This window comes from Tachypleus tridentatus, chromosome 8 (genome assembly GCF_004210375.1).
Source record: "Tachypleus tridentatus isolate NWPU-2018 chromosome 8, ASM421037v1, whole genome shotgun sequence".
Lineage (NCBI taxonomy): Eukaryota > Metazoa > Arthropoda > Merostomata > Xiphosura > Limulidae > Tachypleus > Tachypleus tridentatus.
Window position 1 is genome coordinate 141,399,523 of NC_134832.1, and position 288,358 is coordinate 141,687,880.

The 288,358-nt window shown below is 32.5% G+C and overlaps 3 protein-coding genes across 16 annotated transcripts; 2 read left to right on the forward strand and 1 right to left on the reverse strand.

Annotated features, from left to right (window-relative positions):
* Positions 1-1,591: 1,591 nt before the first annotated feature.
* On the forward strand, positions 1,592-15,607 carry RpS30 (ribosomal protein S30). Its single transcript, XM_076451806.1, has 5 exons — positions 1,592-1,731; positions 9,629-9,711; positions 10,837-10,978; positions 11,394-11,449; positions 15,431-15,607. The coding sequence occupies exons 2-5, from the start codon at positions 9,637-9,639 to the stop codon at positions 15,554-15,556; spliced, it is 399 nt and encodes a 132-aa protein (XP_076307921.1). The 5' UTR covers positions 1,592-1,731; positions 9,629-9,636; the 3' UTR covers positions 15,557-15,607.
* An 8,214-nt stretch (positions 15,608-23,821) lies between these two features.
* On the forward strand, positions 23,822-125,768 carry LOC143223627 (phosphatidylinositol-binding clathrin assembly protein LAP-like). 9 transcript variants are annotated; one of them, XM_076451809.1, is made up of 22 exons: positions 23,826-24,187; positions 35,687-35,829; positions 37,311-37,386; positions 44,261-44,363; positions 60,095-60,134; positions 63,785-63,841; positions 65,069-65,180; positions 67,452-67,558; positions 69,030-69,071; positions 75,585-75,629; positions 86,847-86,938; positions 93,253-93,346; positions 94,534-94,578; positions 97,469-97,769; positions 98,077-98,178; positions 100,302-100,346; positions 107,693-108,550; positions 109,376-109,565; positions 113,854-113,974; positions 118,933-119,031; positions 121,074-121,259; positions 121,733-125,768. In XM_076451809.1, the coding sequence occupies exons 1-21, from the start codon at positions 24,052-24,054 to the stop codon at positions 121,254-121,256; spliced, it is 2,991 nt and encodes a 996-aa protein (XP_076307924.1). In that variant the 5' UTR covers positions 23,826-24,051; the 3' UTR covers positions 121,257-121,259; positions 121,733-125,768. The 9 variants fall into 9 exon arrangements, with proteins under 9 accessions (XP_076307929.1, XP_076307927.1, XP_076307924.1 ...); XM_076451807.1 differs by having other exon boundaries at positions 23,828-24,187; positions 93,205-93,346; XM_076451812.1 differs by lacking the exon at positions 118,933-119,031 and having other exon boundaries at positions 23,825-24,187; positions 93,205-93,346.
* Positions 125,769-137,327: 11,559 nt separating this feature from the next.
* On the reverse strand, positions 137,328-234,422 carry LOC143223628 (glutamate receptor ionotropic, kainate 2-like). 6 transcript variants are annotated; one of them, XM_076451817.1, is made up of 14 exons: positions 234,282-234,422; positions 221,522-221,773; positions 212,624-212,808; positions 191,785-191,838; positions 189,914-190,081; positions 168,096-168,251; positions 160,291-160,395; positions 159,042-159,155; positions 152,515-152,715; positions 151,584-151,945; positions 150,841-151,039; positions 148,601-148,826; positions 146,945-147,210; positions 137,328-138,276 (listed from the first exon to the last, which is right to left on the reverse strand). In XM_076451817.1, the coding sequence occupies exons 2-14, from the start codon at positions 221,667-221,669 to the stop codon at positions 138,115-138,117; spliced, it is 2,346 nt and encodes a 781-aa protein (XP_076307932.1). In that variant the 5' UTR covers positions 221,670-221,773; positions 234,282-234,422; the 3' UTR covers positions 137,328-138,114. The 6 variants fall into 6 exon arrangements, with proteins under 6 accessions (XP_076307932.1, XP_076307933.1, XP_076307935.1 ...); XM_076451818.1 differs by lacking the exons at positions 191,785-191,838; positions 234,282-234,422 and having other exon boundaries at positions 221,522-221,669; XM_076451820.1 differs by lacking the exons at positions 168,096-168,251; positions 234,282-234,422 and having other exon boundaries at positions 221,522-221,669.
* Between the last annotated feature and the right edge of the window lie 53,936 nt (positions 234,423-288,358).

Here is a 288,358-nt window from a genome sequence, read left to right on the forward strand (position 1 = left end):
CTCTGCCGTTCATGCTTACTTCAGCCCCATATGTCTCTTGTTAGCCCTGCATGGCCAGGCGGTTAAGGCACTCCACACGTAATCTGAGGGTCGCGGGTTCGAATCCCCGTCACGCCAAACATGCTCAACCTTTCAGCCGTAAAAGCGTCATAATGTGACGGTCAATCCCACTATTCGTTGGTAAAAGAGTAGCCCAAGAGTTGTTGGTGGGTAGTGATGACTAGCTGTCTTCCCTCTAGTCTTACACTGCTAAATTAGGGACGGCTAGCGCAGATAGCTCTCGTGTAGCTTTGCACGAAATTAAAAACAAATCAAATCTCGTAGAAATACTAAAGTCCGAAGTTAATTCACTGAAGTTAAACGGTTTATAATGTTCGAAATCTATAAATGTTCCCGGTCAAGTTCTGTAGTTTCTTATTAACGGGCGTTATTCACAATTACAATTTCCGAGTCCTATAGCACAATGACACTGCTGACAAATAATAATAATACTGCCTTTTGACGTGTTGTTTTATATAGTTTAAGGAGAGTTTCTAAAACGTTCGACGATGTTCGAACACGCTAGCGTTTTCGTAAAACAAATATTGTTGATTCTTATTCTCAAGAATCTTCTACAAAGTTATAGAATAGGCGGGACTTGCCACGCGCATTAAACTGAAACAAATGTAGGCATCAGAATAAATGTATAACGGTAAATCTGTTACAAGAATCATAGCTTTACTGGGAGAAATTAAGACACTTGTGTCATATTGCGACTTCGTAAGGCATGACACTTTTCTACAAAATAAAGAAAATGAAAATTTTGGTTTTGAAGATTTCGAAAACATCATGATTGAAAACATTACTTTTTAAAAAAAATGTTGCTATTATTGAATGAGATTTAATAATTTAACATGTTAAAAACATATTTAAGTAATTAATTTGTCATGCAGAAATAATCCATAGTTTGTTTATTTGTAATTAAGCACAAACCTGCACAATATGTTATATATGCTGTACTCGTCATGAGTATTGAAACCTGATATTTTTAACGTTGTAAGTCCACAAGTTTACCAGTGTGACACTTGGAGACAATAATCCATCGATGGTGGAATTATTTTTCCAAAAAAAATGGATGCCATCTACGATTTTGTTAGAACTGTAATTTTAACGGTATTCTTTGTTTTGTTTTGTTTTTGGTGTGGCAAAAACGAACTGTATAAAACCATCATTAATTTTCCATGATGACGAGAAAACCAACTTATAGAGAAAAATACATATGTAAAAAATATACATCATTAATTTTATTATTTTATATAATAAATAGCAACAGGTTATGGAGAAATGGAATGCTACAATTAAAGAAAGTTGCCTTCAAAATAATTAAAGCATAACCGATAGTGCCTGCACTCTCGCAACCTTAAACTAGATAACTGAGGTTGGAATTTGAAATCTGAGATCGAACGACTCTACTTGAAAAACTTAAAACACTTCTAAACCTTAGGCTTAAATTATTTGTAAAAGTCAAGCAAGTCACTGAAATTTACGAAAATAAGAATGAGTCAGAGCACGGCAAACTATAATAATACGAGGGGTGATAATTATAACGGTACAATATATTACTAAAATTATTGTTATTATGTGACGCTCTCTGTCGTAAAATAGCGTAAATAGTTCAGAAGTGAGCGTTCTTTCTTTCGTTACCAATTTCGTGATATTGTTACACGTGTTTGTGTTGCAGTGTAAAATAAAGTAAGTAATTTAATATTTTCCTTCTAGCATGTTCCTGTTTATGTAATTTTAACTAAATGTTTTGGCTATGTTTCTGCGAATAGTTAGAATCTAAAGAATTATTGTTTCTTAATTTCAGTGAAAATTTAATACTTGTGTGTTCGCCCTTTTTTTTTATCACTCGTCGCTAAGCCTACAAATGCAAAATTACTATTTCTGAGCACTTTGTATCATAAAAGTAACTGATCATGATTAGTCAAAGAGTTTGTATAGGCTAATTAGGTAATGTAATTTTAAACCACAAAAGGATGAAGTTCTGGATATTTCTGGTTCTACCTTAATTCTTAAAACGATTAATAATAACGGTACAAACCAGCAATGCAGAGGATAGTAAATTAAGCGCAGTAAGGCAACAGTTTTCTTAGAGGGTGTGATAGAAAAGACTGCAGACTGTAACCAGTGTAGGTTTCCTTTGGTTGTGTTACACATTGAGTAAAATAGAGAGAAGCAAAAAGTCTCAGTAATTCCTATTAAATTGGTCTAGAAACATTTTTATTATCTTAAACTAATTTTTCCTTATAATTTGAAGCAAAGAAGGTGTGGAATGGTGTACATTTTCGTTGCTGTCAACAGTTTTGACTGAAGAAAAGGATGCCCTGGCAGCATAAGGGCAGAAAGCTATGACTAGAGCACACAGCCATCTCCTGTGCATGTCATTCCTATTATTAGTTTAAACAAAAACTCCCATAAGTTTCATTTCTGAAGGCAATACAATTTTAAGTAAGAGTTGAACTTGATTATTGAACTGAAGGTACTGACATTAATGATGTAGGTTGGAGACTTCTCTGTATTATTAGTAGTGACCTGTAGAGTTAGGGTTGATGCATATTGTTTATTCAACACTGGATATGTCAATGATGTAGAAGTGTATGCAATCACATTTAACAACAATTTAAAAAAAAATTTGGTAATTCAAAAGAGGGCAAAATATTGTTAATGTTCTTGTTTTAGTACAAGAGAAATAGAAAATGAGTTAATTACCATACAAAATCACCAATAATTGATTAAAAATCCTATTAAATGAATTGCTTAAAGGCAAGAATTAGTGTCATTTTGACCAAGATTTTCATACTTATGATGAAAACAAGATTTATGAAATTGTGTGGACAGAATTTTTATCATTTCTATATAAAATGTAAAAGGTTATTTTTTGGGCTAAACAGGAAAGCAACTAGAAGTATCAGTTCTTCCAGCCAATGTCTAGAACAGTATTGTGAAAGTAAATCATGAAGATGAGAAACCCACATGAAGTAAAAATGTATCTCAAGATGGCTGGTATGGGTATGAAAACTTATTACAATAAAGTAGAGAAAAATTAACCTTTTGTTAACCAGAAGATGACCTAAGGTCAAAATGTTCTCTACTTTATTAATACCCATACCAGCTGTCTTGAGATACAAACATGTGAAAGACTTGTATGGTAAAGTAAGAAGTTTAACTTATTTCAGTACATTATATGAAATTGGTATTGAGACAATAATCTTTAATTACAATCTGTAGCATGGAAAAGCAGATAAAATTAAATAGCATATAACTAAACCAATTGATTTTCACAAAAAGTAGAAACTTAATGATTAAAGTATCCAGTTAGTGAAAGAAAATATAAAATATTCAGATCAATTCTTCATTTAAAACAAGTTCTGATGTATTAGAATTCTATTAAAAATATATATAAACATTTAAGGAAAATAAATTTGTATTAACAAAAGGTAACATATTTTGATCAATAACTTGTTTCTTCATAAAATTTCATCTGAATAACATTCACAAAATATGGATATATATTAAAATAACTTGTGACAGTAAGCTGCTCTGATATGGATATATATTAAAATAACTTGTGACAGTAAGCTGCTCTGATATGGATATATATTAAAATAACTTGTGACAGTAAGCTGCTCTGATATGGATATATATTAAAATAACTTGTGACAGTAAGCTGCTCTGATATGGATATATATTAAAATAACTTGTGACAGTAAGCTGCTCTGATATGGATATATATTAAAATAACTTGTGACAGTAAGCTGCTCTGATATGGATATATATTAAAATAACTTGTGACAGTAAGCTGCTCTGATATGGATATATATTAAAATAACTTGTGACAGTAAGCTGCTCTGATATGGATATATACTTTGAAAATAACTTGTGACAGTAAGCTGCTCTGATATGGATATATATTAAAATAACTTGTGACAGTAAGCTGCTCTGATATGGATATATATTAAAATAACTTGTGACAGTAAGCTGCTCTGATATGGATATATATTAAAATAACTTGTGACAGTAAGCTGCTCTGATATGGATATATATAAAATAACTTGTGACAGTAAGCTGCTCTGATATGGATATATATTAAAATTGTGACAGTAAGCTGCTCTGATATGGATATATATTAAAATAACTTGTGACAGTAAGCTGCTCTGATATGGATATATATTAAAATAACTTGTGACAGTAAGCTGCTCTGATATGGATATATATTAAAATAACTTGTGACAGTAAGCTGCTCTGATATGGATATATATTAAAATAACTTGTGACAGTAAGCTGCTCTGATATGGATATATATTAAAATAACTTGTGACAGTAAGCTGCTCTGATATGGATATATATTAAAATAACTTGTGACAGTAAGCTGCTCTGATATGGATATATATTAAAATAACTTGTGACAGTAAGCTGCTCTGATATGGATATATATTAAAATAACTTGTGACAGTAAGCTGCTCTGATATGGATATATATTAAAATAACTTGTGACAGTAAGCTGCTCTGATATGGATATATATTAAAATAACTTGTGACAGTAAGCTGCTCTGATATGGATATATATTAAAATAACTTGTGACAGTAAGCTGCTCTGATATGGATATATATTAAAATAACTTGTGACAGTAAGCTGCTCTGATATGGATATATATTAAAATAACTTGTGACAGTAAGCTGCTCTGATATGGATATATATTAAAATAACTTGTGACAGTAAGCTGCTCTGATATGGATATATATTAAAATAACTATGGTGACAGTAAGCTGCTCTGATATGGATATATATTAAAATAACTTGTGACAGTAAGCTGCTCTGATATGGACAGTAAGCTGCTCTGATATGGATATATATTAAAATAACTTGTGACAGTAAGCTGCTCTGATATGGATATATATTAAAATAACTTGTGACAGTAAGCTGCTCTGATATGGATATATATTAAAATAACTTGTGACAGTAAGCTGCTCTGATATGGATATATATTAAAAAATAACTAAGCTGTGACAGTAAGCTGCTCTGATATGGATATATATTAAAATAACTTGTGACAGTAAGCTGCTCTGATATGGATATATATTAAAATAACTTGTGACAGTAAGCTGCTCTGATATGGATATATACTTGTGACAGTAAGCTGCTCTGATATGGATATATATTAAAATAACTTATGTGACAGTAAGCTGCTCTGATATGGATATATATTAAAATAACTTATGTGACAGTAAGCTGCTCTGATATGGATATATATTAAAATAACTTGTGACAGTAAGCTGCTCTGATATGGATATATATTAAAATAACTTGTGACAGTAAGCTGCTCTGATATGGATATATATTAAAATAAAATAATGTGACAGTAAGCTCTGATATGGATATATATTAAAATAACTTGTGACAGTAAGCTGCTCTGATATGGATATATATTAAAATAACTTGTGACAGTAAGCTGCTCTGATATGGATATATATTAAAATAACTTGTGACAGTAAGCTGCTCTGATATGGATATATATTAAAATAACTTGTGAGAGTAAGCTGCTCTGATATGGATATATATTAAAATAACTTGACAGCTGCTCTGAAAGGTTTTAGTAATAATTTCCAGAACAAAAATTCAAATAGTGTTAAATGTCAATAATAATAATAAAAAAAATATTAGAAATGAATAAGTTAAAATTATTAGCAGACTGATGCCAATTGAATGTAAGCATGATTTGCAGCTGATTAGGTTTGTTTTATTTATTTTATAGATCAGAAGTCCTTTTGGGTTAAATTAAGTAAAATTACAATAAACTATTGATTTCTTTCAATGAATGTTTGTAACTTTCATAGCTTCCATGAATATTTTATTTTGTTTCCTTGAGAAATAAGACTTAAGTATTTGCTTATTATTTCAAAGTAAACATTTTCCATAATGCTCAAAAATAGCACAAAATTTCTTTTCTGTAAAGATCATTTTTTGGGGCCTTGTGAAACTTGCTATCAATATTATTATATTTTGTAAATTTTGTGTGTGAGAAATAATTCATTTCAAGCAGTTTGATACAGATTAAACCAACTTTATGAAACGTTTTTCATTGGACGTTGAATTTGAAAATAGTATCCAAAATAAATTACACTGTGCTTTTTAATAGCTATAACATGAAAATGAAAACCTACACTGGACAAAATTAAAATTAGGCTCATAATTTGACCTTTATTTCTAATTTAGTGTAATTTATAGTGCCAGTTATGAAATAAGTAAAGGTCAGGAAATTAGAACTTATTCCAAATTCCTTATTTGTTGGATTTATAAAATAAAATGTTGGCTGAGATGGAAGAATTTTTTTTCTTGGTGTATACAGCATATACAAAATTCTAATCAGCAATAACAGAAATGTATGTGTACCAAGTTACAAACAGAAGTGTTGGTTCTGTCTTGTAAATATCTCCATTAACTAAAATGTTTTATCAGGACTGCAGATGTTGGTTCAGTAATTCACTCTATATAATTCCTTCTTTATTAACACTCCTACGAAAAGTGGGGCCTAATAGGCCCCAGAGCAACTTGAAAGGTTATTAATATTAGGCTAATAATTTTGTATTTAAATGAAATTGCCATTTAAATCCATTAATGAATGGATTAACGAGATTCCCACTGTCCCTATCTACTATCTAGCGAAACCACAGCCAGGGGAACGGGCTTGGAGAAATCAGGACTAGAAACGTCTTTTCGTAGGTGTGTTAAAAGATGAGTATTCTTCAAATCACACAAGAATAATTCTATCATCATCAATGAATGAAATTCAAAACTTCAAAAAGAACTAAGTTTATTCCATAATTACATTAAGAGATTTCATCTGTAATTTTCAATTAACCTTATCAGTGGGTCACAGGTCAAAGGCCCTTTCATGTTTGTTGACTTGCATTCACAATTTCAATGGACTCATTTTATGAATTTATCAGTAAATTTGGTATCAATTTGTAGATAATTCAAATTTTAGTGTATTGCACATTAGTTAATACCTTAATTTAAAAGTAAATATTAAAAACAAATGCACTTAAACATCGACTTTTGTGTGTCTGGTGGAATGTTGAATGCAGCTTTGATTCATATCAGATACTTGTGATGTTAAAATACTAAGTCCTGTAGTTTCATGTGAATTAGGAGTTCATTATCAAATGAGAGTATAAAATAAGAACCTCATATCTTTTCATTTTGCTAAGATTGTCTTATGTATTGAATCACACACAGTGGCCTCTGTTCCTCTTTTCATTTTTAAATATGGTCCCTTATATACATCAATTGACAGCTTAGAATGGTTACTCAGCCATTTTAGTCTGTTTAAAGGCTATCTCATTCTTTTTAACCAAGGTTTTAAGGAGGTGGGTTGTGTCTATAGTGTGCTTGAAACTTCATTTTATTAGTTTAGTTATTAAGCTTTATAATTGTAGTGGAATTCTGTGGTATCAATATAGTAATTTATGATTTTTTGATTATTCAACTATATGTATAACAAACCTAAAAATTCATTTAATGTGCTCCACATGCAAAATTTTAAAATCTTTAGTAAAAATATTTTAAGAAATCTACCAAATTTTGTGAGGATGCATGTACTGTATCAAAAGTTATAAATACTTAACGTGCATATATGAATTTGAACCAGAAATCCCAAAGCTTGGATTAATAATAGTAACAATGTGTAATACTTTTTATATTAAATATTTTTTTTTTTTTCAACAAAGGTGAGATTTGAGAGAGAAACTGTGACGTAGAGGACAACACATTCTTGTAACTGGAGGCTATAAACCAGAGATGCCAACCATTACGATTTTGATGTATATATTATGAGTATACACTCATATAGACAAGTATTATGACTTGTTGCAACTCCCAAATTATTATATATTATACAGATCTATACAATAAACTGATAAATTGTTCCCCCAGGGTTTGAAAAGGGTGAAAAGGAAATTTCTAGTAAGATACAAATAAATTTTGATAATAAATAAGACATAGTCCAAATGGCATGTTTGTGCTTGATATAATAAAAAAATATTTGTATCTCCGACGTCTACCAATAGTTTGAGTGCAGTGTTTTTCCATACTGGGTATGTGGGGGAATCCATAGTTATGTCATTGGTGCTTGTCAGCCAATCAGCACTTGCATAGATGAGTATTTATCATTTTCTTGGTGGCATAGAAACACCAATGTGATCATTCACAAGATGGGGGAAAAAAAGAGGCCTCGTTCACCAAATTGTCTTGTTTCTGGCAAATCTAAAAGGACTAAAACTGTGAAAGAGCTCTGTCTACAATCATTATGTTCAGTCATTTGAAATAGTTGGCATCTCTGCTATAAAGACATGCTATTATGAGTTTGACTTATATTAAGTCCAGGTAAACACTCAGAAGTGGAATATACAAGTCACTAACTTAAGGAAGTTTACATTAAAAAAAATTGAATCTGGTACTTGAATTTAAAAAAAACACAAGTTTTTAATGCGATACATTCAATCCAAGACACAACTTTCACTTCAATGAACCAAATGTTATTTAATCAGCTCTTCTACAAGTTCTATCAAGTTAATAATTGTTTTACAGATACTTAATTAAAATGTTAAGGAAGTAACTTAATCCTAAATTTTTTGTATTTCATATTAAATGAGTTGTTGAAAATGTCTCTAAGAACACAAAGTTGGAAACTGGAAGATAAGTCTTAATGTGGGAATAGTTCTTAATGATGAGAAACCCACTTTAAATAAAAATGTATCTCAGAATGGCTGGTATGCATATTAACACTTTTACTGACAAGGAGAGAAAAATGTTTTGACCTTCTTAGATCATCTTCAGCTCTTTCTTAACCTGAAGATGACCTAGGAAGGTCTAAATGTTCTCTCCTTATCAGTAGGTGTTAATACTTATTCCAGCCATTCTGAGATACATAATGTGGTAATAATCAGTTGAATGTAATCAATTAATAAGTCTGAACTATTCAAAACCTCACCTGTTCCATAACTGTTAATTCTACTCAGAACAAAACATTTTACTATTTACAAAAAATTTAGGCTATAATTGTTTAGCATAACATCTTGATTCTCCTTTTTGTTATTTAATATTGCATCCTTTGCCTGTGATATCTCAAGATGAAAGTTTGAATGCTTAATATATTATTATAATTGTACATTATATTAAAACTTAAATTCTGTCCTTGTATTTTAGTTGTTACAATAAACCCATCATTAACCTATATTATCTACATTAGCCTATAATGAATTATGAACCATTTTGAGATACCTTCATAACAAAACTGAATTTGGTTCAAAAGAAACTGCCAGTTAACTATACCAAAGAATTAAAGTTTTGGTAATGTTCTTACAGTAAATATAGATTTTTGTAAAATAGTCAAATATTCATACATGATATTTTCAGGTTCAAAAATTATTTTTGTTCATGTGTCTTTGAACGTGTATTTTCATTTTACGGCAAAAAATGCATGTTTTTAATACTAATAACTTCCTACCATATTTTATGAACTTTTAGAAAATTTGCTTAATGTCATTGAAGTATTTCTTTTATGGATTTTCTTTGTTCATTGTACAGAAAGCATCATGCAGTTGTTCTTAATTGGTCAGGAAACTCACAATGTTGAAGCGCCTGAAAATCAGAATGTTGGTTTCTTAAAGGTGGGTTTTGTTATTGAATTTGCTTATAGGATATAAACATGTATCTGTTTTAGTTAAAATACATCTTTACCCAAGCAAGTTTTAGAAATCAGAGTTTATATTTTCAAATTAAAAAAAATCAGTATCACTAGAACATTATAGATTTTCTAAATTTGATTTGTAGTTTCTCACTTCTTAGTTCAGACAATTGGCATTCAAAATATAATTGAATTCGGTGTGTTTTCATTCCTGTATAATAAATTTAGAAGTTCATTGTTATATAATTGTACATATGTCAGAGCTTGAAAGTTTCTGGAAATAGTAATTGCAGGTATGCAAAATGCAAGAAGTGAAAACCTAATGCTTTATGTATTGAAACTTATTACTGAGATAAGCTGCATTTTTCATTAGTTTCCCATTTCTTATGTCAAATCATCAATCTAGTAAATCTAGGATTGGGTATATTTTATCAAATCAAATGTTGGTTACCAGTTTATTGAATAAAATGCATGTTGTTGTGTCTGTGGCAGGATTAAAGGTTCTTGGAGACTGTTGATAAAGAAAGTAAGCACCAGCAGGAAAGATATTTAAACTATGAACTTGATTGATCAAATGTGGTATTTATTTAATTAGTAACGGATAGTTGTCTAATTTTCTTTAGACCATTACCCAAAAGTATCTTATGCCATCATACTGTAAGAAGAAGATGGTACCATATCTTGCAGAGTTTTTGAATAAATACATTTAAATGAAGTTCTGTAAACAAAATCAGGAGGAAGGACTGCATTAGAAATGGCATATCCCAACCTCTGATTAACTATAACCATAATTGTTAGTGCAGATAGCCCTTGTGTAACTTTGTGCAAAATTCAAAACTGTAATTGTTCAATCTTTATGAAGTTTAAATAGTGACATTTAAATTGAAACTATAATTTAGTCTAGCAAGCTTGTTATGTTAATTGCTGCAAATATAATAATGCAGCATATTTTATCTTTTAATGTGTTTTGGATTTTAAACAATTATGGTTATAATTCACAAGTAAACTTAAGTTTTTGAGTGAGAGTTTTAACCATGTTTATTGACTAACTTATTGCATAACATTTTTAAATATCAGAATGTTTGTTTTACTTATCTTTCACATATAGGAATGGATAAAGCAAGCAGAAAATATTTCTCCAGCTGATCAAGTTTTGTATCATGGTGGCCGACCTTTAGAGGATGAGCAGTTGTTATCAGACTGTTTAGTTAATGGCTCGTCTGTTGTAGTTTCTGTTCGACTCTTGGGAGGTAGGTGAATTCTTGCATTACAAGAAAGCTAGTATTAAATCCCTGGATAAAAACAAATGGTAGCTTGAATGTTTTGGTTGACTTCATGTTCTAAAGTTGTCCATATTTCTTGTAATTATTTTTTATTGCTTGAAATACCTAATACAATTTATGTATCAGTAAAATTTACCTGTATAGTTTTACACTTGTGGATTAAGACTAAGCCATGGTTTAAAATAAATTCTGCCAAGTTAATTTTTTATGTTGTTTCATGTTAAGACTTACTGGAATAATTTTCTGGTTTAGTAAATGCTTTTGTTATTTTGTAATTACTGATTTTGTTATTTTTATTTATCTACATTTAGGCTGGTTTTGCTTTTTAGTAACTTGCAATGTTTTGTAATATTTAAATCATACAACTTTAAAACCTTTCCAGGTAAGGTTCATGGATCTCTAGCACGTGCTGGTAAGGTGAAAGGACAGACTCCTAAGGTAAATGTTTAAACCACAATAACAAATGTTTTTTTTAAATTAAATGTTAATAATGAGGTGGTCTGGCATGGCCAGGTGAGTTAAGGCATTTGACTTGTAACCTGAAGGTCACAGGTTTGAATCCCTGTTGCACCAAACATGTTTGCCCTTTCAGTCATGGGGGCATTATATTATGGCAATCAATCCCACTATTTGTTGGTAAAAGAGTAGTCCAACATTTGGTGGTGATGACTAGCTACCTTCCCTCTAGTCTTACACTGCAAAATTAGGGACAGCTAGCACGGATAGCCTTCGTGTAACTTTGTGAGAAATTCAAAAAACAAACAATAATGAGGTAACTGAATTGTGTACAGTAATAATATCAAATAAAACCTATTTAAAGTACAGACCTTTTATTTATTGCTGTGTTCTGTAATAAAATTTGTCTTTTAGTAATGTTGTGCTTAGGATTAGTACCACCTGGTGAGAAATCTTTAAAATATTTTATTTTAGTCATGCACAAAATAATGTTCATTAACTTTACCCACAAAAACATTTTTAAAGTTTCTTATCTCTTCTGATACTTCATTGGATTTCTGTATGATTTTCTATCTCTGTGTAAATACAAAAAAAAAAAAAAAAATCACATTGATTATTAGCAAAGTTATATTTGACTTTGTATTTTGGTTTGTCAAAACTGCAAGTTGCTCAACATTTTTAGAAAAAAAGGAACCTTTAAGGAAAAACCTTTGTTTTGTGCTGTGATTCACAACAGTCTTGGTGCAGTTTCAGTTAATTCAAAATGTCTGTTAATTCTCTTGTATTTAACACTTTCACAATTGGCTCAGTATAACATACACAAGTTCTTATAACATTTGCACACATTAAGTATTTACACTAACTTTATTACAGTATATGTATCTTCACAAAAATTGGTAAAGTTTTAGTAAAGATCACAAGTTTTTGTATGCAAAAAAACTGGTTTCTTAATTGAATATTTTTTACTAAAGATTTTTGTGAAAATAGTGTTTCGGTACCAGTCCAGGTGTGAAGTGATTTAATGTTATGATTGAAATAAAACTTCATCTCAAAATTATCATACTATTTGTGTAATCCCCAAATCCTCCTAAATACATTTTAAATGTTATTTTCAGTAACACTTTATATTTTATTTTCTATTCCATAACTATGTGGGGTCTGTCTATTGACCAACCTAAAAAAATAAATTAATAACAATATATAACAATTTTTTTTTTTTTTTTTTTCCTGGATAGTATGTGTTTATTTCTCAGTTTCTTGCATTTGTAAAAGATACAGAAAATGGCCATTATTCCCTTCAGTCTTTGCTGGATAATGAAATTTCAAAATTAGGCTTTTTTTTTTCTATGTAAAAATGGGCAAATTTACACATTTTCATACACACAAGGTCTGAATAAAACAACATATGGATCAAAATTTACATGTATTTATACTAAAGTTATTCAAAAATGTTTAGAAGTGAGTAGTTTTTCAAGATGACTGCTTTCTCTCTGGTGGAGTGGGTACAGGGAGCTCAGGGCAGTGTGACACTGGGGCAATGGATGATAGAAGGTCTGGATACATGACAGCAGATGCATTCTTGCCAGCCTGACATTTGGAAGTAACAACTGCTTGAGTGGTCAATGAATTCATGCCAAATTTTTCGAATAGCAAACTTTATAGCTCTCTTTTCCCCTCTGTACCATTTTCAAAAGAGCAAAATAAAATTATTATGAAGAATAAATATATTTTATCCACAACTAATGTGTAAGAGGTTCATGCAAAATATTTTGTGACATTGTTTCTATACTATTGGAAAATGAAAATTAATTAAAACACGTTTAAATTTTAAAAGGTGTAAAGTTTGTATAATATAAAATCTTTCTATTCAAGCAAGCAAAAATTGTCCATCTTGCCTTTTAGTTTTTTTGAGGTGCTTGCAGGTAAAACGAGGTACCTGTCTTGATCCGCGACAGACATGTCGAAATATGTCTTGTTGGCTTCACACATTTTAGCAGATGTTGTCAGAGTAGTTTTTTACTCTTGTCTTTATGTTGGCCACATACACAGCAGAATACATCTGGAGAATGCTTGCAGTTTCTTGATACTATCTCTGATAACATTGGATAGGTCTGTGTTTACTTAAACAGCTAGAACTAAACTGAAGTGGTGAGTGGTGAGCCCCTGCATATGTGTGTGTGTGTGTGTGTGTGTGTGTGTGTGTGTGTGTGTGTGTGTACTATGGAAAGTTCTAGAAAATTCTAATAAGTTCTACAACATTCCAGAGAGTTCTTAAATTCTTTTATGTTCAAGAAAATTTTCTATCGGCTACTAAGCACTGAATTCACCTGGAATGTCCTGGAAAATGGGTAAATTTGAAAATTTCTTTAGCCAGGTTACAAAAGCAAAGTGTGAAGAGAAAAATAGGTCTTTTCCATTTACTTTAGGCATAAGCAATTGGAAAATAACACTTTCTGCCAAGAAACAAAAATTAAAAATTTTGTTACATAGTGTTATGCATTTTTTGAGCTTGAATGACTACATGTTATAACATGAAAATACAAAAGTTTTGTTTAAGTCTTGTTACATTATATATTTTTTCTTTTATGTTGACCTTTGAGTCATGTCTAGCTACCATTACATAACTTACATTGGCACAGTGCAGGTACAATCAGGTTATCATATTCAATATGAAACTGACCTTAAGTCTTTCCAAAGTGATCCCATTGTAGCTATATTTTAGTGTACTACTGTTTTGTATTATGAATAATATGTGTATATAGATTACTATTTAGAAAAGTTATGAACTTATTTTTATTAAAGGACAGTAAATAAAGCAAAAACAATCTTATTTCTAGCAACAACCCTTGATATCAGTTGCTAAGCCTTTCACATGTGGAGGAAGTCAGATTTTTTAGGTTTTCATGCACAGTTGAATAAGCAAAAAGTCATAACTATATGTATACCATAGAATTCCAATATAATTTATTAAGCTTATTAACTAAGCAGTATTTAGGTCTAAAAAATGTGAATCTTTTGAGCACTCTAAAGATAAACCTAACTCTATGAAATCTTGGTTCAAGAGAACAATGTAGCCTTTTAAAAGATTAAAATGGCTCAGAAAGCATTCTAATTTGTCAGTTCGTTATTAGTTTATCATATATTGTAGTGTGTGTAAGGGATTCTTCCCAAAAATAGAGGTGAATGTAGCCACTGTGTTTTGATTCAGTATATAAGCCATATCTTAGCAAAAGTAACTTGTATATAATATTTGAAGTTGTAATTATAATCTGCAATTTGATTCTGAGCATATTGGTATACATCTATAAAGTAGTAGTTTATCAAATGCAATGACATGGCTTTTGACCCATTACTCATCGTGAAAAGGTTATATAGTATTTGTAATTTAATTGCAAGTATATATTTTCATGGGAAAAGAACTATAATTTGGAAAGAAATTTTGCACCAGGTTTGTATAGATGTATGAGATATGTAATGGTGCCAGTGCTCAGATTGAATAAAGTAGTTTTATGGATTTGTGAGCAATAAATAAATACATTTCAACTGTAAAGTATTAAAAGTATCAATTTGGCATTTTGCTATTTTTTTAATAAATTTCATGCCAACAGCTTAGCGAAATAGAGATAACTAACAAATTATTCAAATTTATTTAGAACACTTATTAAGGTCTTTAATTAAAATATCTAAGATAGATACATTCAGTGTGTAATATTATAGTTTACTAAAGCACCAACCTAGGAAGAAAAGTTAGATATTTGAATTTTCTTTTTTTTTTTTCCAAGAAAAGTGTATCAAATGTTTGGTATCTGTTGTACCTAAAATTTATTCTGTATTTAAAGAGTTTAAGTATGGACAATTGACAATCCTGACAAGATAATGATACAGTATGTGTTTGAAATATTCATAATGGCAATCATTTTTCATTTTAAGATCAACATTACTTTTTTTGTGCGTGTAAATCAGGTCGAGAAACAAGAGAAAAAGAAGGCAAAAACTGGTCGAGCTAAGCGACGCATGCAGTACAATCGTCGTTTTGTCAATGTTGTTCAAACTTTTGGAAGAAGAAGGGGACCTAATAGCAACCAGTAAATACAACATGTAATTGTGTATTAGGAAAATAAAGTTTTGTTTTCCACTGAATACCTTGTCTGATTTATTGGTATTCATTTTCTAAGGTATTTGTTTTGTAATTGTTGCAGGCACCCAAGTGGTGTAAATAAAGAATTTTGTCAAAAATATTTTGCAACTTGTATGCAACCTTGTCACAAAATTCTAAAATGGGATAAGCACTAGTGTTTAATAAAACCTTTATGGTGAGATAATGGAACTTAATCTAATAAAGAATCTAAAATGAAGTAATTGATCATTCAGCAAGTGTTTTCATTTACTGGTTCTCCAAATATTTTGGCATCATAACATTAAGAACAGAACAAAATTCTGTTCTTAAAAACCAAATTAGCTTTTCCTCTAACAGGGCTCCTTCAAGAACTGAGGTAGTTTATTCAACCCTCTTTATCTTGTAATCATGAAACAATACAAATTGTGAAAAATGGGGGAAATTAAAATTTATTTATATTAACATACTAAAACCTTCACTAAATTGAGATTCAAGATTACTAGTGAACAAGTACATGGCTACCACAAGCTGAAACCTCATGCACTCTTTCCACCAAGCAGAACCATGGGTAAACAAACTGATCACAACTCATTCTTCCTAATCCACTCTCGTTGACTCTGAAGGTGAAAGACTTTCAAAATATTCTCTACATTTGTTTGTTTTCACAATAGGCAGTTGCTGTCCATTTCAGTTCACTCATTGTGATTTTGTCTAAACAGTCTTAAACTGTTGTTTGTGTAACTCAATGTACAAAGTGTATCTAAACAAAATTTGAGAAACTTTTTAATGGAGTATTCTCACTGGAGAGATCGAATTTATCTTTTCTCAAACGTTGACACTAACTAGTGAAATGAAAATTTAAAAGTATGAAGTAAAATTAATTTTTCAGAATGCATTATTAATTCAAACTTTTTGACTTATTTGTTACTTTAATTTCCAACTGATAACCTGTTCACATTTATTGTATTTTAATTTTATTGCCTGACTTGAACCTCTGAAGCAGTTTCTCATTCTACGTGTGACTGCAGTGGGTATTTTTTTTTTTTCTCTCTCTCTCTCTGAAATTCATTGTCAAAAAAAAAAAATCTCAAATATGCATGTTAAAGTCCACAAATGGGACAGCAATAGTCTTTGGATTTACAATGCCGAAAGCAGACACAGGAAGAACCTCTATGTAGCCTTACTGTGAGAAAACACAAAATAAACATATCACTTCCTAAAATGGAATGTCTTGGAACTACTCTAATTTTATCTGGCTTTCCAACTGTAGTAGGTTGAAACAAATCTCTACTTAGGCCAATGGCTTTGGTCAATGTAAATCAAGCACTTTGTCTCAGTTATTACCAGAAACATATAAAGGGTTGTAAGATGTATGTACATGAGAATCTTTTTTTTTTTTTTTATTGGTTGTAAATGTGTCCATTAACAATGTTCACTTAATTATGTCTTGAAGGACAGGAGGGGCTTATCTGATGGATTTCATAAATGTAATGATACTTTGGTCAATTAAGTAGAAATTTAAAATTTATATTTTTGCTTGTAATTGTTTATAGTTGTGTTTTTTTTTTTAATTTTAGACAATATAGAAGCTGTATTATTGAAGTTGTGACATCTAAGTAGGGAAATTTCAAAGCATAGCTGTGCAACACAACACAAAAAGTGAAGATGGGAATTTAAAAAATGTATGTTCTTTAAAATTAATGTCAAAAAAACCCAGATACAAGTCTTAATGTAAGATAAAAATTTCTAACATTATTTTTAAACATCTCTGGTTATGGTGTTTTATTTTCTTTAAAATTCAGAAATTAGGCTTAAGTAATATTACTACTTTTTATGTCAAGTTTATTGATGTGTTGATAATAAAGTTACTGTATTCAGAATGTAATTTTCTAAAAAGATTGTGGCATGCACACTTACCCTGCTATATGGATAGAAGCTGATAAATATGTATTTGTTTGTAACATATTCTATATAATATTCTTCATATATCCACTTTGGTGAAGGAAAGTAGTATCTTGGTTCATACTCAGCTATAATATTACACTCAGATCATGTTTCTAGCACTTGCATAAATACCATTTCCACGTTTTTATAGTGCTGTGTTTAACCACAAATCCTTTGATGATCAGTGAAGTTTTGATGTCATTGATTTTCGGGCACTTGCTAAGTAATTGGTTTTAATTAGTAGCTTTGCCAAAGTATGGGCAGTTCATTCACCATTGCCTCAACATACCACAAGTAAATATGTTGTTTTTTCTTTTTTTGGACCTGGGAGGAGTCATCATTGACATAAGCTGGTAGTATCAGGTCATCCCTTATGTAATGTCTGATTTTGGGTTTAGAAAAAGAGGGTAGTTTTGACATCTTTGTGTTCCAAGCTCTTTTCCATTAAGATAGTTCTGCAAACTTTAGAATAAATTATAATCAGATGGGACAAGGTCTGGAGAATAATGCAGATGTGGAAGGTTTTCCTAGTCTAGTTCTCTAATCTTTGCTGATGTGACCCTTGCTGTATGGGGCTGTGCATTATCCTGGTGTAACACAACACCTTTACGACTGATTAAAGCAGGCCTCATTTTCAGTGTAATATTCAAATGCTTTAAGTGTTGACAATAGAAGTCTCATGTAATCGTTACATTGAGTGGCAGCAACTCAAAGTGGATCAAACCAACAATATCCTACCAAATGCTTAACAAGACTTTACTGTGGTGGATGTCCATTTTGGGCTGTGCATTAGCCAGTTTACCTCCACTGATCCATTGTTTGCAGTGATTAACATTTTTATAAAATATCCATTTTTAATTTCTAGTCACTAACCTGTCCAAAAAAGGTGAGTTATGTTCATGAGAGTGCAGAGAAGTGCAAATGTCCACTCTTGCTCTAAGGTTGGCTTCTGTCAAATCATGTGGGACTCATTTTCCAAGTTTTGCCACTTTTCTAAGCTGTTGGAGATGATGGTGAACTGTTGAATGGGTTAAATTAAGCTTCTGTGCTAGTTCTTCAACTGTTACAGCACAATCTTCATCAAGTGCAGCCAGCAACAAGTCATCATTAAACTCAACAGGGCGATCTGAAATTGGCACATCGCTTAAGCCGCAGTCACATGATCTTAACTTCTGAAACCACCTTCGACATTTTCTTTCATTTAGATACTCCGAATTTTTGAACACCTTGAATTTTTCATGTAGTTTCTGCTGCACTATTGCCTTTTTTAAATGCATAAAGCATTATATGCCTAATGTGCTCCTCAGACACATCCATCTTCATAAGGGTTCATTTGATTAATCATCTGAAGAAGTGGAATTGGGTTAGTTTCATTTATTTGTCTGAACATTTTCATAAATGTCCTACTACGTATTTTAGTCATTAAAGCCTGCTACAAAGACAGAAATGATGATGCACTTTCTGTATTAAATTTTGGACATTACTTATGGGATGACCTGATATATAAACCATGGGAAGACCACAACACTTCTGTACATTCACTAGAAACTATTGTGGTTGCATCATGGTGCTGAGATGTGTAACTGTTGGTTTAAACCTCATCAGGGCTCTAGCTCAGTGTGATAATGGAACTTGAGGAGTGCAGTTTGTTTGAGGTATAGTTGCTATGGGCTTCTTCCTCTCTAACAATCAACTCAAAATTACCATCCATACCCAGATATGATGGAAACTACCTTAATTAGAGTAATAATACTCCTCACAACTAGTTGGTGCCCCATGTCTTTCTGGGAAGTTTTTCAGAGAACTTGTATAGTATTATGTGTTTGCTATTTGCTGAAGTCATTTTTAGGTAAGTTTTTGTGTAAAAGTCTTGTGTCAAAGTGGTGAGATATTTGATTGTGCTTCAAAGCCTAATTGTGCCAGTAGATAATTTCATTCACCCCTGGAACAAACTAGTAGTTGTTATATTAGAATCCCATACAGATCACACAACACGATCTGAGACTCACCAGACACTATTCCATCTATGTGACCCTCAATTGTTTATTTTCTTACGCTAAGATTGATCCTTGGGAGTAATGCTGAGATGCCATTGTTGATACACCAGATGTTGTCTGATCTTCCTGAATCTGTAGTTGCAGAATAGGGAACATTAGAAACCTTTGCAACATCTGTGAAAATCTCATTCTCAGGACAGTACTTTTAGACCCAACCTCTCTCTCATAAGCCTTTTATCCTCAGCAGCAAAATCTTTTGGTTGTGAGTACTTATATTTACAGAAAATCTCACTGGAATAACTCAAGAGTTCAAGCAGGATGATAATACACATTAGCAAAATCATGAAATTCCATAGTAAAATCCTATGGTCATGGCGTCCATTTCTCTCCTTTCTATTTACTCTGATATTATCAGGTTAAACCATTTTCTTAGGTAGGTTCTCTTTATTATGAGAGTCCCCTGATAGTACAGCGGTATGTCTATGGATTTACAATGATAAAATCAGGGGTTCGATTCCCCTCGGTGGGCTTAGCAGATAGCCCGATGTGGCTTTGCTATAAGAAAATGCCTAAACACATACATTTATTATGTGTGTGTGTGTGTGTTTTCTTTTAGCAAAGCTACGTCGTGTTATCTGCTGAGCTCCCTGAGGGGATTCGAACCTCTGATTTTAGTGTTGTAAATCCGTAGACTTACCACTGTACTAGTGGGGTGCACATTTATTATGAGAAAGTTGGAAAGATAAGTTACGAGTTTAAGCAAATAGATGGCACAAGTGAAAATATATTTATTAATAATTGTTGTTGCCCTTTGTAATTAAGCACGAAATTACACAGTGGGCTATCTGCTCTGCCCACCATGGATATTGTAATCCAGATTCTAGTACTGCAAGACTGCAGACATACAGCTGTGCCACTGGGGGACTTTTATTATTAGCAAAGACAACACTGTTTGCATAATCCCTAGAAGTGGATTTGGTAATTAACTAAACTGTTATCTTACATGCACTTGGGTTTCTTCTAATAATACTTGTTGACAAAGCCATGGAAAAAAATAAACAAGTATTGTGAACAAGGTTTGTACATTAGCTACTTAAATTAAGTCAATAACTTCACAAACACTGACACACGGTTCTAACATTAAAGGTTTGTAACTCGTTTGTTCAACCACCACCATAGCAATAAAATTATTTCTCAAACAAACTAAATATAACTTCTTATAACTGACTTAACAATCAGACCCCCAACTATATCTGTATAGCAACACAGGAATCACATAATGTTACAAGTAAATTTAGTCTTGCAAACTTCTTCAGAATTAATATCAATAATATGAATATTCAGTAACATCTAAAATGCTCAAAAAACAGCATGAATCAACAACTCCAGCTTTTCAAAAATCAGAAATGTTAGAAAAGCAGTAGGCAATACACTTGGTTTCCATGGATAAACTGGAGAGCATGGTCTTACTTTAAAACAACAACAACAAAAAATCCAGTCGCCTAATATAGTAAATAAGTTTGTTTTTAAATTTCGCGCAAAGCTACTCGAGGGCTATCTTCGCTATACGTCCCTAATTTAGCACTGTAAGACTAGAGAAAAGGCAGCTAGTCATCACCACCCACCACCAACTCTTGGGCTACTCATTTACCAAAGAATAGTGGGATTGACCAATACATTATAACGCTTTACGGCCTAAAGAACCAGCATGTTTGGTGCGACGGGATTCGAACCCGCGATCCTCAGATTACGAGTCGAAAGCCTTAACTGCTAAATTAGGGACGGCTGGCACAAATAGCCCTCGTGTAGCTTTGCGCGAAATTCAAAACAAACCAAACCAATCAGAATAAAAATAAAGAAATAGTATACAAAGTACAGAAAATAACTAAAACAAATCAAAATAAAAAAATATGAAATAACACGCTCACTCATTCAGTTGTAGATGCTTCATAATGTTACTATTAATCACACTATTCATTTGTAAACAGAAAACGAAGAGTTGGCGGTGGGATTGTGATAACTAGCTGCCTTCCCTCTAGTCTTACACTGCTAAATTAGGATCTGCTAGCGCTAATAGCTCTCGAGTGGCTTTGCGCGAAATTCAAAAACAAACTTTTTATTTATTTACATTTTTTATATTATAGATCATTTCTTATATTTTATTTTACTCTGAAATCTTTAGGTTTGCATGTGGCCAGACTGTTCATTCTTTTATATATATATATTAATTTTTGTTACTGGATTATTCCCCTTCCATAATTGGCTGAAGATAGTGAATATGTAGTTAGGTAACTTAGGTTCATTACGAGTTTAAACATTTCAAAGTGGCTTTCCAAAAATTTTAATTTTATTCATCTGTTATACGTTCTTACTGTCATTGATGTCTTTTGTTGAAACGGATTATCCTCAAAGTATTTTGTTATGTTACTACGCCTTTAGTTATACATCTCTTATTTTTTTTACATTTTTTTGTAATTTAGTATATTTTGTCTTTGGATTTAGTTGGATTAAATGTGAAAAATTTATATATATATCGTTATTAGTTTCGATGTGAACAGATATGCGTGGACAAGAAGTGGCCCTCTTGAAAATGATGCTAATTTGTTATATATTTTATCAGACAACGGAAAAATATACAAAACTATATATTTTTAAAACGCACTCGACGAGATCTGTTCAAATATGATCTCAAGACCTTAGTTCAACAATGGCTTTCGGAAGTATCTGAATTTTTTATGATTTTAGTTACATAATCACATAAAAAGTGCTATGCACCTGCTGTAGTTTCTTAGATCTTTTTATTCCAATTAGCCTATTAAATAGTCAAACAAGTTTCTCTGCAATCGTGGAGTTGTTAAAAGATATCTTAGAAATAAGAAAAATGACGTTATGGAATGACCAAATCTATCATTTGATATCAATCCAACGAAATATTTATGGGCTGAGTTAAACTAATAAAGCCAAAGACAGAAGGTGAACTTTTTTAAGTAGTCTAAGAAGGATGGTAGTTAATTACTCAGGAATATTTGCACAAACTCACTGAAAGCATGCCACGTCGATGTGAATTAGTGTTGAAATATAAGGAAATGCTGACTTAGGTTGAGTAATAATTCGTGAGCGTTTTTAAATAATTTCATTCAAGCATTACATGCAAGACTATACAATACTTCAATGCATGAACACATTACACCCAAAACATTTATTATGATACTTTATTTCATGTAATACCTAGGTATATAGTATGCATTGTTTTAAATGAAATTGCAAGATATTAAATGCGAAAAGCAGATGGTGTCGAAAATGCTCGATTTTGTCCACTTGACATTCCATTTAATGAGCTGAAAATGAAAGCAAAAATTTAAGACATATGAAAATCAAACACACCATCTATTAGAGCAAAAAATTATCTACCAAATGACATGAAATATTTTGCGAAAGCGTTTCATTTATGAATATATTTTTTTAACTTGAAAAAACGCTCACGAATTATTCCTTAACCCAATATTAACATGTGAAAATGGATTGTGTTATTTTGAGTTTCATTTTTACGTCCGGATCACCACAAAAGGACCCGGCATTGCCAAGCGTGTTAAGGCGTGCGACTCGTAATCTGAGACTCGCGGGTTCACATCCCCATCGCGCCAAACATTCTCGCCCTTTCAGCCGTGGGGACGGTATAATGTGACGGTCAATCCCATTATTCGTTGGTAAAAGAGTAGCCCAAGAGCTGGCGGTGGGTGGTGATGACTATCTGCCTTCCCTCTAGTCTTACACTGCTAAATTAAGGACGGCTAGCACAGATAGCCCTTGAGTAGCTTTGTGCGAAATTCAAAACAAACAAACAAACAAATCATTTTTACGTTCGATTATCGCAGAGAAACTTGTTTGATCATTTAGTAGGCTAATTGGAATAAGGAGATCCAATAAACTACAGCAGGCATACAACACATTTTATGAGAAAATGTAACTAAAATAATTAAAAGTTCAGGTATTTATGAAAGCCAGTGTTAATATTAGGATTTGAGATTGTATTTGAACAGATTTCGTCGAGGACGTTCTAAAAATATAGTTTTTACGTATTTATTCGTTATCTAATAAAAATATAACAAATTAACAACATTTTCAAGGTAACATTTTTGTTACCCCTTGTATGTTATAAAGGTTTAAGGTTAATGAAATAATATTTAGTTACGTTACTGTTTTATCTTATTCTTTCAAAGTGTCTCTTAGTTACTACATAACGTAATATAATTACTTTCTCCTAGCGATCAATAACCCTCTTGTGACCACAGATATCGTCAAAGATACCGCCTCTGTGATTCGTCATCCAGTAAATCAGATACCATTACGCCATAGTATCAGTTTTGGTATTGAGTTATCGAAAGTTTTTGGTAGAAGAACACCGGTAGTTTTAACAATTGGTTTATATTTGCCAGTTCGTATTAACTAACTTGGTTAGAAATATCTGTAGTTTAACTTTACCGTATTATATTTATTATTTATTGTATATAAAAAAACGATAAAAGATGATGCACGGTGGACAGAGTTTACAGGACAGGTTGGTTGCTGCTCGGTATGCTCTCGCTGGTCAAGGGTTAGCAAGAATTGTGTGCAAAGCAGCAACGGAAGAACCTATCGCTCCAAAGAAAAAACATTTGGATTGTAAGTGTGTATTTCAAGAAATTGGCAGAGAGTTTTGTATTGTTGTAATTATCGAATTATGATAGAAGTTAAACAGTAATATTACTAATATACTATGTCAGTATAATTATGAACGTATAAAAGTACAATGCATAAAATTATTTTTATGTTTTTAAATTTAATGGTTTCTGTTGTTGGTGGGCTCATTTGGATTATTACGAATACTTGGTAAAAATACAAATGCCAAGTTCAGTCGATTTAATGTTGATGAACGCTCAGGTTATACAAATTAGTTTTAATAATGTTCATCTGTGTGCCTGAGGTCACAAGAAATACTAACAAGTAATGCTAATAGTATTAGCAGTAGGAATAGTAGTTCTATTTTCATATATTTTGTGACTTGACTTTTATTATACATAAGGCACATTGTTGTATCTCTAGTACTTAGTTGAAGCACAAATTTAATATGTACAGAGCTGAATTAATTTACCAGTTGTTTAACAGTAATCCCTAATGGATAAACTAACAAATTTTCTAATTCAAGAAATGGCAGTTAGAGTACTTGCCTTATAGTGTGTGAGTAGCAGGATTGAAACCTGTTATAGAATGTGATCACTCTTTTTAGCTGTAGGGATGTTATAAAGTGATAATATTCACTTGTAAAGAGAGGTCCCAAAGAGTTAATAGTGGATGATGTTGACTAACTTCCTTTCTTCTAGTATATCACATTGAAATTAGTGACAATGAATAGACATAGCCCTTGAATAGCTTCAACAAACAAACTAGTAAATCATCCACTCAACAGTCTTACAAAGTCAATCAGTCATTAACTAAGGTAACTCAGTTTTTATCTATCACAAATCATTTTCTTAGTTGTCATGGCTTAAGTCATAACCATTAACATTAAACTTTATCTGGACAAACAATAATATAATTGTCCAAATTAAGAATATAATCTACAGTACTGGACTGTGAATTTCTTTGAATGATTCTGTTACGCATCAAACTTCCACAATTAACAGTAAAGTAGCTTGACTGATAGCATTAATATTCATAAATATAGACATTGTTATCAGTAATTAAGTGTGTGAAACAAAGTGCAGATAAACTTATGATTAACAAAACTGTTTTTCATCAGATTTTATTAATGTTTTTTTTATGAGTTATTGTACAAACAGGATGACAACTTGCCTTTTATTTTCAGTTGCTGCCCTATTACTGGAGGTGTTCTTTATCCGAACAAAGGTTGAGTGAATTAACTTGTGGCCTCCTTCCTAGTAATGTTCTGAATGTAGCCTTGACAGTAATCTTTGGTTCAGTTGGTTGATTTAACATCTGGTAAATCCTTTTTTGAAGCTAACTAGTTAGCTCTTTTTCCATCAAGGTGCTTCCAAAAACAGTCATTGTGAATGATCTTTGACTTAGACCATCTGTCATTGTGCATTTTTTTCTGCTTGCATTGCTTGTTTATATTATAATGGGTTTCTAACTTTGTTGTTCCTGGAAGTTCAACCTTGAGTGTTGTAAGTGTCATGTAGTACAAGTAGATTTGACACGAGTTTAACTTGCATGTGTTTCTGTACAAAGTCAATTATCAATATGTACTCTTCCTTAATGTCTGTTATCCGTGCATTATGTTATCTTATGAATTTGCTGATCTTCCCTTGTGGTGTTCACATCAGTTCATTTTCTTGCTTTATCTCTGAAGACAGTTTATCAGCTTTCATTATAAGGTAAGGTTGAAGAATGACAGCTGTAGAACTAGAGTCAATGAAAATGTTGTAAGGCTTCTCATTTATCAATTTATTAGCTCCTGGCTTGATTTAAATAGTGTACTGCTTATTTCAGTAGAAGTATTTTTGTGATACAATCTCTTTGGCTTACTACCAGAGCTTAATTCAATATAGTTTTGGATATAACGTCTACATTTGTAGCAGATCTGCTGTTATGTGCTCTGTAGGAGCAATTTTTTTTTTTTCTGGCTTCTGTCTGTAGTTCCTGAAAGCATGTCCAATTAAATTGTTGCTGAAAAACCTGCTATCATGAAAGCTACTTCTATTCAGAATAAACAGTTGTCCAGTTAATCCTCTGGGTTCTTCTAGAGTTTCATTTGAGAAAGTTCATATTTCCTAATTATTGAATCTGATGATATTATAATTCCTTTATGGTGCTTTTAATAATTTATCTGCAATGTCTTAAAATTGATTCAAGTTTCTTTGTCAACTAGACAGCTTAAAGTTATAGATATACTTTACTTTGGCTTAAGTGTGTCTTCATCCACTGTTTTGTTTTAATTGATCATGTATCAACAAACCCATCTTTTCATATAGTGTAGCTGTATAAGATAATTGGACATATCTTTTCACATCTTCTGCAAGTTCAGTTACGGTCTTTTTTTTTTTTCTTCTTTATTTTGCTTCTTAAGTTTGTTTTTAAACCTTTCTGCTGATGTAATGATTAGCAGTGGTTACAGCTTTAATTTTGAAGGTTATTTAATGTAATTTAATCTGGTACTTTTATATATGCTGGAAGATAAAGAAGGTGCTGTTTATAGTTCCAGCCATTTATTTTGGAAATTATTTCAAACTGTACTTGATATTCCTTCCCTTGTTACTTTCCATGTGATCATGTATGTTGGTTTCTCAAGAGGATATGTTGAACTTGCCTACAAATTGATAATGAAACAGTGTAACTGAAGTAGTCCAGGAAGGTCCTGCTATCCCAGATGGTATGACAGTAATGGCAACTAGTGTAGATTAGATAGGTTCTCTTATTCCATGTTGCACAGTTAATATTTTTATGTTGAAAGTGATGACTGAATGGAAATAAAGGTATAGCTGGCTTATCCAATTCATTTTCTAGATTTTTTTCCTGGCATTTATGATTTTTGTACTTCATTGATGTGTCATTTTATATTTCTTGCAACCTCTTTGCTCTTATTGTTATAACCCCTCCATTCTTCATTGATGTCTTTGTTGATGTTAGTGCTATAACCCTTCTGATCATCTGTGGCTTTTTTTTTTTCCATTTTTCTCTACATTTTCTTTGGCTTTTTTAATCAAATTAGTTTTTATTGGCAATTCATCTGTAAATCTTATGCCCTGTTCTTGTACTTCATATCTTCTGGATTTTTCTTTTTAATATTCTTTTAATTCTAAGTTTTGTTTCATCTTGACCTTTTTTAAATTATTTTTTCTCCTGATCAACCTTTTACTGTTTTATTACTTCCATCAAGGTTTTTTGTATCTTTTTGAACACTTGGTGTCATTCTGAAGTTGGGTCTTGATTTGACTTTATTTTTATCTGAATAATCCATCTTCTGACATCATTTTTGCAATGGCTTCTATTACTGGATGGATTCTATCGGATTACTTAGTAAAAATAACAATGTTTCATTAACTAACTGATAACATAATTTTATTTAATAAACTTAAGATTTTGCAGATTATATCTATTAATCTTTATTTGTAATTCTAAATTCACTGTAGATGCTGATATAATAGTTTTACCTACTTTATAATGTCTCATACTTTCTTGTTTTTTAGGGTACTTTGTTGAACCACAAATTCATTATTCATAAAACTGAACTGACAAACTGCTTGACAGAATGAACAAACTGACTAATATGTACTAACTTATTCAATTGTTCAGTGTAACAGGTACGTGAAATCAGTTAGTCATTGACTAATGTAACTCACTATGTGAGTTTATAAATTGAAAACATACTCTACAACATTACTATTGTAACAAATTAGTAAAAAACATTATACTTAACTTTAGAAAAATACAATTATAAATTACTTAAAAATCTAAAGTTATTTTATTAGAAGCATATTAATATTATTAATTAAAGTATATACTTATTGAACCTAGTATTAACAGTGTTAATACTACTTAATACTGATATTGACATAATAGAAGTACATCTTAACTTTTTTATAGTAAGCGTTTATCTTAAGTTCTGAGTTAACACCTCTGAGAGGTACGTAGTTATGTTCTGACAGTAAAAGTTGATGAATTTAAAATAAACGTGTAACTATGGTGAACCTTCTTTCTTACTATTTTTGGTTAGTCAACAATCATATAGATTTCAAAATTTTCCTTGAACAGTTAGATAAGTAGTCATAGTTTAAAGACTATTAATTAGCTTGAATTTCACCATTAGTTTAGTTGAACTGTACTGAAAAAGCATGGTCTGCACACTATGTGGAAAGACATGCATTTTGATAAGTAGATTTATCTTACATAAGCTGTTTGAATAGAATAAAATATACAAATAGAATAACTGATACAAAGTAAATAAATAACTTAACTGAGTTGATTGACATCTTAATGATAAAACATTTTTTGATAGTGTAATATGTATTAAAGTGTAATATGTTAAACCGTCTTATAAAATTACTTCAAAATCAGTTTTATTGGAAAATTATTTTGATTGAAGTGCTGGTATAAATCTAGGTTTTCAGAGGTTTTATTAATATTAATGAAGTTTATGGTGAAAAAAATTCCAGACCAGTTTGTATGTAATGTTCATCCAGTTTATTTGCATTGTGGATACTTATGACTTGTTTCATAATTTTGTTTTATCTCAAATGATTAGCAATAAAAATGGCACTTAATTTATTTTTAAAATTTAACATTTTGAACAGATGTTTAAATGCATTATTTTATTTATCCATCACTGTTGTTGCTGGTCTGCAGATAATAAAATTGGTCAGTGAAGATTTGATGAACACATATTATGAAACTTCTACCCACTGCATCTTTGGGTTTTATTGTTGTGGGTTCTCTTAACCAATATCCAATTTTTGGCATAATTATGTTTTGGCAATCATAATTTTGCCATTATTGTATGTTATTTAAATATACTACTGATTATTCATTCAATCAATCAGGTTGTAATATCATGCCAGTTAATGTAACTGACCAATTAGAGTACACTTTGTAAAAAAGAATATTGATTAGTCAGGAACCATGAACTGCATTTTCCATAAACTGGAAAAGTAATAATTTTTTGATTGCTGTAAACATTAAAGGTATAACTAGGAAATGATGGGAAAAGTAATATTTGGTTAATCAAAACAACAAAATTTATAACATTTGCTGTCTGTAAAATGAGAAACGAACTTAGAAATGAATGCAGACTTGCTATACTTTTTCATAAAAAATTACTATTTTGATGTTTATTTGCTTTAGTTCTGAATTATATATTTGCTTCGGGTGAGTCATCTACTAGGTTTGTGAATTTTTACCCCATAATCTGTGGCTATAAATTAAAAATGAACAGGGTGTACACTGAAGTGGTTTTGGAAGACTTATTTTTAGTTTATCTCTTGCTCATTAAGGCCCCAGCAGAATTTGGAAAGTGAAGTCCCTAGAAGTTTGTGGGTCTTTTAACATATTGGAAGGGGAAAAGATTATACAGAGAGATAGGTTTGTTATGTTTAAGAACAAGATTGTGTCCAAGTGCGAGTACTAAATATAATCTGAAACGTTTAAGTAGTTACTAGAAGTTAAATATGTTGTTAACAGGATGTTTGTTCATAAAGCTTTATTTTTTAAGCTCAGCCAGATTGTCTTTAATTGTTTTATGGTGAAAGAAGACATTTTGATGCCTAATCTAACATCTGCACTTATCTTTTAAGTCTGGACATTCTCTATGTACTTGTAGCTTTTTTTTTTCTATGCTCTTTCCAGCAACTTAATATATTTCCTCTTGTAACAAGATCAAATTTGAATACAACTGACATTTGGTAAAGTAGTAATATCAACAGTTTTATTAACGAAAGTACCTGGAATTAAAAAAAGCTTTGGTTATAATTACATGTACTATGCAATGCTTTGAACTGATAACTTTGTTTTAGACTTTCTGAGTTCAGCATGTAGAGAGCACCCTTATTTCACTGTACTGCTGTACATGCAAGAACTGTTGAATTTACTCTCAAACTAAGTGAAACTATCCTCAGCTTTAGAGCTTGATATTTTAATACAGGCATGAACAATACCAAAACATTAGCTATGATACTGCATGAGTGTATTTCATTAAAATACTTGGCATTTTGCATGTTAAAAATAGACATGATATAATGAATAGGTCACCTGTAAAAAGAAGTTAGACACACATGCACACGTGTGAACTTATATAAAAGGAGGAAACCCTGTAAAGGTATAAAAGTTGACAAGTTAATGAAAATAATTAGGGGAAGCTAGGATTTTTATATATATATATATATATTTTTAGCCACTGATGAGCAGCTGATAGAACAGTGTCCTATAATTGCTTAGTTGTGTGTTCAGTAATAAGATTAGTGGTCAGATTTGGCCGAAAGTGTTGTGTACACAGTCATGGGAGTGTTACTCCACTTTTATATCTTGGCTTGAGTCACTACTGTGCCTTAAATTGGTAGACTAAATTGTTATAACTTTACATATGTACACATATGTAAACATCAATGGCAATCTAGCTAGTGAATTGCAAATGTTTTTCATTTATACTATATAGTGTGGTCATAGTTTGTAGTATGCTATAGAAAATTAGAGATATATATCTTGGCTTGAGTCACTACTGTGCCTTAAATTGGTAGACTAAATTGTGATAACTTTACTTATGTACACATATGTAAACATCAATGGCAATCTAGCTAGTGAATTGCAAATGTTTTTCATTTATACTATATAGTGTGGTCATAGTTTGTAGTATGCTATAGAAAATTAGAGAGCATCAGGAAAACATTAGACTTTTGAAGGAATGAAATGATTCTTTTTGAACATGGACACTTTAGCAAATGGCTAGTAAAGCTCGTGAACCATGGTTATGGGGTACTGTCTGCAAGCTTATGCTCAACATGATTGCATGACTAGTGTTTGTAATAACTGTCATTCAGAGCAGAGAATGTGTGCTGTTTTGAGCTTGTGTTTAGACATGAGTATTTAAAGTTGCATGCAGTATTTCATCTGTGGTTATTATGCAACATTAAACCTTCTGTTGTATATGGTCAGTTTTCTTGCATTGCACTTTAAATATGAATGGATTAAAAGTGAATACTAAAACTGAAAAAAAAAAAAAACAAGAGCTATAAAGAACTTGATACATCTGGCTTTTCAAAGCTGTCAGACTGTGTTGCTACCAAGTTATAATTATTTGTCTGTTGCATTACTTGAACAGTGAATACAAAGTTTATAATAATCTCTGAGAACAAAAAATTTTTCAAAAAACACAAACAAGCTGAGCTAATAAAGAACTTGATACATAATAATAATCTGTGCTTTGCAAAGCTGTCAGATGGAGTGTTCCGTTTTGAAGTTTAAGATTAATTTCGTTGAACAACTTAGGTGATTACGTGTTGAAATGTATTTGTAATATATTGTCTTGTAGTTGTCCTGTTGCATTACTTAAAACATGCCTGTAATATCCAGTACAGGGTGGCCCATATCCATATGTGTGCTGTATCCAGTATATCTCATTCATTCTTGCTGCATAATATTATGTGATGCCATGTTCTGTGAGACATTTTCCTCAACATAGCAGGGGTTATTGTTCCAAATGCTGCAGTAACAGCTGCCTTCAACTCATCATTAGTATTATAATGTTGTTTAGATGCAACATATGAATGGGTAGAGACTTACGGGCCACCCTGTATGTGCAATATATGGTTATCAGTTAATAAAAACATGTTAATGAATCAAAAGAAAAGAAAAAAATAATTAGATAATTGAATATAAATTTTGTATTGATAGAAGAATTTGTAGCATACTACTAAAGTGTTTAATAAATCTTTGCATATTGTAAACAAGTTTCTAAGATTCTGAATTATATAAATTGTTTGGGAAGTATTAAGACTAAATAGATGAAACTGTTGAATTTAGGTCAGTATTCTCTTATGATGCAGTTAAATATCTTAAGTACCAGTACTATGACTAAGACTGTGTATTGAATGCACTTGGACTCAAGTATTCATACAAATTTAATTTTTAAATTTAAATGTAGAAAATACAAGAAAATAAATGTTGTGATGGTGGAATGTGAGTGCTTGTATGTATTTCAATAAGGCTTAATCAGCATGCATTAGTTACTAACATGTAACTTCAAATGTACTTAAAAAAATATTATAGATGAAGTAAAAAGTGCTATTGTGATGATAACAAAAAACAAAGTGTTCAAACTTGAACTAGAAATTATATCATAAAATGTAGCCTTCCTAACATTTCTTTGCTTTACAGTTTACAATAAATTCTATATGTACAAGTGCACGTATATATATATATTATGTCTACAGTGGTAAAATGATACAAGTGTAATGTGTATTGACTCTCATTTATCAAGTCAATGACACCTCCTCAGTAATCTGGTCTATGAAATACTACTACACAAATGCGTTTTGTATGTACATGTATACCCTACAAGAATATTTGTTGGTATTATGTATATTGTGGGAAGTTTTTGAGTTATACTGTTGTTAGTATTATCAAATTTCATGGTCTCTTTTGGTTGTTATATAAACTAGAAACAGTTGTTCTTAAAACCAAGGAACTTGCTTTCTGTATGTGTATGTGCATCTTTAAATATTTCAGATGTCATGCTGCTTAAAGATTGGCAAAAGTAAATACATGTATAGGAACAAGAGTGTATGTGTATATTTCTTTATTAATGTGCAGGTGAAAGAACATTTTATTGGATTGCATGCACAAAGTTTGATGTGACTTTTTAAAAGAATTCTGAAGGTTCATCATGTACATGTAATACTTGACATGTGGTATTAGAAAAAAAACCAGTGTTTAGCAGATACATTTCCATTACGCTTACACGTGATGTGTAACAAACACTAGGAGGGGGTGTTTCTTGTAATATATAGAATGTGTTCTGTAAGTATGTGATGCATACACGCATGAATATTTGAACTCAAATAGTCAAGTTCTCTTATTTTGCATTTGAAATATACAAGTGTAACAGTACATCTGAGAAACCAATACATATATTTTATGAGGACTAGGAAAGTGACAGTAAATGGGAACTATGTTTGTAATGTTTTCAGAAATATGTGCCTAGTTGTAGTAGCTAACCAGAATCTCATATTTGTTTTTATTACCATCATGTGGATAAAAAAAAGTGCAATTCATCCAGTACATGTAAACTGCACAAGCTGGTACAATAAATCAGTGAGAACATGCTCTTGAAAATATCTTTTACTATATTAGGAAGTACCTCTTCAACACTTTTTGTTTTTTGAATATATAGTACTTTATTTTATAATCTTTAACTGTTAGGATTTTATTACTATGACCTGATTGGTAAAATTCATCTGAATGGAATTTGCATCTCTTTTTCTAAGCAGTTACTAAGGTTAATCATCCTCTAGATATATGATGCATTTTAAATATTAACCTTTTCCACAAGCAGCATTAAGATTTAAGAATGTTTTTATTAGCTCGTAGTCAATAGAATATACTATCTTTTTCATTAATAGGTACCGACTATTATTCATATAAAAAAACAAACAAATCTCTGCACATTACTGGGCACTGACTACTTTTGTAAATGACCTAAATTCAGAATCAAGCATGTGAAAAGTGTGAAAATAAGACATTTTTGTACATTAATAAAAAACTGGAAAGTACCAATGTAAGCAGACAACCTAAGGGAAGTAACTTGAGTTCTTTATCACTTAACAGCATGCCTTCAGCCTGTGCTATTGTGGGAGGGGGTGCCAGCAAGCTATGTTCAATAAAAAGTTTAGGTAGTGAATTTAAACAGATGCTCTTACTTGACCAATGGTAAATTATAGCTATGTTAAAATCATTTGAGTCGGACTGTTCAAAGTGATGCATTGGCTGCATATTACAAAGTCTGAACTACTGTTGCAAATCAATCAACCATATTTTAGTAACTATATTTTTTCCTGGTACTGAGATTTAGGAGGGGGACTGAAGAGAGAGCTTGAATTTTGAGGCTTTTAGTTGCCTTTAAAACTGTTTGGTTTTACATTTTATGAAAGAGTTTCAGTCAGAATTGGTTTTTAATTTTTTCAAATATAAATAATTGGCCTTTTTGAAATACCATTAAAAGTGTACAGTTGCCATTAGCTATCAGCCTCTTATGTCTTAGTGTTCTTAAAATTAGCTTTGTTTCTCAGATTGTGTAGAAGTATATGACCAAGAAGGTTTATCATGACTGTCATACACTTTGTTGTTTTTTAAGTTGGCATGTAACTATTCATATGTACCTGTTTTATACCTTTCCAAGTTAAAAGATGGTTATTAAGTTCTTTAGTTACATGAAGATTGCACGGTATGTACATACATATTTAGACTATAAGATATTTATATACTCTTTTGACTTGTATATTTCAAAGTTCTTTGAATAATTACAGTTGAAACAAGTAATAAACTTTTTAACCCCTGATAGCTGCTGTGCTTACTTTCAACAGATTTGTTTGAGCTTCGTAGCCTACCTGTTAATGTTACGTACACTTTCTATTTGTTGTTAGGATTTGGTCATTGAGGACTTGGGAGGATCAGGTACTTTTAACTTTTTCCTTAGACAAAATGTAATCTAAAAATGGTTATTTTGAAATTTGCACTCAGTTGTCAACACGGGGGACTTGTAAGTGACTTTAGTGTTCTTGGCTGCTCGATCAACTATAGCACTTATTGTATCTAACCTAAATATGTTACAGTTAGAGATACAGTTTAAATTGTATTTAGGTTTTAATTTTATTTGTATTTTAGTTAATTGTTTATTAGTCATATTTTAAAATGAATTATTGAAAGGTCAACTGTTTTTAAGTACACATCACACTTTGCATCAGTTCTCAAAGTTTCTCATATCACACGGAGCACAGAAATTTTGCTTTTCTGCAGAGATACCATAATATATCTTGAGGGCACTGTTGACTTGTGGCAAGGTGAAAGGAAAGCAAAACATTAAAAATTAATTATGTAAAAAAAAAGGGGAAAGACCTGAAATTACAAATTTAATGAAAGAAAAATGTCTTAAGATATTCAGCAAAAAATTAGGTTTTTTTTTCTTACCATTTTGTAATTTTACTTTTTTTCCTTGCATTCTATTTTGATGATAATAGCTAGTTAATGATGTGGTAGGGAAAATATAAAAATTTACCCTAAATAAAAAACTTTGATATTTTAGGAGGTTCTAGAAGTTATGGCAGTGAAGTAAGCAAACTATAAGATGAAGAACTTGCACTTCATTTATTAAGTGTTTTAGTGCAACTGAGTACTATAAATATTTTTTATTAGAAAGACATAATTAAAATAATGTGAAATATATTATGATGTTTTGTGAAGAATGTGTTTTTTTCTAATCAGTGTCCTTTCCCCAAATGAAGCGATACATCTCACCAAAGTGAAAGGATCAAATGAGAATAGTTTTTCCTTCAAAATTTCTCCATCTCTTATGTTAAAAACTAATTTTTACAAAACTTACTTCTTGGTCAGATAGTGAGACCCAGATATTTGTTTAATTAAAATCATTTGTGTATTTATATTGATGGTATTTTATTTTAGATTTACTGCAGTGTACAAATGAACCCAATGTCTCCATTCCACAAATGGCAAATTTTCTCATTGAGAGAACACAGCATTCATCCTGGGTAGTTGTCTTCAAAGCATTGGTCACTGTTCATCATCTTATGTGTTATGGAAATGAGGTGGGATATGGTATAGTTTAGCTTTGGTTATCTGATGTAAGAGTTTTGTGATGCAAAAACAAACAAAAAAATTTATTTTTTTTAACTTCATTATTGTATGGAATTGCATATAGTGTAAGTAAATGAAATGGATCACAACATTTTCCAAGTGTGTGTCTAATTGACAGTTATTATGAGGTGGTAATTACTTGAGCATCTGTGAGAAATTACTTGTACTACTATACAAATTAAATAGTTTGTTGAACTGAGAAATGTATGCCAACTGATTGAGTGGTTTGCAATTACTTTTTGTTTCAATTGTGACAATACGTGGAATTCTCCAAAAAAAACAAATACAACTCGTTTCACATGATAGTTTAATAAACTTATTGGCAACTATGTAAGTTATTTTGTTATTTAAAAAAGAAAAAAGAAAGAGTAAAGAAAGGAAATTTGCAATAAATCTAAACTAGACATGTGATATTTTTTCTCAGTGTAGTCCAAGAAATAAACACAGTCATGGTTGGTATAGTAAGAATTAGCTTATTTTGTTAATGTACAGTATTCTGCATGGAAGGTACTGTTAACAGTTTTGGTGGATTCTGAAATTTGCTCTTTTTTTTCTTCTCACTAATATAAAGAATTGTTCTTTCATTAAGATATCAAGATTAAAATAAGCTACTAAACAGGAATGTGTTTGTGAAAGCTATGTTACATTTGATAGTGTAGTTTTACTATGAAACTTATAATAGAAAGAATTCAAATGAATTTTAAAAATATTTCACAAAATTTCAGAGTTATTGCTTTTCTTACTGCTAAGCCTTTATCACTAATTGTAGTGCAACAGACCAGGGCAAGTGAAACAGTACTGAATACAAGTCAACATTGGTTAACCATCAAAATAGCCACTCAATTAGGTATTTTTACAGCATAGAACCAATCTTTATTTACGCTCCTGTTGACCAAATGAATTGCTGAAAGTGTTCAATATTTAGTAATGTTGTTTTACTAAGTTCTAATTTGTCAGAAAATTACACTAGAATATGCTGTTTCTTTACATTTAGTGAAACTGCTGGTTAGTTGAAGATTTGTTGATGATGGGTGTAGTCTTAACCTGTTGACTGTCAAGTATTTCAGTTGCTACGGCAACTTCGAACCAAATTCAAAATACAATTCTAATGCCTTTTCATTTTGTAACTTTTTCATGATGCCACTTTGGATCGAAAGTGAAACAAGTTGTAAGTAGGTCAAATGCATGTATGGTGCTGACATCTAGCGTTGAAGTTAGGTATTATTGAGAACAAATTAACTCGTCTGTGGCACTGTGTTACCGATTGGCTTGGATGAGTTATCTCATCTACGGCACTGAACAGGTTAAAATACACCTTATGACAAAAAGATTATCTGTATATATTACTTGTTTTTACACAGGGTTTTAGTTCTAAAATGTGTATATTCACTGATATCTAACAAGTGATATGTATACACTTCTTGCATTACAGAGATTTATCCAGTATTTTGCCTCAAGTAACTGCACTTTTCAACTTAGTAATTTCATTGACAAAAGTGGGGTGCAAGGTAAAATATCTTCTATCATGTTTATATTGAAATATTTAGAAGAATAGAAAATGTAACAATTTTTTCAATTTATATTTAGCTATTAAACATTTAAACATGTGCTATGATATATGAACATTACTGTATTTTTGAGTAACAATAAACCAGATGATGTATTGTGTGTGTATGTATTTGCAACAAATCAACCTAAAAGAAATATTTGATTTAAAACAGCCAGCATGTTTGGTAACAGAGTATTTTAATTTTTTTTATAAATAATTTCCCTTTTAGTTTCAAAACCAAAACAGAGGTTGTAACTAATATATTTGTGGTTTGCTCTTTAATTTTATGCTAAACCAAGTGACTTACAAAATACTAAAAACCCTAAAAACAAAAGTCTTTTTTGAGAAACTATTGTGTATGAAGGCCAAAATCTACATTTTACCTGGCTTTGAAAGACATTCTACCCGAATGAATGCTAAATAATACAGCTACAATAAACCAATATGTAATAATTAAGGAAGTCTTTTTATAGTGGATTGATTTAGCCTTCTTAGTTACAGTTTACAAAGCTGTAAGTCCATTTGTGATTGAAGACCTAAAGATAAATATGTATTGGAATGCTGATGTACCATACTTTATGTTTAGCTTTTAGTTTCATTTATATCTGTTATCAGATAAATAAATATGGTATTTCCATCTTCATACATGTAGCAGGCTAAAATTAATGTGTTGATAAAGTATTTGTAATTAATAAGAAAAAAACTACTGATGTCTACTCTGTTACAAATATGCAATAGCAGAGATGCCAACCATTATGATTTGAGTGTAATCATTACGATTTTGGTGTATACATTACGACTCTATGCTCGTACAGAGTTGACTTGTTGCAACTCCCAAATTATTATATATTATATAGACCTATACAATAAACTGATAAATTGTTCCCCCAGGGTTTGAAAAGGGTGAAGAGAAAATTTCTATTAAGATACAAATAAATTTTGATAATAAATAAGACATAGTCCAAATGGCATGTTTGTGCTTGATATAATAAAAAAATATTTGTATCTCTGACGTCTACCCATAGTTTGAGTGCGGTGCTTCTCCATACTGGGTATGTGGGGAAATCCATAGTTATGTTATCAGTGCTTTTCAGTCAATCAGTGCTTATGTAGAATGGTATTTCTTATTTTCTAAATGGCATAGAAACACCAATGCGATCGTTCACAAGATGGAAAAAAGAGGTTTCGTTTACCAGATTGTCTTGTTTCTAGCAAATCTAAGAGGACTAAAACTGTGAATCAAAAATTTAGGAAAGAGTATAGTGCAAAATATCTGTTCATTTCATCAAAGAGTCAGTCGTACAGTTTGTTACATTGATTTTTCTGTGGCGCATAGGGGGATAAAAGATTGTTCCAGACATACAAAATTGACATCTCACCAACAAAAGGCTGAGGCGAAGACAAAAACGATGCAGATAACAACATTTATGAGTAAGAATTGAGAATATGAAACTATAAATTCAGAAGTGATGTTCACGCATTTTGTCATTGCTCATAATTTACCCCTGGCTGTAGCCGATCATGCAGGACATCTCTTTAAAAAATGTTCCCAGACTCTGATATAGCAAAAAAATATGGCTATGCTAGAACCAAAACTACAGCCATTGTACAAATGTTGGGTTGTGAAGATGACAAAATGATTTCAGGAATACTTACTAACAGTGTTTACAGTTTAGCCACAGATGGATCCACAGACATGGATGACTCAAAACTGTATCTAGTGGTTGTACGATATCTTGAACCTTTGCTTGGAAAAATTGTTTGTTCTCTTTTGACATTGGAAAGAAACTTCAACGGGAGATAATATTTTCAAGCTTTTGGACCACGAACTGACAAAGAGGAAAATTCCATGGGAAAACTGTCTTAGTTTTTCTTCAGACAATGCCTCAGTTATGTCTGGTATAGGTAAAGGTGTGATGGGACAAATCTCAAGATGACAGCCTAGCATTTACTTCATGGGCTGTGCCTGTCATTTCATGAATATTGCTGCCCAGAAAGCTTCCAGAGAACTTGAGTGTGTCCCTGTGTCCATTTTGCAATTTGATATTGCAAAGAACCTTGCATACACATTATGCATAGAACTCTGATTACACAAGTTAAAAATATACTTGTCAGGTACATCAAGCTAGAATATCTTGAAGGCAACATCACTGAACTTGACTACAACAATGAATCCTTACACAAATCTGATGAGGCAGTTTCTGTTGGAAATGCTGCCAAAGAATACATTGTTAAATATGAAAAGGATCTGGACCTGATCAGCTTCTACACCAGTGTCAAGAAATACTATGTTGCAACTACAAATTACATTATGAAACATTTCCCTCTAAATGATGAACTTCTGATTCACGCAGAGGTTGCTGATCCGAAACTGAAAGTCAGCAAAGATTTCTCTTCTCTAAACTTCTTCACAGACAGGTATCCTGTCCTTGTAAATACACATGAGCACAACACTGTTGACAAGTTGGAAGGGTAATATTTGAACTATCAAATTGACACTTTCTCAGAAACTGTCCTTCAGTTGAATGTTGACAAGTTTTGGGTTCAGCTGTCTACAGTTAAGGATGGAAATGGCAACCAGAAATATGACATTCCGTGTAGGGTTATGCTTGGAATTTTTACAATCTTCCATTCTAATGCTGACAGTGAAATGATATTTAGTTTAATGACTAAAAACAAAAGCAAGTTCAGATCAAACTTGAGCACCTCAGTTTTGAGCAGTATTATAACACACAAGATGTGTATGCAGTCAAATGGACAAAGGTGTTATAACTCCCAACCATCCAGAGACATTCTCATGAAAGCAAAGGCTGCAACAGCTGCAAAACTATTACAATAAGTGTCATAAACATGATATAAACTAGTCCTTACACAAAGGCTTTTTCTGCTTACTGTTTGTGCATGTTCAATGTTTTACCAGTATGTTTTTTACTCTGAACTAAATAAAAGATGTAATTTCAAAAGAATTTTTTAAAATTTATTTATTAAATACACAAAACAGTCATAAATGGGCGATCTATAGCAGTAATAAATAATAATAGTTATAATAATAAACAGCCTAGAGACATTGGTCAGGCCTAGTAGCCACAACTGATAAAGAGCTCTGTCTGCAATCATTACGCTCAGTCATTTGAAAGAGTTGGCATCTCTGCAATAGTTATCTTTCATTATGCATAACATTTCCATGTTTATTACTTGGTATAAGAAAGTAAACTTAATCTCATAATTTCAATGAGAAGTGAGTTTCCAATAAGTATTAACTGAGTTCTTTGCTATTTAAATTTATCATATATTGTATATCATAGTATGACACAGATCCTGTGTGACTCACAAATGGTAAGTATTCATCTTCATGAGTGACAACATGGCTTTATGATTATTTTTCGTTTCTGTGTTTGGAGATAAGCTATTGAGAAGGGATATTATTGTAAAGGCTATGTTATATATACAGGGTGTCCCAAAAAATGTATACACACTTTGCATTATTATAAATACAATGTTTATTAAGATATATCTAGGTTTTATAATCCAAGCTCAAGGAGACAAGTGTAGAACCTTTTGAGCTATCGCAGGTGTTTGAACTGATGACTCTTCTGATACAGGCACTGCTGATAACGTGGACAGATGGAATTGCAAACTTCACGAATCATTTCATTTGGTATTTGGGTGTATTATCTTTCAATTGCTGCTCTCAGCTCATTGATTGTTGCAGGTTACTATAAACCTTATCTTTAACGTACCCCATGAAAAAAAGTCCAGAGATGTGAGGTCTGGTGAACGTGGGGGGAAATTCAGTGCTACCTCTTTGCCCAATCCATCTCTTTTGCAAATTTTCGTCAAGATAGGCCCTCACATTACGATGGTAGTGGGGAGGTGCTCCATCTTGCTGGAAATAAAACTCCTCATCTCCAAATTGTTCTCAAGTGACATGACAGATTCTTATAGCAAGTTCAGATAAACAAGACCAGTTAGTGTCTTTTCGAAAAAGAATTGTCCAATTATGCTCAATGCTGATAAACCACACCACACTGTAACTCCTGGTAAGTTTTCTTGGTATTCAACCATAACATGTGGGTCCTGAAGTGTCCAGTAGGTGCAATTGTGGTGATTAACTGAGCCATTTTACTTGAATGTGGTCTCATCACTCCAGACAATCTTGTTTGGAAACTGTGCATCCTCTGCAGATTTTGCCGGGTATCACTCACAAAATTCAACTCTCTGGTCAGGATCATCTTCATTATGGGTGTGGACTAATGTTGGAATAAAACTTTTCCAATGAATGTGCTTCAACATGCAGTGGACGCTCGATTTTGGGATTCTTGTCTCATGGGCTGTTTGCTGAACATAGTTTCTTGAAGATTGGTAGAGACTTTCCAACAGCTATGCTTCTCATGTGGGACTGAGGATAACCTCGGTCTTCCAGAACGCTCTTTATGGACATCTTGAACAGTTTCATTTGTTTCAAACTTTTCTATGATGCATGTAGTGATGAGTCACGTTGGTGGAAATGTTTGAAACTCCTTTCTAAACCGTCTTTACACTTTAGCTACGTTCTCACACTTTACTTTTCTCAAAGCTTAGTCTTGTTTCTGCAATTACTTTAAATCAGTTGCACCTGTAAAAAAGAAAGTTTGAGTGAGTTATAATCATTCAAAGTTTGTATATATTTTCTTTGGACACCATATATATATACGTTGTAGTATTAGAACTTTAGTTTAAATTGAGGTTATAAGAGTTTTGTAGCTGTTAGTGTTTTTATATTGTGATGTAAAATAACATAAATGATGAAGAAACTTGGTGGTTAGGGTACTGGATCTGCAATCTGCAATTGTGGGTTTGAACTTCCATCACCTAACAAGCTTGCTCTTTCAGTGGGGGGGTGTTATAAAGTGGGACAGTTTCACTTGTGCTTGGTAAAACAGTAGCCCAAGATTTGGCAGTAGTGGTATTGACTGTATGTCTTCTGTTTAGTCTATCACTGCTATAGGAGGGACAGCTATTGTGGATAGTTCTCCAGTAGTTTGTGGGAAATTCCAAACAAACGAAACTAAAAGGTGAAGTAGTCAGAATTTGTGGTAAATATCTCCACCATTTCACTAGTAGAGGGAAATGTAACACAGATATTGTTTCATAATATCATTAGTGGTATATATTGTGTTGTATAAATTCTTATCAATTTTCTTTATATGAAAGCTATAAACCTTGAGGAAAAACATGTCCATTGAATATGCTGCATTTTACTGCAGTCAGTTTGTTTTTGTGTATTTCACTAAGTATTTGATCCATAATAACTGCTAATTAGAAGAAAAAATAATGGTGAAAGGTTCATAAAGTTGGCATTTTTACTGTATAGAACGTGCCACGTGTGCATTCCATATAATACTGAACACTAGCTATTAAAATGCTAGCTAATCACAGGGTCTTAAAACTAATTGTATAAGTGTTATGCAGATATTGGAATAAACTTCTGTTTTGTAGTATGAAGTGGTATCAGTTAGTGATACACCTCTCTGTGTTGTTATTTAAAATGTAAGTATTACCTTGAAATGTTTGTATTTCCACACTGATAGTCACTTCAGTAATTATATTACTTATTAATTATATTACTTATAGCTTAAAATATATATATATATCACCTGTGGAATTTTAGGTTAAACTGTTGTTCAAATAAAGCAATTGTCTCTTGTATGCAAATTGTATACATTAATTAATTTGTCGATTATGAATTAGACCTGTTAAGTACTCTTTAACACGTTCATCATGGGCTAGACAATGTCTTTACACAAAAATGTGTCGAATATTAAAAGTAAATTTCATCTAGAAGTTTGCAAAGAGGGTATGGTTTGGCAGTATCTTTTTGAGACAACTTCGACGCAAGTTTTCATTTGTTAATCAATAAAAACATCATCCTCAAGTTTTCATACTAGATAGTACTAAAGTCTACCCACTGGGAGTAAATTCGGTATGTAACAGTAAAGCCACATTCTTAGCATAATTAATTAAGCAACTCTTAACTTTTTATGCATCTGCTATCATTTTTTTATGTTTAGCTTTCAGTTGGGATATGAACAATTTCACCTGCATTTTGAGAAGGTTGAAGTATTATGATAGTCAGCAGTGGGATGAGCAGACAGGAACACTTTGAAAGCAACTACAGCCATAATATTGTACTTAACTTTCTGCACAATGTGTACCAAAGTGGTTCTGAACACTTCCTGAATACCTATGGATACTCCCATGCTTCTTGTACTTAGCATGTTAAGCTTGTGATGCAATAATGGTTTTCAATCACCTCACTTCTTCAAACCACTTTTTACATCCCTAATGCTAAAAAAAGTACATGAAACGTCTTATTTTTACCCAGTAAACATGTCCAAAAAATTTCATTTTAATTTAAGAAAACATGGATTGGGAAGTTTTTTAAGAAAAAGCTTCCCACTGGATTGTTAGGGGCCTATTAAAACATTGTAAGTGTTATAACTAGATTTTTAAAACCCCATTCAATTTTTAAAATTATTATTGAAAATAAGGTAGTATGAACTTCTGTGGTTATTACCATTTTTATTAAAGTCAAAGTTTTTGATGACTGTATTTGGTCTTCATTTTTATTATGATATAAACAGTGAATGTGTAGCAGATTTGTTGGCTTGAGAATGTAAGTGTAAAACATTTATAAATTTATAAATAAGTACAGTTTCAATAGAAGCATGAACTATACTTTAATTTGGATGTTACTTTAAACTGATTGTGTTGCACTTGTATGTATATTTAAAGTTTTATAACAATGTTTCTTCAAATCTAAGGTTGATTGAAAACAGTGTTTACTTTTTTAGGATATGACATGTCCACATTCATCAGAAGGTATGCCAAGTACCTTAATGAGAAAGCAGTGTCTTATAGATCTGTTGCTTTCGACTTTTGTAAGGTTAAAAGAGGGTGAGTAATGTTTCATATATTTATGCTTAATTATTGTCTTAAAAGCTGTATATGTTTACAGAGCCAACCATAAACTTCTCGCTTAGGGTTAGATCGATTATACTGACCCTGTGTTCCAAGTGACCAATAGAATTCCATGCTATAACTTTTAATGTTTTGAGTATTTCACAAAATTCTCACAAGTATTCAGTAAACACTAAAGGTCTTCTGGACACAAGAAATAAGATTTTTTGATTAATTACTTTTAATAAAGATTTGCTCATGAATATACTTAGTTGGAGTTTTGACTGTTCCAAGTACAAAGATCATGTTAAGATTGAAAGTACTTTCTTTACTTGGAAGTTGTCAAATTTCATTTAAATAATCCCTAAGACTTCCTAAATGAGCATCAATTTTTTTCTGTAAAATGTTTTATATTGTATCTATTATTTTCTTTATTGTAACTCTATGCACTTGGTCAATTTGACTGAACTTGTAACCACCAAAAAAACAAAAATGAATTACATCTATATGACCATTTTTTATTTTGAAATGACTACAAATTATAAGAGGAAACATCAGTTGTTTATCATAAATGGCTTAAATCTCCTAACATCCATTTATACTTTAGTTTTATTGTCTTATTGCCTCTTAACCTGTCTATAACCAAATATCCTAACACAAGTTGTGAGTAAGTCTTTAAATGAGTAGCTCAAGTTATCATATTGAATTATGCAGAGAACAAGCTGCTTGTGAGAATACGTTCTTAATAATTATTATAATTTATATTTTTTACCTTGCCTAATCTAACCAAATAGGTTTCTAGTTCTTACATTTTAGTTACTTTTCTAACAGTTGTTAAATAATTTACATACTTACCTGTTTCCTTTTTGGTTTTTACTGTTGATATTGAAGAAGATCAAGCCTGTTTTTTTATACTGCTGATACTGGTCCACTCAAGTATATTTAATTAAGTAATGCATCTTGTTACTTATAACTTATCTTGGTTGCAACTTCAGTTTATTATTTTGTCTTATTATTTAAAATAGACTGAAACTGAGTTAAATGATAATTTAAATTTAAAGTTAATTGAATGTTTATATGTATCAAATGTATGACATATGTCGTCGGATTTGAAGGATCAAGTTTTCAAACATTTCGAAGCACTTGAAGATGAATTGTCTCTGCTGTGGTCTCTTCATGTTGATGAATCTACTAACGTTAGTGGAAAAGCTCAAGTTCTGGCTTTTGTTCGATTCATAAAAGATGGAAAAATTGTAAATGAATACTTATTTTGCAAAGATTTAAAAAGTACAGCGAAAAGCCATAACATTTTTGAGTTGGTGAATGAAAACATTTTGCTCTTCAAATTACATTGGAATAACTGTGTCAGCGTTTGCACCGATGGCTGTCCTTCAATGCAAGGAAAAAAGAAGGGATTCGTCACTATGGTGCACCAACAAAATACAAACATTAGGATTGTTCACTGCATGATTCGCAGAGGTGCTCACCTCCAAATCTTTGCCGAAAGATTTGCAGTCTGTTATGAATCAAGTTATTCAAGTGGTGAATTTCATCAAGTCTCGGCCACTTCAATCTCGACTTTTCTCTCTTTTCTATGAGACGATGGATTAAGACTACAAAAAGCTACTGTATCACACTGAAGTTCGATGGCTTTCAAAAGGAAAGGTGTCAAAGCATCTTGTCCAACTAAAAACTGAAGTAATTTCTTTCTTGAAGGTTGAGGAAGCAGGTTTTGAATTTTCTTTTCATGATGAGATCTGGTGGCTGAAGATTCAGTTTCTCTCTGACTTGTTTGACAAATTAAATTCTCTGAACTTAAGTCTCCAAGGACCATTTGAAAACATTATTACTGCAACGTCAAAACTAAAGGCCTTCAATGAAAAGGTGACACTGTGGAAGAATAAGATCTCGAGAGGAGTCCTTGATTGTTTTCCTTCTGTTAACGAATGTCTGTCAAAGAAGAAAATTGTCCCTTAAAATTTGAACACATTAAGTGACCTACAGTCCACACTAAAACATTACTTCCCGTCACTTGCTGTCGACGAATATAACTGGGTGACCTATCCATTCGGAATCAACAAGACAACAAATCTTACAATTGAGGAGGAAGAACAGCTCATTTATTTACGAAACGACAAATTTTATCAGTCATTGTTTCCCGAAAAGAGCTTGGATGAGTTTTGGATCTCCATTAAAAATTCATATCCTGCAATCAGTTCAAAAGCAGTTGAAGTTCTGCTTTCATTTGCATCTTCGTGGTTTTGCGAAATTGGATTTTCAGCATTGACTGAAATTAAAACCAGAAAGAGAGAGAGAGTTCTTACACTCAATAATGAAATGTGAGCTTGTTTGTCAATGTTAGAGCCTCAATTCAATTTGATTTGCTCTCGGAAGCAGGCACAAGCGTCACATTGAAAACATATAAAAATAAAAAGTTTATTTTTCTGCTATACTACAAAATCATTAAAAAACCTCAGAATGACACACACTGCCAAAGCAAGTGATAGTATTGTCAATGTGCAGGTGACATTAATATCGCTTGCTTTGACCGTGATTTTCGTTCTAAGGCTTTTTAAGTTAATTCTTCTGTGTTATGTGTATCTGAACGTGATGCACAATGACATTATTATTGCTTGCTTTGGCCGTGGTTTTCGTTCTAAGGCTTTTAACGCTTGTTGTATAACGTGTATTTAAAAAAATCGTTAAGGCTTTCCAGGTGTGCCACGAAAACTTTCAGATTGTCGTAGTGTGCCGCAAGTCAGAAAAGGTTGAGAACCACTGGCATAGACTATACACGAGTGTTTATGTATACACACATATTGTTGATTCTTACTCTCGAGAATTTTCTACAACTTTAGTGAATAAGTGGGAATTTTGCAATACACATTTAACAGTATAAGTTACCTGCATTTCTAAATATTTAACTGAAACAAATATCAGTATTAAATTGTATAATAATAAATCAGTCACAGTCTGAGAAGGCAGAATGCTAATGTTTGCGAAGCAAACAGTGTCCTATAAATATCTTAATTTAACTGGGTTTGACTGTGTGATAAGTGTCTTAAAAATTAATTAAACTTGTATGTACAAATACTATAAGAGAAATTTTCAAACTAAAGGCAAAAGTAGAAAATATTATTTTTGGAAAAAAATATCGTGCCTCATTTGGTTGATTGAAACTTTGGTTTCCTGTTACATAAATATAAAAGTACTGTTTGTTGTCTGTGCACACAACTACTTTTGCGTGGTTGAATGGATCTTCACCAAAATTGTTATTGAGGTTCATTAAGTCCATGCAAGGGGTACATACAAATTTTTAGTTTTGCATTTAGTGGTTTTTAAGGGCAGTTTTTTTACCACTACCTCACCTACTGTTGATGAATCTTCACATTTGTTATAGAGGTTCAGTGGGTCCATGGGGAGATAATGAATTTTCAGTTTTGTGTTTTGAGGTATTTATAACCATATTTGCACTTTTTACCACAACTTTGCCTATTGTTGTGGAACTTCATTAGATTTGGCATGAAGGTTTGTTTTATTCATGTAGAGATAAATTTACATTTGCAGTTTTTATACACTTATTTTTAGATTTACATACAGGGGAAGCAACTTTCCATGTCCTAAAATAACCTTTCATTAACTTACAACACAGGCTTGGGGAATTTAACCAATCATGTGACTGCTTTGTACTTGTTTAAAAGTTTTTGTAGTTTTGGTGCTACTAATTTTTAATATGGTAGGAATATCTTCACAAAATTAGGCTGATTTTCAGTAAATATTATAAATCTTTCACATAAAAAACCTTTTTCTCTAGTGAAGTATTTTTAATAAACTGAAAAGAGATTTGTATGTGAATATATCGAGTATTCTTTTATGATTATTCCATATGCAAAATAATTTTCATGTTAAGATTAAAAGCACTTTTCTTCATCTCAATGAAATCTCAAATTTCATTTGTATAATCTCTAAAACCTCCTAAATACATTTCAAATGTTAATTTTCAGTGCAAAATGTATCAGTTTTCTTTATCCTAACTATACAAATAGCTCAATTTGATCAATCTTGTAACTACAAAAAAATCTATATTACCTTTTTCTTTCTTTCTACAATGGCTTCAACTTGTAACACATAGCTAAATTTACTTATTCTAAGTAACTTTAAATACATAACAATATACACGTATTTATACATAAATTATGTTGTTTTATTGCTTTTTGAACCTTGTCTGTCATAAGTTATAAATCACTTGAGGAACATGGAGCTCATGTTATGCTATCAAATGAGATTACCCACAAGCTGCTTGCATGCATACCTAGTGAAAAATTATCTTTTTATTATTACTATTTATTTTATTTAATATTTTCTATTTTTACATTTTTGTCACTTTTATAATAAAGTATTAAACCATGTTTATTTTTTTTTGCTGTCAACTGTCAATGACATTTAACCCTACTTTTTTATAGTAATAGTAGTAATGCACTAAATATATTTTTTTTTAATTAAAGAGTGCACCAAAGAACAAATTTATCTAAACTATCGCAATTTTTATGGCTTTCTATCAACACAACAAGAGTCATAACAAATTCATCCGAACTAATGGGAGCAAAGCTTTTCTGTCTTACTTGTAGCAAGTTGTAAGGCAAGGCAGTTGCTATGCTTCATCACTTCGTGGAACTTGCAGAGACATTATTTTTAATAATTCCTAAATATAAAGCTGTAAAAACCCTGAAACATTAGATTGACCGATTAAGAAACATACCACTTTTTTTTTTATGATTCTATTATGTTTTGTTATTACTGAATACTGTAATGGGATTTGTACTTTATATTTTGTGTAGGGCTCTGTAATGACTGTTTCGTGTAAGTTATGTTGACTCTGAGGACGAAAACTGGCTTTGTTTTAATTATGAAACAAGTGAAGCTTTCAATGATTGTGCTGCTCAGATTTTATTATTTGTTTCAATTTCTCAAATGATTACTGTATTATAGTTTTGTTTTCCAGTATTAAATTATTATTTTTTTGCCAGCAAATCCAAAAGTTGAAATTAAAAGCTTGGTTTATAACTGTGTAAAAAAATTGATAAGTCTGTGGGTCTGTGCAGGTTTTTAAAAAATGCTGTCAAAAGATTATACATTATGCATTAGGCATTTAGTTCTAGAACATTGCAGTTTCAAGTTAGGTAGACTTTACTTCTGAAGTACTTTCCTTTTTGAATTTGCTGGTATGCTGTCAACAATCATGTAGAGTTCTGAATTACCATGGTACAGAACATGGATCACTTACCTATAATTCTTCAATGTAATACTGCTCAAGCAACTTATTGTGTATTCATCAGGTAATCTTACATACACTCTGCTTTTCTGTTATAATTGAGATTTTTCTTGGTTAAAGCTATGTGCTCATAATTGTGGTTTTTCTCAATGTGAATAATGAAGTTCATGTTAATTTTCAGGCTAATATTTCATTTAATTCTTTGTTTAATACTGTCATGTATCAAATACTGTCATTATAACCCAGGTATGAACTATTAAGACATTTATTTAACACAGCACAAATCTGAGATACAACTTTATTTTCTAAAAATTCAGTTCCATGAAGTTCCTTTCACGGCAAACATACATTTTGACAAGCTTATGTCATTATCGGGAACCTAATTACATTGGTAATAAAAGTTCTTCCACCGCTTATTCAAACTGCCTCCAAACTTTTAGAGTAGACGTTTTACGAATTATTAGAATAGTTCCTGACCAGGAGGTTGTAATAAACATCTCAGTATATAATATGAGCACCAAAATTAAAAACATTGTTAATATCAAAATTACAGAATAATGATAGCAATGATAATGAATTAGGGGGAAAAAAGAACCAGAAAAAAATCTTTTTTATTAGATTATTTACAATAATTGTCAAATGGTAAATAACTAAAAATATTAAGTAGGAACTTGCAGTGTATTTTAACAAGTTAACAATCTTGTGTATCACAATTTCACAGACTTTAATCTAACACTTCTTGTCCTTGTCAGTCTAATGTTAAGTTTTAAGACTTCATTGTTATGTCAGATTGTGAGATTAGATGTCACATCAATAATTACACAGGGCTGCTATGGTTTTATTGTCATGAAATTTTTACAGTAATTCATGTATGCTGGATCTGTAAATAACTATTTTTCTCATCACATACAGATTTTATACAAAATGTTGTTTGTAGTTTTACATAAGTGAATCATTTTCATTGAAATTGGATCAACATTTTATGTTTAAAATGTTAACAACCACTGGCTATAGATTTCTCCAGACTTGTTACAACACAAATCTTATTGATTGTTCTAAAACCCAAATGTAACAAACATAATAATAAAAAGTGTCCATTGTAGTGAACATAATAATGATCTGGTCTAAGTACTTTTTTGTTTTCTTCCTGATTTGTAGTAAAAAACAACAACAAAGAATATAATATTTTCAAATTCTTAAAAGGTGAATTATGGAAAGGCTGTTTTAAAGACCAAAATAAGTTTTATGAAGGTTAAATTCACAAGTCCATGCCATTTAACATTTATTTTATATGGTTATGAACTTACAAACTTTGCTATTGACCAAAAGGCTTCATGAGGACTGGATGTAGCAGATGTAGTGTGGTTGATGTACTATTATATATTCTCTATTTTCACTTGTGGCTTCCTAGAATTACTAATACATTTTCCTTCTGTTGATGCTGTGGTTTCATTACAGACCTGGTAGTAAAGTTTGTCAAGTTAAATAATAAGAATAAACAGTGTGTTAAAAATAATGTTGTGTTTATTAATTCTTACCTTAAAAGTCCAATTTGTAAGTGGCTTTAATAAAACTTATAACAACTGCAATTTACTTCCTTAATATGGTTTATGCCACACGTGTTGTACATGAAAAATTGGTGATGTGCATAATGCTTACACCATTGTTATATTGTACCTCAGCTTTGTCGGAACTGAATGTGGCAGATGTTGGGTGGTTGACATATTATAATACATTATCCATTGTTTTCACCCATGGGTTCTTAGAATTAATATCAGCATGTCACCACTAAGGTATTGTTTTGCTCATGTTTTAATATAAAAATCATTTGTTTAATGCTTAATGTAGATATTAAGACAGATGAGCTAGCATTTAATGCAAATGAAAGTATAGAACCAAATGGTATAATGAAATTTACATAAACAAAATCATAACTAATTTAAATAGAAATTGTTGCCTCACAATAATTCTTTAATGCTTCTCGTAGTGATAGAAATCCTTCTTCTTTTGAAGCCTCATTCATGCAGGAAGTTTCTGTGGCTGCCTTGTTGACCTTTGTTGACCAGTGTGTTTGGAACAGTGAGCCTTCTGTGGGTGTACCTTCCAGTTTGGTGGGCCATCAGCCCTTTTCTTCTTTCTGTGAAGTGGTTCATTTGTACAGGCTTTGATTTTTCCACTTTTCTCTGAAGATTATTCTTAATGCAGCTTTTGCTGAATTTGTTTCCCTTGTCTCCAGATTTTGTAATCTTTATTTTTTTCTCTTCATCCAGTAATTTGGGTTATAGATGATGCTTTTAGAAATTAGGGTAATTTCCAAAGATTATATTTGTCATTCCTCTGGGCTCTTCTTTTTTAATTTATTTGACACTTCCAATTTAAGATCCTCAGGTTTTTGTTTTTCTTTTTTTTCAGGGGGTGATTTTTCCGTTCTATCTTTTGTCAGTATTTTCATCCATGTTCTATAATTATGCTAACTTTAAGATTTTATTTGTTTTCAAGGTTATTAGCAGTGAGCTGTTTCTATTCTCTTGGTTCTTATTTCACTTTCTGCAGTTCTTACTGACTTAGTCTAGATTACTACATGGTTAGATTACTCTTTTGATATTTAATCTTGGGGAACTTTAATGGACATTATCCCCTCTGGGGATGTGCTGATATTGATAGGAGGGGTTGCTCTGTAGAGCATATGCTCTCTAATCACAACCTTTCTCTTTTCAACACTGGTTCTTCTACTTATTTCCATGCACCTAGTCAGTACTTTATTGCTATTGATCTCTCAATTTGCTCCCCTTCACTATTTTCTCATTTTTCATGGAAGGTTGATAATAATCCATGAGACAGTGATCATTTTCCTATAATTTTGAGAGAGACTGGCCTTGGTTGATGCCATCAGACCCGCATGCCCTGGTGGAAGTTGGATCATGCAATCTGGCCCTCTTTCACTGCTCTCACAGAACTTGATCTTGCCATTCTCTGTAAGCCACCAATAGGCGACTGTGTGGCAGCAGTAACTGATTGTATTATACAAGCAGCTACTCAATGTATTCCTAAAACCTTGACATGTTTTCCACAATATCCTTGTTTGTGGTGGAATCCTGCCTGCCATATGGCATGGAAGGCTCAAAAACGGGCCTGGGATACTTTCCTAAATATCCCACACTCTCGAACCTCATCGCTTTCCAGCAAGCCCGTGCACGTGCTTGGTGGGGAAGACGTCAAAGCCAGAAGGAATCTTGGATTACCTTCACAACTAGCATATCTTCTATCACTAGTTCCAAAGTCATATGGGACAAGATGCAAAAGTTCAGTGGGCAATATAATTCTGTCCCTCTCTTAATCTTGCTCTCTGATGGCTAAGAAGTAGCTGATACCTGCAGCATTGCTGATACTCTAAGTGAAAGCTTTTGCCAGGTATCTAGCACTTCTGCTTTTTCCTTCACCTTCTTAGCCATAAAGACTCGAGGAGAGTGATTATCTCTTTCCTTTTAAGCTGATTGTCTCTATAACTATAATTGTCCCTTTGCACTGTTGGAACTCAAACTGGTCCTTCATCGGTCTGGCAGTACATAAGTGGGACCTGATGATGTACACTCTGAAATGCTGCACCATCTATCTCCTGCTTCTCTTGCTATTCTTCTGATTGTTTTTAACCTGATCTGGCAGGAGAATGTTTTTCTTGATGCCTGGTGCCAAGCTATTGTCCTACCTTTCTCCAAGATTCGATTTGAAATGTCAGCCAGGTAACATCTTGTATCAGTATTTTTTGACATTGAGAAGGCACATGATTCAAACAGGGAGGTATGGCATTTTGCGAGATGTCCATATATATTGGTTATTTGTCCATTTGCCCATTTTTATTAAAAATGTTTTAATGTACAGGAGATTCCAAGTTCATGGGTTTGATACTTTCCCATTCTTTTCTACAGGAACTTGTAGTCCCTTAGGGATGTGTTTTGAGTATCACACTTTTCAGTATAAAGATGAATGCCATAACTGAACAACTCCCTCTCTCTGTTGGAAATGGGCTCTGTGTCAATGACTTTCACATCTCATGTCAGTCGTCAAACATGAGGTATATTGAGAGGCAGCTTCAGACTGCCCTCAATTGTTTTCTGAAGTGAACCATAGCAAATAGCTGTAACTTCTCTCTCTCTAAAACCGTTTGCATGCATTTTTGCCACCAATGGGGTATTTACCCTGATCCTGAACTCCGTATAAGTGAAGTTGTGCTGCCTTTGGTCCCTGAAACAAAGTTCTTGGGCTTATCTTTGACCGGAAGCTGACCTTTATATCACATCATGCAGCTACAGGTCAAATGTACAAGAGCATTGAAAATCCTACGTGTTCTCTCTTCCACCACTTGGGGAATGGATCGATGTTCTATGCTAAAGATATATTGTGCTCTTATCTGATCAAAACTCGACTGGATTACTATGGTCTATGGCTCTGCCAAAACATTGGCCTTAAAGATGCTTGACCCCATTCATCATGAAGGACTTTGGCTCTGCACTTTCCCAGTTCAGAGCTTATACATAGTCTCATGAACCTTCTTTGCATCTCTGCCATTTGCAGCTATCTTTACTATATGCTTTAAAACTTTGTTCTTCACCAAAGCATCCCACCTGGAGTTGCGATTTCCTTCCTCAGTAGCCATACTTTTCCAGAACGGATGATCTGCCATTTCTCCTTTTGGCCTTTGTATCCAGTTGCAGTTAGATAAATTGGGTCTGTCCTTGGATAACATTGCAGTATCCACTGGTCAGCCCATTCCACCATGGCTTTTCACAGTCCTCAAATGTGACCTGTCTTTAAGTCATCTTAGAAAAGCAGACTTTCCTGATTGGAAATACTGTCTGTTATTTGTTGAACATTTTTTGAACCATTCTTTCATTCCTATTTATACAGATGGTTTGAAATCAGGTGATTGTGTGGGGTCTGCCTTGGTTTGTTGTGGTTTGGTGGTTGCATGCAGAATCTCCTCTACAGCTTCTGTGTTCTCTGTTGAATTGTATGCCATTTCTCTTGCCTTGTATCACATAGAAGAAATGCAGTATTCAAACTGCACTATTTATACTGACTTTATTAGTTCTCAACTGGCCCTGGAATTGCTTCACGTTAGTTCACATCCTGTTATTGCCGATATTCAAAACCAACTGGTCCATTTCTCTTTAACATCTACTTCTATCCAGTTTTTCTGGATACTGGGCCATGTTGGTATTCGCAGGAACAAGCTCGCAGACACCTAGGTTAAATCTGTCTGCTCTGGCACTACCACTGCTGTGCATGCTCGATACATGATTATGGTCCTGTATTCAAGGCTCATCTCCATGCCAGCTGGCAGTCAACCTGGAGTGAGCAATGCGAAAACAAGCTTTTTCAAATAAAACCTATATTGGACTTTGGCTGTCTTGCTTCCATAAGGATCAGAAAGAGGAAGTTCTAACTAGACTATGCATTGGTCACAGTTTTTTAACTTTTTCTTTTACCTGGAACTGATGCACCAGTGTGTAGTCTGTGTAACACTCGGGTCACAATAAGCCACGCTTTTACTTTCTTACCATTGTTGAGAGTCCATAATATTAGACAGTGTTATTGGTGATGGTGACACTGTCTACTTATGTTTTTAGTTTTTTAAAGGCCATTAATCTTTTTAATGCCATTTAAGTTTTTTAATTTATACATTAGACCTTTTTTAATGTGATTCCCTTTTAAGAATCAAATTCTATCTAGTTCGATTTGAAATTAGAAAATGACTGTAACATCAAATAACTCAGAACTATGACTGGAAAAGCCAACTTCAGGTGACTAACGATGGTGTTTGTACTTACCTGTTAGTCTTCCTGGAGTGTTATGATATTTACAGTTATGCTACAGAAAGTCCTTTACATTTTTTATTACTGTAGTTTTTCTCTTAATGTTGTAGACTAGATATAGACATTGGTTTTATGCTGTTTATGTTTTGTTTTACCTTAATTTCCTTTCATGAATTTTACTAAATTTAATATTAACTTTTTACCAGATGTTTGGCATAGGTAGCCTAGCTGCTTTGTGCCATAAAACACTAAATCAACCAACCAACCAAATGTTTTATTTTGTGTATCCTTTTGGTTTTTAAGTGGTATCATGACAAGATTTCTCAATTGGGAGAATCTTGTCAAGAGGAGTTAGTAATGGCTCTGACTTTGAACATTACAACTTGTTGCCATTCTACTTTTAGTTTTCCAGTTAGTAGTAGCTGTCCTTGTGCATCACTTTCTTCTCTCTCTGTTATATCTCAGCCCTCTAAATCTGCTTCTCATTACTTTTGTTTATTTAAAGTTACGTAACATAGAAGCAATGTTTCTCGACTTGGAAAATGATTTTCTTTCTGAGCAGCCCTCCTCTCAATAATGTGAGTGGCCATATAGCATTTTTTTTCAACTGTAGGTTTATTAAGTTCTTTAATTTTGACTTTTTTATCCAATTTCATTTGTCTTCTCAACTTTTGGCTTTTCAAGCTTCTTTTACTCTGCAGAACACACACTTAATTTTTTCAATCACATTAACTATATACAATCAAATATTATTTCCTTACCTCAAAATTACAAGAACTGATACATAATTTAAAATAGGAATCCACCAAAAAATCACCCATACTGGACTATACATTCCTTGGGACTCAGCACATGAAACAAAAAAAAAAACAAAAAAACTCAACATATTAAGAAAACAAATAAACACAGCCATAAAACTATACTCTCCAGGTAAAATTAAAGATGAATTAGACAAAATAAAACAATACTTCATCAACAAATTTTCATCCACAAACCGTAGAAAACATTATATGCACACATCTGGACAAAAAGCAAAATCAACTAGGAAAAGTAAATATACCCCATGATTTAAAAAAAAAATCATGAAACTATATACTGCTGCATACCATATATTCTTGATATCAGCAGAAGAATAACCAACATTTGGCAAAAACTAATAACAAAATATAACATTCCAGTTAACACCAAATTTATTCAAAAACCAGGCACAAAACTAAGGTCTATACCATGTAAAACCTACACTGACAAACACAACACTAACATTATTTATAAAATGCAATGTGATAACTGTCATGACTTCTATATTGGAGAAGCAAGTGGAAAAATGGAAACCAGATTCAAAGAACACAGTCACCTTCACACGTTTTTGAACTCTGCAAATCAAATAAACACAACATAACCATAGAAAACATCCAAATACTAAATAAAGAAACATAAACAAATGCAAAATTAAAGAAGCCTTACTTATACAACAACTCAAGCCCAAAATAAACCAATACAAAGGAACACCTTTATACCTATATTAATAAATGCAATCCAACATCTAAGCATGCCCTCTATATTCCTACACTCAGTTACACAACTGCTTTCAAACATGTGGTCAGCAACCCTTTCTTTCTTTGCGAGCCTGACAATGACCGAAGAAGGTCGAAACATTTGCTACTCTGCATAGTGTTTTCTCTACCCATACCAGCTGTTTTTACATGTATAATCTTCTTTTATTGTTCTATCTGATTTAATTTGTATTAAAATTTTGGATAAATTTTATAAAAGTGGCTGTTAAAGCAATTCACTTGTGTTGACCAGGCTTTTATTCTTGTTTGTTTGTAATACAAAAATAAATTGGGAAATTGGAGACTGGTAATAAATCTTTCCTGTTTTTATCTTTTTATTTCAAGATGGAGAATAGGACAATTTTGTGGAAGTTACTTTGATTTTATTTGGATGATGAATAGATTAGTAATAATTTAAAAACTGAAGGCTTTGTACTGCAGGAAGTCAATGATTCCTAGAAATATAATATGCCAGTAGTTTGATTATCTTCTGATTGATGCATTTGCAGTGGTGAATAATCATTTTTCACTTTACTGATCCACATTGTAGACTCCACTTGTTTAGTAGTTAATGCTTTCAGTGGTCTTGGGGGAATCTTTTTCTGCATACCTAACCTCTTTCATTGGTGTTGGCCAAGATTATTTTATCAAATTCATATTTTTCTCATTGACCAACTCATCCATGATTTTCCCTGCTATGTTTTGGGGGATCTTGTTGTGTTGCTGCTTTGGAAACATCATCAACACCAGTCTCAAACAAATGGTTGTTATGCAATCCTTTATTACAGAAGCTTCATTTTCTTTCTCAAACACATTGAATGTTATCACATTCTTTCAAATTTTCATACCTGGCTGTGTACCAATCTTGTTAGCTTATCTTTAGAAGATGGTGCTTTAGAAATTCTGTTAATTGTCTTTCTTTGACTGTTAAGCATATGGCATCATCTTTCGTGATCATGGTTTGTCTGTTGCAGGCTACAGAGCCATTGTCTCTAAATACCACATTGGTTGTTTCCTCTCACTTCCACATATTTTTGTGACCTTTTTCAAGCTGCTTACTAATTTTTTCCCCTGGTCCATAGATATTGTTTATAGTGTGACATCAGTAATGTTGTATGGTGCCCTTTTCACTGAAGACATATTTGCTTCAGTTAGGAGAAAATCTGACATTTGTGCTTTTTATACTCTGTGTTTTCTAGGAAAGCCGTATTTTTTATTTTGGTGGTAAGACCCTGAAAAAGATTTGAGCTGCAAGAGAAAGTAGCCACAATTTTTATCAATGATTTTACATACCATGACTGACCCAGATTCTCATTCAGAAGAATGTTTTCTTTGTTCTAACTTGGTTGTTTATTGTTGTATTGCACAAATGGGATCTATCAGAGAATCTTTAAGTAGGTATATATTTCATGATGAATCTTGTTCCAGAGATTGTACTTCATTCACACCAGATATGTGTGTGCAGTTGATTATCCTTTTCTGCTTAATAATTGCATTAGTGTCTCAAGATGAGAATTGTTATTATTAATTTTCTTTAAAAGAATTACCTTTAGTCTTGGGAGGGTATGTTTATACAGCTTATTTCAGCCTGCACTTTCAAAGAATTTTTACTTACCACTGCATTTGCACTAATCACATATGAATAATTTACAGTCTCTTTCTTTAAAGAGATTCTGTATTTGTATGGATCTGTCCAGTACAAACACATGTTCATAAATCTTTGCATTTGTCAACATATATTTACACCCTCTATGCTGGTATTCCATACAGGATGATGACTTCTAGAAGTGGGAAGAGGATGTTTTCTGGTTGCTGATGATGCCTCAGCAGATAATTTTCTACCACTGTCTGCTTGCTTGACAAAGAGATATCTGAAGCATTATTTCCAACTCCCAGTAGATGTCTTGGTTCCATCCAGGATGGAGAACACCAAATGTTTTATTATTGTTTTCTGTTTGATTTTTGATTTTCCCATTGCACTGTTCTCAAATTGTCGAATTTCATTCTTGGAATGACATGTTTCTTTCTTCAGTTCCTAAGATCCTATGTATTTATCCAGTTTTACTCTGACATTTTTAGATTTGAATAATGTGGAGCTAAGACCCAAGAAGTAGGTCCACTCATAATTTTTTACTGTGCTGTTCTTCCCTAGAACCTTCCACTACAGAAATTAGGACAGAGTATTTCTCTTACTTGGTTATAGCACCACCTATGCCTTTTTTGTTGGCTCCACAGTTAATCAAATCACCATTCAATCTGACATCTTTTATACAGAAAGACACCCTGCTAAAAATAATGTATTTTTTTCTGGGTGTCCTTAAACTAGTCTTAAACCATTCTGCCTTAAAACCCTTTCTAATAATCTAATTTTCTTTGCATCCCACTTCTTTTCTTTGTGATTATTCTAGCTTTGAGTATTTCTGAGATTATTCTACCAATATTAGTTTTTACATTTTTTTTCTTATAAGGATTAAAATGAGTTTCAAACAGGTACTTACCTCTGAAATTGTTTACACATATATCTGGACAACTTGATGATATTTGGTTTCACATCACAACAACAACTTGGAAATCTGAATTATAACAAGAAAGTAGAGCTTACGTAAGCTCTCTGATGCATGTATGATAAGTCATGCAGAATGGGAGAGTAAATAATTATGGATGAATGATGCATGACTCACATTGCATGAACAAACTTTTAAACTATGTGGTTGATAGTATGAGAACAAACTGAAGAAAGAAAAGCTTTTATTGTTTCAGAAGCCAAGTACCTGTTTGAAATTCTCTTTAATCATAAAAATGTAGAATTCTTTTTCTTGCTGTTAACATGGGGGTATATGTTTAAGGCACAGTTGCTAGGTCTTAAGATTTATAAAGGTTATAGTATAGATTTAATGTCAGTATCTGTAGAAATTTAACTCCTTGTTCAAATTAACATATCCTCTTTCAGTTGTTGAAACATCCTAGGTTTCTTGCATGTTGACAACTAATTCTAAAAAAAAAGTTATATTTGCACGAGGAAGTAAATCATAGCTCTAAAGACTGAGATGCTGAAAAAAAAGGTTTTAAATTATATTCTTTTTTTTTTAGAAAGGAAGATGGCACCTTAAGGACTATGAATGCAGAAATGGTATGTTGATGTTTCTTTGACACATTTGTTGTGTAATTATTGTTTATTTTGATGTCAATCAAAAGATAGCCCCAGTGGATAAGCATACAGAATTACAATGCTAGAAACTGAGTTTTGATACCTTTCATGGGTACAACACAGATAGTGTAGTTTTGTGCTTATATAAGTGAGTATAAAGCTGGTTTAAATTATACTAGATATTAACTGAAATTGTTTGATTACCAAATAAAAAATATTTGGATTTAGTTATTCTTATTGTGTGACTGATTATAAGTACAATGACAGTATGTATGGATTTTTAAAAATCAAAGATAAAATCTTAAGTCTTATAAATTGAGAACTTTACAGGAAAGTTTGAAACAAAAAATAAAAAGGCATAAAATTCAGTTATTAGGATCTGTAAGAAAGATAAGAACATTTTAATTTGTCTTAACTTATTGCAATGACATTTTTGAATTTTCAGAAATATGAATTATTTTCACATTACATGTGGTAATAATATTTATCTGTAGAAGCTATGCATTCCTAGCAAAGCTAATTTTAAGTTTGACATTATTTTAAGAAGCAATATTTATTTTTTTTTTGCAAGACATTAAATCAGATCACAAGATAGGTATTATTGAATTGACACACCTGGTCAATTTAGAGTTAAGAGTATTGTCTAATTTTGTATAACGATAAAAGTTAAGAACCACATAAGACATTTGTTTTACTTGTCACTGCCACAGGTGAAGATTGGGACATTAAATGTTGTGAGTGCTTTACACCCTTCGTGATGACATGTTGGTGGGAGATGAAGTCTTTATCAATAATGTGGGTTAGGAATCAGTGAGGTGTGAAATAATTTAGAAGAATATAATTATTTTAAAGCAAGAGAAATTGGTTTTATACTTTTATGAAGGTAGCTCAGGTTTTTGTTCATTCTAAACGTTATAATGTTCAGTTTTAATATGTATAAATTATCTTTGTTCCCAAATTTTAGAAAAAATATATTTCAACCCAAACAAATGTTGTAAACAATGTCATTTATTCTGTGCATAGCTTGGATTTGGAGTTTTATGGTGCAAAGCAACAAGGCTATCTGTATATAGCTGGGTCAAAGCATGTGTATCACTATCTTTTTACAAAGTTAAGTTCAGTGTATTTAAACTGCTCTGTTATTTATATAAATGTGTGTTAATAAGCTGGAGATAAAAATATAGTTTAAGATTCAAAATCTTATATTATTTAAGTCTTAGTTTCTTAATTTCAGAAGGAAATATTTGAACTAAGTTGCTCATTGCCATGTGATGGCTCTCTGCTCCAAATTCTTGTTTTTGGATTTTCTTCCTTTCCTTATATAGGTTTCACAATGCCAACCAATTAGATACATAAACACCAGATACTAAAAGGCCAGAATTTGAAATGGATACTTCCAACTTTATTATTTCTTTATATGAATAAATTCACTACACCAACCACAAAAGCTCTTCCTAAATCTTGGTGCATTTGAAGTCATTTATTTACTTGTGTCCACTGGTGAATGGTACAAGTTTATAAGCACTATAAGGACTATTTTGTGATCTACTTGGTTATTATAACACTTGTTAAAATCTTATTGGGTAAAAGCTGTCATTTTACTTAGACTTTTATGCATGTAGATTGAAGTTAGTTCCTAGATAAGCAGTGAAATGTATCTAATCCTGTTTTTGGATTAGATAGAAATCCAGGTAAATCATAGTAGTTTTAGGGCAGTGTGTTTTACTGGTTGATAAATTGGTGGTGTTTTTTTTTAAGATGCATATTTGAAAGCTAGATGAATTACTTTTCTGGACAACCAACATATTTATAAAAACAAAATCAAGCTAATTAAAGTAGGTTTTTTTGGGTAAAAAGAGACTAGAGTTAAGGAACGCTCTAAATTTTTTGTTTTCTTGAGTATTTTTTAATTATATATTATATATATATCATATATTCCTCAACAAAAACAGCTAAAAATTATAAAAAAAGGAAACTTGTTGGGTAAGGTAAGAAAACATAAGTAAAAAAATAAAGAAATTTTTGTTCATCACTGCTCGAGCAGTGCATGAGTAGACATACTGTGATGTAATTTGTTCCATTTGTTTTCTTCACTGTAATTCCTTGTAAGTAACTGCTTGTTACAGTAGTTGGACAAAGTTAAAAGAGCAAATAGACAATAAAATTAAATGGAAACAGTTGTGAAAGTTTAAGAGACATAAAACTCTTAAGATAAATAACTGCAGTTGTCTGTTACAACCTGTAATTATCCTAGCTAAGGATAAAACTATCTTTGTTTGATCTTATTCCTTGTTTTTCAGCTTTTGCTACAGTGTATGTTGGATAGAGAAAATGTGTTAAGTTTGCCAGAGAATTTTTTATATTCATTTAGGAGGCTCTAGAACTTATGCAGCTGCCCCATGAAAACTCTAAGATGAAAAGAGTATTTTTGTTCTTAATATGAAAATCACCTTGCATTCAGACTAGTCAGGCTGACTCAGTAAGTTCATAGAGAAATCTTCAGTAGAAATATTGTATTAGAAATTAATTCTTATTTGTGCAGAACATACTTGTAACTTTTGCTAAAATTTTAACAAATTTATTGGAAGATGCACTTACTAAGTTAAGTATTATAACTGCATATAAATACACAGAAACTGGGTTGGTGCAAAACACAGGTGGCATTCATTTGAAGTTTCTTGCATAACCTGCACATCAAGTAAATGCTATATCATACTGTGATGATGATAATTTAACTAATTCATGGTTTTAAAGGTGAAGCAACACACATAAAGCAGATCAAATACTCTAATTAACTTAAGCTATATTTGTACTTATAGGAACATTATTTTCATAGTGCAATACTGCAGAATGGATAATCAGCACTGTCCACTGCTTAAGTATCAAGCCCTGGATCTTAGATTCATAAATATATAAACTTACCACTGATTCACTAGGGGAGTATACAATGTAGAAGTTCTTATGTTCTGTTCATTTTTTGACATTTTTTAGATACTCAGTAAGCTAAGAAAACCAGCTCTTAACCAGAGGATAAGTACAGTTGAAGTATTTCTTTAATTGTGAAACTATAAAAAAAACAACAAAAAACATGAACTTCTACTATTGAATGTGAGGTGGGGTAAAAGTTTAATGCTAAGGGACTAATAGAATAAAATGTTTAGTTTCATTTTTTAAGTATTAGTTTTGAAGGTTAATACATAGTTGGTTAGGACTTGTGTTCATGCCCTGTTACTGTATAACTTTGTTAATAATGATGTCTTTAGTTATGGTATTTTTTGTCTTGCTGGTGGTTGGTATTCTTGCTATATGAGTTGGTGAATGTGCATTTGGTCAACCCAGTCCAACTGTTTTTCTCCTTTATAATTTTGCTTCATATTAAGCATTGGAAAAATTAATGTAATGTCACTTCTGATGTTTGTAATTTGATGCTGCCTATATAAAAATAATTTTACTGTGTATTGGTTGAAATTCAACCCTGTGTGTGTGTGTGGAATTCATTCTAGCCATTAACAAAAAAATTGATATTTTCTGTTTGCAGTTTCAAGAATTAACTAAAAATTTCTAAAGATCTCTGTTTAGAACAGGATTTTGATACCTGTGTGATAATTGTATATTTATTATTATATTTCCAGTTGTTGAAGACCATTCCAGCTATTCAGAACCAGTTGGATGCATTATTGGAATTTGATGTGAGATGTTATTTTTATTTTGCTCATTTGAAAGTGTGATTTACAAAAATCATTTTATTTTAATTCTCTCTACTGAGGCTCATTTGATTTGAAAGTTAGACGGGGATCTGTTTGAAGTGTTTAAGATTGTAAAGGGAATTGATAGTGTTGATGCATCAACTTTTTTCATATTTAACAGTGAGAATAGTAGGACTGGGGGACCCAAGTATAAATTTTGGCAAGGTAAGAGTCATCTTCAGCTAAGACAGTTTTGTTTTTCTAACATGGTGGTTGGCCTTTGGAATGGGTTGCCTTTGATCTGTAGAGGCAGTACATTTGAGTTTAAGAGAAACCTTGACAAGTATGCAGTTGATAAAGGCTGATTTTTTAAAATTATTTTAATTTAGTTTAAAGGATGGAACAGCTGAAATAGGCCAGTAGGTTCCATGTTGTCCGAAAACATTATATGTTAACCTAAAGCTAATAAATATAGTTTATTTTCAATAAATAGAAGTTCTTTTATTTGTTTTTTTATCTGTTTAGTAAACTGAACATTAATATTTCATAAGAGAAGATTTGAGTCACAACAATATTCTGCAATCACTTATTGTATTTGCTCAGTCAAAGCTTGTCTGATATTTCGTCATAGAATAAAATTCCCTGTAACTTTCAAATAAATGATTTAACACAAAAAACATTTTCAGAAATAAAAAGAAATCATAAAAAAAATTTCCACATCATTAATTTATTACTGAGTGCTTTAAATTTGCATTAAAATATTTTGTATATCCCCATGAAATCTCTGAGTAGCCAGTATGTGAAGAAAACACATTTTACTGCTTAAGTAAATTTATTTACTCTGTATTGTTTTTAGCTGTTGGCTCTAGGTATTTTCATAACTGATTTTCATTAGCAATTATTCAGACCACATGCTGTGACATCATTGAAGGGTGACAGTAAATGGTGGGTTAAGGTGTTCGACACTTATTTTAAGGGTCATGGGTTTGAATCCCTGTTGCACCAATCATGTTCACCCTTTCAGCTGTGTGGGCATTATAATGTGATGATCAATCCCACTGTTTGTTGGTAAAAGAGTAGCCCAAGAGTGGATGGTAATAACTAAGCTTTGTGCAAAAATCAAAAAACAAAGAAACATGTGAAAGATGCTCTTTGGTTGTGATAATAGGGGTAAACAGTTTAAGTATTAATGAATGCAAATGTTTATAGAATTTTGTTTTGAATTTCCAGTGTGTGTCTACTGATCTGATCAACCCTGTAATTAAAGCAAGTTTTATGCTTCTCTTTCGAGACCTAATACGTTTGTTTGCCTGTTACAATGACGGCATCATTAACCTTTTAGGTAAGTGCTGTTTGTATATTGAAGTGTATTGTAGAAGGCAGGAAAAAAACAAGTGCCAACTCTACCTTCGTTACTGCTGTATTTTATTATGCTTTCTTGAGACTAATTAGATAATCATCTTGAGTCGGAAGTTACATTCGGAGCTTAACTACTTTGTTATTAATGTATATGAATCAACTTGGCATTGAAAAATATGTTAATAAATCCATTATCAGTATTATATAAATTTGGATTTCTTAATTTTATTAAGAAATAGTTAAATAAATCATCAGTATCTCATATTAGGAGAATTGTGACATTTGTTCTGTTGGTCTGATCGTTTTAATTTGCTTAAACCTCTCTTTGAAATAATTTTACATAAATTACTTATTATAAATATAGATGTTAATATATATATATATAAATGAAAGGTATATATATATATATATATATATATATAAATATAGGCATTACTAATTTTTTTAGCATTTCAGTCTCATTTGTTTACATAGTTATGAAGTGGAAAAATTGAACCCATTTGTTCTGCTCACCAGTCACATTTATCCTCCTCTTTACAAAGAGCCAATAAATCTTTATGAAGTTTTATGTTATATCATTTATAACCAGTAGAAAGACAATATTTTTAATCTGTTGAATGATATATATAACATTTCATTGTTTTTGGTACAGGGTATTGTCAATTTCATTTTCAGTTTGCAGTGTTCCAATTGAATAGGTAGGGGAATTATGTTAAGTCTGGCTTATCTTAGTTAGAAAGCCAGTTAAATAACAGTAGTCATTAGATATTGATTGCATTGTATGTGTTGTTATTTGGTGTTCTCAGGGTGTATTAAGTAAACAAAAATTATGTGCACTTGTATCATTGTTTATAAAAATGAAAAGTAGGCTTACATTTCATTTGTAACCCAGAGCAAAAGAAACAAAGTCAAAGATAAGTACAGTATGTTTAGTTTTAACATGTATTTTAAATTTATTTTTATAAAAAATAACTAAAATGTAAACACAAACTTATTAGGTTAAAAATGTTAGACTAGGTAAGATAATGAAAATAATATTGAAAAAACGTTTCACAAAGTATGCTTATGCATTACATCATTTGATATTGTAACTTGGGCTGTGTGTTTACTGGGTGATTTACAATTTGTGTTAGGATTATTAGTAAAAGGTTGTTCAGAAGGAAGCAATAAAATAAGTTAGAAACTGATGAAGATAGCTTTGAGCCCTAAACTATTTGGGATAAACATTTGTATTCTTCTATTACAATCTACATTCATTCTAGAAAAACGACAAAGGATAACTTAGATTTAATTTATATTTGTTTGTTGTTCATACAAGGTTGGTAAAATTGACTAAGTCTGTATACAGTTAGGGTGGAAAAAATAAGATAAAAAATAGTTTTAGTGAAAAAAACATTTGATATTTATTTAGGAAGTTTTGAAGGTCACAAAAATTCAATATATAAGTTTTCAGATGAATAAAAAACATTTTTCATATGAATATCAAAATCACTTATTTGGAGCAGTCAATGCTCTTAATCCATATATTCACAAACAAACCTTTTGTAGTTAATTAATAATTTTATTTTTTTGTGCTTAAAGGACTTGCATTGTTTACTGAAAGATTGTCAATTTGTTTGAAAATACATGTACCATATTAAAAAGTAGTACGGATGTGTGGGGTGAAAACTGATTCTCATTTTGTGGTTATGAGGTCATTCACATCAACTGACCCTTTATAGAAAGAGATAAAGACTATGCTTTAGTCATAATACCATTGTGTTTTAACTAAACCAGTCTATCCAATATTTGTACGATTTCAACGGAATACAACATAAAAATATTTTTCAGTATCAGTATAAATAAGAATATAAACAGTGTCAGCATCTTTGATAAATGTGTCAAATATGGAGGGGAGAAAGAAGTAAGTGAAATAAGTTTTAAAGTAGTAACTCTTATATGAAAATGGTAAATGAACAATTTATATTTTGATATTTAACTATGAGAATAACAAAGTGCAATGAACTGTCATTAAAGTACATTTGATACCCAAAAAGATACAAGTAACCATGGTACCTCCATGTCATAGTATGTATGGTACAATCTAACATTGTTATAATAAGGTCAGTCTTATCATGTTTTCTAAAAATAGCCAGAGTTTTTGATGGGTAATGTTTAGTAGCTGCTCTCCTCTATCATTTAAAATTAGGGATGGCTACTGTAGATAACCCTCATGCAATTTGCAACAAACTGAAAGAAAAAAATATTCTTTCAGAGAAGTATTTTGAAATGAACAAGAAGCATTGCCGAGAAGCCCTGGACATGTATAAGAAGTTCCTGATTCGTATGGATAGGGTGGCAGAATTTTTGAAAGTTGCTGAGGTTTGTGTCCCCTATGCTATTTGAAATGCATATTTTTTTTAGCATTCTTTGTAAATGTAGGTGTACTTGTTCTGTTGCCTGTATACATATTTCTTGTTATTTTTTATGGTATTTGCAATCTGTGATTCATGAAATATACTGATGGTTAAAAATGCTTAAGAACACCATCTGCTTAAAAAAAATATCTGTTCTAAATAAGACATGATTAACCATTGCTAGAACATAACGTTAGGGGGTACTAGTCCCTGATGAATGAAACATCAATAAGCTAATTTAGGAGTAAGGATTAGACCACATTCAAACACTGAGGTTAAATAGATTTTTTTCCCATACATAATTATCATTTTAAGGCATAAAAGTACTGGTATAGGTGTTCCCTGAAACATCACTAACATATTATAACTTGGTTGAAGATAAATATTCCTCACTAATTTTTATACTCCTAAAATCTGATTTTCATGTAATTATAAGTATCTATACCACATTTATATTAGAATATTTAAACAAGTTTATATAGTTAAATGGTCATAAAAAAATTTTAAAAAATGAATCAAGATTCATCAATTTTATTTTTGTTTTAATGATTTTTTTGTGTGGTCTGAATTAGGATCTAAATAATATTTGATTAACATTTTATGGGAATTACACTTTGTAACAAGAATTTTGTTCCTGGATAGTATGTTTTTCTTAACTGCTTATGTTGTAAAAGTACAGAAAATGGCCATTATTACCTTCAAACTTTGGTTTTGTTATCCTGGATAATTAAATTTAGAAGTTAACCTATTTTCTATGTAAAAACAGGCAAATTTGCTCATTTTCATTTACATAAGGTCTGAATAAAACAACATATGAATCAAGATTTACATGTATTTATACTAAAGTTGTACAAAAATGAACAAAAATGTTTAGAAGAGAGTAGTTTTTCGAGATTTGCGACTGTAATGTAAATCACTTTTACGTATCAGCCCCCAAATATAGTCTCCCATCATGTGTTTGTTATACGTTCCCAGGTTACAAAAGCGAAGTTTGAAGAGAAAAATAGGTCTTTTCCATTTACTTTAGGCATAAGCAATTGGGAAATAACACTTTCTGCCCAGGGACAAGAAAATATAAAACTTTTGTTATGTAGTGTTATCATTTATATGTAAATTGGTGATGTGTGATTTTATTCTGTTTGTGTTATTATACACTATTTTTGCTAAGAAGTTTCTTATTAAGAAATTAAGAATCAAAAGCTTGATAACTGTAAAATTTAAAGTACTTTTATGTTGAGTAGGTTTGCCTAATGTGTATTGATGATAGCTTAAAGTTTGGCCTCAGTATCAGAATAAAAATGTTTGAATTTCATTTGTAGTGCTGACTTTTACAGAAAGGATAAAATTTTTTATTTATTTATGTAATTTGCTAAAACTTGCCATGCGTATATCTGTGCATATTTGTGTTCATACACATGTTTTGTTTTTTATTTCAGAATATTGGAATTGACAAAGGTGACATACCAGACCTGACAAAGGTGAGATGTATACACCTACTGCCTCACTAAAAGGTAGTGATTAGTTAAGTGTTATAAAATCATTTCATAAATTCTCTGACTCTTGCCTGAGTGTTGTGTAGCTAAGCTCTGTTTATGTGGCAGCACATTACTGATTGATATCTTCAACACAGTGTTTGTACTTAGTTTTCAGATACTGCAGTTAATTCATAAAATTACTAAACATTCACCTGCTAGGCTGGCATTTTACTTCTAGATGTCCCCTGCTAGTACAGCTGTAAGTCAGTGGATTTATAATGCTAAAATCAGGGGTTTGATTCCCCTTGGTGGACTCAGCAGATAGCCTAATGTGGCCTTGCTATATGAAAACACACACACACTTCTAGATTTTTGTTTAATGTAGCTAGTTGATAGGTTTTGAATTTACTCCAAACTGATCTAGGCTCCATATATCCATATATACCTTATGATCAGCTTGAAGGTTTAAAAATTGTTTAGGAAGGTTAGATAACTAGTCTAAAAATGTTAATCTTAGATTGTTCAAATTCATGTTTTTAGAACTGTTAGTAGTTGAAGATGTGTCTGTTTGTCATTTGGTGTGTTGTGTTGTTCTGTTTACCTCTTTGAAATATTTGTTTCTTATCCATTTCTATAATATTTTTCTCTTGAAGGGAATTTAAAATACTTAGGTAGGCATTGGGTAAACATTTTACACTCTGGGAATATAATTTACACATCCATTTAGCACTTTAAGTTATTGAAAAGCTAATTATTTTATTAAAATATAACATGGTACAAGAGCCATCTCTATTATAAAAACATTACAAATTCTATGATAAAACTTTGAATATTTTTATATGCAAGTGTCTATTGTTCTTATTGTGAGTACTTTATATGTAGTCCATACATTTCATGTTATGCCTCACCAAGTATGTTTTTACACATTGTTTCATTGAACATGTAAAAACAGTGATGACAGAAATATTAATGAGTTTGGTTTCTTTGTCATCTTTCAACTTTTTTTTAGCCCTCTTACTACAAGTAGGTCAAAGTAAGCATGTTGGGATCTTTTAGAGTTACATTCAAAATGTAACTAAACTACTTTGCTACCAGTATATACAAATAACCTTGGCATCATAATGTAGTTGATACATACAACTTTAACATTAAAGAAGTTTTATTTTCTTATTTTTATAAGGAAATATTTTTTAAAAAAATCCTCAATCTCCCTTTGAGAATTGTGACATTCTTTTCAGGTTTTCCCTCTTTTCTATCTTATTTACTACCCAACTGAGAAGTACAGAATTTAATGAAAATTACTTATTATGACATGGAAATAACTGGGGCAAAGCATAATTTTTATTGCTTTCAGTGTTAGTTGTTTTTGTTAATGGAGTCACAAACTGGACAATCAGACCCACTTGACCTGCCCAACAGTCAAATACTTTCTTGCAATTTGTGAAAGCAAATAATTAAAATAAAATAATTTCATAATCTTCTCAATCTGAAAACCATAAAAGACTTAAATTAATGAAAAAACAAACAATACTCTGTAATTAATTACAGAGTATTGTTTGTCTTTTTCATTAATTTAAAAGTCTCTTATGGTTTTTAGACCGAGAAAATTATGAAATTATTTTATGATCCTTATGCCATAACTAGAAAGACAATTGAGTTTTATTTGTGTGTTATTTCTCTACTGTTTAGGTGCATTATTTAAGTAAATAAAAATTCAGTATGCTGGTACCACCAGTATTAATAAAAAAAAAAGTACACTTGTATTTCATTGGCAATCTACAGCAAAAAAAGATGTCAGAGGTTAGTACCTTATTTCACGTTTTTCTTGTATAGTTTTTAGTTATTACGATAAAAGTAATTAAAATGTAAATATTATAAGTATGTTACATTAGAGTAAGTGAGATAATAAAAAAGTAAAAATAAACCTCTACAAGGTATGCTTATGAATAGTTCATGCATTGTGTCATTCAATACAGACTCTTTGCCTTGTGTTCGCTGAGTGACTTGCAACTTGTATGGCAGGATTATTATTTAGTATTAGCTGTAGTACTTAGTGAAGGAAAAGGGATCAAGTTTTATAAAAAGAAAGATAATGAAATTTCTGATTAGTAGGTGATCATTAGGATATTGTAAGAGTGTAATAACACTAAAATCTAGTTGACAGAAGGAACTATAGAACGTGACTGGCAGTCAAGACTGTGAAGTCAAGACAGTGTTATATCTGTAGTAATATTATCAACAATTAGGTGAGGCACTTGTTTATGCTGCCTCTAAAATTCTTCATTTCTCTCCAACTCTTGGTACTGTAGTTCTACCCCAAAGAACAAAGGACTTTCTAGGACTGTGATCTGATAACTTACTTTTCATTGTTTGAAATCAGTCTGAAGAGTATAACAATAAATTCAGCTGTCTTTTATGGCCAACATTGTATCAAATAACTACATTGTAACAATTAGCATGGTAGTGCATCCATATGCTTGTAAATAATGGTTGTATCTCTTTGTTTTGTTTTTAGTTAATGCATGATTAAGGAAAGGTTATATAAGGATATGAAAAGTTGTTTCCTTTATATATAATTTAAAAGAAACAAACAAACTACAAAACACTCATAAAAACAGCAAAACACAAAATGTGAAACTGTAACTCTGAATATATCTCCTCATGGATCCAACTTCATGCCAAATATGGTGAAGATGTATCAATAAGGGTAATGTAGTGGTAACAAAACCCTACAAAACACTTGTAAAAACCTCAAAATGTAAAATTGAAAATTTGTGTGTATCTTCTCGTGGACCTAATGAACCTCTATTGATTTTAGTGAAGATCCATCCACACCCTGTGAAGTATTTACGTGGACATACAACAAACAGTACTATTATATTTCAGTAGATGGCAACAGTGCATTAGATTCACGTGTGATGTATTCATGATGTCATATCTGCACCCTGAGAATGGAGAAAAATAAAGTTCTCTGCGACAGAAAATGGAGGTGAAACAGGAAAATTGTAACACGTGTTGCAAATCTACATGCACACAGGATAAAAATTTCACAAAGTTGGGGTTGCACATCATGCAATAAAGCTTTTCAGTATCATTTGAGCAAGAGTACCATTATAGTATGATTCTTTTGTTATTTTAACACTTGTTTCACCTAACTTGCATTAAAATATAATGAAAAATAAACATTTGTTATTGCTAACACCTTTTATCCTTTGTATAGTTGAAAGAATTAATTTGTGTTTGATTTTCTGCACTGTTTTCTACCTTCTTCTCCTAGAATATGGTACAAAGGCTCAAGAGAACCATTTAAGTCTTTCACAGTCACATGTGCTTTAGTTGATGATAACATTCAAGTTAGTTTGTACTGAAAATGTAGTGATTAAAGAATTACTTTAAGACTGACAGAATAAGTGAACAGTAGATGTATTTTGGAGGCACAGACACATTTGTTGTAGTTGAATCCTGTAATTTTCATTAATCATTAAACGATTGTTTTCTGTAATTCTTAATGGGCTTGTGTACTAGCATGTAAACATTTCTCCAAACCTCTCTGGGCATACTCCTACTATTCTGAAATAACAAGTATGTTTTTAGGTCAAGAGAGCAAGTGTGGTTAAGAATTTGTTTCACCTTTCGAGTTAAGCTTTTTTTGTATACTTTAATTTTCTGAATTTTTCTAAAAATTATCAATTAACACTTTGTTTTACTTCTATACTGGAATCTCTGTCAATCTATAAAACAGTTTCTCTCTAATGATGACAGCAGCTGGATAACTTTTTCAAACTTCATATAGCCTGTTTAACACTATTTCCTTAGCTTAGGTTTATGCATTTTCTTGTTATAAGCTATGGTTTGTTAATAACTAGTACAGTTTAATTTAAACATATTTTCAAAATAAATAAACTTCAAAAAGAAATTATTAGTTGTTTTTTTTTTTCCTTCAGCATTATTCTTATTGCTACTTCAGTTGTTAAGTATTAAAGAGAATTACACTGACTACTCTTTTTGAGTAAAATTATGTTTAGCTGCAGGTTTTTTTTTCATGTTATTTCTCTTTAGGCCTGGCCAGGTGGTTTGGGCATTTGACTCATAATCTGAAGGTTGTGGGTTCAAATCCCTGTTGCACCAAACAAGCTTGCCTTGGTGCATTATAATGTGATGTTCAATCCCACTATTTGTTGGTAAAAGAGTAACCCAAGAGTTGGCAGTAGGTGGTGATGACTAGCTGCCTTTCCTCTTGTCTTATACTGCTAAATTAGGGATGGCTAGTGCAAATAGCCCTGGTGTAGCTTTGCGTGAAATTAAAAAAACAAACAATCCTCTATAATTACAATTTTTTCTTTTCTGTAGTGTAGTATTCAACTGTAGTAAGTTAAACGAGTTAAGTGGCTTTGTAAGTTCTAAAACGTTTCCACTGAAACTTCACAGACTGTTTATTTACTGACATACTTGTTAGAAAAATTGAAGAAAAGCTGATTTAGTATGAATTCTTTATTTCCATGAAAGGAAGAGATGTCTTCTATTAATTTGGTTCCTCTATGTTTACTCAGCAGTTTTGTTTAGTTTGTTTTGTGCTTTTCTTTAATGTTCTGAGTGATTCATTCCATGCTTTCAGAAATATTATACAGATTTTTTATTTCGTATTTGTAAATATTACTTTCCTCTGTTTAGTTTATTTGTCCTCCAAATATAAATTAACTATCAGTATTATGTCTTATGCATTGAACTGTTTGTGTATAATGCATGTTATAGGTACAAGTTTTTGTTTCATGTTGCAGTTACAAGCTTTAGTCATCAAACATATAACATAACATGAACTATAAATTAAAATTACAGCTCAAAGTTTTAAGATGTTTATTAGAGTATAACTGTTTTCCTACTTTTACATTCATGGGGGCTTGATGCTCTTCCAAAAACAATATAAAACCTTCACAGTTGAGTGGAAGTAGCAATTCTAACACCATTTAGTGAACAGTAACACTGCTATGCAATATCTTTGTAGGAAAATTGTATGTAGTGATTGAAAATCAATTTTTTTTTTCTTTTACTCAGAAACTGTAGAATATGTATTGAAATTGAAAGATTTTTCAGGAAAAAACTAATTTTCATTTGAATTACATGTATTTATACTCTTTATATAATAGTTCACTACTTGATTTTGTAATTACTGGTTTTTATATGTTATATAATCATCCAAACTTTTATGCTAATGAGAAATTGTAAAAGTACTGTCACTGTGGAACATGCATGAAATTTTTTGATTTTGTCTTTGATTCATTTTGATATATTTCTCTTTTTTTTTTTTTGTCAGTTAGGCCTTCTATGTTAGTTATTTTTTCTATTTAATTTTTTCTGCTTGGACTAGTAATCTTAGTGTGGTATGGTCATAGTTCTGTGTATGTATGGGTTCATTAAGGCAATAGAAGAATGCCTTGTAATTTTTTGGAATTAATTTGAAATAGAAAGGAACATTTTTAAAATGATACATTTAACTTTGCTGAAATTAACTTTTAAAGCCACAAAAGTTAAGTGTTGTGGTACCTGCACTTTGTGAAACTCAACAACACGTTCAGCCCTTGTAAATAGACTGTCGTGAAAAAACGATATGAACAGGTTACATATTCTTAAACCTAAAAAACGAAAGAGCTATTTTAAACATTTTTTTCTTTGTGTGTAAAATGTAGATTATTATCAGCAAACAGCTGACAAATTTTTCACTGTTTTTCATTAGTTTGTATGTATGTCAGTACATTCCACACAAATGTATTAATTTTCTTGGGTTTTGCTAGTTGGAAGATTTAGTCACAGTATCTAACAAGTTAAAGATCAGGTTTATGATATGTACTTTACCCTAATGGTGAAAATGATGAAATGGGTTATCTTAAAAGAACTGTTCAACCAGTACTTATTCTGAGTTGTAAATATGGTATCATTTAAGTGGGAGAACTGAAAAAAAAAGAAAGAAAAAGGTTGAATCCGATTATGTAGGAGGTGAGATGGAATAGTGTTAAGGTTGAAACTTTGCAGAATGGACGGCAACATCGACCTCTACACTTGTGTCACAACTATCAAAGAATAGTGTTAAGGTTGGTTTATGGTCATGTCTGAATTATGCTAAAGATACGTATTCATACTGTTTAGAGGTGTGCCTAAATTAGAAAAGTATTTGTAAGTAATAGCACACAAATTTGTAGTGTTGAGAATACCAAGTGGGAAAGGTTTTATTATTATTATTTTGATAAGAGAAAGTTAATAATTCATTTCTATCCATTAAATATCCACTTTGTTTTATGTATATGAGATAATGATTAAATTACTGTTTTATATTTAGAAAGAAAAGATAATAAACACAGTTAAGAAATCGGGCACGTCACTTACTTGAATTAAGTCTGCTGTGTGTAATTGCATAGATGCTCTCCTTTCACTCCCAGGTTTAGGATATAAATATATATATATATATTTTATTTTTTTTTGGCATGACAGAATTGTTTTTTTTTGCTTTTTTTCCCCCTTTAGCTGAGCCAAACCTGTAGAGACCTGCCCATGTTCGGCCTGAGCAGTGTGAGTTGATGTACCACCTCAATAGTTGAACTCCTACCAATTTTTTCATACATTCCACATTCCTTGGTATCGGTGTACAGCACCACTTTTTTGTTTTCATTTTCCCAACTACTGTTCTCTTGCCGTTTCATCTCTCTATCCCTTGCTACATGTGTTCTACTTTATGACACTTATAAATTGAAGTAAGAGAAATATGCTGTAACTGTATTTATGATAGAAGTGAGGAAAGTTTATGGTTATAGTATCCGTAGTTAAAGTAAAGAAAGCTTGGTATTAAAATTACTAATAATAGAGGTGAGGAAAGCTTACTAATATAGTACGTGTAGTAAAACTGAGGAAAGTATTGGACTAGATCTATTTATGTGGTGTTCCTGAAAGTTTTCTGTTTTAAGACTAAATAAAACAAAATTAAGAATAACAAATTTTTATTTCTTGCTTTTGAAGTTCACATGCCATGCTGTGTTGTTGCAGCCTACAGAGTACATAATTTTTCTCATGATTTGTGCCACATGCATGTTTTACTGATGACAGTACAAATTGCAACACTAAGTGTCCCATACGTTATATGATTTTGGGTCTACTGACTGACAGGTTGTAACAGGTGGCCTTTAAACCCCCTTTTTGGGAAATTGAAGTGAGGAAAACTTATTATTCCAAAACAAACTTACCATCTGCTTACAATATAGCTATTCTTTGACATTGGTTTTGCCTGTCTAAGTATTGGTTTCTCATCCTCTTATATTTTATATCTGTTTTCTTTTTGGCTCACTTTTAGTTTGGGCTGTCTTTATTTTTATCTGCTGAGAGATGAGGACATTCATTTGGCCTGGAGTGTTTTCTCCTAGTGCTTCTGAAGTTTCCTTGTTGATTTTGGGAAGAATTTGAATTCTAGTTTATGACAACTTTCTTTACTGTGTTGTCTTCCCATGAGTACAATTTAGATTCACTTCCTGCTCCTTTTCTTTATCCCCTTGATGTGGATTCCTGTATGTGGTGAGAAGAACCTTCCAGGGAAGGTTCTGTTCTTTCAGTTTACCTCCTCTAGGATCTAAACAGCCGCTCACATGTGTGGTGTGCATGATGACCCGTGAAGGGGAGGAGAGGATCTTGGTGGTTGAGGGGTCAAACCCAAACATACCACTTTGGCCTTGAATTTCTGTAGACGGGCAGGCTTGGGGTGGCCCCCTAGGGTCAGTCAGCTGTTCCACTTGGGCTACAGTCAATCAAGAGCCAGTGTTAGATATTCTCAACAGGTGTTGTGGACATTGTGCCTGATGCTGGTGTTCTGGGTATAGTGCTTATGAAGCCCTGGCATTACTGCAGTGTCCTTGTTTGGCATTGTAATGCATCCCCTCATAGGGCTTCTTGATAGGTGGGGTCAGGGGGCACCAAAACATTCTTTTTTTATTTATGGATCCTCCAAAAAAAAAATAAAATAGTGAAAAAGCAGTCCATAGATAAATGACCAGATCTTAAAGATCCTGAGCAGCAATCTTCAACATCTGTAACACCTCTTCCTCATTTTCTTATATTACATTCTCTTTCAGACAAACCTTTAGGGCAAATATCTCCCTATTTTATTCAATAGGGACTAGAGGGATTTGCTGGCTCTCCAAAGTCGGTCAAAAAGCTTCTCTCTGGTGATATATTGGTGGAAACATTCACATCTAAACACAGTGAACTCCTCTTATATTCAAAGGCAATTAGGGATACACCAATTTAGGTAATGCCCCATGCTTCCTTTAATTTGTTGAGAGGGATTTGAATAACATCCTCGAGTTGGAGATTCTCGACGGTTTCTCCACCCAAGGAGTTTCTGCAGTAAGGCGTGTATCTCCACTTGTAAAGATGGAATTATTATGCTAACCAGTGTCCTCCTTTTAATATTTACATCACTGCATTCACTTGCAGGAGAATGTTTTTCCTGATGCCTGGTGCTGGACTATTGTTCTACCTTTCTCTTACCCTGAGAAAGATCCAAAGATTTCTTCAAACTTCTGTCCAATTGCTTTGATGAACTGTCTCTGTAAGACTTTAGAGAGGATGGTTAATGCTCGTCTTGCTTGGTTCCTCAAATCAAACAACCTCCTCTTGCCCACCCTATGTGGGTTCTGATGACAGTGCTTTACCATGGACCACTTGATTAGACTTGAAATGTCAATTAGAGAAGCCTTTCTCAAATGACAACATCTTGTATCATTATTCTTTGACATTGAGAAGGCTTATGATACAACCTGGAGGTATAGCATTTTGCAAGACCTCCATTTATATAGGTTACATGGTCATTTGCCCATTTTTATTAGAATTTTTTGAATGGACATGTGATTCCAAGTTTGTGTGGGTTCAACATATTCCTGTTATTTTCTACAGGAACTTGGAGTCCCTCAGGGCTATGTTTTGAGTGTCACACTTTTTTGTATAAAGATTAATACCAGCATTGAACAACTCTCTCTTACTGTTGCAAATGGGCTCTATGTTGACTACTTTCATGTCTCATGTCAGTTGTCGAACATGAGGTATATTGAGCGGCAGCTACAGACTGCCCTCAATCATTTACTGAAGTGGACCACAGCAAATGGTTTTAACTTCTCTCTCTTAAAGTGTTTGCATGCACTTTTGCCACCAACTGGGTTTTTACCTTGATCCTGAACTTTATATTGGTGAAGTTGTGCTACCTGTGGTCCCTGAGATCAAGTTCTTGAGGCTTATCTTTGATCCTATGCTGACCTTTATACCTCACATCGAGCAGCTACGAGTGAAATGCACAAGAGCACTGAACATTTTCTGTGTCCTCTCTTCCACCACTTGGTTACAGCTTTTTTAATTTTCATCAGGGACTGATGCACCAATGTGTTGTCTGTGTGACACTTAGGTCACAACAAGCCACATTTTACTGTCTTGCCATCGTTACGACTCTCAACGATGGCACCATTTTAAACGTTTTGCCCCAAGGTTTAGCCATAATGTTAGACAGCGTTATTGGTGATGGTGATGCTGTCCACCTTACAAATGTTTTTAGTTTTTCAAAAGTCATTAATCTTTTTAATGCTATTTAAGTTTTTAATTTCTAAATTACACCTTTTCAAATGTGATTCCCTTTTAAGAATTAAAGTACATCTAGTTCAATTTGAAATTAGAAAATGGTCATAACATCAAATAACCCAAAACCAGGACTGGAAACGCCAACTTCAGGTGACTGATGCTGAATTTTGAATTTACCCATTAGTCAACCTGATGAGTTATAATTGTAATTATGCTACAGAAAGTCCTTTGCAACTTGTATTACTGTAGTTTTTCTCTTACAGTTGTAAACTAGGTATAAAAATTGGATTTAATGCTATTTATGTTTTTAATTCAAAAATTAAACTTTGTTTTGTTTTACCTTAATTTCATTTTCTGAATTTTAATAATTTTACTTTAATTTTAACTATTTACCAGATGCTTGGCGCAGGTAGCCTGGTTGTTTTGCGCCATAAAACACCAACCAACCAAACAACTTTTCTTCAATTAATCAATTGAACTTGTGAGATTTTTGGGCTTTTCTTTGGCCACTTTGAGCCTATTCCTCCTTTGTTGGTGGAAGTGGGGAGACTGTTTAATTTCTCCTTCTACTTGACTTTGTGGTTCCCTCCTTTTTCTCTTTTCTGACTCCTGGTGAAAGTATATATATTTTTAGCTGCTATCATGTGATGTCATAGATTGGAGTTTTCAGGTGTGTAGCACTTTCCCTCTCTTTTAGGTCTTGCTATATCCCAATAAGTCCTTTCTTTCTTAGCCTCTGGCAACTAGGGAAGGGGACACATCCATCTGTGCAGTTCTTTTGACACTAATTTTTCATCTCTGCGGCTAATTGTAATCTGATAACTTGTTTTGGATTATGAGATCTGATATTGTAATGTGACCCACTTTACCTCCCTTTATGGTGATTTTCTCAACTGTATATTCATTGGTTTCCTTCAATTTCCCTTGATTTTTCCAATTTGTTAGATGTAGATTCCTAAATATCCATTGTGCATTATTTTGGTATTTACCAGTGAGGTATCTTCTGAGTTGTGCTTCAACAGATCTAATGTCATCTTTTGTTCCTCTTTTCATTATCCAGTGGGGGACATTTCAAAGACTGATATTCAGATTTCTGCCAGTGTTTTTCTCTTGCATTCTTGACATGTTTAAGCAGCTTTCTTTTGGATTCTTCCCCTACCCCATGGCTGTTTTTAACAACATCTGCTGACTTGTAAGGAGGGGGGGGGTACGTTTGTTACAACCTTGTCTCTATTTCCAATGTCCCTTACCTCTTGCCTTCACTGAATCCCACTTTGTGGTGAGTGTTGCTCAGACAGGCATGATTATCTCAATCCAATTTCACTGTAACAACCAGTTTGATTATTCTTGCTATTGTTCTTTTCCTTTGATTGAATACAGCATACATGATCCCATCATTGTAAGTCTCGGGTGTTGTCCTTTTATTTATTCAGGTGTATGAGAAAGTTTATCCACTTGGGTGTTACATACTTTCTCATTGTGATTTTCCAGTGGTGCAAAACAAATTCCTCTTTGTCTACAGGTTAGGATCCAATCAAAGATATATTTGTATCTATGTGGTTCAATAGCCTTAGCTACCAGTGTGTGATAAAGGGACCAAGAACCCTTAATTCCAACTCCAAGTTGTGGTACCCCAGCTGTCTGGTTGGGGCTGGCTTATAATGATGGTTAATCATACTTTTTCATCCTTGATAAAAGAATTAAGTTATGGGTGAAGAGCATACTTTTATCTTGGTACACTATTGTTCTATGCAGATGTTTTCTGCATGAATGATGCTTGCACCGACCCATCCACCTTCTTGTTGTGAGATTCTAGCTGTATTGTCAGTGGATAGTGAGTATGTTTTGAAAGTTAACATTTTTATAAACTGAAAAGGTATTTCCTACTAATAATACTTATATTCACTGACACTGTAATTCCCTGCCTCCCCACTATAAACCTGTGTAATCTCGAAAAAGTGATTACGTTATCTAAATTAAGAGCTCATGTACAGTTCCAGGATAGAGGGCACACTGAGAAGAGGGGAGAAATTTACAAATTGGATATTACCGAGGGCATTTAAATGGGGAGTAAAAGACTGGAGCATGCAAGACCAATGATAAGACAGGCAAAACCAGTGTCAAGTAATAGCTATATTGTCAGTGGAGGTAAGTGTTATTGGAAATACCCTTTTTTGTTTTCTCTTGTACATAGTATAATGTATGTCCATTCATTAACAGCACACGTAGTAAATGTTAGGAAAGTTAGTACTACAGTACCTATAGTGGAAGTGTAAGAAATGTCTGTTACAGTACCCAAAGCCAAATGTTTTTTTTTGCATACGGCTTTAAGATGATAAGATGTATGAAACTGATGGTGGAACTGAGAACTGATGTACAGAGAAGTATACGAGTTATGAATAATGAACAAAGGTGTTTCATTGGGGTTGGATGTAGGAAAAAAGATGTTATTCCTATAATTTATTTATTTATAAGTGATTTATTCTTCAAACTCAGTGCATGCATCAGGCAAGTACTTTTCAAAATTAAAGATATTTTTAATTTGCACATACAATCAATTATATCATTTTAAATTATAAATAATGTGACAGCACTTTTTAAACATTTTAAGAAAATTTATTTTTACATAAACTAAACACAACCAAAAAAGAATACAAATAACATGAATCAAAGAGAACTGTTTTAAAGAGTTAAAGTTTAGTAACAAAAAATATTTTATTCCAATAATTAACTAGGTGAGTTGAATATATGGCAAAACAGATTTTTTTTCCCAGACATAAAAAATGTACTTCTTTGTTACTAAACTTTCTTAGCTCTTTTAAAAACAGTTCTCTTTCATCCATGTTATATTTTCATTTTTTTTGGTTGTGTTTAGTTTGTGTGTAAAAATAAATTTTCTTAAAATGTTTAAGAAGTGCTGTTGCATTATTTATAATTTAAAATAACTAATTGTATGTGGACATCAAAAATAATATTTTAAATTTTACCAACTACTTGTCTAATGCATGTATTGAGTTTGAAGAATAAATCACTCGCAAACAATTCCAGTAAAACTAAACTATGTAGGCTTAGGTAATCTTAATAAACCAATATGGAAATAAGAAATTAAGCTTTGTTAAATAACTAATACATTTGAAGTTTTTCTTTTTCACACAGCTGAAAGATTTCTCTTTGGTTTTTGCAATATTAGTGTTGTTGGTATGTTACAGTAATGGAAAGATTAAAAAGAACTTATGCCAAACTGTTTAATTTTTTTGTTGAGAGCCAGGGTAATTTAGTTAGTTGTTTTTGTATGAAATTTCTAGTTTAAATGTTAAATCAAGTAAAACGTTTTCTAATTTTGATCTATCAAAGAACTCCCTGTAATAATCTGTCAGAGCACAGTGTTTTTTAAACGAAGTTTCCTTTATACTTTAATTTTAAAGGTCTTTAATATGTATCAGATTATTAGAAACCTGCAACAATCAAAGTTAAAATATCACACTTTATGTTTTACACAGTTTAACAACTCTTCCCTATTAGAATATGGTGGGATAAGAGCTATATTTTGTTAGTTTTCACTTTTGCTATCATCTACTGCCATCCATTTGGCATACAAGGAGTGATGAAATTATTAAAAGTAACAAACTTTTTTTTGTTCTTCTTTTGCTTGAAACTCTTCAGTGGCACTTTGTTACCATGGAATGATAATGTTGTGTTAGATATTACAAAACAATGCTTCGGTCTTTCTTTGCTCCAAGTACTTTTTGGCCTGTCTTCTGCTGTTAAAATTTACTTTGTTTGTTAAATATATTTGCAACTAAAATACTTGCATTTATACAAGTTTGTAGAAATGGTCCCTGCTTTCACTAGTAAGTGCTTTTTAAGTAGTAATTATGTTTTATTGTAATCCCTGACAATTAAAAGTATCCAGAGGAAACTACTTACAAATTGATTTTTGAAAATAAAATACTTTTGTGAATGCTTTTATTTTGAGGGTTATTTTATCAGTTTGAACAAATGTATCAGAAAACATACAGTGGGTTTTTGGTATTCATTGCACCTTTATTCATTTTTGACAAATATTAGATTAATAAATACAGTATAATAAATTTTATATTTAAAAATGTGTAAACATCCACAACATACTTTTAAAAAAAATGTTCATGTTTGTTACCAAACAAATGCTATCAGTAGATAGGCTCAGTTGTAAACAAACACTAGTGCAGTAAGAATCTTGGCACATGACAGCTTGTGTGGTAAGTGAATTAAGAAATTTGTTACAAAATTAAAATATCTTATTGTAAAACAACTTCCAAATGCCAAGCATGTGGTAGTTTTTTTCCTACCAAAAGAAAATGTTAGTTTAGATGTTAAATCAAATTTGTTGAAATGGTTTGAGAAGAGAGAAAGAGGTGTAGATATTGCTAGGATCCCACACTTGCCACCAACAGCAAAATAAAGAAAAATGATACAAGTGTTACACCACAGGATTGTATTCACATTACCGGAAAACATTGTAACATTGTGGAAAAGATGGAAAGATCATTAGCAGTATGCATTGACAACTTGTCTCTCAGGTAATCTTGTGAATAATTCAGGAAAAATCTCTGAGTCTGAGTGAAGATTTAAAGCAATAGGAAGGTGAAGGCTGTAGCTAGTTTGATAGATTCAAGAAATGCCAGTACTGTTATCTTACAGTGTCAAGGGAAAAAGCAAGTGCTGAAAAGGAAGCAGTTGAACAGTATTTAGCTATTCCAATATGGTACTTACCTCTTTTAACAAGATTAGCTATTCTTGTTCATTGCTTCCCTCTATGTGATTTTTTCTATGCATTTCACTAGATTTTTGCACCTCCCTTATTGAAATTACTATATTCTAACATGTTTCTATGGACAACATCTTGCATCTCTCTCAGTAGTAGTATGACATGCTCATGTGATGCATAAAACTTGCTCTTCACTTCTCTGCTGAATTTTTTCTTCTTGTTTGGCAGTGTTTGAGTTCAGACATTTTTTGTATCTTTGTTGCTGAATGTTTAACTTTTTTCCTCTCAGAGTGGTAAATTTTCATCTTAAATTGATTTATTCAACTCAGTTCTTCTATTCATTTCAATTCATTCAAGTAGCTTTGTTTCTGCACTCAGGTTTGGTCTAAAGCTACTTCATATGAATTCTAAAGTTAATGTTGCTGCTTTGGGAGTTGTGATCATTGGATGCAAATGACATGAAGGATTTATTTGCTTTCATGCATTAGGAGATCAAGTGTTAACTGGTCCAACTTTATTTCCAACCTCCACAACAGCTCCAACTAACACTCCTGAGCCTTTCCTGGTTTATGAGAAATTAGTCCTTCTTTTTCTGTCTTCAGAACCTACTGACAATTACTGAATTCAGCTTGTGGTGTCTACTAGACCTAATAAAGTCTTTATGGATTTATGTCTCAGGTTTGTGATGTTTTCTCTGTGTCACATATTTATCTAATTTTTAGGTATTACACGACCAGTTTCCTCTTACTCTTAATTTTTCATCCTCCTGATACTTGGGTTCAGACTGATCATTTAGCTTTGCAGTTATGTGAGGGGGGATTAGCATGCTGAACCCCCAAGGACTTTGGCTTATTTTGCTCTTTCCTTCCATTAGGTTGTCTATCAATTTTGAGATCAGTAGTTCTTAGGTTTCTCTTTATTTGGGGGGTGGTTCTCAAATCAAAAGCCTCTGTTTTACATATGTGGTTTCTTCATCATTGGGATATTAGAAGCCTTAATGCTATATTGGCTCATGTCAGTTAACCCTTGATTTCTTTTAGGGTTTTAAGCATGGCCTCATTTTAGTTACTTCCTTTGATTCAGTCCCAGAAATTATTTGGCCTTGAGTGTCATTTGTCCAGCAACATTTCACCTTACAAATATTGTAGCTTTTTGTCTCAATTGGAGCCTGATGTACCTCCATCTCACCCACTCTTCCCCTAGTTTCACCATTTTTGGTTTTTCCTTTCCCCATATCCTTTTCTCCTCGATTTCCTGAGGCCAACCAGCATCTGTAGAAATGGCTTTGTAATTTCTCTGGCATTTGGCAGTCAAACCTGTTCCCCATCTTTTCTGTGGGTTATGTTTTCCCCAAGACAACAGGGGACTGGCAGCCAGTAAATGATTGTTCTTTACTCAACCTCCTCATATCAGTATCCAAGTTCATCTTGGAATCCTTCTTTCCCTGAGATGGGCATTTTTCTTCTACATTATGGATATGAACTACAGATGTCTCCTGCACTCTCCTCTTGTGTGTATATCACCTCTTTTTTCATTCTTCTCTTTGGTTTCTTCCTCTGGTGTTGGTTAATCAGTTTCAGGCCTTTCTCTTCATACTTGCTTTGGCAGCTTAGGTATTTGGTCAAATTGTCTGGGCTTTCACATGTCACCACTATGTTAAGAGACTGTAATTTCTTTATTATATGGCCACTGAGCTTCTTCTGGCTCCTTCCAAACTAGAATTGGTCACTTATACTTGGCAGCTACTTTCTGTGATGGTTTGGATGAGATGATTGGTTGAAAAACAGAAGTCCCTCCTCCAACCTACTCACTATGTTGTCCAATTGGGAGACTTTTTTTAAAAATCTTTCAAGAACTTCCTTTTCCTTCATGACTTCAATTTGATGGAAATTTTGTTCACCATGTCCTTTAGGCCCATTCACTTCCTATTCACAAGATTGGTTTGCTTTTGGGGATATATTACAAATCCTGTGCAGTGTGCTTTACATCTTGACTGGATACATCCCAGTGAGTAGGCATTAAGTCACCTAATATTATTAGGGGCCCTTTCACTTTATTTATTAATTGTGGCTGGTTTTTCATTAAAATGAAAAATATTTGGAAGACAGATTTCTTCATGAATCCATGAAATAAGCTGTATTAATTTTAACTTAAGTCATTTGTATTTCTAGTGAGCTTTGAAGTGTTTCACTACAACAATCATCAATAGACTCTTGATGTGGATGAGAATGTTGTAGTGAGGAAAGGTTGACTGTTAGAGATTACTGACATGAATATAATATCATAACTGCCTTTAATAACATCCAGGCCTCATGAGAAAAAGTGTTACAAAGGAAAATAAACAGTTCTTGGCACACTGTCAGGCCCAAATGTGTAAATGAATTTCAGGGATTTGAGGAGGGCATGGGAGTAGTTTTATGAAACATTGTGGGGCTTGCTCATGAAGATGGACTCAAGAAAGTTGAGGAGTCAGATATAGTGGAGTTGCATGAAGAGTCATTATTCAATCAGGACTCAATTTTGTTGGAAGCACTCTGAGTGAAGGAAGAAAAATGATGATGATGATGCATTTTTCCCACATAACCGAAGTACAAAGTTACTGTCTGAAGCATTTCTACATATTTATATGGCTGTAGCTATATTCACTGAAAATGATGGAGAAAAAGGCTGTTATTTGGTGAGCAAGCTTTTAATGGGAAACATGAAATGTCATAGAGATCTTTACCAATGGGGAAAAAAAAGGCTTCAATGAAACAGACTCTTGACATGTTTTTCTGCAAAAGGAAAAAGAGTAGTCATGATGACCAAGTTCAAACTGTAGACGATCATTTAGACACAACTGCTTGTTCATATAAATGACTCCACCTGCTTCCAACAGTTCTCATTACTCAACGCCATCAAACATTTTATAAATATTTATGTAATTTGAAAGAAATGCATTACCCTTTATGTGAGGAAATCTTGAACAAAATGTACTTCCCAGAAACATAACTCCTCCTTGTAACATTATTTAAATGGTAATGTTAGCTTTGTTGTTATTTGTTTCACTATAAATAGCATTTTCCATATTCCAGGAATGCAATTTTAAGAGAGAGTGAGGAGCACCTTCTTAATGTTTCACTGTTCACAAAACAGATAACTACACACTCTAAGTTTTGTTTTTAAAACTAAGATTTTTCAGTTAACTTATTAAATTAATTATTTTAACTGTTTTGATTTTGAAAGATTTTGCTTTTAGTACTTTGAAACAAAATTTTTTAACTGTTTAGGTTATATAAAAAAGAATTTGTGCAGTGTTTTGAAGCTGTTAAGAGTGGTGAAGTTGATTTCTTAGTATATTAAACAAAGTTACCACTTTTCTATGTGTAAACAGACATAAGTATCTTATTGTTTTGGTTATGAGCAGTGTACTTTTGTCTCACTTTTAGGCACCTAGCAGTCTACTAGATTCTCTTGAACAACATCTGGCAACATTAGAAGGAAAGAAGGTTACTCCTAGCACGACAACAGCTGGAATAGGGTATTGTATTTGGGACTGATTTTAACTGTGTTAATTAATCAGAAATTTATAGCATTTGGCCCAAATATTTTCCAATGAGTGCTAAAATGTACAGAAATTATATACTTTTACCATTTATTGAGGAAGATTTGGAAATTTATACATACTAATCTATTTATTGTAAAATAATTGTATATGATTTACTTTATATCAACAGTTTATGAAGTGATCTTATTTACCAAAATGTTGTTCATTTTTAGGGTGGGGTATTATCATAACATGTTTTTATAATTTTTCAATGTATTATAGTTTTGGTCATGCTTTCGAACACTTCAGTGATTAATGATTTTGCAGTATAACTGAACAATTTTGGAATGTCTTACTGTGTTTAAAGTCCATGCTGTTTGGAATATTTTGTTCGAGAGCTTAGTTTTTTATTAAATCAAAACTTGCAAAAATGAGAAATATAGAGATTATGTAGTGTCTTTCAACATATACTGTTGGTTTGTTGCAAAAAATTTTATCATTAGAAATAATCTCATACTATCTTAATTTTATTTGTTGTTCCAAAGCTCTACACCACATCTGTTCAGTATATTCACTTGCTTTCTTATTTCACCAACATTTGGTGTTCATTTGGTTTTGTATTGAGAGTCTGATGTTTTGTTGATACACCCAGTTTGTTTGATGCCCGTTTTCACAAATATTTTTCAACAAATTTAATTGGTTTAAATTTGCAGTTGGATACCACAGACGTTTTCGTCAGTATATCCAGTTGGTTTGATTCTCTATAGTCCGTCTTCACAGATGTATTCCTTCAGTAAATCTAGTTCATTAGAGCTATGAGTATAATTTCATGATATCATTTTGTGTAACTTTTAAAATACAGTTTTTTGTATTAAAAAGAGTTATGACAAGCAGAAGTAACAGGTCCATTAATATGGAGAAAAGTGTAAATGTATATTATGTATTGATTTAATTTGAGTACATACATAATAATAATGCAGATATTAGGAGGTTAGACCATGCAGAACAAAACAAAAGCTGTATATAACCTTACAAGAAGTTAGCTAGCACAATGCCCTGAAGGTGTAGATCGTATCCCATTTCTTATTAGTGAAAAGCTGTAATGCGCTATACAGAAAAATAATAAGCAGTAAATCTTGAGCACTTGAACTTGCCATATCACTATCCAGCTTACCATTCATCATCTTTGGCTAATGAGATGTGATAATAATGTCATACTACAGATTAGAAAGTTAAAACAGAATCACAAATTAAGTTTCAAAGTGTTTTGTTCCTACTTTTTCAGCCCCACAGAGGCACAGTGGTATGTCTACAAAGTTGTGATGCCAGAAATCAGGTTTTGATATACCAGTGGTGGGAAGGGCACAGGTGGCCTGTTATGTAGCTTCATGCTTAACATCAAACAAACAAACCTACCCTTTTGTCTTTTAATTACACCTTTTGCATTATATAGGGTTAGGGTAGAGAAAATAACTGATAAAATATAAGCATTTTTCATAAAAAAAACATTTGATATTTATTTGGAAGATTTTAGGGATTGTGCAAACAAGGTTTAAACTTTTCAGGTGAAAATCATTCATAATCTTAACTTTCTCCAAATAGGATTGATCAATTTGACCAACCTTGTAACCACCAAAAATATCTAAATGACCTCTTGTTTTTCTTCTTTCTTTTTTTTCCCTAGAATGATTTCAAATTGTAGCATGAAACTACATTTGATTATCTTAGGTAGTTTTTAAGATTGTAACAGTATACATCTATTTATAATTAAAATTTATGGTTTTATTGCCCTTTGAACTATGTGTTACTACTATCTGGAGGGGCTGGATTATCTATTTAATAACCAAACATTATTGAACACTATAAAAATTATGGTTTGTCTGAGCAATAATGATTTTACAGTGAGTAGTTTGTTTAGTTTTGCCCATTCTATATGGATGGTGGATAAAATGGAGAATACAATGCCTGGGGAAAATGTCACGTGTCACAAAAAGGGAAATTCAGGACTTTTTAAAATATTGTCTTGTAAAAATTAATAATGTAAAACTGAGATATATTAAAAAAATGAAGTTACAAAGTAAAACTATTAAACTAACTATTTAAAATAAACTATTATTAAACTATTAAACTAACTGATTAATACTTAAACAAACTAATTAACTAACTATTAAACTAATTAATAAATTAATTTTTTTTATTTCTTTCCTCTTCCTGCCACTCTTAACTAGGGCTTATTTTAAGGGTAGGGCTTATATTAAAACCATCCCCAAAAATCACACTAGGTCTTATTTTATGGGTAGGTTTTATTATCGGAGAAACACGGTAATTGGTGTAATATAAAGAAAAAGTAGTTTAATAAAACTTTGCATATAAGACACTAAAACTGTCATGAGCAGTGGAGGATATCTGGACTGAGAAACTTGTATATAAATCTAAATTCAGAGCAGTCATCATTCTGACTACATATAATTAAGGAGAAAGGTTTAGTTAAATACTTAATTAAAAATTCTGAAGTCTTTATTCATGTAAGACTTAAAAGTTTACTGAAAGTTTGTCAAATTTTGTGCAGTCACAATAAGTGCTTTCAGAGTTATAACATGTATGCTGTTATGGTTACAAGGTTCTGTAAAATACAAGTGTCCATCTTGATAGGCTGAAGAAAGAAAAGTACACCTGACCACCACCACCACTGCCTAAAGACAACTGTTCCTTAATATAATTTTCTAGCCTTTGTCCTTAAAAATAAATTGAAGAAGCATATTATGAAGACAAAGCTTAACTTTGTGATCAGTGATGTCAAGAAAACCCACTTGTAGAGAAAAATATATATGTAAAAACGGCTCGTTGGGGTTGAGAAAATATTTTACATAGAGGAGTGAACAATGTTTTGACCTTCTTCAGTCATCGTCAGGTTCATGTTGTTTGCTTCTCTACATAAAATATTTTCTCAACCTCAACGAGCCATTTTTACATATATAAAGCCTAACTTTTTTAGCTATTTAATTCAATTTTCAGTTAATCAATTTTGAGTATAAGTTAGGCTATCTGAGAGAAAGCTATGGATTGTAAACGAGATTCAAAACTAGCACTTTTGAACAGTTCACTGTTCTTTTTCTTCAGGAGAATAAAGAACTATGGTTAATGAATGTGATGAAATATGGATGTCAATGACATGCAAACCAGATAATTAAAATATGTTGGTCGTTAATGTAAGAAATCTGTTGGTGGAGGAATTTAACAATAGAATCTCCAAAAATGGCAATGTAAGATGAGAAAAGAAGTAGCCTGCCTTTAGTAAACTGGGATTTGTAATCCAAGAGTGGAATATAAATTCTGGTGAAGAAATCAGCACATAGGGTAACATATAAAAGTTGCAGTAATTTTTTAAAAGAGACCCAAATTTTTTGAGGTCTTTCAAATAATTCTATGAATTCTTGTTAAGGAGTCAGTGTAGAGGAAACTATTTGAACTATTTGAAAGTGCTAGAGTTTTGGGTTTCTTTTGAAAACCATTGTAACTTTTGTATGTGATCCTGAGAGAAAGCCAGTTGCTTGAAGTTAGTTATTTCCAGGCCTTTTTTTTTTTGCTTATATCAGCAATCACTGATTGTAATGTATGAAACTCATGGTACTGCTAATTTAAAAAAAAAAGATTACTTTGAACATTGGCTCATTCTGAAATTGTGGCCAAAAAAGAAAAGATTGAAAATTAGTTTTACAATGGAGAATATATAATAAAAACTGTCATTATGTTGGTTATAAAAGAAAAAAAATGTAAAAAATTATTAATTATATAAGCCACAAAACCATTAAATTTTAATCTTTCTTTCAATAATGAGTAGTAATTTAAAAAGGAATTGCTATTGAAAGAAATTTTTTAATGTGAAACAGTCACTTTTACAAAGTCACATTTATATTATACAACCATATTACCAATGTGTATCAACAAACTTAGCATCAGAGTGTAGGTCATAAATCATAGTCTTTCATTATATGAGTTTTAAGTTCTTAGTGTTATAAAGAAACATCAAAATATATCCCCAATCTCCCTCACTTTTAAAATTGTGACATTCTTTTTAGGTTTTTCCTTTTCTCTGACTTACTTACTTATGCTTTAGAGAAATATGGAATTTAATGTAAATTACGTATACCATAGATATTACTCAGGCAAGGCATAATTCTCTTAACCTTTAACCTTCTTTGTTTTTGGAGTCACAAACTCGACAATGAAACCTCCTCTCTTTCACAAATTACCATTAATTTTCTTACATTTTATACTACATTCTTTACAACCAATAGAAAGATGAATTCTTAATCTGTAAGATGATAAATTATATTGTTTTCCTTACAGGTCAATATTTGTTTTATTCTTTATTTTAAAATTTCTTCTCATTGAATTTGTTGATGAGCTTATCTGAATTTTCAAATAGAAAGATGAATTCTTAATCTGTAAGATGATAAATTATATTGTTTTCCTTACAGGTCAATATTTGTTTTATTCTTTATTTTAAAATTTCTTCTCATTGAATTTGTTGATGATCTTATCTGAATTTTTAAAGGGTCTTGTCACAGTTAGAAAACCAGAAAAATTGTTATAGAGCTGTTTTTAGCTTTAATGTATTGTTATTTTGTTCCTTAGGTGCATTATTTAACTAAATAAATTTAGTATAGTAGTACCAGTAGTATAAAAAAAAGTAAGCTTAAGTTACATTGACAGTCTTTATATATATAAAAAAAAGATCCAGGTGAGTGTACTCTGTTTTTTGTTTATTTTATTTATTGTTAGACAATTTTGTGAAATTAAAAATTAGAAACTTAATAGGTTAGATTATGTTAGATAATGAAAATAAGTACTTCACAAGGTCTGCACTTGTGAACTGCATATTCACTGAATTATTTATAACTTGGGTGGTGGGATTATTAGTTAGCAACATTCACAGATCAGTACAATGAAGTATAAATAAATGTGTATTGTTATGTGTTTTAAGTAACTTAATATAAACAGTAGTGGGTTCCTGTTACAATTTGTAGTTATTTTAGAAAGAATAAAAGGTAATTTTGATTTATCTTTTATTTGGTTGCTATTAAGTTGGTCAAATTAACTAACCGTGTGTAGATTTCAATTGTTCCTCTTATTTTTGGTATTATTATAGTGTTCCTGAGAAAAACGTGATATTTATTTAAGATGTTTTATAGATTATACAAATGAAATAGAGAGTTTTAGATAAAAAGGAATATTTTTAATCTTGGGATAGAAATCACTTTGCACCTGGAGTAGTTAGCACTCTGACTCTGTGTATTTATGGACAAATGTTTAGTTGAAAATATTTAATTAAAAATTCAGGTTTTTTTGTTTACAAAAGATTTGTAATGTTTACTGAAAGCATGCCAAATTTTGTGAAGCTACATTAAGTACTCCTACAGCTATAGTACGTGTACATTTCCAGTGATGTGGTGGTTACAAGGTTGTGTAAAAATACACAAATCCATTGCAGAAGTGTTCAAAGTATTATGAGAGATAATGCTATTAGGAGATGAAAGAACAAAAATAAATTTGAAAGTTAAATTTGTTGTTTTACTAAATTATATTGTAAAATGCAAATTTAATGTAGTTTCTCACCTGCACAAAATAAAATCTTTAATGGAAAGTTCTGCAGGATGACATAAAAATCAGTAATTGATATGCATAACAGAGGCAACCTTTGACTTTTAGAAGCTGCAACTTTGTATAAATATAAATATAATAAATAACCTCCAAAGAATACATCTCAAATTTCAAACAATTTCATTCAGTAGTTTTTTGGTTTTTTTAAAATGAAGCAAACTAAGTCATAGAATAGGTGCAAAAGAAAATTGATAATCTAGATGTTCGGTAGTTAACTATTGAATCTTATTTGACAGTGTAGTCTCATTGGTTGTAAGGTTCACTTTTTGTTTTAAAATAACTAAGTTTTTCATGCTAATGTTAGTACAGACTAAATTTTAATTGTGCTTTCTATCAAGTAATGTATTAGTTTTTCTCATTTTATTTTATTGTATGCCCTTATTTGAGTTTGAAGATCATACCATAAGTATTAAATCTTTTTATTTCACTTATTTTTAGATTTATTTCACTTTCCACAGCTTGAATTCTGCATGACAAAATATTGTTGATTTGATTTTATGCTATTTTTATTTTTTGCTCTCACCATTACCCTATTTATTTCTTACTGTCCTTTTCCATTTTACCCTTTCTTCCCCAAATGTTCTTACCCATCTTAGGTTAACCACAAACCTCCAGAAAGTCATCACTTTTTCATCCACTAGCAGTACAGCTGGAGGTCAAGAAGTTAGTGAGTTAAAACCAGGTGATCAGCTTCTCAAAGTTGAAGAAGAAGAGACTGATAATATGAGCCACCAGAAGGTATTTTAAACATTACTGGTTCAAGGATCACAGAAGTTATATTTACATTTTTATGATATAATTTGTTTCACTTGAAAACTTTGGCTTTATTCTCTTTTGAGACTGAAATAAAATGAAAGTTCATAAAATCCAGAGGTGTGATGTACCCAGAGATTAAAGTAGGACTTTGTTTGATCTTGGGAATGTTTATCATCTTATCTTACAATAAAACCTATAATTAGGTTTTTATAATTTATATTAGTTCTTCACATCCGTGAACCTTTAGAGTTAGTGTATCCTAACAGCTGATCCAAAAATTGGTCTTGGTATAAATAAGTTAAGAATATTTAAGTTGCAAAATTAGCACTCTTAATTAAAATCAAGGCCTTTTACTCTATTTTTAATGGTTCGTTAAAAGTTGTTTCATTGTGCCATATGTTTATTTTATGTCTAGTACACACTGCCAAGACTGGTGTTAAGTTGAAATTGATGGGTTGCTGTAGATTGTAAATTGTAAATATATTTATGCTGATCTCTGCAACTGAAAATGTAGAGATCCAGTACCTAAAGGAATCTAAAATAGAATGAATGTCAATAAACAGAGCTGCAACTTTTTCTGTCAGAATCATATTTTCATATTTATATGAAAAAGGTTTTTTTTTTTTTAATAAGGAGACTAGAGGGTAATTATTTGCAACATGTGTATTTGTTTGTCATTTAAAAACATACTAAATGTGACTATTGGACTTGGACATGCTTATAAACTATTGCCTTGACATGACAAAAGGAAGCCATGTGGTGTAAAGTATAAAATGTATGGTATACAAGGGAAATGGCTTGTACTGTACAGCTTTGAAGTGACCATTTAGATTATTTTGATAAAAATATATTTTCTTCCATCACATATTTATTAATATAAGTATAAATTATATAATAATATAGGTATAAATAATAAAACAAATCAAACATCTAAGCATGCCCTCTACATTCCTACACTCAGTTACACAACCCCCATCAAACATGTGGTCAGCTATCAGTCAGTTACCTCTTTCTTTGCGAACCTGACAATGACCAAAGAAGGTCGATTTCTGTACTGGTTTCTTTATTTACAGAAAAGATAGTAAAAGGTTAATTGTGAATTAATACATAGAGGAAAGTGAAATATTTTTATATTTGTGTTTTTTTAATTTAAAATGTTTGTGTTTCAGCACGATTCTCCATTTGTTTGGGAACAGCCAAGCTGGAATGATTTGGTTAGTATGGGTAAATCTGAGTTTGTTTTTAGGTTTTTAACTTTATAGATGATTAAATGAAAGTTTTATAGTTTGCATAGCATAAGTTTAGATTAAAAGTTTGTGTACCTTTCTTTATGGTAGCAGCTTCTTATTTGTGTATATGTTAAAAAAATCTTAATGAAATCAAATGTCTGTGGCCTTCAATATTTGTTTATTCTAAATAGCTCTCATTAGAGTTTATAGAGCACTTTTCTCATTTTCTTTTTTTCAAGGAAATTTTAACATATTTAACAGCATTTGTTATTTATAATGTAATAACATTTAATTTTTACATTTCCTGCTTAGTAGCTAAGTTTCAAACATTTTTCTAACTGTAGATGAGTGCTACATTATAGTGCTTATAGTATTTATTTGCTTGTAGTGCAATGTATTCTGGTGTATCTTTTTTTTTTGCTCTTGTTTGTCCACATTTATTTGTGTTGGACTTCACAATACAGTTCAAACATGTACATAAATAAAACATGTTAGTGACATTCAGGAACAAACATGTTTGGAAATAAGGAATTCTGTAACTAGAGTTTTTCAGAAAATACAGCTGTATTGTTTTTAACTGTAAAGTTGAACAGTGGGTTTACTGTGCTGTGCCCTCTTTCCTGTTGAGCATACTGCCAAGTAATTGGGGACAAAAAAGATTAGGGAGCCAGTGTAAAAGGTTACATGTGTTCTGGTGACACTGTCTACCTTGTGTTTTTATATTTTTAAGGGCTATTGGCCTTTTTAATTCTATTTAACTTTTTTACCTGTTTTTTGAAGTTTCTTTAGTTTTAGCTTGATTGATTTTAACAATGATTTTACTTTTATGTTGTTTTTTAAACCTGTTTTTTGGTGCAGATAGATCAGTTGCTTTGCACCAATAAATGCTAAACAATCAACCATTTAAAGGCCCAGCATGGCCAAGTGAGTTAAGGCCTTCAGCTCGTAACCTGAGGGTCGCACGTTGAATCCCTGTCGCACCAAACATGCTCACCCTTTCAGCCGTGGGGGCATTATAATGTAAAGGTCAATCCCACTATTTGTTTGTAAAAGAGTAGTCCAAGAATTGGTGGTGGGTAGTGATGACTAGCTGCCTTCCCTCTAGTCTTACACTGTTAAATTAGGGGGATGACTAGCACAGATAGCCATCGAGTAGCTTTGCACAAGATTCAAAAAACAAACCATCTGTTGTGTGTATTTGTAACTAATTTATTTTAACATATTCACCATTTGCAGAAATTTAACAAAACAACCCTCACCCTCCTCTCTCTCTCTCTTTTTTTTATCTATTTCTCTTTGGGTATGATTTTCCTTATAATATTTTGCATAGTTTTATATGAATTGGCCTCTTCAATTTTTACAGTGTTGTTATTCTTATTAGTATATACTTAACTATATTTTTCATTTTCAATGAAGTACTTGGCCAGTTGTTTTGTACTGTTTAGTTTACTACATTCATTTGAATGTTAGCTTAGTACTTGTTCATCATTGCCCTGAATTGTTACAATATATCTTTGTGTTGCAGTTTTTCATTATTGTTTTGGTGCAAGATTTCTTAGAAATATTTGTTGGTTGATATTTTAGTTGTATCAGTTTTATATTTCGTACCTTTTTAAATTCAGTTTTTATCAGACTTGTTCATTTAATTGAGAAATATTTTATTTTCAAGTGGAATTTTATAAAGAACACATTTAAGCAGTAACAACGTAATGGAATGTTCAATAAAACGTGTGCCATACATGTTTAATAATATTGTTGAGAGAAAACATTACAAAGAAATGCTTAAATACAAGTATACACATTGTATCTGTAAAATAATAATTATATATTATTATTTCATTGTTTTTATAATTATTATTTTAAAGATCCAGTGTTTATACTAATGTTTAAGTCTTTCTTTATAATGTTTCTCTTAACTATTATTATATGTTTGTTTTAGCATATATTTCATCATATTATCATTTAAATTTGTTCATTCTAGTTCTTTAAAAGCTTCTGTCTGTGCATTTCTTACTAAGTATTATTTGTGTATAGTATAGTAGGACATGTTCATTCTCACCACAATTTCTTAGATACTTTCTTTCACTAATACTTGTTGTTTGTGGTCTTCACTTTTTGTATGGCCTGTTTTATGATTAATGTTTTCTGATATTCTGACTTGAAAATTTTTTTTGTGGATATATTTTTGTTTTCCTAACATGTGCATCAATTGTTATGTTGATTTGTTTTATCACAGCTGCTCTAAGTTTGTGATATCACTAGTTTAATGAAATTTTGACTTATGTAATATTTATTGTATAAAATCTTTCATAATTTGTTAGAATTGTATTTGTTTCTTACTTGTTTAATTTTAACTTGTAATATTTCTGTTTATTAATTAGTAGTTGTTCACTGCTTTATTTGTTTGTTTGTTTTTTTGTCTTTGGAAGATTGCACATTAATTACCTCTACCAACCACTCAATCTCTATCTACCCCCATAGTAATCAAGGCACTACATTATATTTTGGCTACATTATTCAGTCCAACTTTATAGTTCCATGATGGCATATATTTTTAAGTAATACAGATGACTGGAATGTAATGTTACTTTTCTTAACCTTTTGTTTCTGTTAACAAACACTGTTATTTCATATTAATGGTACATCCCTTTGTTGGAGGTTATTTTTACTATAAATGCCACTTTTTAAATAAACAGTTTGGACCATCATAATAGTCTCTTTTAAAAGCATTAGTGAGTGCAATATTCCAGTTTTTAAGATGATTTTTTTAAAGGTATTTCCAAGAATAAATTTGTGGAAAAGCAAATAAAAATTAATATTTTGAACACTACATTTAAAAAATTCAGTAATCCCAAATTACTCATACCATTGTCAGGAATGGAAAATAAATGATACAGCTGGGACAGATGCTCCATCTTCTACTCTATCCAGTCTCTCAAGCAAGACCAATCCATTCCTTGCACCTCTGGCTCCTGAAGAAACTCCTGCTACATCTACTAGTGAGCCAGTAGTAGATTTTTTCTCTCTATCTACCCCAGATGGGCCTCTTACAGAACCTAGTCCTGGCAAAGCAAGTGATGATCTATTTGGTCTTAGCATCAACCCCTTTGCAAGCAGCCTCGTGAGCAGCAGTGAAAACCAGCAAAGCTTGTTGTTTTCCCCATTTGGAACTAATGGTAAAAATGTGGTATCTATACTGAGTAACAAAACGTGATTTCTGGCTGGTTTTTTTAGCTAGATAGAATACAAGTATAGTTGTGAAACCCAAATTTAAAGAAAAAAAATTAAATCATATAACAGTTTTATACCTAGAAGTATTACAACCATTTAAAGTTTTTGAAATAACTTGAAATAATGTTGTAGAGTGGAACATGCATACATAGTTATGCAAAAATACCTTGAATTATTTGATAAGTAATTTTTCCTTGTAAGTTTACATTTGTCAAATTATGAACTCAAAGAGAAATGAATTTATAACTGCAGGATTTTCTTCAACAACCACAGCTCCTTCCATCTCAACTGATTTCTTTGCAACAGATGATTCATTTGCTGTGGCATTTGGAAATAAGACAGCATTCTTTGCTGGTATGTTGTTGGAAAACTAAAGATTTTTCTTTTCAGTTTTCTATCTTTAAACCCTGTTTTTTTGTTGATACAAGTGTAACCTATCCAGGATGTGATGTAGTGTGTGCCTGTTTAATTGTACTATTTGAGCAACTGTATACAACGTCTTATGGCAGTGTTCCTATTAAGTCCCACAGAGCACTTTAAATAACAATAAATACACGTGCAATAAGGTCAGATATTTTTGGACACAACTACATTGTAATTTGATGCAGAAACTGTCAAAATGGATCATTAAAATGAAGATTAAGCTGTTTTGTGAATTCATAAACAGGATCTTTTGTTAAGTGTTTTACTAATATCTTATGTTATTTAATATATTTATTATAATGCTTATTTCCATTACTTGTGTTTTATAAAGTAAGAAATTACAAAAACTGTATTTTCTTATTCCTGTTTTAAAGAATCTTACTATAAAGCACTTCACTGTAAGACAATAAAAATTATAAGTGTGTGCATGCATTTTGTCTTATTTATAAAGATTATTTTAGTTTATGGTAGCTTATGATTAGTTTAATACTTTGTGGTATCTTAAAGTAATTAATATATTTCCAGATTTGTTTGTATTGATTTGTTTAAAGTTTATTAGTTGACCTTGCACACAGGGGTTATATGAAATCATTATTTTGGTCATATTTTTTGTAGTTGTCCTTGAGAAAAGAACAACATAAGTTTTATACACCATAGGGTTGAACTGGATCATAAATTATATTTTTTGTAGAACTATATAACAACCAAAAAGAAGGAAACATTTACCTTCAGTTGTACATAGATTTCAGGGGTTGTGGGGTACATTTGTGGTTATTTATTGGTGGCTCCGTATCTGAGATGTTGGATTACAGTTAAAGAAGCTGGCTCAGAAACTAATTCCTATATTATATGATAAAATGTTCTCATTCTTATTGAATGAACTTTATAGTCTCACAGTTTTCCTTTTGATATTCATTGATTTTTAAGTTAGTGTGTTGCCCAGAATGGCCAGGAAATTAGAGAGCTTGACTCGCAGTCTTGTATTTGTGGGTTAAATTCCTTGTCCCACCAAATATGCTCACCCTTTTTTCAGCCATGGGGGGCATAATAATGTTATGGTCATTACAACTATTTGTTAGTAAAATAGTAGCCCAAGAATTGGCAGTGGGTGGTGATAACTAACTGCCTTCCATCTAGTTTTACACTACTGAATTAAGGAGAGATAATGCAGGTAGTTCTTGTGTAGCTTTGTGCAAAATTCAGAACAAACCAAGCTAGTGTGTTATACATATTTTGATTATTTTATAAGTATAATGTGAAAGGGAATAGAAATAACATTTTTCCACTGTGAACCTGACGATGACCAAAGAAGGTCGAAACTTTGTTCACTCCTCTACGTAAAAAATATTCTCAACCCAAACGAGCCGTTTTTACGTATATATTTCTCTACAAGTGGGTTTTCTCGACATCACTGAAATTAGGATTTTCAACTTTCCCACAAATACTGTCTGTTTATTGAGCCACAATTTGAAAATGCTCAGTCTTTTTTTTTTCTAGCTTCTCAAAATGTAGAAAAACGAAGTCAAAGTGCTAGTTCTAAATATGCTTTATTTTTCTTTAAAACATGTGAACCATTCTAATTGAATAGAACTGATATTCAATGGTTTTTATATTGTAATAGTCAGAAATGTAACTAGAATTTATCAAGATACGAAAAATAAGTCTTAACTGCATATCCTAACTGTATTTTTCTTGGCAGAACAGTTGAACCATTGTATAAAATGATTGTTGTCAATATTCATTGGTTTTTGAGTCTTAGTAACTTGAATATGGAAGGAATTGAGAGTTAACAATAAAATCTTGTTTTGTTTTGTTGTGCCATGGATTACAATTTGCATGTTACTATGGTAACATAAATCAGATTAAACCAGTTCAATATTATGGGTGTAATGCAATGTTTAGAAATTTTCAAAGTTTCAAAGAGAATAAATACAGTATTAGCAGTTAATGAAATCGGTCAACACAAACTATCTTTCATAGCAGAAATGCTATTAAAACCCTTTGTAAGTTATTAATCTGCCTACTGAATTAGTGATTTGTTTTTGTCTCACCAGCTTCTCCAGCAGTGACTGTCCCTACTTCTCCAAATGTTACCTCAGGTCTGTATGAAATCACTTCAATTACAAATACCTTTAAAACTTTGTGATGAACAGATTCAAAATTGTGTTCTGTTAGGATGAAGCAAGAATGACAGTGTTAAAATAGTATGATATTGTTCACAAAAGTTTAGTGACTTGAATAAATGTATTAAGATAGTATAATATTGTTCATAAAAGTATAGTGGCCTGGAAAGAATACATTTTGATTAATTGCTAACAAAGTTAAATGCATTCTAAAAATAAGTTATTAAAGAAGTAGACAAAAGTTGGTGAACAGTGGGTGGTGATGACAAGTTACCTTCCCTCTACTTTTACACTGCTAAATTAGGGATGGCTGGTGCAGATAGCTCTAGTGTAGCTTTGTGCAAAATTCAAAAGAAACCAAACTGAATTTGTGGAGACATTTTATATGGGTAATAAAAACTTTTATCCACCTGTAAATGTGATCAAAAAGTAATTTGTAGTTTTGTTCTATAAAAGAATCATAAAAAGTTCTAAGATGGCTTGTATTAAGTTCATTTTAAATGTCAAAATAAAAAGAAATAAAGATTATCATAAGATAATTAAAAGCTAACAGAACTATACCAGATATTATTATAACATCGAGACTTACTAAAAAGCTGTTAGTATAGAAATAGAGATGCCCCTTGATATTGGTTTAATGTGGGTGTTTGCTCTCAAATCAGAAGGGTTTTATTATTTTATTTGTTCATGTCAGGTTATTTGTTTAGTGTGATGGTATTTTCTATAGATATGTTTCTTTTGAGATGCAATGTTTAGATACATGAGGGTATTTTTTGTGTTAATTAAACTAGTTTTGTTTTTTTCTTGAATGCACACTTGCTGGCAGTTATTACATTATATTGGTGATTGATTTTGACTGATTAGTTTTTAAATATTGTAGTACCTTGCTTTTGTATGAATTTAATGGTTACAGGAACTTTGATAGTAGATTTTCTGAACACACTAGCTATTTTGTCACTTATTCCTGATAAATCAGGTAAGTGGTAGTACATTATATGGTTATTAATAGTTTCATTGGATTTTGGGCTACTAGTTGGGTGTGAAGTGAGGTTTTGGTTATGGTTTGTGTATAATTCAAGTCGTTGAATTGTTTTTGTTGGTTAACATCATCATTTAGGTTTCTTAGCAGAATTTTGTATAGGTACGAATTAGTTTGTTTTTGTCTCAAATTTTGATTTTACAATGCTCCAAGTTTCTTGAGATATAAAAGTTAGAGATGTTAACTGGTTATCTTTTTTCATGCTCAGTGGTGAATTTAATGTTTGGGTGTGGTGAAAAACGTTAAGTGTGTATCTTGTAAAAGAACTGAATCCATAAAGTGTAATTTACATATTGTATCCTTTTGTGATGGGTATAAAATGAAATTGGTTGCTTGGGTTTTGATCTGCTGCAGCATAAGCCTTTTTTACAATAATTTTTGAAATAGGGTTGTTTATACTTAAACCATTGATTTGTGTATAATTATGAGTGTTCAAAATTAATTTGATTTCAGTGGTGGTAAATTGAAGAAGAACAGTCACTTTGTTATTGTGAAGTTGTATTTTTGGGTGAAGTGTTTTGTATAAAATTCTAAAATTAGTGTAAACCTCAGTGGGTGGAACTTTAGTGTAGAGGTAGACCATATCAAAGCTGACCTTTAAAGTTTTTTGGTTTAGTTCATCCAGATGATTTTGAAAAAAAGTAGTTGGCAGATGTTTCATATGTGGAAAAGTGCCCATTGTTTTCTGTTTACTGATGTTTTAGTTAAGTTACTTGTAGGTCAGTATTATAAACTTTTAAGCAATGAATCGCTAAATTATGTCTGGCTACACTGAGTAACTTTTGCACAGCTGAATTCTGTGGTTACCATGTTCACATAAAGTCAGTACCATACAATAATTGTTGTTCTAGTCACAAGATGTGGTTGTAAGTCTGTAATTGATCCTGTAAAATCTGTTGATGGCTTCAAAAGTAAAAAGTTTTTGTTATCCCTACAACTGATGTGGAAGTGACATTTTTATTAAATGTGATTTAACCTGTTCTGACAGTATGTAATACTTGAGGGGTTTTATTAAATTCATACATTGTTCTATACTTAAAAACATTACAAAATGTTAAACTGATGTATTACATTTTCTTTTTAAACATCAATAGTTGTATAGTAATTATTGAAAATTTTTTTCAGTTATGCCTTGTATCTTAAAAATTATTAACCTTGTGATATGAAAGAAGTAAGAAAAAATCAGTGATATTCTGATAAAACTCAGAATCTTCTTGGGTTTGCCCTCACTCTGTAGGATGCTTCCCAGGATTCTTTGAGACCACTTATTTGTTGGGTACCCTCTTAAAATAGCTTTGTAACTTCAAACTGATTTTAAATTGATATTCATGCAAGTATTATATTTTTATAAATAAATCATTGTGGATATTATATTGTCTAACTAACCTAAGTGGAAATGAAAAAAGGGCTTTATCCACACATTAGAATTCTGTCACACTGGTTTGCACCAATTTGATGCTCATGTTGAAAGGGTTGTTTTATTGCATTGTGAAAAAGAAATTCCTGGATGAAATAGTTTGATACCTCAGAATTACTCTATACTGATTTTGTAGCTTCTGTGTGAGTAAAGTGTTTTTATGTGCAACATTAGTATGAATTTACAGCTCTGAAAATTTGAAAATATTTCATTATGACATGTTTTTATTTAAGAAACAATTGAAATCCTTAATTGTTTTGTAAGTTTTATATAGTGTTTTTTTTTGTCTTCCTACATTCTTGTAAAACATTTATCATGAAAGTTTTGTTTTTTAAAACTGTAAATGTTATCTTTGGTTTTGATTTGAGAAACACGTGCACGTAGTTTCATTCTATTTATGGCCACTGATATTTAAGAGAAACTACTGCTTTATGGTATTAAATGTATAAGCAGAACAACTTTTTTACAAATTATTAAAAACAAAGTTTAATATTCTTATGTTTGAAGCATATTCTATATTCATTTATGTATGTCTTTTTACATTTGTTTTTGGTGATTTTCTTTAGCAATTCAAATAATTATTTAGGTCAACATAGTAATGTGTTTGGTGAAATGAAACTTTACAGTTAAGTTGAACCTCAGTCTTTATCTTGTTCTATGAAAAACATTTTCTGTCATACTGCAACATTCTATTATTAATGAAATTTAAAATGATGAAACAAGCTTTAAAACAACAAGAAAACAGAACTGTCATTGTGACAAAAATTGTCTATCAACATTTTCATGTACTGATTTATCGAGAACTCAAGCTTTCCTCACTTTGTTTTAATATGTATGTAAGTAACTCCTTGATTGGAAGCTGCAATTACTTGCACAATTCTAAAGAATAGAGAAACAGCTTCCTGAAACCAAGTTGTAGGCAGTTACATAATGATCAACAAAACTATAGTTTTATAAAACTATAGTTGTGGTTAACTTATCTGTATTGGTGCCATGTTGTTCAAATAATTTCTCCTAGGAGGCTGACTGATGTAGTCAGAAAAAAAATTAAAATTCAAAACACCGATATCTTTTTCAAAAGTTAAAGTAATTGAGACTTGGTGTTTTTTTTAATTTATTACAACATCAAATAAATATCATTATTGAATAAATTTCTACTCTAAATTTTGAACTTTGTTTTCAAAACACATGTATAGAAAAATGACTACAATATTTTCTTTAATTCAGTGATGTCTATCTCAGGCAGGATGCACTAATTTGGGTGTAATAGCATTAATGTAAGTTTTATGCTAACTTTAAGTTGGCTCTTTTATGTAAAGGACCATCTGTTCAGTTCTTCCAGTTTCTTGTGTTCAAAGCTGAGTGAATTTCCGTTATATTAGTTATGTAATATAAATAATGACTTTACATCATTAACAATTTATGTTCTATGTATTATAGTTTCTGATATGTATTTATCAACAATACTGTTCTATATTAACATTGTTCCCATTTCACAATGAGATATTGTCATGAAATGTTCTAGAATAACAAGTAATTATACATGTAAGCTTTAATGTTAGTATCAGTCATTCCCATTAAGATTTCTTTCAGTATCCTAGATTGCATTTTGCTGAACATTATTAGAAGTAGTTCTGATTACACAGTTAATCATAGTAGGTTATTTTTTACTTACCCACTGCAAAGCAAAACAAGACATATTAGTTTACTTCTTATTATCCATTCTGATCATGTGAACATGGTATCTCCAGATTGGATAGATGAATTGGTTTTTACAAAACTTGTATAACATTGCTATGTGCAAAGTTTTAGACCCATTGAATGTTTGAATTTCGCAGGTCAAAATGGTATTGATAACTTGAAAATTGAATACATATATTTTTTCCAAGTTTATATACAGCAGGTACTAAATCCTCAAATTTATTGGACTTAAATGTGCGGTATAATGTCATTGGGAACATAAACACAATTTGTACTACTTTATATTTGGAATAATATGAGGTTTTCTTGGCAGGAATTCAAAACTATGCGTAACCTTCATTGTAAAATATTTGTACATTTTTGTAATATAAGCCCATTGCTTGTAATTAGTACTGATCTGATTGTGTTTTGTTAGGGATATTAACAGATATTGTAATACAAAACTGTGAAAAGTGTTTTATAAAAATAGTAATTGTAAATTTAAACTTAAATTTACTTATTCAACCCATAAATAATCAGAAGCAGCAGCTGTTACCAATACTTAAGTTGCCTTGTCCAAGAAGCATCAACTTAAGTATTGGTAACAGCTGCTGCTTCTGATAAGTTAGCTTGTTTTATGAAGGCATCTCAAGTATGCTGATTTGTGTTGAAAAGTGTAAAAAGCAATGATTGTGTCCACTTGGAATTTGTTTTGACAGAACAGTAGGCCTGGCATGGCCAGGTGGGTTAAGACATTTGACTCATAGTATGAGAGTTGCAGGTTCGAATCCCTGTTGCACCAAACATGCTTGCCCTTTCAGATGTGGGGTTGTTAAAATGTCATGGTCAATCCCACTATTTGTTGGTAAAAAGAGTATTCCAACAGTTGGCAGTGGGTGGTGATGACTAGCTGCCTTCCCTGTAGTCTTGCACTGCTAAATTAGGAACAGCTAGCGCAGTTAGCCCTCATGCAGCTTTGTGCAAAATTCAACAGAACAGTAGTCTTGTTATAAAGCTTGATTATTTGCTACAAGCTATGCCTCATCTATCATAAGAAGACAGGTTGGAGTTTTAAAAAACAACAACAACAAAAGTATACCTGATTTATCTGTCTTATGAAGTTGTCTTATTCATATGGCTCTGTCATAAGTGTAAAATTTCAGAAACCTACAAAGCTGGTGTGATGTATGCAGGTAAGATAGGATTTACCTGGTCAGCTACAGTTACAGTTTTGATGTAAGATAGGATTTACCTGGTCAGCTACAGTTACAGTTTTGATGTAAGATAGGATTTACCTGGTCAGCTACAGTTACAGTTTTGATGTAAGATAGGATTTACCTGGTCAGCTACAGTTACAGTTTTGATGTAAGATAGGATTTACCTGGTCAGCTACAGTTACAGTTTTGATGTAAGATAGGATTTACCTGGTCAGCTACAGTTACAGTTTTGATGTAAGATAGGATTTACCTGGTCAGCTACAGTTACAGTTTTGATGTAAGATAGGATTTACCTGGTCAGCTACAGTTACAGTTTTGATGTAAGATAGGATTTACCTGGTCAGCTACAGTTACAGTTTTGATGTAAGATAGGATTTACCTGGTCAGCTACAGTTACAGTTTTGATGTAAGATAGGATTTACCTGGTCAGCTACAGTTACAGTTTTGATGTAAGATAGGATTTACCTGGTCAGCTACAGTTACAGTTTTGATGTAAGATAGGATTTACCTGGTCAGCTACAGTTACAGTTTTGATGTAAGATAGGATTTACCTGGTCAGCTACAGTTACAGTTTTGATGTAAGATAGGATTTACCTGGTCAGCTACAGTTACAGTTTTGATGTAAGATAGGATTTACCTGGTCAGCTACAGTTACAGTTTTGATGTAAGATAGGATTTACCTGGTCAGCTACAGTTACAGTTTTGATGTAAGATAGGATTTACCTGGTCAGCTACAGTTACAGTTTTGATGTAAGATAGGATTTACCTGGTCAGCTACAGTTACAGTTTTGATGTAAGATAGGATTTACCTGGTCAGCTACAGTTACAGTTTTGATGTAAGATAGGATTTACCTGGTCAGCTACAGTTACAGTTTTGATGTAAGATAGGATTTACCTGGTCAGCTACAGTTACAGTTTTGATGTAAGATAGGATTTACCTGGTCAGCTACAGTTACAGTTTTGATGTAAGATAGGATTTACCTGGTCAGCTACAGTTACAGTTTTGATGTAAGATAGGATTTACCTGGTCAGCTACAGTTACAGTTTTGATGTAAGATAGGATTTACCTGGTCAGCTACAGTTACAGTTTTGATGTAAGATAGGATTTACCTGGTCAGCTACAGTTACAGTTTTGATGTAAGATAGGATTTACCTGGTCAGCTACAGTTACAGTTTTGATGTGTTATTTGCACCTATGAAATGAAATACTTTTGCAAAGCTGAGGTGCAGATTAGCCAGAAATCACTGATAAAGTTGAGGAAGATGGTCTTTATGGTATATATATCATGTTATTGTACAGTTAGTATATTTACAAATCTAAATAAAAACAAAATTCTGTAAATGTTATTAATTAGGAATATACATTCACTGTGAAAGCCAATGTTCACATGATACTTAAGTTTTAAAAGTAACTGGAAATGCAGTATATCTGTGCACCTAAACCTAAATATTACTCAGTCATGGAAAACTGTCTAGAAGAATTTTTGTTATAAAGTTCCCCAAAAATGAAGAGGTGAATGTTACTGAAAAAAAAAAAGTTATGGTTTTTGAACCAAACATTATATGATGCATTTATTAGCTTAAATGTCCATGTGTCACAAGTGTTGGACATATTAAATCTAGAACGTGATCTAAGGTTACAGCTTGGAGATATCATAATGACTGTGATTATATAGACTTCTTTAATATGGTACTTTAAAAATGCACAATATGTAATTATGCACTTTGTATGCTAACTTCTTATTGTTTTATTAATTTAATCAACATTGAGCACATGGAAGTGTAAATATAACAATGTTACTCTGATTTCATGCATAATACTATTAAATAAACACAAATATGGTAAACAGTAGTGACACTGGTTATAAATATGTTAATGATTGAGACTAGTTTATATGGTGTTGTGTTAACCTTACATTGATTTTGGATCTTAACTTTGAGATGCTTTTGATGAAATTTTGTTCTTTAGCTGTAGCCTCAGCTGAACATAGTTTAGGGGGAGGTGAGTTGATGCTGCCTGTAGCAGATCTTTATGGAAGATCAACTTCCCCATCTCCAACAGATCTGATGAAAGGAGCAGGAACTACACCAATATTGTCTCATCCACCTGAGTCTGCTTTTAGTGAAAATGTTGACCATTTGGATGGAGTGGTTGCTTCAGAAACTGAAATATTGACAGATCTTGTTTGTCCACAATCTACTGGTCCTACTGTTGTTCCAGATGCAAATCTGTTTGATTCTTCATTTCAAAGTCTTTCATCTTTACCTGCTCCCATGGACACCATGACTAAAGTTCCTTCTCAGTCTGAGGAAAAAATGGATCTCTTCAGCATGGATGATGCTGACTTTGGATTTGGAGAAGCAAATGCACACCCTTCTCTTGTGGCAGCCACATCAAGAGAAACAACAGCACCACCGACACCACCACCTTCTCCTTTTGGAAGTTGGGATATACCTACTAGTGCTGTTGCTCTAAGTTCTGTTATAGATCATGGCCAGTCCTCTCTTCATACTTTGCAGGGTGTTTCTTCTTCTTTCCAACAATCGACAAAGTCTTCAGCACTTGATGATCTTAATTTCACCATCCAAAAAGCCATGAACAAACCTTCTGCAACTACTGCTTCATCTTCTTATTTGGGAGGATCTGGGTCTTCAGCAAAGTCTTTCTCACCAGTTGGACTCAGTCCTGTAACTGGCTCTCCACTTAGCTCTTCTGTGCCTCATTTAGATTCCCCAGTGTTGGTTGGAGCACATGCTTCAGCCACACCTTCCTCAGGGCTGAGTACTCCAAGTAAATCACTCACTGGAGCAGGGCCTGCAGGTTCAGGTGACATTGGATTGCAAGTTGTGTCCTTATTGAGATGTTTTGTTTTGTTGTTTGGTTGCAATTCTGTTGTTTTTCAAGTTTCCGTATTTTTTGCAATATGAATACCACCCTGGAATTATTTTCATTTTAGTTCACCCATTTTCTGAAATTATTTTAAATAAAAGAAAATGTATATTTTTCATATGTTTTTTATTTAATTTTCTTAGTTCCTATTTTCCTAAGTGGTTTGTTGTATCCTCGCATGATAACACTGAAACGTATATTTGTTTCTAAAGGTGTGGTAAAACAAAATGGCAGTTATTAGTGTTTGGATTACTGCATTTATAAATAATTTAAAAATATCTAGGGCAAAAGAGAATACATTGTGTTGAAGAAAGAGTTCTATATATGATACTTGATACAAGTTTTTAGGCTTAAGTTTTAGTGTGACTCAAAGTTTAGAATGTATTTTGGTTTTAACCATTTTCCTTACAATTTTATTAATAATTTAAAATTTTTTTTAGATAAAACATCATAGATTCATTTGCTTTGATTGTAGCATATAAACCCTTCTAGTTTCATCTGTGTTTAACATTTTTTAACTGTTGGACTTCTTCTGTAACATAGGTTGAAACATTTTCAGTTTCTCATTTAGTCTGTTAGAGAACCTGAAAAGATAATTTTATTAAATTTTTTACATCAGAAAAACATGATTTCACTTGACATAAGAAAGACTAGCTGTTTATTTAGTGAAGTTTGGATAAAATTCAGAATACCCTAGAACAGTGTGTAAGAAACCACTTATATTCTTCAGATGTGTACATTGAATTATTTTTTCTCATTAAGGATTTGATCTTCTTGGAGATGTACTTCAGCCACAACCTGTGACAGGTGGTGCCAGGATTCCACCAACAGCTGTTTCTGATACAAAGAAAACACAACCAACTACAAAAGGAATTATAAAGGGAGATCTAGACTCCAGCTTAGCGAGCTTGGCTCAGAATCTTTGTATCGGTGGTCCTGCTCAACAAATGAAGTAAGTTATCAACTGAGTAAGTGAGAATGTTACATATTACTCATGAAAACCAAAGTGTGTAAACTAGTAAGTTAAAGAAACTTATGGTTATTATTCTTAATAGTGTTTATTCAACAGTGAACAAAACTTTATTTTTATTTTCAGTTAAAAGAAATTACTTATTTTTGTTCATTGCAGTACATAATTTTATCTGTTAGCTTATTCAATGTGGCATATTATAATTAATGAACTTAAAAATTTGTGTAGGTTGCATTGTAGTTAGTGCAACCATTATACATATTTCACTACATATAATATACATACACACACGTGTGTGCATTTCAAAATAAAGAAAGAGATAAAAAAAATATATTAATAAGAATAAAAATTCATTTATTTATGTTTTGCCAAGAACTTTAGATTTTGTTTGTGCAGGTTGTTATTCGTTTTCCATCCTTTTTTTTTCCCTTGTCCTAACTCATATCATGGAGTTACACACTTCAAGTAACAGTATTGACTGAGTAGCCACCGTTGTCCTTCACTGATTCCCTTTTTTTGTTTTTACTCTGTGTATTTCTTTATTTGGCTTCAAGAAACTAAGAGAAAGAAACTAAACTAATGAATGTGTATTGGTATCAGTAATTTCACAGAAGTAAGGTGTCTTGTTTCTTTGTAATTCAGTGCACTTTGTTTCATATTAATTGGGTAATAAATTGCGATAGTAGTTTTACTCTTGATGATGAGAAACCCACTTGAAATAAAAATATATCTCAGAACGGCTGGTATGGGTATTAACACTTTTACTGATAAGGAGAGAATGTTTTGACCTTCCTAGGTCATCTTCAGGTTAAAAAGGAGAGAGTGTTTGAATGTGACCATTGAAGGACACGTCTTTGGGACGAGAGCATAAACAGGTACAGAATTGTTTGATGTGTTGTAGGTGGATGTTACATTATTAATTAGTATAGGTACAAAGGTGTTCCTTTATATTGGTTTAATTTTGGGTTTAGTTGTTGTATAAGTAGGGCTTCTTTGATTTTGCATTTGTTCATATTTGTAATTATCAATAAAAGTGTTAATACCCATACCAGCTATTCTGAGATAGTAGTTTTATGTGAGCATATTTAAATAGAAAGAAACTTGGCTGTTTGTTTACAAAAATTTCTACTATTAATATTCCAGGTTCAGTCTTGTGTGATGAGTATTGAAGGTTCATTTCTGTCAGCTTTTTAAAACAGGAAGTCTGTTCTATACAACACAATAGAAAGTGGAACAGATCTCAGCTTTAGTTAATAAAAATGTGTGCTAGCTAAACTAATCTGTCTGGCATGATGTTATCTCAGCACCCACCAATGTTTAAAGTAATTGTGTCTTTAGTCTCTCTTTTTTTGCACTGTTGTATCCTTGGGTTTACTTTGTCTGATGATATACTGCTAATGGTATTTATGTATAGGCTTATTTTTATAGTTTATGGTTTTTTAGACTGTGTCCTCATGATCTTGACTATTTCAAAATTTCTGAAGTTTTTCTTAGATTCAAGAATAAAGATTTGAAGTTTGATATTAACATGAAAATTATATTGAGCAGTTAAAAAAAATTGCATAGTTTTTTTACGTTAAAACATCTGTCATTTTATAACACAACATTTGAATTATATCATAGGTAAGGTTTATTTGTCAGAAAGGCATTTATACTATAGGAAAAGTAAAAATATAACTTGTCTCGGACCTTATAAGCATATGACTTTTTGACTATTTTCATACTCTCTGAATTATTGTTACTCCAGAGCATCAACAAGACTTGTTTATTCTTAGCTGTTGGTGTTCATCAAAAGAAATTGTTTTTAATACAGGATACCAAGGTGTTTTGTGGTGTATTGGACAGTGACCACATACACTGAACCTAAGATACTATATGGCTCTCAGGCACAACACAACTAAAATATAACTTAGGGCCAAAACAGATAACATATAACTACTTGTATAAAAAATGACATGGCTTAATTTAAACATGTTTGAAGATAGCTTGTAGGAAATAACAGCAAAGCATGCTTTTGGTCACAGCTGTCAAGTTTTGTAGCTTCATATAATCAAGCACATACTAAAATAAGTCCAGGTTCATCAGTTTGAGTTTTTTTCTAGTGTGAAAATCACCACATCAATATTGTTGCATCCATTTTTGGGTTACAATAGATCATAATGTAAAATCAGCGAGGATTAAAAAAAAATAGTTGTTGTGCATTTCTTAACTAGTTTCCATATTGTAGTTTAATGACTTTTAAAGCCACTTCTGTTATATTAACTGTATAGCTACCAAACCACCACACTGTTTAAATTGAGACACATCTAATATATGTAACTTATTTTCTTTCTTTTATAATCATGAAACAAGTGTACAGATGTATAATATTAATGGACATTACAATAAACTAGGAAGGACAAATTATAAATCATTAGTGATTAGGGTAATGGTTTCTAATAAGGTTGTTATATATCACAACTTATATCTAGTATTTCCTTAATGATTGAAAACAGATGTATTTGTAAATGTCTGACCCAACGTAGTATATGTTTCAAAAGTTCCGTATGATAGTTAGATTGCAATTCCCTACATTATTTCTGTGTGCGCCCCTGCTGGTACAGCAGTAAGTCTACAGATTTAGTATGCTAAAATTAGGGGTTTTATTCCTTTTGGTGGACTCAGCAGATAGCCTAATGCAACTTTGCTGTAGGAAAAAAAAAATTTCTGTATGTTTACTCTCTAACAAAATTTGTAGTTTTTGGTTTTTCAAAATTGCCCTATAATTTCCTCTTGAAGGCACACAACATAAATAGTTTATTTTAGGATAGGCTGGCAAGATGCTGAGTTTTGGCATACTTTGGAACTGGTGGTGATTAAAAAAAATTAATTAAATTCTATTATACTGTTAAACTCAACAACTTTAACCCTAAAAGGAAAGTTTTAAATAATGGTAGTTTACCAGAGTTTGTATTTCTGTTTATCTTTTGTTTTGTATTTGCATGGAAAAGATCTTTTGATGTTGGAACTTGCTTTGGATGTGATTGAATTTTAACTTAGTTTGAACATAAATGTCTACCCCTACTGTGTTTGTTTGCCGAGAACAGGTCTACATTTCCTGTTATATTCATTAGTTTTGCATGCAGTTGAGACTCTTTTTTTTTGGTTAATTGTCTTATGTAAGTAAAGGTATTAAGTATGAACATCTTGTTTAAAATAGAACTGTTGCTCTATCTGTCTATATATCTATTTTATTTTGTATGAGAATGAGAGAAACTACCCATGTCATTGGGGATTTTTTTTTTTAACATTATAACAGCATTTTGACTATCCTGTTGCAACTGTTGTTTGGCTCACATTAAACATTATTTTATACTCACTTACAAACATGATGTCTCCTTTGACAGATTGTTTAAGCAGAGTATTTATGGTGAAACTTTGTAGAATGGACAGCAACTGCCTGTTGTGGAGACACAAGTGTAGAGGACAACGTTTTGAAAGTCTTCCGTTTTTGTCTTCAAGTCATTATGTGTGTAGGTGCTCACAGTCCTTTTATAGTGTCCTGATGGATTGTGGAGAGCATGTTGTGATTGGTTGATTATCACTGTTTCTGATTGGAAGGAGAGATTTTCTGTAGTTTCAACCAATGGCACCTACAGGTTACTTGCTTCTAATCCAGAATATCTGTTAAGTGAAGGTTTATCAGTGTTAATATAAAATGATTCTTTGATTTTTCTGTCTGTGTTGATGATTCTAGTTTTCTCACAATTTATTTTGTGTCCAGTTGACGTGGTGTGCTCTGCAATGGCTGAATTTTGTGTTTTCATGAGTCTTGTACTATCTTTATGTTCTTTTATTCTTGTCGCGAGTTTTCTTCCCATTTCTCCAAAGTTAACAGATATTCCAGATTAGAGGTGAGTAACCTGTGACTGCCATTGGTTGAATCTACAGGAAATCTCTCCTCCAATCAGAAACAGTGATAATCCAACCAATCACAACATGCTCTTCACAATCCAACAGGACACTATAAAAGGACCATCAGCATCTACACTGACTTGAAGACTAGGGGCGGAAGACTTCTGAAATGTCATCCTCTACACTTGTGTCTCCACAACAGACAGTTGCTGTCCATTCTACAAAGTTTCATCATGATATCTCCTGTTCATAAAAATAAATTCAGTGTTTGTAATTAATATATAGAAGAAAACTTGTTCATGCTACCACATGTGGCCGTCCAAATAAGCTGTTAATTTATATGCGTTTAAAATGCAATAACCATTGAAAATTATAGGTTTGGAAGCCACCAGTGGGGTTCATCAAAACCACTCTCAAAAACTGGTGCTGCAACTGCAGGTGCTGGGGCATCAGTCAGTTCAAGCTGGGGACAACCACAACATGTATACCAGCCAATGGTAAGTTGCAGGGTACAAAAACTCTGAAGATTTATTGTTATGGTTCCTGATGATATTTTTATGTCATGATAACCAGGAATCATTGTTTCAGATACATGGTTTTCAAATCAAAATTGTAAAGAAACTAACTGGTAACTCTTCTTTTATCTGCTTACCACTTTGGTTCCGTGTCTGTAGAATTTTTAAAACATTGACAACACTAAAGAGAAAATAACAGAAATTTTATAATTTAAATATACAAGTTCACTTGTCCATAAAAAGAATTATATAATTGCACTTTGGATTTGTAATGTACAAGCTGGATTCTTTTGTAGAGTTTTGTGTGTCCAAGGTTTCTGTTGTTGACATGTGTTGTGTGTAATACTTGCCTTTTTATTTCTGTCTTGGTTACAGTTGGTTTTTGTTTTAATTTATGAGTACTGTGTGTTTTCCCCTTTCTATAGAACATGGCTCTGTGCACCTCAAATTTTAATTATTTTACAGAATGTTTACATTGTGATTTATTTTACTTTAACAGCATTAGTAATTTAAAAAAAAAATGAAAGTTTTCTTATGTAAAGAGAAATACACTAGCAAAACTAAAGTTATAAATGGTTAACACTAAAACAAAAACAACAACAAAGGTTCAGTGTTTTGTTGACATTAATGCAATGTATTCAGGGACAATAAATAAGAAGAAAAAATTGCTATAAACACAAATGAGAGTAATGTAATATTTTGGTGTAGTAATGTGTATTTGGAGACATTAAAATTTTGAGATATAAGAGGTCTTGGCAGTAAAATCAACAGTGCACAGTTTATTTTTCTCGAAGTTTCTCTTATTGTTCCTGTGTACCTTTTGATGTCACAAAAGCTGATTTTATATGGAATGATTTTTATGGGCAGTAGAATGGACTGATGTCTAATGAATGTACAAATTAGTATGGGCTGGTTTAATTTATACACAGTTGTGGAAGTTAGTGGTGTTCTGTTAAACTAAAACTGAAAAACAAACAAACCTGGTTGTTAGTTTTCATTTTCTGACAAATTTAATATTTGAATTTGTATTGTTGATGTACTCAGAAAAAGAGTTTGCAGCTGTTTTTAAAGAATGATTGTCAAAAGTGTTACTTACATATCCAGTAGCAATGGCTATGTAAAGCAGTTATCAGTATTGATTATTTTTCATTTTAATCATAAATGTTACATGAAATAGTAGATATTGAATTGCCCATACCTAAGTCATGTTTTTGAACAAGATGTTACCTCTTAAGTTGTATATTATTGTTGTATGCTGTGTTTTTAATTTTTAATTGTTTGATAGTGGGAGCTCATAATTTCTATGATGTCAATAATCTACATTGGTTACACTGCACAACAATTTTTTTGAAAAGTTTTGCTTCTTCAAAAGTTTTTGCTGATTGTGACAGGTACCTGGTGGGTATGCACAAGTATAGTTTTGGTTTTGTTTCATCACGTAGGAACTCTGAGAAATAGAGAGTTAACTGTTTACTGGCAAATAACATATTTAATTGCGTTTATGTTTCTAATACCCTATTAAGTTCAACATAATTAAAAGTGTTTTGCTCCTGATTTTCGTTTGTATTCAATGTCTGGTGCATCACGTTGCAGTGTCCAACAGTAGTCAGCAAGCATTGACAGATTCCAGTTGCCCTGATATTCTTTTTCCATTGTAGCAATGTCCTGGTGAAACCTTTCACCATTTTTATCACTGACAGCACCTAGATTTGCAGGGAAGAAGTCCAAGTGTGAGTGGAGGAAATGAATCTTGAGTGACATGTTACATTTCATTGTTTTGTATATTTTGAGAAGTAATGTGTGGCTCTGTAATTGCCAAGAAAATTGTCAACAACATCTTTGAAGGCTTTCCAGGCAATCTTTACTGGCCCAACTAACAGATCTTCGGACCGCTTGTCACTCATAACATGTCTGATCTGTAGGCCAACAAAAATGCTCTTTGATCTTGGTGTCAGTTATTCTTGGGAACATCTGTCTTAAATAACGAAAACCTTCACCTTCTTTGTTCATTGCTTTCACGAAATTCTTCATAAGTCCCAATTTTACGTGAAGAGGAGGCAAAAAATCTTTGCCAGGTCGACAAGTTGTTCATGTGCTACATTTTTCTGTCCTGAAACTAATATTTTATGGAGTGGCCAGCTCTGTCTAGAATAATGTGACTCTTTGGCACAACTGTCTAATTCACAGATGAAACAACAGTACTTTGTATAGCCAAGCTGCAGTCCCAGTAACAGAATGACTTTCAGATCTCCACAGATATTTCAGTTGTACTTGCTGTACTGGATGCCCTTCAGCAACATTTCCATGTTCTCATAGGTTTCTTTTATGTGTGCTGCATAGCCAACAGGTATTGAAGGGTGACGTTGTCATTGTGTAACAGAACAGCTTTGAGGCTTAACATTGATGAATCAATAAAGAGACGCCACTCTTGCAGGTCATGGTCACAACCCAAAGCAGAGAATAATCCTTTGATGTCAACACAGAAACAGAGACTGTCAACTTGTGCAAAGAATTTGGTTATATCATCTTGGCAGCTTTGAAAAACAGAAATTTTTGTACTTGGTGACAGCAAACACCATTCCTGCAATCCTGAACCCAGCAATTTGGCTTTTGCTTTTAACAGACCCAAATGTCTGACCAGATCGTTTAATTTTGACTGTGTTATGAGATGTGGATCGCCTGAGGAGCACGGTTCAAAATCCGGATCAATGTCACTGCCAGTTCCCTGCATTGCAGTTTCTTCATCTGGTTCGTATAAGGTCCATTTCTCTGGTATGGACACAAATCTAAAAAAAAAACATGACAAAACTGAAGATTTCAATGAAACTGTACATGATAGGCAAATTTGGATGTAATTTTCATGATCAGCAGCCAAAAATCTATAAGAAACACCGAACAGTGTTCAAGAAGCAAAATCTTTGTTGTGCAGTGTTATAAGAGTAACCAGTTGATGATAAGTAGTTGGTAATGAATGAGTAATGAGTTACTTGGGAAGTAATCAGTGCGTGATTCAGATCAGTTTTAGTTTGCAAGAGTTTATATATTTATTTGTTTACTTAATTGGCTGGTAAATAAGATCTATAAATAAATATAAGTAGGTGTAGTTACCATTAGTCTCAGAATTTTTGTTGAATCATTGTTTAGCTTAAGCCTACACCACAAGGGAGAATAGTAGTTTGTAGAAAATGTTAAGAGAGAAGTAGGTTAATTTATTATCATTATGTGGATTGGGCCTGGCATTATTTGTACTAAATAATCCAAGTATTAGAACATTTTACAATATTGATGTCAGAAGTGGGATTATATTGATTAAAATAAAATAGAACTTTCACTATACTTCATTTTCAAGATGATGACAGCCTGATTGTGAAATGAGCTGGAAACTTTACTAGAGATGATGAAACAATTAAAAAAGTCAAGAGGATAGAAACATAAAATTAAAGGAAGGACAAGAAGATGGAGACAAATTTAAGTTGGCACTTAAAAGTAAAAGACATAATAATTAAAGAAGAATTAAGAACAAAAATAAACCTACTTGAATACCATATTGGAAATCTGCAGAGGATTACAACAACAGGATAGAAGTGCAGTTAGGCTTGGAATAACAAAATTGAAGAACTGTAAAAGCTATAGTGACAATACTGAAGTAGAAAAAGGCTTAATAGCAATATCAAGGAAATACAAAGAGATTATTGAGGTAGAAAAGAATGTCAGTAAAAGAACAAAATTGAAAATGAATTGGTATATCCAAACACTGAACCAGCCATGCATCCTTCTACATGCCAAGTATTCTAACCTGAAACAACAATTACTTGAAATTATGGAACAGGGGAAACTATTTGGTCTATATTTATTATCACTACTGCTGTGCCATTTGCAGTTGCAGGACTTTGGAATACTCCAACTTTATTGCTATCACATTCTGTTTGATAATTCAGCTGACCTGTTCATTGACTTTGCCCAGTCAAGAAACCTAGCATGATGTAAAGGCACCATGTGAGGCCTATTTGCTGCTCATTTAAAAGGACTAATTTTAAGGACATTAACTGAATATGCTTGATGTCTTCATTCATGCTATTCAAATTTGCTGTTTTGATTGACCATTCTAAATGGATACTTATGAGTGAGAAGCACAACTGTCCTTTTTTTGTTTGATTCACAGTGAGGGTTGTAGCAGAGGAACAAAAGAGACAAATAAATCATATTTAAAATGAACATTTTAAAGCTCAAATTTAATTCACAGAGGCATTCATCTATATTATTCCAATCCTATCTTCTCTGCTAAACTAATGGTACATGAGAGAAAATTGTACCACTTGTGGTGTGCAGTGTGGAAGCCATTTGGAAATACTCCACAGAAATGGATAATGATTGACTCAGAGAATCCAGTTGGGATGTTTGTGAGTAACCGATCCGAATATAGTTATTTTCAGTGCACTTAGTTTTGGTGTATCTTTAAAAAAAGTTGAGGAAGTGAAAAATAAATGCACCTGACACACAACAACTGCAATTCAGTTTTTTATATGTAATCTCTGTAAAATATACATTTTGATACATGCCTATTTTAAAAGTCTAAAAGTATTTGAATTAAATGGCAAAATGCTTGTGACCACAGTCAATTTTTCAAAGTTTCATACTAAATCACTGATACTTTCACATTTGTTTCATGGAATTTGGTGTGGAAAATCATCATGGAAATACTTGAAAAGTTTGAGAAGGAAAAGCTGTTGATCTCACATGATGCATTTTTTCAATATGGATACCATTTTTCCTCGCACAGAGTTAAAATATAGAACATCATTTTTTAATGTAAGTTTGCTTTATCTTAGTGTATAAACACTTAATATTACTTATGTACCTTGTATTTTTTGCATGCTATTTTTTTTTATCAAGTTATGATATTAAGGACTAGAATAATTCATAGTTTGAAACCCCTTTAGGGTAGTCCTGGACAGTTTGGTGGAGGAACAGGAACTGGCTTTATGAGTAGTTCTTTTCCTCAACAACCAAAACCTGGAATTCTACAACAAAATTTTGGGGTAAGTGTGTTAAGTACTCAAGAATGCTTTCCCACAGCAATTTCCAGTAGTAATGATTAGAATTTTTATAAGAAAGATACACAGTTATTAACACAATAATAGTCCAGTCATTTTAAGTTTTTTTTTTTCAAATTTAAAATGCAATAAAACAGTTACAACTGGTTTTTGTCCAAAAGGGATTGTGGAACTATATTATAAAGGTAGAAAATTATGTTTATGGGAAACATTATAAAAAAAACATATTTGATAAGTGTAAAATTTTGGTCAAAGTTGACCAAAAATGATTGTGTAAAAATTAATTTCCAGTTATATATATTACATAGGAAAGAGGAGGATGAAGACAGTTTGCTTGAACAATGGTGGTAACTCACTCTGTAAATTTAATTTGATACAATTTGTCCAGTCATCATTCAATTTTCCATTGTACAAGGCAACAAGAGCTTACTTCTTGGCTACATGGTCTTTTGTCTGCTGAACTCTTTATGAATTAACCAGTTTGACATCTAAATTTTTGTTTAGTCTTTAACTTCTCTAGAAGGCCCTTGGCAATACCAGAGACTTGATATTGTATTACATCCACCAAATGCATTTATAAAAGAAGATACAAGCTATTTGATGTTCCAAACCTTTGTTTTCTTGTTCTCATTATTACAAGGTTCTGTCTTTAATGTGAAAAAGGTTTCATGGAAATCTAGTTTTGTATGATCTCCAAAAGCCTTCAGCACATAACGAAGTTGGTTGGCTTGCTGCAGGTTCCAGAGCTTATTTCATAATAAGCTAGTCAGAATTACCTTTGACATGGAAGGTCGTACACCAGTTCTCTTCAAGGGCATCACTAAACATGCATAAAAATTTATGCTTATTGTCTGTAATTGTCATAAAAAGTACTTTATTTCAAAAGAGCACGATGTTTCCATAGATAGGTGACAATTATGCTGTATCTCTGTAACATACACTATACATACAAGTAAATGAGAGCATTGTATGTTGATCCAAAAGGCCATACCACACCATGAAACAAAGTTACCATCAAGAACATTTTGGACTTGTGTTTCTTGTTACTAACAATCTAGATTTTCCTTACTGACCAGCAGTAATTACCCAATGTAGCCTTGTCATCTTTACACAGGACTTCAGAGGAATCGAACAGAGCTGATGGAATGCTGCAGAATTTATATTTGAACAGTACTTTTGACTAATTGTGATGATTGGGGAAGGTATATGAACAGTTTCATGACTAACATTAACTGCACTTTGGTTACCATTTCTACAAGCTTCCTATTTTTAGAGGAGAATTCCATGATGTTATTGTTATTCATGTTCTGTGTGATTTTGTACTTAATGACTTCAGTTTGATCAGCACATGATGCATAATCATGCAGATGAAACACCTGTTACTTTACTCTTGTTCCATTGTTGAAATCAGTTTACATATTTGATTAATCCTTTGTGGATATTGAATTTCCCACTTATAACTAAAGCCATTTCTCTAAAAGCTATGGCCAGTGAATGTATTTTTTAAGGATTTGACTTTTGAGAGCATTAGGTTGTAAATAACATGCTTTAATATGTTAAGCAATTTGTTTTGGCTAAAAAAATTTGTTTTTATTGCTATTTGTATAATTTTAGCTTACTGGACTCTGAAAGATTGACTGTGAATTAGTAAAAATAATACCTTTGATAATAACATATATAGTACATATTAAAAAAGTCAAGACAAATAATGTAAGTAGAACTGACAGATAGGTATGGAGAAAACAAACTGATTGTTTTGTCTTCTTAATGAAAATTATATAAAAAATACACATTAATCTAATGGTTCTCAAACATTCCTCAGTTAGGTCTGCAAAAATGGTGGTAGATATTGGCAAATTGTTTTTTGTTTCTTTTATTTTAATAGAACCAATAGACAAGAACAGAAGAAAAACAAACAGTAACTTTGTAAAATCGTTTTGTAGAATCACAAACAATTCTGGTTTATAAATAAATGTTTACATTTTTTTATCATGAAAGTACGTCAAAAGATTTCTTCTTTTTCTCAGGCAGGAAGTGTATTGATATCTCCAGGTATGGGAATGGGTTTACCCATAGGTATGGGAATTGCTCAGCATCAACAGCCCATGGGAATCTTTGGAGGAATTCAACCCCAACAACCTATAGGTAACATGCAGCAATCCTCAAAACCTCCACCATCTGATACCAGCGATCCATTTGGAGCACTATGAAAGGCATGTCTTGTCTTTATCAATTCATCACTTCACACTTATCCATCAATAGTTTTTGATCTATGAAATTTCTGTTGAATCATGTTAATGGCTTTCATATTAGAACAAAATGAAAGTTTGTTTTTTTTGGTGTCATAACTATTAGTTACATTTATCATATTTAAACCAAAATATAGTGTGTTTTAACCGAGAACCCTTGTTCTTGCTTTCCCCTCTTCATTTCTACATAACTGGAATACAGAGGAAAACATTCTGTTCATTTGAAAATGCATATTTAATGTTGCTTGTTAAGCATAAGTTTTTGTATAGATATAATATATATATATAACCGTAAAAATAAAGACTTGTACAAAATTACTAGGAATTTTCTTCATTTTAAGTTATGAATTTTAAACACCAGTCAAAGAGCCTTCTGTCTGGAAATCATTGATGAGTTTAAATATTAAACTTTAATCTTGTGGTTTTTTCTGTTTCAGGAATTTTTAGATAGAGCTGATGAATAGAAGATATCCTACCACATTCTGAGATTATAACGTAACGTAGGCTTGTGTCATTGTATTCATGAAGGATTTTTACCTTTAGACTTCAGAGTAATGAAGGAGGGCTTCATCAACCTCTCTACCCTGTATTTGATCACCATGAACTTGGGAGCATCTTCAATAACGTGAAAAAAACTGTTGTTTGTGCTCTATCTTTATTTAGTATACATTTGTAACATGTATGTTCCATATCTTATATGTATATATATATAAATGCAAAAGGCCATATTTTGTATCAGGTACTTACATCTACATGTGTATTTCCATATTTATGCAAAGTCAGATGGTTTGTGAAAGTAGAGTTCATCTTGGAGAGAATATTGTTTGTACCATATTTTAATGGAAAAAAGAAGAACTGTAATATTGTATAGAGCATCTGCAGGCAGAATTGTGTTTTTTTATGGTAGGTAGTTTGTTAAAGTATTTATTGTTGAACATTGTTTCTGTTCTGTTTGAATATCACACACTTGGTTTATCCATTGTTAACTAAATGACGTGGCAATTGTTTTATTTGATTGAACTAAGCTTGTGTGTGTGTGTATGTATTCACACACTCATACACACATGTGTAGTTGTTATATTGAACCCAGAGAAATATCTGAAAAATAACTGTGAATATTGATAGTGCATTAATGGAAGCTGATATGAAGCTACTTGTTTTTTTTTAGTTTCTAGTTCCCACGTATGTACATGATGACATTTCTGTGGTGTTCCAAAGTTCTTGGCAAGATATTTGTATTTTATAGATGTAAAAACTTGCAAACAGTTTGGTTTGATATGTAAATATAACTGAAAGTGTAAAAACTAAAGTGTTCTATTTACATATCAAAATCAATTTGACAATCTGTAACCATGTTTTTATTCATCTCTCCCTTTCTGTTTCTCCTAGTGCCAAGATTAAATGTTTTTGTGAGACATTGCTGGTAACTTTTTTTTTTAAATCTAGTTTTTGTAACTCTTCAAATTTCATAAATATGTTGAAAACAAGTAAAAAATGATGGGTGTCCCCTTAAAGAGCCATTTTTGTCCCTCCTATGAAATTCATTCACTGAAACATATGTGAAAATCTTGCCACTACCAATTCAAAAACATCTTTAATTACAAGGAAGAAACACATACACTGCATCACTGTGCTATTCTTGTAATGTGGAGAAATCATGGCTGTATTGAGAATAAAGTCCATAGTTGATGTCAAAGAGCATGTGGAGATGTGAAATATTTAAATATACAATCTCTGTGTTGTGTTTATTTCACTATAACCTCTGTTGTCATAGGTACTGCACTCCAACCTGCCATGCCAGTTATGTGATCTTGGAACTGTTTAGAAACCCTATGATTGTTGAAGAACCCATGTCCCTTTTTTCAATGCTTAGGCATGTTTGCTAGTCAGTGTATAAAATTAAGGAGTATGACTATTAAACATTGCTACAGTGAACATGAGTGTATTGAAGTATTTGAAGCCACAGTTGCTACGATTTTCAGCATTTGTGATAGCATTTACTGTTCTTTACTGTATGAGCACACGTTTGTGTCACATTAGTTTTTGTATGTGGTATTTCTTTTATTCTGTTACGTGTGAAATATGTATCATATGTATTATGCTGGTATCAAAATGTACTTGATGTTAAGTTCAAGTCCTTTTCTGAAGAAATGATTTATTTCTTTTCATAACCTGGTACAATACCCCACAGTATCCACATTACAGAGATCTTTGTATTGTCTATTGAGAAGTATGGTTTTATTGGGGTCACAAAAAGCACTACTTATTGTTACCTTCCCAAAACTTTATCATTCAATGGATTTTAGGGCATAAAATGGGTTTTACAGGGGAAAACATTCATTTCCATTATTACTTTTAGGTCTGTATATATGGAATATAAAGAAAGAATCTTTCTTGTGTGGTGTTGTGAAATATTGATCTACTGAGAGATCTTCAAAGAAAAAAAAACTTAAACAACCTTTCACTGAACAACTAAGAAAAAAATGAAACTATTCCAAACAAAAGGTTTATTTTCCTTGCACAGTTCTGTCATATGAATACTATTATAAACACTTGCAGGAAATCCAAAACATGTCAGAAAAAGAGTATGATTTAATACTTGAAACTTATGGTATGTTGAAATACTTGAAACTTATGGTATGTTGATTTTGTACATATCAGACTAGAAAGGCTCTTCAGAAAAAAACAATTCAATCTGTAGGTAACAGATTTTTCACACTAATTCCAAAAGAGTTGTTAGTTATAGATTAAAACAGATCTGTTGAGTTAATGTACTGTGGACAAGTATTACTCTTTATTTGTATACACCACAACCCCCCAAAATAGCAGGGCTTCAGAAATGGATATAGAATAAATAGAGTTGTTGAGGTAAACAGAATAGTGTCTCTGATTATGTAATATAATTCCATTAGGAAGAAATTTCTCATGAGACACCAGAGTTTCAGTTTTGTAAGACTTCATATTGGTATGTGGGCCTTACGAAGTGGTAAGATCATTCAGGCCATGGTGCTGTATAGCTGGAACTTGTATATTAAACTTGCTTCTTATAATTTTGTTATGATGTGTGTATGCAATATTTGTCTTTAGAATAGCTCAAGATTAAATCTCATAGCATCATATTTTTAACAATTGCCTGTGGAAGGGCATCCTCCCCAGACACCCATAGAAATGGCAATGTGGAAACACTAAAAAACTTGAACACTTAAAACATTGCTTCCTACAGCAGTTGGTGTAACACCATTCGTTATGTTTTAAATACAGAGTTGAAAAGTGAGTGATAGATTCTTCAACTCATGACATGTAATAGACGTTTTCTAAACTTTTAAGAATGTAATGAAGTATTTATATTCAAATATTGCAAAAGTACAATGTTAGTAGTTCCTAATAAGTTGCAAGAAGTTGAGTTGATTTCTTGTTTTTATGAAATAAAACCATCAGCTGTGTGCCATTTGATTTAGAATCGAGTATAATCACCAGATATACTTGGTGTAATATTTACTGTTTGTGGTTCATAAGGAAACTGGCATAGCACAAAGTTGTTGAATTACTTGTTCAGAAAATAATGTTTTTTTTATATAAAGTGAGTGAGAGCCTAAAGCCTAAAGTTTGTTCTTTCTGCAATATGTAAAAAGGTAGCATTGGTTTTGATATGTAGGGTTGTATGTCAGTTAAAAGAATATATCAATTTAGTTTACCATCATTTCAAGTGAATATTTACTAGTTCATTAAATCAGAACTCGATATAATCTGTGAACTTGCTGATTTTTGCCAAAAAATAACTTGCTCATTATTGTTAATATAACAACAAAGGTGTAATTACAACTAAATAAGCCTGCAGTGTAACAAAGTGTATGTAAGATTCTTAGGGGTGGCATGATCGTATACTTTTTTAGCAGCTGGTCAACTTTAGGTTAGGTGTAAGATATCGAAATTTAAGCAGAATTCTAGTGTTTTGTTAGAAAGTTCCTATACTATATTTCCTTGCATGTGCACATCTTATAGTACGTAAGTACGGCTGTATGGTATCTTTCTTCAGCCATGTTGGAAGTTGTTGAGGGCTGAGATAAGACCATACAGAGAGATTAACATGAATATCAAAGACATTTCCGTACGTAGATAATTTTATATACTTACAATAGCCAGAAGCTCTGGAAAATAGGTTTGGTGAGATACTTTACTGGATATGTTAGTGTCTAAATGCTGAGAGATATTACTAAAAAAAGAATTCCATTATAACATATATAGATTGTAATTACAGTCAGTAATAATACAAAGCTGGGCTTTGGGAATGGCAAATCTGTCTTTTATCAGTATTTTTTTTAAATCATCTGCATATCCCAGTAGGTAGCAATACCACCAATGTAAACAAACTCGATAGAAAATTTTGAGTCAAACTATACAGCAAATTTTGGTGTAACTTCTGTTAATATATGTTGGAAATGGTAAGCAAATAAAACTAACTGGTTGTAAAAACTGGAGTCTTTGGGTCATTTTTTAACAGTATTTCTAAACTTATTTCTTGATATACAACTTGCAACAGATGGGGCTTATATATTGCAATTATCTGTGTAGCTTTGTCCATTACTTCACCTCTTGAGAAGAATTGACACAAACAATGAAGGCTACATTCATCTGTTTTTAAAATACACAAACTCTACCGATAACTAGTGGGATTAACAGTTGTATTGACATCTCTTTTTTTTTTTTTGCTCACTTTAATTTTGTAATTAGTAAGTCACTAGGGGGTGCTTTAACCACAAAATTAATACAGATAGAGCAATTTATTAAATAAATATTAAATAGAAATGGGTTATCAATGAAATCGGTAATAATTATATTGTACAGTTGAACTGGTCGAGATGTGATAAATTTTCGAAGAATCTGTAAAATCTCCAAATATCATGGGAAATCGCTTTGATAGGCCAAGCTTGGCCAGATGGTTAAGGCTCTTGACTCGTAATCTGAGGGCCGCTGGTTCGAATCCCAGGCTCACCAAACATGCTCGTTTTTTCAGTCGTGAGGACATAACAATGGTACGATCAATCTTGCTATTCGTTGGTTAAAGGAGTAGCCCAAGCTTGGTGGTGGGTGATGATCATAAGTTGCCGTCCTTCTAGTCTTACATTTCTAAATTAGGAACAGGTAGCCTTCGTGTAGGTTTGCGCGAAATAAAAAAATAAAAACAAAACAATTTATCCTTTAACCTTTCCGGTATGAGCTTGGTTCAGTAGTTAACGTGCCTAGACTACGCAACCCATGAGGGTTTATGACCCGTTGCCGTGAAATTGCTCTCTCACTTTTGGACAGTTAGATATCCTTCGTGTAGCTTTGCGCGAAATTCATAACAAACGATTAGTTTAAAAACTAAATAATTATATCTACCTCACAGGGAAAGAATTATAGTAACTAACAAAAAACAGCCCCTGTTACTGATATTATGAGGTGCATACATAGCAAAAGATACGAAATACTCCAGTGTCAGTGAACCAGTTTTGAAAACATGACTATCTCGTTAATGTAACCATACTGATTTTTGTTAAACGGAAAAAATTATGATTTCAGAATCACGTGCCTAGAAATCACGTTATATTTTACTTTTTTATTAAATGATGACTCATAATTCCATGTGATTTTTGGTCAATTCTATTCTCTGGTATCCTAGCAATTAGGAAACCATACATATAAGGATAATGAATCTAATGTGATGTTTTAACAAGTAAAGTTGTTGATGCATTTCCAAGGAGACCATGCAGTAGAGAATATTGTAGCTACAGTAAATATCTGTCAAACATTCTCAGCCCAAAGTATATTAGAAGAAGCATGCTAATAATAATTGCCCATGAAAACAATGTGAGGATGCTTGAGCTAGGGAGGCTAATTTGTGGTTTTGTCATTAAATGTGAACTTATAACACCATTTTGATTTCCAAAGAGCTCCAAAACTTTCCTTGCAAACATGTAAGAGGTGCTCATATTTGCGAGGCATTATGGAGCTTTGAATAAATTTAGGAAATGATAGTTTAAATATATAAAACTTATGATAGAATTAAATATTGGTAGCAGAGCATCACTTAAAGTATTAGTTGCTGTTGTTGCACTTGTTTAAACGCCATAGTCAAATAATAAGTGGGAAAAAAATAAACAGTACATAATGAAAGTGACGGATAATTTTAATACGTATAGATGGCGCTACACCGACCAAAACTGAATAGCAAAACAGTGAATAGTACAGTACTGAAGAATATGCATCTAATAATTTTGGGTTTTTTAATTAAATGGAGATCTGCTGTAAAACGAAATGAAACAAGAATTAAAAACCACACTAATAAATTTAGTATCTATTTTGGTAGCTTTAACTTATCTGTAGTTTAAAATGAGAATTACATTTTATAAATTTGTGATTGTAGGCTTAACTCTTGTTTCAATACTCCGTATAGCAGGATCCATGCTTCATTTTAAAAAAATCAAAATTTTTAATAATTTTGATTCAATTAATTCAACAGCAGGATCCCAACTCACTCTAAAATTTATAATTTCTTTTATTTTACTTTTTATGTAATACTTGTATAAGTATATACCTTACCTTTAGAAACTGTCGCGTCTTATTTGTTTGTTTTGAATTTCGCGCAAAGCTACTCGAGGGCTGTCTGCATTAGCCGTCCCTAATTTAGCAGTGTAAGACTAGAGGGAAGGCAGCTAGTCATCACCACCCACCGCCAACTCTTGGGCTACTCTTTTACCAACGAATAGTGGGATTGACCGTCACATTATACCGCCCCCACGGCTGAGAGGGCGAGCATGTTTGGTGCGACAGGGATTGGAACCCGCGACCCTCGGATTACGAGTCGAACGCCTTAACATACTTGGCCATGCCGGGCCCATAGCAAAGCCACAGCGGCCTATCTGCTGACCCTACCGAAGGGTTGCGTGTCTATTCGTTGGATTGAAAAAACGTATTTGAGTAGGTGCATGATATGTTTACCATTTATATTATACGTGCATGTATATAAATATTGTGTGGATTTTCATCGTTATATAAAAGCGAAAAACCTACAGACCAGTCAAGTAAATTGGAGACATCTTGAAGTGACAGTCCGAGCTATCTCGGCGCTACCCCATCTGCCGTGATCAGGAATGTAGATGGTAGACGTTTTGTTTCTGTTTTAGAAAATTTTAAAATCGTATAGTAGAAATGTTACTAACCTTATCAGCGTATATGTTAATAATATATCTTAATAAATAATTTGAATAGTTGGTTTTTCGCTTAGAAGTTAGGTGTTTTTTCGGCACATGAATTATTTGAAATCCTTGTGAATCCCTAAAATTAAATATAACCACACTTAAAACGAACTAGTTTCCCTGAAAGGAGATTGAAGGCCGCCAGGAGGAGTTACCTGTTTCAACTGTTATGTAGTAGTGTTTTGTCTGTCAGTCAGTCAGTATACACTAAAATGATACCACATAAGGGATGCTTAACGTTACACTTTATACTGTCGTGACGTCAGCAAAACGTGCGTGTGCTATGAATTACAAGACGAAATATGCACTCTGTAAGGCACAACACAGCATAATATATGAACTTCAAAAAGAAAAAAGAAGAAAAGTTGTTGCTCTTAAGTTTGGTTTTATTTGCTTTTGAACATTTTCGGGGATACTGCGAGAGTACATCTAGTATATATATGTGTCTGTAGATGAGTCAGAACACATACGATATTCATGTAATACAGTGTGCTGTAAGAAGAAACCCATGAACTACAAAGTCTATTTCAAGCTACCGAATCTGGATTCAGGTATGATTATACTTGCTAAAGATAATTTGTCGTTCAGAAGTCCTCTGCAACGTACAGTATTTCAATTAAATAAATACATAAAAAAGTAAAATAAGTTTGTTGTAGGTGTTTTACTCTGTTCAGGTAAGTTGAACACTATATTAACATAATGCCAATTTACTGAAATACTTCATTAAATAACACAGAACTCGTGAAGATAGTATGCTTAGACGAAAAAAAATCCAATCAAAAACACTTCGTATTAAGTAAGATGCAAATTAAAATGTGACAAAAGAAACCATTGATATAGATAGTGAGAAAACTGTGTTTCTTTTATACACAGCCTACCAATGTGAATTTTAAATAAACAGACATTATAGAAATAATATTGATTTATTAAATAAGTACAAAACAAAGGGTACAAAACCGACATTCGTATTCAATGGATCTGCAACTTGTGATACTTAAAGCAGACGCACATTGTATTTTTAAGATTTTGAAATACGGCTCTGTCGAGTTACATCTTACTCCTGGTTAGAAAACTTTAGTGTGGTTCTCCGTTTTTAAAGTTTGTTGTTTGGGACGCTTTGCAAAAGTGATTACACATACTTGGTAGAAGTCCAATCTGGTGATTAGCCTGGTTACGGAAGAATTGTAATTTCCTGATTTTCTAGCGATTATGTTGTGAGTAGACCTGAATGAGTAAGACCTCATCTGGCATAAAGATACCACCTTGTCATATAAGCTATAAAAAAATAAGTTGAAGGTCGTGGTTGAGGAATTTAATGTATCAAGCAGCAATGGCCATTCTTTCATATTCCATGTTGTGATCGTCCATTTGTCTAATTAGCACTCAACAAAACTGATCTCTGATGTATTCCATTTCTAACATTAATCCAGTTTGACTGAACTCTATTTATAACACCCCCTTACTATTTTACCATTTTTCCACAGTTTACTAACTTACCCCTCACACCTATAGAGATAATTTGTGTTCCAAGCCTTTTATGTGGCACCTTGTCAAATACTTTCTGAAAATCCAGATACACCAAATCTACACTTACCCTCATCTACAAAAGTAGTAATCTATTGAAACAATGTCAAAATATTTGTAAGGTAAGATTTTATCTCAGTGCAAACACATTGACTATCCAATAAAATTCTAAACTTTGTTAAATGGCATTATAAAGGATCTTTTATTGGAATTTATAAAACCTTTCTTACAGCTGGTATAAGACTAATGGGTTTATAATTATAAGGAAAAATTCTATCACTTCTCTTAAGAGGATGAGTGATATTAGCTAAATTCCACTCCTCTGATATTCTGCCCACTATTCACGGTCTGACAAAAAATAGCAGTAAGTGGCTCACATATCCAATCTTTAACCTCCTTAAAAACCCTTGGGGAAATATTATCTGGTCCAAGAGTCTTATCGTTCTTAAACTTCCCAATTTGTCTTAACAACTTTAGAGTTAATTCATTTATCTTATTTGATCTTGTTTCCATCTTTCATCTATTCAAGATGTAGAATACAGATGAAAAAGCAAAATAAATGCCTCGTCCATTTCTTCATCATAAGATACGAGCCTTCACTTATCATCCTTCAAGAGTCCTACCCCTATCCTAACATTTTGTTTACCTTTAATCTATTTAAATGAAATATTGCTTGTAATTTTTACATTTTCAGCTTATCCTTTTCAGGCATCCTTTTCGTCGTCCTAAATTCGTATCTGATCATCTTTCTTGGTATTCTATGATCTTCTAAATCTCTCGTCGGTGCCATTGTATTATAATAAATATAAATCGTTAGGGAGATGGAACGTACTAATTAATATATTTCTGTGTGAAAAAAATTAAAGTATCATGTGACACACTGAAGTCCTGAACCTAAGGTGAAAAAATAAAATTTGAAGAACTCATCTTCTATATTTAAATTATACAATAAATATGTCTAACATTATGGTTTTGGTTTGGTTTGTTGATTTTCGCGCAAAGCTACTCGAAGGCTATCTGTGGTAGCCGTCCCTAATTTAGTAGTGTAAGACTAGAGGGAAGGCAGCTATTCATCATCACCCACTGCCAACTCTTGGGCTACTCTTTTACCAACGAATAGTGGGATTGACCGTACATTATAACGCCCCCACGACTGAAAGGGCAAGCGTATTTGGTGTGACTACCAATTTACCAATGTAAGATTAAAGGAAAGGAGATTCTAACCCATGACCCTCGGATTACGAGTTCAGCTCCTAACCACTTAGCCATGCCGGGCCAGCTAGTTATTATATATAAAGCAATCCATAATGTTAGGGACTGGCAGAGCCAGGTGGTTAAGGCACTCGACTCGTAATCTGAGGGTCATGGGTTAGAATCTCCTTTCCTTTAGTCTTACATTGGTAAATTAAAGACGGGTTGCGCAGATACCCCTTGTGTAGCTTTGCGCGAAAATTCAAAAGAAACAATTAACTTGGCGTGTTCTTAGGGATTATTTTATAAATGAAATTAGTTTGTATGTTTATTCGTCATAATTATGAATATGATCACCTACAAGTCACGTTACGTTGATAGTTACAACGCCATTACTGACACCAATCAGTTTCGATATAATATAATACTGTACTTTATATTAAAATAGACTATTCGAGAATCATAACTTAAAGTTCATTTGGGCCACATATTAAGAGTTTCCGTTTCAAATCGCCAACAACAACTTTTGTTTTATCCGTGTTCTGTTGTGTCCCGAGACTTAGAAATATAACATGATATTTACTAAGAATCTCAAACATATATCTTCGCTGTAATCCTAGATGGAAGTACAAAGACGCTAAACTCTGTAGTTTACGAGTCATTTTTGCAATATTTGCATAGCCATTTTAAGTTACATTACAAGTAAACAGTTCTTTCGTTACTAACAAACAAATAACTGAAACAGTATTATGTATACTAATAAAGACCTCATATTTTACCTTCTCATTTGCATGAGCTGTTATAACGTACCCATCTACGAAGTGGGACCTTCACATTTTATTTTTTAATTTTGTGGTTCAAAACTTCGTAGTGACAAAGTGAGCTCAAACTGCTCAAAAAAATCAAACGTACTTACAACAGGACTTGTAGTGTAAAGTACAAACGTGTATTTCCTGCTAATTTAATCCAGAAGTTTCGATGTGATTGCGAAGTTTTATCACGATATTGAATTTTTTTTTTCTGAAATACAAACTTTATGCTGTTTAGACGCGGTTTACTTAAAAAATAACAACAACATGAAATTAACCATGAATTTTCAAATAATAATCAGGTATGAATGTGTGCTTCTGGACTTAGCGTCAACAGTTACTTTAAAATTAATATTAAATATTTCTAGGTGTCTCTTAACGAGTTTTGTTTTCGATTTGAAAACAATAAAAATTACAAGTTTCAATAGTTTATTTAGGTAGGCGCTAGAGAGGGCGCAGTCTCACGACCCATGGTCTTAATAGGAGGCCCACTGAAAAGTTTATTCTATGTAAAATTACATAGGATGTAGGGCTTACAAAAATTATTAGCCCCTGGACCCACACAACTTTAAATCTGCCACTGATGAATTTTTGTTTTATTTTACGAAGGCAAACATTGCAAAAGCTAGTCGAATAATGTATAGGTGTTGCCATATTTCAAGTCAAATAAAATAAGTAATAAACATTTACAGATTGGTATTTTAAAATCACACAAGATCAAAGCATTTACGCATAATATGATAAACTTAAACTTGGAAGTTTTTGAAAATATTACCTGGTGTATGAAATTAAATACTATGTGTTAGAGAAGGTTTGTCGTGTCTTAGAGGACCAGCTGTAAATTTATGGACTTACAATGCTAAAATCACGGGTTCGATTCCTTGTAATTTACAAATAGGCCAATGCGTAAACTTGTGCCAAAATAACCGAAAAAAAAATGCTTAGAAATTCTTTACCCAGTGTATTTAACGATATATGTCGTAACAGATATATATAGTTTAAAATAACTTTGTCACTTGAAATTAGTAAAATTTTGGCAGTGATTTCTGTTACGATGATAAATTATTCATAGAAATAATTTCAATACACACACTAAAATAATTTTCTTAAAATACTTGTTGGCTTGCGGAGACCATTTTACACTTATTTGTAACATAACTTTCTTTTAATGAAACATTAACTTATCTGTTACATTTTCAGTATTTGGTAATTTGATAGGTCAAAACATGCGTCTCTAGTTAAGAAACGAAACAAACTGTACTGGGAAGTTTTAGTTACCTAAATTATCCATAAATGGTATGAATTTCACTTTCCTAATACGTTCTTTTGACTTCACCTTTACCGACTGTTAACCACTGGGTTATCGAAATATTAGGTTGAGGAATAATTCGTGAGCGTTTTTAAATAATTTCATTCAAGCATTACATGCAAGACTATACAATATTTCAATGTATGAACACATTACACCCAAAACATTTATTATGATACTTTATTTCATGTAACACCTAGGTATATAGTATGCATTGTTTTAAACGAAATTGCAAGATATTAAATGCGAAAAGCAGATGGTGTCGAAAATGCTCGATTTTGTCCACTTAACATTCCATTTAATGAGCTGAAAATGAAAGCAAAAATTAAAGACATGAAAATCAAACACACCATCTATTAGAGCAAAAAATTATCTACCAAATGACATGAAATATTTTGCGAAAGCGTTTCATTTATGAATATATTTTTGTAACTTGAAAAAACGCTCACGAATTATTCCTCAACCCAATAATAAATTAAAATAAGTTGAATAGAGGTAATGTACTTTAACTAATCACAGCAAAAACAAAAATCGAGAAACGTTCAATTTTTCATAACAGCATATGTATAGACCACTTACAAAGTGGATACAGGGTATACATAAAGCGAAAACGCCTTAAGAAAAACACAAATAAAGCAACACAAACGGAGCTATTAGGCCTAACACAGTGTAAACTATAAATGACGTTTAACTATTCTGATGCAAAAATCATTTGAGGTAGACCTTTGGACACTAGAGGGCCATGCCACAAATTTATCATGTCGACAAAACCTAAATCCCGACACCAACATAGAAAACGAAAAACGTGATGTGTGAAGCATTCATTATAAGCTGTAATCTGGGAAATATGAAGAAAATCAAAACAGAATATTCTGTTTTTATTTTTAACGTGTTATATTTTAAAACATATGAATATGTTAAAGACTATGGTTTACTAGCGTGAAGCTATTTTAACGGCCGTTCTAATTACAACCTGACGTGTCAAATCTAATGTTAGGCCAATTTTGGTCAAACAGTAAATACACTTTCATGAGATTACGACATGGGATCAATAAATACAGGTTATATAAACATAAGACACTACTAAAGGTTAACGAATAGTACAGTCACCAATAATTAATAATTGTATACGAATCTGAAACGTGGTCAGTTAAGAATCCACTAATGTACGTAACAGCATTTATCCAATCCTTTAGCAAATTTTTCATTTATTCAAAAATACTTCATTAATTTGAAAGTAGACAACATGTTACAATAATCTATGATAATTATACAAAATTAATGTCTTTTCAAGTCTTATTTTAAGTCACATGCTTTGGATGCATAATGAATAATTATTAATCTACGAATTAATAGTAACGTGTTTGTACTTCCGCATAAGTTTGCTACACAACCATGGATATTGTATATCTTAAGTAATTAATAATGCCGCTCTTCATACAGAAATTTTGATGTCATATTTTCATCATGCACAAAGTGTTTTTTTTTTTTTTTATTTACGTAAGGTTATATTCTATGACATATGATCCTGAGTAGTAATTAACGTCATAACGTAACTATATCACTTTTATAATTCACGCCAAGGAATATTGATAGTTACAACGCCATTACTGACACCAATCAGTTTCGATATAATATTGCAAAAATCTATACAACTTATAGAGCACAAAAACGTGTAAATAACACCTAGTTTAATTGTAGTATTTTTTTATATACATAAACATGTTTATGTGCTCTCATTGTATTTCAGGAAAGAGAAATATAAGTATCATTAAACGCAATTTAAAGTAGTTCTGTTGGAATATTGGTAAGATAAAAAAAACGTGTTCAATAGTTGATTATACTAGCGTATTGTATTGTACTAGATAGCAAATGAACGGAAATGGTTAAGATTTTTCTTTTCATTATCATAATCATTTTATATAAGTAGGTGTATCCTGTATAACGGTTCAGTGTCAGTATTTATACACTACGATTAATGTATCAGATATATTATCACAGAATTATTAATATTAAACCAGTTCAACACTGTAACTATCTATATAAATTCTGTAACGAAAATTCGGTTTCAGAATATGAATCCGATCGCTTACTTACAATTTTTAATCTTTTATATAATAAATATGATTTATTATCGACTTTTATCGTGTACTCATCAGGTATAATAATTCAAATTAAATACAGTTTTGTAAACCTTATTCCGTGAAGAATGTTTGTGGAATTTGATACTTAAATATTTGAAAGACCTCATTATATATAACGAACATCGTTATAAGGAGGGCTTTTAGTGAGAATTCACAGATATACAAAATTAACTATGTAGTAAAAAAGTTATATAAGCCTACGTGCTAATGAGAGCCTTGACTATAAAACCAGTATGGCGTTTACTTAGATTGAAAAGTCACGTGATGCCCATTACAATTCATATTAGGCCCACGGTCTAGCCTAGCTGATTAAGTTGAAACAAGATGAAAATAGTATTAGAAGGTGACTTATACAAGACAAAAAAATAAACAACAGTAAAGAAGATATTTCTATACACTTCTGATAACCAACCTTTTCTTTCTCTCACTTACCAAGCTCAGACATCTTTCTCATTTCTAAAGTAACTTGTTTTTATGACCTCACACAACTAATCATTGTTATTTGTACACGAATATCCAAATTTTCAGATAAGACTTTCTGGTGGATGTCGATACACCTGACATTATTTCCAGTAATAATAAACAACAAGTGTACGGAAATTACTAGAGACAAATAAACACTCACTTAATGTACAAATTGGGATGAATGTTGATTTGAAAACACCAGCAAAATAAAACGAAAAACAAAAAAATAAAATTTGGATCCAAAACACAGAATAAATTAATATTCAAGCCCAGATTATTCTATCATACTATGTATTTTCTAATTTAAACTTTGTTTCATTTTTATGCATTATATATACATATATATATTTAATAAAAAAAGAGGATAAAATATTAGATAATATGGATACCTAGATTGGTTTGTTTTGTTTTGAATATTGCGCAAAGCTACTCAAGGGCTATCTACGTTAGCCGTCCATAACTTAGCAGTGTAAGACTAGAGGAAAGGCAGCTAGTCAAAACCACCCACCGCCAACTCTTGGGCTACTCTTTTATCAACGAATAGTGGGATTGACCATCACATTGGAATACCCCCACGGCTGAAAGGGCGAGCATGTTTGGTGTGACGAGGATTTGAGCCCACGACCCTCAGATTACGAGTCGAATGCCTTAACAACCTGGCCATGCCGGGCGATACCCAGAGGATATCAGTTGTAGAAATTGCGTAAAAAAAATGATCTTCTGAATAGGTATTCTATTCACATTGTATGGATTTGAAACTTTTGCAAAATCTCTAGACTGGTATAATTTTAAGGGTTACAAAGTTTATATTGTATATCGTTCTTCGGAAATATTTGATGTTCTGATAATTTTTTTTTTATAATACCTACTTTCGTAAACTCCGATGAAAGTGTTACTTTGGGGACATTTTTAATGACAGTTAAAAAGGTGTTTTTTTCGAAATGTCTAAAAGCATAATCTAAAATAGCTTTTTGTGCAAGAAAAAAACCAACAAAAACGTCGATTTAAGGAGCAAATACGGAGATAAAAAATCATTCTCTTAAAAGTTTAATTGTGGTCAAAAGTCACAATTTTGCTAACGTCGTTGTTGTCCAATTGGCAGTCCATGGACGCATCCAGCTCTTCCAGATAATTATATTCTCTTGAGCTCCATATTATTTTATTAATTGAAAATGCACAGTCATATTATTAATTTAAATGCTTATAAAATGACAAAGTTTGTATTTGAACAGGAAATAATAATAAGTTCACATTTGTTTTCCTTTCTCATCATCTCGATCTTAATTGACCATTATTCGGAAAACACTGAACTCTATTAAATGACCATATCCAAAACGACACTGCCACTGAAACACAATTCTCAAAGTGTTTTTATGAAATAATTCTAAACAGACCATTAAACATTTTAACATTTCCATTTCAACATCAAAGATAGGAACTTCAGGTTTTCTAAAAAACAATAATATTAAAACTTCAGTTAAACACAGTAATAATGAGCTTTACAAATTCATCATTGAACGAATCAGTACTTTTATATTTATTTTCACACAAAATTTTACCAACACAACATTACGACAGTCTTACTGGAACTGTGTTGAACACAATGAAATATTCTGAATCTGTTAAATCCAGTCTTGGTATAATTAATCAGAAATAATAGTAAGATGAACAAACGTAACACAGTCCTAAATTTTCTAATCATATCAGAGTAAGCTATGAAACAAAAAGGAAACTCAGCATAGCATCATTGATATTGTACAAGTGAGTCACAAACACACAATGAACAATTGATTCGATTTCGGAATTCGTTGAAATGGTCGCCTATGAGGCATCTACTGTACATGTTTAACATTATCATCTTATCTACTGGTTTATATATTACAATAACATCTGTTAATAGACCAAAAACTTCGCTCAGAATCTTAGTAAAATCCAGCGATGCATTAAGTATGCATATGTTTAAAGGATACTTCTAATAATTAACAAATTATGCACCAAACTACACATCAGATGGAATATCAGATGATTTTATTAATCGGAAAGGCTATTCTAAACTACGCTGATGACGTCATATTGGGAATAGCGGTAGTAGCTGACATCACTGTCTACTAAAGGAACTACTGGTCCTGACTCTTGTTGTCAAGAGATCGTTTCTTTCGAATTGAGGTTTCCTAGGCTGCTGAACTGGATCAGTGACAAGCTGTTGGATGGTGGTAAAGATTCTTTCCTAACTGGTTTACTGTCTCCTCTGCACATAATAGCAAACTTCATTTCGCGACACATTTCCACACATAACGGCTCCTGTAGAAACGGAATACAACACAAAAAACTACATTTGAGATAATTTTTGAAGCCAAATGGTTTCTATAAGAAATGAAACACAAATATATACCTATGTACGTTCAAAATACTCAAGTAAAGGCTTTGTGGTGTATTGGAAACGTAATAATTTGTAAAATAACTCATCCAGTTTCTCAGCAGTCATTCTTGTAAAAAACTTATGATGTAATTATACATGCATAATTTTATTAAGAATATAAAAGGTGTCCCGTTGAAGAAACCCATAAATTCCTATCCGTGTTGAAGAACGTACCCCCTTTTGTGTTTATAGTTACCTTGTGACTCAGCGAGAAATTTGAAGGTTTATAACTTTATAAACCGTGTTTCGATACCATTGGTTAGCACAGCTCATTGTGTAGCTTTGTACTTAATAACAAATATACAAACAAACTCATGCTTATAAGCATATGTTGAAGCACGGTCACGTATTCAAATTTAATAAAAATATAAATACTGCTAGAATGTAAAAGAAGTGTTATTAACTATGCAGATTCAACATAAAGTAAACAGGTATTCTGGCACAAAGTTGTATCTTTTCTAATCTTTGCTTAAGTTTCTAGTTGATAGATTGTATAGCGTTTTCTAAAGACAATTTAGAACGTAATAGCCAGTTTAGATATCTTAATCTAAAGAAAGTAAACTTCAAGTATCTAACTCTAAAAGATACCAAAAATAATATAATAGAAAAGTAACATTCTTGAACCTACAATACTGTCATTAAAGTTGAATTTTAACTGAAGTTAGGCACTATTACGTGTTACGGACCAAATTAACAAGTATGTATACGTTTACTGTGGGATTATGTATTGATTTAAACCCTTTTGAGAGTATTCCAGTCCACATAATATTATGTTTTATTTTTGTTTTTCTTGATGAACTATTTATTGCAAGGGGCTCATTTTTATGCATTAGTGCCGAAATTTTTAGGAGAAGCGGTTCTTTGCTTTGTCAACCAATCAAACATAAACGTAAGCATTCACTTGTTTTTCACTGTTTCCTAGATTACGAATTCACTATTTAAATTTGAGACTCTTGAATCTTGACGATTTGTTTGTTTGTTTGTTTTGGAATTTCGCACAAAGCTACTCGAGGGCTATCTGTGCTAGCCGTCCCTAATTTAGCAGTGTAAGACTAGAGGGAAGGCAGCTAGTCATCACCACCCACCGCCAACTCTTGGGCTACTCTTTTACCAACGAAAAGTGGGATTGACCGTCACATCATAACGCCCCCACGGATGGGAGGGCGAGCATGTTTGGCGCGACTCGGGCGCGAACCCGCGATCCTCAGATTACGAAGCGCACGCCTTAACGCGCTAGGCCATGCCAGGCCCGAATCTTGACGAATCCAAAATAACCTAGTGAAACGTCTTACAATGCAGATAACACTGTTTATCTGACAGTTTTCAGTTATACGACAGAGTATTTCCTTTTATTTAAAAAAATGTTCCACTTCAATAGTTACGTAAATAAAAAAAGTTGTTATGCAGTGGAAAGTAATATTGTTTTATTATCATTTCTTGATTTATAAATTATGTATTACAAGGCTGTCCAATAGGTGTCATGTTAGATGTAGTGATCTGATTGATTAAAACGCTAGGTTTAGAATTTCTCAGTTACTGTGAGATAACGGTGTATCAAATTTTTTGGGTTAGATATAACTGATTCGTTAGACAGCATTATAAAAACAGCATTAAAGGAATCGAGCAGTAACTGATAACTTGTTAAAAATACAAAGTGGTTTTACATTTTAGTGACTGATCTACAGTTAACGTAGCTGGACTGGTTCTTTCGAATTACTTGGCAAAATAATGCCAAGTATGCTACAGGTAACGATATTAATTAATTAATCTCTTCAGTAAATTTTGTTACAGTATAGGTCACGCTCACATGTATCCTTAACTTCGCAAACAACAAACACTCCAACAAAAATTCCAAGATCGTTGTTACTTAAACCTAACTTATAAACATGCTAGCAGAATTTCTTCGCAAAGGGATTGATAGTCAATAACGCTGACTGACTAACTTATTAACAAATAGACGCACTAACTTTTAGTCTCTAACTCATTAATAATACTGAACTGAATATATCAGTGATTGACTTCAATAAATAAATAGTTTACTAAGTTGTATTGATATCATTACAGTGAACTCTTGTTAGCCCGAACATCGATAATCCGATTATTCACAATTTGGATTATTTTTCGTATCGACAGTTCTTCACAATAAAAACTTTATTCAATAATCTCAAATACTTGCGTTACGAATCCGAAGAGCTATTTTTTATAACAAACATTTTCTATGGGTACATGATTCCACGAGAGTTAAGTTGGGGTCGACCTGAGCAGAAAACGAGAGCATAATTACTGACCAATAGCATCTGCACTGACTAGTGGGCACTGGTTTATGACTTTTTTTTTTCAAAAAAAAAAAGAACGGCCTTCACAGTAGGAATGTACACGAGTCGAACAGATATCGAAAGTTCATCAGAATGATTTTACGCTACAGTCGTGTTGTGTCACAGTATTCCAAAACGAAGACTCGTAGAATTATCAGCATCATAAAACGTGATGTTCGTTTACACAAAAAGTCAAGGCTTAATACCATCAGTAGGCATTTCAGAATAAAGAGACATGTTCTCATGTGTAAGTCAACCACACTTGACGTTCTTTATAGCAAAAAGAAAAAGTGGATAAATATTCCAGTAAGTTAGTAAGTTCTGGTGAACAAACAAAAGCAAGGCATTCAAAGTATACAAACATAGAGAAAACTCTGTATCTTTGGATGTGTGATATTACGTGATAAAAGTTTAAATATTAAAGAGGTTTATAAGTAGTAAGTTTCATCTGGTCTAGTGTTACTGTGAAAACTGTTTCAAACATGTCAAAATATTGAAGAAGCCTCATCAGAGAGAAATTGCTGAGATGACAGAAGTCATTAATGAGATTGCTTGAGCCCCCCCCCCCAATGAGCCAAGCCTCCCTCAGCCCCCCAATATTGTTACTTAACAATTAACATCAAAGAGACATAGATCTGTAAAACTCAACGTCTTCATTAAGACGGAAGTATGTGTCATGCGTCCTGTAGCAACGTACTGAATATACTGAAACCCATGCGCCATATTGCCGTTCCTTGTGTAATGCCATTCTATCTTGAGCTTTGACGAATATTAGACAACCACGTTGATTTCAAGTTACAACAGATCATCAGGGATTTTACTTGATAAACCAAAGGTTTAACAGATATTTACCCATTAATTTCATTTACCTTTTATTGAAAAGTAAAACATAGCATGCATGTATAAGTGTATTGTGTATAGGTCAAAACTATGAAGCATTTAGCCGGTGTTGTGTCCTCTGTGAGATCATTTTTCATTGTGTATCAGCCATCCAAAATTTGCTGCCAATCACCAGAACAGGCACATTGTTTTGAAGTAATATTGACTATAAACACAACATGATGAAAGATAGTTAGCCTGATAGTGACTTTACTTTTCCTCAGAGTGTATTAACTTCACATGGGATAATTCGTTTCTGCTATGTAAACTATGTCTTTATGTTATATTTCTTTTGATTTGTAGCTTTACTCTTAATGGTATATTAAATGTTCAATCTAAGCTAATCTTGACTTTCTTTATTATTATGTATTACCTTCGGTAGAATTTAGATGAGTTTCCTCTTTTACATATACGCATAGTTTCATAAACAGATTACTTCTAATTTGTAATAATAAATTATTAATCAGAGTATGAGTTTCCAATGAAAACTGCATTGAAAAGGCAGTTCAAAATAGCACACCTTTCTGAAATGTACCTTGGTATTTACATTATTATAATTTACCATCTATACTTCATATTGATGGCATTTTGGGAAACCCCTCCACAGTTTACCTTAGCCCTTCTCCCAACGAAAATATCCTGGCGGCGCCACTGTTGCTTATGGAATTCATATCTTAATTTCAAGTAGTAATTATGCTGTTACAGACGATCAGTGGTTCAACACCCAAAAGAACCGACTAACCAAGAGATGCCAGACAAATACATTATAGCCATGTCTCTTGAAGAGTGTAGTGAAAGAGAATCTGACATAAAAAGTGATCCAACACTTACTTGGGCCTGTTAGTCTGAATGAAGCACTATCTTACTTTAAAGATGCCATCTCATAGTTTGAAAAGAACTGTGACTTAAGCGAAGATGACGATGTAATGTATTATTTGCTTAAAGCTGCTTAGAGGCTCAAAAATTCAAAGTAAATTGTTATAAGATCCTTTTTTGGAAAGTGATCTGTTACATATTTGATCAAAACTATGTATTTTGTATTCTTTAATTAAGTTCGAAATTAATTTGACCAAAATGAAGTTTTATGTGAATATAATGAAATGACAACGTAAATAATGAAGTGTTATTTTTTATAGCACGTACAGTTGTATGTTGTTTACCACTTGCATGTCAACCCCTAATAGTTTGAACTCTCACATTTATCGACCGATGATGGATGCTATTAATAGTATTCATTGTGTTCAAAACGATTGGTTCGGTTGCTCGGATGCTACTATAATCCGGTCGAATTAATTAATTTTAAATATGTTCGGATTAGCGAGGTTTCATTGTACTCATTTGCTACTTAGTACGATGTTTCTAGATCGTAGCACGAAGACTACCTTTCTCTAACATATACACATCAAAATGAAAACACTGAAAATATAATTTACAATGATACCAATACAAATGATAACAGAAGCTTGCATATGTTTCAGAGTGGAAATGCACAGTTAAAATTACACAACTGTGGATAATACTTATTTAAAACCACACACGAACAGAAAAAAATTGATTGTTAAAATACAAGTAACAAGTTCGTCAGTAAACATTACGCAGTCAACTGTGAAACTAAATAATAATTGTAAAGAAAATTTCAGCCTAAAACATCTTTTAAAGAACAAAGGGTCAAATGCAAAAGGATTAAAGTTGGTTATTAAATAATATCAAAATAATCAGATAAAAACTGTCATGGTTATGGTCTTTTAAACATTACATCGAAGTGAGTTCATTCTAGAAACCACCCATAGGATTTATTCCGTTATAAGTAAGTTTAATTCAAAACAAGTCAACTGTCATCATATATTAACAGTTTATGTTAAATTTACTTTTTTCTTTCAGGGAAACAATAATGGTTTGATATATTTTGTGGTCTAATTTTATTTGATGTCGGGATTTTCTAGAAAAAATAGGGTTTCGATACCTTTAGTTGGCACATCACAAGTAATTCTTGTGTGGTTTTAGCCTTAATAACACATAACCAGTGTGCTATTAAACACAAAGTTACGAAATGAACTATCTCTAATGTGACTACCACGGGTATCAAAATCCGGTTTTTTGCGTTATAAGCCTTCAGACTTGCATCTAAGTCACACTAATCAAACAGATATTTTAAAAGTTTTATTACTGTGTTTAATGGACAAATTATTGAAGGTAGGTAAAAATAATGTATACAAAGTTTTGTATCAATTAATAAGCTCTCGTTGGCACAGCGGCATGATTGCGGGCTTATACGGCTAGAAACCGGGTTTTGATGCTCCTGATTGGCAGAATATAGTTAACTCTTTGTGTAGCATTGCGCTTAGTAACAAAACAATAACAATTAATTAATAAACAAATATTTGGATGAATTATTGGAGAAGCTATTGTAAAGTTTCATCAATAAGAAACAATAAGACCACAAAACAGCTTCCTTTCTCTGTATCGCCGGTACATGTTGTGAACGTTTTGTAGTTTGTAAAAGTGAAACGGAAATGAGTTCTTAATATTTTTAGCAGCAGCAAAATGCCTCATAGAATGGCTCTCTGTTTGTTTTGTCAACTACAAACGTTTAGCTCATAACTCCATTTCTTGACCGATTTAGATCCAATTACAACCTGGCTATTACTTCTTGTTGTCGTAAGTCACTTATTTTTAATTTTATGCTATGCTTTATCACGAAGACTAAGAAATAAGTAGAAACATTCTGTTTAGATCTCTCTTAACATCTCAGGTGATTAAGACACTCAATAAGTAATTCGAGGATCGCAGGTTCCAATCCCTGTCACACGAAACATGCTGGCTATTTCAGCTGTGTGGGCATTATAATATTACGGTCAATCCCACTATTCGTTGGTAAAAGAGTAGTCCAAGAGTTGGTGGTGGGTGATGATGACTAGCTGCCTTCCCTCTAGTCTTACACTGTTAAATTAGGGGCAATTATCGCGAATACCTCTCATGTAGCTTTGCGCGAAATTCAAAACAAACAAATAAATCTTACATTCCAATTTCCAACATGCCCATTTATAGAATAACTCCGGTCCATTGATGTTTTAAATCATTAGTGGAAACGGCCGTTTCTAATGTGGCATGTTGGTGATAATTTGGAATGTAAGATTTATTTGTTTGGTTTGAATTTCGCGCAAAGCTACATGAGAGGTATCCGCGGTAATTGCCCCTAATTTAACAGTGTAAAACTAGAGGGAAGGCAGCTAGTCATCACCACCCACCGCCAACTCTTGGGCTACTCTTTACCACGAATAGTGGGATTACTGTCACATTATAACGCCCCACGGCTGAAAGGGCGAGCATATTTGAAGCGACAGGCGTGTTTTAAGAATAATATTTACTTCAGCACATGTTGTTGTAGCTTGAAATATCACGCTATAAGGTAAGTTTTTTTGCATAAAATTAATAACCAGTCGACGAAAGGCTCTGAAGGTGGAGAGAATAAAAATCATGCCATAAAAACATCAAATACAGCGTGGAATATACGTAAACAACTTGTTTTATGTAATAACAAAGGATCTTATTTTATCATCCGCGTCACGTTTTTTTCCACATATTTTTTCTGTCATCACGACTGGGTTTTAGGGTCCATGTTCTTTCTCTTTGATTTAGTTTATCAACTTTTCCTTTTCCCTTCTTACACTCCTTTCTTTTTTTGCATTATTTTTATTTCCAGTCAGCGTCTTCACGTTTTCATTTTCTCTTTTCTTACATAATTTTATCGTAGGTTCCTAATTTTTCAAGACACAGTTAGAATCTTCACTTAATTGGTCGTTCATAAATCTTATTATTTGATACGTTAATTATAAAAGGAAGGTGTGTGTGTTTTTCTTATAGCAAAGCCACATAGGGACTATCTGCTCAGCCCACCGAGGGGAATCGAACCCCTGATTTTAGCGTTGTAAAACCGGAGACATACCGCTGTACTAGGGGGGCTGTAAAGGAAGGAAAAAATAACATTAAGGAATACATTTTTGAAATAATACAAACACATCATTCACTGTTTCTTTACTCTTGGTTTTGTTTCGCATATTCGTGTAACTATGTATCAATCACACGCTAATCGTCCTTTATTTGGAACTGATAGACTAGAGAGAATCAAAAACGCCCACCGCCAACTCTTTGGTTTACTAAAATTGATTTGTGAGATTTAATCGTTACTTGAAGATAGGACACACTTGAGTGGCGTGACACCGTGACGTCGCTTGCATTGAGCGGCGCGTAGCGACACTGTGGAGATAGTGGATAGATGTGTGCTGCGTCATTGAGAGTAGATTCTGAAGAAAATCATGGTTCTATCAATTCAAATATACCATTAATGATAGACTGAAATTCGAAGGATGATGATGGAGCAGTGGACAAAGACTTTTGAGAGGAGAATTGTTTTCTGAGTCTCGCTTTAAAGATATCCCCATGCAACTGGACTCCTATGTGTGTTTTTTCTTTTTATCATGCCTATAAGATAAATATCTTGTTTGGATAAAATAGCATTAAAAACTCTGGATCATGTGAGATTTTAGTTATAATGCGTTCCTCCTTGCTGTTCAGTATTCTAAAGTTTACATCCAGATAGGACGTATGATCCAATGGCAAGGCCAGCTTCTGATTGCTTAAAGCCAGAGCTGTAACAGCTTCGAAATGTTGCCGCCGAGACATTTTTTCGATACTACGTGTTCATTCTCGAACAAATAAAAAGTCGGTGATACGCGTCGTAAAATACGACTTCAACCGTAGGGCAGTTCAAGTGTTTAGAAGATACAAACGTTTGGAGCGCGATTTGTCGTTAACTAGATGCGAACCATGGAGTTTCAAATTCACAGTTCGGCACGATAACTATTACGTCCAGCCTATTATAATTGTTATTAACACAATATGTTATTGACACAAATAAACATTGGTGACAAAGTCCGTGTTGGAAGTTTCAATGCTTGTTACTAACGCTCCTTTCAGATTTGATGACAATGAGCCCGAAGTGGTAAAATAGTGAGCTTATATCTAAACTAAGTTGGCGTGAAATGTAATTTTTCTTTAAGATGAAACGTTTTATTACGCATTCATTTGAAATGAAATCTTGAACTACTGAATATTTATGTTTTCGTTTGTTTATTTGGAAGTGAGCAAAAAGCTACATAATGGGCTACGTGTGCCGTGCCTACCACGTCTATCGAAATCCGATTTTTAGCATTGGAAGCCCACAGACCTATCGCTGAGCCACGGGAAGGGGAGAAAATAAAAAGTATTTTACACAAAGATGAGGTTTCAAACAAACTCTCAAACCCAACTTCATGCGAGTTAAGTAAAAGGTAAATATAAACGATGCAGGACTTACCCTTTCTTCAGAGGGAAGTTTTCGTAATTTCCAGGTGAATTCCAAAACAACAATTAAACACGCCATACACAATCCAGAGGAGAGAACTACAAAAACGCCCCCTACATTATCTAACCCTAGCTCACTAGCTGAACCGGAAAGGCTTGCTTCTTCCTTGATACAGTTTTTCTCCTTATTTTTCCACCACTTTTGTTTCAGAATTTCTAAGATGCCGCCTTCTTGGAGCTTCAAAATGGCACTTGATAACAAGGTACGATAGGGAGAACCTTTAAGATAGGGATTACAATACAGCTTCTAGCCAGTGTCTGAAAACTTTTGAAGACAGTGCTTACAAAAATATTAATTTTACAGCCATGATTGAAAAAACAGTATTAACTGTCAAATATGAACCACAAATATAAATGGAAAAATAATAGAAATTTCTCTAATTTCGTGGACCTCCATCCTTAAACCACTATTGAAGAGTTAAGAGGTCCCTTGTCGTTCTCCAGATATTAAGCTCTAGAAACATCACTGGTTCTAGCAATATAAATCGATACAAATAAACTGAAAGACAATGTTTGTATAAAACTAAGTGTCAATCTCTGATATAATTAAAAATTCCTAGTTGTTAAAACACATTTCAGATAAAGACTTTTGATATTTTCATAGTTTCGGAATTCCAGTTTAGTGTTTTCGTTATGAGTTAAACAGAACAAATTAAAAAACTTTATTTTTACTCTTTCGTGAAAAAAATAAAGAGCTACGTATACGCGAAGGTGTTAAAAGTATTTCTTTTAGGTTTATGCGTGTGCGATAAGCATATGTTTTATTACTTTACTGATTCAATTACTACGACCTACTTTTTCTCGCGGATTTACATAAATACACAAGTGGTTGTAAATTCTGTTGCTATGGTAAAGTTCACTTTAATGTATGCATACAAAATAAAAACTTCAAGAACTTTCGACCTGACTGTTTATGACACTGTAACTGTTGATGGATAAGTATATTCAATTCATACCAGTCCCCCTATTTTTATTATCGACACAAAAATACAAATAATAAATTCTTTCTATATAAAAAATTTAACACTGCTACATTTTGTAAAACTCCACGAACTGCTGTAAGTACATCATGTAAAGAGTAAAGAAGGGACATTTTAAAATTTCACAAGCTTGTCTACCTACTTGTCAACAAATCGGCAAAGTCACAGAATAAATACATCTTTTTAGCTTAGAACTTACAAAATAGATTTCATAAAACATCGCATCTTTCATTAATGCGAGTTTTATTTAGAAAACAATACCTGCAAGTTTAAATTGATTTTGAACGTATATAAAGTTGAATATACAACACAACTGTTCTAATTTTACGTTCTCTTTACGTGTTGTAGTTCAGTGTCTGAAGCTTGGCATATATTATTTTTGGAACTGAAGCACTGTTTAACTACAAACTATGTTTGTTTTTCATTAAGTTTTCCAAATATCTAGAGATAAATAAGGTAATTCAGAAATAATGAAGCTATTCGTTACCATCAGTACTTATATGTATATATAAACGCTTAAAATTTATAATGTTTCCAAAGATAATAATGATATTTCATTTTTACATTAGAATTTTAATCTATAATTTCAATATTTAGCCAAATGTAAATATACAAACACAATCACTCACCAGATGGTGTGGCAATACCATATCCTTTTGAATCTAGCAGTCCACCAATTTGCATGAGCTCACAGTTTCTTTCTACAATGTATTCAATGCTTGTTGATTCCATCAGAAAAGCATAATTGCCCTTTTTCACCCTCTCCACACCTTTTAGATTGGAATCCACAAACACACTGGGTCGCGCGGACTCCATGAAATTCCACATTCGTTTAAACGTAGGGATGTTCGAATCCTGTTTGTTACAATTTTACGCTAAATCTTTTTTGGTGAATTTAACTTTGTCCAAGTAAGTTGCAATTAGAAAGGTTGTCTAAACTTTAAAAAGTTTTACAGGTTATAATGTCTTTATAGTCCTAACATACATATAAGGTATTAAGTAACTCTCAGAAGAGGTAACACTAGTTTCGTTCGAACACCCACAACAAGTACAGTTTACATAACATTTCAGTTTTGCGCTAAAATATAAATTTATCTCTATATCTTTAAGTAGTGACTTGTAACTCGTAATCAAGAAGGGTGTGTATTTTTCTTATAGTAGAGCCACATCGGGCTATCTGCTAAGAAAATACTGCTTCTATATAATATTACTTTTAATTTCGATGGACCACCAAATAACAACAACAACAACAGACCTTTTGAAAAATGTTTGATGTCCTGGCGTAAGAATAATCTTTCTTACCAAATATCCTGGATTCACCCCTAATATATATATACAATGGCCGTGGGTGTGGTTTATATATTACAATGGCTAAAACGTGTAGAAAGTATAAATGTGCTTAGTTTGATATTACTATCGTGGAAGTTTCAAGACCAATTAATGTTGGAATTTTGACTTTAGGAAACATGAATCGGTGTGTTTTGTATATCAAGGAAACATGAAATAGTGTGTTTTGCAGGTTTAGAAAAACCACGAAACAGCGTGTTTTTTATACTTAGGAAAACACGAATTAGTGTTCTGTTTGTTTCAGAGAAGCATGAATCATTGTATTCTGTATGTTCAGGAAAACATGAATCGTTGTAGAAAAACACGAATCCATGTATTCTGTACGTTTTAAAAACATAAATCAGTGCTCAGTGTAAACAGTCATTTAGTAAAAGTGTGTAAAGTAATCGAAAGTTTTCACTTCTGGTGCTGAGTTTTTCAATTAATTAACTACATTGAAGGAGACAAAAGTGCATTAGCTAATAGCTGCTTTTGATTAGACATCGATAATTATACATCTTGTTCCTGTGGTTAGACAATTTGTATTAATAACAAATAAAGAACATCGTGAAGTGAATAAAATCACGACTCCAGTTGGGACAGATGAACATTAAAACTGTAGGCAATACCTACATATATCTTAACTACTTCCTAAGCCTAATGCTGTAGAGTTGTTTGAACTTTCAGAAACATTGTTCATCCATGATTTTTTTACAGTAAGCATCTCATATATTTGCTTAAAAGTTTGAAATGCGATTTATCTAATGTGTACTTCGATTTATTAAAAAAAAACAAAGATTGAAAACACCATCATCTGATATCTTGTATAATTAATTATGATAATTTCTAGCTTTTGTTTGTTTGATGTTAAGCGTAAATCTACACAATGGACTATCTGTTATATACCCACATCAAGTATCTAAACCTGATTTTAGCGTTGTAATCACTTGGTAGTGGCTCGGCATGGCTAGGTGCGTTAAGGCGTTCGATTTGTAATCTGAGGGTCGCGGATTTGAATTCCGGTCGCTTCAAACATGCTCGCCCTTTCAGCCCCTGGGGCGTATAATATGATGTTCAATTCCACTATTCCTTGGTAAAAGAGTAGCCCAAGAGTTGGCGGTTGGTGGTGATGACTAGCTGCTTTCCCTCTAGTCTCAAACTGCTAAATTGGGGACGGTTAGCGCAGATAGCCCTCGAGTAGCTTTGTGTGAAATTCAAAACAAAAACAAAGTAGCATAATTTGTAAAACTAAGTAATATCACGAAAGAAAATAAGTTTCGAGCATTTCTCTTCCCCACCGATAACAATACTTTTTAAGTTACGTTTAGGTTTACTTAAACCACTTATAGCGTTATTTCAAGTTGTACCTGAGTTTTCTATTCAATTCTCTTGCACATTGGGGGAAAATAAGTATATTTAAAAATGTAAAGAAAAAACTGCCGAAGAATTGAACGTTCGGTCTATAAAACTAACCAGTGCATAAGTGAAAAAAAAATCCAGTATTTTAATAAATTTCATTTAGGGTATTAGATTGGTCATTTACCTTAAAAAAAGCTTGCGTGGATCCTGACCGAAGACAACCATACTGAATGGATGTTTGTTTAGCTAGGTCATCAGCGCTCTCTATCGGCGAAGACATCCGTTGCACGGTTAAGAAAGCTGCAAGGTTGGCTGTGTACGAGGATACCATGATAAGGGTGAAGAACCACCAGATTCCAGATACGACTCTTGTTGAGACAGCCCTAAGTATTAGAACTTGTTGTAATTAATTAACTTGTTTTTCACCATGGTTAACAAAAACAAAACAGTTAAGACTAAATGTTTAAAATTAGAATTTAAAACTGTTAAGTGAATTCGTGAATCGAAATTGTTTTCCATAACTAAACAGATAGTCGCTGTAGGCTTGAAAGAAAATCGTTTGTTGATATAATATTAACCTTGCTTGTTCATTATTTTCAATAAAACCTGAGAGTAAAAAAATCGTTAGTTGATAATCACAATAAAACATAATCTGAAAAACACGTTTGTTTATATCTCTCAACTGTAATTTGTGTTAGGTTTACCACAGTGAGTTGCTAAATAAAGTAAGTATCAGACTTCTACCGTTGTTAATTAAAACCAGTTACACGTTTTTAATAACAAGAAGTAATTGTAGAACAAAATAATAAAGAAAAATTAGTAGTTTGATATTTGATTGATATATTTAAAAATGCCTAACTATTAACATGTGACTTCTTTTTAAATACCAGTTATATTACAAGGAAACGCGCTGTTCTAGTTTCTCACCTTGGCGTGACTTCACACCCTTGTTGCAAGAGGGAGCCACCAGTGAACCACAAGGTGTTGAGGAGGGTGAACTGATTCTCCAGGGTATCAGGATGTGGGTCACAGGGATGAGGGTTTGTCCATTCATAAGGACTGAATCTAGCCACAATGAAGAGAAAGAGACTCACTCCGAGAAAAGCTGTTACCATGTACACCCACACTTCCAGGGACAGTGGAGATAAAAAAGAAAACAGCTTAGGGATTTTCCTGGAGGGTTTTTTGAAAAGAATACTTATCCCCAAGTTCATGAACGGCATCGTGAAATCGACAGCGTCTTCTCGCTCGTACGTTATAGTCAAATCTACTACTGCTAAATCAGCTTTCTAGAAATGTAAGAAAATAATAATAAAAATTGAAAATAAGTCAAAATTCAATCACTTTCAAAATATTACGAAATTTGTTCACACTGAAAGTTTTTTAAAACTTATTTCAGTTAAATTTTCCGTTTGTACTTCATATTAATAAAACACAGATATCTGATATATTTGATAATATGCATGTTTTAAGTACACTACTCAAAAACAGAGAGAAAGACAAAAAGATAAAACTTGGTAGTTGAAATTACGAACATTTTTTACACTGACTAAAATATGCAAAAAATATTTTAAATCTTATTTCTAGTTGCAATATTAATAAATCAGATATAGAAGGGTACTTAAAGGATTCTTGGAAGATTCACCATCTTGATGAAGCTTCGTTACAAATGTTTTTACACAAGTGCGTTCATTGACACCCACTGAACAAAACACAAAACCTTTAATCACTTTTATACACTAATATTGCTAGTTTATGGTTTAGGAGAACATTTGATTCTAGAATGATTTAAGCATATTAATACAATCATTAACATATTAAGTTGTTGTACAGGACAGAACGATGCGTGAATACAAACCCCTTCTATCAACTCACGAATCATGCCGTTCCATTCTCCCCACTCATTTCTCTTCCCGTATGTGTGATCGGCTACTTCTCTAAACTTGTATTTAAATCCAAGAACTTTAGAAATTTCTTCAATGAGATCCACGCAGTATCCCTCATACCGACTGTTCCCCCTCAAATTAGCACCTTCCTTCAGTGCTATGTAAGGAGGGTTCTGGAAGAAAGCATATTACAAATTTAAATATATAAGTCTGTGAATAAGATTAATATTTTGTACTCAGTACAGTAAAGCCCATTAGAAAAAATGACTATTTAAACACAAATCTTTATTATAATTGTAGCAGGCTATCAATTATAATCAGTTACATTCAATGTATTGTTGTAACGTGTTCTATTGTTGAGCAGATTCTCTTGAATTATTTGACAAAAATAACGCGAAGTTCAGTTCACGTAACGTGAACAAACTGATTTATTTCTTCGTATCTTATCACTGTCCAAGAGACATTCCTTGTAGTGCCAGAACTCGTCAGTTGGGATGAAATTGTTTAATGGTATTAGGAAGGATTATGTAGTTTATGCCCCTGGTGTTACACGTTTCAAGACACAGAGAAATAAGCGATAGTGTTTAAAAAAAACAAGAAAACAAAAGCCTTCATGATTCCTGATGATGAGAAACCCATTTGAAATAGAAATGTACCTCAGAACGGCTGTTATGACTGCTGTCGGTCAACTAAAATTGTTAGCTTCAATAGCAGCATCGATTAACATGTTAATATATGCATTTATTTCGATTAGTTTTAATTAATTAGGCACACATATTTTTGAATGCGAAAGTTATTTTGCATTTTTAAGTTACTTTATGGACGTTAAAATAACTTTATTAAACTGGTCCAATGCTTGAAACGATGTTGGGATTACGGCTGAAAATGTCACCAATAGCGAGAATACCCAACAGAAGGTTTAAAGAATTCTAACCACTTTACGTTTTATTTTACGATACTGATCACTCCTAGTTAGATCGGCATAGCCCCACAGTGGCTCAGCGGTATGCCCGCGGACTTACAACGCCAAAAACCGGGTTTTGATACCCGTGGTGGGCAGAGCAAAGATAGCCCATTGTGTATCTTTGTGCTTAATTTAAAAAAACAACAATAGATCGGCATGTTACTTACTAGGTTAACTTTTATTCATTTTTTTCTGTATAGATAGCCTGCTTTGATCAGAAGTTATTGATAAATACCAATCGAATCTCATACATCAACAGTAGGAAAAGTTTTTTAATTAAACACTTTATTAGCGCAACCTTTGTTATCAGTGTAAAAGAAAGTAATATATAATATCCTCAAGTACTCTGTAAAAGCCAATATGCTGTAATTCAATTTATAAGAGCGTTACACTGCTAACTAGAATGAGTTTTAAACAATCCATAATCAAGTCATTAACAACGAATTTATCTTTTTCAACCCGCTTAAATGGAACCCGTTAGAATATACCAACTTTTCGTATCTCTCGTACAAACTTAGTAATATCCTAACTTAATAACCCATTACTTCCCTCACACTGCGCAAGATTTATTATCCGATTCCAAGATGGGGAAGCAGTTTTAAAGTCAGGTTATTTTCCAAAATCCACTGGCGTATTTATGTTCTCAGATAGTGTGACCAATCGTCATTAATATCAGCTACTCTGACATGGACTAAAAAATAAATCAGATTCAAATCTAAGCCGTAGCTTCGGGTCAGCACAATCTAGTCCTAGTTTTCCATCACGTAAACGTTTTTATAAGCCTACTTAGTTAACCATCTTTATAAAAACTGCAGTAGTCTTGCCTTTCTCACATGCCTCAACGGCCAAGGCTTCAAATATGGTAGCCACAGTCAATTCGCGCTACATATACAAACCACTGCTTTACACCAGCCACCATTTCACATCCCAGTCAGCCTTTCATTTCAAGATTTGTATTAATAATTTTTGAAATTCATGTTCTTTTCAACTGACATGTTTCTTTCATCCTTTAGGGCTCGGCATGGCCAGGTGGTGAAGGCACTCGACTCGTAATCTGAGGATCACGGGTTCGAATCCCCTTCACACCAAACATGCTCGCCCTTTCAGCCGTGGGGGCATTATAATTTGATGGTCAATCCCACTATTTATTGCTAAAAGAGTAGTCCAAGAGTTGGCGGTGGGTGGTGATGACTAGCTGCCTTTCCTTTAGTCTTACATTGCTAAATTAGGGACGGCTAGTGTAGATAGCCCTCGTGTAGCTTTGTGCAAAATTCAGAACAAACAAGTTAGTGTGTTATACATATTTTAATTTTTTTCTAAGTATAATGTGAATGGGAATAGAAATAAAATTCTTCCACTGGAACCATTAATAATTTGGTAACCCAATCATTCTCTAGGCGTAGCACAGCCTGGTGGTTAGGTCACTAAACTCGCAATCTTAGGGTTGCAGGATCGAATTCTATCCATGAACATGTTCATCCTTTCAGTCGCGGCGGTGTTACATAGTACAGTCAATCCCATTATTTTTGTCTCCTGCTGAGAGAACGGTAAGTCTAAGGATTTACAAAGTCAAAATCAGGGGTTTGATTCCTTTGGTGGAGACAGCAGATAGACCGATATGGATTTCCTTTACCCCCCCCCCCTACTATTTGTTGGTAAGAGTAGCCCAAGAATTGACGGACGGTGGTTTTGAATAGCTGCCTTATTTCTAGTTTATCACTTCTAAATTAGGGAAGGCTAGCGCGAATAGCCTTTGAGTAGCTTTGCGTGAACTTTTAAAACAAATAAGTCCTTTTTTATTTATTTTGTATCGAGTATGTCATTTCTTTACAATGTTATTTTGAAATATCTAGGCTTGCATGTGGTTGGGCTAATTGTTGTTTCTTTTGCTTTATTTCAAACTTTCACTCTCACCTTTAGCGGTTTGCTCAAACTACCTTATAACACTAAAACTTGGTGCTATTGTTTACGTAATTAACACTACGTGTCGCTTTACAGCTTTCTCAGGAGTGTTTCACTAAAGTACTAACCGTGATTAACAGCACTACCAGACTTCGATTGGTTTATAAACGAAATTCTAATCGATGCTATTTCTGCGTTTGATATTTTACGTATTAAGGTTTATTGTCGAAAATATAATTTGTTTTCTAAAGTCACGAAATATTCCTATTCGAAGACTACCGAAATCAAAGTTATGATTAAAATTAAAAAGAGAGAAAAGAAAAAAAACAATTTTCTTTAACAACTATATCTTACAAATAAGTACTAATTCAAAAATATAAGGTTCGAACGTCGAAAGCTAGCAAAGCATTAGAAACTAATGGGTGTAAGAATTATAATACAAAATTACATTAGTTGCAACTGTGTTTTTACATTCCCCTTAATTCTGTAATGCACAAAGTAAGAAGACGCTGTAAAAATGTGGTTTTATCAATGTGGTTAAAGTTAATGTTATTACAAATTTTAGGCCTATTAAAAACAGTAACTCAACTTACAAATATCAGTGCCCTGACTACGATATATTTTTACATCAGAAAATTACAAAATATCTCTATTGTAAGTCTATTTTTCTTAAGAGAACAAATTACCAACAATCAAAGTATCTTTCTTTAACCCTAGTCCACAAATCAGGGAAACCTGATGTGAGAGTCAATTCCCAAGCAAGGTTTTCTCCTATTTTCTCTCTCTTTATAAATTATAAATAGAGATTTGAACTCCTTGGGACATCTGGAAATGTGAATTGCTCGCTAGCGTTAGCGAATTCGTAAAAGTTTTCAGGCTATGAGGAAGTGAAGGTTAAACCTTCATTCAAAATTTCATAAAAGTCACACATATTGGACAATACAAAATCTGACTTCCAGGCTCTATAAAACCGTTTTCTCCCCGGTTTTAGCTAGTTTTCTCAATGAAAATGGTTGAAGAAGGCTCAGAAAAGTTGCAATGTGATTAGTTTCTGAAATTGCCTGAGCATAACTTTTCTACTATTTTGTGCAAGAAAAGTACAGTACAATCAGCCTCTCAGCTCTGAATTTTCATTGCTAATCATTATAAAAATAATGATTTACTTTGGTAATATTTTATTTGTTAGGTTAATACAGAATACGTTTTACTTTTACTTGAAACGTAACACCCTCTGTAGTCCACTCAATCCCCTTAAAATCTTACCAACAATGCTCTCACAATTGATATAGTTTTATAGATGAGGTGTGTGTGTGTGTTTACTTACAGAAAAGCCACATCAGACTATCTGCTGAGCCCACCGAGGGGAATCGAACCCCTGATTTTAGCGTTGTAAATTTGGAGACATACCACTGTACTAGCAGGGGCGATAGATATAGTGTATTAATCAATGTACTTTTTCTTTAAATAAGAGTTTACAAGCAATTGTGACATTAAATGTATTTTTTAAAAACAATAACATACATAATCGATGCATTTTCCTTTAAATAAAACTTATCAAACAATAATGCTGTCATAATTATTGTATTTTTCTGTAAATAAGAACCTGCAAACCAACAATGATGCCATAATCAATGTATTTTTATTTAAATAAAATCTTACTAGCCAACAATGCTGTCATAATCAATGTATTTTTATTTAAATAAAAACTTAGCAACCAACAAATCTGTCATAATCAATGTATTTTTATTTAATTAAAGCTTATAACCAACAATGCTGTCAAAATCAATGTATTTTTATTTAAATAAAATCTTACCAACCAACAATGCTGTCATAATCAATGTATTTTTATTTAAATAAAATCTTACCAACTAACAATGTTGTCATAATCAATGTATTTTTATTTAAATAAAATCTTACCAACTAACAGTGTTGTCATAATCAATGTATTTTTATTTAAATAAAATCTTACTAACCAATAATGCTTTCAAAATCAATATATTTTTCTGTAAATAAGAACGTGCCAACCAACAATGATGCCATAATCAATATATTTTGATTTAAATAAAATCTTACTAACCAACAATGCTGTCATAATCAATGTATTTTTATTTAAATAAAATCTTACTAACCAACAATGCTGTCATAATCAATGTATTTTTATTTAAATAAAATCTTACTAACCAACAATGTTGTCATAATCAATATATTTTTATTTAAATAAAATCTTACTAACCAACAATGCTGTCATAATCAATGTATTTTTATTTAAATAAAATCTTAGCAACCAACAATGCTGTTATAATAATTATTGTATTTTTCTGTAAATAAGAACCTGCCAACCAACAATGATGCCATAATCAATGTATTTTTATTTATATAAAATCTTACCAACCAACAATGTTGCCATAATCAATGTATTTTTATTTAAATAAAATCTTACTAACCAACAATGCTGTCATAATCAATGTATTTTTATCTAAATAAAATCTTACTAACCAACAATGCTGTCAAAATCAATGTATTTTGAATTAAGTAAAATCGTACTAACCAACAATGCTGCCATAATCAATGTATTTTTATTTAACTAAAAACTCAGCAACCAACAATGCTTCACAATCAAGGTATTTTTATTTAATTAAAGCTTATGACCAACAATGCTGTCAAAATCAATGTATTTTTATTTAAATAAAACCTTACTAACCAACAATGCTGTCAAAATCAATGTATTTTTATTTAAATAAAAACTTATTAACCAACAATGCTGTCATAATCAATGCATTTTTATTTAAATAAAATCTTACTAACCAATAATGCTTTCATGATCAATGTATTTTTCTGTAAATAAGAACCTACCAACCAACAATGATGCCATAATCAATGTATTTTTATTTAAATAAAATCTTACTAACCAACAATGCTCTCATAATCAATATATTTTTATCTAAATAAAATCTTACTAACCAACAATGCTGTCATAATCAATGTATTTTATTTAAATAAAATTTTACTAACCAACAATGCTGTCATAATCAATATATTTTTATTTAAATAAAATCTTACTAACCAACAATGCTGTCATAATCAATGTATTTTTATTTAAATAAAATCTTACTAACCAACAATGTTGTCATAATCAATGTATTTTTATTTAAATAAAATCTTACTAACCAACAATGCTGTCATAATCAATGTATTTTTATTTAAATAAAATCTTACTAACCAACAATGCTGTCATAATCAATGTATTTTTATTTAAATAAAATCTTATTAACCAACAATGTTGTCATAATCAATATATTTTTATTTAAATAAAATCTTACTAACCAACAATGCTGTCATAATCAATGTATTTTTATTTAAATAAAATCTTACTAACCAACAATGCTCTCATAATCAATGTATTTTTATGTAAATAAAATTTTACCAATCAACAATGTTGTCATAATCAATATATTTTTATTTAAATAAAATCTTACTAACCAACAATGCTGTCATAATCAATGTATTTTTATTTAAATAAAATCTTACTAACCAACAATGCTGTCATAATCAATGTATTTTTATTTAAATAAAATCTTACTAACCAACAATGTTGCCATAATAAATGAATTTTTGTTTAAAACATTAGCTTACCAACAATGTTGTTACAATTAAGGTTTTGTTTTTCAGAGAAGCTTTAACCTCCTCGATAGCTTTAGTTGTATTTCCCGTAATTTTTATTCCAGCTTTTACACTCCAATCTCCTGCCTGAATAGAGAGAGCAAGATATGTAGATATGTTCCAAACATAAAGACATTAGCTGCTACCACATACAAGCACTTCGCTTAGTTTAACGTCATCTCAGTACTTTTACTCATTATTTGACCCGTCTGTTTGTGTCTGGTATATCACGAAAAATGATAATAAATAGTTAATATTGTCTCAATACCGAATAAAGAATTATGAAACAAAAGAATGATCACACAGTGGGCAATTAGTTCACTTTGATAACGTGTTTGATAAAGAAGCAGGAAAAACGTAAAGCCTTAGAAACTGATAAGCAAAAGTGATGCGTGAAAATACGAAATCCATTTATTCTTCAAGTAAAAGTGTACAAATTGATCATACTTGCGTGTGTTGATGCTTTTGTATTTAGTACAGCGTACATACTGTTCAAGGAACTATTCTTAAGTTCATACTGTTGATAACAAAAGGATACCATATAAGGTATTAATTATGAAAGACCGAATAAGGCTTAGCTTTTGTATAATATTGTAGTTAATCAAGAAAAAATTATGTTTACATAAGAATATACACAAAGTTCAAAATATGCTGAATGTGTGACGTAATAACTATTTTTTAGATAAATTTAATTATCCTTTCAAACTACTGAATTTTACATAGCAGTCGATTTTCTCGTCCTGATTTGTTATAAAAGTATCAGTGAAAATTGAATATAGCACGAAAGCCAGTTATTATTCAACGAATTTTGTACAAGTGTATCGTACAAATGTGTGCCAATGCCTTTGTATGCATTCTTATATATTTTTCTTCAGATATTAAGAAACCTATCGAACTATCAAAGTTTACACAGCGCTGATTTCCTCATTTGAATCTATTATGACAACAGGAGAGATGATTAGATATATAGCACTATATCACGCAGGCAACCTCAAAGAAAGTTTTAAGTATTACTGTAACATAAGAGACATTTACTTGTTGTAATGTGTATAATTTCACTTCTGTTAAAATTGCACGTTCCCGTAATCAAGTAATGTTATTCACTTACCTTTAATGAATTTTTTGAGGGACCATTAAATTAAAACTATATTTATTCTAGATAGAAATTAATAAGTTTGCAGTATAATAAAACAGGACCAATAAATATTTAATGCGTTCCTACATCTTGGAGTCCTTCATGAGTAAGTTCAATCAGTTTGAGATTTAGATCCGAACGAAATCCATATCTGTCAAACTTAATTTCTCCAGTGAGCCCTCTAGCAGTAATCTAAAAACATAGAGGAAACATTGTAACAGAGAATAATTATAGAGAATCACATAAGTTATATGTATGCATCATTATAAGTTATCTAAATTTATCACACCACTAACACTTATTGATAATATAATAATAATAAATTGCTTTGCTCGGTCAATCCAGGTTTAAACCTAATGATCAACAGATTTTCCTTCATACTCAGTATCTTACCTGTACAAGGTTTTTAATTTAAATTAAAACACATTTAAAACAGGACAGCTGCCCTCATGTTAGACAGATAGTGCCCGGCATTTGTACGTCTAATCTGGAACCAGTGATGTTTCTAGTTACGTTGTTTCAATCAATAATTAAAAAAAAAAAAGATTACATTATTAACTATAGTTTTCAGTTTTGTAAATATCTAAAAATTTAAATTTTAATAACGGAATATACTATCCTAGATTTGATACAGAGTTATTTTATATTAATATATCGTCAAATGAAACCATATATATTGGGTGTGTCTCATACAGAAGTTTCACCAACGGTTTGTGTCAAAGTTTGACAGCCTAATCTGTAATTTTTATCTATATTACTAACATTGTGTTATTTAAGTAATCCACATTTTACAATGAATTTTCAAATTATCAGGTTTGATCAATTCAATGGCAGCTGACAAGAGATGTAAAATAAAAAATAAAGTTAACATCTGTCTATTTTATCATTGTTAATTTGTTGTGTTACTTTACATGCAATGTGTTATTCAATGCTCATCTTAAATCATTAACTTTTAGCAATAATACTTTTTAGAAAATCTGATTTTTTCTGTACAAAACACTTATAATGTTTACTGAAAGCTCGCCAAATTTCGTGAAGATTCATGAACCGCATAGTATAGAACGATGTATCGATATAATCTTATCTCGGCTTCACGATACGATACTTGTACCGTGTCGCTATATCGTTACATCTTTAACAAGAAGTGAAGTTTTGTATCCTTCCAACAAAGAATCTAAAAGTTTATTCGACAATGATAACTATAACCAAACGAATGATGTTATTAGTGTAGATTACGTTATTCGCTCACTGATTTCTTCTTGTGTCACAACGGAAATTGTTTGCGAGATAAATGTCCCTCACGGTTTAAACCAGCATGCAATTAAAAGACACGTAGATGGTGCCTCTATTATTTCCACGAAAACTGCGTATATCTATATATATATATATATATATTTAGGATATCTTAACAGTAAACATCCTAATATTAAATTCACTGTTGAACATCAATAAAACCATCAACTTCCATTTTTCTTTCACTATAAGATGGCAAATTTCAAAGTTAGCTTTTTCGTAAGAAGAATTTCACTGATTTGTATTTTATCTTTGAGAATGTTAGACTAGTGAAAGTATTGATTCATCGGACACGTAAATTACTCAGTATGTTGGACGTTTTTGACAAAGATCACAGCAAATGTTTAGTTTAATAAAAATGCCTTTCCAGTGGTTTGGTTTGGTTTGAATTTTGCCCAAGGCTGTACGAGAACTATCTGTGCCAGCCGTCCCTTATTTAGCAGTGTAAGACTAGAGGGAAGGCAGCTAGTCATCATCACCCACCATCAACTCTTGGGCTACTCTTTTACCAACGAATAGTGGGAATGACCGGTACATCATAACGTCCCTACGGCTGAAAGGGTGAGCATATTTGGTGCGACGAGGATTTGAACCCGCGACCCTCAGATTACGAGTCGAGTGCCTTAACCACCTGGCCATGCCGGGGCCTCCTTTCCAATGGTCATTACTTTCTTGCACAATCTATCTAAAAGCTTACTAGCAAAAAATTAGTTCTACCATATACAGGAAAACAGGCTATTATGATTAGAAACCAGGAACGTATTGTATTGAACTGAAATGTGAGTTAAGTCTTTATGTACATCTAACTATTTATCCAAGTATAAAGATTAAACACTTATTGTTAAAACTTCTAAATATTCATTAGGTTATGTTGGATCCACCATCGGGTGGTTAACAGGTCGCGTGTAAGAACACGCAACTTTAAAATCCATCTTATTGTCAAGTTTTAAAAAAAATTAATATAGTAAATCTATAAATAGAGGACAATTTAGAACCGTCACAAGGGAAAACAGGAAAAACATATAAAGTCAAGTAATCAGTAGGCTTAAGCTTGGATTGGATGAGCAAAGCATTGGAGTTCAATAAGCTGTGTAAATCATAAGTTTGGTTATTTATTAGAATAGACATTAATTCAAAACGTTCACAACTTAATATCATTTAACAATATTGATAAAGAACACAACAAGAATAAAAAGAGTTATATTGTCACAAAACCGTGTAAAATTGTAGTTGGAAAGTTACAAGTAATCTTACAACATGTGATGACTTTTGTTTGCCACTATACTTTACATATTAAAAGTTTTGACCCATTTCATGTTGTTTGAAATGAACGAAGATCAACATTATGATTAATTCATATTTGATTATCTATATAAATATTACAGCATTGCCTGTTGTATGTCCATGTAACTACTTCACAGGGTGTAGATGATCTTCCTCCAAATTAGTATGGAGGCTCATTAGGTCCATGCGGGGGTACATACACATGTTCAATTTTGCGTTTTGTGTGTGTTTGTGTTTCTTTACGGTCGTTTTTGCGCTTTTTACCACTACGTCGCCCCCTGTTGATGGATGTTCACCGAGTTTGGCATGAAAGGTTCTTGGGTCTATGTGGAGAAACGTGAAAATATACGGTGTCACATTTTGTGTTGTGTGATTTTTGTGGACGGTTGTTACAATTTCTTCGCCACACTCGACATGAAGGTTTATTGGGTATATGGAGAGATATGTGCAAATAAACGTTTTTATCACAGCTTCACTAAATTTGGCATGAAGGTTTGCCGGCTCCATGCGGAAATACAACCAAACTCGTGGTTTCACATTTTGTGTTTTCCAGTTCTTAAGGGCGTTTTATATGTACGTATAAGGGAAGCAACTTTTCATGCCCTAAGATAACTTTCATCAATCATGAATTTATACAACTTCTGTCCGGGGGTCGAGCACTCAACTTGGTTAATAACAATCTTCACAACACTGTTCATAATTAGGGCGATTCGTACGTTTGACAAGTTCAATAATTATGTAGTAGTCATTACCGTTAGCCTTTTACACAGACAGCTACCACGCCTTAATGCAGGGTATTGTGGACAACTTGTAACAGGGCTATGGCATTTTATACTTGGATTGATATGTTTTCAACAGACTTGTCAAAACGAGACCATTTGAAAAAGCACTGAGTTTGATGAATAATGAAAATAAAACTCGAGTGTTTGTCTTTATTTAGAGACCCTCACAGAATATTTTTATAACAGAAAATTACACGCTAAGCTGTTTAACGTTAATATTGTTTACATATCCAGTTCTTTCAGTCGAGAATGTTTTTTTAAAAACATTACTTTGACTTATTGTTATTCAAATCTTCGTGTGTTTGTTTTAGAGTCATGTCACATTGGGCTGTTTACTGTGTTCATCACGAAGAACTGAACACCGGATTTTAGCGTAAACTTATCACAGTTCCACCAGGTCGACCAGTTAATGAAGTACTACCCACATTTTTACCCACGCCTATTTTGTTAATGTATATTTTGCTATAGTTTGTTTGTTTTTTTTTGTTTTTTGAATTTCGCACAAAGCTACTCGAGGGCAATCTGTGCTAGCCGTCCCTAATTTAGCAGTATAAGACTAAAGGGAAGGCAGCTAGTCATCACCACCCACCGCCAACTCTTGGGCTACTCTTTTACCAACGAATAGTGGGATTGACCGTCACATTATGACGCCCCCACGGCTGAAAGGGCGAGCATGTTTGGCGCGACCCTCAGATTACGAGGATGCCGAACCCGCGATTTTGCTATAGAATTTTAGTATTTGGTTTAAGGTTAGCACAGAGTCGCTGCAGATTACGAGTCGCACGCCAAGTTACAGAGTCAGTACCAATATAAGTTTCCTCGACTGAAGAACAACAGACTCGTATGCTGAACGTTTGAACATAGGTTCTTATGTTTGCGAAGCACCAGTAAGCACGCACAACATGCTACTGTTAGGAATTGGATTAGGCCTGGCATGGCCTAGCGCGTTGAGGCGTACGTTTCGTAATCTGAAGGTCGCGTGTTCGCGCCCGAGTCGCGCCAAACATGCTCGCCCTCCCAGCCGTGGGGGCGTTATAATGTGACGGTCAATCCCACTATTCGTTGGTAAAAGAGTAGCCCAAGAGTTGGCGGTGGGTGGTGATGACTAGCTGCCTTCCCTCTAGTCTTACACTACTAAATTAGGGACGGCTAGCACAGATAGCCCTCGAGTAGCTTTGTGCGAAATTCAAAAACAAACAAACAAACAAACAAGGAAGGGGATCTGGGGCATGCGACTGTTTCGAGCTAAAAATATGCAAATACTTCATCAAAACATGCAGACTATGTAAAAAAACGCTAAATATGATACGCAGATGCGCCACTATTATATGGTATGTTTGTGGGTGTGTGTGTGTTTTCTTATAGCAAAGTCACATCGGCCTTCTGCTGACAGTGTAAGACTAGAGGGAAGACAGCTAGTCATCACTTCCCACCGCGAACTCTTAGGCTACTCTTTTACAAATGAATAGTGGGATTGACCGTAACATTATAACACCCTCACGGCTAAAAGGGCGAGCATGACTCTCGGATTACGAGTCGCGCACCTTAGCCCACCTGGCCATGCCAGGCCTTTTTTTTGTTTTACAAATGAAGAAAACTAAAACCAAAACCACAGAGAGTATCGTGAATTTCATGAGACATTTACTTGAAAATCGTTAAAAAAACAAACTTAAATGAGGTTCAAAATTGCGCGTGTTTTTTTTAAAACAATGCAAGATTTAAAAAGACGCAATAAAAGTTATTGATTCTAGCTCTTACTGGTGACTTAAAATAATATCAAAACTTCAAATTGATTCATTATTTTTATTTCTTGCAAAAGTATAAGATTAATGTCATTTTCAATCCCTCCCATAATAGTTAGGTACCTAATTTGTACCGAAATGTCGGAAAAAAAAATAGTTGTTAGAGGAGACAAGTCCCCTATATCCTGCTCCCCCTAGGGTGTAAACTATTAATGGACTGTGTTATTTGTTTATCTCGCTTTCTTCAGGTCTTGCTCTTGCTAAGATCGATGTGTCGCCAGATCTTATCCACCGTACAAATACCATCTTATTTGATATGCCTATGTGCCAAACTCAGTCCCTCGAGGAAATTCTATTCCTGTTCGCTGTTACGTCACACGCATGCGCATTTTGATCATGGGTATGTTGAGACTGAGATGACTCAAGCTGTTTGCTGCGACTGTCTGTTTTGTGGAGCAAAGCATTGATACGCTTAACGACATTTGCTACACTTGTTTGCAGGACATAGTGACGTTTATAACTTACAGAATTTTCAACAATCTTCTGATCCGTGAAACACAACGTTTTACGACTCACAAGCATTTGTTACAATTAATACATATGGTTACTAGCGTTTGCCAAAACAGTCTAGTTTGTGAATCATATATATATTTTTTCAATTTACAGCGCATGCTTCAACTAATATTTGACAAAGCAAAGATATGATTATCAACGTATTCAACAAATGTCTGATTTTCGAGATGCAACGGTGTCACGAGTGAAAGCGTTGTCAACAACTGATTGTTGAGACACACATTGATATTAATATCGGTGTTTGTTATACACAGTCATATAAAAGGGATTCTAAATATGCAAACCAGAAATTTACGTGACAAATACAGACGAAAAAATAATCAGCAGTGGAACGGAATGTATCAGAATTATATGTTGATATTGTTTGATTGTTCGTAGATTGTGTGATATCATCTAAAATTGATAGCTTTTGGAAGAGGTTTACAATAGTTCATTGAGACGAAAAATAGTAATACACTCAGATCATAAAGATGAGTTTAAATCGAGGATACTGGGGCAGTGGGAGGATCCAGAAAGTGAGCTACAACTATCCCTATTTTAGCTGTAGTGAGCAAACCGCGATGTCTTGTAACATATGATATCCATACATACAAAGGTCAGTGGTAAAACAAGTGCATGTACCACAAGCGACAGTAAACAGTATAAAGAAGAAGGACCACCATCTGGAAAAGTGACCATGTCACATGCGCATAAGTTGCTTCTACACAATTTTCGTGTACTTCAAGTAGCTGGAAAATGAAACGAATATTCAAGCTGTTTCATAAGAAGACATAACAGTGAAGTGGTCAGACCAGTATTTGTGGATTTCTGAGAAATTGGACTATTGAAACGGACGCTGGGAAGCTATCGTCCTTGTACATTATATGATTTATGGAAAGTCTACAGAGAGCAGTGGCGTACTTTGAACGTGACAGTCTTATGACGGCGCGACCTTTTGTAAAGAAAACTACATTGTAGGGCTAGTTTCAACACTGAGCACAAGCGGAAGTGGTGGCATAGACTGTAACGACGTGGTGAATCCAAAATGGTTTTGATGTAACACATGAAACTTCTATCTGGTATATGGGGTAGAACATCGGTATGGAACGATGTTGCTACAACCGTCTGAGTTGTGAGAAAAATACATTTTCAGTTACTTCAGTCACAGTGCCACGAACATATATTTTTTAACACTGCTAAAACTGGTGATTCTCTGTAATTTTATTTAGTAATGAAAACAAAATAGAGTTTCCTAATAAATCTAAAACGATATACATTATTCAGAGATATCGTTATATGTTGCAGTCATCACAACAAGTCAAACACAGATGAATACGCCCTCTTCTTTTTTTTTTTCAACAACAAAATCGCAACGAAGAAACACTGAGATTTCGTTACTAAAAGGCTTGTTTCGCTTGAAAAGAACTTTTCAGACTTTCTGAAAAAGGAAAACTATACAATTAATGCAAACTAAGCAAATACACTGAGTAAAAATTTGTTTGCTTTGGTATATTTAAGTAACAAATTGTAACATAAAATGAAGCCATGGTGGTGGGTAGGTTTGAACACAAGGTGAGAAATTAAATACATTTCACGAGCACAATCACACAATGATTTCAAAACCGACTTTTTTTTTTTTATATACAACGGACAATAATTATTATTCTTATATCAGCCACTAGATGGCTTGCACAGAACATTAACCCAAAACCAAGTTATTTCCTGTATATTTATTATGCACAGGAACTGTACGGTGGACACGAAAAAGATAATTGAAACAAAGTGACTAAACTGTACTCAAATTTTATCGAATAATCATATATTTATGTCCAAAATAATTACGATATTAGGTCTATCCATCAGTCAGTTAACAATATTTCAAAATTGCAATTCGATAACTGTGGACTATTTGATACTTCAGGTGCGGAACAATAAACCCTTGGCGTGTTTTCAATGAGCCAATTGTCATGTTTTCTATTTTTTCTCTTTACTACACGTCGTTTCATATATGTTTAGACACTCGTCGCATATCGATTTATCAGTTAACGTCTATACATATCTTAATATGGACAAGCAAGAACGGTTTTTCTTGCCCGTTTTCTACGAACTATTTTTTTAACTCGTAGTATTGGAAAGAGCTGTTTAAACAACGTCTGCGCAAGATATGTCAAGATATTTCCCTTTTGAGACATATTTAAACACTGATTACATATATTTCTTAAATACCTATATTTCATACCATCCGCATGTAGTTTACAATGATATTTCCTTGAAGCCAAGGTTGTTCTGTATCACACGAGATGGCGGGAAAGTAAACATCTTGTCCTCTTCTATCAAGCTCATGTAGGGCAGCTGCAAAGAGCTTGACCGCGTCGTACATCAGCGCCACCTCAGTCTTTTGGTTCAAAAGAGAACAAAACAAAATTTTAACTTGAAAAACAATTTCTCAGAAATCAAAGTACTGATCTACGAAAATAGCAAAAAAAGCCAAACACAACAACAACAAAACGTTCACCTTCTATTACACAACAATATTACAAATAGATACATTTATTTCAAATATAGTTTATCATCATGTTATCTCTCAGGTCCCAATGATTATAAAGCTATCTATTTCAAGCAATTACAATTAAACATCTTATTATACGTAATTTTTTGCACATATATTATAGATATATAAAACAATAGGTGAGACGTATCTTCAGTTTGTTTAAATAAAGGTTAAGAATATTTTTCATGAAATGCAGTACTAAAATATTCTAAATTAAAAAAATGCACTGGTGAAAACATACTAAATCAAACAAGACTTGGAACGGATTTATCACAATTTATCCAAGTTTAGTACAGTTATGAAAACCTATACAGTCGTAACCTAAATACACACAGAGATGGATTGGATCGTTGGAACGCACAGAAAATTACAAGATGGGTCTGGAGTGCATCACCCTTGTCGTACCAAACAGCAATATAGAGGATTACAGAAATTAAATAGTCCGGCATGGTTAGGGCGTTCGATTCACAATCTGAGGGTCGTGGGTTTGAATCCCCGTCACACCAAACATGCTCGTCCTTTCAGCCACGGGGTCGTTATAACGTGCAGTCAATCCCACTGTTCCTTTGTAAAAGAGTAGCCCAAGAGTTGGCGGTGAATGGTGATGACTAGCTTCCTTCCCTATAGTCTTACACTGCTAAATTAGGGACGGCTAGCGCAGATAGCCATCGTTTAGCTTTGCGCGAAATTGTAAAACAAACAAACAGAACATAAATTAAACTACTGCGCGAAAGGTATTTAACGCTTGCCACATTATTTGTGTTTCAGAAGATTGACATGAAACTATAAATTTTTACGACACTGCTGTAAAAATAACCATTTCAATATATTTCAGTGAAAAGTCTCTGTAGAAAATATATAGATATGTGTGTGTGTCTTTCGTTTGGTTTGTTTTTCTTATAGCAAAGCCACATCGGGCTATCTGCTGAGTCTACCGAGAGGAATCATACCCCTGATTTGAGCGTTGTAAATGCGTAGACTTACCGCTGTACTAGTGCGGGACTTTTCGTTTGGTAGAAGTAAAGATAGTATACTATTTTCAAAAACGTTCTTCCTCTTTTTGTATTATAGGACACACATCTAGGCACTACAAAGTACTTTGAAAAATAAAGTTTTACTTGGAATATTTGCCAACACTCTGAAAAAAACCTTAAACATCTGAAATCTCAAAGTAACTCTATAAGTAGATAAGGCAATAAAAAACTGAAACTGGTGGAGGACAATGAACAACAGCCACGTATAGAGGGCATTACAAAGCAGCAATGGATAGAGGACATCAAATAGTATCAATGTGTAAGGAACAATAAACAACAGCCACGTATAGAGGGCATTACAAAGTAGCAATGGATAGAGGACATCAAATAGTACCAATGTGTAAGGGACAATGAACAACAGCCACGTGTAGAGGGCATTACAAAGTAGCAATGGATAGAGGACATCAAATAGTATCAATGTGTAAGGAACAATGAACAGCAGCCACGTGTAGAGGGCATTACAAAGTAACAATGGATAGAGGACATCAAATAGTATCAATGTGTAAGGGACAATGAACAACAGCCACGTGTAGAGGGCATTACAAAGTAGCAATGGATAGAGGACATCAAATAGTACCAATGTGTAAGGGACAATGAACAACAGCCACGTGTAGAGGGCATTACAAAGTAACAATGGATAGAGGACATCAAATAGTATCAATGTGTAAGGGACAATGAACAACAGCCACGTGTAGAGGGCATTACAAAGTAGTAACAATGGATAGAGGACATCAAATAGTACCAATGTGTAAGGGACAATGAACAACAGCCACGTGTAGAGGATAACAAAATAGCAACAACGAATAAAGAGCAAGAAACAGCTACCACGTATGTAGGGAAACAAAGAGCAGCAATGAGTAAAGGGGCAACTAACAGCAACAATGTGTAGAGAACAATGATTTGTTTGTTTGTTTTGAATTTCGCTCAAAGCTACACGAGAGCTATCTGTGCTAGCCATCCTTAATTTAGCAGTGTAAGACTAGAGGGAAGGCAGCTAGTCATCACCACCCACCGCCAACTCTTGAGCTACTCTTTTACCAACGAATAGTGGGATTGACCGTCACATTATAACGCCCCCACGGTTGAAAGGGCGAGTATGTTTGGTGTAACGGGGATTCGAACCCGCGACCCTCAGATTACGAGCCGGGGCAGAGGTCAATGAACAGCAGCTATTAGTATGGAACAAGTAGTGGCAGCCCCCAAAAAAAACAACAAACAAAAAAAAAACAACAACAACAAAAAACAATAAATATCCAGCGGTTTAGAGGTAATCAATGTGGTATTTTTAGGTTTTATTTACTCATCCCAGCAAATCTACATTTATATAGGTTTGAAGGACTGTTATGGCAAAGCAAGATTACAATCAGTTATATTTGACAAAAGACAGTAATATTAATTGTTGTGTTTTAAACATTGCATTCTTTACTCAGTTACTAACGCTTTTTCCCGAGAAGCTTAACGTTTAGTGGTATTTATTATCCTCCATTTCTCTTGTCAACAGCAAAACTCATTAGACCGGCTGGAATACAACAAATAGTGTAATTGTCGGAACGCTATTTGTGCAAGTTATTTGTTAGAAGAATTACAATTGTTATAGTTAAACGCATTTTACTGGAGAAGTGTAATTACAGATGACCGCATCAGACTTATTGTGTTGTTGATAAACTGCATTCTTTATTCGGTTCTTTGGAGTTTAATTCTGTCTAATAATGTGTTTGCACAAATGTCTTCTTGAAAGTCCTTATAGTTTTCTTATAGCAAAGCCACAATGGGCTATTTCTTATGTCCATTGTTGGGAATCGAGCTCCCGGTTTTGCCCCAAAGTACGGGATAAAGAATCCAGTACTTCAATAATACAATAACAAGTTTGATATCATTGTTTTTTGACAAATACAATCGAATGAAATGTATTATTGACGCTACTAAGTTAAAACTCAAAGACAAATGGGGGAATCAGTGATATATTGGATTTTTTTAAATGTTTATTTTTAGTTCTTAAAGATTAAGTTGTTAACAATAACAGCAATGAATTAAGTGAGAATAAAGATTAAGTTGTTAACAATATCAGCAATGAATTAAGTGAGAATAAAGATTAAGTTGTTAACAATAACAGCAATGAATTAAGTGAGAATAAAGATTAAGTATTAACAATAATAGCAATGAATTAAGTGAGAATAAAGATTAAGTTGTTAACAATAACAGCAATGAATTAAGTGACAATAAAGATTAAATTGTTAACAATAACAGCAATGAATTAAGTGAGAATAAAGATTAAGTATTAACAATAATAGCAATGAATTAAGTGAGAATAAAGATTAAATTGTTAACAATAACAGCAATGAATTAAGTGAGAATAAAGATTAAGTTGTTAACAATAACAACAATGAGCAATGAATTAAGTGAGAATAAAGATTAAGTTGTTAACAATAACAACAATGAATTAAGTGAGAATAAAGATTAAGTTGTTAACAATAACAGCAATGAATTAAGTGAGAATAAAGATTAAGTATTAACAATAATAGCAATGAATTGAGAATAAAGTGAGAATAAGTTGTTAAGATAACAGCAATGAATTAAGTGAGAATAAAGATTAAGTTGTTAACAATAAAGCAATGAATTAAGTGAGAATAAAGATTAAGTTGTTAACAATAACAGCAATGAATTAAGTGAGAATAAAGATTAAGTTGTTAACAATAACAGCAATGAATTAAGTGAGAATAAAGATTAAGTTGTTAACAATAACAGCAAATGAATTAAGTGAGAATAAAGATTAAGTTGTTAACAATAACAGCAATGAATTAAGTGAGAATAAAGATTAAGTTGTTAACAATAACAGCAATGAATTAAGTGAGAATAAAGATTAAGTTGTTAACAATAACAGCAATGAATTAAGTGAGAATAAAGATTAAGTTGTTAACAATAACAGCAATGAATTAAGTGAGAATAAAGATTAAGTTGTTAACAATAACAATAACAGCAATGAATTAAGTGAGAATAAAGATTAAGTTGTTAACAATAACAGCAATGAATTAAGTGAGAATAAAGATTAAGTTGTTAACAATAACAGCAATGAATTAAGTGAGAATAAAGATTAAGTTGTTAACAATAACAGCAATGAATTAAGTGAGAATAAAGATTAAGTTGTTAACAATAACAGCAATGAATTAAGTGAGAATAAAGATTAAGTTGTTAACAATAAGAATAAAGATTAAAGCAATGAATTAAGTGAGAATAAAGATTAAATTGTTAACAATAACAGCAATGAATTAAGTGAGAATAAAGATTAAGTTGTTAACAATAACAGCAATGAATTAAGTGAGAATAAAGATTAAGTTGTTAACAATAACAATAACAACAATGAATTAAGTGAGAATAAAGATTAAGTTGTTAACAATAACAACAATGAATTAAGTGAGAATAAAGATTAAGTTGTTAACAATAACAACAATGAATTAAGTGAGAATAAAGATTAAGTTGTTAACAATAACAGCAATGAATTAAGTGAGAATAAAGATTAAGTTGTTAACAATAACAGCAATGAATTAAGTGAGAATAAAGATTAAGTTGTTAACAATAACAGCAATGAATTAAGTGAGAATAAAGATTAAGTTGTTAACAATAACAACAATGAATTAAGTGAGAATAAAGATTAAGTTATTTAACAATTGTTAACAATAACAATGAATTAAGTGAGAATAAAGATTAAGTTGTTAACAATAACAACAATGAATTAAGTGAGAATAAAGATTAAGTTGTTAACAATAACAGCAATGAATTAAGTGAGAATAAAGATTAAGTTGTTAACAATAACAGCAATGAATTAAGTGAGAATAAAGATTAAGTTGTTAACAATAACAGTGTTAACAATGAATTAAGTGAGAATAAAGATTAAGTTGTTAACAATAACAGCAATGAATTAAGTGAGAATAAAGATTAAGTTGTTAACAATAACAGCAATGAATTAAGTGAGAATAAAGATTAAGTTGTTAACAATAACAGCAATGAATTAAGTGAGAATAAAGATTAAGTTGTTAACAATAACAGCAATGAATTAAGTGAGAATAAAGATTAAGTTGTTAACAATAACAGCAATGAATTAAGTGAGAATAAAGATTAAGTTGTTAACAATAACAGCAATGAATTAAGTGAGAATAAAGATTAAGTTGTTAACAATAACAGCAATGAATTAAGTGAGAATAAAGATTAAGTTGTTAACAATAACAGCAATGAATTAAGTGAGAATAAAGATTAAGTTGTTGTTAACAATAACAATAAACAATGAATTAAGTGAGAATAAAGATTAAGTTGTTAACAATAACAGCAATGAATTAAGTGAGAATAAAGATTAAGTTGTTAACAATAACAGCAATGAATTAAGTGAGAATAAAGATTAAGTTGTTAACAATAACAATGAATTAAGTGAGAATAAAGATGTGAGAATAAAGATTAAGTTGTTAACAATAACAGCAATGAATTAAGTGAGAATAAAGATTGTTAACAATAACAGCAATGAATTAAGTGAGAATAACAGCAATGAATTAAGTGAGAATAAATATTAAATTGTTAACAATAACAGCAATGAATTAAGTGAGAATAAAGATTAAGTTGTTAACAATAACAGCAATGAATTAAGTGAGAATAAAGATTAAGTTGTTAACAATAACAGCAATGAATTAAGTGAGAATAAAGATTAAGTTGTTAACAATAACAACAATGAATTAAGTGAGAATAAAGATTAAGTTGTTAACAATAACAACAATGAATTAAGTGAGAATAAAGATTAAGTTGTTAACAATAACAGCAATGAATTAAGTGAGAATAAAGATTAAGTTGTTAACAATAACAACAATGAATTAAGTGAGAATAAAGATTAAGTTGTTAACAATAACAACAATGAATTAAGTGAGAATAAAGATTAAGCAATGAATTGTTAACAATAACAATGAATGAATAAAATTAAGTTGTTAACAATGAGAATTAAGTGAGAATAAAGATTAAGTTGTTAACAATAACAACAATGAATTAAGTGAGAATAAAGATTAAGTTGTTAACAATAACAACAATGAATTAAGTGAGAATAAAGATTAAGTTGTTAACAATAACAGCAATGAATTAAGTGAGAATAAAGATTAAGTTGTTAACAATAACAACAATGAATTAAGTGAGAATAAAGATTAAGTTGTTAACAATAACAACAATGAATTAAGTGAGAATAAAGATTAAGTTGTTAACAATAAATAATGAATTAAGTGAGAATAAAGATTAAGTTGTTAACAATAACAGCAATGAATTAAGTGAGAATAAAGATTAAGTTGTTAACAATAACAAGCAATGAATTAAGTGAGAATAAAGATTAAGTTGTTAACAATAACAACAATGAATTAAGTGAGAATAAAGATTAAGTTGTTAACAATAACAACAATGAATTAAGTGAGAATAAAGATTAAGTTGTTAACAATAACAACAATGAATTAAGTGAGAATAAAGATTAAGTATTAACAATAATAGCAATGAATTAAGTGAGAATAAAGATTAAGTTGTTAACAATAACAACAATGAATTAAGTGAGAATAAAGATTAAGTTGTTAACAATAACAACAATGAATTAAGTGAGAATAAAGATTAAGTTGTTAACAATAACAACAATGAATTAAGTGAGAATAAAGATTAAGTTGTTAACAATAACAACAATGAATTAAGTGAGAATAAAGATTAAGTTGTTAACAATAACAACAATGAATTAAGTGAGAATAAAGATTAAGTTGTTAACAATAACAACAATGAATTAAGTGAGAATAAAGATTAAGTTGTTAACAATAACAACAATGAATTAAGTGAGAATAAAGATTAAGTTGTTAACAATAACAACAATGAATTAAGTGAGAATAAAGATTAAGTTGTTAACAATAACAACAATGAATTAAGTGAGAATAAAGATTAATTAATGAATTGAATTAACAATAAACAACAATGAATTAAGTGAGAATAAAGATTAAGTTGTTAACAATAACAACAATGAATTAAGTGAGAATAAAGATTAAGTTGTTAACAATAACAATAAATTAACAATGAATTAAGTGAGAATAAAGATTAAGTTGTTAACAATAACAACAATGAATTAAGTGAGAATAAAGATTAAGTTGTTAACAATAACAACAATGAATTAAGTGAGAATAAAGATTAAGTTGTTAACAATAACAACAATGAATTAAGTGAGAATAAAGATTAAGTTGTTAACAATAACAACAATGAATTAAGTGAGAATAAAGATTAAGTTGTTAACAATAACAACAATGAATTAAGTGAGAATAAAGATTAAGTTGTTAACAATAACAACAATGAATTAAGTGAGAATAAAGATTAAGTTGTTAACAATAACAACAATGAATTAAGTGAGAATAAAGATTAAGTTGTTAACAATAACAACAATGAATTAAGTGAGAATAAAGATTAAGTTGTTAACAATAACAACAATGAATTAAGTGAGAATAAAGATTAAGTTGTTAACAATAACAACAATGAATTAAGTGAGAATAAAGTTGTTAACAATTAATGAATTAAGTGAGAATAAAGATTAAGTTGTTAACAATAACAACAATGAATTAAGTGAGAATAAAGATTAAGTTGTTAACAATAACAACAATGAATTAAGTGAGAATAAAGATTAAGTTGTTAACAATAACAACAATGAATTAAGTGAGAATAAAGATTAAGTTGTTAACAATAACAACATACAATGAATTAAGTGAGAATAAAGATTAAGTTGTTAACAATAACAACAATGAATTAAGTGAGAATAAAGATTAAGTGTTAACAATAACAACAATGAAGAATTAAAGAATTAAGTTGTTAACAATAACAACAATGAATTAAGTGAGAATAAAGATTAAGTTGTTAACAATAACAACAATGAATTAAGTGAGAATAAAGATTAAGTTGTTAACAATAACAACAATGAATTAAGTGAGAATAAAGATTAAGTTGTTAACAATAACAACAATGAATTAAGTGAGAATAAAGATTAAGTTGTTAACAATAACAACAATGAATTAAGTGAGAATAAAGATTAAGTTGTTAACAATAACAACAATGAATTAAGTGAGAATAAAGATTAAGTTGTTAACAATAACAATGAATTAAACAATGAATTAACAATAACAACAATGAATAAGTGAGATTAAGTTGTTAACAATAACAACAATGAATTAAGTGAGAATAAAGATTAAGTTGTTAACAATAACAACAATGAATTAAGTGAGAATAAAGATTAAGTTGTTAACAATAACAACAATGAATTAAGTGAGAATAACAATAACAAAAGATTAAGATTAAGTTGTTAACAATAACAACAATGAATTAAGTGAGAATAAAGATTAAGTTGTTAACAATAACAACAATGAATTAAGTGAGAATAAAGATTAAGTTGTTAACAATAACAACAATGAATTAAGTGAGAATAAAGATTAAGTTGTTAACAATAACAACAATGAATTAAGTGAGAATAAAGATTAAGTTGTTAACAATAACAACAATGAATTAAGTGAGAATAAAGAGTTGTTAACAATAACAACAATGAATTAAGTGAGAATAAAGATTAAGTTGTTAACAATAACAACAATGAATTAAGTGAGAATAAAGAGTTGTTAACAATAAATGAATTAAGTGAGAATGATTAAGTTGTTAACAATAACAACAATGAATTAAGTGAGAATAAAGATTAAGTTGTTAACAATAACAACAATGAATTAGTGAGAATAAAGAGAATAAATGAATTAATGAGAATAAAGATTGTTAACAATAACAACAATGAATTAAGTGAGAATAAAGATTAAGTTGTTAACAATAACAACAATGAATTAAGTGAGAATAAAGATTAAGTTGTTAACAATAACAACAATGAATTAAGTGAGAATAAAGATTAAGTTGTTAACAATAACAAACAATGAATTAAGTGAGAATAAAGATTAAGTTGTTAACAATAACAACAATGAATTAAGTGAGAATAAAGATTAAGTTGTTAACAATAACAACAATGAATTAAGTGAGAATAAAGATTAAGTTGTTAACAATAACAACAATGAATTAAGTGAGAATAAAGATTAAGTTGTTAACAATAACAACAATGAATTAAGTGAGAATAAAGATTAAGTTGTTAACAATAACAACAATGAATTAAGTGAGAATAAAGATTAAGTTGTTAACAATAACAACAATGAATTAAGTGAGAATAAAGATTAAGTTGTTAACAATAACAACAATGAATTAAGTGAGAATAAAGATTAAGTTGTTAACAATAACAACAATGAATTAAGTGAGAATAACAAAAGATTAAGATTTGTTAACAATAACAACAATGAATTAAGTGAGAATAAAGATTAAGTTGTTAACAATAACAACAATGAATTAAGTGAGAATAAAGATTAAGTTGTTAACAATAACAACAATGAATTAAGTGAGAATAAAGATTAAGTTGTTAACAATAACAACAATGAATTAAGTGAGAATAAAGATTAAGTTGTTAACAATAACAACAATGAATTAAGTGAGAATAAAGATTAAGTTGTTAACAACAACAATGAATTAAGTGAGAATAAAGATTAAGTTGTTAACAATAACAACAATGAATTAAGTGAGAATAAAGATTAAGTTGTTAACAATAACAACAATGAATTAAGTGAGAATAAAGATTAAGTTGTTAACAATAACAACAATGAATTAAGTGAGAATAAAGATTAAGTTGTTAACAATAACAACAATGAATTAAGTGAGAATAAAGATTAAGTTGTTAACAATAACAACAATGAATTAAGTGAGAATAAAGATTAAGTTGTTAACAATAACAACAATGAATTAAGTGAGAATAAAGATTAAGTTGTTAACAATAACAACAATGAATTAAGTGAGAATAAAGATTAAGTTGTTAACAATAACAACAATGAATTAAGTGAGAATAAAGATTAAGTTGTTAACAATAACAACAATGAATTAAGTGAGAATAAAGATTAAGTTGTTAACAATAACAACAATGAATTAAGTGAGAATAAAGATTAAGTTGTTAACAATAACAACAATGAATTAAGTGAGAATAAAGATTAAGTTGTTAACAATAACAACAATGAATTAAGTGAGAATAAAGATTAAGTTGTTAACAATAACAACAATGAATTAAGTGAGAATAAAGATTAAGTTGTTAACAATAACAACAATGAATTAAGTGAGAATAAAGATAACAACAATGAATTAAGTGAGAATAAAGATTAAGTGAGAATAAAGATTGTTAACAATAACAACAATGAATTAAGTGAGAATAAAGATTAAGTTGTTAACAATAACAACAATGAATTAAGTGAGAATAAAGATTAAGTTGTTAACAATAACAACAATGAATTAAGTGAGAATAAAGATTAAGTTGTTAACAATAACAACAATGAATTAAGTGAGAATAAAGATTAAGTTGTTAACAATAACAACAATAACAACAATGAATTAAGTGAGAATAAAGATTAAGTTGTTAACAATAACAACAATGAATTAAGTGAGAATAAAGATTAAGTTGTTAACAATAACAACAATGAATTAAGTGAGAATAAAGATTAAGTTGTTAACAATAACAACAATGAATTAAGTGAGAATAAAGATTAAGTTGTTAACAATAACAACAATGAATTAAGTGAGAATAAAGATTAAGTTGTTAACAATAACAACAATGAATTAAGTGAGAATAAAGATTAAGTTGTTAACAATAACAACAATGAATTAAGTGAGAATACAAGAATTAAGTTGTTAACAATAACAACAATGAATTAAGTGAGAATAAAGATTAAGTTGTTAACAATAACAACAATGAATTAAGTGAGAATAAAGATTAAGTTGTTAACAATAACAACAATGAATTAAGTGAGAATAAAGATTAAGTTGTTAACAATAACAACAATGAATTAAGTGAGAATAAAGATTAAGTTGTTAACAATAACAACAATGAATTAAGTGAGAATAAAGATTAAGTTGTTAACAATAACAACAATGAATTAAGTGAGAATAAAGATTAAGTTGTTAACAATAACAACAATGAATTAAGTGAGAATAAAGATTAAGTTGTTAACAATAACAACAATGAATTAAGTGAGAATAAAGATTAAGTTGTTAACAATAACAACAATGAATTAAGTGAGAATAAAGATTAAGTTGTTAACAATAACAACAATGAATTAAGTGAGAATAAAGATTAAGTTGTTAACAATAACAACAATGAATTAAGTGAGAATAAAGATTAAGTTGTTAACAATAACAACAATGAATTAAGTGAGAATAAAGATTAAGTTGTTAACAATAACAACAATGAATTAAGTGAGAATAAAGATTAAGTTGTTAACAATAACAACAATGAATTAAGTGAGAATAAAGATTAAGTTGTTAACAATAACAACAATGAATTAAGTGAGAATAAAGATTAAGTTGTTAACAATAACAACAATGAATTAAGTGAGAATAAAGATTAAGTTGTTAACAATAACAACAATGAATTAAGTGAGAATAAAGATTAAGTTGTTAACAATAACAACAATGAATTAAGTGAGAATAAAGATTAAGTTGTTAACAATAACAACAATGAATTAAGTGAGAATAAAGATTAAGTTGTTAACAATAACAACAATGAATAAAGATTAAGTTGTTAACAATAACAACAATGAATTAAGTGAGAATAAAGATTAAGTTGTTAACAATAACAACAATGAATTAAGTGAGAATAAAGATTAAGTTGTTAACAATAACAACAATGAATTAAGTGAGAATAAAGATTAAGTTGTTAACAATAACAACAATGAATTAAGTGAGAATAAAGATTAAGTTGTTAACAATAACAACAATGAATTAAGTGAGAATAAAGATTAAGTTGTTAACAATAACAACAATGAATTAAGTGAGAATAAAGATTAAGTTGTTAACAATAACAACAATGAATTAAGTGAGAATAAAGATTAAGTTGTTAACAATAACAACAATGAATTAAGTGAGAATAAAGATTAAGTTGTTAACAATAACAACAATGAATTAAGTGAGAATAAAGATTAAGTTGTTAACAATAACAACAATGAATTAAGTGAGAATAAAGATTAAGTTGTTAACAATAACAACAATGAATTAAGTGAGAATAAAGATAAGTTGTTAACAATAACAACAATGAATTAAGTGAGAATAAAGATTAAGTTGTTAACAATAACAACAATGAATTAAGTGAGAATAAAGATTAAGTTGTTAACAATAACAACAATGAATTAAGTGAGAATAAAGATTAAGTTGTTAACAATAACAACAATGAATTAAGTGAGAATAAAGATTAAGTTGTTAACAATAACAACAATGAATTAAGTGAGAATAAAGATTAAGTTGTTAACAATAACAACAATGAATTAAGTGAGAATAAAGATTAAGTTGTTAACAATAACAACAATGAATTAAGTGAGAATAAAGATTAAGTTGTTAACAATAACAACAATGAATTAAGTGAGAATAAAGATTAAGTTGTTAACAATAACAACAATGAATTAAGTGAGAATAAAGATTAAGTTGTTAACAATAACAACAATGAATTAAGTGAGAATAAAGATTAAGTTGTTAACAATAACAACAATGAATTAAGTGAGAATAAAGATTAAGTTGTTAACAATAACAACAATGAATTAAGTGAGAATAAAGATTAAGTTGTTAACAATAACAACAATGAATTAAGTGAGAATAAAGATTAAGTTGTTAACAATAACAACAATGAATTAAGTGAGAATAAAGATTAAGTTGTTAACAATAACAACAATGAATTAAGTGAGAATAAAGATTAAGTTGTTAACAATAACAACAATGAATTAAGTGAGAATAAAGATTAAGTTGTTAACAATAACAACAATGAATTAAGTGAGAATAAAGATTAAGTTGTTAACAATAACAACAATGAATTAAGTGAGAATAAAGATTAAGTTGTTAACAATAACAACAATGAATTAAGTGAGAATAAAGATTAAGTTGTTAACAATAACAACAATGAATTAAGTGAGAATAAAGATTAAGTTGTTAACAATAACAACAATGAATTAAGTGAGAATAAAGAGATTAACAACAATTTAAGTGAGAATAAAGATTAAGTTGTTAACAATAACAACAATGAATTAAGTGAGAATAAAGATTAAGTTGTTAACAATGAATTAAGTGACAATGAATTAACAACAATGAAGTGAGAATAAAGATTAAGTTGTTAACAATAACAACAATGAATTAAGTGAGAATAAAGATTAAGTTGTTAACAATAACAACAATGAATTAAGTGAGAATAAAGATTAAGTTGTTAACAATAACAACAATGAATTAAGTGAGAATAAAGATTAAGTTGTTAACAATAACAACAATGAATTAAGTGAGAATAAAGATTAAGTTGTTAACAATAACAACAATGAATTAAGTGAGAATAAAGATTAAGTTGTTAACAATAACAACAATGAATTAAGTGAGAATAAAGATTAAGTTGTTAACAATAACAACAATGAATTAAGTGAGAATAAAGATTAAGTTGTTAACAATAACAACAATAAAATTAAGTGAGAATAAAGATTAAGATTGTTAACAATAACAACAATGAATTAAGTGAGAATAAAGATTAAGTTGTTAACAATAACAACAATGAATTAAGTGAGAATAAAGATTAAGTTGTTAACAATAACAACAATGAATTAAGTGAGAATAAAGATTAAGTTGTTAACAATAACAACAATGAATTAAGTGAGAATAAAGATTAAGTTGTTAACAATAACAACAATGAATTAAGTGAGAATAAAGATTAAGTTGTTAACAATAACAACAATGAATTAAAGAATAAAGAGTTAACAATAAAGATTAAGTGAGAATAAAGATTAAGTTGTTAACAATAACAACAATGAATTAAGTGAGAATAAAGATTAAGTTGTTAACAATAACAACAATGAATTAAGTGAGAATAAAGATTAAGTTGTTAACAATAACAACAATGAATTAAAGTAAAGAGAATGAATTAAAGAATAAAGAGTTGTTAACAATAACAACAATGAATTAAGTGAGAATAAAGATTAAGTGTTAACAATAACAACAATGAATTAAGTGAGAATAAAGATTAAGTTGTTAACAATAACAAGTGAGAATAAAATTAAGTGATGAATTAAGTGAGAATAAAGATTAAGTTGTTAACAATAACAACAATGAATTAAGTGAGAATAAAGATTAAGTTGTTAACAATAACAACAATGAATTAAGTGAGAATAAAGATTAAGTTGTTAACAATAACAAAAGTGAGAATAAAGATTAAGTTGTTAACAATAACAACAATGAATTAAGTGAGAATAAAGATTAAGTTGTTAACAATAACAACAATGAATTAAGTGAGAATAAAGATTAAGTTGTTAACAATAACAACAATGAATTAAGTGAGAATAAAGATTAAGTTGTTAACAATAACAACAATGAATTAAGTGAGAATAAAGATTAAGTTGTTAACAATAACAACAATGAATTAAGTGAGAATAAAGATTAAGTTGTTAACAATAACAACAATGAATTAAGTGAGAATAAAGATTAAGTTGTTAACAATAACAACAATGAATTAAGTGAGAATAAAGATTAAGTTGTTAACAATAACAACAATGAATTAAGTGAGAATAAAGATTAAGTTGTTAACAATAACAAAATGAATTAAGTGAGAATAAAGATTAAGTTGTTAACAATAACAACAATGAATTAAGTGAGAATAAAGATTAAGTTGTTAACAATAACAACAATGAATTAAGTGAGAATAAAGATTAAGTTGTTAACAATAACAACAATGAATTAAGTGAGAATAAAGATTAAGTTGTTAACAATAACAACAATGAATTAAGTGAGAATAAAGATTAAGTTGTTAACAATAACAACAATGAATTAAGTGAGAATTAAGTGTTAACAATAACAACAATGAATTAAAGAATAAAAGTTGTTAACAATAACAACAATGAATTAAGTGAGAATAAAGATTAAGTTGTTAACAATAACAACAATGAATTAAGTGAGAATAAAGATTAAGTTGTTAACAATAACAACAATGAATTAAGTGAGAATAAAGATTAAGTTGTTAACAATAACAACAATGAATTAAGTGAGAATAAAGATTAAGTTGTTAACAATAACAACAATGAATTAAGTGAGAATAAAGATTAAGTTGTTAACAATAACAACAATGAATTAAGTGAGAATAAAGATTAAGTTGTTAACAATAACAACAATGAATTAAGTGAGAATAAAGATTAAGTTGTTAACAATAACAACAATGAATTAAGTGAGAATAAAGATTAAGTTGTTAACAATAACAACAATGAATTAAGTGAGAATAAAGATTAAGTTGTTAACAATAACAACAATGAATTAAGTGAGAATAAAGATTAAGTTGTTAACAATAACAACAATGAATTAAGTGAGAATAAAGATTAAGTTGTTAACAATAACAACAATGAATTAAGTGAGAATAAAGATTAAGTTGTTAACAATAACAACAATGAATTAAGTGAGAATAAAGATTAAGTTGTTAACAATAACAACAATGAATTAAGTGAGAATAAAGATTAAGTTGTTAACAATAACAACAATGAATTAAGTGAGAATAAAGATTAAGTTGTTAACAATAACAACAATGAATTAAGTGAGAATAAAGATTAAGTTGTTAACAATAACAACAATGAATTAAAGAATAAAGATTAAGTTGTTAACAATAACAAAAGAATTAAGTGAGAATAAAGATTAAGTTGTTAACAATAACAACAATGAATTAAGTGAGAATAAAGATTAAGTTGTTAACAATAACAACAATGAATTAAGTGAGAATAAAGATTAAGTTGTTAACAATAACAACAATGAATTAAGTGAGAATAAAGATTAAGTTGTTAACAATAACAACAATGAATTAAGTGAGAATAAAGATTAAGTTGTTAACAATAACAACAATGAATTAAGTGAGAATAAAGATTAAGTTGTTAACAATAACAACAATGAATTAAGTGAGAATAAAGATTAAGTTGTTAACAATAACAACAATGAATTAAGTGAGAATAAAGATTAAGTTGTTAACAATAACAACAATGAATTAAGTGAGAATAAAGATTAAGTTGTTAACAATAACAACAATGAATTAAGTGAGAATAAAGATTAAGTTGTTAACAATAACAACAATGAATTAAGTGAGAATAAAGATTAAGTTGTTAACAATAACAACAATGAATTAAGTGAGGATAAATATTAAGTTGTCAACAATAACAGCAATGAATTAAGTGAGGATAAATATTAAGTTGTCAACAATAACAGCAATGAATTAAGTGAGAATAAAGATTAAGTTGTTAACAATAACAGCAATGAATTAAGTGAGAATAAAGATTAAGTTGTTAACAATAACAACAATGAATTAAGTGAGAATAAAGATTAAGTTGTTAACAATAACAACAATGAATTAAGTGAGAATAAAGATTAAGTTGTTAACAATAACAGCAATGAATTAAGTGAGAATAAAGATTAAGTTGTTAACAATAACAACAATGAATTAAGTGAAAATCTCTCCTCAAAACCGAGTTTCAACTGTCAATTCTCTTTTTTTCTCTTTCTCTCATGCAGCTTTAATTTTGTATTTCCAATACTTCTGAAGTATTATTTTCTGCAAGTAGGATACTTGAAACGTGTTGTATCATTTATGAAATAGTTAAATGAATGCATCTTTTAGTTTGGATTTAGTCCAAAATACGCTTTGGGGGAAAAAGTTCAGGTGTAAGTTGCTTGACCAATTCTATTCCACATAGGTCTTGTAGCCTATAACAACAGAATAAGTATTTGATGTAACGATATTTTTTAACTTTTCTCATCGAGTATTTCAAGTGCCTTCAGTCAAAGTATGACCTTCTTCATGAAATTTTAGTGTTGCAATAAAATCATATTCAGAGGTGCCAAGTTTTAAAATACCACATGAGGAAACTAAGTTTTTTTTCCTTATTTGAATTTCCATTGCAACCGTCAAAAGAACGTTTATAAATTCTAAACCTTGTTTCTGCCTTCCATTTATCTGGCCTGGCATGGCCTAGCGCCTTAGGCGTGCGACTCGTAATCCGAGGGTCGCGGGTTCGCGCCCGCGTCGCGCTAAACATGCTCGCCCTCCCAGCCGTGGGGGCGTTATAATGTGACGGTCAATCCCACTATTCGTTGGTCCAAGAGTTGGCGGTGGGTGGTGATAACTAGCTGCCTTCCCTCTAGTCTTACACTGCTATATTAGGGACGGCTAGTACAGATAGCCCTGGAGTAGCTTTGTGCGAAATTCCAAAAGCCAAACCAATCAATTTATCTATTACCTTGTTTGTTACGAGAAAGTATCTCTGTCTGCATTCTGCTAGCTGTCAGTAAAGGAAAATGCATCTGGGAGGTTGACCAATTTCTCAAAATAAATTATATCAGGTAAGACATCTTTGAACCTGAACGTTACCAGCCTTCCTGTAGGTTATTCCAATGAAACATCCAAACTATAAGAGCCAGCGTCTTACCCTTTTAATCTATTAAAAAAAATTCCTTCTTAAATTCAGACCTGCGAATCCGAGAACAATTTTCTCACTATTTAAAGTGTTCCTTTTCTACGGTGGGCCTGCCATGGCCATGTGGTTAGGATTCGTAATCTGAGGGTCACGGGTTCGAATCCCCGTCAACCGGATATGCTCACTATTTCCAGCAGTGGGGGCGTTACCATGTGATGGTCAATCCCACTATTCGTTAGTGACCAAGTAAGACCAAGAGTTGGCGGTCGGTGGTGATGACGTGTTGTCTTCTCTCTAGTCTTACACTGCTACATTAATGGCGGCTAGCGCAGATAATCCTCGTGTCGCTTTGCGCGAAATTCAAAGAACAAACAAACAGAGCAAACAAATACTTTAATCTGAAAAGTTAACGTATAAGCTTAAGGAAATGAGACATTTCGTTCTACAAAATACCACAGGGAGAGCTTATTTGTATAACTACCGAAAATAATTCGGATAATAATGATAAGTTCTGAATGTAGGCCTAATTTACTAAAAACGTTAAGTGTCGCCAGGGGAAAAAAAACTGATTATAGTAACTGTAATTGAAAGATGAAAGAAGTTGTTTTTTTTTATAGCGTAGGTACAGAAACAAAATTATCATTAATCATTTGGAATATTTTAGTTTAAAGCATACAATGTCTGCTAATTACATGATCTTAACCCTTAATTTTAAGGCCACATTGGGTGTAGTTTGTGTTCCAACAAACTCTCTCTTTCAGTGTAATTTATTTCTTTTCCTGTAGAGCGTGTATCAACCAATTCTCAAACACAATAAAACGTTAAACAAATACAACGCTTGTTGAGTATTCACAACTAACACTATCATATAATCATGGGATACAGTTATATCATATAACCTACCGTTATATTCTGCCATATTGTAGCATGAGAAAAGAAAGAAGAGAGAACGCTGTAAGAAAATCAACTTTACACAAAATTAATTATCGAATGAAAAAGAGTCATAAATATAAATATATTATAATAATTTTATACTTCAACAATAATATATTTTTTGTCCTCATGATATGTACACAATACACACACACAACATAATGTGTAAATTCTACTGATGTCTAGTTTATCAGCATAAAATCTAAACTCAACGACTTTTATTTTTAAATTCGCTTTCTACTGTCTCTTTTAATTTTTTTAAATACAAAATGCTTCGAATTTGCGCAAATTATGCAAACAACAAACAGTACTTTGCAGCTTCGCGCAAATTAGAGAAACAACGGTTTGTAGTTTAGCACAAATTACAAAAACACCAGTTTGCAAAGTTTCGGGAATTATAAAAAAATAACGGTTTGTAACTGAAGATATGCTATATTATTCAATTGTTAAAGTTCTATCATTTGAAACATGAACATATCGTCTCCGTAAACAAAATTGAAAACAGTTAGATAAAAACAAACCAACAAACACACATACACACCACATGTGTGAGTGTGTATGTTTTTTTAACAGAGTAAATGAAACAGAACCAGATTGATGAACCAAGTCAGAGAATTCAGCTTTTATTTCTTTTTCGCAAGATTGGTTCTGTTAAAAACCACCAGTACGGACTTCTGTACTTTCCCCTAGTGTAAAACTCTCCTAGGTTTTTTATTACAATAGCTTTTTTAATTATTATTTTTAGTTAATTAAAAATACAAGCCTCTAGAGACGTGTCTACAGAAGGGGCAAAGACAACAAACGCACTTCGAAAAATTTTACTTCCTCAGCGGTTCTTCGTCTAAAATATGACCTCCCGTCTAAGACATGGCCTTTTAAGATTTTTGTGTCCTCGACATTTTGAATCCATTGCCAACAAAACGTTTAGTTATTCTTTCCTCAATCCCACTTAAAGAAAGAAATCCTGGAAAGTCACTGCACATCTTGAACAATGGATGAACTGGCTCTTGACCGAAGTGAATTACATAATTATTTTATAATTAGTGCTATCCTGCCAAAAATATCAAATAAAGAAGGGCCATCTTAGCCACTTAGAAGGTCCTTTGTTTTAACCTTTTTTCTAACGACCTTTTGTTAGAGTTTGAGTTAACGTTTCTTGGTGTAAGTGTCTGGTCGCTAACTCCTGAGTTAAAGTTCTTTTGTTTAATCAATTTGCTAACAACTTTTTGTTGTTGTTACAGGTTGAATTAATGGCCCGCCATGGTTTAGTGGTGAAGGCACTGGACTTTGTAATCCGAGGGTGGCAGGTTCGAATCTCCGTGTAGATTTGCGAGAAATTCAAACCAATCCTTAGTTTAAGTCTTTACTCATTTTTTTAATTCCTTTGTTAGAGGTCCTTTATCCAATTATTTCAACGTCTTTTCTTCAGTCCTTTAGTTTTGCTTCCTTGTTTAGAATTTTAAATTTAATTATTTGGTTCAAATCGTTAATTTAAAGTCCAATGTCGTTCGTAAAATATATTTGGTTAACTCTTGAGGAGAAAGCCCAAATCTTTGAAAATAACAAAATCTATTGCAACGCCCTCTATACTTTGAAACGATTTACACGACCGGTGATTTTTGTTTCTTTGTTGAATACAAATTTACTTAATGCGCTACAGTCATTATATTAACAACAAGGATGACATACACTTCGAATTTATTGAAAATAAAAAATGTATAAATACACTGAGTTTCTTCACGTTGACCTGGCATTTTGAGGTGATGAACATATACTAGGTCAATGTATTAAACTTAGTGTATTTGTATATTTCTTACATCTAATAAACTCGAAGTTTATATCCTCTCAGATGTTAATCTAATAGTTTCTCAAGTCACCTCAGTATATCTATCATCACTGTACTTATGTCGTCCACATTATAATATAAATAAACAGAACCTCTAAAAGGATACTGAACATTGACCCTGTTTTATACTATTTGAACATTAAGTTCACTTTCAGGTTAAAATGACATGTTTTTCTCCTCTCTCTCTTTAAAACTTATGATTTTTTGTTTACTGGTTTTAAAATACAAAGTTTTTTCTGTGTGCAATTTTTATCTAGATCAAGTGGAACAAACGATATAATGTAGTATTTATATATCGGGTTTCCTTGATGGCTGTCATATTGTTTTCAATATAGGTTATCGATTACAATGAATAAATATACATTTCACTTTTAATAAATTTATGTTAAGTCGTGTAACTGTTGGACAAATAGGGTTAACATCCTGAAGTATCGTCACGATAGATCAAGATTTGTTCCTTACGAACCTAACTTATAATATATAACTCACAAGTTATTTAAATTATCACACACACACTTGTTCAGATTGTTAACGAAGATAAAAGAGGATGTAATAATCAAATTAAACTAAATAATCTCTTTAAGAACAAATAAAATTTATACACTTTCGTCGATTCATACACAGTTGGATTTTTAACACAGTGCTTTTTTCTTTACATATTAAAGTACGAATATATTGTGTGCTACGCCAGTTACTTAAATATTAAAACATAATAATACCGTCCTAGAACTGTATGTTGTACAAAATCATAAGGGATATTTCAAAGAATTATTGAATTTGATTTATTTATACAAAAAGCTAAATCTTCTACCAATGGTATTATAACAAACATAATATATTGCCAATGGTATTATAACAAACCCAATGGTTTTCGACGAATGTTAGAAGCTCGATAGTCGTCTAATTATACATAAAACGACATGTTATAGGTTTTCAACTACGTTGCATAACTCATAGCATATATTGTTTACAGTATTAGCTCGTGTATCATTGTCTAATTTAACTTATTCATTTTACAATTTGTTGTTTCTCCACGTATCCTGGAGAACAATAGTTTATTTCCAATTCTCTATGCCTTTATATTTTAAGTACATATATTAACATACGACAGGCAACTGTTTTTATTTTATTAAGTGTTACCTTCAAGTGAGTTTTATCTTTGGTCTTGCGATGTCCAAATCCAAGAGCTCCAGAATACCAAACTTGCGAAATGTCTTCGAATTCCCGAGCAGAATCATCTACAAGTCGAAACCCCGAAATATTTGTTCCACCATATTGAAATTCTTCCAAATCAATGGTGTGTAAGTCCTGAAGAATGAAACGTATAATATCATAGTTTTATAAAATATTACATTTCGTGTTGAAAGTATTTTAATATGAGTAGTATGAATATTTCAAATATTAAAATATCTTAATGTCTGTAGTGCTTAAGTTCTAAATAATGAAGAAATAGGTCCCAATATTTTTTTCATTGATACTGAACCTTTCTCAAAGCAATGGTAAGCAAACGACGAATAAAAAAATAAATTGTTAAAATTTTTTATTTACTCTCCCCATTTTAAAATTGTTTGAAACGAATGATATTGATAATTCGAAGTATAACACCAATAGATATGAACATTTTTTTCTTTCCTACAAAGTTCAAATATCTTCAAGTGAATATTAGAGTTTATTTCACTTATAAGACAAAATATTGTCGGCTGTTATAAGAGAGCAAAAAAATATTTTCTCGTGTATTTTAATATTCATTTGTAGTTTTCCCGAAAGGATGTTAATGGCCATCTGGTGGAGTCACCTGTTTTAACCAGTCGCACCACAATACAGTTGTGTGTTGTCTGTAAGTTAGTAGATACGTAAATGATGTCACTTTACAATTTGTAACGTCGCGAGTGGTATTGATAGCTCAAAAACGAAACTACTAAATCCGATTTTTTTGTATCTCCAAAATTCAAATTCCTGCAAGTCAATATTAGAGGTATATTTTTTAATTATAAAACATAATACTGTCGGCTGTTATAAAACACCACTAGATAAAGGCCGAAAGAAACAACGATCGCTGTAGAACTGTATATATGGCTTGAAATACACCAGTATCTTTCAAACATATGATTTGTTTTGCTTTTTGCAAAATACACATTTTTTTTAAATATTCGGCCTAATTTGTATTACCATGTGTATGAAATTCACATCCATATCTTCGATAAAGAAGTCTTTTTTGTGTGTAGCCACAAATTTGTATTTTTTAAAAAGAAAACAATAATTATTCATTAAGGCGATGTGGTTTCGGGTTGGGTCTAATTATACGTTAGTACTTGCGAATCATAAACAAAAAATATGAAAACAAAAACAGGAAGGTGCATAATGTAGGTTTGCGAACTTCATTTGCATACAACATTATTGTTTAAGTTTCCTTATACTTCCTGGTGTATCTAAGACAAAAAAATAAAGAAAAAAGTGCGGTTTTTTGTTTTTTTTTCTTATCAGAAAGCCACATCGGGCTATCTGCTCAGCCCACCGAGGGAAATCGAACCCCTGATTTTAGCGTTGTAAAAAGAAAAAAGAAAAATTAGTAATATTGATAATAACAAATTAGTTTAAGCCAACCAACAATTATTTTCTGGAAGTCTATGTTGTGCCCCTGGTATAAGGAAAGATGGTTGAAACCTTAGTGGTTCCTCCGGTTCTTGAAGGTGTTCTCATGACATAAACTTTAATATGAGATATTAGTGTGCACGAAAATGATGGTTGATTTATTTCAAACACAAAGCTACACAATGGACTATTGTGTATTGAATATTGAGTATTGAATCCCACATTGTGGCGATGTAAGCACACAGGCAAACTACTGAGCTACTGTGTGCGTGTATGGTTGGGTGGATGTCAGATGGAAAAACAGAACACGAGTACGTAATTTGAATTCATATAATAACATCACCGGTAACACAGCAGTATTTTGTGCACATTTTTAGTGTGTACAATTTTAGTATAAGACTGGTTACGACTTTACTTACCAACGATGTGATAAAGTAATTGTAGTATTCTGACATCATGTCCACTTCTTTGGCCTAATGTTGAATATAAATAAAAACAAAACAACCGTTAATTTGTAACTTGTCATAATTTTAAAAGAAATGGATTATAAACAAAATCTAGTACATATGTATTAAACGTTTTGGTAAAATTGTTAAACAGTTGACAAATGTTACCTTATTTTTAAACAGTTCAGAATCAATATGAAACAAGTTATTCTGCGATAAACAGAAAACATGAACTGCTATTTACTATTTCTATTTCCAATTAATTGATCAGGCAAATTATTTTATTCGTATATGCATATTAACGAGCTCAGTTTCATATTATCTAAAAACACAGTATCTTGAAAACTAATACCCCAAAAAAATTATTTATTAATTTAGAGAGAGGAAAAGCATGAACCTCCCACCACAAATGTTAGCCCATCACGTAAGAGAAGAAAAACAATCAAGTGTATTTATTTTTAACACTACAAGTTAGTCATCCGGTTAAAGACCTCTTGTACTTAGGACGACACTTTCTACAACCCTTGTTTCACCTTGAATTTGGCTAAAAAAATATTAAGAAAATTACAACCAGGTATGTTGTGAATTGCTGTGAATTCAGGATTACTATTTTCAATACTATTGTTGAGCGATATGTAGGGATGTTTAGACAAACTTTGTTGGCTAAACTGAAACTAGGCATTTTAAACTAGAAAACGTCTGTTGTTATTTGTTTGTTTTTTTTGTTTTTTTAAGGGAACACAATGGGCTATCAGTGTTGTGCTATCAGGTTTTTAGTGTTGTAAGTACGCAGACATACCGTTCTGCTACTTGCAGGTTCCAGGAAAAACCAGAGACAGAGGATTACTGTTTTATGTTCCAATCCAGACTGGGAATACCAGGGACAGAGAATGGATGTTTTATGTTTCTATCCATACCGGGAAGACCAGGCACAGAGGATGGTTGTTTTATGTTTCTATCCATACCAGGAAGACCAGAGACAGAGGATTACTGTTTTATGTTCCAATACAGACTGGGAAGACCAGGGACAGAGAATGGATGTTTTATGTTTCTATCCATACCGGGAAGACCAGGCACAGAGGATGGTTGTTTTATGTTTCTATCCATACCAGGACGACCAGGGACAGAGGATGGTTGTTTTATGTTTCTATCCATATTGGGAATACCAGAGACAGAGGATTACTGTTTTATGTTCCAATACAGACTGGGAAGACCAGGGACAGAGAATGGATGTTTTATGTTTCTATCCATACCGGGAAGACCAGGCACAGAGGATGGTTGTTTTATGTTTCTATCCATACCAGGAAGACCAGGGACAGAGAATGGTTGTTTTATGTTTCTATCCATATTGGGAAGACCAGGGACAGAGGATGCTGTTTCATGTTTCTATCCATACCAGGAAGACCAGAGACAGAGCATGTCAGTTTCATGTTCCAACAATAAAACATCTTACGAACCTTGACTAAACATATGATTTTCAAGTACAACTAATTTATACGTTGATTTATAATACAAAATGTTTACCACTAAAGTTGAAATGTGATGGGGACAATCTCGGGTCCGGATTTTATTAATTGGGTGGAAGGAGATGAAGACGACGAGGCCAATTAGATTAATGGACGACATCAGCTACGGTTCTGAATGTGAACATCCTTCATTTAAAGAAATAAAATTACGAGACGTATGTCTTATTTCATAGTAAATTACGCCTATCATGTAACATTATAATATTGTCATCATTAAGATTAGTTCGTGTTTATAACAAGTAACATTACCATACAACTGAAAAACCAATGAAATAACAAGTAACACTACCATACAACTAAAAAACCAATGAGATAACAAGTAACATTACCATACAACTGAAAAACCAATGAAATAACAAGTAACACTACCATACAACTGAAAAACCAATGAAATAACAAGTAACATTACCATACAACCAAAGAACCAATGAAATAACAAGCAACATTACCATACAACCGAAAAACCAATGAAATAACAAGCAACATTACCATACAACCGAAAACCAATGAAATAACAAGTAACATTACCATACAACTGAAAAACCAATGAGATAACAAGCAACATTACCATACAACCGAAAAACCAATGAAATAACAAGTAACATTACCATACAACTGAAAAACCAATGAAATAACAAGCAACATTACCATACAACCGAAAAACCAATGAAATAACAAGTAAAATTACCATACAACTGTAAAACCAATGAAATAACAAGTAACATTACCATACAACTGAAAAACCAATGAAATAACAAGCAACATTACCATACAACCGAAAAACCAATGAAATAACAAGCAACATTACCATACAACCGAAAAACCAATGAAATAACAAGTAACATTACCATACAACCGAAAAACCAATGAAATAACAAGCAACATTACCATACAACCGAAAAACCAATGAAATAACAAGTAACATTACCATACAACTGAAAAACCAATGATATAACAAGTAACATTACTATACAACTGAAAAACCAATGAAATAACAAGCAACATTACCATACAACCGAAAAACCAAAGAAATAACAAGCAACATTACCATACAACTGAAAAACCAATGATATAACAAGTAAAATTACCATACAACTGTAAAACCAATGAAATAACAAGTAACATTACCATACAACTGAAAAACCAATGAAATAACAAGCAACATTACCATACAACCGAAAAACCAATGAAATAACAAGCAACATTACCATACAACCGAAAAACCAATGAAATAACAAGTAACATTACCATACAACTGAAAAACCAATGAGATAACAAGCAACATTACCATACAACCGAAAAACCAATGAAATAACAAGCAACATTACCATACAACTGAAAAACCAATGAAATAACAAGCAACATTACCATACAACCGAAAAACCAATGAAATAACAAGCAACATTACCATACAACTGAAAACCAATGAAATAACAAGTAACATTACCATACAACTGAAAAACCAATGAGATAACAGGTAACATTACAATACAACTGAAAAAACCAATGAGATAACAAGTAACATTACGATACAACTGTAAAACCTTATGACATTATAAGTAACATTACCATACAACCGAAAAACCAATGAAATAACAAGTAACATTACCATACAACTGAAAAACCAATGAGATAACAAGCAACATTACCATACAACCGAAAAACCAATGAAATAACAAGTAACATTACCATACAACTGAAAAACCAATGAAATAACAAGCAACATTACCATACAACCGAAAAACCAATGAAATAACAAGCAACATTACCATACAACTGAAAAACCAATGAAATAACAAGTAACATTACCATACAACTGAAAAACCAATGAAATAACAAGCAACATTACCATACAACCGAAAAACCAATGAAATAACAAGCAACATTACCATACAACCGAAAAACCAATGAAATAACAAGTAACATTACCATACAACCGAAAAACCAATGAAATAACAAGCAACATTACCATACAACCGAAAAACCAATGAAATAACAAGTAACATTACCATACAACTGAAAAACCAATGATATAACAAGTAACATTACTATACAACTGAAAAACCAATGAAATAACAAGCAACATTACCATACAACCGAAAAACCAAAGAAATAACAAGCAACATTACCATACAACTGAAAAACCAATGATATAACAAGTAACATTACCATACAACTGTAAAACCAATGAAATAACAAGTAACATTACCATACAACTGAAAAACCAATGAAATAACAAGCAACATTACCATACAACCGAAAAACCAATGAAATAACAAGCAACATTACCATACAACCGAAAAACCAATGAAATAACAAGTAACATTACCATACAACTGAAAAACCAATGAGATAACAAGCAACATTACCATACAACCGAAAACCAATGAAATAACAAGCAACATTACCATACAACTGAAAACCAATGAAATAACAAGCAACATTACCATACAACTGAAAACCAATGAGATAACAAGTAACATTACCATACAACTGAAAAACCAATGAGATAACAAGTAACATTACCATACAACTGAAAAACCAATGGGATAAAGTAACATTACCATACAACTGAAAACCAATGAGATAACAAGCAACATTACCATACAACTGAAAACCAATGAAATTATAAGTAACATTACCATACAACCTGAAAACCAATGAGATAACAAGTAACATTACCATACAACTGAAAACCAATGAAATAACAAGCAACATTACCATACAACTGAAAAACCAATGAAATAACAAGCAACATTACCATACAACTGAAAAACCAATGAAATAACAAGCAACATTACCATACAACCGAAAAACCAATGAAATAACAAGTAACATTACCATACAACTGAAAAACCAATGAGATAACAAGCAACATTACCATACAACTGAAAAACCAATGATATAACAAGTAAAATTACCATACAACTGTAAAACCAATGAAATAACAAGTAACATTACCATACAACTGAAAAACCAATGAAATAACAAGCAACATTACCATACAACCGAAAAACCAATGAAATAACAAGCAACATTACCATACAACTGAAAAACCAATGAAATAACAAGTAACATTACCATACAACCGAAAAACCAATGAGATAACAGGTAACATTACAATACAACTGAAAAAACCAATGAGATAACAAGCAACATTACCATACAACCGAAAAACCAATGAAATAACAAGCAACATTACCATACAACTGAAAAACCCTATGACATTATAAGTAACATTACCATACAACTGAAAAACCCTATGATATAATAAGTAACATTACCATACAACTGAAAAGTCCTATAGATTTAAATATCCATTAAATTATTTTTAAAGCTAGTTATACATGTATAGAAAGGTATGGAACACAAGCTTTCGAAATTAACATACAAACTTGTTAAAGTATTTTGTCATAATAGTCAACTTCAAATCATTTATATTTGTTTCTAGTCTTAGTACCTAGAAAAAATGGAGTTCGGAATAACTTTGCTTTTCTACACTGAATTTAACACATTCCTATTATTGGTTTTGGTAATCGGGTCAACGTAGAGCTCTTTTCATTGAAAGAATAAGATTTTAGTCTGTATGGTTGTAACTAGGATTGTAACTCGATATATATATATTTGTTTATAAGCTTCGTATTGACTTCTTCACAACTATACATTGTTGAGCAGAGTTACTTTTAAACGGAACCCAGACTTCATAAGTAAGTTACATGAGAAAACATAAAAGTCACGTTTATTTTCACACCAAGAATAAGCATCTTAAAAAAAAAAAGCCGAGGTCTTCTGGGTGTTTTTGTTTTCTTTTTTTTACTTATCCAGTTTATTGAGTTGAGAAAGTTGTTAGTTTAGGAATTAAAATAAACTCAGGTTAACACAGACCAGTAATTCGTGTCGAGTAGTTTGTTAACAACTTTTGATATCGTTATTAGAATCCTTGTCAAAATTCACTGAAATCTTCGTCTTGACAAGGTAACACATACATCAGTGTTCTATTCCAGGACCTGGCACGTGGTCAAAATGTCTGCATTGTACAAGTCAGCCAGATAGATAGGAACAACGTTACTATACCAGTCAGGCAGATAGAAACAACGCTACTATACCAGTCAGACAGATAGAAACAACGTTACTATACCAGTCAGACAGATAGAAACAACGCTACTATACCAGTCAGACAGATAGAAACAATGTTACTATACCAGTCAGACAGATGGAAACAATGTTATTATACCATCAGAGAGATAGAAACAATATTACTATACCAGTCAGACAGATAGAACCAACGCTACTATACCAGTCAGACAGATAAAAACAATGTTACTATACCAGTCAGACAGATAGAAACAACGCTACTATACCAGTCAGACAGATAAAAAAATGTTACTATACCAGTCAGGCAGATAGAAACAACATTACTATATCAGTCAGACAGATAGAAACAACGCTACTATACCAGTCATACAGATAGAACTAATGTTATTATACCATCAGAGAGATAGAAACAATATTACTATACCAGTCAGACAGATAGAACCAACGTTACTATACCATCAGAGAGATAGAAACAATATTACTATACCAATCAGACAGATAGAAACAATGTTACTATACCAGTCAGACAGATAGAAACAAGGTTATTATACTGGTAAGACAGATAGAAACAAGGTTATTATACTGGTAAGACAGATAGAAACAATATTACTATACCAGTCAGACAGATAGAACCAACGTTACTATACTAGTCAGACAGATAGAAACAATGTTGCTATACCAGTCAGACAGATAGAAACAACGTTACTATACCAGTCAGACAGATGGCAGACGATATTTTAGAAAACAACAGTAACAAAATATTGGTCACTTTTGACTTAACTCCCAAATAACACATAGGACGAGCACGTTCGAACTCACAACCTTCAGATTGGAAGCCTAGCGCCTTAACGACTAATCCACGTTAGGCCTACTACACTACCTAAACTCCAATAAGTTAGACATTTTCGTTACGACAGTAACAAACTTCAATAACTTAAAACTTATCACTACGACAATAATTTTAAATATAGGTCTTCAACACCACCCAAACCTTAAGTATTCATACTTTCAAACTACACCACTAACCTCATTTTAAGACTCCATACTCTGAGACCACAAAAATCAACACATCTCCAAAGTTATGAGTTCAACCTATAAAGACAAATAAACTTTAAGGCTTCGGATTCCAAGATTAGGGCACTAAATGTATTTTAAGGCTTCAAATTATATTACCAAGGTGCGCTTTAACACTTTAGACTCCGAGACCATAATTACAATACCAACTACAAGTGAATATTTCAGGCTGCAAACTAAAAATGCCAGCTAGAATTAAATAGTTTAGGTTTCCATGACGACAACAGAAGATACACTGTATTATTCCATACTAAGCATTGTGTAAGGGTTTCCATGACTACAACAGAAGATACACTGTATTATTCCATACAAAACATTGTTTATTGGTTTCCATGACTACAACAGAATATACACATTATTCCATACTAAACATTGTTTATTGGTTTCCATGACGACAACAGAAGATACACTACATTATTCCATACTAAACATTGTTTATTGGTTTCCATGACGACAACAGAAGATACACTACATTATTCCGTACTAAACATTGTGTAATGGTTTCCATGACTACAACATAAGATACACTACATTATTCCATACTAAGCATTGTGCATCACAACTGCACTTCATGGGGTTAGATCTCGATCAATTTTAGAAAAACACTATTTCTATTGAAAGGATAATTTCAGTATTCAGCAGCTTTTTCTAATATTAATTTGAATGAAGCTATACGAGTTGAAAAACAAGTTAAATATATGTTACAAGACCATTTAACACAAACTACTTATTCGAACCTGTTAGTACTATCGCATGTCATCCGTAAAACGGTCATTTATCATTACTAACTATCTAGTTGTCAACATAACGGATTCCTTCCAACAACATATAATTTTATTTAAACGTTATAAAGGCTTAAACGTATGAAAATCACTGAACTTAGACTGGTTGTCACTTAAGCTACATATTACATATATTGGTATTCTATCATGAACGCTACATACCATATGTGTTTCTCTGTGGCACAGCGGTATGTCTGCGGGCTCACACTGCTAAAATCGAGGTTTTGAAACTCGTGGTGGGCAAAGCACAGATAACCCATTGTATAGCTTTGTGCTTAGTTCAAAATAAACCAAATTTTTTACGTCCCGGCAAGGTCAGATGGTTAAAGTATTCGACTCGTAATTTGAGATTTGTGGGTTCAAATCTCAGTCACACCAAACATGTTCGCCCGTTCAGCCGTGGGGACGTAAAAATGTTACAGTTAATCCCACACTCTAGGTACATGGCTTTTTCTATGCCATCTTCTCTTGGAACTTTGTTCTTTGTACCTTTAACTGATTTATTAGTTCAGTTATTAATTGTGTTGTTTATCACCATTCGTTGTTTTAATGTTGCTTTTATTTGTTAGAAAAAATTGGTTTGTACATATCGATGTTGTTTGTCACATATTACCGCTTGTGTCATTAATGTTGTTTGTTACATATTACCGCTTGTGTCATTAATGTTGTTTGATTTGAATTTCGCGCAAATCTACTAAGGGTCTCTCTACAATAGTCGTAACTAATTTAGTATTCATAGTCTAGAATGAAGGCAGCAAGCCAACACCAACCACCGCTAAATATTGGGATTCTCTCTTGCTAACGAACAGCGGGATTAACCTTCACATTACTTATAGTACTCCCACGACTGAAAGGGTGAGGTTTGGAACTCGCGACCCATAGAATGCGAGTTGAGTACCATAGTCACTAGTCTATGTCATTAGTAATAACATTAAAAACACAAATAGGCGTGCGGGTTAATGTACACGTGGCCGACTGTGGATTTTAGTGTCAAATGTTGTAATGCAAATCACACTAAGGGCATTTTTGGTTAACTTCACTTCGTTTATTTTCTACGCTTTTGTTTATAAGCTTATTTGTTTCCTACGCTTCTGTTTATAACCTAGAGGGAAGGCAGCTAGTCACCACCACCCACCGCCAACTCTTGGGCTGCTCTTTTACAAACAAATAGTGGGATAGATTGCACTTTATAACGCCCCCACGGCTGAAAGGGCGAGCATGTTTGGTGCGACGGGGATTCGAACCTGCGACCCTCAGATTACGAGTCGAGTGGCTTAACCACCTGGCCATGCCGTACCTCTCGATACAAGAAGATGTACCTTTATCATCAATACTACACATCTTTGTTATCATCACTATACATCTTTAACTGATTATTATATTATTATATTCTCTTTATTATTTTTAATTATATTTATGCTTTTATGCAAATAATGTTTCTCAACTTTGACATCGTTTGCAATACATAGTTTGGTGTCTTTTTTCATTTCCGGACTTAATCAGCATATTCCATCCCGACAGTCCTGTTTCTAAACTTTAAAATATTCTTCTATGATCTTCGAATCTTATCTGTTATCCATTCCAAACAGCTCAATAACATCAGTATTCTTGATGCCACGGTATAAATATGATCGATCATAGTAGCCTGAAGTGGTAATGCCACTTTCTAACTCTGGCATTTTATATATCTTTTCTGTTTTAGAAATATATTGTTTCGTAAAATATGAAGGCAGCACGAAGCCTAAAGGAAGAAAAAAATGTTCATTCAGATGTTTTTCACGTAATCTGGTAATTTCAAGATAAAGGTTACATCAAATGACCAATTGTTTTCTAGGTAGTGTCGTTACAGTCGGCTTTTGCGTCAGACATTCAACGATCCTGAAGTAAACAGTCTTGATTTCTGGTTTACTTTGTTTTGTTTTATTAAGCACAAAGCCACACAACGAGCTAACTGTGCCGTGCCTATCACAAGTATCGAAATCTGGTTATAAGCCCTAAGATTTACCGCTAAGCAATTAGGAGATATTTTTTAGTTTAATTCTGTTATCCTATCACTTTTTCGAGTGAGGCTTAACAAACATATGGAAGTAAAGAATTATCTAAGTTTACTAGAATAACAAAACTGGGTGTCTTGGGGTGGTAAAAGGATTGTCCAACTCGGGAGGTGGGAGTATAAAAAGTGGTCCAGAAGAGGCGTGGCTCTGCAGTACGTGTAGCATAACTCTATTTAGAGTACATAATGCTCTAACTACTTACATTACGATTTGTTATTCATGATCCTTCAGAGACACGTCATCTATGAACTATTCTGTGCCCCAAAGTCTTGGTGGGTCAACAGATAACTACAGAAAATGTTACATGACAGACTTATGCTACTGGATAGGCACGTTATAAAATCACTCCTTCCTTTTACTGTAGTTACGTCCCTCTGTGGACTGGCGACACTAAAATCTGAGGTTCGATTCCTCTCGGTGGACACAGCACAAAGTCAGATGTGGCTTTGCTATAAAACAAAATTTCAAGAAGGATGGTCTTCCTGTGGGATTCAACGCTAAAATCAGTGAACAACAGAAGATGGCCACATGTGACTTTAGTACAATAAAAGGCACACACACAAGAAGGATGTGTTATAAAGATGAATGAACTTATTGCGAATTTATTCAGATGAAACGGGGAGAGAAAAATATGAGTTTATATGTTATATTAGAGATTATAATAACAAACAGAAGGTGTCTGGGTAAAAATTGGTAACGTATAATAAATCCATTAGATGCACAGTAGACTGTCCTGTACTTCAAACGACGAATGTCAACCGAGATGTTCCGTACTGTTATCAATTTCAAAATTTCAAGTGGATCTCTGCAATTACGTCGTCAGTTAGGTGATTTGCTTATTTAGGGAACCAAAAAAAGAGAAAAAACAGGCCCTGTAAATTAAATCTCAGGTCCTCTATGAAGTTATCTTTTAATTTCAAGTTTCACGTTTCCTGAAAAGCGATCCAGGTGTTAAATTTTGTGGGGGATATTAAAAAAAAATCATATGAAAATTTTATACGATTTAACCTAACTAATTTAGGCTTTAAATTATGCACATACCGATCTTTCAGTGTGTGCGTTTTCTTATAGCAAAGCCACATCAGGCTAGCTGCTAAGTCCACATAAGGGAATCGAACCCCTGATTTTAGTGTTGTAAATCCGTAGACTTAGCGCTGTACTAGTAGGTGACTGATCTTTTTGTTTCAAAGTCAACGATTCAAGTATTATATAAGATGATCTCTTCAATTCAGGTCGCAGGTCTTGAGTAAAGTAAGTATTCTACTGGGGTAACAGTTTTTGTACGATATAAATTAGCGTTACACGTCCTGAATAACCTTATTTTTTTACTTCAGCTTGCAGGTCTTAACGAACGGTAATGTTATTTTCAGCTTGAACGGCACTGTATGTACGGCAATGCCCTCTAGAGGCACAGCGGTGTATCTGTGGACTTACTACGTTATAAACCTGAATTCGATACCCGTGGTGAGCGGAGCACAGATAGCCGATTGTATAGCTTTGTGCTTAATTACAAACATACCAATGGCTACGTATACTGAGTTATTGAAGTAAACGCCCGGCCTAATTAACAAATTGTAATACTTTTTTAAATGTTAAATGTTTTTCTTACACAGTGATCATATTTGTCCATCACCTATTTAGTTGAGGCCCGACATGGCCAGGTGGGTTAAGGCGTTCGACTCGTTATCTGAGGGTCGCGGGTTCGAATCTCCGTCGCACCAAACATGCCCGCTCTTTCAGTTGTGGGGTCATTATAATGTAACGGTCAATCCCACTATTCGTAGGTAAAAGAGTAGTCCAAGAGTTGGCGGTGTGTGGTGATGGCTATCTACCTTCTCTCTAGTCTTACACTACTAAATTAGGGATGACTAGTGCAGATGGCCCTCGAGTAGCTTCGCGCGAAATGCAAAAAATAAACAAACAACCCTATTTAGTTTATTTAATAAAACCGTTTGTAAAATAAATTAGTATTTTAGAAATTGCATATTTTTTCACGTGCCACTAAACCTTCAAGTTACCAGTTTTAATCGAGTGGTTCAGAAAGCAGTTCACCATTACAATTGTTACAAATATTAGTAAATGTTCGACAGTCGTCAGCTATCGGCATTCCCAGTGGTATTGTTGGGGCTGTCCCTTTATCCACTATACGTTTTGTCTCTACAATAAAGATTATTATACTCATCATCAGACGTTATTGCTAGGCCTATTATATTTTTTACAACTTCATTCTTTATCTAGTCCCGTAGGAACGTTCAAGAATTAGAGGATTGTATAAATAACCGTATTACAACCATGCTATGTTCTTCATGTCAATTGCCACGACTCGTTTTCAAGAAATCCACAGCTCTTCCAATCGGCTGTAACACGACAAACACAGCCGTGGTTGGAACACTATTTATATAAGCTGTATGTTACAACAATAATTGTTAGGGTGAGAACGCATTTTTTTCAAAATGGCGAAATAGGATTGTATTTAATTGTAGCTGTTAGCATACATAATCAGTAGGTCTTAATTTATGGAGTAAGAATACATTGAAACACTTGTCGATTTTCAGTAATAAAACGCCCCTCCGCTGGATCAGCGGTAATTCAGTGAGCTTATAACCATAAAAATTGGGTGTTGATACACGCGGTGAACAAAGCACAAATAATCTATTGTGTAGCCTTATGCTTTACAACAAATATGCTAAAACAATAAAACCAGAAAACCAAATGTATTTGCATGCGCATCTCATATGTTAACACTAAATTATTTCAATATATAAAAGAACTAAGTTGAATAGCAAGAAACCGACATTTTTACTTTAGAACAGCGTGTTTCAAAACTTTAGCTGCTTTAGACGAAAGATGAACCATGTTTCTTTACATTTGTAAAAAGTTTCATGGTGTTTACTCTGACTGTTATTTTATGTATCCCAACAGTATTGATAATAATTTATGTTTTTAAAAGCACTCATCTTTTATCTCGTCACACCAAAAATGGTCGCCCTTTCAGCCATGGGGGCGTTATTATATAACAATCAATCCCACTATTCGTTGGTAAAAGAGTAGCCCAAAAGTTGGAGGGGGTGGTGATGATTAGCTGCTTTCTCCTGTAGTCTTACACTGCTAAATTAGGGGCGGATAGCACAGATAGTCCTCGTGTAGCTTTGCGCTAAATTGAAACTCCAAACCCATTTTCATCCATTTCTTCCATCTTTTAGGTTATTGTTATTCTGTAAAGCACGACCTCTGATGATATTATGAAACTTTGGAGTGAAAATGAAACTGACAAGAACTGTAGAAATAAGAAGTGTTGGGGAATCCAACTTTTAGGAGAGAATAAATCTATGTTTATTTTTAGTTTCTAAATGTTTTATCCACCTGAGGAGTTGTCAGGTTTGTTCTTTTAAACAAGATTTTGTGCACTAAACTTGAACAAGATGATTCTTCACTTGAAGACACATCGAGACTTCTGTAGTCCTTTATGTTACTGACCTGTAGTTGGACTTTATAACAGCCCGAATCTCGACGGGTGGGGCTTAAATTATTGATCCTTAAAAGTTCGGTAAAGAGATACGTTAACGTTATCCTTTTCTGTCATGGACGTCCGGAAAAAAAACTTTCAGTCGATCGAATTTAAACGTAACAACTATGTTTGTAGAGGATTCAATACTGCTTTATAGTATCGCCTGAAATATGTAGCAAATGTAATTATGTAAATATTCAATATTGTTCGAAAAATGTCGAAATTATTATTCTATAAACATTCCATATTGATCGGTAGTGTTGTCTAAAAGAGGTAGAAACTGTAATTACTCAGACTTTAAAAACTGTTCTATAATAATGCCTGAAATACGTAGAAAATGTGGTTACACAAATTGTCAACAGTGACTTATGGGAAAGTTTGAAATATTTTAAGAACCATCTGTTTAGGATACCAAAAACGTATATTCGTTCTTCGAACAGCAGCTATAACTTTTGAAAAAGATATAGCCGAAGATATTTTCTTCGTCTTATTACGTGGCAACAAGACAATAACTGTTATCAAACGATCAGAATGGAAGGCTAAGTCTATATAACACAGCCGTTTTAAACCGGTATTCTGTACACATCAAACATGCTCGACCTCTGAGGCGTGGGTTCGTTATAATGTGACGCTCAATCCCACTATTCGTTGGTAAAAGAGTAGCTCAAAAGTTGGCAGTGGGTGGTGATGAATCAGGGACCACTAGCGCAGATAGCCCTCGTGTAACTTTGCGCAAAATTCTAGAACAAACAAATCGGTATTGCAACCAGAAAAAAAAAATACAAAAACCAGTAGCTTTAAAATTTGTCTTTTCATGACTAATATAAGAAAAATTATCTTTCTAAGCATAAAAAATTAACGTTGTCTTGTAGCTATTATAGTTATGTTAGAATTATTTTAGGCAGACAGAGGGATGAACCGATAAACAGAGAGGTAGACAGTCACTTTGGTGCATGGATACATAAGATAGGTAGACAGTCACTTTGGTGCATAGATATATAACATAGGTAGACAGTCACTTTGGTGCATAGATACGTAAGATAGGTAGACAGTCACTTTGGTGCATAGATATATAACATAGGTAGACAGTCACTTTGGTGCATAGTTACATAACATAGATTGACAGTCACTTTGGTGCATAGATGCATAACATAGATTGACAGTCACTTTGGTGCATAGATGCATAACATAGATTGTTCCTTACAGTAAAATAAAACATATTTCCAAAACTTTACTGATATGCCTTATACTCAAACTAACAGTTTTGTCTAATTCGTATTTATTTATGGATAACTTAAGTTTTCTACAGGCGTTTGCCCATATTATTTCAATTTTTTTAGTCTTTAAGAAGCGATTAAATAATCCCGAGTCAATATTTAAAAATAATTGAAAACCTCGATATTTCAAATTGAAGAGAAATGTAGTGAAATTAGAAACAAGTCGCCAATAACTTTCGTTCTCTTTCATCGTGTTCCTTCATTAAAATTCGTCTAACTTTAACCTTATCTCTAGAAACGTTTTCTCTTCAAATTTTCAGACGATTCCCAATCTGAAGCTGAAAAGAGTGAAAACCCAGAGGCTAAATTTAGTAGAATGAATTTGTGCCAACTGTGAGCAAAAGAAACGTCAGCTTACGGTTTTCTTTCCAAACACACAATGCACACTGATAGACCTTTATCTCTGCAGTCTGCCCAACAGCCAATCAGAACATAACAAGAAACACTTATGTTTAGATACACTTTAACTCCAACATAACTTAGAACGGAGCCACTAAGAGTCGAAGGCTAGTATGTTTATGTGTTGATTGCTTTGTTTTCTTCGCGTGAAAAAAAAAATGTTCACGGATATATTTGTAGTATGATAAAAAGTCCACCTGGTGTTAGTTCAGCCTTTTTGCTATTGGTTGATTTGTGGAATTCGAGTTCATGACCTAAATAATATGGTAAAGGAAAGAGTTTGACTTGGAACCGATAATAACTTATCTATAAAGAATTCAGTCAAACACAGAATTATGTATTTTAAGTTTTTAACTCATTTTTAAAGTGTTGGACCTTTTCTTCACCATCTCATGGGTGTTGTTTAACAAATCTGTATGGTAAAGCTATCAAACAGACATATTCAACTATCACCTTCTGTACAAGTAATAGCAAAAAATATTTCATTATTCAGTAACCTTTTTCTTTTTAATCATATGTTTTATTACTATGCCACGCGCAGGGTTTAGTGGTCACAGCGCGAAAACTGTAAGATCGCGGGTTCATCCTCTTGCCGCACATACGCGTTCTTCACCTTTTAGATTGTGGGCGTTCTTTTAGATTGGGAGACAAATCTCATTATTTCGTCAGATAAAACAAGCATAACAGTTGTTTGTGGACAATATAAGCTTTTTTGCTTTACTTCAATATCTAAGTTCAAAATTAAGGATTAATATGTGCATATAGTCCTTCTGTAGCGTTGTGTGAAAAAAGAAATCTAGGAAACAAATAATGCATTATACATAGATATTAGGGTTTTCTTTTCTTTTCCACCAGAGGGGAGTTTGAAAAGAGAGTCTGTGACGCAGAGGCCTAATGCATTCTTTGATTGGTCAGAGCATAATTCATGCACCTAAAGTAATTTACGTTACTACATAATGAAATAAAACGGACTCAACGCCCTAAAGAAATAATGCATTAATTAGTATTTAGTACAAAAAGACGGTTAATCTGATTATCGCAAGATTGGTTAAACAGAAAAGTGAGAAAAGAAAGTATGAAGAAGCAATCTTTCAAAACCTGAAAACATCTCCTGGTGACACGCATGCGTATACAAAGCCACATTTATATATACACACATAAAATTAAATACTCGTATACATATATAAACATCTAAACACACATACGTAATAATCCTTGCATTAGAGCGATGTTCATTTGTAAAGTGCACGTGGGTGTCCGCATGAAACGCGCGAATGATGCGTGGTTTCCAGCACGAGGATGATTTTCTCATTTGGCAATGCACCAAAGAAGCAGACACGATGATTTCTAAGGTTCCAGTTGCATGTTTAAAAGAAGTCAGCACTCCATGTTTACAAAGAATGAGGGCTATTTTTTTGCTCATGTAGTATATGTACGTGAACGTCTTATAGTTAAAGAACGTGATTATCTTAAATGTAATTAGATATGACAAACGATAACAACTACCGATAAACTAACCCTCAGGGTATGTGCGAAAAAAATGTAAGTTATGTGAAGTCATTAGAAATAACAGTAGTTTGGTATTGTTTTTTCTATGTTTTTCTATTAGTGATGTTATTTACCAAGGATATTTCCGAAAAGCTTTTAATCGTGGGATACATTTATTATTTCATTTCGTGATTATTTGTTTGTGTTTTTAATCTATCCACCAAAGAGAATCAAACTCTGAATTTTAGAGGACCGTAAACGCTGTATATTATTAGAAACTAAGTTACCAATGGGTGAGTTCAAACTACAAGTTAAAAACGAAGGCCATCTACTGATATTAACTTACATGAAACACATTTAAAAATCCCCCCTTCCTCCCCCAAGTAGCACAGCGGTATGTCTGGAGACTTGTAACGGATAGAAACCAGCTTTCGATACCCGTCGTGGGCAGAGAACAGATAGACTTTTGTGTAGCTTTGTACTTAATTAGAGACAAGCGTTGTGAGTGAGTGAACATTGCACCTGGGGTAACGACCTCCACATGTCACCACATATCTCAACGTGAAACAAAGTAATAAAAGTAAAACTAACTGTTTTTAATTCTTGTTTTGTCACTAACCAGCTAGTTATTTAATAATACAAAAACAACAAAAACATTAACTTGAGCGTGTGTTTTATCTTTTCAAATTTGAAATCATTTCTTCACTTTGAAATCATTTCCCAGTAAATACAATCATTTATTTACTTTGAAATCATTTCCCAGTAAATACAATCATTTATTTACTTTGAAATCATTTCCCAGTAAATACAATCATTTCTTTACTTTGAAATCATTTCCCAGTAAATACAATCCATTTTTTAAACTTGAACTTATTTACCAATTAAAAAATAAACTAATTCGTTCTTTTCCTTTTAATTCTTAACTTGAAATTCTTTGTCATTGAGCACAAAACTACACAATGAGCTAACTAGGCTTGTGAGCCACAAATATTGAAACTCAGTTTTGCCTCCAGTGGCAAAGCGGTATGTCTGCGGACTTACAATGCTAAAAGAATCGTGTTTTGATGCCCGTGGAGAACAGAGCACAGCTAACCTATTGTGTAGCTCTGTGTTTAATTCAAAACAACAACAACAAGCCCAATTTTTACCGGTGTAAGCTCTAAACGTACTGCTGAGTAACTCGGGGCTCGCTTGTTCGTAACAATAGTAATATATTCTTGGGCACTTTAATCAGTTCCTTTTAAAGATATGCTGCTTTTCTCAAACGAGAAAAAAAGAAAGCTAGGAAACTCATACTAAAGCGTTTGCTTGCGAAATTACTAAAATGATGAGGTCGGTTTTTATTAACCCGACAAAAATAAAAGCAAAAATCTGTCGTTTTACGTCGCTCTGTTTTTTTTCGGTAGTTCTTATTGGGGGGTTGGGGTTGTGCTTTCTTATAGCAAAGCCACGTGGGGCTATCTGCTGAGCCCACCGAGGGGGATCGAACACCTGATTTTAGAATTGTAAATCCATAGCCAGCGGGGACAGTTCTTATTGGACACAAGTTTCATTACAAATGGATTCCATTTGTTTAGAAGCATAATAATTTTGAAATTCAAACCAAGTTTTCGACAGTAATGCACAACTTTTCCCCAATCTTCTGAGAATACCGTTTCAGACTATAAACATTATGTTCTTTCTAATGATTTATGAGTATTCTAACGTATAAATAAGGGAGTTTGAACTGGTGGTATTTATTAACACTAGAACATGATTTGCCCCTGTCGTTACTTGAATTCTTTATACTGGTGACTAAATTAGGAATATTCGCTACTTGACTGATGAAAAACATTACCATCTAGCTTGCCTCATGTAGTGCCTAACTGGCCCTAATTCATTGTGTAGGTTGATAAAGAAGTAACTAAATATATTTAAGTCACTACCTTATATAAATGAATTTGTTTCAAAGTTTATCCAAGTGTCCGGTTGACCCTCCTGATTTATTTACTTCGGTTACCATCTAGTCTGCTTGAATTTGTGTTAATTAGTTTATCTAAATCACTGCATGATTTGTTTGGTCTGATATGTTTATATAGGTTGCAATTTTGTTTGGTCTGAAATATTTATGTAGGTTACAACTTTGTTTGGTTTGAAATGTTTAGGCAGGTTACTACTTTGTTTGGTCTGATATGTTTATGTACGTTACTACTTTGTTTGGTCTGATAAGTTTATGTACGTTACTACTTTGTTTAGTCTGATATGTTTATGTAGGTTACTACTTTATTTGGTCTGATATGGTTATATAGGTTACTACTTTGTTTGGTGTGATATGTCTATGTAGGTTACTACTTTATTTGGTCTGATATGGTTATGTAGGTTACAACTTTGTTTGGTCTGATATGTTTATGTAGGTTACTACTTTATTTGGTCTGATATGGTTATGTAGGTTACAACTTTGTTTGGTCTGATATGTTTATGTAGGTTACAACTTTGTTTGGTCTGATATGTTTATGTAGGTTACTACTTTGTTTGGTCTGATATGTTTATGTAGGTTACAACTTTGTTTGGTCTGATATGTTTATGTAGGTTACTACTTTGTTTGGTGAGTTAACAAATAAATATGTGTGTAGATTATCACCAGTTGTGTTAGAAATCATTTTATTCAACTCATTGAACTGTTGGAAAGGGTTCGTACAACGACCACTAAGATGACACCCGGAATGAAAAAACGTATCATTGAACGATATATTAAGACTTGAATTTGTTTTTCCCTTGAAAGAAGAAAAATTAGAAGGTACATAATTGAGGTTTTTAAGATCATTAAAAAACTGCTAGTGTCGATGCACCATCTTTTTATTGTAACTTAATGACGAAATTCTTAAGACTAAAGGACACAAATATAAATTTTTAGCAGGGTAGGTGTCATCATTAGCTAAGACAGCTTTATTTGTCTGACACCATGATTATCCTTTGTAATGGGTTATCTTCAGATATTGTAAATGCAGTTAATTTATTTGAGATTAACGAAAGACATGATAACTATTTTATTGATACGGACTTAAAGTCTAATTTAGTGGATTGGATGAACTGTATGAATAAATTGGTACCTGTCTGTACTTACATGTTTATCATACAGGTTACTTGAACTGTTATGTTTGTCTGACTAGCTTGTTAAAGCTGCCGACAAATGCTACTTATTTATATATTATCTTAGATGGCTAACTTTTCTCGAAGCAACTTCTGAATGCTTTTAAATAGTGACAAAGTTTACGTATAAAATAGTTCTGCGGCGTAATTTCCATTCCAAAAGGTTTCGGCCTGTGACTGTCATGTCCAAACACGTGAAACTTCCCTGTATACCTTCCATACTCCCTCCAGTGTACATTAGGTATTCCCAGCATCTTACGACAGTCCAATCAGCATAAATACATAAGCACTACGTCTGGCAACTTGACAGATATGGAATAGCACGAATACTTGTTTCTTTCTCCAGCTGCTTGAGATATTTGACGGTTAAAAGAAAACGGCTGTGTTTCCGTACAAAGCCGATATTTTTGCGAGATACATAACGCCCAGATCATTGGCCTGATAATATTCCAAGATAATTTTAACCATTGTATCCACTCTTTCCTAATCTGTCCATGGTGCATTATTTTGCGAATACCGCGATTCCTTGCAAAAATACTTTCGCGACATGTCGTGTACTACATTTCATCCATTGACTGGTGGAAAATAGCACGAGACTTGTTACAGTTATCACTTCTCACACGTTTCGTCATTTCCTCCACGGTTATGCTATTCATAGATTTTTTTTCCAAGCCTGTCTTCCTTTTCCAGATACGTCGTGAAAGCAAACTCTCTACATCTCGTGTTGCTTTTTTTTCCAGACGATATCCTTCTTTATTATGTTGCATACTGTTGCTTGGGGCACTTGGACTGCTCACTGACTTTCTGGTTCGTGTATTTTATCACCTGTCACTTGACTTGTTGCAGGTATCTTTCTAGGTGGTCTCGGTGATGTGAGTACAATGGATATTCCCATTTTTAATAAATTCCCCATCTGAACACGTATATTTTATTTCAGTTTATAAATATTTTACATCCAAAAAAGGCTATTACATACCTTTTCCCAAAGCGATGGGGTTTTGGTGGCATTACATTACCTATGTAACGTCAAACAATATCAAAATGTAGTTCTGATACATGCTGTTCCACTGTGACTTTAAAACAGCTGTGGTTAATATGTGACTTGGTGATTTGTACATTCAAAATCATTGTGAGGTAATATAGTTACGCCTCTGTTTGATCACAAGAATTCCTTGAATCGGTGGTCAAATTACCTAATCTCTGAATTTGGTTTACCTCAATTGGTAACTAAGTTTGTTTGTGTCACTTCTTGGTTTATTTGACTTATCCCATCATCCCATACTAGTTGTAGTACCCACTAATCTGTTACTGGTCTAATATTTCCTAATTAATTAAATGTTAACTAGTTTGTTTGTGTCACTTCTTGGTTTACTTGACTCATCCCATCATCCCATACTATTTATAGTACCCATTAATCTGTTACTGGTCTAATATTTCCTAATTAATTAAATAATAACTTTAAATAAACGGTAAAACTCACGTGTCTGAGGAAACTGATTATGTTCTCTGTCGGCACATCTACGATAATATTCTGTACTCCTGCCCTTCCAATTTCTTTCAATAGCTTCCGGTATTCCTGGCCTGGAACAAGCTGCTTCACCAGCACTTTGCGTTTTTTTTCTTGCATCAAAGGATCTTGAAGTAACTCTTGAAGCCGTATCAATGCTACAAGTAGAGAAAGTCGTGTAAAAATAAATTATTTCGAAAGAGGATTTGTTACGTAGATTTGGAGAACACAAGCCTGGCACCAAAAAGAAATCACGATGCAGAACCAACTATAGCTTTTATCCTAACGCGACATATTACTGAAGACGAAACAAACAAGAAGTTTAAGATTAGAAACACTTGATTAAATACGGACAGAAAGTAAGATGATAAAAAATGTGCTCTATAGAATTTTGTAAACTTACGGATTAGTTTATGTATGAATATTAAAGAAATAAATGCGTAAGTCATAGTTTTCTGTGAAGTTAAACGACCATGCAGCGACAAGGAGATTCTAATTACTTTTAGCGAAATCACTAATATTTTAAACACGACAAACACTATAAACTTTATCAACTTTATAAGGTCTGAAAGAAATCCTATTGTTTATCCAAGTAAAGAGTTCATCACATTAAGCTATCTTTTCATTCACACACACACACACATAAATATATATATAATAAAATTAATTTATTGAAGTTATTGTTCATTTTACGTTGAGTTTAGCATGCACGAGATCAAAATCCATTAGAATATAAAATAATCAAGCTTACTATAACAGTAGGTTCTTTGTTTTTGCTATTTGTAAGGAACCTCCAGTGGGTCAACAGTAATTTTATAAACCTTCAACATTACAATCCACGATTCGATTTCCATGGTGAACAAAACGTATATAATTTATTGCGTAGGCTTTTTGTTAAGAACAAACAAAATATTACTGTGTAAACGTAATTAATTTTCGAAAGATGACTGTGTGATCAGTTGTTTTCAGTGTTTTACTTGAAATTTTAATATTATATAAAGATACTAGTATTTCTTTTACATTATGCATTGATCTTGTCGGCACCTACGGTATGTAAAAATCCTCCTGGTAAAATTTTGTTTGTTTTGAATTTAACGCAAAACTACTCGAGAGCTATCTGCGCTAGCCATCCCTAATTTTGCAGTGTAAGACTAGATGGAAGGCAGCTAGTTACCACCACTCACCGCCAACTCTTAGGCTACTCTTTTACCAAGACCGCAACATTATAACGCCCGCACGGCTGAAAGGGCGACCATGTTTGGTGTGACGGGGATTCGAACCCGCGCCACTAAGATTACGAGTCGAGTGCTTTAACCACCTGGTGAAATAATTTATAAAGTATAGAAATATTCCAGTATAAGATCCATAAAAGACTCGAAACAGCTGTTTTAATTTGATTAAACAAAGTATCCTACACTTTCATAAGCTACTTGCTCAAGAAGCGAAAACAAAGACTGTATCTCTTTTTTTTTTACGTATCTTCAATAATTTAACTATTTCATTCTACACTCAGGCTTAACGTTCAAGTAACTCCACTCACGTTTTTTTTTTCTTTTAATGTTATTACCATTTCTCTGTTGGCAGTCAATGTAGGAGCGTGAAAGTTCTTTGCCCTTAATCTACATCACTATTTCTATTTTGGTTTGGTTAGTTGGTTTCGAGCAAAGCCACAATGAGCTATCTTGTTTATTTACGATTGGGATCGAATCCCGGATTTTAGTGTTATAAATCCGTACATTTACCATTGTCCTACCGAAGGGGCTTCTATTTTGGAATTAGGATAACATGCATACAAATATTATGTTCTACATTTGTTTGGGTACTTTTTTTTATCTATACTTCATAAAAATCACATTTTACGGCTTTATCACAATTTAATGTTACAGTGTATAAAACTCACAGAGTAGTTCAGAAAGCACTAACTTACCTTTATTTTCATCAGAAATGACTTTGTAATACAACCTTGCATGCAAAGTGTAGAATTGTTTGTTTAGAATTAAGTACAAAGCTACACAATGGGCTATCTGTGCTCTGCCCACCACGGGTATCGAAACCCGGTTTCTAGCCGTATGAGCCAGCAGATATGCAGCTGTGCTACTGGCGGGTCTCAATACTGTAAATAATTTTCCGTTAAGTGTATCTACATATATAAGTCGTAATTAAGTTATTGTCATCCTAGTCTAGGTATAACATCATTGTTAAACACCTTTCATTTAACTATGTCCGCATGTATACAATATAACCAACTTACGTTTTATAATTTATGTGTGCAAACTTAAATATTATGTACTACTGACGTTGCGTACGATGCATTTACTGAATTTTTGACAACTTAAAATATCATTTAGCAAAATATATTTAAAAAATGGATACAGACGGGAACTTCTGTTTTATGAAACATGTTCTGTGGCATATCAGCAAAAGCCTGAAATTTTTTTTATCACAAATGCAACAGTGGCAAGTGGAATACTTTATATATCAGATGAGTATATGTGTTAAATAGCTAAATACCGTTGTTGTAGGATTATGTACAGGCCTGGCATGGCCTAGCGAGTTAAGGCGTAATCTGAGGATCGCGGGTTCGCGCCCGAATCGCGCCAAACATGCTCGCCCTCCCAGCCGTGAGGGTGTTATAATGTGACGATCAATCCCACTTTGCGTTGGTAAAAAAGTAGCCCAAGAGTTGGCGGTGGGTGGTGATGACTACCTGCCTTCCCTCTAGTCTTATACTGCTAAATTAGGGACGGCTAGCACAGATAGCCCTCGAGTAGCTTTGTGCGAAATTCCAAAACAAACAAACAATTGTATTATGTAGCTTATTAAGCAGAAGATGAAGTTGTTGTGTATAGAATTAAAGTAAATAATCGTGAAAACGTGGAATGACTATAAACGACATATATCTCTGTACACTATATTTTTAGTATAAACATTTTGTTTTTCTGGATAATCGCCATCTCTGACTAAGATCTTAAGTTTTTTTATTGACCGAAATCTTGAGAAAACGACGTTATAAAATAGTAATTTTTTAATATTATGGTATCAGAAAGTGTAAAAAATCAGCTGTTTGTGACTATTTCACTTATTTTTTTTTTTTTCCGTATCAGTATTCATTCTTATTTACTCTTTCTTAAAGTACTATAGAAACATCGGGTCCACTAACATCAATAGCTTTAGCCCTAATTGTCGATTTGTAGGTTCCTGCACTGAGATAGTTAGGAAATAATGAATATTTTTAAATTATAATATTAAGAAGTATAACATTCAACTATTTTTATTTGTTATTATTGTACTTATATTTCTTAAATCGTATCAATTACTTTGTACCTTATCATAAAGTACTAGAGAAGTATCGCATTGCTACCACCAATAACTTTTGGTCTAATTGTCGATTTGTAGGCACCTGTATTGAAATAGTTGAAAATTTGTAATAATTATTAAATAGTGCTTTTTTTAAAATTATGCTATCAAGAAATGTAAAAAGTAAATATTTTCGTTTGTTACTATTTTACTTGTATTTCTATAATAGTATCAGTTATTTTTTAACTCTCCATTAAAGTATTAATAAAACGCTGGATTTACTACCACCATTATTATGTTTATTATTTTATTCCTCTAGTGGGCAAACTCATTTTTCGCGTACAAAAAGTCTTTATACTTTAGGCCTAATTATTGGTTTTTAATCGTCTGTATTGAGATAGTTGGAAATGTACACTATTTATGAAATGGTGGATATTGAAAACTTTTTTTGTAAATTTCTTGCGTGTGTATGGGTCTAAGTCACATTTATATGGCATCTAAAATCTGTAATTTATTTTGCCCGGTGTGTTAGCTGTAGAGCGTCAATAATGAAATTACGATAATGACTATTAAGGCTAATTGCGATAAACTTATGCTTCGCGTATGAAACGTATTTAAACTTCACGCGTAATTGTAGATTTTAAGCACTTGTTCGAATTTATACTGAGATTTAATGATATTTCGTTCTTTGTAAGCCACAGAAAGATAGTTAATTTGTTTCCTTGCATGTTTGTCTATGTTACTGAAATACCTGGCCTGGCATGGCCAAGCGTGTTAAGGCGTGCGACTCGTAATCTGAGGGTAGCGGTTTCGCATCCCCGTCGCGCCAAACATGCTCGCCCTCTCAGCCGTGAGGGCGTTATAAAGTTAGGTCAATCCCACTATTCGTTGGTAAAAGAGTAGCCCAAGAGTTGGCGGTGGGTAGTGATGACTAGCTGCCTTCCCTCTAGTCTTACACTGCTAAATTAGGGACGGCTAGCGCAAATAGCCCTCGAGTAGCTTTGTGCGAAATTAAAAAAAACAAACAAACAAATACTGATATACCTTTAAAGTTATTGTTATAAATGTCGTAGTTTTGCACTCCGATAGAATAATACGAGTTAGACATCATTAATTTTGCACTCATATAAACAAAAGTATTACCTTTAGATTAACGTTTTATGATTCATCACCACAGTTCAGTTTTATATTAAATTGTTTACGAAAAATACTTTCGTGAGGAAATTCACGACAGTAAAGATTTTAAGGCGTTTTGTTATCATATTCGCTTATCATGAGTGATAACTTAACGAAGACCCAACATTGCAGACCGATGAGTCCATAGGGCCATTGAAAATCAATACTCAACGAATCATGCTGAAATAAAACATGGATTTACTCTAGACTTGGTGTAAAACTTAACCTACAGTTGCAAAAAGATTAGTAATGCAATCCAAATGAGCTGTATTTCTCAGAACTAGATTTCATTAAATAAAAATACGAGACAATGTCAAATAAAGCAATCAAAATAGAAACGGTTGGTGAAGTCTTTAACTATTTTGAGGGTTATATATTGTTAACAAGGAATAATATATTTGATGTTAAACTTATAAACGTATTATCCCGCCTTATAAATAATCCCAAATGGACTACCTGCGCCTTGTTCTCTACGGCCCAAGAAACACTTTTTTTACTGTATAAGCCCTGAGCCACCGGGTGACGTTTGAATTTACTCAGAAATAAAACTGTTGAAGTTAAGAAAGCCATGTTTCTTGTGCTCATTTAATAATAAAACAAAGCAGCACGAAGTTTACTAACATTATCCAATGCTAAGTTTAAGAAAACGCCCTTCAGTTCAGCTTTAGTTTAATGACGTGTATTCTAACAATTGGTGTTCGGCCTCTTAGCTGGACAGAATACAGATAGCCCATTGCGTAGCTTTGAATTTAAAGGAGACAAAGTTTTATTGGGATGAATCAGGAATGAAAATGTTAAGAATTAGACATTACAACGTTTTATTATGTAAACTAATGCTAGATCAAAGTAAAGTATATTTTGCTGTGTTGATCTTAATAAAAAGAACAATGTTTTTCTGCTGACGCAAAAATAAAAATGTTAAACGAGACATTAAGTTTTAGACAAAACAACGCTTTTCAATATTAAGTGAACAATCTAAAATATAAATTAGTAAAAGTAACATGGTGTTTTAAAATATACTCTGAACAGTGTAAACAGTAACGTATACAAAGCGAGGTGTTATTTTGATGATGTAGAAATTAAAATTACAAAAGAAATATCACAACGTGTCCTCGTTTTAGTTCAACACTAAAACAATTAAGGTAATAAATTCAGTTGTTTGTGTTATAGCAAAGCCACATCGGGCTGTCTGCTGAGCCCACCGAAGGGAATCGAACCCCTGATTTTAGCATTATAAATCCGTAGACTTACCGTTGTACAAGCGGGGGGCGATTCAGTTGTTACTTCATAATTAAAGACGGCCTTTAAATACTTTTTTCACAATAAATCAATTGATAAATAAATTCCATTTAGGTCAGGCCTTATTTTATTTTACGAATTAAAGTATTTCAGTAATACAAAGGTTTTCCTCATCTCTTTTATACCAGATTCGTTGTAACTTAATAACTCCCTCACTTCCCAATAGGCAAAGCGGTATGTCTGTGGACTTACAACGTTCGAAATCGGTCATCAGTACCAATGATGGGCAGAGCATAGATAGCTCATTGTGTAATTTTGTACTTAACTTCAACCAAGCTAACACTAAACAAATGCACACGTTCTTGTACATGTGTTTTTAGCCGTCTGGTGGAAGCCCCACAATATGTAGAGATGCATTCTAGATATTTAAATTCATAAACAGTTTTTAGTGACACTATTTGATCCTTAAAATCTGAAAACAAACAACAAACGCAGGTGCATCTATCTGTAGACAAATTTTACGACAAGTTTGTTTGTTTTCTGAATTTCGCACAAAGCTACTCGAGGGCTATCTGTGCTAGCCGTCCCTAATTTAGCAGTGTAAGACTAGAGGGAAGGCAGCTAGTCATCACTACCCACCGCCAACTCTTGGGCTACTCTTTTACCAACGAATAGTGGGATTGATCGTACATTATAACGCCCCCACGGCTGGGAGGGAGAGCATGTTTGGCGCGACTCGGGCGCGAACCCGCGATCCTCAGATTACGAAGCGCACGCCTTAACGCGCTAGGCCATGCCAGGCCAATTTTTTTTTTTTACGACAAAGCTCTCATAGTAGTTTTCTTGCTCATATCGCATGTTTGCAGCCCAGGGTACTTATATTGAATTTGGCATAAGTTATGGATAAACAGTTTTACGCTTCCAGTTTCCTCCAAATATTCCCGTACGATGTTATTAACAAAGTTCACAGGAAATTAGTGCTAAGAAATTATTCAAATATGCTGGTGACTTTGTATGCACGACGAACCAAGATCTGGACTAAGTGTTTTTGAAGAATAGTGAAAGAAAACTAGCAAGTGAAAAATATAAGTCAGTAAATCACATTTCTTTTGGACCTTCACACTCAAATTTGTTTTCATTGTTATGCATCAGAGTGTACAGAAACGCCCATTGGTGATCATTTTCAAGCTGAACAGTAAACTTGACAAATACATGGATATTTTTAACTTTGAGCTATGTATCTAACGTCATTAAAGGTAAGAAAGATCTTTAGCCTTTGTTCTTCATGAAAAAAACGAAACAAAAACATTGAAAAAAGACGGCGCTAGTCTCGAACGTCATCAGTGCAATCGTAAATTGCCCTATTTTAAAGGATATTCGAGTCTCCCGTAGTAAATGTCGATACGTTGTGTAAAACAGTCTAAGCCAGTTCAGTTTTTATTATCTTCATGATAAATCTCGCCAGTTGCTGTTTGTAATGTTTCTGTTAAAGGAATGTTAATTTACAGAGATTCTATTCTAAAACTGGTATAATGTAACATTTCTATTAATTCTGAACTTTTGTATTTCATCAGGAATGACAAAACTGTCTTTCTGGTTTTGAGTTTTGAATTTCGCTCAAAGCTACACAAGAGCTATCTGCGCTAGCCGTCCCTAATTTAGCAACGTAAGACCAGACGGAAGGCAGCTAGTCATCATCACCCACCGCCAGTTCTTGGGCTACTCTTTTACCAAGGAATAGTTGGATTGACCGTAACATTATAACGCCCCCACGGTTGACAGGTCGTGTATGTTTGGTGTGACGGAGATTCGAACTCACGACCCTCAGATTACGAGTCGAGAACCCTAACCACCCGGCCATGTCGGACCAACTGTCTTTCATAGTAAACTCATGAGATGTCCATTAAAGGAAAACGATATTGTCATACAACTAATGTACTATATTTCAAAGACAACCCTAACATCTACATTGACAGACACACGAAATTAGTGAAGAAAGAACTGTGCCACCTTTTGCATAAAATTTATCCACTGATACATGTTATTTTAAGAACAGACTATGGACTGCAAAATATTTCAGATTTAAGGACAGGACATTACCCATAAAGTTAATCGCCGTAGGTGCAGTTCTAGGTATTTTGGGGCTGCCATAAGATGACTAGAAACACGTGTAAAAGATAGTTTGTTTGTTTAGAATTCCTCCCAAAGCTGCACCATTGCTATCTGTGCTAACCATTTCTAACCACCAACTCTTGGGCTACTCTTTTACCAACGAATAGCGGGATTGACCGTTAGATTATAAAATCCTCATGACTGAAATGGCGAGCATGCTTGGTGCGAGGGGGATTCGAACCCGCGACCCTCAGATTACGAGTCGAATGCCTTAACCCACGTGGCCATACCAAGCCTCTAAGAAAAATGCTGGTTAGTTTTCAATCAACACAAATTGACTAATGAGGTTGAGGATCCGTCAAACGTGTGAACACTATTAATAGGTGAATAAACAATGCAGTAAAGTAATCTAAAATGAAGTTATGATCACTATTACGTCGCAACAAACATACTCGCCATTTCAGTCGTTGGGGCGTTATAATGTTACGGTCCACCCCATTATCCGTTGTTAAAAGAGTACCAAAAGAGTTGGGGGTGGTAGTGACCACTAATTGCCTTATCTCTAGTCTTACATTGCTAAATTAGGGACGCCTTGTGCATATAGTCCTCGCGAAGCTTTGTGCGAAATTCAAGAACAAACGAAATCTCCATAGTGAATATTAACTTCATGACAGTTAACCTTGTACTTATACTGTGTCACTTGTTTAACATAGAAATAGCAATACATATCTTATTAAGTGTAAAAAACCCACAACAAAACCCCAATATTTTTTGGCACAACGAAGGGTAAAATATTTATTATTACTTACAGTCGATTAATTTTGTTAACAGTTATCGTCATCACTACTAATATTTTACTTTTCATTGGGTCAAAAAAAAGACGGTCTTTGTGTATATTTTTAATCTTAATACAGTAACACAAAGTGCTTGAAAAGAAATAATAGTATCTATCTTATTTGAGAAGGCTTGAAACTTGGTATAATTGCAAAGTTTCTTTTTATTTGTAGAGAAAGTATGGAAACAGGAAATAAGCTGATGTATAGATACCTTCGTTTTCTTCGTAAACGATTGCAAGATTTTTCCATTCTTTGTTCTTGATCAGGTCACGGTACGCCTTGCTCAAAGTCTTAGCAAACGGAAATAGATTGACTGTGTAGTTATCTGGTCGGACTCTGAAATCCCATCTTGTCTCCATGTGAGGAACGTGTAGCGCATCACATGTGGACTGGACTGTTGCACTGGGTTCAATAGACTGCGGTCCAAAGATGGCAGCCGCTCCTTGACCTAGGAGGTCGCAAACTATTGGATGAAAAATAACATTTTAATCTGATCTAGTTATATTTTAATAAGCAAATGTGTAGCTTAACTTATACGGTTATAAGGTTTTTTTTTTGCTGAGAACACTGGTAGAAAGTAACGCAACTAAAAAAAAGATTCTGTGTAACTTGATGATGGTTATTGATGAAAATAATGTTAACAGTCCTGTGGCTGAGAAAAATAAAATTCGCTGGAAACAAAAAACAAACAACTGATTTTAAAGAATAAATGCCACAGTTTTAATATTACCATTCAGAAAAGCTATTTGTATTTAAAATATAAATTATAATGTTCATTCTCTTTGCAAAAATACCTCCAGTACTTCAGCAGTAAGTCTCTGGATTTACGACGCTAACAAATGGGTTTCGGTACTTGAGGCAGTCGCAGTACAGAAATAGGACATTGTGTAGTTGAGCGCTTTACAACAACCAAACTTAAAAAAAAAAAAAACAGCAACAAAAAATGGTTCTATATGTGATAATATTGTTGTAAGAATAGCAGGTTTTATGTTAGAAAAATGTTTTCTATAATGTAGTTTTGTTACTATATAAAAATGTGAAAAAACACAACAAAACATGTGGCCTTCAGAGTGTGGAGATTATTGGTTTTTTTTTTAGTTAAGCAGAAAGATACACAATGGGCTATCCGTGCTTTGACCACCACGGGTATCGAAACCCGAATTTTAACATTGTAAGTCCGCAGACATACCGCTGAGCCACTGGGGGGCGAGTGTGGATATTTAAATTGGTTGGTTGTTTAGCACTACGCTATGGGCTATCTGCATTCTGGCCATCACGGGTATCGAAATTCAATATGTGTTTGAGCACATAGAGTTTCTGCTTAAAAGATAAAAAAGTGTATTGAATACGCTATCTTTGTTTCTTGTTTAAGATATCTAAAAGTTTACAAAAACTACCTTAAACATATTTCGATTAAGTTCCGTTGGAGATAAAACAGTGAAGTTACCTTTAGGAAAACAACTGAGCTGTTATAAAAAAACAAGGATTGAAATATTATACACAAACAAAATAATCTGACTAGAACAAAATACACATTTCAAAGATTAAAATATTATACATAGATAAAATGATCTGACTAGAACAAAATACACATTGCAAAGATTAAAATATTATACATCGATAAAATAATTTGACTAGAACAAAATACACATTGCAAAGATTAAAATATACATAGATAAAATGATCTGACTAGAACAAAATACACATTGCAAAGATTAAAATATACATAGATAAAATAATCTGACTAGAACAAAATACACATTGCAAAGATTAAAATATTATACATCGATAAAATAATTTGACTAGAACAAAATACACATTGCAAAGATTAAAATATACATAGATAAAATAATCTGACTAGAACAAAATACACATTTCAAAGATTAAAATATTATACATAGATAAAATGATCTGACTAGAACAAAATACACATTTCAAAGATTAAAATATTATACATAGATAAAATGATCTGACTAGAACAAAATACACATTGCAAAGATTAAAATATACATAGATAAAATAATCTGATTAGAACAAAATACACATTGCAAAGATTAAAATATTATACATCGATAAAATAATCTGACTAGAACAAAATACACATTTCAAAGATTAAAATATTATACATAGATAAAATGATCTGACTAGAACAAAATACACATTGCAAAGATTAAAATATACATAGATAAAATAATCTGACTAGAACAAAATACACATTGCAAAGATTAAAATATTATACATCGATAAAATAATCTGACTAGAACAAAATACACATTGCAAAGATTAAAATATTATACATCGATAAAATAATCTGACTAGAACAAAATACACATTGCAAAGATTAAAATATTATACATAAATAAACTTCGAAAGTGTTGGCATGTTTTCCATCTTGAAACACACACAGTATGCATTTTGTTGGTACTTCTATTATGTTAAATATTTCGTTACACTACTTAACAACATTTTTACACACTCTTTTTACGTTTACAAAGTTTATCTGCAGTAAACATATTCACCTTTGATATTACGAATGAATGATATTAACAATATTTTTTGTGGAATACGACTGTATGTTGGGTGTAACTGATGTGACCAAACTAACATATGATTTCACAAAAGTGTGGTTTAAATTCTAGTCCCGAGAAAACTGTCACGACGTTGCTTTATAGAAATCGTCCTGACAAGCTTACACTCGTAGCCTCTTATTTTACTTGATACACAGTCATATATCTATATTCTAAGTAGAATGTGGAGCGATCAATCTTTCGAAACCCAAGGAAACGAAATACTAATTTAAGTAAGAAGCAATGGAAGTTTTATAATCAACTCTCACCGATCGGTCATCACAGGGGGTATCAGCTATTTCTTAGCACGAGACATTTCCCTAGAACATTTTGTATTCTGAATGAGGCCACTAAATTGATATATATATATTGAATACCTTAAGAATATTTCGTGACGACGAGAAACTCACTTGAAGTAAAAATGTATTCTCAAAACGGCTGGTATGGGTATTAGAACTCTAATTAAAACCTTTAGTTCATCTTAAGATGATCTAAAAAGTTTTAGATGTTGTTCTGTACTTTATTCTAATTAATGTCCTAATACCCCTACCAGCCATCTTGAGAACGCCTTAAGAGTATTGTGTATTTGTTACGGCTCATAACCCTAAATTTAAGAATCCCTGAGCTGGCAGACAACAGTATTCATTTATTGAAATTTGAAAAAAAAGAAAGAAAAGGAGATATTACTTTAGTTTCTATTTAGAAGAAAATGTCATCTTAGTTCCTGTTATATTTTAAACAATTCAATAAATCACTCTTTAAAATGCTTCTGTAACATATTTTTCATTGTTTCTGTTTTTACATTTATCACTATCGAACTTATCAATCTCAATTTAAGAGCTGCTTCTAACAATGAATCGAACTTTTTCTTCTTGAATTTGCGAATCAATTTCAATTTAAAACTGATTATATTAATGATTTTCCTGTGCTAAATAATTAGCAGACGAAAACCAAAAATATAAAACAACTGAAAATTTAGAAATGGATTGAATAAGAACAGGTTTCAAGTGTTCCTACCCAGACTCTTATATATAATTTTATATTATGTTTTAATAAAATATAGTTATCAAACTCTTATAATTTTAGTTATTTTATAATACACTAATACATTTTCATTAAATGTTTTACTAACTAATTAAAATTTACGAGTACGTTATAAAATAAATATTCAGCCACTAGTTGGTGTCGTCTGCAGCTGAACAAGCGTACATATTAATTAAATGTGTTTAACAATGCCCTCTAAGATTTTGCTTTCTTCCTTAATCAAATTTATTAAAGCTAACTGAATTACGTTTCAAACACATTTTTCTTTCTTGTTTTCTTTTATTCGTGAATATATTTATAAATCTTAATTTTGAATCCCTATCAAATTTCTTGCAAACGTTTTCTCATTTTTATCCCATTCCACAATATATCTAATAAGTTACATTTTATATGTGTTTTCAGTGTTGTTACTCGTTATTGTGAGGAGGTAGTTGAAACAATTGCGTTAAAACATGGTAAAGGAACTGAAGTGGATCCTCCAAAGGTGGATAAACAATTTAAATAACCGTTCCACGTTATACACAGCATGAATTCCTTTGCAACTGACGAACGATTCTTATGTTAAGGTTCATCATACTAGAAAGGGCGGCCCGCGATAACATTTTATAGCATTTCTTATTAAGCCTAGTTAACGTCTCTAATGTTAAAGGAGTTTGAAATATATTTTCTCATCACAATACCACAATACGATGCACAGATTAAGAAGACAGATAGTACTACTGTATTCAATGATTAATTACTGGAAAATACGTAGAGGGGATTCTGAGTATAGGAAGATAATAATTGAAATTTATTACGACTATTACTGGGGATGTAGTTGGGATTGAGCAATATAGTTGGCTACGTCAGTCACGTATCGATTCGCGGCGACGTAGTCTTAAGATTAAATGATTATAATCGTTCCACTTTTATGCTAAAATAATTCAAAGCAAATTGTGTCTCTCAAATATTTAGAGATCTGGTAGAAATGAAGCTCCGTCTGATTTAATTAATTAATAGTACATTACCTTTTGATACGACAATGCCAATTCTGTCTTATGTTTTAAAAATTAATTGTAACTTTCTTAAAGTATTGGATAAATTTGTTCTGTAGTGAAGCAAAACTCTTACACTGTGAACTGACTATCTGTTCTGCGCCAAATACTGATATCGAAACCCGATTATCTAACGTTAGAATTCCGCAGACTTACCACAATGTTACTAGATGGCAAAGACAGTTTGTTTTTTTTTTTGAATTTCGCGCAAAGCTACTCAAGGGCTATCTGCGCTAGTCGTCCCTAATTTAGCAGTGTAAGACAAGAGAGAAGGCAGCTAGTCATCACCACCCACCGCCAACTCTTGGGCTACTTTTTTTATCAACGAATAGTGGGATTGACCGTCACATTATAACGCCCCTACGGCTGAAAGGACGAGAATGTTTGATGTGACGAGGATTCGAACCACGACCCTTAAATTGTGAATGGTGCGCCCAAATCAAATGGCCGTGCCGAGTGATAGGACATAGGTGTATCCCCATTGCAATGGGGGTTGCTCCTCCACAACGCGGGCACATTTTATATCCTTATCAAAGCCCATACCCAGAAAATCCACTTAATCTATACAGTGTCTCTAATTTAATTATGTTTGTTTTCCCTCACAACTTACAAATATATATATATATATATATATATTTCATTGTAACTCCCCTACGGCTAAAAGGGCGTGCATGTTTGGTGCGATAGGATTCCAATCTGCGACTCTCAGATTATGAGTCGAACGCCTTAACCCACCTGGCCATGCTGGGCCTAGACAAAGACAGAGATTACTTGAATTGTTTTGTCTTTTTAAGGTATTTTTGCAAACAAACAGATAAATATATACCTCACTTTTACACAAAATTTTCTTTCTTTTTTAGAAACAAGAGGCGAATGAAAATAAAATATAGATTTGATCTTTCGGTGTGTCCCCCTCATCTGAGGAGGCTAAGAAAAGTCTTCGTAAATGAGTCGTAATTGTTTATAATAATTTCTGTTAGAATCCTGCAGACAACAAGTAAAATAATGTTCTCGAAACTCGAACAAGTTGTTCTTTACGAAACATTTAGTGAAAAAATAAAAATACCAACGTAAGTGACGAAACAACTTTTACAAGAATCACTTCTATCTTTCAGTTTATCTGTTAGGATAAAAGATTTTTAACCTGAACATACTAAGTTGGATTTGGGTGAAAGAATTTAAAAGAGAGACGTCACTAACTCGTGCATACCTTTGTCGACCGGTTCCTGAACGTTTCAGTAAGTTATTTATATTTCACTTTTATTGATAAATATAAGTTTTAATTTGAAACGATTTAATTTATTATTTTCTTAGTTAATGTTTAACAAAGCCCATTTTAAATCAGAATAATTAACTATCACGTGTCACTGCTCAGCGTCCTTGGATGGGCAACTGTTGTTTATATTTGTGTTTTTTTTGGCAGGCTTTGCCGACAAACGTACTGACAGGAGTGGTTGCCAAGTAAATCGTTATTTGCGCAAGACTCATCTTTATTTATTTTTCCGAGCCCGTTAAGCTGATTCAGAAGATCTAAAATTAATACGACTTTGGAGTTTTGAATGTTTTCAACAGGTTGTAGGCCTACAAGTAAAGAGTGGCTAAATCTCTTCTAATCGTGCAGTTTTGATTAATGTGAGAAGAAAAAGTATCTGATAACACAAAACACACAGTGTTATATACATATACACACACTTTAATGTTTAACCCTAGACCAAATGCATACATCATCACAGGGTTTTGAGTTAAAACAGAAATCTTAGAGGACCAACGAATTGTTTATTTCGAAGACATTATAAAAGACATAGACAGCTGTAAAAATTCTTATATCGTGAGGTTAGATGATAATTAGACTGATGAAAGGCGACATAACTTGGATATCATGACTTTGTTGTCTAAGTTTAACCTGCTTATTACTTATTGGTCTGTACAATATTCATATGGTTTGTTAAGATGAATATGGTTTATCAATTTTGTTTGTGAAGCAATTTGGAGTTCATGAATGGCTGCAAATGTTGAATATGAGTTCAATGTAATGTCTTTCCATTTGTGTTTCTAAACTTAACACAATTCAATGTCTGTCCATTTGTGTTTCTAAACTTAACACAATTCAATGTCTCTCCATTTGTATTTCTAAACTTAACATAATTCAATGTCTGTCCATTTGTATTTCTAAACTTAACATAATTCAATGTCTGTCCATTTGTATTTCTAAACTTAACACAATTCAATGTCTCTCCATTTGTATTTCTAAACTTAACATAATTCAATGTCTGTCCATTTGTATTTCTAAACTTAACATAATTCAATGTCTGTCCATTTGTATTTCTAAACTTAACATAATTCAATGTCTGTCCATTTGTATTTCTAAACTTAACACAATTCAATGTCTGTCCATTTGTATTTCTAAACTTAACATAATTCAATGTTCCAATTTGTCTAACACAATTCATTTGTATTTCTAAACTTAACACAATTCAATGTCTGTCCATTTGTATTTCTAAACTTAACACAATTCAATGTCTGTATTTCTAAACTTCCATGTCTGTCCATTTGTATTTCTTTCTTCAATGTCTGTCCATTTGTATTTCTAAACTTAACATAATTCAATGTCTGTCCATTTTGTCCATTTGTTTCTAAACTTAACATTTGTGTTTCTAATTAACATAATTCAACGTCTGTCCATTTGTATTTCTAAACTTAACATAATTCAATGTCTGTCCATTTGTATTTCTAAACTTAACATAATTCAATGTCTGTCCATTTGTATTTCTAAACTTAACATAATTCAATGTCTGTCCATTTGTATTTCTAAACTTAACACAATTCAATGTCTCTCCATTTGTATTTCTAAACTTAACACAATTCAATGTCTGTCCATTTGTATTTCTAAACTTAACTGTCCAACATAATTCAATGTCTGTCCATTTGTGTTTCTAAACTTAACATAATTCAATGTCTGTCCATTTGTGTTTCTAAACTTAACATAATTCAATGTCTGTCCATTTGTATTTCTAAACTTAACACAATTCAATGTCTGTCCATTTGTATTTCTAAACTTAACACAATTCAATGTCTGTCCATTTGTATTTCTTTCTCAAAACTTAACACAATTCAATGTCTGTCCATTTGTATTTCTAAACTTAACATAATTCATGTATTTCTAAACTTAACATAATTCAATGTCTGTCCATTTGTATTTCTAAACTTAACATAATTCAATGTCTGTCCATTTGTATTTCTAAACTTAACATAATTCAATGTCTGTCCATTTGTATTTCTAAACTTAACATAATTCAATGTCTGTCCATTTGTATTTCTAAACTTAACATAATTCAATGTCTGTCCATTTGTATTTTTCTAAACTTCCAATTTCAACTTAACATAATTCAATAATTCCATTTGTATTTCTAAACTTCCATTCAATGTGTCCATTTGTATTTTAAACTTAAAATTCAATGTCTGTCCATTTGTATTTCTAAACTTCAATAACTTAACATAATTCAATGTCCATTTGTATTTCTAAACTTAACATAATTCAATGTCTCTGTCCATTTGTATTTCTAAACTTAACATAAAACTGTCTCTCCATTTGTATTTCTAAACTTAACATAATTCAATGTCTGTCCATTTGTATTTCTAAACTTAACATAATTCAATGTCTGTCCATTTGTATTTCTAAACTTAACATAATTCAATGTCTGTCCATTTGTATTTCTAAACTTAACATAATTCAATGTCTGTCCATTTGTATTTCTAAACTTAACATAATTCAATAAACTTAACATAATTCAATGTCTGTCCATTTGTATTTCTAAACTTAACTAATTCAATGTCTGTCCATTTGTATTTCTAAACTTAACATAATTCAATGTCTGTCCATTTGTATTTCTAAACTTAACAAATTCAATGTCTGTCCATTTGTATTTCTAAACTTAACATAATTCAATGTCTGTCCATTTGTATTTCTAAACTTAACATAATTCAATGTCTGTCCATTTGTATTTCTAAACTTAACACAATTCAATGTCTGTCCATTTGTATTTCTAAACTTAACATAATTCAATGTCTGTCCATTTGTATTTCTAAACTTAACATAATTCAATGTCTGTCCATTTGTATTTCTAAACTTAACACAATTCAATGTCTGTCCATTTGTATTTCTAAACTTAACACAATTCAATGTCTCTCCATTTGTATTTCTAAACTTAACATAATTCAATGTCTGTCCATTTGTATTTCTAAACTTAACATAATTCAATGTCTGTCCATTTGTGTTTCTAAACTTAACACAATTCAATGTCTGTCCATTTGTATTTCTAAACTTAACATAATTCAATGTCTGTCCATTTGTATTTCTAAACTTAACACAATTCAATGTCTGTCCATTTGTATTTCTAAACTTAACATAATTCAATGTCTGTCCATTTGTATTTCTAAACTTAACACAATTCAATGTCTGTCCATTTGTATTTCTAAACTTAACACAATTCAATGTCTGTCCATTTGTGTTTCTAAACTTAACATAATTCAATGTCTGTCCATTTGTGTTTCTAAACTTAACACAATTCAATGTCTGTCCATTTGTATTTCTAAACTTAACACAATTCAATGTCTGTCCATTTGTGTTTCTGAACTTAACATAATTCAATGTCTGTCCATTTGTATTTCTAAACTTAACATAATTCAATGTCTGTCCATTTGTATTTCTAAACTTAACATAATTCAATGTCTGTCCATTTGTATTTCTAAACTTAACACAATTCAATGTCTCTCCATTTGTATTTCTAAACTTAACATAATTCAATGTCTGTCCATTTGTATTTCTAAACTTAACATAATTCAATGTCTGTCCATTTGTATTTCTAAACTTAACATAATTCAATGTCTGTCCATTTGTATTTCTAAACTTAACATAATTCAATGTCTGTCCATTTGTATTTCTAAACTTAACACAATTCAATGTCTGTCCATTTGTATTTCTAAACTTAACACAATTCAATGTCTCTCCATTTGTATTTCTAAACTTAACATAATTCAATGTCTGTCCATTTGTATTTCTCCATTTGTATTTCTAAACTTAACATAATTCAATGTCTGTCCATTTGTATTTCTAAACTTAACATAATTCAATGTCTGTCCATTTGTATTTCTAAACTTAACATAATTCAATGTCTGTCCATTTGTATTTTAAACTATGTCTGTCCAATTTCTAAACTTAACACAATTCAATGTCTGTCCATTTGTATTTTAAACTTAACTTAATTCAATGTCTCTCCAATTAATTCAATGTCTGTCCATTTGTATTTCTAAACTTAACATAATTCAATGTCTGTCCATTTGTATTTCTAAACTTAACATAATTCAATGTCTGTCCATTTGTATTTCTAAACTTAACATAATTCAATGTCTGTCCATTTGTATTTCTAAACTTAACATAATTCAATGTCTGTCCATTTGTGTTTCTGAACTTAACACAATTCAATGTCTGTCCATTTGTATTTCTGAACTTAACACAATTCAATGTCTGTCCATTTGTATTTCTGTACTTAACATAATTCAATGTCTGTCCATTTGTATTTCTAAACTTAACACAATTCAATGTCTGTCCATTTGTATTTCTAAACTTAACACAATTCAATGTCTGTCCATTTGTATTTCTAAACTTAACATAATTCAATGTCTGTCCATTTGTATTTCTAAACTTAACACAATTCAATGTCTGTCCATTTGTATTTCTGTACTTAACATAATTCAATGTCTGTCCATTTGTATTTCTGAACTTTGTCTGTCCATTTGTATTTCTGTACTTAACATAATTCAATGTCTGTCCATTTGTATTTCTGTACTTAACACAATTCAATGTCTGTCCATTTGTATTTCTGTACTTAACACAATTCAATGTCTGTCCATTTGTATTTCTGAATTTAACACAATTCAATGTCTGTATTTCTAAACTTAACACAATTCAATGTCTGTCCATTTGTATTTCTAAACTTAACATAATTCAATGTCTGTCCATTTGTATTTCTAAACTTAACATAATTCAATGTCTGTCCATTTGTGTTTCTAAACTTAACATAATTCAATGTCTGTCCATTTGTATTTCTAAACTTAACATAATTCAACGTCTGTCCATTTGTATTTCTACACTTAACATAATTCAATGTCTGTCCATTTGTATTTCTAAATTTAACATAATTCAATGTCTGTCCATTTGTATTTCTAAATTTAACATAATTCAATGTCTGTCCATTTGTATTTCTAAACTTAACACAATTCAATGTGTGACCATTTGTATTTCTAAACTTAACATAATTCAATGTCTGTCCATTTGTGTTTCTAAACTTAACATAATTCAATGCCTGTCCATTTGTATTTCTAAACTTAACATAATTCAACGTCTGTCCATTTGTATTTCTACACTTAACATAATTCAATGTCTGTCCATTTGTATTTCTAAATTTAACATAATTTAATGTCTGTCCATTTGTATTTCTAAACTTAACATAATTTAATGTCTGTCCATTTGTATTTCTAAACTTAACATACTGTAAGAGAATATTATGCTTCTCAATTTTTTAATTTCCGGGCTGGGGATAATGTGATGAAATTTCTTCTAATATCTGATTTAATGGATTAAGGTAAAGGTGAAGAGATCTTATCGACCATCTAATTTAATGGATTAAGGTAAAGGTGAAGAGATCTTATCGACCATCTAATTTAATGGATTAAGGTAAAGGTGAAGAGATCTTATCGACCATCTGATTTAATGGATTAATGTAAAGGTGAAGAGGTCTTATCGACCATCTGATTTAATGGATTAAGGTAAAGGTGAAGAGATCTTATCGACCATCTGATTTAATGGATTAAGGTAAAGGTGAAGAGATCTTATCGACCAACTGATTTAATGGATTAAGGTAAAGGTGAAGAGATCTTATCGACCATCTGATTTAATGGATTAAGGTAAAGGTTAAGAAATATTATCGATCATCTGATTTAATGGATTAACCCTTTCCCTGTTTCTTGTATTGTTAATGTTTTCATAAAGCGTGTTCTTCTTAACTGTATAAACATTAGTTATTTATTGGAAAGTTTTTGTTGGAAAGTTAGTGCAACGGCTGATGAAAATGTAAAGAACTAATAAGAAGAATTGTTTTCTTTATCTTAAGTTTATATTTTCTTTTGACTTAAAGTAATTTAACCCATCATTATTCACACGTGATGCTCATACGAAGCTCTCTTCTAATCTTATGCGTTGAATCAAAACAACCAGTAATGCTACGTTCACGAGCATGAACTGCATATCAAACAAATGTAGCCATGTATCATATATGATACTAGGGTACTTTACCATTATATCTTGTGAATCATATGTGATGTACAGGACAGTAATAGGGTTAACGATAGTGTAAAGAAATCTTACCGATTAACTGATGTAATGGTTTAACTACAAAGTAAAAAAATCTTACCACTCATATCATGTAATGCATTACTGACGGAGTAAAGAAATCAAATCGATCAACTGATGTAATGGATTAACGATAGAGTAGAGAAATCTTACTAATCAACTGATGTAATGGATTAACGATAGAGTAGAGAAATCTTACTAATCAACTGTTGTAATGGATTAACGATAGAGTAGAGTAATCTTACTAATCAACTGATGTAATGGATTAACGATGGAGTAAAGAAATCTTACTAATCAACTTATGTAATGGATTAACGATAGAGTAGAGAAATCTTACTAATTAACTGATGTAATGGATTAACGATAGAGTAGAGAAATTTTACTAATAAACTGATGTAATGGATTAACGATAGAGTAAAGAAATCTTACTAATCAGCTGATGCTATGATTAATGATAGAGTAAAAAAGTACAACCAATTCTCTGACTCACTGGGTTAAGATAATCTAAATAACATTCTCTCTTCTTCGATCTTTTGACTTACTGATAAAGGATGGGTATTTTTGCTTTTGTATAAACAGTTGAAAAGAAACTAGATTATTTAAACATTTCTTGACTTACCAGCTTTGGAAGATCAAAGAAAACATTTCTCTAAAATAACTGAGTGACAGCCTCGTTACAGGACCAAAGTTGTTTTAAAGGGGGCGCTGAGAAGATTGAAACTGACCTTTTTTACAAGTATATTTATTCAAGATATTTTAATATCAGCTGTTCACTTTAGCTTATAAACAATGGTACTTTAGGTTACTTTTAGAGAACTGGAAATTAATTTCAAAATAAACTCAAGTCTAATGCTTAAAATACCTTGTTTTTACACATTAAACTAACAAAATACCAAAAGGCTGGCATGATATACGCACCCTTGCGGGATGCTTGGAAACTATCTTGATACTCGAACTGCTGGATGTTAGCCGATAGCCGAGAATTAGGCAACAAGGTATTATCCGAATTAACTCGATCTACCGAGTAACGAAAAGCCGATTGTAGAACTTCGTCGCCAGACTCGAAGAGGCCACCTGGAAATCAGAGAAGAAAATAGGAAATTATTATTAACTGCTGCATTACTAAATAATTGTTTGTTTTTTTTAAATTTCGCACAAAGCTACTCAGGGGCTATCTCTGCTAGCCGTCCCCAATTTAGCAGTGTAAGACTAAAGGGAAGGCAGCTAGTCATCGCCACCATTCGCCAACTCTTGGGCTACTCTTTTACCAACGAATAATGGGATTGACTGTAACATTATAACGCCCCCACAGCTGAAAGGGCGAGCATGTTTAATACGACCGTGATTCGAACCAGCGACCCTCGGATTACAAGTCGGACGCCTTAACGCACTTGGCCATGCCGGGCCTACTAAATAATGGCTTTTAATTTAGACTATTATAATACGTTTTACTTGTGTTCCATAAATCACTTTTGAAACGACTGATGAATTAGTTTCGATATCCGTAGCGGGTATAGTACTTAACTTGAAACAAACATTACGTAATGAAACAAAAGTTGCTTTGTTTTGAAAGTATTGTCATAATGTGACATTCTAAAAAGACTTACATCGTATGTAATAATATTAATGAGGTCGGTTTCAAATTTATGTAATAAGATAAGTAGTAATCTTATCAAAAACTTTGTCACACATAATAATGTAACATTCGTGTCGTGCCTAATAACCTACGGATAATATTTTTATAAAACTAATAGCATACGTAACAATAGAAATATCAACGTTATTATAACATGCATCCCGCTAGTACAACAATATATATTCGGATTTACAACACTAAAATAAGGGGTTCGATTCCCATCGGTAGGCTCAGCAGATAGCCCGATGTGTCTTTGCTATAAGAAAAGACATTATGGAATTCACGTTTTATGTAATAACATAAGCGTTAAGGTTTATTATAGAATACGTATTATATTTATACATTTGTTTTCTTAAGAATGTTTCGCGTAAATCTATACAAAGACTAACTGTTCCCAGTTTTGAAGTTTTATACCAGAGGGAAGACATTACCTATTGTAAACTTCTGGGCTACACTTGTATGATTGAAAAGTGGGATTTGACCAATACTTTTGTAATTCAATACTTGGCTCCTATATTAAATTTACAAGTAGGTTTCCACAGATCCCAGTGGTATCAGTTGTTTGTTCTGTGTGGGAACAATTCTAGTGGTTATTAACCACCTTAGTATGTGTGTGTGTGTTTTCTTATAGCGAAGCCACATTGTAGCTATCTGCTGTATCCACCGAGGGAAATCGAGCCCCTGATTTTAGCGTTGTAAATCCGAAGACTTACTGCTATTCTACCGGGATACCAACTGCTTTAGCGATGGCTGTAAAGTACATATGTGCCCCTCCCTCTTTAGGGGCATTTCGGGCGATTACCCTATTGATTAACGACCCTGACGTATTTGTGGAGGTCATATGACCAGTGAAGATGTTTTGCTTGTGACTTCCAAGTTCTTATGGTTCTTTGCAATGCTGTGAAACTTTGTGAGGTGTAATAAAGTATTGATGGGGTGGTTGGAGTACACTCCATCACCAGTATTAAAGAAGAGTTTTGTGTGTTTAGGTTTATCCTGCTACATAGCATTCGCACTAATCATTGACATGGGATAATCCAGGATGTAATGGATAGGATTACAGTAGTGCATAAGCAGGTGCATATTAAAGCTTTACTTCTTGCTGCAAATTTCAGTTCACTGACATCTCTGCTGTATGTGGATACCATAGTGTTAGTATTACTGATGAAACCAAGTTGTCTATCAAAAGGTTATCCCTCACATACCATATATGGACGTAGTTTTAGATAAAAACTGCTGCAGGTTTGATCTGTCTTGAATATCAGGATGGTAAATCGATCAACGTATCTGTACAAGAAGTACTTGAATTGGCCTTCATTTGCACCGAATGGGGCGCCAACATTATTCTAAATGATTGACACCACAATTATTTTGTTTCACGTCTCAGCTTTGAGTTTATGGAAATGTCAGAACGAGGTAACATGTAGGATCGGAATTGAAACATATCTCATCCAATTCTGTGTCTCCTGCTTCTTGGAAGGTGGTTCACTCTACAATGCTCGTCTCCTCTGCCTGTACTGAGTCATCCTTACCTATATGGGCTTGACTGTGTGTTTTCCAGAATATGTTGATTAGACGTTTTCGGTTTTCCTCCTTTCTTTGTTGGTCATTTGGAATCCTCTGCTGAGCGTGTACACAATCTTTGCTACTCCATTAGAAACCCGTCTTGGCACATTTAAAGACATATTATTATCTTTAAGCAATGTGTTAACCACTCACTGTCCATGATTTCTTTTCTTAGTCCTCTCTGCCCTCACAAGGCAAGTGAGTGAGGGCGAATTAGCAACCTATTAGAATGGGGACTGCCGTCCTTAAGGTGAGCGCACACTGACCAAATTGGTAAAAAAAACAAACAACCCTCCAACCAACAAGAACTCTCCCTGGTGCACGAATATACACCGATAAATGCTTTCTATACACATTAACAAGGTATATCCGTATCGTTTCAACCCTCAGCTAACAAGAGTGTGACGAAGTGTCTTTAATTATGTGTCAACCTACCCAGTATGTGTGACACTATCTGGTACAGCTTCCAAGTCTAAGCTGTTTATTTCGTATTACAGGCATTCATTTGTCCTAACGTTGCAAGTAGCTAAACTCCAGGTGGTTAACACTGGTATTGATCTTAGAAATAGTTTAATCATCATTTTAGACTTGATTCGTTGTACATGTATCAAAACCAACGTTTCAGCTAATTCTAACATCAGTCAATAATTAATCCAGTGTTAGTATACACGGTAACACTTAATTGTAGTTAAGCTAAACACTGCATCTATAACTGGCACATAATAATACCCTTGCTTATATTTGAACTTGATAAGTGACAAAACATTAACAGATTCTGTAACTGATATGAAAACTAAGTAACTTTGCAAAGTACCTAGAATTAAAACATGGCATATTTAATAATATATATATATACATATAACATGTCAAATAATATTGTGTAATTATATCTGTATGTAATCATGAGGTAAGTTAGTACACATATGAGAGCTACAAACACAACAACTTGTAAACCATTATATAAGATCTAGGATTAATTTTCTCATTTCATTTCGTTCTTTTATCTTTTTCTGTTTCTTCTTTTTAAATTTTTCTCATTTTTTGCATGTTCTTAGTTTACCTCTATTTTTATTTCCTCTCGAGTACACTCATACCCCGTATCATACACTACCACTCAACTGTGGCCACAGTCCACTACCTTTGTTCAGAAGTTATTATAGAACAGATAAATTAGGCCTGGCGACGTTTAAGACTTGTTGGTCGACGTGTGAAAACTGCTTTGATGAGAAATTCTAGCTATTTTCTGTCTTTTCTGTCTTTTAATTAAAGAACAAGGGGTTGCATATGATTATTTGTTTGTTTTGAATTTTGCTCAAAGCTACACAAGGGCTATCTGCGCTAGCCGTCTCTAATTTAGCAGTGTAAGACTAGAGGGAAAGCAGCTAGCCATCACCACCCATCGGCAACTCATGTGCTACTCTTTTACCAACGAAGAGTGGGATTGACCGTCACATAATAACGCCCTCATGGCTGAAAGGGCGAGCATGTTTAGTGTGACGGGGATTCTAACCATCTGGCCATGCCGGTCCTAAACACTATGCTTCCAAGCATCACGGTCCTAGCGCCTTAATCATTAGGTTACGTCCGACTCAACATTATCATCAGATTAATAAGTAAGAAGAACAGTCAAAGAGATTACATAGTTTTATATTGGATAACGTCAAATTTCACTTTCAAAACTCAGAAAATCCTTCTCAGACGAAAATGATCAACGATCGGGATCACATTTCGTAGTGTAGTGTGATGAGAATTATCAACCTTAATGTGATCATAAACTTTGGTACACATCTGATCACATGTAACACACTTACTGATCAAAAACTGTGAACATGTTCTGTCTCAGGATATGGACCAAGAGCATATTTAAAAAGAACTGTCCTATACTGACTTCCCGTCTTGAGTAAAATGTTTGTGTACACCAATCTATTAATTCTTGAAATACACGCGTAGAAACACAAATAGACAGACACATGAACCAGTTTGGAATAATAACACTGTACAACAAAGTTTTTGCTTCTTGAATACTGTTGGGTGTTCCTTCTAGTTGTTTGGCTGCTGATCACGAAAATCACATCCAAATTTGCCCATCTCGTACCGTTTCATCGAAGTCTTCAGTTTCACCAGGACATTGCTACAATGGAAAAACGATATCAGGACAACTGGAATCCGTCAATGCTTGCTGACTACTGTTGGACACCGCAACGTGATGCACCGGACATTGAATACAAACGAAAATCAGGAGCAAAACACTTTTAATTATGTTGAACTGAATAGGTTATTAGAAACATAAACGCAATTGAATACGTTATTTGCCGGTAAACAGTTAACTATCTATTTCTCACAGTTCCTATGTGACGAGGCAAAACCGAAACTATATTTGTATATACCCACCAGGTCACAATCAGCAAAAACTTTTGAGGAAGCAAAACTTTAAAACAAATTGTTGTGCAATGTTATTAGTAATATTATGATAAAACACATCATGAATGCAATGTCGGATTAAGCTTACTGAGAGGAAGGAATAAAGGCGCCAATGAACATTTAGATCCCAAATAAATGGAACTACTTTATTTTTAAAACCTTTTTGAAGCTCCGCAGGTGTCGCCCCGTTATCTTGTGTGTTAAATTAACATTACACGAATAATAATATCAGCAGTAAGGTGCTATCACAACTTGTAGTGTTGAATATAAATCAAATAGTGGTATAAGTTTGGAACAAGGAATGTGCTTAGTAAGGATTGTTTATTATCCTTAGATTTTGTTGGTTTTTCTCCTTTTGACGATACTTACTAATACCTGCTATATATATCCAAGAGATGTTTTTAAAGGGCAAAAGACACTCAGAAAATTATTCATTTTGTTTTTTAAAACAATACATTATTTTAGTCTTTGACTGATTTTGAAGTTAAACACAAAGCAACACAATGAACTATCTGTGCTCTGCCTATTACGGGTACGAAAACCCGGATTCTAGCGTTATAAGTCTGGAGACATATCGCTGTGCCACTGGAGGGGGGCACTTTATTTTAGAAATAATTTCAATACTTCCCTTCACGAGTTTTCTGATAAGTTTTGATTAAGAATAAAGTAGGTCGTTCATGATAAAAAAACTATAAATTTTCTTTTTTTCAGTTATCACAATTATTATTTTCCAACTTGAATAAAATGTTTAAATGGCTCTTCGAAAGCAATAAACAAAGTTTTAAATATTTGAAAGATGATCAAGGCAATAGACCCGCAGCCTGAAGGTCTCGAGTTCGAATCCCCCTCACACCAAACATGCTCACTCTTTCAGTCGTGGGAGCGGTATAAAGCTCGATCAGTCCCACTATTCGTTAGCAGAAAAGTAGACCAAGAGTTGGCGTTGGGTGATGATAACAAGCTACTTTCCTTTTAGTGTTACATTGCTAAATAAGAAATGGCTAGGACAGATAGCCCTCGTGTAGCTTTGCACGAAATTCAAAACAAACAATAGCTAATGTGTGCTATGATATTTAAGATAAGTATTCATGTTGAAAATACGTTGCCTTATTTTTCACGGATATTTGTTTGTGTGCTTCTATGCTGGCAAACAACACGTACTTAACAGTGAATCATATGCTCTCAAATTCATCACTGAAGACTTCAGGTGTTTGCGCAAATACACTAACGTTTTTCTTCCAATTGAAAAAAGGAGGCGTCCATTATAAAACGTAATAATGCTGTATTTAACAAATAAACGTTTGAACATTTACCATGGGTAATTAAAAATGTATTAAGTGCAAAACAACATGGCGATGTATTTAACAAATAAACGTTTGAACATTTACCATGGGCAATTAAAAATGTATTAAGTGCAAAACAACATGGCGATGTATTTAACAAATAAACGATTGAACATTTACCATGAGCAATTAAAAATGTACTAAGTACTAAACAACATGAAGATGTGTTTAACAAATAAACGTTTAAACATTTACCATGGGAAATTAAAAATGTATCAAGTGCAAAATGACATCAAGCTGTATTTAATAAATAAACGTTTAGACATTTATCATGGGCAATTAAAAATGTATTAAGTACAAAACAACATGACGATGTACTTAAGAAATAAACGTTTAGACATTTACCATGGGCAGTTATCAAGAAAAAAGTATTTACTATGAAACGGTGCTTTCTGCTGTATTGTGGTTTATGGTCACTGGTCTTAGTGCTTCTGTTGTTTACACTAAATTATAATGTTGCTTTGTAACTTAATCTTATGGCCAAACAAACCAAAATCACCTCAAAACACAAAAGAAATTTCCCCAACTGGGTTTATTTAATCTGAGTTTTATCTTATCAAACATTTTGTGTGTGGTTAAAAGGCGCTTAACGCTAGATATATGGTAGACTCAAACACTACAGTTATAACGTTTTTCAGTTCAAAGAGTCAAGTTCAGTGGTATATCGCAAATCGAGCGTTGAACCTTCGGTACCGCATTATCTGTTTGTTTGTTTTTAATTTCGCGCAAAACTACGTGAAGGTTATCTTGCCGTCCCTTATATACCAATGTAAGACTAGAGGAAATGCATCTAGTCATCACCAGTCACCGCCAACCCTTGGGCTACTCTCTTACTAACGAATAGTGATATTGACCGTCACATTATAACGCACCTACGGCTAAAATGGCGAACATTTCTTTTTGTGTAAGGAGGATTGGAATCAGATTACGAGTCGAACTCCATAACCATCTGGCCTGGATGAGAGGAAGGCGATAGTCTTGACCTAAAGTATTTCACTTTATTATAGTAGGGCCCGGCATGGCCAAGCGTGTTAAGGCGTTCGATCGTAATCCGAGGGTCGCGGGTTCGAATCCCGGTCGCACCAAACATGCTCGCCCTTTCAGCCGTGGGGGCGTTATAATGTGACGGTCAATCCCACTATTCGTTGGTAAAAGAGTAGCCCAAGAGTTGGCGGTGGTTGGTGGTGACTAGCTGCCTTCCCTCTAGTCTTACACTGCTAAATTTGGAACGGCTAGCGCAGATAACCCTCGAGTAGCTTTGCGCCAAATTCAAAATAACTAACTAACTAATAACTAGCTCTTATAGTTAATGTAGTGGATACAAATTATGAACTGAGAAACTTAAAATAAAACAAACTTCTCACTGAGAAAACTCGTAAGATAAACAAACAAACCATAAACTCGTCATTCTCAGACAGACACTGCAAAAAACTCACAGAAAGAAAAGAAAAAAAAACACTCGATGATGTTGCTGTTCTCAATTTTGTCGTTAGATGCCTCAAAATGTTTATAACATGTTAGAAGTTTTCTATGTACAAAAGCCTCATGGAAATACATCGTTTATAATCAGTGGAATTTCATAAAATACAACGTACTATACTCTTTAACAAAATATAATTATAGATCGTTAGTATCTAGTAGAAAAAACTTCTGATGCTAGGTGCGTTTCTATGGATATAATTGTCTTTTTCAGCACTAGGTGTCGCTTTCTTGAGGCTATTTTTTACTATTAAACGTCTGTGTTACTGGACAGGAGTTCTTCGGATATACGTAAATAAATTACCCTGCTGCAACAATAACACCTAACTCTAAATAAATGACACAATTCGAGCAACCACTCTTCTGACAAAATGAGATTACTTGGAATGTTGCTTTAAAAAAAAACCGAGTATTTTGTGTTGTGCTTCTAGAAGTTATTTATGTCTTTGTTTCAGTTAGTCGGTGTCGTGTGGACTCTACTAAATTAAGGTGCCTTTGGTGTAAGTTTTCAAGGCGTTGTCTCATGTTTCAGCTGAGCAATGAGAAAGTTACAAACCAATGACATGATTTCAGTTATTAACAGTATTAGTAAGAGAAGACCAGAACTGTAATATTTTGTACACCTGAGTGATTTCAACAAATATTAGTATGTAATATCTCAATATAAATTGGTAAGCTAATTTTGGGTGCTAAATGAAATAAATTAATAATTAAAAATGCTCAGTTGAAGACTAAAAATTACCAGATTCATGATGTTAGAAAAACACGTAGGTTCAAGAAGTCTTGACGGAAATGAATAAAAACCCCACAACCAGAGCGCTTTCGAAAAGTGAACCTTCATCAGAGACAAACTGAACAGTTTTGTTTGTTATACTGCAGTTTAAAAAGTTTAGCTTTAGATAGAATTAATAATTTTTACATTACAGGCTAGAAAGTTTAGCTCTAGGTAAAATTCGCAAGTTTAATACGGTAAATGTTCAGAAGTTTAGCTCCGTATGTGTTTCAGTTGTTCGACTTAAGTATGCTTAGAAATGTAGCTCAATTATAATGTCATAGTCTACTTGAAAGTTACTCCCAGTGGCACAGCGGTATGTCTGTGGGCTCGCACTACGAGAAACCTTGTTTCGATATCCGTGGTGGGCATACCACAGATAGCCCATGATATGACTTTGCACTTAGTTTCAAACAAACAGACAAATGCTTGGAAGTTCAGACTCAAACTAGAGGTGTTATGAATTATCTAAACTTAATAATATTACTAAACTACTGTTATGGTGCTACCATCTTTTACCGAGTTCGCAAAACGTGACTACAGTGACGTTACTTTCTCTAACCAGTTCTTTACGAATTTTCAAGAATTGGAAAGGTGTTGTATAATAATAGTATTACAACCACATTATGTTCGCCGTATCAACAGCCCACGAAGCGTTTCACTCAGTTTAAAGTTCATCATGCACTATTTATCCAAGCCATGTGATGTAGTTATGGGATGAACGCCTTCTTCAGGATGGCGAAGCAAGATTTTGTGTGTTTGTTTTCGATATTTGCGCAAAGCTACACGAGGCCAATTTGCTCTACCGTCCCTAATTTAGCAGTGCAAGACTAGAGGGAAGACAGCTAGTCATCACCACCCACCGCCAGCTCTTGGGCTACTCTTTTACCAATGAATACTGAGATTGACCGCATATTATAACGCCCCCAGGGCTGAAAGGGGTAGCATGTTTGGCGTGACGGGGATTGGAACCCACGTCCCTCAGATTACGAGTCGAGTGCCTTATCCACCTGGCCGTGCCGGGCCGTTGTAAGATTATAATTAATTACACTTGTCACAGAAACATTAGTATTAGACCTATTTTGTCCATTTTTAATTTGTTATTCTTTCTCTATTTCTCTACTTATTTTCAAGAATTTATTTAAAAAGAAAACGAAATTGAATACTAATGTCTGTATGACAAGTATAATTAATATTACTAAAACAAAAATAGAGTACGAGTATATCTTTACTCGCAGTACAGAACAATTAGTTGTTACTGCATGGTCTGTCTCTGATACTACGTTCCTAGAAAAGTGTGACGTCAGTATGTAAACCTTTCCAACAAAAGCTAGACACCAATAAAAACTCACTGACGGATTCCGAAATAGTAACTTTAGATTGGCTTATCATCGGAAATAAATGGATTCCACACATGTTACTGTTTAGGTAGCGAAACTGATGCCTATTTATATAAAATAACAAATTCAATGAGTGAAGAAACTTAGTCTAATACGAACTCTATGTCTAAAATAATAAAAATGAAATTAAATTACGCACCATCAGTAGCGAGTATGATCAACTGACTGAAACCTAGGCCACACCTCCTCAACGCAAGCATGACCAGTTGAAATAACAAATTGTAATGACTTTAAACAGTGAGAACTAGCTTAAATATATATGGGATAACGGTACATGAAAATTATTGTTGTATTAGGGAGACGTAAACAATAACGGAATGACAATGGTATTTGTAGCATCTAAAGCTATTAACAAATACAACTGTGTAACTAGTGATGTCATGATGCAGACTGTAAGGTTTGTTTGTTTGTCTTTTGGAATTTCGCACAAAGCTACTCGAGGGCTATCTGTCCCTAATTTAGCAGTGTAAGACTAGAGGGAAGGCAGCTAGTCATCACCACCCACCGCCAACTCTTGGGCTACTCTTTTACCAACGAATAGTGGGATTGACCGTAACATTATACACACCCACGGCTGGGAGGGCGAGCATGTTTAACGCGACGCGGGCGCGAACCCGCGACCCTCGGTTTGCGAGTCGCACGCCTTAAGCGCTTGGCCATGCCAGGCCTGACTGTAAGGAGTTACTGTACAGCAATAACTATCGTATCAACTCATACTAATGTATAGGTGGTGACGTCATGCTACACAATGTATGGAAACGTTTTACACCAACAACTATCGAGAGGTAACAATAAGTGTCGCCCCCATACTAAAGTACTTCTTTACTTTTTTAAGATTGCAAATCGATAAATAAAAAATAATTAATTCAATGTTGTCTGCGTTTTTACTTACCAACTCATACATTTAGTTTCCCGAATCATTTCTTTTCCTTTTGAATGTGCCTACAACACTCTTAAATCCTTGCCTGGTTTTAACAAAAATAATATACAAAACACTTACATCCCTATCAAAAGTATATTTAAAATGCGTTATTTTCCATCTTCTACGTCTTCAACCCCTTAATTAAACAATCTTTCTTCTTTTAAACATGCCGCGTTCCTGCCTTAAAATGATTGATTGTATCCGAAACGCTGTTGTTATTCAGCCAAATAAAGTGCAGGTGTAACACGATTTCGCCAGTATATTTACAAACGCAACTGATGTGCAACGCTCTTATACAACCTTTCTAATTAGGAACTATCGTTATATTCATTTGCTTGTTTCAGAACTTCGTGGAAAGCTCTGAAAGGGTTATTTGCGCACAGCTGTCATTAATTTTATACAGATGGCAGCTAATCAACATCACACACTTTCAACTCTCGTGCCACTATTACCTGACAGAATATAGAGATGTGACTGTCACTCTTATAGCGAATCCACGTCCATAAAGTACGAAGGGGTTCCGGACCAAGATTCCTTGAAATCATGGTGTGGGCATGCTAACAACATGGTCACACCTGGCCCTGTTACGAATGTAAATTATAGTTCGAAGAAACACCAACCTGTAACTTGTGGACTGAATCAGGAGTATTCCGTGCATTTGTTGGAAGACTTTATCTGCTCTATAGCTTGGAGTGAAACGTTGACAACGTTTATTGATAGCATATCATACAGTTTACTTATAATTACGCACGAAGCTACACATAGGGCTATCTGCGCTTTGTCCATCACTCGCACCAAACACCTGGTTTCTAGTGCTGAAATAACGCAGACATACTGCAGTGTCAGTTTTGCTATTAAATTAAAAAAAAATTATCACAATGGATACCAAAGCTTCATATTACTGTAAGGCAAAAACAAAACAAAACCCAAAACGTATGGATATGAAATAACAAGTTAAATGAATTACGAAATTAGTTCAATAGATCTTAAAATATAACTTTTAATGTAGCGTAAACAAAGCTATAGAATACAAAGAGGTTATAAAATATTCTGTTAGCAACGTGAACTTGTAGCTAAACTGGCATTATAAGGTCGAAACTCTTGCAGCCAGAAAGCAATAAGTGGAGTTAACCCCTGAGAACTAGCCGATGTGTGCAAGCAATAATGAGGTACTAAAATTATTACAGAGATAGTGAGAGATAATTCCTCGTGGGGTTACGTTAAAACGTTATGTTATAAATTTAGTTCAAGATAGAATTAATTTATACAGTTACTTAGTGGTATGTTTGTCAAGTCAGCTCCATATGGGGTTCGGTTGTAACAATACATCACAGCTAGCTTGTAAAGCTATCTCCATATGGGCTTTAATTATACAAATATACTATAGCCACCTTGTGAAGTTAGCTCCACATGGGTTTCAATTATACCAATACATTATAACTAGTTTTTCAAGTCAAATCTCAGTGAGGATTCGAATAGACCGTTATTTAATAGCGTACTTGTAGGTTTATAAGCTACCATATGACATTCAGGTATATCGAACATAACTGCTTACTTGTACACTTGATTCTGCTTGAGGTTGGGATATTACTTTATTTAATTACTTCTGCTTATAAAGCTACCTCCGTATTATATGGCTTTAGCTACAGATAAAAACAACAATCTACGTATTTGCCACATTTTTTCTTCTGTGCAATCCGTTTCGAACTAGCATATAATAATTCGTAGGATTATTATTAATTTCAGCAAGAAAATCGTTTTGTAATTATAAGTTTTCTTGTCACTTCCATTGGTAAAGACTGTAATATGAAAGACAGTTTCGCTTTATGTTTTAATTTGACCATTGCAAGTGCTTATTACAAATGTTAAGTGTAGTTTGGATTAATATTCGCAGTCAAACAATCTTACCAAAAACGGCGATATATTCTTGGAGAGTTTGATTTGTAGGTTATTTTAAATTTCTTCCTAAATAAATCAAACTATTTGAAAAAAAAAGAAAGAAAATAAAAATGGCTTTAATTAACGTTTTTATTAACTAGAGCGTTTCCGTTGCGAAATAGTTTCTGGACGTACAGAAGTCTCAACAAAATTAAAAATCAGCCACTTGGATACCACTTGTTTCTTTTTCTGTCGTTAAGTTGGAGCCATGAGCTCAGAAAAACAGAGAGCATGGATGTATATATAATTTTGTTTTCTTTGTATTGTTGGGTTTTTTTTCTTGGAGGTTTTTCAACAGAACTTACATTTCTGCTGACAACAGACAGATATATATACTTTGAAATTTCATTGTATTCTTTGCCTTAATAATATCTAAATACATGCTCAAATGTTCCAAATATTACGTGCTAAGAATTAATGTTCTCTGGTTTTATACTAGTGTATAATGCTTTAGTTTGTTGAAGACTCTAAGCATCTAACTCTGAAAACATTTATACATTTTAGAATAATCTGTAAAAGCACAAGAGAGACACTCACAATGCTATTATTTCTTTAAAAACACAAGAATGAACAATTTATTAAAATGTTGAAGGAATATTTTAATATTATTTATTTGCTATTTATGGTTTGTTTTGAACCTTGCGCAAAGCTACACGAGAGCTATCTGCGCTAGTCGTTCCTAATTTTGCAGTGTAAGACTAGAGGGAAGGCAGCTATTCATCACCACCCACCGCCAATTCTACTCTTTTACCAACGAATAATGGGATTGACCGTCACATTATAACGCCCCCACGGCTGGGAGGGCGAGCATGTTTAGCGCGACGCGGGCGCGAACCCGCGGCCCTCGGATTACGAGTCGCACGCCTTACGCGCTTGGCCATGCCAGGCCCTACAACTTTAAGCAACACTTTAAGAATTTTCAAAACGAATTTGATATAAAATTTATAGCTGATAACAAAAATTGTATCAGTGAAGTTACCGGTCTGAAAGCACAACTTCATAAATAAAAGGGAGGGCTAAAAAGATTTTTATCATCGATAGAACTAGTTACGTTAGCTAGCTATAAAATAGCTTGGATTCTAGCTAACAAAATCATTTTCTGATGCTGAACTAATAAAAGAAATATTGATTGTGGTCATTGAAACTCTGTTTGAGAATTATGATTCAAAAATAAAAGATGATATTTTTCAAAAGGTATATAATTTGCAGTTAAGTCGAAGAACAATTGTCCGCCGAATACTAGGGTTAGCGAATGACTCAGAAAATCAGTTGGTTGAACAACTAAAGACTGTATTTTTATTTAGCACTAGATGAGTCAACAGATGTTAGTGACACTGTACAGTTAATATTTTGGGTTCCATATGTAACTTCAGATCTTCAAGTGAGAGAAGAAATGCTTGGCCTTTGTGAATTACGAGATCGGACATGTTGAAAAAAATTCTTTGAAAAATTTCTTGAAATGTCAAAAAATTCAATCTGGATCTTTAAAAACTTGTTTCTGTCACAACAAACAGTGTTCCCGCCATGAGAGGGGCGAAATTAGGATTTTTTTTCCTTTTTTGAAACAGCATTTAATTGAAATTAACCTGAAACCCACACTGCCATCTTTTCATTGTATTTTGCATCAGGAAAGTTTATGTGCTCAGATGTCTAAAAATGATGAATTGAAAAATGTGATGGACATTGTTGTAAAAATTGTTAATTATATCAGAAGTAGAAGCTCTCTCATCTATCGACAGTTTATTGAGTCTTTGAAGAAAAGCAGTGACTGTACTTTTGATGATCTTACTGATTTTGCAAATGTAAGATGGCGAAGTAGAGGAAAAGTCTTGGAACGAATTACTTTCTTATTTCTTCAAATGAAAGAGCATCTTGTTAAAAAGAAAGGTTAGTTGAAATGTAATTATTTTGATTAAATTAACATCTTTCAATTTTTCTTTTAATAGTGTGACCAAGGTTGGTTTCATTACCCACAGTTGTGGCCACTATAAATAATAAGTTGCTCAAACCTGGCTTAAGGGATCGGACGGTTACTTATAGAATGAAGCATAATCGTATTGAAACAAAGGTTGCTTGTTTTGTATCTCGTGGTTTTCCTGTTGTTATTTAGACCATGAAATTAGTATATCTTGATAAACATGAGAAAATCATTAACTAAAGTTAGTGTATAAAACGTATTATGCATATAACACATTATCTGTTCTTAACACAAAGTAAAGTTAAATGTACTAATATTTTCTAACGTTTCGTTTTTAATGTGTACAGTATTTCCAGTGTAATTATCTCTTTGTGATATCTAAAGGCGTCATCAGTAGAATATCTGAATGTATCTTTAGGCGGGATATTTTAGTCCTCCAATGACATAACTAAAGCCACTACTACAAGGATATCCGAGTCTGCTGCAATAGAATATTCACTACGTAGATAAGACTATAAGGGATATCTGAGTACGTAGATAAGACTATAAGGGATATCTGAGTACGTAGATAAGACTATAAGGGATATCTGAGTCCAACATTGAAATATAACTTCTAAAGTTGCCACAAATGCGTATTTATAAGGCAATAGAATGTTTGAGGGTGGTGCCACATAGAATACCTGAGAATATTTGAGAACTAAGCTTGGCAGAATTATACAAAGAAATGAAAAAAAAAAAAATGGTGAAGATGTCTAGTACATTATTAGAAGAGGTCATTTGAAGGACAACAGAAGGATATCTGTTAAATAATAATATGTAACTTATAAGTATTCGTATAGTTACAGTATAGTACATTCAGTAACACAAGCTAGTTGACCATTATAAATCATTAGCCATATCCTTGTGAATACACGTACAGAGGGACGAGTACGTTGTACTAAACCGATTTTAAACATGCATATCAGTAAGTCAAATTCCAACATCGCCGTTGAATGGTATGTATAAGTACTGCAATTTCGCATCGTTTTGGTGTTATGTAGGTAGTGTGATGTCACCGAAAACCTATTGCTTTTTGGGAAAGGTATGTAACAGTCCTTTCGGATAAAATACATTTATGGGCCATATTTATTATCTGAGTGTATAAATGTTTTTTATCCGAAAGGAATGATATGTATTTGCTACCATATTTGTTTATATGTATTTGCAAATACACACAAACAAATATGGCAACAAATACATACAAACAAATATGATAACAAATACGTACAAACAGATAAGGCAAGTGTATAAAAAAAGAAAACAAATAAACACAAATAAAGCAATAAATACACAGAAATACATACAAACAAATAAGGACAACAAATACGCAAAAAAAGGATAGCAAATACATTTGAATAAGAACAACACATGCGTACAAAATAATTATCCAGTTTTCTTATTTTGTTCTGTAAAATGATACAATAACAATTCCTCTGTTTAATAACGTGGCCCGGCATTGTCAGGTGGGTTAAGGCGTTCGACTCGTAATCTGAGGGTCGCGGGTTCGAATCGCCGTCGCACCAAACATGCTCTCCTTTTCAGCCGTGGGGGCGTTATAATGTGATGGTCAATCCCACTATTCCTTGGTAAAAGAGTAACCCAAGAGTTGGCGGTGGGTGGTGATGACTAGCTGTCTTCCCTCTAGTCTTACACTGCTAAATTAGGGACGGCTAGCGCAGATAGCCTTAGAGTAGCTATCTACTCTACAAAGATACATATTAAGATATTAAAGACCTTGTGAAATAACCACTAATCAACTTGAAAACAAGTGTAGAAAGAACTGAACCTGTAAAATGTGTAAAAAGTTTTTAAGTCTTTCCAGTGATATACAAACCCAATTACCAACAAATACTAAACTTAAAAGTGATATGTTGATGTACAGATAATTTTAAATAATGAAAACACTCATATAAGTAATAATTATACAGAAATTTGATTGTTGTTTTTTCTGCACAGTAAAATTTATTAAAAATGAAGTAAGTTTGATTAATCATTGTAATGGATTACTAGAAATTAAATATTATGGTAGAGTGTGTCATTTGAAAGAATTAGCATTTGTTTCCACTTGAGAAATATTTTATAAAACATTGTACCAGGTGATCAATGGTTAGAGATAAATACATCTCTGCATACAGAATAGTATTTTTTAAATGGAATTATGAACATTTATTGTTTTATATGCAAGTACGCTAACACTTTTCTGTGTTTCTTAAATGTTTCAAAGCAGAGAAAGTACTTTATAAAGATGGCTTTAGTAAGAATTATACATTTAACAAGGAACGTAGGTTGTTCAACGTTTGTACCCCCTGCCAGTACAGTGGTATGTCTTCGGATTTACAATGCTACAATCAGGGGTTCGATTCCCCTCGGTAGACTGAGCAGATAGCCCGATGTGGCTTTGCTATAAGAAAACACAATGTTCAAAGTTTGCACTAGCTTTTCAAATACCTGCAAATATATTTGAGAAACCGTATCATTTGTTTAAAGATGTTGGGATAGTATGGAGTTTCTAAGTATATTTAGGCACATCTGTTTGCCATTGAACACTGAACACTTCTGAAAAAGAGAAACTTTGTATATTATTTCTCTCTAGTAAATGGTATGGACAAGATAAAGAGAGTATAACGCCTTGGTGATAGACATTTTGGGACCTAGTTTAGAAAATCTTTTTAACTTCTGTTCTAGAAGGTTTATGATGAAGATTATGTTCATGCTAGTAGATCAGGTAATTACTCCATCTCTTTTGTGGTTTCAAATGTTAATTATAGTGTTATTAGTGTTAATTTTGTATCTATCTTCAGACAAAGATTTTTCAACTAATTTCTAATACTACCAGTTGTTTTTTATAGAATATTGGTAATATTTGTCATCTTTTATTTAATGCCAGCGGTTTGTTATACATTATACATAATAGTTATCATTTATTATACTACCAGTTGCTTGATATACGATATACATAATGGTTACGATATTTTTAATGCTATCAGTTGATTGATATACAATATACATAATGGTTATCTTTTTTTAATACTACCAGTTGTTTGTTATACAATATACATGATGGTTACCATCTTTTTTTAATACTACCAGTTGTTTGTTATACAATATACATGATGGTTACCATCTTTTTTTAATACTACCAGTTGTTTGTTATACAATCAATATACATGATGGTTACCATCTTTTTTAATACTACCAGTTGTTTGTTATACAATATACATGATGGTTACCATCTTTTTTAATACTACCAGTTGTTTGTTATACAATATGCATGATGGTTACCATCTTTTTTAATACTACCAGTTGTTTGTTATACAATCAATATACATGATGGTTACCATCTTTTTTTAATACTACCAGTTGTTTGTTATACAATATACATGATGGTTACCATCTTTTTTAATACTACCAGTTGTTTGTTATACAATATGCATGATGGTTACCATCTTTTCTTAATACTACCAGTTGTTTGTTATACAATCAATATACATGATGGTTACCATCTTTTTTTAATACTACCAGTTGTTAGTTATACAATCAATATACATGATGGTTACCATCTTTTTTTAATACTACCAGTTGTTTGTTATACAATATGCATGATGGTTACCATCTTTTTTAATACTACCAGTTGTTTGTTATACAATATGCATGATGGTTACCATTTTTTTTTAAATACTACCAGTTGTTTGTTATACAATCAATATACACGATGGTTACCATCTTTTTTTAATACTACCAGTTGTTTGTTATACAATATGCATGATGGTTACCATCTTTTTTTAATACTACCAGTTGTTTGTTATACAATATACATGATGGTTACCATCTTTTTTAATACTACCAGTTGTTTGTTATACAATATGCATGATGGTTACCATCTTTTTTAATACTACCAGTTGTTTGTTATACAACAATATGCATGATGGTTACCATCTTTTTTTAATACTACCAGATGTTTGTTATACAATATACATGATGGTTACCATCTTTTTTAATACTACCAGATGTTTGTTTTACAATATGCATGATGGTTATCATTTTTTAATACTACCAGTTGATTGCTACACAATATACACAATGTTACATAATGAGCTATATATGTGCTTTTCTCACCCCTCATATCAAAACCTAACGTTTAGCATTATGAGCCCACAGATTTTTCTTTGATCTACTGAGGGTTAACAAGTTTGTAACTACACCAAATTAAATATCAAAAATGCAAAACTGTATAGACGTAATTCTTAGATTAAACACTTAAACATCTTTAGTTTTAATTGTACATCCTAAGTGAAACAGTTCAGTAATTTCAGTTTGTAACTGTATAGATTCAATAAAACAATGGAATAACTACAATATGTAACTGTAGAGTCTTGGTGAAACATTTGAAGAGTTACAATATGTAACTTTATAGCCTAAGTGAAACAGTTGAGTAACTGCAGTTTGTAACTGTATGGTTTTAATAAAACAATGGAATAACTACAATATGTATCTGTAGGATCTTGGGGAAACAGTTTAACTGTAGAGCATAGGTGAAACAGTTGAGTAATTTCAGTTTGTAACTGTATAGATTCAATGAAACAACTACAATATGTATCTGTAGGATCTTGGGGAAACAGTTTAACTGTAGAGCATAGGTGAAACAGTTTAGTAACTGTAGTTTGTAACTGTATAGTTTAATAAAACAATGGAATAACTATAATACACATCTGTAGAGTCTTTGTGAAACAGTTGAATAGTTATAATATGTAACTGTAGAGCCTTGGTGAAACAATGGAATAGTTACAATTGGTATCTGTAGAATCTTAATGAAACAATGGAATAACTACAATATGTAACTGTAAAGTATTGGTGAAACAGTTGAATAGTTACAATATATAACTTTAGAACCTAGGTGAAACAGTTGAGTAACTGCAGTTTGTAACTGTATAGTTTTAATAAAACAATGAAATAACTACAATACGTAACTATAAAGTCTTGGTGAAACAGTTCAATAGTTACAATATATAACTTTAGAGCCTAGGTGAAACAGTTGAGTAACTGCAGTTTGTAACTGTATAGTTTTGATAAAACAATGGAACAACTACAATTTGTAACTGTAGAGTCTTGGTGAAACAGCTGAATAGGATAACTACAATGTAAATATAGAAGCTGGTATGAATTATGAACAAAGTCTTTTATTAAATCTCTTACAGTGACGTCAGATGGGTGATGTGAGTGGAAACTAACAGTCTTTTCATGAATACTTCGTAGTGCACGCTGATAGGATTTTAAGATTAAATTCCTTGAAATTCAGTATCATTAAATCGTTACAGCGTCAAATCCAGAGTGTTTATTAAACTTCGAAGTCTAACAGCAGCACCAATCACTTTGACGACAAGTTGATCACTGAAACCTGAACAGAAGTTATTTTTTTGTTTAGTTCTTATCTTCACGAAAAAAAACGTTATACATAAAAAAGTTAAGGAATTTGGAAACAAGCTTAAAGTTTTATCAGATGTTATTGATTTTTTGGCAGTTTAATCCAGTTTTAGTGACATGGCGAAGTTTGAAAGCGGTACACTAGCTGTTTATACGCTTTCAAGTTGGTGAAGGCTTACTTGTAGGAGCTGAATGGCTTATATGTGAACGTGGTTTGATTTAGAAATCATGATCACAAATAGTAGTAGGTAGATGAAAGGTACACGACCTTATAGTAATAACACTCTTTCACAAAATAACTTTTCAGCAAAAGCAACCTTTTCTCTCAAGAAATTGTTTCGTAACATTGATAAAATATATCTTAAAAGTCAATTCCACTGGTAATTTTAAAACTCAAAATCAGCAAGAAAAATCTTATATTCGTAGCCCGTTTTACACAGTTTCTTTGAGTACTATTTTGATTGTTTTTAAATGCGTAACCAGTAGAGAAAACAAAGTGCTTTTGTTACAGTGATTGCTTACGTTTCATATTAGATGCGGTCCAGTGGTTACGAAGCCGGTCTGTGGATTAATTTTCTTTGGTTCGTGTCCCGTTACTTTAGAAAATAAAAATGTGTTTTAGACTTTAAGACCATGAATGTGTTTTAAAGTAATAGTTAAATCTCGTTCTTCGAACTGACAAAATTAGTCCATGAATTAGCGATGGGTGGATTGGTTATCTGCTTTCCGTCTCGTTTATCATCAGTAACTATTAGTGCAGCTTTCCGTGAAGTCAAACAAACAAGCTTGTAGTTCTCCGTTTGGTCTGCGGAGCGCGAAATCCAATAAACGATTCTCTAATTTCCCAGTGAGTCTAAGGCAAGTTTACGGACTTACATACGCTTAAATTGTGGGTTCGATTCCACATGTTGTTTAGATGCAGGTAGCCAGATTCGTAAATTTGTGCTAGAACAACAACTTGCTATCCTGGTAGCTCAGTGGCAAGTTTGAGGGCTTACAGTTTAAAGATCGGGTTTCGATACCAGCGGTTGGCTGAGATCAGATAGCTCATTAAGCAGCTCTGTGCTTAGCAATAAACAAAAGAATAACTTACTTGTAAATACCATTTTGTTGAAAGGTTTGGACTCATGCCATACGAATCATGTCAAGAGCTAATATATTAACTGATATATGATACGTCTTGCAGAACAGACATTTCTGACATTATTTATGTTGGTGATAGGTGGATAGTATGCTTTGCTATATGTTATCTCATAGATCAGAGATAATTCTTATGTGGCTCAAAATGATGTTTGAATGGCCTTTGTGAAATGCCAGGCTATTAAGAACCGATTTGTTTGTTTGTTTTTGAATTTCGCACAAAGCTACTCGAGGGCTATCTGCGCTAGCCGTCCCTAATTTAGCAGTGTAAGACTAGAGGGAAGGCAGCTAGTCATCACCACCCACCGCCAACTTTTAGGCTACACTTTTACCAACGAATAGTGGGATTGACTGTCACATTATAACGCCCCACAGCTGAAAAGGCGAGCAAGTTTGGTGTGACGGGGATTTGAACCCGCGACCCTCGGATTACGATTCGAACACCTTAAACCACCTGGCCATGCCGTGTCCCGAATAAAGTGTTATGAAGAATTGAATAAAAGTTTGAAGACATCTTGAATGGCTAAGAAAAAAAACAAACTTTATTGTACATGTGCAGTGTTTCACCCAGAATAAACGATACTTTCTTCATTAAACAATTTCGCTCTGAACAGTTAATTACCAACTTTGTGTGTTTTAAGGAATTTATTTCGGAATTTATACCTACAAAAACAAGTCACCAGAACGTGAAGAACAAATATATGCACGTAAGTGGTCGAAACGTCTGTGATTGGTTACAGCTCGTATATCAATGATTAATAATTTATGTCAAATTATTTGGAATATTCTCTTATTTGGGTGTTGAAAGAAACGACAATGTTACATGAAAAGAAAGAGAGGCAACATACTTTTGATCTTTTACTGTATGAGACATTATTACAACGGTAAAACTGGCTGCCATTTTTCATAATAGACAAGGGGAATCCTCAATAGCCACGGCACTTGAATTTTTTAGGCAAAATTTAAGTATATTAGTTTATGAGACTTCTTTCCTTTTAATTAGCTATATTTCTGTGCACCAGCAATACCAAGAGGGGCCCGGCATGGCCAAGTGTGTTAAGGCGTTCGACTCGTAATCCGAGGGTCGCGGGTTCGAATCCCGGTCGCACCAAACATGCTCGCCCTTTCAGCTGTAGGGACGTTATAATGTGACGGTCAATCCCACTATTCGTTGGTAACAGAGTAGCCCAAGAGTTGGCGGTGGGTGGTGATGACTAGCTGCCCTCCCTCTAGTCTTACACTGCTAAATTAGGGACGGCTAGCAAAGATAGCCCTCGAGTAACTTTGTGCAAAATTCAAAGCACACAAACAAACGATACCAAGAGTAGGACGCACTTATGCTCGATTCCATTTTGTTATTTACCAGGATCTCTGCTCGCCTACCCTCAAATTAAAATTAATTTAAGATAGGAATATGAAACAGTGGGCGCGATCAATAACATCAAACGATAGGATTTGCCATCCTCAGTCCTAAACTGTAATTATATCTGAAATCTGTCAAGAGATTAGGGAGCTGTGAGCTAAAACTTTGTACTAGAAAAACACAGAGTCGTTAAATGAGTCACTTTGTCGCAGTTAAATATTAAAACAAAACAGTATTTCTTTCATAAGCAGCGGGGTTAAAAATAATATATGGTACCTTAGCTTAAGATTTCGAGATATTTCCTTTAAATCTTATATCAAATTCTAGATGGTGGATAAGCTTTGATCAGAGTATCCTTAAATAAATAAATTGATAAAATGTGTACCCTCAAATGAAGAATTGGTAAAACATGTTTTAAAATAAGGTTTATACATGAGAATGACTATACAATATACGATACGTTCTTCATAAAAATAAACCCTTAAACATTCATGTCGTTGAGACAACAAAGGTCGACGAAGAATACAGTTCTCAATGAAATCACCAAAATTTATTCGTGTGTTTACGTAAACCGCTTTGAATTTGTTTGTTTGAACACATGCTACGCAAGGAGTGACCTGCGCAGAGTGTCTCAATACAGATGGAAATAACTTTGTAGTAACTCCTTTACGTTTGTTTGTTTCGCAATTTTCGTGCAATGCTACACAAAGAGGTCTTTGACTCATATCTTTGTTTGTTTTAGATTAGAACAATGGGCTATCTGCTATGTCCGCGATGGAAAATCGAACCCCGTATTTTATCGCCGAAAACCTGTAAACTTACCACAGATCCATGCATAGTCGTCCAACATTTTGGGCTGACAGACAAGAATGATTTTCACATCTAGTCAAAAGTACGTGCCACAAACTCATGGTCTACTATGGCTTAACTATTACTCTCATAGCACGTGTCCATGACCTCCAAAATATGAAACGCGTTTCTCCTTAACAAACTAGAAAATATGAACCTTAAAGTTCACAGTTCAAGGCGTTTGACTCGTAATCTGAGAGTCACGGGTTCGAAATCCCCATTAAACCGAACATACTCGCCCTTTCAGCCGTGGGGGCGTTATAACGTGACGGTCAATCCTACTGTTTGTTGGTAAAAGAGTAGCCTAAGAGTTGGCGGTGGATGGTGATGACTAGCTGCCTTCCCTCTAGTCTTACACTGCTAAATTAGGGACGGCTAGCACAGATAGCCCTCATGTAGCTTTTCGCGAAATTAAAAAAACAACAACAACCAATCACAGTCTGAGCACGTTAATTACTGGGCAATATATTGCCCTTATCATTTGTTATGAACTTTTACATGTCAAGACAGCTAATTTCAGTTAGGATACTGGTAATCGCTCACCATTACTAATAAGAGTTAGGATACTGGTAACCGCTCAACCCAGCTAAGAGAGTTAGGATACTGGTAACCGCTCAACACAGCTAAGAGAGTTAGGATACTGGTAACCGCTCAACATAGCTAATAGAATTAGGATACCGGTAACAGCTCAATACAACTAAGAGAGTTAGGATATTGGTAACCGCTCAACACAGCTAATAGAGTTAGGATACTGATAACCGCACAACACAACTAAAAGAGTTAGGATACTGGTAACCGCTCAACCCGGCTAAGAGAGTTAGGATACTGGTAACCGCTCAACCCGGCTAAGAGAGTTACGATACTGGTAACCGCTCAACACAACTAATAGAGTTAGGATACTGATAACCGCACAACACAACTAAAAGAGTTAGGATACTGGTAACCGCTCAACCCGGCTAAGAGAGTTAGGATACTGATAACCGCACAACACAACTAAAAGAGTTAGGATACTGGTAACCGCTCAACCCGGCTAAGAGAGTTAGGATACTGGTAACCGCTCAACCCGGCTAAGAGAGTTACGATACTGGTAACCGCTCAACCCGGCTAAGAGAGTTACGATACTGGTAACCGCTCAACACAGCTAAGAGAGTTAGGATACTGGTAACCGCTCAACACAGCTAAGAGAGTTAGGATACTGGTAACCGCTCAACATAGCTAATAGAATTAGGATACTGGTAACAGCTCAATACAACTAAGAGAGTTAGGATATTGGTAACCGCTCAACACAGCTAATAGAGTTAGGATACTGATAACCGCACAACACAACTAAAAGAGTTAGGATACTGGTAACAGCTCAATACAACTAAGAGAGTTAGGATATTGGTAACCGCTCAACACAGCTAATAGAGTTAGGATACTGATAACCGCACAACACAACTAAAAGAGTTAGGATACTGGTAACCGCTCAACCCGGCTAAGAGAGTTAGGATACTGGTAACCGCTCAACCCGGCTAAGAGAGTTAGGATACTGGTAACCGCTCAACACAGCTAATAGAGTTAGGATACTGATAACCGCTCAACACAACTAATAAGAGTTAGGATACTGGTAATCGCTCAACCCGGCTAAGAGAGTTAGGATACTGGTAACCGTTCAACACAGCTAATACAGTTAGGATACTGGTAATCGCTCAACCCGGCTAAGAGAGTTAGGATACTGGTAACCGTTCAACACAGCTAATACAGTTAGGATACTGGTAACTGCTCAACCCGGCTAATAGAGTTAGGATACTGGTAACCGCTCAACACAGCTAATAGAGTTAGGATACTGGTAACCGCTCAACATAGCTAATAGAGTTAGGATACTGGTAACCGCTCAACACAGCTAATAGAGTTAGGATACTGGTAATCGCTCAACCCGGCTAAGAGAGTTAGGATACTGGTAACCGTTCAACACAGCTAATAGAGTTAGGATACTGGTAATCGCTCAACCCGGCTAAGAGAGTTAGGATACTGGTAACCGCTCAACACAGCTAATAGAGTTAGGATACTGGTAACCGCTCAACATAGCTAATAGAGTTAGGATACTGGTAACCGCTCAACACAGCTAATAGAGTTAGGATACTGGTAACTGCTCAACACAGCTAAGAGAGTTAGGATACTGGTAACTGCTCAACACAGCTAAGAGAGTTAGGATACTGGTAACCGCTCAACACAGCTAAGAGAGTTACGATACTGGTAACCGCTCAACACAGCTAATAGAGTTAGGATACTGGTAACCGCTCAACACAGCTAATAGAGTTAGGATACTGGTAACTGCTCAACACAGCTAAGAGAGTTAGGATACTGGTAACTGCTCAACACAGCTAAGAGAGTTAGGATACTGGTAACCGCTCAACACAGCTAAGAGAGTTAGGATACTGGTAACTGCTCAACACAGCTAAGAGAGTTAGGATACTGGTAACTGCTCAACACAGCTAAGAGAGTTAGGATACTGGTAACTGCTCAACACAGCTAAGAGAGTTAGGATACTGGTAACTGCTCAACACAGCTAAGAGAGTTAGGATACTGGTAACCGCTCAACACAGCTAAGAGATTTAGGATACTGGTAACCGCTCAACACAGCTAAGAGAGTTAGGATACTGGTAACTGCTCAACACAGCTAAGAGAGTTAGGATACTGGTAACTGCTCAACACAGCTAATAGAGTTAGGATACTGGTAACCGCTCAACACAGCTAATAGAGTTAGGATACTGGTAACCGCTCAACACAGCTAATAGAGTTAGGATACTGGTAACCGCTCAACACAGCTAATAGAGTTAGAATACTGGTAACCGCTCAACACAGCTAAGAGATTTAGGATACTGGTAACTGCTCAACACAGCTAAGAGATTTAGGATACTGGTAACTGCTCAACACAGCTAATAGAGTTAGGATACTGGTAACCGCTCAACACAGCTAAGAGATTTAGGATACTGGTAACTGCTCAACACAGCTAAGAGATTTAGGATACTGGTAACCGCTCAACACAGCTAATAGAGTTAGGATACTGGTAACCGCTCAACACAGCTAAGAGATTTAGGATACTGGTAACTGCTCAACACATCTAATAGAGTTAGGATACTGGTAACCGCTCAACACAGCTAAGAGAGTTAGGATACTGGTAACCGCTCAACACAGCTAATAGAGTTAGGATACTGGTAACCGCTCAACACAGCTAAGAGAGTTAGGATACTGGTAACCGCTCAACACAGCTAAGAGAGTTAGGATACTGGTAACCACTCAACACAGCTAATAAAGTTAGGATACTGGTAACCGCTCAACACAGCTAAGAGAGTTAGGATACTGGTAACCGCTCAACACAGCTAAGAGAGTTAGGATACTGGTAACCGCTCAACACAGCTAATAAAGTTAGGATACTGGTAACCGCTCAACACAGCTAAGAGAGTTAGGATACTGGTAACTGCTGATTAAGTAAAAGATGAGAAAAGCTTCGACACTTCTTACAAACTTATATCACACAATATCGCTTTTTATGAAACACTGAGATCTATATAAACAAACGTCAACGTGAGTGTGTGTGTATCGGATCCTCATATGTTTCTATATTTCTTGAACAATCAGCACCAATCTTGACACAGTGATATATGATGACAATAGGAAGGTCATGAGGCGGTTGGACCCCTATCTAATTTTGGAATATTAGTAAATGAACACGACTTAACATAGGAGGACGTGAGTAAAGTCATAAGGGGGTTCAATCCCTATCTAATTTAAGATTTATAGAATTATTGAAAAGAGTACGTGTTTCTTTTCAGTATTGGTTTGTTTCTTTGTATTTAGATTTCGCGCAAAACTATACGAGGGCTACCTGCACTAGCCGTCCCTAATTTAGCAGTGTAAGACTAGAAGGAAAGCAGCTAGTCATTACCATCCACTGCCAACTCTCGGGTTACTCTTTTACATACGAATACTAGGATTGACTGTAAAGTTATAACTCCCCCACGTCTAAAAGGTCGATCATGTTTGGTGCGACGGGGATTCGAACCCGCCACCCTCGGATTACGAGTCGAACGCCTTAACACACTTGGCCATGCCGGGCCTATATCTAGGAAACAAATAATTTTCAAAGGATTATAATAATTATTTTTGGTTAGAAGTTAGAATTTTTAATTTTATAAATTTGAAACGATTATATTAACAAGTCTTAAGTAACAACTGCTTTTTTTATTTTTCGATATAAGTGTTGAATTTTAGTTAGTTACAAAATATCAAAGCATGTCTCTCTTTCATGTAGGCAAAACAAAAAATACACATTAAACAGAGCATGGCCAAGTATGTTAAGGCGTTCGACTCGCAATTCGAGGGTCGCGGGTTCGAATCTCGGTCACACCAAACATGCTCGCCCTCCCAGCCGTGGGGGCTTTATAATGTGACGGTCAGTCCCACTATTCGTTGGTAAAAGAGTAGTCCAAGAGTTTGCGGTGGGTGGTGATGACTAGCTGCCTTTCCTCTAGTCTTACACTGCTAAATTAGGGACGGCTAGCACAGATAGCCCTCGAGTAACTTTGCGCGAAATTCAAAAACAAACAAACACATTAAACATGACTTTTGAGAGTATCTGATCCTCATATTTTGAAATTACTTAAGGATAATTATCACGAATTTGAATTCAATATTTATTACTTAATTCTATCCAAAATCTCCACTAAGTGTTAAAGCCGCGCATTTAATCTTGGCGTAACAGAATGGATATGTTTCAGCACTGGTGTACAACTACGGGTTTCTTTGTTTTTTCATATTTATAAATACTTGGAGTTTAATCTTTGGTTGTAGTGTTGTTTATTATAGGATAAGTAATAGTTGTCGGCTCCTAATGAAGGGATAGATACCTTAGACTTTACACATTTGTACTAATCCTAGAACGCATTAGTGACAAGAAACTGGCGGTAAAGCGTTCCCTTGGCAATAAACAGTCGGCAGAACGAAACGAGCGTAGAAATGGGTACCGACACCTGGTCCGAGGCTAAATGAAAGTGGATGTTTCTCGATGTTTATCTGTCTAACGCAATTTTCCATAAATATCCTATTATTTTGTCATGCTGTTGTTTACATATCAGAAGAATGAGCAATAAGAAATCACAGAGTTATTTATTATATATACTATATATTCAAACATCTAACACCGCCCTCTACATTCCGACACTCAGTTACACAACCCATTCCAAACATGTGGTCAGCTTCCGGTCAGTTACCTCTTTCTTTCTTTGTGAACCTGACAATGACCGAAGAAGGTCAAAACTAATTCGCTCTTCTATGTAAAATATTTTCTCAACCCAAACGAGCCGTTTTTGCATATAAATTTATCTACAAGTGGGTTTTCTCGACATCACTGAGAATTACGGAAAGCCCATTAGGGCGGATTATATACAAGTAAGAAGAATCCATGAGAGTCTATAATATAAGTTATCTCTACAGTGCATTATACAAAACTAATTCATATCTCTTCAATCTTACGGACGTTGATTAAGTTACTTTTATAAACAGTTACAGTCTGAACGTTTAAAGCAGGTACACTATTAGAATCCGATAGATCTAATATTTGCAATAAACATTATGTAAACAGATCGTGTGTTGTTTTTTTTTTAGTATATATTTATATTCAGTTAGTTTTTCTTAGGATTTGAGAGTAGCCTTGTGATTAGCATATGGTACTTAAAATGCAAGGGTCTCCGATTCGAGACGCGGTGCAATCACATACGTTTGGCACTTTAACCTCTGGGTGCGTAACAGTCAATTCTGCTATTCGGTTAAGAGTAAATAGTTTCAGGCGATAGATAGCGCTGACTGGACTATTCCCTCTGGTCAGGAGTTTGAAGTTAAGGACGGCTGTGCCTGAACAGCAGGATGTCTGACTTAGTCGTTTAGCCTCTTGTGTGCGTGACATGTCATCTCAGTAATCACTGTCTTCACCTTTTCTCTTCAATCAAGAACATCTTTGCCATTTAAGAAAATCTTCCACCACAAACACATCACATGATAGTATTCCTGCGCCCATTGGATGTGAAATCAAGAGTGTGTTTGTTAAGCGAACTATTTCAGCATTGTTGACGGAGGGCATAGAGACAGTATTATGGTCGTAACCTTATCACAGATCACTGGTGCTGAGAACGTTTTATTCTATTACGTCACGGATATTTTCTAGTCGAACAAACTGCTGGACCAGAGAAAAAGTATTAACTAAAAAGGTCTATTGATCCAATCTAAGATCCAATAGCTACAATATGCGTTAGGCAGAATAATCAGACTATCGGTATATGTTTCTCACTGACGTAAAGCATAACTTACGAGTCAGTGATCAAGGTTAAATTAACCTTCATAATGTAAAATCACGTGGTATCAGTTCAGAAGTATTATTTGGTGACAGATTAATAAAACATAGCCTGAAATAGGGTTGGAGGCTGTTCTATGATGAATCACAAAGACATATTTTAAGTAATATTAACATGAATGTCTTAACACTTCTGATGTTGTATATCTTTCAGCCGTTATACTGATGTGGACACTATCAAACTAGATAATCACATGTCGTTATTACGTCATTTTATATTCATTAACACTTTGTAACTTTAAGCTTCTTGCCAGTTCAGTTGATTCATTTTGTCCAATGTGCTCTTTGCATGGACTGGTTGTTTAACTCATAATTATTCACAAACACCACGAACCTGTTGTTTCAGTACAGGTTTTCAATACTGTATCTCCTGAGTATATTGTAACAATGGGGAGAAAATGGCAACGCTTTCGTTTGTTATACAATATAGTTTAATGTCTAACACCTTGCTCTAAAACAAACAATATTTAACTTGGCTTTAGTTGTCTTCCTACTATTTTCTTTAGTATTAATCGTATAATATCAACTCGGACGGATGGGGGGGGCAACTGAAACTTTACGAATTTACAACTATAAAACCCAATGTTTGATTATCTGTGGTGGACGGGGACAGACAGCCCATTGCATGTCTTTGTGCTAAGAAAGCAACAACAGCGATCCATTCAATACCAGCTGTGTAGTAATATTTGCTCCGTTCTCGTGATGACTTGTTGATTGCGTCAGCAAGTTGCTGCCACATTACGGTTTTGTGAATATCTTGTGTTTGCGTTCGTAATCTTTAACTGTGTGTGAAATTCAAAAACAAACAGACAAATCGTTTTAGCGTCAGAGTGAACACTAAACATGCAGAAAGTCCCTGTTGATTAATAGAAATAGAACCTTTTTTGGATTGTACCGAATTAACAAATACCTCTTAAGGAAGAACAGAGTCGTTCCTGTTGTGTTTTAATACCTTGTTCTTTGGTATTGTCCAATACTATTTACGAAAGTATAGACACGCTTCCAGCTACGCAAGCTCAGATCGATAACTTTCACTGCATTGTATCAGTTGAAGCGCAAGACAATCATATGGAATATTCCCAAAGGGAAGCGATCGCACACAGTCTACGTGTCCCAATTACAATAAAAGATTATAATATATATAGATTACAATATATCTTTCGTTTGAGATCTTAATAAACTGAAGTCGACAAAATAAGTCGGGAATTTTTCACGCTAACTTAATTAAGAGTTGTTTTCATAGAGTATTCACCAATTTTTCAAGGTAGTGATAGATTTTTAGTGTAGAAAAACATAAAAACTGGGTATTTTTCTGTGAAATTCGTTAAAAAGTTCCCAAACTTAATATATAGCTCTTTAAATGTGATTGTTTTAAAACTATGTAATTTTCAGGTGATTGTTGTGAAAGTTGTCAAATGATAAACAAATATGGCGTAAACAGTATTAAAGACAGACAGGTTTAGTCACTGCTGGTATAAAATAAAGCAGAGAACAACGTTTCGACCTTCTTAGGTCATCCTTAAGACGGCTGAGATACGTTTCTACTTCAAGTGTGTTTCTCGTCGTCACGAAAGGATTAGTTATTGTTTGACCACTAGCGACCTGTCTACAATACTATATACTATAAATTATATAAACTTTGGTTCCTTTATCTATTCATCCCAGTATTAGCCATGCTAAGTTCTCAAAAAACAATATCCATGTTTTGCAGAAGGTAAGAAATAAAAGACAGTAACGCTAACGCTAAATCATTGACAGAAAAGGAGCTAATGTGTTTTCATCGAGGGTTTATTGTCAGCGCAGATGTAGTATAGTGTGTTTTCGGTCACACAGTTCGGTTTATCTTAAATAAGTAGTGTACATAGGTAGAATATTCTCCCCACAGAGAACTTGGTTCGTTGTGGCCAGTGCTTCCTGTTGTAGTCCGCTGCAATGTCCCTGCTGTCCCAAAGGCAAAGATAACAGGAAAACTTGATAAAGTCTCCTTGGAGACCCATCAGGAATGCCACCATTTTGAAGTTTTAGATAACCTCCCAGCCATATTCATCATACTTCAAGGCTTCTAGCAAGGTCTTGATGCTGTTGTATTCCTCTTTGAGGTTCAACGAATGAGCCAGGGGAAGAGACGGATACTTATTCCCATTATGGAGCAGCACAGCTTTAAGACTTCTGGATGAGCTATCAATGAAGAGGTGAGAGGTGCCACTCGTTCGGGTTATAGGCAGTTCCAATTGTTTCGTGTGCAGATACATTGTGGCAGAAGCAGAGCCTATCTTGACAAACGAAGAAGTTTGAAAAATGTCGCTGACGCTTCCTCTGACTTGCGACATTCTAGAAAATTCTTGTAAGTTCGAGAAAATTCTCTATCAGCTATTCAGCACTGAATCTATCTGGAATGTCCTGGAAATTAGGTAAATTTCAAAATTTCATTACCCAGGCCACACAAACAAAATTTGAAGAGAAAAATAGGTTTTTACCATCTACTTTTGGCATAAGCAATTGGGAAATAACTCTTACTGCACAGGAACAAGAAAAAGTAAAAATTTTATTGCATGATGTTGTTACAACATAAAATAAACATAACCTGCATTTTAAGCCATTACAGTGCGCACACACAAAAACGTGGCACTTGCACTGTCCCGCCCATCTCCCAACAGGAAAAACGTAAATCATTACAGCTCATGAGATATATTACTATTGTGGAATTTTTACAGCTCTAAAAAAATAAAAACAAACTTAGTAACCATAAATATGACCTTAAGTTTTATGTATGTCAACCGAAGGAGAATACAGAAAACTGGAGATTCAATAAATAGTTTAAATACTCTGATTGGCGTTCATTACACAGATAGATAACTGCGGCAAGTTATAATTCCTTTGATCTCTCAAATTCCCTCCAGAATATCGCAAAGAAACAATAAGGTAACCAAGTAACTCATCGTTGTTTATTATTTGCGCTAGCTGTCCCTAATTTAGCAGTAAAAGACTGAAAAGAAGGCAGCTAGTCATCACAACCCACTGCTAACTCTTGGGCTATTCTTTTACCAACGAATAGTGGGACTGACCGTCACATTATTATGCTCTCACGGCTGATAGAGCGAGTATGTTTGGCGTGACCGGGATTCGAACCCGCGCCCCTCAGATTACGACTCGAGCGCCCTGATCACCTAGCAATGAAACAGTATAATCATTAAAGAATCAGGCGTGGTCTGTTGATTAACACGCCAAATCTCTGAATTAGAGGGTCCCTTGTTCGCGACCCGCTGTCACAGAAAGTTTCATGGATGCACTGTAAGATTGTTAAATCTAATGCATTATTCGGTCTGACAAAACTTTCCCAAAGATTAGCAGTGGGTACTGTTGAGTGGCTGACTGTTTTCTGTCTAGTTTATTAGTTGAAACTTAGGGACAGCTTCGCGCGGATAACTCTCTGGGCAGTTTGGCGCACAAGTTCTGAGACAGAAAACAAACTTATTTCGTGTAATTATCAACTAATATACGGTTTTCGAGGTCCGGTTGATAAATTAAAGCGCCACTTCTTATTTAAAAGCAACCTCAACTATTAAACAACATTAAACTTAAGTATAATAAAAAACATACCAGTAAACGAAAAACGTCATTATACTTTAAAGGCATGTAATTAGAGGCCTGCGGTGAAAATGACGCCACGCGCTTTAATGACAAAGAATCCGTAGAACAAACGTTTGATGTTCAGAAAATAGACCGTGTATATTTAGGCTTATAAAAAGGAAATTCAATACCCTTACCACAGAATGCTTTTAATTAAATGTACGCCTATGTTCTGTCTAAGGAACTGTGATGTTTTAAACCATTTAATTGGTCTTTCGTGCTGTAAGTTAATATCTGGATGTCGATAAGTTCCTTAATTGGCTTCCATGTTTTTCTCCTCGAGTTAAACATACTTTGGGTGTTCACCCAAAGCTACACAAAGATCGTCATTGCTAGCTGTTCCTAATGTTGATCTGAAAGACTAGAGCGAATGCAGCTAGTGAACAACACCTACCATCAACTGTGGGAATATACTACTCAAAGTAGGATCTGACATAACTCTTATAACGCACCCAGAACTCGATTCACAAACTTATGGATCTGTGGTCAATATTTAATTACACGCCATTTTCCCGTGATCATATTGCTCATTACGGAATATTTTGAAGTATAGAAGTAATTAGCTGTGATACTTATATGTCCTGGTAATGTAACGTGACCTGGTTTAAACTGGCCATAAAAGTGTTTAGTGAAAAGAGCCGAGATTATCGACAAAGTGTGAAATGGAGTGTAAAACCGATTACTCTGCTACTTCTTCTTTTAGTCTGGCAGTTTTTAGGCTCTTGTTCGGTCTTGGTGGTTGGTACAGCGTAATGTTACAAGAACTATTTTACTGCTCGTTTAATTCACAGATTACTCTTTGTATTTTAATTACTGCTCTTAGGATTAATGCGATCGTGAAATCACGGATGTTAAAGCTTCACTTCTTGTTAATGAATACACAGCTGTGACGTTAATGGAAGCTGTAAAGGACAAGCCAAATTTTATCAAGGCCATATCTTTTAAGGTTTCCTACTGAGAAGGAACACCAGTGAAATACAGGTTACGTGTCAACGAACGTCTGGTTCTGGGGCCTTTATGAAATATTGCAATTAATCTAGTTCAGAATTAACCATTGTTTATGGGATTTATTTATATCCTATTTGCGTTTCCCCGGTCTTTAAATATGAACGAAATTATTACGATTCGAAGTGAACCAAAACTTAACGAATCAGAACCTGTAAACTGAATGAACGAAATTTTCACAAGTGAAGAACCAATCTGAAGTTGTTCGGTCATGATATAATTTTCGAAATATCTAGAACAGACATGTAAACTTGAAACACTGTAGGATTTAAATTATATGTGCAGTTTTCTCGCTTGGAGTGGAGCTGGTCTTGCTAGTGGTTAATGTGGCGGGAATGTTAACCGAGGATCCACGGTCCGCGTCCTGTTTTAGCAAAATCTGTTTCCCAGTTAATGGCCGTAGTTGTATTATGATAGGTGACTATGAAACACTGGGTGTGTATTTTGTTGAATACCTGCCATCTTTTTAGTCTATCAGTTGTAAGGTAGGGAAGGCTAGCTCAGATAACCCTTGAACAAATAAATATATGGTTACGTTTGTGTTTATGCAATTTAAAACTGTTTACGTCTTCTTGTCAACGTTTTGGATACAAGAATCCATATTGCTTGGCTTTATTAGTCAAAGTATCTTGACTAATAGAGTCTTCGTTAGTCAGAGATTTCTCTGAGATAGAATTTGTGGCGTAATTCTAATGACCAAACTTCGGCTTCGCCAGAGAATGAGTTGGTGAATTCGCAAGGCGCCACTTAGTCACTGCTAAGTTCGCACACACGCACGTGCAAACGTAATACCAACGAAAATATTTCTTCTGAATTTGCCAAAGGACAACACACACAAAAAAACAACAACAACAAACAGTGATTAAGTCTGTAGTGAAAATCAAGCGCGTATTTTTTTATTTATTCTTATTCGGAAGACAAAAAAATTAAAAAAATATCAAAATCTTGGCCTGAATTAAAGTTTCCAGATCAAGTTTTATGTTGGATGTGTATGTTAGGTTTAGAATCACAACTCGAATAACAAACAACATGCTCTTTTGCTCTCTAAAAACTAGTGCCACACACTGCTCAGTATCCAACTTCTACACTGTAGCCTTTGTTCCTTGGGATTCTTTCAAGCACTATTTATGTATCCGTCCTTCACAAAAGTACCTTCGTTCTTTCAGCAGCAGTATAGAAAATGGGGCTAATTTGTCTACGGAGGATCAATCGTGTCTCCTTGACAAAGCTACGTGGTTTTAGTAACAAATAACAAACCACCACCACCACATTGGAATGTTAAGTAACCGTTGCACCAGGGAGTTGATGGTTAAGTAAAATAAACATTCTTCTTGTTTTCTACGTAAAACTTTCCTGTTTACGTAACCATTTGATGCGTCTTATAAGGAAGCGCAGTAAATCATTTATTATTATTTTTAAGCATAAGTTTACCAACATAGTGATTAATCAGTAAGATACAACGTGGTTTCAAATGTATAAAGTGTTAGTTTCAAGCGCCGATAAATGCGACGAAAAACTAAAGGATTTTGGAAATAAATGGCTGGATGTCAGCTGACCACAGCAACAAAGGACATCTAGGTTCGATATCTGTGTCGTCTTAAATCAAGGCTACATATATTACAGAAAAATATGACGATATCACTGTCTTAAAGTTTTAATTGCGTCTACTTATGAAAACGAGCAAACAGATATTGAAGCTACATGGCAGTATGTTCAATGTCACCTAACTATACTGTACATTTATTTGTTAAATAAGAAAATCTGATATATTTGAATATATTAAAATTACCATTGCTTTCACACAAGTAGAACCAATACAATCATGCTGACAGCGAAAACAGACATTTTAAACAACATTTGATAGTCTCAGTGTCTCGAGAATAGATTCTTTAATTCTGAAAACAAAAAAAAACACCAAAAGAGCAGTCCGGTTTAATAATATATCTCAACTTTATTTCACAATATTCCCCATGGTTATTGACTGGTCATTTTCACTCAGAGAATACGTACAAACATAGGGCATACTTATGGCTAATTGTCATTTGGAATATTTATGCGCAGTAGTTTAAAAAACGTTTTGATTATTCAAATAATTAAGAATTTGAATTTCATTCATAATGTGCATGAGAAAACCAATTTGTATAAGAATTATTTAACTTTATTATTTTTTTTATGCAAGTTTTCACGTTTTATTAGTAAGTTCTTAAATAAATGTGAAATTTATGACATGAAATTTTGTGACAGACAAAAAACAGAAAATTACTCAAAGCGATGTAATACGTTTAACACTCCTACGAAAAGACGTTTCTAGTCCTGATTTCTCCAAGCCCGTTCCCCTGGCTGTGGTTTCGCTAGATAGTAGATAGGGACAGTGGGAATCTCGTTAATCCATTCATTAATGGATTTAAATGGCAATTTAATTTAAATACAAAATTATTAGCCTAATATTAATAACCTTTCAAGTTGCTCTAGGGCCTATTAGACCCCACTTTTCGTAGGAGTGTTAAACACAGTTGGTATTAAGCGTGTGTAGTTAAAGTACAAGCCAGTGAACGTATTGCATTCTTTATGGTAAATCCTTCATGGTCCTGTCGATGCTAAACAATAAACTTGATACTGTTATCTTTGTTGTTCAAAAGCTTCAAACTCTGGGAGATATGATCAGATATGAAAATATCACTGATATATCTATGGTAATACAGTGATTAAAAATAATAAAGACAGTTTTCATGAAAACGGAGAAAATATTGGCCACAGAAGGAGCCAGACAAGAGCCCGTAGTCGCTCCATCAATTGATTAAAAAAATGTTCGCCAGTAGTCAGAAAATGCGATTAATTAATTACAAATTTCACCGGTTTAGTAAAAAAAACAGGTTTAGAAATTTTCGGTTTATCAGACTTTTTTATTAAATGCCAAATCAACACTATATAGTTTTTTTTTAAAGTATAGTAGGCCGGCATGGCCAGGTGGTTAGGACGCTCGACACGTTATCTTAAGGTCACCGTTTCGAATCCCTGTCACACCAAACATGCTCGCTCTTTCAGCCGTGAGGCGTTATAATATGACGGTCAATCCCACTATTCGTTGGTAAAAGAGTAGCACAAGAGTTGACAGTGGGTGGTGATGACTAACTGCCTTTCCTCTGGTTTTACACTGCTAAATTAGGGACGGCTAGCGCAGATAGTTCTCGTGTGGTTTTGCGCGAAATTCAAGACAAACAAATTAAAAGTATATCTGTGTAAAACTACTCAACAGCAAAATTAACGTGTGAATAATATTTAAAAACCTAATTTTTTGTACATCATCAGAAAACCGTATCCTGTGTTTCAAAATACGTTCATTAGTGGTAGAAATATTTAGGAAATACACAAAAAAATTAATCAAAGTATGATTATAAGCCCTAATATTTAAGCCCATAGGTTGTATGTAACGGACATTCTTCTTTGCCACTTTTAGGTTTTGTTTCTTTTGAATTTCGCGCAAAGCTAAACGAGGGCTATCTGCCTTAGCCGTCCCTAATTTACCAGTGTAAGATTAGAGGCAAGGCAGCTAGTTTTCACCACCCACCGCCAATTCTTGTGCTGCTATTGACCGTAACATTATAACATCCCAAAAGATGAAAGTACGAGCATGTTTGGTGTGACCCTCGGATTGCAAGTTGAAAGTCCTAACCACCACGACGTCGAGTCCACATTTTGTCTTGTCAATGTTCTTTCAGTCATTCTAATAGCCAGTAACAACTAAACATTCTATTATAATATAAGTTTCAATCACAATTAACCAGAGATGACCTTGTAATTTAAATTGATGGTATTAGTAAATTATTCTTAAAGTAGAATTTGATGACACATTACCAAGGACAGGAGAACTGAAATCGGAATCCATTAATAACATGCTAATCAGAATAGTAGAACTGAGGTGAGAATCCATCAACAGAGTAAGGCGTTAGTTAAAAGTGTGTTATAAACAAAACAACAGTATTGTCACTTGTAAAATGTACTCGATAGATATTTGAATGTTTTATTGTATCTAGTAGGATGTGGTTTAACTAATATAACATCAAAAATCTATACTATGAAAATAGGAGGACTGAAATCAGAATCCAATAAAAATATATTGTTCAGAATTAGAAAGTTGAAATCCGAAATCATTGGGAACATATTACTCAAAACAAAGCTAAAATCAGAATCTATTAATAATATATTACTCAAAACAGGAGAACTGAAATCAGAATCTATCAGTAACACATTTCTCATAACAGGATGTCAGGTTTTATGGTGCCAAAATTCTTTACAGTAGATACCAGTGACTTGTTGGCGATAAATGTTAACAATAAACAAACAGCACACAATACATTTGTTTTAAAATGTATATAAGAGAAATGAAACCGAATTCATCAGTAACATATTACTCACAGCAGGAAAATTATCAACAGAGTCTATAAGTATCATATTAATCATGATAGGAATATTGTCAACAGAATCTATCAGTAACTTATTACTCACAACAGGATGATTGTTAACAGAATATTTAACCAACTGGCCATACCGAGCCACGAGTTTTAGGAATATAATAAAAACTCCCAGACGATTGATTATCTGATGACCTAACTTATAAATATTGTTTCCCAGTGAAAACATTATTTTTATTTACTTTCAATAAACACTCTTACAACTTAACTTCTCTACAGTCATCAGTGTCGTAACACTACTTAAAACATTTTTTTAATAACTTCGAATATCTTCAGCCTTTCTTAAATATTCTAATTCATCGAAAAAAATATTAAAGTATTTCCCTAATCATATTTGTAAATGGCAATATTATGATATCCCCCAATGGCTGAGCGATATGTCTGGGGATTCACACCGCTTGAAAAGTGTTGTGCAATGGCTGAGCGATATGTCTGGGGATTCACACCGCTTGAAAAGTGTTGTGATACTCGTTATTGTAAAGCTTGTGTTTAATTCCCAGACATCAGTGTTGTCATATTTACTTTAACTCTGTTAATTATTCTTTACATAAATTTAATATTTTGTTTTATAACAGATTTATAGTTGGTGAAGAACGTTACAACTATTCTATCAACTTGAGTTCTAATATTGATAAAATGTTCACTTTTTTATTTATCAAATTAATCAGTGTGGAGATAATTTAAACTATTTGTTCACTTTGTAGAAAATACTCTTCCATCTTCAATTTATTTCGAATATTAAATTTTAAGCTATAAGGGCCAGTCCTTCTTGAGTATCCATTTTTAAAAATGTTGGGAAAAAATTCTCCTCTAAGTATGACTTATCCGGTTCTTCAACATAAAACTACTGAACAACCTTGTGTCAGACATCTAACACTCAGGCTACATTCTGTCATGTTTATATACCTTGATAAAGGTAACTACTCTTCTTAATATGTTCTACTTTACCAGATTATGTTTTATCTAAAACAAAAACGTAAAAAGCAAACAAACTCTAACAAAGTTTTCCCTTCTGCTGCCTCTTTCTGTGATAATATTTCAGCTACTGACTTTGTATACCATCCATTCTAAAAGAAAAATTTTTCAATTATGCAGTGGCTCAAAAGTAAGTTAAATAATTTACATTACTAAAATCCGGGGTTCGATTCCTCGCGGCAGATGGAGCTCATATAACCCACTTTATAGCTTTCTAGTACTAATACAACAACAGGAGTTTTAGAAAGACGACGTTCGTATATTACTTTCCGTCCAATACGTTTACTTCTCAGTAACAAACAGAAACTAAAACCTGGTGTACCACGCGCGTTTTACGTATATATATGTAAATAACGTTTTTCTTTTCTTTTGGCAGAGTCTCAACTGGTTATGTCTGTTTCATAAATCACCCTCTCACAGTCTAAATGCTCTTGGAACATAATAACGATGATATATATTAAAATGCCATCTGGTGTGTAATTGCATGATCATCCTCAAGGTTATCATAATAAAATAAAGTTGGGGCGCATAAATTTTTTTCACAATTTGATACAAATTCAGAATATTCATGACATTAAACTTATGTACAGCAATATTTTCTTTATTACGCAAACTGTTAAAGAAGGCGACTGCTATTAACTAATTTAAGACTGGAGTAATCAATTTATAGTTAATATTTTACACTAAATTTAAATGTAATTTATTTTTTTATAATTATTTATCAATGAAACTGTGCTTTTAAACCAGATTAACATCTAATATACGTGTGAACTAGCAGCACAGTACAATAAATCCCAAAGATTTAGGTATCTAGTCGTCACTAATTTTGAAATATTAAATAGAAGGAAAGGCAGTAATAAGTTCTGCCGAAACGGTTTCAAAAGACCATTTAAACTAGTAAGGGTGGCTGACGTTAATTTCGATGACACGCCTACACTTGAAACTGCGGAGTATGTTAAATAACATCGTGTTTCGAGCCTTGAATCCTTCGATTCTCAACCAAATACTCTAACCCATAGGCCATCTCCGACAAATATGCACAAAAATTAATGTAATTTTTCATATTGCCACGAATATACATTTAAACCTATTGTCAAATTCGTTAAATCTCCCCGAAACCTAGGCCTAGAAGATATGTTGTTGTTCTATGTATCTAAAGATGCGATTCGTCTTATAACGCTTGCCTTTCTAGAAAGATAGTTCAGGTTTTAGTAGAATTAAAACTATTTTATAAATGTTATAAAACTATTTTGAATGAATCACAAATATAAACACATTTGTGAGATTTGATGTAAGTTTATGCCGTATTTATCTGCTTTCAGGCGCTTGCGCAAATTTCCTTTTATGTTTACACAAAAACACACTAATACATTAAATTTTATCATGCAGGAAAAATATGTTTCATTAATTAATACAAAATGGTTGGTAAACGTTGCGCTGGCACATTAATCTGTGTGTCAGTAGGACAAGTTATATTTCATTAATTAATACAAAATGGTTGGTAAACGTTGCGTTGGCACATTAATCTGTGTGTCAGTAGGACCGAATATGTTTCATTAATTAATATAAACAGGTTAGTGAGCGTTGTTTTGACACATTAATCTGTGTGTCAGTAGGACAGAATATGTTTCATTAATTAATATAAACAGGTTAGTGAGCGTTGTTTTGACACATTAATCTGTGTGTCATTAGAACGAGCAAGACCGTATTATTTAATAGGTACAACAGGCCTAGAGCCGACGAAAATTTGAGGGCCTACGAAAACTATTGGTTCATGAAAATTTTCTTAAAAGTTAATCTTAGAGGGTCAAAAATAATTTACATAATAATATGAAATATACATTTTACTGTATAAACTTTAATGCATATTTAAGTTATACGTTATATTTCTGTATATACGCACTAGTGTGTGTATATTCACTTTCACATAAATATTTAGCTGATATTTGGCTACAGTGTATTAATAAATATAACCTGCAAGCATACACTATACACATATAAATACTTAAATTTCAAACCAGAATTTATAATTTATATATCCATAATTTATCTGACTTTTGGTTTAACTTATACGGGTGGTAGGCCTACGAACAAAAGGTGCCTAATAAAAATGTAATTCAGGACGGCTGGTATAGTTCCTAAGATATGTGCTCAGCAACCGTCAGTTGCAAACTCTCTTTTGTTAACCTCAAGATGATCTGAGGTCAAAATGTTGTTCTATACTTTATTAATAAAAGTGTTAATACTCATACCAGCCGTCATGAAATACATTTTTACTTTAAGTAGGCTTCTCGTCAGAACGAAGAAGGTGCCTAGAACCTACGATCGCCTTGATCCGACACTGGCAACAACTTATGGTTCCTCAAGTCATACACACTAGTAGTGAACATTACGTTCACATATTGTTGTGTTTCATTACAATAAGTTAAGCTTCAGTCTTACAAGCCATTTGTAAATCATAGGTAAATTCATAGGTACATTGATCTGTGTATCATCAGAACTAATTATGTTTCATCAAATAACACAAACTGATCAGTGAACATTGTGTTGACATATTAATCTGTGTGTCACCAGAACAAATTATGTTTCATTAAGTCATATAAACTGGATGGCAGACAAATTAACTAGTTTTTATTATAAAAAAATATGTTCATACTGACTTGACACACTAAACTGATTCATCAAGTCACACAATGGTTACAGAACCTTAAAGTGGCACAATAAGTTGATTAAAATAAATTATCTTTCATTTGAGTATAAAAAATATAGGTGTGAAAATTCGTTCTTTAAAATTTTCCATCACGAAAATTTGTTCCATCTTCACTGAGTACCACAGTTATAACAAATCACTTATTTTTCTTCTTCCTAATGCCTTTAATTACAATTAGCTCAGGGTGAGTCGGTGTTTTTGTAAGCCAAACTCTTTATGCCTACGTGATCGGTCCAGTCAGCAAGTATATAGGAATAGCACGTTCCACGGCGAGACCTGGAACAGGCCACCCTCAAACAGCGAGTCGATCCCCTATCAGGATCTATAACAAAAATTTTGCAGGTAAGATTCACTGATTCACACAGCTATCATAAAACACTGCAGGTATAATTCACTGAATCATACAGTTATCATAAAACGCTGCAGGTATAATTCACTGAGTGACACAGTCATCATAAAACACTGCAAGTATAATTCATTTAGTGACACACTTATCATAATCACTGCAGGTATTATCGACTGAGTGATAGAGTCATCATAAAAAAACTGCAGGCATAATTAACTGAATGACACAGTTATCATAAAAAAACTACATGTATAATTAACTGATTGATACAGTTACCATGAAACACTACAGGTATAATTAAGAGAGTGAAAAAGTTATCATGAAACACTGCAGGTATAATTCACTGATTGACACAGCTATCATAAAACACTAAATGTATAATAAACTGAGCGACACAATTGTCATGATACACTTGAGGTATAATTAACACAGAAACCCAGTTGCTATAAAACACCACATGTATCATTTACTGAGAAACACAGGTATCATAAAGCACTGCGAGTATATATCAGTTGTCATAAAACCATTTATGTATAATAAATTGTGTGACACAGTTATCATAAAACACAACGTGTATCATTCACTGAGAGACACAGTTATCATAAAACACTGCAGATATAATTCTTTTAAAGACACAATTGTCATAAAACACTACAAGTGTAATTCACTGATTGATACAGTTATCATGAAACACTGCAGGTATAATTCACTGAGAGAAATAGTTATAATAAAACACTGAAATTATAATTCACTGAGTGACACAGTTATAAAGCACTGCAGTTATAATTGACTGAGCGATACAGTTATCATAAAACACTACAGGTATAATTAATCCAGTGACCCAGTTATAATAAAACACTACATGTATCATTCACTGATTGATACAGTTATCATAAAACAGTGCAGTTATAATTTACTGAGTGATATAGTTATCATAAAACACTACAGGTGTAATTCTCTGCGTGATACAGTTATTATAAAACACTGCAGGTATAATTCACTGTGTGACACAGTTATCACAAAATACTAAATATATAACAAACTGAGTGACACAATTGCCATGAAACAGAACAGTTATAATTAACCCAGTGACCAATTTGTAATAAAACACTACATGTATCATTCACAAAGTGACACAGTTATCATAAAACACTAAATGTATCATTCACTGTGTGACACAGTTATCATAAAACACTACAGGTATAATTCACTGAGTGATACAGTTATAATAAAACACTACAGGTATAATTCACTGAGTGACACAGTTACAATAAAACACTGCAGGTATAATTCATTGAGTGACACAGTTACAATAAAACACTGCAGGTATAATTCATTGAGTGACACAGTTATAATAAAACACTACATGTATGATTAACTGAGAGACACAGTTATAATAAAAAACTACATGCATGATTAACTGAGAGACACAGTTATCATAACACACAGAAGGTATTATTCACTGAGTGACACAGTTGTCATAAAACACTACATGTATAATAAACTGAGAGACACTTATAAAAACACTGCAGGTATAAACACGGAGTGACACAGTTATAAAGCACTGCAGGTATAATTCATTGAGCGATACAGTTATCATAAAACACTACAAATGCAATTCACTGCGTGATACAGTTATTATAAAACATTAAAATGCAATTCGCTGCGTAATACAGTTATAAAACACAGCAGGTATAATTAACTGAGCGATAGATTTATGAAAAGGCACTGCGTGTATAATTCACTAATTGATAGAGTTATCTAAAGAAACTGGGTATATAATTCATTGATTGATAATGTTGTCCTAAAGCACTGCAAGTTTTATTCACAAAGTGACACAGTTGTCATAAAACACTACATGCATAATTAACTGAGTGACACAGTTGTCATAAAACACTACATGTATAGTTAACTGAGTGACAAAGTTGTCATAAAACACTACATGTATCATTCACTGTGTGACACAGTTATCATAAAACACTACAGGTATAATTCACTGAGTGATACAGTCATAATAAAACACTGAAGGTATAATTCACTGAGTGATACAATTATTATCAAACATTGCAAGTATAATTCACTGAGTGACACATTTATAATAAAACACTGCAAGTATAATTTACAGAGTGAAACAGTTATGATAAAACATTGCATGTATACTTCACTGAGTAACACAGTTGTCATAAAACACAACATGTATAATTAGCTGAGTGACACAGTTATCATAAAACACTATTAGTATCATTCACTGAGAGACACACTTATCATAAAACACTGCAAATATAATTTAGAGAGTGACACAGCTGTCATAAAATTATATGTATAATTAACCTAGTGACCCAGTTGCAATAAAACACTACAGGCATAATTCACTGAGTAATACAGTTATCATAAAACACAGCAGGTATAATTCACTGAGTGATACAGTTATCATGAAACAATCCAGGTATAATTCACTTAATGACACAGTTATCATAAAACACTTCATGTATCATTTTCTGAGAGACACAGTTGTCATAAAACACTACATGTATCATTTTTCCAGTGACCCAGTTGTAAGAAAATACTACATGTATAATTAACTCAATGACACAGTTATTATAAAACACTGCAGGTATATTTCACTGTGTGATACAGTTATTATTAAACACTGCAGCTATAATTGACTGAGTGATACACTTAAAATAAAACACTACAGATATAATTCACTGATTGATACAGTTATCATAAAACACAGCAGGAATAAAATACTGGGTGGTACAGTTATTATAAAACACTACATGTATCATTCACTGAGTGACACAGTTATCATAAAACACTAAATGTATCATTCACTGTGTGACACACTTTTCATAAAACACTTTATGTATGATAAATTGAGTGAGGTGTCATGAAACACGACATGTATAATTAACTGAGAAACACAGTTATCATAAAACACTACATGTATAAATTACTGAGTGATACAGTTATCATAAAACACAACATGTGTCATTCACTGATTGATAGAGTGATGATAAAACACATAATGTATAATTCACAGAGTGATACAGTTATCATAAAACAATGCAAATATAATTTACTGAGAGACACAGCAGTCATAAAATTATATGTATAATTAACCTAGTGACCCAGTTGAAAAAAACACTACAGGTATAACTAACTGAGTGATACAGTTATCATAAAACACTAAATGTATCATTCACTAAGTGAAACAGTTTTCATAAAACACTTTAAGTATAATAAATTGAATGACATAAATGTCATGAAACACTACAGGAATAATTCACTGTGTGATACAGTTGTAATAAAACACTACAGTTATAATTCACTCAGTGATACAGTTCTCATGAAACACTGCAGGTATAATTCACTTAGTGACACAATTATAAGGCACTGCAGGTATAATTCACTGAATGAAATAGCTATAATAAAACACTCAGGTATAATTCACTGAGTGATATAGTTTTTTATAAAAAACTACAGGTGTAATTCACTGAGTGATACACTTTTTATAAAACACTACAGGTATAATTCACTGAGTGACACAGTTATCATAAAAAACTAAATGTATCATTCACTGAATGACACAGTTATCATAAAATACTAAATGTATAATTAACCCAGTGACCCGGTGTTAATAAAACACTAAATGTATCATTCACTGAGAGACACAGTTATCATAAAACACTACAAGTATAATTCACTAAGTGACACAGTTGTGATGAGACACTTTATGTATAATAAATTGAGTGGGACAAATGTCATAAAACACTATATGTGTAATTAACTAAGAGACACAGTTATCATAAAACACTACAGGTATAATTCAATGAGTGTTACAGTTATTATAAAACAGTACAAGTATAATTCACAAAGTGATACAGTTATTATTAGACACTGCAGGTATAATTTATTGAGTGATACAGTTATCGTAAAACACTACATGCATCAATAACTGATAGACATAGTTGTCATTAAACACTACAGCTATAATTCACTGAGTGATACAGTTATCATCAAACACTGCAGATAAAATTCACTGAGTGATACATTTATAATAAAACACTGCTGGTATAATTTACAGAGTGACACATTTATAATAAAACACTGCTGGTATAATTTACAGAATGACACATGTATAATAAAACACTGCAGGTATAATTCACTGAGTGACACAGATGTCATTAAACACAGCAGGAATAATTCACTGAGTGAGACAGTTATCATAAAACTCTATCTGTATCATTCACTGATAGACACAGTTATCATAAAACACTGCAAATATAATTTACAGAGGGATACAGCTGTCATAAAAATTATATGTATAATTAAACTAGTGACCCAGTTGCAATAAAACACAACAGGCATAATTCACTGAGTAATACAGTTATCATAAAACACTGCAGGTATAATTCACTGAGTGACACAGTTTTCATAAAACACTAAATGTACCATTTACTTAGTCACACGGTTATTACAAAACACTGCAGGTAAAACTGACTGAGTGATACAGTTATAATAAGACACTACATGTGTCATTCACTGATTGATACAGTTGTCATAAAACACTGCAGGTATAATTCACTGAGTGATACAGTTATCATAAAACATTACATGTGTCATTCACTGTTCCATACAGTTATCTCAAAACACTGCAGGTGTAATTCACTGAGTGATACAGTTATCATAACACTACATGTGTCATTCACAGACTAACACAGTTATCATAAAACACTAAATGTATAATTCACTGTGTGATACAGTTAAAAGAAAAGACTACAGTTATAATTCACTCATTGATACAGTTTTCATGAAACACTGAAGGTATAATTAACTTAGTGACACAGTTATAAGGATCTCCAGGTATACTTCACTGAGTGCACACTTATAAAAACACTGCAGGTATAATTCAATGAGTGTTACAGTTTTTATAAAACACTACAGATGTAATTCACTGAGTGATACAGTTATCATAAAACACAACATAAGTAATACACTGAGTAACAGAGTTATCATAAAACACTAAATGTATCATTCACATAGTGACACAGTCATCATAAAACACTAAATGTATCATTCACTGTGTGACACAGTTATCATAAAACACTAAATGTATCATTCACTGTGTGACACAGCTATCATAAAACACTACAGATATAATTCTCTGAGTGATACAGTTGTCATGAGAACTACATGTATAATTCACTGAGTGACACAGTGATCATGAAACAGTCAGGGTATAATTCACTGAGTGACACAGCTGTCATAAAACACTAAATGTGTCATTGACTGAGTGATACAGTTGTCATAAAACACTGAAAGTATAATTCAGTAAGTGACACAATTGTCATAAAACAATACATGTATAATAAATTGAGTAACACAGTTGTTATAAAACACTACATGTATAATTAACTGAGAGATACAGTTATAATAAAACTCAGCAGATATAACTCACTGAGTGACATAGTTATTATAAAACACTACAGGTATAATTTATTGAGCGATACAATTATCATAAAACACTATATGTATCATTCAGTAAGTGACACAGTTATCATAAAACACTAAATGTATCATTCACTGTGTGACACAGTTATCATAAAATACTACAGGTATAATTCACTGAGTAACACAGTTGTCATAAAACACAACATGTATAATTAGCTGAGTAACACAGTTATCATAAAACACTATTAGTATCATTCACTGAGAGACACACTTATCATAAAACACTGCAAATATAATTTAGAGAGTGACACAGCTGTCATAAAATTATATGTATAATTAACCTAGTGACCCAGTTGCAATAAAACACTACAGGCATAATTCACTGAGTGATACAGTTATCATGAAACAATCCAGGTATAATTCACTTAATGACACAGTTATCATAAAACACTAAATGTATCATTCACTGTGTGACACAGTTATCATAAAATACTACAGGTATAATTCACTGAGTAACACAGTTGTCATAAAACACAACATGTATAATTAGCTGAGTGACACAGTTATCATAAAACACTATTAGTATCATTCACTGAGAGACACACTTATCATAAAACACTGCAAATATAATTTAGAGAGTAACACAGCTGTCATAAAATTTTATGTATAATTAACCTAGTGACCCAGTTGCAATAAAACACTACAGGCATAATTCACTGAGTGATACAGTTATCATGAAACAATCCAGGTATAATTCACTTAATGACACAGTTATCATAAAACACTTCATGTATCATTTTCTGAGAGAAACAATTGTCATAAAACACTACATGTATCATTTTTCCAGTGACCCAGTTGTAAGAAAATACTACATGTATTATTGACTAAGCGATACAGTTATCATGTAACACTGAAGGTATAATTCACTGAGTGACACAGTTATCAAAAACATTGCAGGTATTATTCACTGAGTGATACAGTTGTCATGAGAACTACATGTATAATTCACTAAGTGTCACAGTTATCATGAAACAGTCCATAAAACACTACATGTATAATTCTTTAAGTGACACATTTATCATGTAACACTGAAGGTATAATTCACTGAGTGAAACAGTTACCAAAATCACTGCAGGTATTATTGACTGAGTGACACAGCTGTCATAAAACACTAAATGTGTTATTCACTGAGTGACTCCGTTGTAATAAAACACTACATGTATTATTGACTAAGCGATAGAGTTATCATGTAACACTGAAGGTATAATTCACTGAGTGACACAGTTATCAAAAACATTGCAGGTATTATTCACTGAGTGATACAGTTGTCAGGAGAACTACATGTATAATTCACTAAGTGTCACAGTTATCATGAAACAGTCCATAAAACACTACATGTATAATTCACTAAGTGACACATTTATCATATTACACTGAAGGTATAATTCACTGAGTGACACAGTTATCAAAATCACTGCAGGTATTACTCACTGAGTGACACAGCTGTCATAAAACACTAAATGTGTCATTCACTGAGTGACTCAGTTGTCATAAAACACTACGTGTAAAATTCACTAAGTGATACATTTATCATGTAACAATGAAGGTATAATTCACTGAGTTACACAGTTATCAAAAAACATTGCAGATTTCATTGTATCATTCACTGTGTGACAAAGTTATCATAAAACACTACAGGTATAATTCATTGAGTGATACAGTTGTCATGAGAACTACATGTATAATTCACTGAGTGACCCACTTGTCATAAAACATTGCAGGTATAATTCACTGAGTGATACAGTTATCATAAAACACAACATATGTAATACACTGAGTAACAGAGTTATCATAAAACACTAAATGTATCATTCACTGTGTGACACAGTTAACATAAAACACTACAAATGTAATTCACTGTGTGTTAGAGTTATAATAAAACACTATAAGTATAATTCACTCAGTGATACAGTTATTATGAAAAACTGCAGGTATAATTCACTGAGTGACACAGTTGTTATAAAACACTACATGTATAATTAACTGAGAGATACAGTTATAATAAAACACTAAATGTATCATTCACTGTGTGACACAGTTATCATAAAACACTACAGGTATAATTCACTGAGTGATACAGTTATAATAAAACACTACAGGTATAATTCACTGAGTGACACAGTTACAATAAAACACTGCAGGTATAATTCATTGAGTGACACAGTTACAATAAAACACTGCAGGTATAATTCACTGAGTGACACAGTTATCAAAAACACTGTAGTATTATTCACTGAGTGACCCAGCTGTCATAAAACACTACATGTATAATTCAGTAAGTGATACATTTATCATGTAACACTGAAGGTATAATTCACTGAGTGAAACAGTTACCAAAATCACTGCAGGTATTATTGACTGAGTGACACAGCTGTCATAAAACACTAAATGTGTTATTCACTGAGTGACTCCGTTGTCATAAAACACTACATGTATTATTGACAAAGCGATACAGTTATCATGTAACACTGAAGGTATAATTCACTGAGTTACACAGTTATCAAAAAACATTGCAGGTTTCATTGTATCATTCACTGTGTGACACAGTTATCATGAAACAGTCCATAAAACACTACATGTATAATTCACTAAGTGACACATTTATCATGTTACACTGAAGGTATATTTCACTGAGTGACACAGTTACCAAAATCACTGCAGGTATCACTCACTGAGTGACACAGCTGTCATAAAACACTAAATGTGTCATTCACTGAGTGACTCAGTTGTCATAAAACACTACGTGTAAAATTCACTAAGTCATACATTTATCATGTAACAATGAAGGTATAATTCACTGAGTTACACAGTTATCAAAAAACATTGCAGGTTTCATTGTATCATTCACTGTGTGACACAGTTATCATAAAACACTACAGGTATAATTCACTGAGTGATACAGTTGTCATGAGAACTACATTTATAATTCACTGAGTGACACAGTTATCATGAAACAGTCCATAAAACACTACATGTATCATTCACTAAGTGATACATTTATCATGTAACACTGAAGGTAAAATTCACTGAGTGACACAGTTATCAAAATCCCTGCATGTATTATTCACTGAGTGACACAGCTGTCATAAAACACTAAATGTGTCATTCACTGAGTGACTCAGTTGTCATAAAACACTACGTGTAAAATTCACTAAGTGACACATTTATCATGTTACACTGAAGGTATAATTCACTGAGTGACACAGTTATCAAAAAACATTGCAGTTTTCATTGAATCATTCACTGTGTGACACAGTTATAATAAAGCACTACAGATATAATTAACTGAGAGATACAATTATCGTAAAACACTACATGTATCATTCACTGAGTGACCCACTTATCATAAAACATTGCAGGTATAATTCACTGAGTGATACAGTTATCATAAAACACAACATATGTAATACACTGAGTAACAGAGTTATCATAAAACACTAAATGTATCATTCACTGTGTGACACAGTTAACATAAAACACTACAAATGTAATTCACTGTGTGTTAGAGTTATAATAAAACACTATAAGTATAATTCACTCAGTGATACAGTTATTATGAAAAACTGCAGGTATAATTCACTGAGTAACACAGTTGTTATAAAACACTACATGTATAATTAACTGAGAGATACAGTTATAATAAAACACTAAATGTATCATTCACTGTGTGACACAGTTATCATAAAACACTACAGGTATAATTCACTGAGTGATACAGTTATAATAAAACACTACAGGTATAATTCACTGAGTGACACTGTTACAATAAAACACTGCAGGTATAATTCATTGAGTGACACAGTTACAATAAAACACTGCAGGTATAATTCACTGAGTGACACAGTTATCAAAAACACTGTAGTATTATTCACTGAGTGACCCAGCTGTCATAAAACACTGCATGTATAATTCAGTAAGTGATACATTTATCATGTAACACTGAAGGTATAATTCACTGAGTGAAACAGTTACCAAAATCACTGCAGGTATTATTGACTGAGTGACACAGCTGTCATAAAACACTAAATGTGTTATTCACTGAGTGACTCCGTTGTAATAAAACACTACATGTATTATTGACTAAGCGATAGAGTTATCATGTAACACTGAAGGTATAATTCACTGAGTGACACAGTTATCAAAAACATTGCAGGTATTATTCACTGAGTGATACAGTTGTCAGGAGAACTATATGTATAATTCACTAAGTGTCACAGTTATCATGAAACAGTCCATAAAACACTACATGTATAATTCACTAAGTGACACATTTATCATGTTACACTGAAGGTATAATTCACTGAGTGACACAGTTATCAAAATCACTGCAGGTATTACTCACTGAGTGACACAGCTGTCATAAAACACTAAATGTGTCATTCACTGAGTGACTCAGTTGTCATAAAACACTACGTGTAAAATTCACTAAGTGATACATTTATCATGTAACAATGAAGGTATAATTCACTGAGTTACACAGTTATCAAAAAACATTGCAGATTTCATTGTATCATTCACTGTGTGACAAAGTTATCATAAAACACTACAGGTATAATTCAATGAGTGATACAGTTGTCATGAGAACTACATGTATAATTCACTGAGTGACACAGTTATCATGAAACAGTCCATAAAACACTACATGTATCATTCACTAAGTGATACATTTATCATGTAACACTGAAGGTAAAATTCACTGAGTGACACAGTTATCAAAATCCCTGCATGTATTATTCAATGAGTGACACAGCTGTCATAAAACACTAAATGTGTCATTCACTGAGTGACTCAGTTGTCATAAAACACTACGTGTAAAATTCACTAAGTGACACATTTATCATGTTACACTGAAGGTATAATTCACTGAGTGACACAGTTATCAAAAAACATTGCAGTTTTCATTGAATCATTCACTGTGTGACACAGTTATAATAAAGCACTACAGATATAATTAACTGAGAGATACAATTATCGTAAAACACTACATGTATCATTCACTGAGTGACCCACTTATCATAAAACATTGCAGGTATAATTCACTGGTGATACAGTTATCATAAAACACAACATATGTAATACACTGAGTAACAGAGTTATCATAAAACACTAAATGTATCATTCACTGTGTGACACAGTTAACATAAAACACTACAAATATAATTCACTGTGTGTTAGAGTTATAATAAAACACTATAAGTATAATTCACTCAGTGATACAGTTATTATGAAAAAACTGCAGGTATAATTCACTGAGTGACACAGTTGTTATAAAACACTACATGTATAATTAACTGAGAGATACAGTTATAATAAAACACTAAATGTATCATTCACTGTGTGACACAGTTATCATAAAACACTACAGGTATAATTCACTGAGTGATACAGTTATAATAAAACACTACAGGTATAATTCACTGAGTGACACAGTTACAATAAAACACTGCAGGTATAATTCATTGAGTGACACAGTTACAATAAAACACTGCAGGTATAATTCACTGAGTGACACAGTTATCAAAAAACACTGTAGTATTATTCACTGAGTGACCCAGCTGTCATAAAACACTACATGTATAATTCAGTAAGTGATACATTTATCATGTAACACTGAAGGTATAATTCACTGAGTGAAACAGTTACCAAAAAACACTGCAGGTATTATTGACTGAGTGACACAGCTGTCATAAAACACTAAATGTGTTATTCACTGAGTGACTCCGTTGTCATAAAACACTACATGTATTA

Bases quoted from the DNA above. Each gene is read 5' to 3' on its own strand.
- LOC143223627 (XM_076451807.1), top strand. From the start codon at position 24,052: ATGATGCACGGTGGACAGAGTTTACAGGACAGGTTGGTTGCTGCTCGG. The intron at 60,135-63,784 runs GTATGTTGATGT...TTATATTTCCAG, and splicing joins GGACTATGAATGCAGAAATG to TTGTTGAAGACCATTCCAGC. The intron at 67,559-69,029 runs GTTTGTGTCCCC...TTTTTATTTCAG, and splicing joins AATTTTTGAAAGTTGCTGAG to AATATTGGAATTGACAAAGG.
- LOC143223628 (XM_076451817.1), bottom strand. From the start codon at position 221,669: ATGGAGACAAGATGGGATTTCAGAGTCCGACCAGATAACTACACAGTC. The intron at 160,396-168,095 runs GTATGAAATATA...CTATGTTTTTAG, and splicing joins TTGTAAACTACATGCGGATG to ATTACTGCTAGAGGGCTCAC. The intron at 148,827-150,840 runs GTAAATGACCAA...TGTAACAAACAG, and splicing joins CCACGCAAGCTTTTTTTAAG to GATTCGAACATCCCTACGTT.
- RpS30 (XM_076451806.1), top strand. From the start codon at position 9,637: ATGCAGTTGTTCTTAATTGGTCAGGAAACTCACAATGTTGAAGCGCCT. The intron at 9,712-10,836 runs GTGGGTTTTGTT...TTTCACATATAG, and splicing joins AGAATGTTGGTTTCTTAAAG to GAATGGATAAAGCAAGCAGA. The intron at 10,979-11,393 runs GTAGGTGAATTC...AAACCTTTCCAG, and splicing joins TTCTGTTCGACTCTTGGGAG to GTAAGGTTCATGGATCTCTA.